The sequence below is a fragment of the Strix uralensis genome, chromosome 5 (assembly GCF_047716275.1).
Source record: "Strix uralensis isolate ZFMK-TIS-50842 chromosome 5, bStrUra1, whole genome shotgun sequence".
Lineage (NCBI taxonomy): Eukaryota > Metazoa > Chordata > Aves > Strigiformes > Strigidae > Strix > Strix uralensis.
Genome location: NC_133976.1, coordinates 76,655,440 through 76,912,684, shown reverse-complemented (window position 1 = coordinate 76,912,684; position 257,245 = coordinate 76,655,440). Strand labels below are relative to the sequence as shown.

Genomic DNA, 257,245 nt, shown 5'->3' with positions numbered 1-257,245 from the left:
GGGCCATCGGTGTGTAAGAGCATCTCAGATTCAGTTCGATACTGGCAGTGCTGTAACTGATAAATAAATGCAACATCAATTTACTGTATGGACACAGCAAAACCACGACGGAGTCAGGAATACCAGACCCTGTGGTATGGAGGGAAGGAACTTTGGGCATGAATTTAGCTGAAGGTCTTTCCTGTAGAGAGCTACGCAGTATTAAACACCTCCTGAATACACATGAGAAATCAGCAAAATAATCTAATTAATATTTAAATAGATTTTAATTTATTATCTGACAGGCTATGCTTTCCTGAGATAGGAGCCTAGGTTTTCCTACAACTGGTGGCCTGCAGCGCAGTCAACAAAAAGACTGCACAAATACATAAGAACCAAATGTACAAACTAAGCAGCTCGCCAAGTTTAGACATTTTCTCTAATAGCCACATTAATGAAGAGGATAATTATCAGCAATTCCTGCTATGCGATGGGAATGTGTAACGGTAGTGAAAAATGCACACAGACTCTGGAAAATAACACGTGCTGAGGACTAAATGCTAGGACAAATTTCTCTGATCTTTGAAGGAAAAGGCGGCAGAGGTAACATGAGATGGCTCTCCCAGCACACAGCCTATTGTAGAAAAGCCAACAGAGTAATATGGGTTAACAAACAGAGAAAGTCCATTCGTTTCAATGAAATTTATGCCAAGGCGTAATTTAGTCTCAATGTACAGAACGTAGTCATAGCCATTGTTTTGTTCCCCAAGCAATTTATGACCAGGGCATAAATCTAGCAGTGGAATTAGTAGAATACTATCAGTCTGTAAGTTGTAATCTTTCCCAATGCTTTTAGTGATCTTGCGTGCCTTTGTTCTCGAGCTTCTAATTTTTTCAGATTTGCATTCACATAAAATATATTTGCTAGACTTCCTTACTACAGTTGATGTACCGCCTGAAGAGTTGCAATTCTAAACCCTAATGGTGACAGCTGATGACCAAAACTGGGCACACAGCAGTTACCACCTGAAATACAGGAGTTAAAAAACCAGTGTTCCACCTAAAATAAAAAACAGAATACTATTTGAAAAGATAGTTGTGCAGGAAGGAGACAGAAATCTACTCTTTATCCTATACTTTCCTCTTGTCTGGGGGAATCCACACCTAGTGATAAGTGGAATTTCCTACTCCTTCACATGATGGAAGATAAATCATTATTACCTGTAACTATTTCTTGGTCATATGAAATCCTAATACTGATAAATGATATCATCAACATCTTCCACAGAGACTAGTTTTCATTATCAACATAGGTCAAAATCAAATTTATAACTGAGATATGAAAGGCTGGTTTCTGCTATCAAATCCTTAGGCTACTCAGAGCACTGGCTGGTTGATTCCTACAATGCAGCACAGCCAGTTTATCTGGTACTGCAGCGGGTAACGCATACTTGTAAACACAAAACCTGCCACCTCCCATCAAACTCTTAGTTATGCACTGGGGTATGATCCTCGTCAGAATTTTTTAATTTTAATTCAGATCAGAAAACAAGCCCAGCTGTTAAAGACTCTTCAGCTAGATTGCCCACCACCAGAACATGTGTCTAATCTAATCAACACCTGAACTTCAAGAGAACAATGTTTTAATAAGTCAATAAAAAAAATTATATGGCTACCTGACAGCAACTGTCTCATTGTGATCATTTGAACTTTATCCTTTCCTCCCAAAAAAGAATTAATCTTAATGAGATGCTCCAAAACAAGAATATCCAAATGGTCTCATTTATGATGTTCTTTCAATAGAAGACAGTATCTCAAAAAACCCCCAGCCTTTCAGTTTCTTAATCAAAAAAATACATATTTTGCATATTGATACGATAATAGAAACTGATTTCTTATAGTGGTGTGAAAATTCGACTCCTCTTCAACTCTGAAAGACTAAAGTGCCCTTAAAATTTGCCCAAATTTCCCAAAACTGCTTAGTCTTTTCATACACTGGAAAGACAGTATTTGTCCCATACATTGTAGCATTTGCACTTGGCCCATGTACATTTGAAAATGCTGGATTAAATTCTGCACCATGAGAAAATAGTTACAGATCTTCTAAAGTATGTTAAAACATACATGGTGCTTTTAAATGCTGTAGTATGAAGTGAAAGTGCACAACTTAATATATCTAAGGGAATGGTATGGTTTATATATCAGATTAATCCTCAAACTTAACAGCAGAAATACAGATGTTGATGGAACACAGGTACAAATGACAACAGTCATGTTCCCTGTTTTCTTGGCCAGAAAACATAAAGCAGAACAAAACTTAGGCTGCTGTCCAGAGTGCAGTCATATTCTGATTACTGGTCAAAATAATATATACTTAAGAAAATTACTTTGCTCTCCAGGAAAAGAATAAACATATTTTTTGAGGAAAGAACCCAGACTTTTTTTCAAGTTCTCTTTAGCACATTTAGCAGAATAATAGGTTTATTATTGCACTCACTTTAAGATATACTATCTTTTCATATTTCTAGGGATCACTGTCTGATTGCTCCAATGTGAAGCTGTGAAGCAATAGAAAAAGCAAGGCTGCTTTCTTTCTTTTTTTTTTTTTTTTTAAACTATTCCTGTACAGATCATATGTATTTTTTCCTTTGGTAGCTTCCTGAGAACTTCTAGTTCAGGAGGTAGACCATTCTGTGACACTGCTGAAGCTGAAACATTCACACCTTCAGTGAGAAATTAGGTAATGCTCAGGTAGTGATTTGAACTTGGCAGCTGAACAATCTCATCCATGTTATTTTTCAGTTGATGGAGACTTCATAACTCTTTGCCTTCGAGTTAAATACATGAGCACAAGTGATGAGAATGGATGGAGAGTAGGAGAAAAAAGGAGGTAGGCAAAAAAGAAGAAAATGTGAATCCACCAGGTTCTTAACTCAGTTTTCATTCTACCATTAAAAGCAATGTTGATCTAGCAAGCTTTCTTTTATATATAAATAATAACGTATCTGGATTTTTTTGCAGTGATACTGGAAATATTTACATAGTTTTCATTTGGTTCAAGTATTCAATTTATTTTAGAGTCATTATTTACAAAACTGTTGCTCATCTCTCCCTAAACCACAGCCTAAACCTTCCAAAAGTAAAAAGCAAAACATTTTCCTTTGGAGGCAATGTGTGGGAGGCAGGGAGCAGGAAAGGTGATGGGACTGGGACATGGGAGTGACTTTGCATATAGGTCCCTTCCGTACCCTGCACGTTGTTTGGCATCGCAAGAACAAAATGCTAACCTGTTTCCTTCCTTCTCTGAGTAGTGGCTTCAGGGTCCAGCAATGTATGTGCTGCATCGCAGCACTCTGCCTCTCTCTCTGCTGGCCTCCTGCCTTCACTCATGTACTAGCATGGGAAGCTGAGAAAACTACGTTTTATTGAACAGTAGTGTAAACACTGACAGATGTGGCATATAAGGGACCATCAAGAGAGAGCGTGAGCCTTGAAATCACTATTAAGAGAATAGAAGTAGCAGCCAGTGGAAAAGGAGGGGGAGGGATGAGGCAGAAGATTAGATGGAGAGGGAACATAGTAGAAGTAGACAATGGAGGAGAAGATGTGGCTCTGCTAGGAAACGAGAAGCAGATGAAAATAGGGAAACAAAGGAGTAAGGAGCACTGATTTTCCTGCCTGATGTACTTTACTGACACCAGGACCAAATCTCCCATTTGAGAAGATCAGTCAAGATCCTCCTTAGCATCCTTCGTTATTGCTTTAATGCATTCAGCTTGTTCAGATATCTGATTTCCAAGTCCTTTGTGTTGGATAGTGATAAGCTGATCAGCTTCAAGGACTAAATAGTATTAGATTCCTCACATTATAATGTGAACAATCACATTTCATAACTCAAAACCATCCCATTTAGGCAGAAAAAAATTTTATGTGATTGAGTGAGTTCCAAGAAAAGGCAGGAAAGGAGGCCACCTCAAACAAGTTATTTTGCTGTTCAGAAAACGACTGTTCAATTATGCTCCAGTCTTAGGATTTTGCTTCATAATATCCAGGCTAGCTGAGTTTTCTCTGGCCTGAATGCCTGATGTAATTTGATTCTCCAGCACTTTACAGACAGGTTGGTAAGTCTCTACATCTGTGATCTAATCACAGTTTAGATAGTAACTGCACCTTTCAGTTTCTAGCCTCCTCACTGAGCATAAAAAGTCCATTAGGGTTGGTATCGGCTCAGCGTAAGGAAACTTTAAGAGTCCAAAAAGGCTAAATCAATAATATGAATCAAATACAGAAACCACAGCTTTGACGTGGGACAGAGAGAACATGGTGACCGATCATGGGTTTTCAGGGCAATACCCCACACTGATGGAGTTTTTAGAGTTACTGTTCTTCAGTGATAGGTCAAATAGGATGGATAACCTTGTTAAATGAATGCTTATATTGTAATATACATATACACATCCTATACATTTAAACATAAGTGTCTTTTGCTGAGAGTTGCTATCACAGTTCATAATCCATCCTCATCTTTTAATCCTCACTACCACCAAGACAGCACAAGCCTCACAGACATTTTGTCTCTCCTAAAGAGGCAAGCTGCCTGCCAAGCATGTGGGAATTAGGACAGTCTCCGAACCACATTGCTGTGTTCTCATCGTTCCTACAAGTATGCACTTGGCCAAAGGCAAAATTTCTGGTGCAGTGGTCAACGTTTTTGATGCCGTGGACTGGTTAAAGCTTGTGGTTATGCTAAAGGCCCTCGGACATGGTTATTCCTTTCTAATGTAATATGACTTCTCTCTCCAGAAGACACATTTGTTTTGGTAAATGAACACAATTTCTGTTACCCTCCTCTGGGGGAATTCTGCAAGGCTCCAGCTTAGATCTTCATTTTATCTTATTTTTAAGTGGTTTGCATGCCTAGTCAATACTCTACTCTCTGTCCTCAGAGGGCATTAATGTTTATTAATAAACTTGATGATGCTATCAAACAAATTGCGTTTGAAAATACAGAAACACATCACGCGGTTGGCTGTACTGGTGTCAGGCAATGGTGCAGTATTTTGGCAAACATCACAGCATATAAGCAGAATGACTAAGTGCAAAAGCAGAAAAATAAAGAGGCTGCAGTGTTACTTTCTAGTTGACAGTAACAATTCTGACACTCCCTAGCCTAATTGATACTTTCTGGCTTATGCTGCTCATTCAAAAAGCATTTGTGAAGTTTAGAACAACGCTTACCTGCACATCAGTTGCACCAAACAGACCCAGGACAGACAGCCAAGAAATAACACATGCTGCCTCACACGCAGCCAGCGTATCAATCGCCTCCCATCCGCTCACGCAAGAAATGTTGTCTGTTTAGGTGGCATCTGCACTGCTTCATTCACAGGCTCCTCTCCAATATAAATATGCCAGTTTGGACAAGCCAGCTGAATAATGCTTTAGGTTGGAGGCTTCATGTAAATGCTCCTATGCCTATAAACTAAACATAATACTAAGTAACATCAGCTGAAACATCAATCATATCTCTTACTTAAATAAAAAGCCAGCATAAACTCTGACATAATGGAAATAATTAAAAAAAACCCAAAAAACTTCTTGTTAACTAGCCAGCTCAATACTGAATGCCATACCCTCACACCTTTCACATCATCTCTGTCATTGCCAGCTGCTCCCCCAGAAATACTCTGAGCAGCATCTTGAAGCTGCCTGTCACACACAGGCTCCTTCGCATGCAACTACAGAAATTAGAAATCCTGCACCTTGTCAATAATAGTTGCTGATTGTAAATAGAACAGCATCACCCAGATGTCAGCACACCACACGTCAACTGTACTGCTCCAGTCTCCCAGTGGATGAGGCTTTCTTTAAGCCACCTGCAGCTCTCTTCTCTGTGGAAACCAACACATGGTACCCAGACAGCCTAATATTATTCTGAACAACACTCAGTATCCCTGGGGAAGCAGCTATTGCATGCACAGGCATGACAGAGTCTCTAGAGAGATGTTGTTTCATCTCTCCTGTCCTGAAGAGACCACTATCAGTGGGATCTATAACCCTGTATGCTGGCATTGGATTTACCTAGACGTTATTCAGAGGTAAAGCCCATTGATACTGGTTGGAGATACTCAATATTCACCTAACTTCTAAAGCTAGACCACTTCTGTAGGTGTGTGAATCTGGAATTGTACTTTAGACATCCACTTTTGAAAGCTGGGGGCCAAGTGACCCCATTCATTTTTATCCAGGCAAGACTGCAGTGGAAACTGAGGAATGTGATGCATTTGCAATTACATAGTTGCAGCGACACAACATGGCATGTGGCAGTAGAATGGTTTTTAGACTTTCTGGACCTCAGGTGGTTTTTGTTTCTAATACCATTAAAAGCCTATTTACTGAAGCAGCCTGTAAGGCAAATATCAGACCCGCAGAAACAACAACTGAAGTGGGAGAGACCCTCTGAACTCCATGAAATATTTACAAACAGCTTTAGGAGCTCTGGGATGAAGTAAAGTACTTTCAAGCATAGGCAAAAAACCTAATGGATATAAAAATCCTTTTGTAGCTCTTGGTGAGATTTCTTTTCACAGACCTAGCTATGATATGAGGAAATGTATGAGGTCATCCAGTCTGCCGCCTCCTCTTCCAGGAGAGAAGTGGTCCCAGTGCTATGTTTTATAACACTTGGCTCAGCCTAGCTCTGCCTGACTCAGACAACAGAAGCCAAACCCACTTCTTGGGAATCTTCTAAATTTTTCTAAGTATTTCACTTTGTGGAATTTTCCCCAGTATTCCACCCAGAACAATTCAATGCAGTATGCATAAAGACACTTTGATGTCATGATCGTTATCCTGTTCATTTCATATTTATCCCCCTTAGACAACCCTAAATATTTTCTCAGCCATCATGGTGGCAACATCCCTTTAATATCTGTCTACAGTCATGCTCCTCACCGTTTGGGCACACTATAGCTGTGCTCTGCTGTAACTGAGCCTTCACAAGCAAATTCTTTTAAATGTTTTCATGTCTGTTCCTTCCTCTCTGTACTCAAGACATTATCACACTCAAGGAAAAGGACAATAAAAAGTGATGAGAAAGAAGTGAAGAGACTAAAATGCCTTTCTTCATTGCTACCCCAGCTGTGCAGGCACAGAAAGATCCATTCTAAGTGTCTGACCCACACACATCATTTAAGTTTTACCTCTAGGATTTATGATAAGGGTATTGTTTTCATTTCTGCTTCCTATTATATGCCTAATAAATCCTTTCTTTTTTAAATTATTATTATAACCTTTGAGTTTTTCCATTGTTGTTTGGACAGTTAAGGGAAATGATGGTGCCCCTAAAAGAGAATAAACAAGAAGAGTTTCTGCTCTCACATGTCTCAATATCAAGATGACAGAGAACATCCCCTTGAGCGATTTTCTCTCCAGGATCTACTACCAAATGATTGTTCAAGAAGTGTCACAATCAAACAGTTACAGAGGAGAACTGAGTTTAAAGAAATCGATCTGAGATCCCCGTAGTACTTGTTTTCTTTGCGTATTATCCTTTGAGCTTTAAAAGAAAGAAAACCCATACAAAATACAGTCATTTGCTCATCAAAACAGCCTTTCATATTTGTAAAGCTTTACCAAAATGTTTCAAATCAACTTTGTTGACTGTTGTTTTTAAAATGATTCTAAAATGGCCTTCAAAGTGGTAGAAGAATATGTACACAGATACTTTCAAATTTCAAAAATATTTACAGTTTAAGAAATATCTGTGATTTTTTTAAAGGGATTTTTACTTTCTGACCAAATAAAGATTTTTTCAGCATTTGAAATCTCTAACATCTAAAGCAGAACAGTGAACACAGTAACTTACCACAGCTTATTTTATGTGTTAAAAATGCCATCAGCTGTTGCATACAATCATCCTTCTGAAATATGCGGAGGTACAAGTCCTACCATATCCACACTAAGCTGCTCTTTACACAAGGTTCTCCTGAGGTAAATTCCCATCCTAGAAGCAGCTTACCCTCATGACACTATTCACTAAGTGATCATTATTGTAATTTTACTCTTGAGGAAAGGTAGACAAGTAAGACAAAGCATTTGTCTAAAACCATAGAGTAACTCAGGTGCATTTCACTGACCTGTGTAAACACAGCACATTCCTTTAGTAAGTAGAATAAACTCTTTCCACGGATAAACTTTTTTCAAGTTAATACTTTCCTGAGTCAAGCACATACATTTTAACACACTGGTACCTTTGCCAGAAAGCTTTTTTCCCTTCCACCATTACAAAGTATGGTCATATGCAAGTGAACTTGTGCATGTCTGCAGGACTTTCTGTAGTAAGAGGTTCTAGCAAGAGCTGCACTCCCTGTAGGATATATACAGCAACTAGGTCAGGCTGTTTACAGAACAGCTAGTGATTATCAAGGCAGTACTCAACAGCTATGACTATATTATACCAGAGTACAATTACAGACAGACATAGTTAAAGCACTGTAAAATAAGTAACCAGTGGCACTTAATAAAGCTGTTCAGGATTGGGAAGAGGTTAGGGTTTTGACTCTCAGTCCCTCAGAGACCAGCTAATCAGGTTTATTCTAATCAAGAATTACAACATCCATCTAAATATCTGCTGAGGACAGTCACCTCACACCTTCAGGGAAAGAGTGAGTTTTGTAACAAAACACAGCACTTTGAATGGTGAAAAGAAAAATTGTAGTAGAAAGCCAGAAATAAAAATCTAACTGAACTTGATTACTTGTACGTGAAGTGGATATGCCACTATACCGATAGCTGTATAAAGTGCAAGTGTTCCCATCCTTACTTCTCAGACTATGGCAGAAACTCTCCTTCCCCTCCTAAATACACATACTGCATTAATACCTGGCATGACATTTCAGGATTTGCTTCCAATTTGTCTATAGACCCTGTGATTAACAAAACACAGTCTTCTTCAGGCAATGTCTATTCCTAAATGACAGAGCACAGGTTAGAAGGGAGGTAGGAAAGTGCCTATTTCTATCCCAGCTATGGAGAAGGCTGTATTCTCTGGTGCAAAATAGTTATGCTAACACTCCCAGCAAGCAATGCATTATCCTAATACTAGGATATATTTCAATAATGGCTGAATCGTCATTATTTTATGGTGAAGTCTCAGAGGAAGGGAAACAGCTGTTTTTGAGAAGACCTAGTTCTAGCCAATGAGTACAACTGAAGCAACTGAGCAACTACATCCCTCGCAGACAGAAACACAGACAGCAGCAGTCTTCCTACTCGGGCAATTCCCTCTCCTACCTAGTATGTGGCTCCATGCTGCTCTTCTTCCTGAAGTGGAATTCAAGGGAGTGAGACCACTTCCCCTGGCTGCATGCAAGTGCTTCTCAGAGGGCCCATCACAGGCTCTGCAGAGTTCAGTACCAGACAGGTCACGACCCACAGACAACACATAGAACTCTAAAATGCTGTAGGCATGTTAGAGTTGAGCAAAAGCTGTGAATTACTGAAAGGATTTATCATGCTACTACAGAGAAGATATCTATTTTATTAGCTTCCATAGCATTTTGTTGACTGTGGTAAGAACTCAGGTGCTTCTCCCACAACATTGCAGATCTCCTAAAATGAGGTTCTCTTAGAGCTTAAAAAAACTAGGTAACAGTAAGGATACTGAACAAGGACTACACAGCTCACCAGAAACACCTTTAATACAATCAGCACCTCTTCAGTTAATAACCTTGGTGAAGTACAGTTGTTGAGCTGTTACAAACTTATGTAGATCCACCGATATCAGTGATCGGACAGATCCCTTCAAATACACATAAATTTGAACAAGCTTGGCTTAGAAATGCCAGTAGGTTTGCACTGCTCCTAACCTCAGAATGCCTCTGTATGCAAAATCAAGCGTACCCCAAGCTGACTGTGCAAATACTTTCTGCTTCAGTCACTCTACATTTTTAATAGCTCTCCTCTACTACCTCAGGGATGTTCCTCTAAGCTTACATCGTCTGGAAATTAAAAGATGCTGTTTCAGGGTACACCCAGTCAAGACACACATGTGGCCAGGCAGAGCAGCACAGCTGCATTCTGTACTTTCTATTCCCCGACAGGGACTGACAGCCAAGAATGGCAGATCTACGCAATCATTAATATTAACAACATTGAAGGAGCCTAGTGATAAAACCACATACTGAATACCAGTAAAAGTGTTCATCACCTTATGAAGTATTTCATACATCTCCTCCAGGCAAGCAAAATAAATTCAAAATGTTTCTATTACAGTAAATAGAAGGGGGGTGTCTCAAACTGGAAAACAGTTTGACCCTTCATATTTCAGCCTCTTCTGCTGCAGTATCTAACTATTCAGAGTACCATGACAGTGCTGTGGGCTGGCAATGGAACATGAAGTATTGTCCAGTGCAAAATGCAGAAGAATAGATTCTAACAGCAACTTAAAAAAAAAAAAATTAAAAAAAGCTACCTGAAGTAAACCTCATTATAACAGGCAAGATGACAAGCAGCAGTAGAAGCAATTTTCCAGATCCAGAAAAACTGAAATAGTTACAGATGTTTGCAAGAAAAACGCTGAGCACTTTTTTTTTTTTTCATTGTTTTTACTACTTGGGTAAGAGAGGGCTCTGACAAATGAATGTGCTACAATATACAGTCTATTTAAACTACAGAAGTTCAAAAACAATAAAACCAAAGACCAAAGTGCACTCCCGAGGTGGACTCCAGTATTTCACAGTGTGTTTTCCTGTGCCCCACATGCAGCTCACATGCCAAGCCCTCTCCGGCTGGGAACAGAAAGCCTGGTTTACAGCTGTTCTCCAGCATTTCCACAGTAGTTCATTATATTGTCCAAGTGTCACTATTTCTTCTTGAGAGCTCTCTTTCCTTCTCCCTTCTTTGGTTTTTCCTTCCCACGGAGCTTTTTCAGTCGCCTCATCTCCTCCTTAAAGTCCTGATGCTCATCCCTAGATGGGGGAGGAAGGAAAAAAAGTTTACTCTATTTCTCGGAATACCTAGATGTGAAAGGTTCTTTGAACTGTATGATAACGAAAAAAACCCTCAAACCTTTTTTTAACACTGAAGTCCATATTGAAACTCACTGCAATGTATTCAATGTTACTGCTAGCAGTAATTCTGGACTGAATAACATGAAAGATTTCCTCTGGTACTTTCAGAACTAACAAGGTTGCCCTTTTCAGCAACAAATGGCGTGTCCATATATATTATTTCCATTGCATTTATTGATCCACTGTGTTTAAATGAGCAGTAAAATATAAAAATCAGCAAGAGACAAGAACGAGAATTTCCCCCTTCTCATCTGGCTCAGCAGTCTAGCAATAGCACATTGTGTTTCTGTGCTAGATACTAAGTTCAGGTCATTAGCTTCTAAGAAAACAGGGGCATGCTGAGCTGTAATTACAGTACATGACACTGCTCTCAGGTGACTTCAAGGATGAGTTATGAAGAAAGCATCAGCTACTGGTAGAATCTTAACAGGAGAATAAAATAGGAAGGAGGATAAAGGGCCTGGCAGACATAATGAATCCTCAATAATGTTCTAATAAATTCTGTTTAATCTCTGCCCCTGTATTTTTCAGTACAAAGGTACTTTTCAAAAGTCACAACTGCATCCTAAGTGGCCTAAGATTGCTGGACTGCTATTTTTAAACACAACTTTTCTAAAAAAGAAACAAAAAGCTTGCGAATTGTTATTAGGGTCTATTAGTCTATGACTCTTCATTACGTATCTCTGACCAGCAAACCTGATCCTCTACAAGCTCTCTGTATACAGAACAGCTAGAGAAGGAATTTGAGATCAGAAGGGGAAGAAGAGTAAGGAACATTATCATGTCATTGAGGCTTGCTGTGTCAACATAAAGCTATTCTAGAAAGTCTGCACATGCACCTAAACCAAGAGCATCCTGGATGCAATCCTTGATGGCTAGTACTGTGATATGAGCAATAGCAATTAACCTGTTTGGACTTTGCGTGGTTAGCAGCCTCACTTTATGGGATTTCTTCACTGCTACCTGACCTAAGTCAAAGAACTGCATTTGACTCCTGCTGATGTTCTTTAGCAGTGCAGTTTTTCCTACTCGAGACTGTGGAAATTCCCTTAGAAAAACAGACAACTATGAAGCTGGAATTAACAAGGCTATTTAAACCACATTTGAATTTAATTTAACTTAATTTATTTTAAAGGATAAAAAGCCCCTCCAGCCTAACAGAGACTTTCCTTCTCTTCTAAATTTCACTTATTAGTTGCTGAATGATTGAGGAATATATGGTAAGATTGTCTTAGTGCAATTTTTGTGTTAAGGTAACCACCTTTCTGTAGCACATTCTGTTGCCATATTCAGAACTAGACACTCATCTCTTGTCTCTTCCCTTCCCCACAAAGCCAAAGCAAGAATGATTTCCTATATAACTGGTTGCCCATAACTACACCTGAAGTCTTTCTCACCGAAGGTAAAAGCTACTTAGAGAGTACTCACTTATTTTACTCTCCTTGCCCTCAGTGCAACAATCAAGTGCGTATTTCCATATGCACCATACTCTGAACTAAACCTTTTTCCATGTTCCTCTTTTCCTTGAGGAAAAAAACTGTACCAAAACTCACACTCACCCCTTTCCCACCTCCAGTCCTGCTCCCACCCTATAAACACAAAGATTACCTGTAGAGACCAAAGTAACGGAGTTTCTTCATGAGGGCGTAGTAGGTGTTGTGAGGAGGATACCAGCTGTAGACCTCCTTCCGCTTGGCCAAAGGCTGCTCACTGAATAACTTCACTACTTTCATTGATTTTGAGTCAGTTGGCCTGACAACTTCTCCAAATATCTGAGCGCTCAGCCGGGCCATTCGAAGGGCGTAACTGGAAACATTGGACATCTCCCAAGGAAGAGTGGGCACACATAGACACACCGACCTTCCTGCAAAAGGAAACACAAAAGAGCCACAACTCTAAGACGATTGAGTATTGCAAGCTATCCCAGAATTAAGGCAAACAAAACAACTCATTGTACTCTGATCACACATTTGAAGTCACGCATTCCTTGCATGAAATCAGTCTAATTCTTAGTACATAATCCTGCATATAAAGAATGCCTACGCTAATTCAGGTACAATTATCAGCCTAACTAGGACACTACAGACAGCAGTACGGACTATAGAAGTACCTACACTGAACCACAATTTACCACGGCTAGTTTATTAGCAGGTCGCACTCAGCTTAAGGCTGCCTTTAAACTCCAGTCACAGGAACAATTACAGTGTGAACTCTGCCAAAAATGGTGCCCACTGCAATACCTCTGACTTCTACACAAGCACAGGCAAAGACACCACTTAACTATATGGAGGAAGCAACCTGGAAGTTTTTCTCACACTATTTAAAACATTGTATGAACACTGTTACAGTCCATCTAGCAAAAATGGCCTATTAACTGTAAAAATAAATAAATCATCTTTCTCTATATTAATCACATAGATCTTTCCCATCTCAACTACCTTCCCTTGATCATTTCCATCAGCTTTTTCTCCACTCTCTTTCCAGTCTCTCCTGATACCTTTTTTTAAGAGAGGAAAGAAATCATTTCCCCATGCTAGATTATTTTTTCTAAGAAAATGCCACATCAGCAGCTTCCTATTCCTTATCAGCTGTCTCCCACCTAGACAGCTCTGCAACAAAAATGCTCTGAGGTCAAAATCATTGTTATTAGGCCAGAGACAACATCCACACTCTGCTAAAGAAGTGTGGAGAAGGGTTTTCTCTCAGCTTTCCTACCCCACCCCATTTTTTGTTTTCTTTGCATCTTTATTCTTTCTTTGCAGAATGGGATGTAATAGACAAGAACAAGAGTCCCATAATCCTGTATTTGAAGCTGTATGTTGCCTTGTACTGTGTCTTTTTGAATAAGTGATGACATAAGTCTCCAGAGAAATTAAGCAGGGTTCGTTCAAGTGCACTAAATTCATGTTAAAGTTCTTTTTTTAAGAAGTATTGCACAGCTGATTCCAGAAGATGAGCATGAAAAATTCAAGAGCATAGAGCAGGGACAGAGTAACTAGCAGGACAGGGCTAAATCCATTTTAGTATGGTAACAGGGAGTCTGTTGTTTAAGAACATAAATCTGAAGCACTCGTAACCTCACTTACATATGTCTGCCCACTGGAGGACCTGATGTACAACCACCTACTTTACTCCTGTTAGCAAAGCACTAGAAAGAAAGCAGGAAAAAAATCCAGCGTGAAAATAATACAAGTATTCTGAATCAAAGGCAATAATGGAAAGAGTAACAAAAGGGAAGGCAAAGTGTCAGAGACCTCAAGTTAAGGCAGCAGGCCTAGTGTGAGAAGACAGAAGCTCTTAAATGATCGTAGGGCAGCACATCGACTTGAGCATCTATTACATGGGGGAATGATCACTAAGTTTTGCCAAATCACCCATTTCAGAAGAGCCAGTCCTAATTCCTACATTCAGAGATAAAGCAACAAATTGTCCCCAAAACTCTTCATCACATCATCGCTCTGAAAATATCACCAGACTCAACTCAAACACAAAACTTGTAATCTCTTCCAACTGCAGCCTTAAAATGAAAATACCTTTAGCTCCTAAACAATGCAAACCAGTGGTCTGATGTACCTGCTTTTCACTTCAGAATCACTAAACTAAATAGCCCAAGCCAAGGCTGGAGATCTCCATTAATCTTTGCCAGCCTAAGCACATTTGAGAGATGAGAAAGGTGAAGGCCACGAACTCCCACATGCCTATTTTAGGGCAACCTCCAATTCTGTGAGATGCTACCAGTTTTGTTGTCACTTACAGCGATGATATTTTCATAAGAACACATTGGTAATTAACACACCTAAACCAAAAGCAAAACCACCATGTGGTGCTGCTTCTTCACCTGCTCCCCACTACTTACTGCTACCCAAAGCCTTGCTTTGCTGTCCTAGGCCGGGACTTTTCTTCCCGCTCCCCTAGCTTGTCTCAGACCATTTCCTTCTCAATCATCATATGCCAGGAGAACTTTCTGTTTCCATAATTACTTTTGATTTTCCCGTGAGCACACGGGGAAGAGAGGGCTACCCGGGGCCACCGCCCAGCCAGAGGAGCACCCGAGCCAGGCACGGCCCAGCGCAGCCCTCCAGCAAGCCCCGCCGCTTTGCTTCCCTCCAGGGGGACAAGCGCGGAAACCCACCCGCCGGCTGCAACCGCACCTCCCGGTAACCGCCACCACCGGCTCCCCGGGGACAGAGGCCCGCGCTACCCGCCCGACAAGCCCCAGCGGGGCCCGGGGGCCCGCCCCAGGGCCCGGGAGACGGCGCGGGCTCGGCCGACCCCTCCCCCCCCCCCAGGGAGCCCATTTCCCCGCCTTCTGCTCACAGCCCTGCTCCCCCGGCCAAGGCGGCGTGGGCGGACAGCCGTGCCCCGGGCTGCCGCTCCCCCCTCCGCCCGGCCCGGCCCGGCCCGGCCCGGCCCGGCCCGACCCCCGGCAGCGCCCCGGGCTGACCCACGGGCAGTGCGGCGCGGCGCGGCAGGGCGGAAGGCGGCGGCGGGCAGAGCGTCTGCGCATGCGCAGAGGCTGCCCCGCCGAGGCGGTGCGGCGGGTGACGTCGGGGCTGTGAGGGGCGGGGCGGCAGTTGAGGGGCGGTTGGCGGCGCCCGGTCATCCATCGATCGGGGCAGCCCCCGCCTGCCCCAGCGGGCTCGGTCTCCTCTTTGCCAGCACTGAGCGGCGTTTTTGTCGGGGTGCCCGGAGACGGTGCAGGTCCCTTGCCCGCGCCTGGTGGTCACTCGCCCTCATGCCCCCAAACCTGGGCCGTGGTCCGGGGGAGCAGCGGGAAACCCCTGAGACATGAGGCCGGGCCTCCTACCGCTTCCCGCCGCTTTTGGCAGGCCCTCAGGCCCGCTTCACGTGAGCTGTCCCGGTGCTGGATTCACGCTAATTTTTAATCGGTACCAGGAGGCGCTAAATCAGACTCTGCAAACATCTGAGTAAACGACAATTACGTGATTACATTTATAAGCCAAATGTGTAATGCCGTCAAAGAATGAAATTGGGTTTGGCTGGCTGGATCTCGATTTGCACCTCGATTACTGTGTTCAGTTTTGGGCCCCTCACTACAAAAAGGACATTGAATTAATTACTTGAGCGTGTCCAGAGAAGGGCAACGAAGCTGGTGCAGGGTCTGGAGCACAGGTTGTACGAGGAGCGGCTGAGGGAACTGGGGTTGTTTAGTCTGGAGAAGAGGAGGCTGAGGGGAGACCTCATCGCCCTCTACAACTACCTGAAAGGAGGTTGCAGAGAGCTGGGGATGAGTCTCTTCAACCAAGTAATGAGTGATAGGACAAGAGGGAATGGCCTCAAGTCGCACCAGGGAAGGTTTAGACTGGATATTAGGAAACATTTCTTTACAGAACGGGTAGTCAGGCATTGGAATGGGCTGCCCAGGGCAGTGGTGGAGTCCCCATCCCTGGAGGTGTTTAAGAGTCGGGTTGACATAGCGCTGAGGGATATGGTGTAGTTGAGAACTGTCAATGTTAGGCTAATGGTTGGACTAGATGATCTTCAAGGTCTTTTCCAACCTAGATGATTCTGTGATCAGTTTTCTAGAAGAGTGGATATTCACTGGCATAAAATACACTGTTTGTCCTTCCTTGATTATTTTTCTGTCACCTTGTCCATGCTTGCCCAGGGCGGATCAGCCTTGTGGCCTAGGCACCCTGGTCACCCCTCTTTTTGAACATTGTCGTGATCTTCAGTAATTTCCTTCATAATCCAAGACTCATTAAATGTTAACATTCTTGGGATTTCTTTAGCCAGTTCTTCAAAGATTGTTACACAAAAGTTCTCTAGACAGCCTAATTTGAAAATGTTTGTTCTAGTGGATGCTGTTTACTATCTTCATTACTCACTAATAAAGTGCCTCTTCCTTAATCTAGGGAGGGAATAGAAGTTTTTACCATTTCTGCCACCTCCATGCTATTTTACCATCTCTGTCTAGTCATACACCTCGGCACTGTTGCACTCCTCATTTTACTGTCTGTAGTCACATCAGTCATGCATTTCCTGTAGTCTTCATTTTTTGTATACTCAAGAACATTTTTTCCTATATTTTTGCCTTCCCACGTTGTTCTGTACTATGCTTTTAACTTCCGAGTGTCTCCTTCAACAAAACTGGCTGTTTTGTTAATAATGCAATCACAACTTTTAGACTATGGAGTAAGATCATAAGAATTTTTATTTACATTTCTAGCTCTATGTTTGAATCTTATTTTTCTCATAATTTCTCTCATCTTGATGGAGATAGTTTTTCTGAAGCATCTCTGTGTGTGTAGGAGAGTATTTACCTGGCTGGGACTGTCCTTTTTTGCTTGTTATAATCAAATTGTGATTGCTGGCTCCTAAGCAACCACCACTTTTTTGTCCCGTGGTTAAACTGTTTAAACATTATTAGTTCCAAAACACTTATTCCATATAGGCTGGAATAACTTCTGTCACAGCAAATAAGTTTTAGAAAAATCTAATGAGACACAGCTGATGGTTGTTTGGGGCTTTTTCCTCATACAGCTCCAAACTGAGCACACTTTTTGTACATTGGAGGAATAAGCAGTTGAATTCTTTGTAGCCATCTCCACTCCATTCCACCCCTCTTCAATAAGGTTAATTGGGACAAGCTACTCTCTCTGCATCTCATTTCTCCTCATCAATTGAAAATACCCAATTCTTGCGTGTTACCCACACTCAGAAACTTGGCATATAGACCACTGGAAAACACCTTCCTCTTTCCCTCCAAGTACTGATTGACCTACAAAATGGACACAGCAGCATGGTTCTGGTTCCATTTCTGGTTTTCTGCAACATTATCACCTGGGGGTCTGATTTTCTAAAGTTGCTCAGCTGAGTTTCAGGCCAGAGACATTTAGAGGATTAGGCTGTTGTGAGAATTGTGGCTGTTCCTGGTCAGGGCAGTCAGCAAACTGACTTTTTCATTCAGAGTTGCACATCACAGCTCTGGATTACTAGGAAGGAGTCACAATACAAAGATTTTCTCTTCAGAGACCCAGTGTTGTTGCCTACACTTTGTAGGCTCCAGCATGGCTTTTTTGGTGTGGTGGAAACACATGTACATGAACAGGTCTGCATTAGTTAATTTCTTCTGCCTATTTTCCTCTAAAATCAGTTGTTTTTCCGGTCAGCCATGCAATAACATGCAAATATTATTAAATCTGAGGTCAGCAATAAAGTAAATGTGCACTCACAAGAGCATATTTTTGTTATTATATCACTGTTATTGCTGTGGTTATGAGAACTGCTTGCAAAGCACCCAGCCAGGGTTAGCATCTTAGACAGTAAGGCATATCAAGGTCACAGCAGTCAACAAAGTGACAACTCAACACCATCAGCAAATTTGCAGAGGCGAAGCATGGTCTGTTTTGAAACCCATGTAGCCATAAATGGTCTTGCACCCCTCATCTGAGGGACTGTGTCTCACTAGATTCTGCTGGGGAGTTCAAGCTCACTGTGTGATGTGCTTCACCGTGGAGGACACCATCGTTGTTGTTGTTGTGAGAACAGGTCAGACAGGCCAGTCTGGCTGCCTAGCAGTGCCGTATCATGCATCCCTGGGAATAATTACCACCAGCAGTATACTGGTGGCTGCATTCCTGTTTTCGTTGCTAGTGCTTAACATTCAGGATGATAGCTGAACTGTTGTCCAAGTTCTTTATTCTTGTACTTCTAGTCACAGAAGGTATTTCTTTGCTGAATTTTTTCGTCAGCGCCATGGGGAGGTGACAGGAGTGGAAGACATTTACGGTCCACTCCTTCATCCCTGTGAAGCTCATCCACCTTCATGCTAGTGCAGAACGATGGGGTGGTTATGGAGGTGGGGTGCACAAGACCTAGACCTCCAGTTCCTGAAGCTGGTGGTATCTAGGCTGCTATGCAAAGCCACCTGTCTAATCAGACCAATGTAATACTATTTATGCTGTAAGTGTGCATGGAGTCTTTTGCACACATAAAATGAATGTCCCCACTCTGAGGTTTTCACAGTCCAAATTAGACTTCACACGCTAAGGGATGATAATAACAGGGAATGGAAGGAAGAAGCAGAGGCTGACAACAGGAACGGGCTTGTGACGAGCTGAATTCTATGGACATGTTGTTAGATCCTCTGGAGCTTTTTGTTGTAAATAGAGCAAAGTGTTTGTACTTGTCAGCAATTATTTAGAAGAAAATCAGTGGCAGATGGGTGAGTGAAAAAAAAAACCTAGAAAGGAGTTAAAGGTGAGTGAGTGATGTGGGTCTCAGAGACAACACGGGCATTCTCTGCGTGGGGACTGTTGTGAAGAAAAGAAATCAAGGGAGTGAAGAAACATGCATGGAGCACATGCAGAGCAGCAAAAAGGGGGAAGAGACCTCATGATAAGTACAGGGAGGACCTTTTTGCAAACAGTTGGCAGTAATTTGATCTGGAATTATTTCATCAACAGTGATCTGGAATTACTTACCTGTTTAATTCCTCTTGTGTATGTATTTAAGTGACAACTGAATGCTGAATAGCCTTAAGGTAGCTTTTTGACAAAAAGCAACACTTGAGCCACTGTGAGTTTGTCCTGAGAAGGCAAAGGTATACCCAGAAAGAAAAAAAAAAAAGATCAGGTTGCCAGTTTGCTCATTAGAGCTTTTTTATTGACACTTACAAGGAAATAAGTCTGAACTTGTTTCATTTGATCTTGGAAATGAGGCAGTTGAGTAGTTCCTGTATGATACGGTAATCAACTTCACTCCTAAGTCTTATGCTTAGAACTATCATCTCATGCTGTAAGATGGTCTCTGACATTTTGTTGTTATAAATATTGATCTGAGGGAACAAAATCATCTTCATCTGAGTCAAGTAGAAGGACCCTCTGAGCATTTGGTAAAGCTGCATTGGCTACATCTGTGTTTAGAATATATTTGTTACTCATTTTTTATGTGATCATGATTAACTAGTGAACTTCACTTGTGTTTTGTTGCACAGCAATTCATGCTGAGCCATGGAGACATCTAGCAGTGCAAATCCCTCTGGAGAGAATGTGTTGTATTAAGAGACTGACAGACTTTGGGCATTTGAAGGATATTTTGACTTTAAAATAACTCATCAAACTAATGCAACAGATTGAAATCTAAAAAGATGCAGCTATTAAATACTGCCACTCCAGCTATCTAACACTGGAAACTCTTGGGAAGCAGATGCAGCATAAGAGAAAAACAGAAATTATTTTTCAAAGCCAGTTGGCATCTTGAGCTTATTGCTTTCCCAGAGAGCCGGGCTGTTGAGGCAGCCTTCTCGCCTCCTGGGCAAAGAGAGCAAGTGCTCTTCCTCTCTCTTACAATGCCCTCGGACTGATGCCTGAAATGGTATTGACAGTTCTCCAGAAGAACTGTAGCACGTCGATTTTTAATGGCAGACAAGATCTTCAGCATAGCAGGGAGTGCATGTAGCTGAACAGGCAAGTGAGGAGAGGATGCTGTAGATCTCCACCTATCTACATGCTTGTCATTTAGACTGACTAATTTGTAGTTTAACAGTATGTCAGAATAAATGATCAGTGATTTAAATGAAGTACTTAAGACTGAAGAGAAGAAATATTTCTTAGTGGTTAGATCAAGGGACTGGGAATGAGAATTGTTGAATCTTGTTTTTTCATAGCTCCATTACTAACTCACTGGATGACCTTAAGCAAGTTCATTAACCTGTCTGCCATTTCATCCCTCTGTAAACTAGGGATAATAATGTCTGCTTCAGAAATAGGTTGTGAAGAGTAACTGATTCTTAGAAAATGCTTCAGCTTCCCCTAGTGAAAAACATACTACATAAGTAAAGTATTATTGTTATTTTACCAACAACATGCACGTAAAACTTTTACAGGCAACAGTGACAAAGATGCATCTTTCTTGGCTGGAACAAAGCATTGCAGGGGGGAGAAAAAAGAGGAAAAATATTAAAATGATGGAATTGGCTGAATAGAAAAGAAATAATGGAGCCATCTGACTCACTACTGATAAAAGCTCTTGTAGTTTCTCTTCCATCATTCCTTTCAGAACTCATCTGAAAGGACATCCACCAAGGTTTTCAAACAGGGTCAAAACAGCTGTCCATCTCGACCTCTGTTTGACCAAGTGTAAAAATGAAGAGCGAATAAAAATGTTCCAGCAATACCATTTTCAGGAAGACATCAGTCTCTTAAAAAGAAAATCCAAGGAGATTGGTCGGGTCTGTTTGAATTCACATTTCTGTTTCTGCATGCTGAACTCTTGTCAAGATGCTGTTGTGGATCTAGACCTCTTGGGTTTGTGAGCTGTTGACTACCCTGAGTTTCGACAGACTTTGATATTGTATATCCCTGTTGACCTCTATGGTGCATTCCAATGGAGATTTCTCTCCATGTTTTCCTGGTTTAGGGCCCTTCTTGTCTTAGGGTATCTAGACCAGTGCTAACCATAGGATACATCATTAGGTCTTTGGGAGCACTCTAGATACTCTCTGACTATCTCTCTTCGCAAGTCAGCAAGTTTTCAGAGGTCTGGCTGGACTCCCAGGTACCCAGTCATCTCAGTAGCACTCTTTGTAGACCTAAACATCATTGATCAGCCTTTCCTCCTTCCTGTCTTTTGGAGGCAGAGCTGTGGAAATAGATAATTTTTTTGGTTTTAGTTTGGAGTTCTTCCCTCCAGTCCTGGTGGGTGACATGAAGCTGCTGTTTCATCAGGGTAGCCCCAAGATACATGCAGCGACCTTGCACAGCACTAGTAACCAACATTGCTCTTTGCTTCAGAATTTGCCTGATTAGGGAACCATAATCAATCTTGCATGCACTTCCCAGCCTCAGTTTCTTCAGCCTGAATGCGGGAGCATTCTTCAGGTTTTGGGGAGTATTCACGATCTTTCTTCTTGCAGCTTGTGCTTGTCTTTTTAGCTGCAAAAGTTTTTTTGATTCAGCTCATTCCCTCTGACCTTGCCAGGACCTAGGCTGAACGAGCCTTGCTCCTACACGTGCTCTCTGGGTACCTCTTCCCTTTTTCCCGCGAAAAATTCCTTCTTCAGATTTTATGGCCATGAGTCCCAAATTTCCTTTTCTTCTAATTTTGTTCCTTAGTCCATTTCTCTGGAAACAATCAAGAGAATTAGCATCTGGCAGGCCAGTCTCTTTAATATACCTGTTGGGCAATCAGGATATGGTCATTAAGGCTTAGTACTCCCCGTTGTTTCTTGTTTGTTGGGACTTACTTAAGGCCTTTACAGCAAAGGTGAATAAATGCATGTCTTTCACGGCACAGCAGTTCTCACTTCAGAACAACTTCAGAGTATAAGCCACAATGACTGTGTTGGAGATGACTGAATACCGCAAATAATTGTCAAAAGCACACCATACTCCTCATTTTGCCCTGCTCTGGTGGGTAGTCCACACAGACTACTCTTTGGAGGCGTTGAGACCTTTTGTTGTCAGTTGCTTGCCCTAAGTGGTTAAGGCTGGATCCTGCTCTGTGAAAGGCCCTGTTGTATTCAGTGCTAACACAGTATTCAAAGCAGGGCTAAGTTTGTTGCCGTGGTCTTAGAGATGTCCTCTTGCTGAGCTGGTGTTACACTGAGCTTCCTGGAAGTGCTGGAGATGCTTTGGAGTGCCCTTCTTCCATCGGTTAAGCAGACAAGCAACTAACTACTACTGAGCTTCAAAATTCAGCTGAAGTGGCCCCAGTCTGCCCTAGTAATGGGTCAGTTCTGTTACGAACAGGGTTTCTGAAAATGGCAACAAGGGGCTGTGCCTGCAGAGCTGAGCTTTCCACAAGGTCTTCACAATTGTAGCCACTGCTGCCAGCATGCAAGACACTAGCAAATGGTCAGCTGCTGCGTGGGGTCTCCAACCAGAAATCCTCTTGAGTACAGGACTGTAGAGATCACTCTGGCCCTAAGTCAGAAGTGTGGGGAGGAAAGTAACTCACTGTCCTGGCTGGACCCTCCAAACAGGCATTTCCCTCAAACACGTTGTACCCACAGTGTTTGCATCCATTCACTGCACTGTAAGCATCTATACTGTTGCTGTAAAGCACTTTGAGAAGCCCAGCTTCTGAAAGGTGCTCTAGAAGAGAGGCAACAAGCTGTAGGTTTCTGTAAATGCCTCATTTGGTGTATCAGATTTAGTGGTATAATATATTGGATTGCAATTTCCAATGAAAAATAACAATGGCATGTGCTGTTGTGATTTCAACTCAGTGTTGACAGAAGAAGAATAGTCCTTAAGGAGCTGCTGCCATCTCTTAGAAAATGAGCACTGGTAGGAATTCTGCTGAAATGTATAGATTTTCTTTCCTCCTCTTTCCTTTATTCTTTGTTAAGACTAACAAACCAATGGCAATTGCATGGAAACTAGGTCTTCTTGCTTAGGCATTTATCTCTTCCTGCTGCATGTTTCCCACCTGGAGCTCTAATCCTCTCTTTGTGATCTAATCAGCTCCTCAACAACCAATTGTGATATCACAGTGCTGAAGTTTCATGTGGGGAAATGAACTGCACAAATGAATGAAGAACCAAATACTGTATTTTCATGCAAATATTTTGGTGATAATAAATGAGGGGAGGTAAATGCAAAACTGTTGAAGATAGCAGCATACTAAAGAGTTTATCATCCTAGATGTCATCTGCTTTTACAGAGACAGGCAATGTATATGTATATACATTTTTTCTTTTTTGATTTTAAATGAATCTACTCTGCTAGGACTTCACAGCCAAATGAAATACAAGAAGATTGAGGTCTTACTTCTGAGTCATGTTCTAAAATTGAGTGTTTTTAGAGAATATAGTTTTTCTAAGCAGGTGCTATTTTTGGTTTTGCTTACTGGTTTTCTTCCCAGTCCCTTCCATGATGATTTCTTATGATCTATGAATTCTGATTTTAAACTAATCCTTGTTCTTCTTTTGTGATTAAAAGAAGCAACGAATTGATTTGGCAGCTGGAAGCCAATCACAGACGAGATACATTCATTACCAAAGACCGTGTTCTTGGTCTACAAAGACTGTGGCTCTGTCTTTCAGAGGATTAGTTCACAAAACATAGAACCCATGTCCAGAAATCTCTCTGAGAATGAGCAATGGGTTCTGAAATCTGTCAGAAGCTTAGGGACAGTTGGGCAGTGTGACCTGCTGTGTCAAGCAAACTAACAGTACTACAGATGTACCTGCATATAAGACTGCCTATATGAACTCACTATTTATGCACTACAGCAAAATCAGAATTATTCAGGCTTTAATATATTGAAGATCAATGTATTAGATGTAGCTTTAAGAATAAAAGTCACTGCTTACAAAATATGCTTGTTATTGGCAGCCAGAAGTCTGAGTTTTTGCTCTGAGTCAGTACTCTTTGGCCCTAATATCTCATCTCTGACATCCTGGATTCTTCTTGCTATTTCTATAAAAGTTGCAAGGTCTATGAATTTTAATGAGAAGTAATATCTCCTGTTTTCAGCTGAGCCCAATGATGGTAATGTTGGAGAGCCATCTTCCTTTTGTAGCTGGCCTTAGGCAGCAAGTAACCTTGCTATGTAACTCCTGCATTCAGAGCAATGTTACCTTCATCATTGCAGCAGGCACTGGGTTTTTCCTGCAGCGGGATTTAGGGTAGGAGGCTGGGCTTGATATATCCATAAGGTAAACTGGGGGAAGCACAGGAGAGCCTGTATGAAACAGTAGTCCTCTTAGCAAGGCATCTGGAGAAACAGGTCTGCAGGAGAGAGTTCATGTGAAACCTAGTCCAACTCAGAGGAGAAGCTGTAGAATATGAAGGTGTTGACTACCAAGTTGACAAGACAATAAGCAGGAGGCATAACAGAGTGGCTGCTGTGATCACTGAGCACACCAGAGTAAAGCTGAATCTCTGCTTGCAAAAGCAAGGTCTGAGATGTGTTTTCTGTTGTAGGGAGATGAATTTGAAATGGCCTTGAGGGCTAAAGATTGCCTGTGTGCTTTGGCTGAGTTGTCTCCTAGCCCAGCAGAACTCCCTCTATCAACAGAGACTTATACATGTGCAACTTAAGCCTTTTCTTTTTCTTAAATATTTTCTTGATGCTCCTCTGACATTGCAAGAGCTTGAGTGTTTGTTTACTCAGGACTCCACAGAGACAGGGACAAGGCTGGCTTCCCTGAGCCTCTTTAGTGCTCAGCTGTGAGTGTGGTACAAGTTAGATCCAACCACCTCATTGAAAAAGATAGAACTCGTGGCAACACCTTTAAAGGTGGAGCGATATTTCCAAGTTATTCTGCAGTTTAGCACAGTGCCTGTGTGGAGGTGGTTCAGGGATAATGTCTTCAGTTGACTAAGTTGCCTCCCAGGCCTTATTTTCAGTAGCTTATAGCTTTGCTAAACTTTAACTGCTTGGGCTGACATTTTCCAAGCATGATGTCTGTGCTGGGCAGTTTGGGGAAGGTTTAATTATAATTTGCTTTTAAAAAGTTCATCCTTGTTTTTCCTGAGCTTAAAAATATTCTTGAAGATGTTCTGATGAGAAGCAGTGGTTATCATCCGTAGTGAGCTGTGTCCACAGTGTAGCCTTAGGTTGTTAGCAGTGATGTGGTTTTGACAGTTGTCAGCTGAATAATAAAGAGGAAGTTTTCATAGGAGGAAGCAATTTTAGTGGAAAGGCCCCAATGATGTTTTGTTGTTTTGTCTTTGGAAAACCAACATTATGCTGTGGTTCTTTTTAGTTGGGTACTGTCTTTTACCTGTCTCTGTGTGAGGCGATTTAGTGTTGGCCATTCCCTCAGCTTTATTGAAGAAGATGATATAGGACCACTCACTTATATGTCTTCCCACTTTCTGCCCAGCTTCCTTTCCGAACAAATCTGTTCTTTTGATGCTACACTCCATTCAGACCCTGACCTCCTGATTAATTCTGTTTCAGCTCATGCATGCATGTTTGTCACAACTTCAGGTCACTAAATCAAGACTCTGAGAAAACACCAGAATAAAAATTGCCTATTGCTATTCATTTGTGTCTTGTGTTCATGAAGAAAGATACATGATCAGATCCTACCTTCTACACAAACTCTGTTTCCATGGTAGATAACGGATGAACTAGGACTCTACAGTCCCGAGATGGTGGCTATTTAGTGAAGAGTTTGGAGGCTGAGTAGTGAGCCTAGCAGACAAATTTCCAGGTAGGAAAAAACATGGTTACATGGTTAAGGCAATTGAAATTGAAATTGAAAATTGGATTTTATTTCACCTTTTGTGAGAGTTGCTATGATGAAGCTAGGTGACTCAAATAAATTACATTCTTCCTGACTACTGTCCATGGGGTCCCCATTTTCTGTGTATCCAGTTTCAGTCACCCATGCACTAATTTGAGAAATACTGCCCACTGGGTCTAGAGCCAAGGTGACTGGGAGCTGTTCTCTGAGAAAGGAAAGTGCAAAGCACTTTGAAAGTTTTGGTTCTAAGCTTCTTTAATTGAGCACCCAAAACACACTGACATGTTTGAAAATATTGGCTTTTATCTCTGTTCCTCAGCAGGGAGCTGTGAAGATAAATTCATTGATGTTTGTAAAAAAAACCCCAACCCTCAAACACTACAATGAGAACACCACTATAGAAAAGCCCATGAGGAAATTAATCATTCTGTATTCAATGCAAGATCTGGATGCTCTGCAGTAAATAGTACATGCACCACACATTGGATGATAAGGCTTGGAGAAAATTTGAATAGCATTCATTAAGTGAGCAACATCCATCCTTTGCACTGAAAAAAGCAGGAGACCCATAGAAACAAAAATCATGTAATTAAAGATTGTATCATAATGTGTTTGCATAAGGGGTGAATTAATGTTGCACGGGTGATCTTAAATCTGGCATTCACTAACTTGTTTAACTTTGCAATCCAAATGGTTTTTTTAGAGAGAGCAAAACAAATCCCTTTTGGGAGTTGGCAGGGTGGAGAGCAGAAGACGTCCAGCTAGGTGCTGGTGCGTGCAACTAGACACGAGCGTGTGCACAGCAAAACACTAGTGTGTGCATAGCTGTCTACCTAATCTCTGCGTGTCTGTCTGTCTGTGTGTGCGTGTGTGTACGGCTAGCTCGTGTTTATGCAGCTGGTTAATGTTTCCCTCTGAAAAGCCTTTCTCTATTGAAAAAAAAAATAGAATGAGCATTAACAACTGGTTTAGATGCCCAGCTTTCAGATGACAAACTTTTATACGTTTTGTGGTTCAGATCTTCTTTTATAGAGCCTCCGCTTGGATGTGAGTCACCTGAACACCCCAAAACCTGTTTGACTGATGCATCAAGTGTTTGTGGGAGTTAGTATAAGATGCTTCTACGGGATAGGCGACATCTTTTACGTCTGTGTTAGTAGAAGGGCTGGCATGCTGGGGATTCACCCACACCAGTATCCAAGGTGCATTGGAATGATAAAAAATATTAGTAGATATAATTTGTTATATCTGTGTTTGGTTTGATTACTGTCTTGTATTTGAAATCCTGTAATTAGAGCGGCGAACTGCCTCCAGAGCCAGTGCTACTCCAAATACAACACTAGTACAAGTTCCTTTGGCTGCAGCAGGTGGTTCATTACAAAGAATGAAGGCTGGAGCCCATGTAAGTTAAACATCACCTCTTGGGAAATGGAGATCACAAGGAGAGATGGGAAATACTGAGGATCATCTCTCCCTATTGAATAACTGAGTGAGCGATAACAGATCCCTAGAAATGGGAAGCACATTGACGTGCTCAGTCCCCTCCCCCACTAGATGGCACTGAACTCTTTTTCTTTAAAAGAAAAAAAAAAAAAAAAGAGGAGAAAAGAAAAATATGGTGGAGGTCATTTTGATGTAAAAAAAAAAAAAACGAAGAAAAGAAAATTGCAATTGGTTGTCCATTAACTCTGCCCTTCCCCGCTTCTAACCCAGCACCCTGCCTGTGTGTACCTTGGTACCGGCACTCTCTTTGCTTTTGTATCTGCAGCTTTCTTGGAAGGTGGTGGGTGATGGTAGTTGGAGGATGCTAAGGAAAATGGAAACAATCCTGGGAGGGAATGGAGAGGAGACTGGCCCTATCTGTAAGATAACATCCGTGCTGAGGTCCAGCAGGCAGCGCACGGCTTGTCACAAGGAATTTGCTCTGAACAGACTTGCCGGGCTCCGCTTCTCTGTCCCATGCCTTCAGATATTTTTCCTGTGCACCCATGTGCTTTAGCTTTCCCTCCAGATCACTGAAATCATAACCTGCAGAAAGGAAAGCCTCAGCTTTCAATCCTTCACTAAAACTGCATTTTCACTCCCTGATTGATTTAAGACCCATGAATACCTCCCTTTGCCAAGATGCCCTTAATTCACTGGAGGGAGCAGTTTCGATGTAGCGTGCCCAAGTGTGTGTGGAGTTTTTTTTTTTTTTTAATGTCTTTCTCTCAGCTTACATTCATCTGAAGATTGACAAGGATTGTTTTTTTTTCCCCTGTGGTGAGGCGGGGGTGGGGTGGGAGGAAGAGAATTTAATAATGATCTGTTTGCGCTGAGAAGGGGCTGTCTATAATAATCCTGGGAAGAGACAGAGGAGAGGTTCCTAATGCCTGCAGCAAGCAATGTTCTGCCCCTCCTGAAAAGAAGGGGATACGGATGATGATGGAGAGACATGTTTAATTCTAAGAGTTAAAGTGGAGCTCATCTGAAATCCAACACTTTCTCCTACATTTATATATTTAAGGTGACTTGCAGGAGGATATAGATTGCCATCTGATAAAGCTACAAATGCAAGCAAAAAAATAAAAATGCATAGAAACTGCCACTGAAATGCCTTTTCAGAGAAAAAGATAAAACCTGGAACTGCATGCCAATTTTTGACTTTCAAACCCACGTTTAAGAATAAGAAGAGGGAACAAGTCTGGCTTCTCCAGGTACAAAAGTCCCCCTGCCCTGAACTCTCTTACTGCCTCGGAGTGTGACAGAAAAACCTGGCACCTGGACCTGCCTGGGTCCAACCAGATCTTGGCTCTTTGGACTGTAATCCTAATGTTTAACTAGAAAGGAAACGTAGGTATGATTACATTATATGATTTTCCTGTCCCCTAACGTATCTTTGGACAATATAATGAGAAAAACAACTCTAGTAGCTGCATCCTCCATTGTGCTCTTATCCCAAATCTTCTAGTTTTGTCTTCCAGTTCAGTCTAAATAGAGAATAAATGTAGCAGACTCTCGTCCTTAAATCAAAAATGCAACAATCCTATCAGCCAAAAACCACATTTGGTAAAATTAGGCTTGTTCCCTGTTCTCATCCTCCAGCTTGGGATTTGATGCTAAAAATTGACAAAGAAATCCAGGTTCACTCTCATCTCTGTGTGGGTGCAATACAAGAAACCTGTTTGCCATCTTCTCATAGGAACGAGCAGCTTTTTGACCACAAGCCTCCAAATTTTATCTCTGAACAGATGACAAGTATGGCTGCTCCAAGGCCAGTATAAAATTTAATTTTTATGTACTGACGTGTAGTTGGTTGAAAAATCCAGTTATAGTAGTGGATCCACCTGTGCTTAACTATTTTTAAAAAGCCTTAGATTCTTAAATACTTGCTTTTATTATGAACAACAAAGGGAAGTTACTGCAAAAAAAATTTTAAGCCAGTGCCTTGTTTCAATAGAACGGTTAACTTTATCTAGAGCTTTCCAGATACAGTTAGTATTCATAACATAACATTGAAATTTTGCAATAGGGCTGTTTCAGAGGATGCAGATGACCACAACGTCTATGGTTTGGATGATCGATTCTCCTTTGTGAGTTTCATAATCATGTGAGGGGGTTAGACAATACAGTACATTTCAAACTAAAAATGGTTTAATGGGAGAGATTCCCTTCCATAGCTGAAAATCCCAGCTGACTTGGGACCTAGTTTTTGCCTGGTAAAATGGAAGGAGTTGTCTTGCCTTTTTTGATGATACGATTTAGTTTGGGGCCAAAACCTGGCAGGATCCAGCCATGTGTTTTTTTCTGATGCAGCTGTATTGCACAAGAAAAATCTAAGGATGTATTTCTGATACACGAAGAGCTGTATGTTCCCCCTCTGTTTGCCCCACTGGAACAAGTACAATTTGTGTGGCTAGGGTTAAAATGTAGCAAAATCCCAGTACTCCCCTCCTAGGGCCAAGGGCTATCCCCAACCCAGGGGCTCCAATAAAGGCCGTGCTTATTTTCCATTCAGATGACACAGCTTGGGCTTTAGGGGCCAAAAGCTGATAGGATCCAGCATGGATGTAGATTTTTGCGGCCCTTGTCCTTGGAGAGGCATCAGGCTGTGGACTTTTTGGTGCAGTAGGAGTGACCACATTGTTTGCTAGTCATGCTGTGGAGTCTCTGGTGTGTGAGAGCCCCATTGGATGGGGGTCACTAGGTCCCTCTGCCAGCTCCAGGATGCTGTGGTACTCACAGGCCAAGGTGTGCCAGGGTCCAGAGCTTTTTGATGCAAGGAAAATGGCCGTGCTTATTTCCTTTTTAAACAGTACAGTTCAGAGTCTGAAGGCCTCAGTTTTCTGGTTCACACAGAAGGTCTTGAATCCAGGGTTTTTTCAAGCTCACGCTCTGTGTTACGTAGTAGGTTGGGGATTTTTTGGTGCAGTACGAAACAGCTCCACTTGTCTTGGATTTGGTTGACACAATGTAAGGGCTTGTGACCAAGAATGAGCAGGATCCAGTTAAATCCAGGTTTTACATTTTCCCTTCTTAAGAAAGTAAGGCTTCGACATTTCCTGCCTGGGAAGTGGTGCAGTTTATCTTTAAGGAGGCTAGAGAAATAAGAAATGAGTCTCACGTTGCATGGGTGACATCACTGGCTTTTGGCTCAGCGCTCTGTATTCTCTGTCTGTAGGCTTTAGCCAAGGCTGCAGGGCTCGGTGTTTGAACAAGGAAAGATTCCCAGGTGTACAGAAGATTGGATTTGCTCTTATTTGGGTTAAAAACGGTGAAATGAGATTTCTAAAGCTTGGGGACTCCAGCTCGCCTTCTGTTGCACTTGATCTCTACAAGATGGGTGAGTTATTCCCATTAGAGAGAGAGGGAGTGGAAATTTAAGGAGAAAAAAAATATGTCTGAATATATAGCTGCCGATGCTGGGGATACGATTCGTATGAAGCTGCTGAGCTAAAAAATCTCAGCTCCGACGTGGAGATCGGGCCATATGGCAGAGAAATGGTGCAGACCGAAAGCTGTTGACAACAGTTAGGGGCTGCCTTCCTCTCCCCGTGTAAGGTGTGTAGCTTCTCCCCCCCCTCTCCCCCCTCGCCCGCCGGTTTGTTTTGGTTTGATTCCCCCCGACCCCCCTCCCCTCCCCATCCCTTCGCATCCTTTCAGCCAGCCGTAGCCCTGCCCGCCTGCCTTCATCTTGCAGATGGCTAACGTGCCGCCGTGTTAGGAAAACTGTGCACAACACACATCCCCGCGCCGGGGCCGGAGGAAGCTTTTCAGAGACCGGCGGAGAGGGGGGTGGGGGTGCTGGGGCGTGCGTGTGTGTGTGCAAGAGCGATGCTGGGGCCCAGCACCGCGGCCAGGGCTGCCTAGCGGGAGGTGCGCGGCCGGCGGCCGGTCCTGCCGGGGCTGCGGCTGCCCCCGGGGCTGCGGCTGCCCCCGCCGCCTCTCCCCGGGCCGGGAGCCGGGAGGTGCCGCCGAAGCGGTGCCGGGGCGCTCCGGGGGAAGGGAGCGCGGCGTTACGCTGCCTGGATGACAGCGCAGACGAGCAAAGCAGGCGAGTGAATGGCAAGGCTGGCGGAGAGAAGCCGAGGTGTTTCCGAAGCCGAGATGTCAGTGACTGTCAGCGAAGTCTGCTAAGGGAGAGCGAGACCTGCGCACGCCGCCTGCCTTTCCAGACCCGGCCGGGGAGGTTGTGTTTTAGCCGCGATTTAGAGCAGCAGCAGCAGCAGCAACAACAACAGATTGCTCCCCCCTCTTGCTCCCTCCCCTTCGACCCCGCTTTAAACCCAAGCAAGTGACCGACCGTCCAGACGACGATGCTCTTGCTGAGCCCCTGACAAAGAAAAGGCAAGTCACCCATTCCTGAAACCGGGATAACCGGCTGCTTGCAAGCAGGAGATCTCGAGCTGTTGAACTTTTCAGTGATGTCCTGTGATGATGCTGTGGTGAGCCTGCTGATCTGAAAGCCATCTCTTCTGGGTTCCTGAGCTGGCCAGATCGAAAGAGATTAATGGACTGATCAGCCGTAGCTTTCAGGTCTCTTCAGGTGGATATATCAGTTCAGCCCCCGTCGCTCGGGTGCTGGTGGTGAGGGGAGCAGGACATCTTTGTATAGGCGGGTCGCTGGCTCGCTGCCGTTCGAGGTGGAAGGCTGTGTTTCTCCTCACCAGGTCTTCTCCGCAGAGAAGAGGCAGATGAGACTCCAGGACTGCCTCCAGGGCAGAACTTTGTAGCGCTTTCAGCATCCCTCCGCAGCGTGGATGTGAGCCACGGGAGTTGGGGATGTTTGAGGCAGTCTCTGCCAAGTGACACCGAGCAGCTGCTCCGGAGGTTTTTGCGTGGTCTCACACTCAAGGGCTTTGCCTGTTGTGAAGATGTCCATGGTGTTTCTGTGAAGCTGAGGTATGGCTGCTGGAAGGTTACTGCTGTATGCTGGCCTCTCTTTAGCTCTGTGTGCCCTGGGCATGCTGGCTGTGGCAATCTGCTCTGACCATTGGTACGAAACTGATGCCAGGAAGCACAGAGAGAGGTGCAAAAGCATCACCACTAAGAGAAATGATCCTGGCTTCATTTATAACTCCAACAACAACCTGCCTCTCAGGGCCAGCAGGTCTAGGTTGGACCGCTGGGAAGGGAAACTCCTCTTGGCAAGAAACAGGAGGCAGATCTTTGCTATGAGCGCAGTCGACGAGTGCAACAGACAGTACAACTCGACCAACATGGGGCTCTGGAGGAAATGCCACCGACAAGGATTCGACCAAGAGCTGGAGGAGCTGATTGCCAAAGGTAAGGGCTGTTTTTTTACTGAATGAATGTGCCAGGCCCTCCTGAGCTGAGCAGAGGCTGAGCAGAGCCATTTGGGCTCACAGATGGGAGCTGGCATCTCTAGCCAAGTACCTCTCCTTGCGATGGGTGAACTGGCCTGGATGGGCATGGCTTCCCGAAGCACTGCCAGGGCAGTTTCCCACGGGTGTCTGCTGCAGAGGTGTGGGGTTTGGGAGCAAGAAGGCAGTGGGGGTGAGAGCAGACACACCCCAGAATGTCTCTCTCATGTCTGTTTCTCAGCTTAATATAGGCTGCCCATCACCATGGTATCAGATTATTTTCCACATACAAATAAAAAGTATTAATAAAGGATTTTTTAAAAAATTTTGTTTGACCCTGGTGACTCAGGCAAAGTACATATGATTTTATCAGAGGCTACATATGTCTGTATTTCATCATTCCCTTACCAAATGTCCCATCAGTCCTGAAATACACCATTTGCAGTGCTCACATGTAGGCTTTTTCTATCCTCAAATGGAGAGTAAACAAAGAGAAATGCTAAAGAGCAGGAGGAAACCCAGCTTGCTGTTTACACTGAGCTATGTTTTGGAATATTTTCAATGTCTACAAAACATTACATGAATTTATTAGGAGTGTTAGAAAGGAATCATTTTCTCTTGGGGTGGAGATGCATCTGTCTGCCTGTAGCATTTTTGTGCTATATTTTTATTGTCTTTTGGTAATTCTTTTTTCGCCCAAGGTACCAGTTCAAGGAGATGGTCAGTTTGCCTCAAATGTTTCTTTGATCTGAAGTGTAGGAAGGGGAGATATGCATAAAGCCCAGCCTAAACATCCTGTCTACAAAAGATACATGTTTTTGCAGGATGATGAGCATTTCAGTAAAGGATGGCAGCATCTTTGCTACCCACACAGCATGCTTACTCCATACAACAAAACATTTCCCTCCCATGGTTCTTCTGTTGCATTCAGATGATTCCCCAAAGGTTTATTTCCATTGCAGTGAAATCATTGCTTCTTACACCATGCAATCTTTAAAAATACTTGTTTTCTAAGTGTGTTCTCGGTCCCAAACTCCCTTGATAGCCTGCATTAATTCCCTCTTCAGACACTGCAAGCGGAATTATTGCTTAAAGCTAATTATTCACGAGGGATATACTCTCACATGTGTTTGCCAATGTATACATTTTGATCTGTATGTTTTAAAAGTGAGCAGCAGAGGTGAGTAGCATGGTATAGACTTGCACTGAAACAGTACAAACAGGTGGTGTAGCAGGGAACCTAGATCACTAACTGGGGTCCTGTCTGTGTTGCTAGTGACCCTTAATGTCTAGTTGCTAATTTAACAACCCCCATGAAATGAATTGGTAGCTTCAGTCCTATTTATAATGAACAAGAGAACGTGTCCAAAGCCTGTCAGCCCCCTGGCGCCCTGCTGCTGGTTTCAGTGCTGAGGGTGGGATTCCTCTTTACCATCTAGGTGAGGGTGCGGATGTGCTGGGCTGGCCATGGAGGGCTGGATCACTCTGCCATGTGTGCTTGCTGTGCTCAGGGCATAAACAAAGAAATTCAACCTTGACAGTGGGCAAACATGTCTCCAGAGCTCACCTTTGGCAAATGGAGTTTCAGTTATTAGAGAGGTTTTTCATTTTGAAATAAGTGAGGCATTCCTCTTTCACTGCCTGCCTTGTCCTGGGTTCAGGAACATCCGTTTCTCCTGCCAGAATCCGCTGAAATTGCCTGGCACTGGCATTGAGTAACGGCAGCTCTGCTAAGTGTTAACCATAGAGAAAGTGTGGCGACTCAAGCTGAGGTGGTTAGATGCAGGAGAAGATAGTCATCAAAAGATCCTGCTGTAATTTGTGTGTGTTCATGTGTGTGTATGAGTGTGTGAATGAGTGTGTGTGTGTATAGTGAACTAACTCTAAATATGCAGCATTCAGCTGGCAGCAAGGGATTCCTGGGCTCAGGTACAGTGTGCATTCCCGCACACCTGTTCCTGGACACGTGTGTCTGCAGATGGCCAGAGAGCCACTTCGCAGAGTCGCTCCCCAAGGTCGGAAGTGCAAATTGTGCACATAAGGGAGGTATGTGCAAATATTGATGTGTGTAACTCCTTACTTTTAAACATTTTTTGATACACATTTAACAAACTTAATTGGACGTTGAGAGAAATGTTAAAGGAGGAAGAATCGTAACACTGAATAGCAACATTACAGTTTGTTTGATGGTCTTTCCGGAGTGAGGATCTACCTGTACTGTAACTCTCAGCCGTGATAAGACACACATTGGCACTAATGCTATAGAGGTGTGTTCCTTTGGCACCTCCAGATTAAAACATAGAAAAGCAAATGTAATGGCAATTTGCTAAAATAGACTGTTTGTGTGTCAGAAATAGAACTGGAGATATTGTAGGATTGCTTGTCCATTTTATATTTTGTTAGATCAAAAAGAACTAATGGATTCTACTTTCCCCTTACCAAAAAGTAATGTAAAATATACATCTGCTAAAAATCCTTGTGTGCTGGAATCACTGATTTAGAAGGAGTCAGCTTTACATGGGTAGTCAGCTAGCGTCCCTGTTCCTACCTAAGGCCAGCTACTAGACTGTTTCTCTACGATCCTGTTATATGATGAAAGTGGAATAAGTACATTTGCTGTCGCTGTTCGATCTTGAGAACAGCTGTGAGTTCAAAATGAGTCAGGTGTTCTAGGTTCATTCCAACAGCACCACCTTGCTTTTCTAGTTTTTCTTCCACAGCAGACACTCGTCTGGAGTTGGAGGTTGCAGGGGTGGGCGCCTGGGCAGAGCGTGCCCTGTGCAGCTGTGAAGAGCTGCAGATGTTCTCTACCTGTAGTAATCAAATACCCTGACTGGGGTACATATTCCTTCACAGATGAAATCTCTGTCTGTATGAGCTCCACGGCAAATAACATATAAAAGAGGATGTTACTGGTATGTAGGGCTTTTACACTCCTTCCTCTGCCAGCTGTTGATTTAATCTAGCACACCTCTTCTGGAAGTGGATAAACTAATGCAGGTTCTGGCCCCAAATATTGTGTGTAATGCTATATGTAATTGAATGTAAATGCTATTAAGGGTTGGTGTTTTTTTTTTTTTTTTTCTTTTTTTTTTTTTTAAACTGGACAGGATCTAAGTGGTCCATTTATTTCGAGACAGATCCTGCATTTTTCTGTAGGCAAAACTTCCAGTATTGAGAATGATAGGTTTGTCTATCAAAGGATAAGAAAAAATGGTCATTAAGAGCCTAACTAGCTTTGCAAATACCCTGCAGTTATTCTGCTTATGAACTCTGCTGAAATTAATACAAGCTGTAGGCAATGGCTTGTGGCAGGATCAGGCCCTGTGCTATTTGACAGTATTCTGATGCCAGTTTTGTTTCTGAATAGGCTGGGTCCTTTCTGTAATTCTATTCTGTATTTATTAGTTTTTACTTTCTGGCAAATAAATAAAAACCTTAATGTTGGAGATTCCTAGAAAAACTGGAGATCTGTTACTTCAGATTTCATATGGATAGATGTAATAGACATGAATGCATATATAAAATAGTTGGTCCTATTTAAATTTCTCCTATCCCTTTTTGTTATATTTCCATAGAACCCAGGTGCATATTTCAAAATAATACAATTAGATAAATAGGCAATGAATTAAACCAGGTTGTCACAAGTAAGCATGCTCAGTGAGAGGCAGGCAGGCATAAGACCAAAAGCCTGAAGAATAGTTTAAAGCTGCATCAAAATTAGGCAGTTAATTTGTTCTCTTTATTATCATGAATGAAAAGAAAATCAAACTGGAGACAACAGAAATTACAGTCAATAAAGAAATTATTGGAGCTGAACATGCAAACTTAGGGCCTAGTCTTGCTAACTTTTACTCACCTGAATAATCTTTATCCCTGTGAATGGGCTACTTGGACTGAGGGAAAGCGCTCTTGTACAGAAGGACCAGTCAAAATGAAAAAGCTTACAAAGCTGGTCCTCCGATTCTGCTTTTGCATCTGATCAAGTCTTTTAGCATCTCGGGACTAGAGTCCTGATACCTAAAGCCTTGCAGAGTCAGGAAAGGCTGGCTCTGGGTTTGTTCAGCACAATACTCTAAGCTTCTTCCAGTTCTCAGGTGTGTGTCCAGTCTCCTCCGTGGATTAAACAGCCCTGCTGCTTAAAGCCCCTTTGAATATAGTGTTCCCTATATTCTATTAGAGCCACAGTTTGCCTGTTTACCACTGAGTTTCTAGCAAAAGCAGTATTTCCTCACCCTACCAAAAAATCTCAGTGAACCAACCACCTCCACAGTGGAGCAAGCAGAGAGTTGAAATGCAGGTAAGTGTCCATTCGTGGTCGGGAGAAGGCAGAGTTTATGTCCTGCTTTGGCAACCAACAGCTCACAACTCCTTGTATATGACTTGTAGTGACCCAGAAAAAAACATGGAAGCCACATAATCTGTCTGCATCCTATGACAATGTTGCTCAGATGCTTTTCTGCACTAGTCAAGAGGAAAACAAGAAAGGAAAAAAAGGAATTACATCATTTAATTACAAAGGTACAATAAAGTAGATGAAGAAGTTGCACAATAACCAGAGTCTGTTCCATTTAGACAATTACTACTCAGAGGACCTTTCATCTCACTTTTGGAAGGCTGCCAGTTAAACCTATCTGGATGGGGCTCTGCTGCCTGCCATTGGAATCCAATTTTATTAAAAAAAAAAATTACAATAACCTTATTATTTCAATCCCTCTTTTACCTTCCTTCTTCCCCCAAGATCCATGGAAGTCACAGTAAATCCTATTTTTGAAACATTTTATTGCGAGTATACTTAGCCCATGCCACCACTGAAAAAAAAAACCCATCAAGTAATTCCTGTGCAGCTTACCTCCACCCCAAATAATATGCAAGATTTCTGGGATGAAAGTGTTCTCTGTTTGAGTTTGTCAGATACACGGTACAGCTGAGGAAGAAAGGCTTAACAGGACTACTTTGGCCGTCACGAGGGATTATTCATACACAATTGGAAAAGCCTGAAGAGAGGCTACTTGCAGCTGTCTCTAGGAGTAAAAAGAATTATTTTCATAAAACTACTTGCAATACCTGGCAATGCTGTAGATTTGACTTTTAAAATGCAATGGTTTTGCCAGGTAAATTAGGACAGCCATTTTGTCATGTGTCCTTCATACACTGAAGAATCCAGATGCTTTGTTTGAAATGTGTGCTGGAAATCCCAACCATTTTCCAAATGGACTTATTATAAAAGGGACTTTATTGAAGTCTCGATTCTGTTCCTAGTGAAGTCAATAATAAATGTTTTATTTTATTGAACGTGGTGACACAGCAAGTTCAGGCCTTTAGTGTTTCCTTTGAGGTTAAAACTGTCCCTGGATAGAAAAGCCAACGCAAGGTCTGTTCTCCCTTCTGTCACAGCAGAGTTCTGCTGGAGGGATCCAGTGAAAATTAATTTTAAGTAGACAGCCTCTGAGTTGAATCTTAGGCTACCCAGATATTTAGCCTTCACCATTTTCAATGCTGTAATTATTCTTAGTCTATCGATGTAGATTGGAAGTCAAACAACTGCATGTTTCTAAGATACAACAAAGACATCCTCTTGTTCAGGGATTTTCTAAAATCATTTAATGGATGAAATCACTGGTGTTTCAGGCATGTGAGTTCCAGGACAATTTGGCCCATCGTATTTTAAATAATAATTTTAATATTTTAATTGCATCAAACTTAAATAGCAATTCATTAAAAAGTATCTTTACCACAAGTAATGAGAACCTGACACGTTCCTCTGACACATCTGAGATAATTAGTTTGATAATATATATCTGCTAAAAATACTAAGAACATACATGTAATTTAGCAGAGCTGCAACTGTTTTTTAATCATGCTGTTTTAAAGGGCGAATTTCAATCAAGCTGTTGGCTTTCAAGGAAAATTGCTGGTGAAGACAAATGGAAATTTTGCCTGAGTAAAAATGACGGGATCGTGCCCTTCTCAAGAGAAACTGATATTTGCAGAGCTGCCTGCAGGACTGCATGCTTAATTCCTGTTCATTTAATTGAGCATCCAAATCCATTTGAGAAATCTCAGCATTTTTATCCTTTCTGCCCATTGCTTAGAAACTTTTTTAAAAGTGTGGAGGAAAGATTTAATATGAGTGCAGATGTGTTCTGTTTACTGTAAAAATAAAAATACGAAAGATTATTTTACTTAAATGGACGTGAAACGATCTGAACTATTTTGTCATCTCCAGCAATAAAAATCCATATTAATATCGCCTTTTCTAATTGAAGAAGTCTTTCTGTGCACTCAGAATAACTCCAAAAGTGGAACGAGTTCATTAACTATTACAGAGCCAGTAAATGAGGAAGAAGACTTTTTATTTTGTAGGTTCTGCAAAAATAATGACAATCATTGATAATGTAAGTTTCTTAATGGCTCGTTGCTAACAAATTGTTGCTGGAACCCTTCAGTACATATTCACCTCTTTGAGAGTAAAAGAAAGAAACAAGATGGTATTTCTTAGTTTTTTAAGGAATAAATAATGTGGATTCTGGAATCCAGGTGCCCTTAACAGACCATTCAGAATAGAATCCACTTAAAAGAAAAGAATATAAACTAACATATTTTCTCTGCAGGAGACAAATCAGACTGTAAAATGGAAATTTCCCCATTTTCTTTCTCATAAAGCCTAATTCTTCCACAAATAAATATTCGGAACTGCCCAGCTGAGCCTGCTGAAATTATAATCCTTTGTAGATAACTACCAAAATAGATAGAAGAAAGGTAGTACTGCATTAGGGCAGGGCTTACAAAGCCAGAATTCAGTCCCAGCTCTGTCATAGTCTTTCTTCGTGGCCTGAGGCAAGTGACTTAATCTCTTGTACCTCAGCTCAGTAGCAGTATAATAGGGATTTCGTTCATTATTATTAATACCAGTTAGAGTTCTACCACAGGATTTATGAGCCTTAATCATGGATCAGAAATCATGGATCAGAAAAATGTCCCCGTCCCTTTGACATGTTGCTGCATTTTAAATATTGGCGAGTAATACAGCCTTATGAGAGAGTATAAGGAGATGACAGGGTAATTATATTCAGCGTGACCGGTAGTGGTTTTAAAACACCATCAGGCTAACCACATTTCTGTAAGCACCATGAAATGCGGGATTCCTAGAAGAGTTGTAAAGGAGGATAATGAATAAGAGGTGCAGATATTTACAACATGGTCTTCCAGAGATTGAGGGATGGCACCAGAAAAATCATGGGTCATATCTGCTTGAAAAATTAATAAGTAGGTGATGGGGATTGACCTCTTTGGTTGACTGTAGGAAGAAGTTGACATTTCCTTGATGAAGACAAGTCGATTACACTAATGAGATAGATATTGGGACATCAGTCTGCAGCTGCTAAGAGAAATGACATGGTCAGAGTGATGTGTTAGGAAAATTATATTTCTAGTAGCATCCTGAATGGATACACGGAGAGCAAGATCACATTTGTAAAGGTCAGAAAAAGAAGTATTGTAGAAATAAAGGCATAAGATGATGAGAGCCTGGATGGAGAAAGAATATGCAAATCTTAGACATCCCCTGGATCTATGGACATAGTGAGAGACATGAGATGGAGATATTGTGCCAGTTGTTGACCAGAACAACAAGGAAAGTAATAGTGTTGGCTGTGATGATCAAGAGGGGAAGTACTGAAGAGAGCGTATAGTAGAGAAGGGAGAAGAACATTACGAACTCTGTTTTAGCTACGATAAGCTCAGGTTGATATCTGTATGTCTATGAGGGAGTATTACAGAGACCGCGGGTATGGACCTAGGGAGACAAGTTTGTGTTAGAAGAGTGAATCTGAAAATTGATACATTGAGATGGTAGTGGAATCTATGTTTGTGATAGAAATTACCAAGGACTAGAATACAGAAAGAGGAAAGCCCCATGAACTTCTGACAGAGCTGGGAGAAGTAGTGTCTTCTGGAAGACATGCAAGAGAAGTGAGTAATGTCATGGTAGCTGAAGAAGGCCACCGTTTCTGGTTAATACAGCCCAGGAGTCTACTGAAAGTAGCTGACATGCTGCAGCAGATGAGAACAGAGTATTCAGACTACGCTGAAATTTGCCCTGTACGTTAAGTAGAGACTTTGGTAGCAGGTGCAAGGGAGAGGAAGCTGCCCTGAACTGGTGGGGGGGACACCAGGTGGTGTTTGTACTTGGTATATTCAGAGATGTTGGTGATGAAAGGGAGGAGGGAAAAAACCATGGTATTTAGAGAGGAAAATAAATGTTTTAAGATGAAATGATGTTTTAAGATGAGAATATTTTCAGAGGAAGGAGATTGAATGGTACTTGTGTTATGAGAGTAAAGAGACAGAGGGGCATGAGAGGTCAAGGAGGAAAGAGAACGAGAGGACAAGAACAGCCATAGGAAAGTCAGGAGATAGGGTATGACTGGTTCAGTGGTAAATAAAAGAAATGAAGGAAGAGAGCTGCATAGGAGGTTTTTCATCTGTGGGAGAGAAGAATGAGGAAGGAGTTGTAGGAGGGGAAGAGGAAACAGAAGGCAAAGCTACTGGAAGAGGAAGATCATAATTTGTCATTTTTGTCATGGAAGAACTGGGTGAAATCCTGCATAACAGCTGAAGTGGAGGCTGGAGGAGGTGGGAGGGTCTGAGGAATGAGCCAAATGTGGCAAAGAGGTGACTATGACTGTGAGTCTGAGATTTAACTGAGCTGAGCTGGAGTAGAAAGTCGAGGAAACGAGCGGAACTGAATGAAGGAACAATGCGATTATAGTGGAGAGAGTTAGCCAGGCAGTGGGGTTCCCATTAGAGATGCTCTGCTGTGTGAGACATAGCAGAGACCAACTGGTATGGATCAGTTGGGATTTGGGATAGCAGGGCAGGAGCAGATAGGGGAATGCAGGACAAAAGGTCTATGAATGAAAGAGTGCAGCATGGATAACATCAGCATGTGGAGAAAGGAAAGAAATGATAAAGAGGGTGATAAAAGGCTGAGAGCAGGCAATAAGAACTAAATGCTGATGATTTGAGGTGACAGAAAGGCCAAGCAAGCTTAGCGTGAAGGTAGTGGCCAATGGTTGTTGCAGAAAGAGTCCGGGGGATGGTCCAAGCAGTGGAGCAGGAGGATGGGTGGAGACTGCAGGGCCCAGTATGAAGCCCTGTGCCTTTTTGGTGACTGGCAGGATCAAATGAGGTTGTAGTCTGAATAGAGCAGACACTAAAACATAAAGTTTAGGGGACAGAGAAGTCCCTACCACTGACTCTCTTCTATAATTTGCCCTGCCTTCATGCTGTGAGTTCATCCTGTGTACCCTTACAGAGGTGTCAGCATGGTTCTTCCCAGCAGGAGTCAGTTTGTGCAATGCTTGGAACAATCGCACTCCAGTCTCAGATTGAACTTCCAGTGTGGATAAACAAATATTAACTACAAATTCAGGATATTTTCCACAAAGTTGGGGATATGGAGACAAGTATTTACAGAGCTGAGGGGCTTTTATGGAAAAGGTCTTTTCAGCCTGTTGGACCCCCATCCCAGTGCTTCTGCACTTCAGGTGCTGCAGTATCTCAAATAAATGTCAGGCTAGCTAGGGAATTTTGGGTCAGAAGTAACTGCTCAGACCCCATGGCAATCCGGCACATGCCCGGTACTGCTCTGCTGGGCTCGCAGTCAAATTTCTCCTTACTGAGTGGCCTGATATTGTCTGTACCCACTTCTGACTCCAGTGAAGGTGTAACCTTGGAACAAGCTGCAGTAGCCTAATGTGCTTTGAGAGTGCCAGAGAATCCAGAAAACCGACACTCACACCCCCTTAAAACAGAGCTGAGAGGTTCTTCCCGGTATCCCCACTTGCTTTTTCCAGCAGCTCTACTTCAGTCGTCCCTGGAGGGACTCTGCACTTGATGTTGAGAAGGAAACTGTATGTGCCGAGCCGGGTGATTATCAGCATCTCTTGTCGTATGAGCGCTTAGGCTCTGAAACCCCTTCATCCCTCTCTGTTCAGTGTGAGTAAGTGTCTGACCCACCTGTTCAAAAGTGCCCTGTGACTCTTTGTTTCTTACCATAAGCATGCAAGCTGAAACACCGTAAAGGAACAGAGGTTCCAGGATATCCCATGTATATGGCAAAATCAGTCCCATTAAGATATCCCACCAGATCGAGTGAAAGTCACTGAGAATCTCCTGTCACAGCCCTTATTTAATTCTGAGACCTTTTGTTGGGTTTAACAGCAGATATTTCAGAAAAAGGTTCCTAAATGTATTTCTAGACTTTCTTATAGGGTGAAACAGTTATGCTAATTTTATTGGGTAACAGAAGCTATTTGAAAATATCTTTCTCCTTAAATATGAATGTACAGTGTTTGTCTCTGTGTCTCCCATTAGCCACTACGTATCTTTGAATATGCAAAAGAGCCTTTATAATGTAGATACTTTTGCTTTCTGCCCAGTGGCCATTTAATGACATAAATATTACAACAGAAACAGACAAAAAAAGAACGAAAGATTTTTTCAATTGGATGTTAAAGGTATAAATTGAGATTACTAGCCTGACTTTGAAGGGGTGATGCTGATTTATGGTAGCTGATGATCCAATTGCATTGCTTTGTCTTAGGTACTTTGGTGGTTCCCATTGAGACAGTATCGGAATACTGTACTTCTCGATCTTTAACCATAAAAAGTAATTCCACTGAAGAGTGGAATTATCCCTGTTTTACACAGAGGACAGTTGCCCAGCAATGCAAACATCCTGTAGGACAAAAGTTCACATTGGAAAGAAGTTTCTCATTGTTAGTCCCTAACTGTATGAGCCAGTGTTTTGTGTTAAATTTCATCCCTTTTCTATTCACCAGTCCTCAAGATTACCCAGTTCTGCTCCTATGATATTCCATAATGGTTAAAGAGATAGGCAGGAATGTTATACTGATCAGAGAGACAAAGGAGCCACCTAACAGGAACAGGGGAAATGGAAATTGGAAAGTTGGATGATTTCCACCTCAGACTTCTGAAAGATGTGGTATGTAACATTGCAAGTCCAGTAAAAAGGATTTGCAGTAAGTCTAATTAGGATGGTACATTAGGAATTAAAAGTAGCAAATCTGTATTTAAAGAAAGGAGAAGAAGTTGTCTGGGCCACAGCGGACCTTTTAGTTTGATCATAATAATACCAAGCAGAGTTTAAAGGAAGTTTGAAAAGAAAGATTAATTAAATGCACGGGTGGAAGTGAAATAAATATGCAACATATGTTTTTGTATTTGAAGTGTGCCAAACTAACCTGATATATTTTGCTAGGAAGATAACTGGATTTTGAGACAAGGGAATGCCTTAGACCTAAATTATCGGGATTTTGGTAAAGGATTTTATATTCTGTCTCTAAGGAAATGGTTTGTTACAATGTTATGGTAATACACAATTTAAGGTGTGTTTAAAGAACTAACCAAAGGAAAACAACAAGTGCAGAGAGGGGAGTATCAAGATGAAGGTCAACAGCTGACTTCCTGAAGTAGGGGACCAACCTTATTTAATAATGTCATTAATGATATTGGAGTGGGGTCTGTAAGGCAAGGTGATAGCCCTTGTTGGGCTGGGCACAAAGGAGTGAACTTAAGACATTTGCTGCTGCCACAAGAATGAGATATCACCAAGAGAAAGAAGGCCTGGAATATTATATACAAAGAACTGGGTAATGTTGAGGACTGGGTGATAGGAAAGATGTGAGATTTCTTTCAATGTGAACTTTTGGTCCTGAAGGATGTGTTTACATTGTTGGGCAAGTACCCTTTGTGTTGCACATTGGAATTCTGGTCCCCCAGACATCCAGGCTATGAGGAGATTTGGGCTCAGATGGTTTCCTCCCTGCCCAGGTACTGCAGCAGGTTTCCTTTCAGGTTGGGAAAGGTGCATGCCTGAATCTCACCCAACATGCAGTTGGGATGTGACCACAGAGCACACCTCAATAGGGACAAGGGGTTCATTAAGGTGCACCTATTTTGAAGTGCAGACAGAGAGCGGTGGAGCCATGATGAGGAGAAAGGCAGATGTGATTGAAGAAAAGAGCTGGCCAGATATTTCAAGTAGAGAAATGTTAAAGTCATGGGCTAGGTATTAATCAAGCCTTCTCTGTTACAATCTTTACTATTCTTGTCAACCACCTCTGAGAAAGATGAATTTAAACCAGGTCCAGAGTGGGGTTATTAGCGTGAGGAGAGGAATGAAAAATCTATTTTACAAATATAATTGTTATCCAGAAGAAATGGGGTTAAACACAGGAGGGGGGGAAGATGCTTTTAAGCTAAGGACAACATTAACAGGGAAAAAAGCTATGTGAGGGCCATGAATGTATGTAGGCTGGAAGCTGTGCTGAAGTGGGGGTCTGGAAGGAGTGATGAGGCCACAGGACTTCTAACAGGTTTTAAGGATGAAGATGAGTATATTTAGGAAGCGGGATTGTATGATATACTTGCCTGCTATGCAAGAAAAATGAATACAGTCCTTTTTAGTGCTGTGTCCTTGTGAAACGTGCCATAGGACTACAAAGGATTAATTTATTATTACTATTAATTCCTCTTTTTTTCCCCAAGGAAGAGCATATTCAGTCCTGTATCAAGCAGGACCTGATGGAAGGAGTGTTTGTCACTGGGCTGCCTGATACCAGCCACATGTGTCTGGTGAGAGGGAAGGGACCTAAGACAAATCCAGCTGCACCATCCCAGCTCTTTGTTTCACCTAGATCTGAGCTGCACTTTGTTGCCTTCCTGTGACACCGCACACATCCAGGAAGGACTGGGGATGAGGACTGTGTGCATTTAATGCATATTTTACATAGCTTTCCTTTAGATAATGCAGTTAATAGAGTCTTTATTTCCTGTCTCCCTTCATTTCATATTGCCTTAGCTCACTGACAGCAAAGACCTGTTAGATTCTCAGCCATTTGTATTCATAAGCCTGGAGAATGCAGAGCTTTCAACTTCTTCATTAAAATAGTTTATATAAAATAAAAGAGAATTTCCGTACTATATTTAAACATTTGGGATGGTTGGCAGCAGCAGAATTAAACTCTTATTTGCACATACTTAAATTACCATGGGATGTGTATTTCAGTTCACAAAATGTTCAGCCATTTGGCTGGTGATGCTGGGTGAGTTTCCTTATAGCGGGAAAGATTTTGCCACAGGATCCACCAGCTTATGAGGGCCAAAGGCACCCACTCCTGGGCTTTGTTCACTTGTGTGTGCAGCAGGAAGCTATGGTTCTTTCAGAAGTTTTCAGGAAAGGCCTTACAGGGAACAGAAAGGCTCCACAGCACTAAAGGTAGGAAAGCGTCATCTGGGATAGCCTTTTGGGCTATAGTTCAGTTCCCAGAAAACGTGGAAGTAGGACTCCATCAGTCAGTATGGAGCAGGACAAGCTGGGATGCTTTACCTATCTGGATGTTTGGGGAACCTTGCCTGAGACTCCAAGTAGCAAAGCTGCCTTTTGCGTTACTGGAAGGAAGTGTTACCCAGGCCTGTGCCTGAGTACCCAGAGAAGGAGGGTTGTACCTAAGGTGGATCGGAGAAAGAATTTTTGTTTTATGCTTTTGTTGAGGAATGACCACAGCCTTATGAAGAGCAGTCCCCATACTGCTCTGGGTGATCTGGAAAGGGTGGTGGCAGAGACTGAGCGAGGGCGACTGGAGGCTGTTGGTGTTACCTCTGTGGGCATGTCACATACGTGGCAGCAGCTGGATGTGAGGTCCTCTGCCTGTGCGCTGAGCTGTGTGAATGTGAGACAGCTGCTTTTTAGGAGATGTATATCTATGGCAGAGGGACACTATGCTAAGTCACTATACGCTGCTGAGGGTTTGGAGCAAGGGCAGAGATAAATGGTTTTCTGTGCTCATTTATGTAGACTTGAGCCATCCTTTTTTATGAAATCATCTTTCATATCCAAGAGAGAAGAGGAATCCTTTCTACCCGGTGTCCTGAGGAGCCTCCAGTTTTCAAATGCTATTCCTTGTAATCCATTGGTCCTGGTGGGAAACTGGGAGAGGTAGCCACAGACTCCGAGCAGTGGCATCAGCTTTGTGGGAATGGGAGCATGACAACACTGTCTCATGCTGACCAGTCCATAAGGTCCATGTTTCTCAGTGATAAAGTGGCTGCAGAATGGGCTTGCACAGCATCCTGGCCTCAGGACTTGGAAACCTCTGTTTGGGGAAAGCACGGGGAATTGTTTCAAATCTGGGTGAGGTTTTTAAACAGGAGGTTTCATGGGGAAAAGTGGGGCAACTCAAGTGTCTTCAAGAGAAGGAGGGAGAGGGTACTTGAGTGGCTGAAGGGAGGAGAGGTGTATGTCAGCGTAAGGTCTGGCCTCACACTGAGCGACAGCACTCAGGGATGCCTTCTGCCTTCACCCCAACCTTTCCTTCTTATCCCTGCAGTTAGGAACCTGTCCTGTCCTTACTCGTGTCCCCTGCACTCTGTGCCACACCAGAACTGGTGGCACATCCTTCCCCTTCTTGTCCATCAGTTACTGGTAGCATCCCGCCTGTGACACAGCAACTAATTGCATTGTCAATGCCCTCAAATGAAGAAGAAGCAGCAGGAGCAGATGAACTCTTCAGCACCAAAGTATTCTTTTCCTGTGCATGTTTCTAAGAATACAAGTACAAAGAGGGAGAAAGGGGAAAGAAGCGGATTTCTCTTACCAGAAAGTTGCTCACAGTGCTGAGACATGGGCAAGTCTTCAGGCCCAAGCTCTGCTTTGCCTGCTGCCAGCCTTGCTTCAAACCAAGGGGTTGTGGTATCCATTTGGTACTGTTACCATACTTCAGTCAGGGTGTAGTTTTTGGCTGGCAGCATTAGGATGACTGGAAGGACATGTCTTCTTTAAAGATTCTCCTCCCTTTGAATGTAGTTTACGGCATTTTGCGAGTTCCTGGACCTGCGATTTGAGGTGACCTGCACTTGATTGCTGTGGTGGGATGGTACATTGTATCTGTCACCTAGAAAATTGTTTGAATGTTCATCTTGGGCGAGTGAGTTAGGCACTGAAATACCTCCTCTGAGGACTAAGACTTTTCAGGCTGCTTGTGATAATATTTCAGTGCATGTCTTTAGGATTCCATATTTTAAAATGAGATCCAATTGTCCAGCTCTCAGAGGACATAAATTGCCCCATTTCTATCCATCCTGGTGTCCATTTACACTGGGTAGGACACAGTCCTAACACTTAGGGATCAGGTAGGAGCACTTCTCCATTCATTTCAACACTTTCTTTCCAGGGTTTTGGTCATGCTAAAATGCGCTTTGACCTGCACCCCTCCTCTGGAGCAGGAGTGTATCATTCTGTATGGCATCAGAAGAGGCCACAGAAACTTTCTGGTTGATTTGGAGGGGCCTGGTTGGTGAACAGGTGGGAGTCCTTGAGCTTGTCTCCTGCATCTTGACCTCATCGTTGTGACAATGTATTAACCAAGGCCATTGGGGTCTGCAGACTGGGCTGCTATACGGTGCAATTTCACAGCCGTAACATTTATCACAGAATCTACTCCTTAAGGCAGGTCAGTGCTCCCGCGTTTAATTTTTTATTTGAGAAAGTTTTGCTATCCATCACAGCTATGGCAGTGACCTTCAAAGTTGACATCACAGTTTAGGCATCTGGTGCACAGATATCTGAACCAAAACGTAGAGGCAACATGTAAAAAACTGGATACAAATGGGGGAAATAGGTCAGGAGTCCTCTCTATAGTCATTAACAATTTCTTTTACTGTCAGGCTGTTCTGTTTCAAAGGCTAATATCAATTATTTTTCCTTTGTTTCTAAGGGCTTGGGAGCTGAGAAGTGACTCCTCTGACATTTCAGTATATTGCTGTAAAGAATATGGAGAAAGTTTTCACATGAAACATATAAGAGCCAGAGTTTACCCATCACAGATGCCAACCTGGTTTCAAAGGATTTAAGAAAGCTTATTGTCTGCCATGCTGTTTGTTTGATATTTTTCTGTTGATACATTGTCTTCATAGCTTTTTCATCTGCTAATTGATGTATGGCTGTATATACTGGTCCTTCAGCTGTGCTCAAGTTTTATGTTAGACACAGTACTTTGTTTATTCATGATTATGTTTCTATTTAAAGGTTTAGGAAGGTAAGACAGAGGTATGTTTGTAGCTCTCACGGCTTTACAGATAACTTTATTGAAATGAACCAAGGGAAAGCAGAGATGCGGCGAGTACCTGAGTGCTCAGGCATCCTGAAAAAAATGACTTGGTAAGGTGATCACTGGAGTCTGCTGTTCATCTCATGGAGCATCGCATTTCAAGCCAGAAGGCGACAATTAAACTTCAGTGATGAAGGTGAGGTCAGTATGGGAATGAAACTATTGGGACTGAAAGCTTGGAGCTGTGGAGAAAAGAAAATGGAGACAAAATTAGAGGAGACTTACAGAAAGATAGAAGGAAAAGAGAAGAGGAGAACAGAAGCACTGGTGAGCAGAGACAGCAGTGGCTAGTAGGAGAGCAGGTCTTTTGTTGAGTATGAAGGCCAGGATTTGGCCTTGAACAAATGCTGAAATGATAGCAGGTACAAAAAGACCATGTTTCCCCTTTGACTGCTAGAAAACTGTTGTACTGATAGCATGTTTTTGGAAGGTGTGGGGAGACCCTGAACTCCAAACCTGCCCGTGAACCAGACTCACCATGAGATTTTTCTGTCAAAGATGTATTTGGGTCTTCACTGTAGTGTGGGCAGGACAAGGGCAAATCTGTGACAAACCCTGTGAATCTTGAAAGGGTAATTTCACCTGCCACTTAAGTCTTTGCAGATCCTCCTTGGGGCCAAGTCTTCCAGAAGAGCACTTCTGAGCAAGTTTTCCTCCAGAAACTGAAGAAGGAGCCAGAGTCCTTTGGAAAGCCCTGCATATAAATATCTTGTTTAGTTAGTCTAATAAAGGTATTACTAACAGTGCTGCTTGGAGGATTTATTGAGGGATTTCACTAAGACAGTGTTAGCAGTGGAATTATAGTCATTCTCTGGTAAGACCTTGTCAATGCGAGAGAAAATAACGTTGATCCAATCAGAGATATTTTACAGGATCAATGTAATATTCCTTTGCATAATCACAACCAAAGGATTATGGGCCTGTGCTGGGAGTGACGAAGGATCACTTGACAGATCACAGCCTCATTTGTTCTCACTGTTTTAACTGGTGAAGTACGGGCAGTTTTTGAAAGTGTGTATATATATCCCTGTATCTTAAATAAATCAGAGCTCCTTCAGGCCAGAGGCATTATTTTCAGTCTATTGCTTTTAAACAATATTTTGGGCTACATATATTTTTCATCGCTCAGCCATACTGAAGGGTCTTGGTATGACCGTGAGATAATTCCCTCTGCAATCCAGGAAGCCAGTGTACATGAAATGGGAGAGGAGGCCCCGAGGTGGGCAGGAAGGAGGAGAAGGCAAATCAATATACAGCACGAGCCTTATAGCCCAAACATCATAAGGGACCCTGAGTAAGTTTGTGTAATTGAGCTTTTGGATAACGCAGCAATTCCTCCAAGGAGAAATGAGTGTTGCAGATGACAGTGAATTCAAGAGGCTCAAGAGCATCCTGTGGTATGCTGGGAATAATTTGTAAGAAAACAAGACCTCCTCATTGTTTACACTACTATCTGCATTTTTCAAGATCCTAGTACTGCTCTACTGCTTTAATGACAGCTTTGTCACGCATTGTGGAGGCCCTAAATCCCTCTACTGGCTGCAGTTACCTAGATATCCCCCTGGCTTCAGTGAGGCTTCATCTGCTGAGGAAGAGGAGCAGTATGTCTGATAGCTTCACTGCCTTTGACTGACTGGTTCCTTCGGATTTGCGTGTACATCTCAGTGAACAATGGAAAGGGAAAACAGTGGCTGAGGTGCAGAGCAATGGCTCGGCTCACTGATAGTATCAAGGGCTATTCAAACTCCAATCTTGTGGTTTCAGATGACTTCAGCTGCAGTGCTGCAAAAGTTATTTGGAGAAGAAAAAACAGCTATTACAAGTGACATTTGAAATTAGATGGGACACAGCTCTCGTGGAAATACAGCAGGGATCAGCTTGTTTCTATCAGCAGTGAGGACAGATAACTGAACATGTCCCTTTTGCCATCATGGGCAGAGTATAGCCTGTATCAAAGCCTATAGCTTTGCTAGGAGGTTGTGACTAGCACAGGACATGTGTACACAGGAGTATGCGAGAGGATGCAAGAGCCTGTTGGAATTAACTCCTTCAAACGAGCTCAGGCCAGGGTCAAGACCCCCAGGAGACTGTGGTCTCCGGAGCTTTGCCTTGCATCAAGAAGCAAGGAAAGGGGAAGAGGAGACAGGGCCAGGGTTACAGCGAAATACAGACAGGTCATAGCCTCCAGGCAGCACCAACACCTGTCAAAGTCGCCTTGTTAGCCTTGCCCTTGGAGGCTGATGTCTGACAATGCAGGTCTTCCCCAGCCATTGTTGTGGGGTGATTTATGGAGGAAGACTGGCTTGAGGGCTCCCCTTTGCGCTGCCTGGTGCCTCCTGTGCTCCATGGCACGTGGTGGCAGGGAAGCAGCCACACACCCCCTCCTTGTGCAGACTGTGACCCCTGGCAGCGCTGTGCCTCTGTGGGCTCTTGCTGCCCATGGGAGAACTTCTCCTGCTTTGCTGATGGCTGTTTCCATAGGACCAGTGTAACTCTGCCCTGTGTGCCAGCCCTGGGACGTTGCCATGGGTTTGGCACTGTGGGTAGCACCGACATGACAGGACAGGCTCAGGTTGCCAGAATCATTAAGTGAGAGTAATCATGGTTCCTTTTTTTCCCTAGCTACCTGGAATAATCAGGGATCAGATTGCTTCTACAAAATGCAGCACCGAGTGGCAGCCACCACAGCCCTCGGACATATTTATATCCTTGCAATTCATGGCTGCCTGTCAGCTGTTCTGTTGGTGAGCCTGTAGAAAATCCATATTAAAACAAGGTTAAGGGTTCTGACTTAATCTGAGAAAAGCATGAAAAATCAGAGCAAATCCCTCCTGATTGTTCATTGCACAAGTTCAGGATGGACCCTTCTTTGGGATTTTCACTCTTAACTCTCAGTGTCCTGGCTCTGGTGAACCTCCTCAGATCATGCGTATTTCTGGACTGTGCATATTTCCATGTTAGTGGATCTATAGGCATATGATGAGCATGCTGATATAATTTGCATTTTAAAGTAGTCTTAAATAAGCTCTCATGTCTGCAGCTGGGCTTTGAGAGTGTTGTGTTCCCTGGAGTTAGCCCAGGGCAATGTGCTGAAGATCACACATAGCTTTTACTCAGTTCTTGCTCAAGCAAAACTGCTTTTAAGTCCAGGGTAGCACAGTCAGTCTTGCTGAAGTTGGAAGCAAGCATGCCTTTGACTTCAGTGGCACACAGATTTTGCCCAGCATTAGTTTCTGCTTGTGAAAAGACTTGAAGTAAAAATGGAGAAAGGCCTTCTAGACCAAACCTCCCAGGGGCTTGCTAATCACTCCTTGCACAGGTTCACTGCCATGTGAGTCCCCTGAAATAGTTCCCTGAGTTGAGCAGGAGGTTTGCCTAGAGAAAATGACCTACATACAAGGCAAGTGCCATGTAACACTTGCAGTTATTTGTTGGTATAATAAAACCATGTCAACATTCAGTCTTGCCAAATTCCACTTGCCTGTTTGGCTGGGATATGTATTTTTTCCCGAGGAGGGAGTAAAATGATGTTAATTTGTTTCTTTACTACACTCCTGGCAAGGAAGAAGATTTTGTGCCTGGGCTGATAAATTTTCAAGTGAATTTTTTAAGGTTGTTATTCTGAACCACTGCCCAAAAAAGTCCAAGAAAAAATAATCTTGAGATTTTATATCAATTTATATAACTACCTTTACAAATGAAAATGTTGGGTCTTTCCTTGAATAGTTCAATATGCCTCTAACATTGCTATCTCTGCAGAACTCATTTCTTCTGTGAGAGCTGCAAATGTAAATGTTCCCTTTCAAACAGTGTCACTCACAAATAAATAACGCAGATCTTCCTTGATGCACGTTGTGTCGACCAAATAATTTCCATCGTCTTGCTTGTTACTTTTTCATTTTTCCCAGAGGGATTTGCAGTCATTACAAGTCACTTTCCATTTTGACTTGTAGCCTAAGCAATTGAACACGAGTGCAAGGCTTCAGTAAGAGCTGCTCACTGCAGTTAAGTGCGACTCCCGTTAATAAGCAGGTAAGGTCAGGCCTTTAGATCGTAACCTCTTGGGGGGGGGGGGGGGTGAGCTGCCAGGCTGTTACACAGGCTGGAGAAGTGTACCATGATGTTCATGTCACTGAAATTTTTATACCGTCCCGTCACCGTAGCATCTAAACGCAGACGTGCACATCTCCACAAGGAAATACAGCTCAGAAACTGTCTGGAATAGATATGCCATGTATTATTAATTACCCAGTTGAACTATCTATAGTAATATTTGTACTATGCCCTCTGCAGCTCTATTCTCCCCACCCTTTTAAAAACTTCATTTAAATATTATTCTTTATTTTAAGCTGCCTGGTGACGCCCAGGCTTGAGGAGATTAATTCCTCCTATAGGCAGGGAAAGTTGGACACTTCTGTGCCTGCGGTCCTCGCCGTTATGCGGGCTTATTCAGCAAAATGGCCGATGCGGGCAGAAGATGTGTAAATCAGCGAGTGCTGCAAGAAGAGCACTTAATTGAAGCTTTATCAAGTGCCTGCAGAGCTGACCTCCGAGCAGCAGCTGAACCACAGTTGGGATGGGAGCGAGCCAGCAGCTTTCACTGATGACTAAGCCTGTGTGCTGGGAAAGGATTTGCTTACAAAACTTGCCGGCTTTACCCATGGGTGGCAGAGCACTGCATAGCTAGGGGTGACTTAAATCATTCTGCTTAACTCACTTAAATTGTTCCTTTCAGCACAGATTCATAGCTCTCGGTACACTTTGATGACTCTGTAGCTGTGTACGGGGGATTTAAGTTAAAGCCAGGCTGCCGACTGTCAGGGTCGGCACGGTGCTAACGGCACAGGGGGATGTCAGACCGTATGGCAACACGATGGCACGTTCAGGCCTGTGAAATCCAGCAGGTCTGGCATTGGAAGAGTAGATCCGGTGTGTTTCCTATCCCTTCTGCGTGAGCATCTCCCTGCTCTGCATGTCTGCAACTGCGTATACAGAGACAGACAAATATTGAACAGTTGTAGATATTTGCCTATTGAGGAACAGTTCCCACCAGACTATGCAAGCATACTAACGAAAATAAAGCCCTGAAGGTTGAAGTCAAAAGGAGGATGAACTGCATAACATTTCACAAAGCTGAAAATAATGAAGGACCAAATTACTTTGGAGATAAAACCTAAACAATCTTAACAGGTAATTTGGAACTTATTAACAACATTTTACTACATGTCTGCAAAAAGCTGTGGTACTATATATGAGAAAGAAGACCATATTGTTAAAAACTACAATAACTTCATTATGAGTGGAAGTAAAAGTAGCAGAAAATAATTGTGAATGTGCCTGTTCTCACATACAGGAAGAAGAAAGGGCAACATACTGAAATATCTGGAAATTAGACACTAGGAATGGTAAAAGCTAGATAGGAGAAGAGGTAAAGAAGGGAAAGCTATGTGTGGCTGAGTTAATACAGGAAACAAAGCTCCAAAAGCTATTAAAAACCAGACACTTCAAGTAAATTATTATTATATACTCTGTAATAGCAAAGCATATTAATGATAGAAATGCTAACAATAGTATTTGTCTTTTGCCAAATGGAAATGATTAAAAAAAAACAGTGGAAATCAAGGATATGTTTAATAATTATTTTTATTCTTCTTTTGGAAAAAAGCGAGATGAGTTATTCTTGCCATATGATGACAACAAAAGACTTTCTTCTCCAGCAGTAATTTAGACTGGCGGACTACAGTTAATAAAGTCAGTCATTTTAATTTAATAGATCTGAATAATTTGATACCAAGCATTTTAAAAAAGCTCGCTAAGGAAATTTCCAGATTCAATTCATATAAATGGTGATTTTTAGAATTTGTCAGGATACTGGTGAAATATCAAAGACCTAGGAGAAATCTGGTATTATTCAAAGTCTCGAAAAGTGTAAATATAGCAATAGTAGGAAGAGTAATGTAGCAGCTAATGTAATTAATAAATTAACAATAAATTAATAATTAAATGCAGATATGCTAACTAATGCTAATCAACATGGATTTATAACAATAGATCTCATTAAACTAATTTTTGTTGATAAAGGTGCTAGTGTTGATTGAATATTCCTTCTCTTCTTTTAGGCACTTGACTCAGTACCAGATGACATTTTGATTAATAAGCTCCAGAAACCAACATGATGCACATTAAATGGATTAAAAGCTAGCTAAATTATAGAGTTTAAAATGAAATTTTCCATAGACATAAAACAGATTTTACAGGGTGTTACAGGTAACAGCTTTTTGCATTAGGCTAGTTACCATTTTTATTAAAGAACTAGAAAAAAAGCATGATAAAGTGATCCATAAAGTATACTAGTGATAGCTGGGGGAATGATAAATAATAATGAAAACCAGGTAACTCTGTGGAAATGGTTTAGACCTCTTTGTAAAGTGGGCAAAACCAGTGTGTACTTCAGGTACATGTGTTTGGGACAGTGAGATGGCGTATAGATATAGTTGATCATTCCTTGTGTCTGTACTGGAAGGAAATTATGAACCTCGGCTGTGCCTCAGATGACATGTCTCGGGGTACTGTTGGCCCAGACATCATCCCTGCATAGCACTCACTGGGCTACAAAGGCTTCATAAGGCTGATAATACTTGTTTTGCAATGGTGTAATTTTTGTGGCTTTTCCATTTTTGACAGTCACAGACTCAGGAAGGGTTGAGACAGCGGAGAGGGTTCAGGGCAGAAGTGACAGTGCCATTGAGGAGGGCATGCTCTGTAATGCAAGGCTTAACCAGCTCAACCAGCCAAGCTTAACAAAGAAAAGACTGAGGGGTGGCTTTCTCATAGGCTGTAGCACTGCATATGGAAGGACAACCTGCTCAGAGAGGACCCAGATACTGGGTTCATCACAAGTGGAAGGCTGGGATTAAACCAGCTGAATTCAAGGGAGAGAAAGCCAACAATGGTTAATGCCTTCCCTGCTAACCAGGGAAGGCATTAACCCCAGGAACAGCTTGCTCTCAGAGGTGGCAAATTCTCCATCGAAAACACTTTGAAAACTTAGATTGTATCTTCTGAACAGAAATGGATTCAGGACAGTCCTGTGGCCTGTACTCTACTGGGTATCTGAGTGAATAATCACAGAGCTGCCTTCTGGGCTCATAATTTATGACTTTACACAGAAGTTGTGGCACTGGAAAACGAGTGCCTGACACCAAGAGTTCAGATTTTATGTGTCAGCCAAGGGTTTTTCTGGCTTTCCTGAATGTAGATCAAAACTCGTAGTATTTTATGTGTGTAAGTACACAAAGTCAAATGCATCCACTTCAAAGCACACATTCTTACTACACTTTGTAACTGGGTGGATCTGGCGGCGTAGCAATGCAGTAACGTAGGAGCGCTCTTAATGCCGGGCCATATTCTGCTGCTGCTCTGAGATCAAGCTGAGAGGATTTTATCAAATTCAGCAGCGTTTTAGCATAGCATAACTCAGAGCTGAGTTTACCCTGGCAGGTCAGCACTGCCAGTTGTCCCACAAGAAGGGATGTGGTGGGTGATGACAGGAGCAGGCAATAAAAGAGGGAAAGAATGTAAGGGAAAAATAGCGAGGAAGGATAGATGGAGGAAAACCATCAGGAGCGTGATGGAGGCTAGAAAGCAGAAAAATGGGAAAGCTGTATTTTAAGCCATATTTTTGTGTACATAAGAAAAAAAAGGGGGAGAAGTATTGCACAAAAAATGGAGATTCAGAAGGGGGAGACCACAAGAGGAAGAGCATGTAAATAAAGGAGGGGGAGGAAGAAAAGGAGAGGAAACAAAAACATGTTTGTTAGTCTTCGTGACCTTCCGTTACACTTACTGAATTATTTATTCTGATATTTGCTGGTATCTTCCTGCCAGCCATTTAGTGTCACGATATAAATAAGAGCAGAACCCTGTTACTGCTGTTCCTGGAGGGATTTTGATGTTAAATGGCAGTGGTGCACCTCCCCCCACCACCCTGCCATTAGGCGATTATGAATTATATGCCGAGTGCCTCTAATAACTAAAGGGAAAGGGCTGCTCAGCACATTTGGAATGTAAATCTCTTTTTTTTTTCTTTTGTAGGTCATGAAATGCAGCCCTCTTGTAAACCCCTGTGCTCAGATCACAAGCTCCTGCTGCACACAAATTCCTCAGCCTATCTTCTGTAAGGGTGACATTTCACCCAACACTGAACCCCTCAGCATCCTGCAGGCTTGAGATAAGATTGTTCTTATTATTATTTTAAACACAGACATGCTGCATCATGTCACTTAAAAATTCCTACATAGATGTTATACATATGGGAAAACAGACTATTAAAAACCAAGATTTGCCATATTTCAATTAAAAAGCAAGAACTTAATTTATGTTTTTCTCCAGCCTGCAAATAGTCACAGGATGCAATTTGCAGGGAATCAGCACTTACTAGCCAGAACTTCGGAAGTGTTCACTGCCCAGCCCCTCTCAAGTAACCCATATAACAGAGCAAGCCCTTTTGGGCTCCATATTTAGTTCCTGAGCTCCTGCATCTCCTGCCCTTGTCACCTCCTTTGCAGAAGCAGGTTCTGGGCTGTTGCATGAGGAGGCAGTGGCCTCTGGGGAAGATAGTGCCGTGGTTGTGCTTTGCAAGAAGTGAAAGGGAGGGAAGAATCCCTTAAACACAGATGAACCGAACTCTTTGCTTTATGACTGGGGGCATTCAGTTATAATTCAGGTCATGGATGGTCAGTTTTTGTTTCCTACTATACTGACATGATGGGAGATGCGGTTCAGACCTCGTTTCATTTTGGAAGAGTGAGCCAGGTATGTAAACAGTTAAAAGGAGGGGAGGCAGGTAAAAGGGAAACAGAAGTTAAAATTACTTGGTGTTTGTTTTGCAGTTTCTGTCTCACTTTTCTACACCACTGAAATCTCTCTTAAACCCTTAAAATAGAGTTCTGAGAGTGACATGGTACTGAGGCCTTGGTGCTGGCCAATTTCACCTTATCATATTTGCTCAGAACATTTCCAGCCCAGCAGAGTCACATTGCTGACAGCCCTGCACAAGCTCGAAGATACTTCCTTGCTTGCAAATTAAGTTTTCTCGGCAAGCCATCCTGCTTCTTCAGTTATCACCACTGGAGAACGGATGTCCTAAGGGACTCAGAACGGACTATGCAGTCTCTCACCCATGGGTTTTAATTTGACCTTGCTCGCATCACTAGTGACCAAAAGTTATTACTGTAAGTGGCTTATGTGAAATGTATTGGTCTCAGTCAATTATTAGCAGACAGTTGTCTGCATTACCAAACCACCATCACAATTGGTGCTTTTTTGGGAAGTCTTAAGCAGAGCCAGGGTCAGTACGGCTGGACTAAAACCTCAGCAAAAGCGCAAGGAGAACAGACTTTAAGTTTTGTGCTTATGCACTTTCAAGAGCATGAAAATAACACAAGCTGTAAAATAGCTGCAAAAGCTATTTCAGGGCTGCATAAATTAGAGAAGTCTTGGGCTGCTCCGACTTACGCATGGGACCGTCCCACTCCCCAGAGAGCCTCCGTCTTCAGAAGATACAAAGGCGGCCTAAAGTCTTTCTGGCAGCCTCTGCCCCCCTCTCTGCTGAGGCAGGGCAGAGACTGTCAACCCAGACTGTGCCCAGCATGTCATTATTTACCTCGTGTGCCGATGCGACAACATGCTCAGCCTTGCTCTGTGCAGGGTATCACACTGTGGACAAATCAGGATGCTGTCTGCCAGGTCTTTCCAAGCCATAGAGCACCATCAGACATGCTATGACTACCCAGAGGTACTTGGCTTCATCAGGGTACAGATGGGGTGAGATGTAGAGCCAGAGCCATGGCCCAGGAGGAGGGAGAGCAGTTGGGCTGTTTTGCTTGAAGTGACAGGCAGCAGTTTTCCAAGCTGGGGAAGGTTTGCAAGAACTGATCTGGAAAGTCAAAATAGCTCATTTTACTCAGAATCAAAACACCAAAGTAGACAGTTTGAATCAGCTGAAAGCTCCTGTTTTAGTAACTGAGATATTTAATTCTGATTTTACTTTATTTATTCATTTATCTTGGTAAGCCTGTATTGTCTACTGCTTGCTGCTAAATCTCCAGAGCCTCCCCTCTTCCACCGCTCTCCTCTCCCCAAGCCCTGACAGTTGTACCGTGCTTGAAATGTCGCAGTGCACAGCTATAGGAAAACAGCAGTGGCAAGCGCCTTCTTGGAGGCTGACCCTTTGGCATTACTTAATCATGTCTTTACAGCTCTCTTCACAGTGGGGGAAAGCTGCTCTGTGTCTGCGCTCTGGCTTCTTCTGCAGCTGTGTGTAGTCCTGCAGTCGTGGGTACAAACTGGGTCCTGCTGCCTGCTCACCCTTATACAAACACCCCTGCCCAGCACCCTGCACGCTCTTCATTGGGGTGATTTGGGGTGCAAAATACTTCACATGGCTCCCTACGCAGCAATGCTGAGCAGAGGCCAACGGGGCTCTACTGCTCTTGCTAACTGGGTTTTCAGCACAAGGCCGTCTTTGTTGCAGCTGAACATGAGTTGCACAGAGGTGTTTGTGTCCCCCAACCATCAGTGTCATGGTAGCGCATCAAGGGAGGTGGTATGGTGGCAGTGAGGCTTACTGGAAGGGATTCTCCAAAAGAAGCAGAAAACATGGGCAGGAGTATCTTGATGGACCTCAGTGGAGCTGCAGCATGGCATAGATATTCTGGGGGAGGCTGCAGGAGCCACGGCCCTCTGTTAGCATCTGCTGATGCAGCACATGGCCCGTGTGGCACTGGCATGTGGTGCCAGGTGGGAACCCTCGAGGTGCAGCTCATCTGGGCAGCCGCGGCTTGAGAGACCTGAAGCAAATGGTGGTTTTGGTAAATGAGAAGGGCATCACCAGACTGGAGGAGTACAGCTTGCTGGGCATGGTGCTGCCAGTTTATGGTAAGGTCTGCTGATGGGAAAAATTATGCGGCTTTCACCTTCCAAAAAGCAGAACTGAAAAGAAAACAAATCCACCTCAAAAGCATTAAAATTAAACCTCAGCATGAGATTTCTACCAAGGGTCCCAGCAGAAGGTCTAGTCCCCAGTTAAGGACTATGTATATAATTTGGGGTTGATTAATGTGATAAGGAAAAAGGCTGCCTCAAAGCATAAAATCTAAACAGTGAAAGAATTATTGAGATCCTCTGTTTTCCTTATTTTGCCAAGAAACTCAAGATGCCTTGTCTGCAATCACACAAAAATCTGAGCTAGAGTTGGAAATGTGTCCAAAAATCTTGACTCCTAGTCTTATGCCTTAGCTATAAAAGCATCCTTCCTTCCTAAATTAGTCAAGTAATGGTCTACCCAGGGAACAAAGAGAAATGTAGACTCTTGTCTCCAGTATTATAAATCTGAATAGAGCCTCAGGTCAATGTAATCAGACATATGGAAAAAAGAAGGATGACGTCTCTATGACATGGTTGAATTACTGGCATTGCAGAGCTGGTCAAATACTTTTTTCATAAAGGTTAAGCTTATCAGTTTGGGGGACAATCAAAAGTTCTTGTGAATTTTTGTCAAGTATAGTGTCAAAACAGCCACTATAGTGTTAGAAGATAACGAAGAGTCAAGGGAAACAAAGGGGTGAAAAAGTAGCATTTTTTTCAGTGCAAAAATATCACTGGAAATGATAGCAGTTTTTAGTATTCTTAACACAGACTTTCATTTTTTGCGGAATATTTTTCAAGGAAAAATTGATCCAGTTAAAAATATTAAAAATCAAAGCATTTCATTATGGTTTGACCAAAACATTCTGGGTTGACCTAAAATGAAATTTGTTGTCTTAACATTTCACTGAAAAGCTTTAAAAATTTTATTCAGCTTGATTCAAATTTAATTTTTCCTGATTTTTCTATTTAGCCAACTGTATCTGATGGATCATTCTTTACTAAAACAGCATCTTTACCTTTGCTAGTTTGATCTTGCACACTTAATTTGACATTAAATATATTTTTGGTTGACAGTTTCTAGTTGATATTTTTGAATGTGAAAAAAGGCAAAAAAAATTTGAAAATGAAATGCATTAAATTTTCATAATGTGTAACTTTATTATGGGTCTCTAAATATTTCATCCCACTTTGGTTCCTCTAAAACATCCTTCAGCCCATTGACTGTAGCAATGGGTCAGGTAAACATCTTGACCTCTATCTACTCAACTTAAAAACCCTATAAATAACTTTTATTGGTTTCTGTCCTCTGCAGCTATACATAGCGTCACAGCTAAGAATGTCATTGCGCAAAACCGACAAATATATTTTCTTTATTTTTTTCCTTTTTTTTTTTTTTAAATTTTATTCTTACATAGTTTATAAAGTGCAAAGACAAGAAAAGTCAAAAGGAAGGTCTTCATTCAAATAAAGGTAAAATCCTGCTGCAGACAGAAAAGTGACTTTGGAGGAAAATGACATCACCAGGCTCCATATTTATTCTCTTCAGCGGCATCCAGATCAAATTTACTTGGTTTTCAAGGTGATGTTTCTAACCAGCCAGCCCTTAAACTCAAATTGAGATCTGAAAGTCAAGCTGTGTCCTTTCTGACTCATGCATAATCATCCTTAATAAAGTTTCTACAGACAGGATTTAGCTGACAAGTTGGTGTTTATCATACACAAGACAAAAAGATTAATCCAAGTCATTCATCCATAGCTAGGCTGACTCTTCATCATTAATTGGTTAAATGCATGCTATCTGTAAAGCAAGCCAGAACAGGATGATATGAAGAGCAGATCTCCTAAGAGGAAGTTGTTTTTATATAGTGCTTTCCACCACCACAAATGCATTTCATTTTAGCAAAATATTTCCCAGACCACCCCACTGGTGGGCTCCTATGATACTAAGCCTGGGAGCAATCCCTTTCGTCTTCTTTTCCCCACCTTTGTGCCCATCTGGTAGCTTCCAAAGAAAAATGTGTTTGTGGGATCAAAAGTAGGGGGGCAAGAGAGGAATATGTGGGGCTCTGCTCTGCAAAGTGATCAGCTGGCCAATGGAAGATGTGGTCAGATTTTGGGGTTTCCAGCCCTGGAGCTCTCCTTGTTGAGCATGGTACCACATGGGGTTTGGCACACGACCCTGAACACCCTCCTGAGCTTCTTGACGTGTGCATTTGTGTATTTAAGGTACATGTGTGGCAGCCTGACACGGGCTGTGACAGAAACCGCCAGCGATCTGTGCGGCAAGCTGCCATCTTCCATCTCTTCAGGGTGAAGTGAGGATGCAGTTTGAGCTTGCTTTGAGATCTCACCTCTTTTTAATGAGTCTTGTCTTAAATGTTATTTTAATCTACTTGTCATGCACTTAGCATGCTGAGCAGTCAGGCGAGGAGAAGGGAGCTGGGCTGGCACAGGGTAAGTGGGATATGTCACTGCTTGGGAGGGCTCTGGTCCTTTCCCTTAGCCACACCTACCTTCCTTACTTCTGATGATGAATGTTAAAGGGAAGAGTGGATGTCACCTGGCACTTATCCTGTCACCAGGGTAACCATAGGAAACTGGAGGAAGCATATTCTTCAATTTGAAGCAAAAGTGATCCCTGTTAAGTAGAGAAGGGAGAAGATCATGTTTACAGGGAGCATTGCTTTGCAACTAGTCCACTAGAGCAGGAGAGTGGTGGCCAGTCTCTATTCCCTGATCTGCTGCTAGACCGCCTTAGGAAGCAACTTCACCCCACTGGACCTCAGCCTACTCACCTGTTATCGGCGATGGAGATACCTCCTTTGTAGGGCGCTTTGAAATCTGTTAGTAAAGAGTGCACTATTAAAGGAAGGAGTATTACTATCCCAAGGCTATTAGAGTTACTCAGTTTCTGTCTGGAGAAAGATGAGATTCTGTTGGTTTCTCAAACAGATGTGTAACCAGGTTTTATCTCAGTAGAAATGGCTGTTGGCTATTACCTTCAAACACTTCCTCACCTACTAGCGGCTCAGTCTAGGGCTCCTCCGTGTTGTGTCAATAGTGTTTGAAACGTGGAGGGTGTCCCTTTGGAAGCTGCCAGGCCTTCCTTTGGATCGCATTAGTAAGTGACAGAGATTGTGTTTCCTGACGCAGTCTGCCGCCCTGCAGCGTGACAGTCTGGGGCTGAGCACCCTTTATTCTCTGCCTCCATACTGCTATTCTTCCTTCTCCTTTGATCCTGCTCTTCTCTGCTCCCTTTCTGTTCCTTTCCCTAGTCCCATTTTGTTATTATTATACTTGTCCTTTTAAGTTAGCCTGTTATTTAACCTAACCTTCATCCCATGCCCATTTTGCATCGACCCTGTGCTTTCCCATGCAAATTGTACAGTGTAACTCATAAGGTTCCCTATCTTTGAAGAGCCAGAGATGACCAGCATGCAGCAGTCCTGGCCTCCCACAGCAGGAACACACAGGTAACTGGTTTCTCAGGGACCCTCAAGACAGTGAGTGGGCAGCAGTCAGCCCAGGGTAAAAGTTACACCTTACCAGCAAGGCAAGGTTGGGAGGCATTTAAAGAGGGCTGGAGGGGATCCTCCTCTGTGTACTCTTTGATTTAACTCATGTGTGAGTTGGGTGACTTTGAGTATCCCCTCCAGTACTGTTTCCTCACTGTCTTCTGAATCTCCTGTCCATCCATCAGCAAGACTGTACTATGTGTCTCCCTCTGATCCTGTGACTGGAGACTCAGCAGCTCCCTTCACTCTGGGAATGCAGCTGTACATAATCTGAGAATATACAGGTTGTATATAGTGACAGATGCAGCTCCACAGTGGTCTCAGGACTGTGTGATTGTGGGATTTGGTGGTCCTTTGCTGTCCCAGGAGTAGTCTCTGTGCACACAGAAACTAAATAAAGATTTAGTCAAACAAATTTTTTCTTCAGGGCCAAAATGCCATGAAGACTTTGGAAAATATTTTGGAGCCTTCTTTTCTGACTATTATAGTATATTCTGATGCTCCTCCTACTGAGATTTTCTGAGCGTGTGAGCTCTGTATCTGTCTACTAATGGAAAAAGCAAGATATGAAAATAATCTGGAACTCATGCCGCTCAGAAAGAAGCAAAAGCCTGGAGATTAGCTCTGAGACTTGGGATAGGACATTACATGTTAATTTCTAAAGCAGCATGTTTGCAGAAAAGTGACTATGGTTTTGAGCTGCGTATGTGGAAGCACCATATCACAGCTCAAGGTGGTAATAGATTTACTCTATACAGTTCTGATACATTCACACCTAAAACCATCACATCCAGCCTTGCACAAAACCTCACTAGCAGTTTCTCAACAAACTGAAAGGAGTTCAGAGAAGAGCAACAAAAATTATCAGGATGGCCTCAGAATTGATTTAGGTGGAAAGATCAGAAGAGCTAAATTTGGGTAAGAGATGATGAAGGCGCAGGTGCCCTAAAAGACTACAAATATTTGGTGGGTGTTAATGCTAAGAGGAGAAAAATGACTGTGTGATTCAAAGGGGTATATGATGAGAAATGACACACAGGGAAGTGACAAATTAGTCTGAGAACTACAAAGAACTTTCTGCTGTCAAAATATGTAGTACTAACTTTTTCTTCAGGTTTTGTCGTCAGTAAAGTGATAGGGTGATAAAGTGACAGGGGTAGGTAACGGGCCCTGGAGGCAAAACTTCAGAGGCTATACTGCATTGAGTCAGCCTGCACCAGAAGAGAGGTCCATCTGAGATTACCTGTTCATCTATCTGAGACAACTTCCATCTACCACATATTTTGTTTCTTCCACACTGTCAGTTTCCTTTCCATATATTCTGCCAAGCAAAAATAGGCCAAAGTAAAATGTCAGCTGTCAGATGGGAGATTATAGAGACTGATCAATACTAGTTACTTTTATGAGAATTAATATTATGGAAAGTCACGGAGGTAATAGTCATCTGCTTCATTAGCACCACCAAGGAAGCCCTCTAATGCCACAAACCTTGTAGGGGCTTGTCATCCCTTTCACACTTGTGAACTTCTGGCCTGACAGAACAAGATGATCAAGAAATATTAAAAATATCACCTTTGCAATTGCACCGTTCATTCAACCTGTCCTCTTCCAACCCAACAAATCTAATTTGCATATGAATTTATTGCTACATGGTTATGACTTCCTTATTATGTTCCCAGTGAGTGTACACATTTCAGGAATCTTGTTAACATAGCCCGATCTTGCAAATGTTTTATCTAAATATCTAGTCTTCTAAAACTCCAAAACAAGTCTTAGAGAGTTCCTCTGCCGGTTTAAACACATTAAGATCTGGTGCGTTAACCCATCATGTGCCTTGCCACACAATTAAGAAGAACAGAGGTTGTCTTCTTCCTTAAGGGTGAAACACTTCCCTTGTGCCACTTAACAAATCTCTTCATTGCCTGACGCCCAGTTGCCTCTAGTAGGAGCCCCTACAGCTTGGGGACAAAATCTGCATTCCTTTTAATTTTGGTTTCTTCCTCAAGTAAACTTCAGATTGCTTTTGTTTTGTTCATGTGCAGCAGTGGACTGTTTATGTCCAAAGGCAGCGGCTCTGGATCAGACCTTTGGTCCTTGCTTGCTAAATATTTCTGGAGGGCGTTTTCAGCGGACGTGAAACGTGCCTGGGTGCTGCCACAGGGCTGCGGGTGAGGACAAGAAGCCAAGGAGATGAGCAGGAGGATGCCTCAGCTGGCTGCGGGTGCCGTCAGTTTCTGGAGGAGTGAGGCAAGCAAGAGACAGAAGTGCACGTCCTCCGAGTGCTGCTGCAAGGGTGGAAATTTTGGGCGCTTTTCTCTTGCTCTTTGCTTGACAGTTCATTTATTTCAGTGGCTGTTTACTCCTGGAGGGGGAAGATACATAAGGGTTCTAGATGTTAATGGCTTCTGCCACATGAACATTGTAAATAATCCTGAGAAAATTTAGGGGGGGGGATATGTTTGCCTTTTATCAGTTTGAAGTTTTCTTGAGGGAAAGGAAACACCACATTTCACTCAAGCTCTGCTGTCACAGGCCAGATCCTGACTAGACACCAGTGGTACCATTTTCAGTAGCTGCAATCCCTCAGCCCAGTGACCCCCCCAGTGAGCTGCTCCACATCTCTGTGAGGAAAACAAGCCCCCCACACCACATGGAGCTGATAGCAGGCACAGGCTACCCTCAGCAGAGGCAGTGCTGGCCCTGGACACTAACAGGCCTTAATGGCCCTAATTGATGCCACCTGGGGCCTTCCCACACCCGTGCCCGGGGGCCATTTCTGCTCAGCCCTTTCTTAGTGTCAAGATACAACAATATTCTCTAAGACTTTCTTGTGCTCTGTCGTGGAGTGGTGGTCTCCAGCCCCATCTCTGGGGTGTGCCATGGTCCCAGCTCACTCCTTACTGTGCTGATGGACCCTGTTACCAGCCCCTCATGTTCAGTTTTGTAGGGCTGTATCCCTCATGAGGCTTTGTGCACTGTTTGAACAAGGTAGGTGCTTGGCTGGGCCCTGTGGTGCATGTAGGACCTGTTTTTGTGCTCCTGGAGTCCCCTGAGGCTGGCAGGAGCTGGCACTGGGGTCACCCTGTGGTTCCTGCAGGCTGAACCAGCAACGTGGGCTTTAGTGGTGTCCTGGACTGGGTACAGCTCTCCTTGCATGCAGGTTGTGTGAAGGCAAGCAGCAACTGGCTGAGACCCCACAGGGGTGAGGGGTGAGCGAGGCAGGAGTGTAAGAATGGTGCTGTTTGTGTGTCCTGGAGCGTGGCTCTGTGGGTACAAGTGTGGCACTTTCCTCAGGTGGGGAGCTCCCCTGGTCTGGGAGGTGGCATGGGAGTTGCTAGTGCTGCAGGGACCTCCCCTGTGTCTGCAGGAGTTGTGTAGCTCTTGGCTGTGCAGCCTGAGAAACTGAAACACCACGTTAACTTGGGGATGACATGGCATCTTTTTCTTTCCTGGCTTTTCGCTTGGCTTGGGGAGATTTTGTTGTTGGTTTGTGGCATCGTCACTTCTGGGAGATGCTGTGGGGGTTTCTTATATGAGCCATCTGATGTGGTGATGCCCCACTGGTGCTGGGGTTGGGTGATGCACTAAGGCAGGCTTGGCTTGTAAAATAGCTGTGTGTGATCCTGGTAATGAAACTGGCTGCCTGTGAGGGAGGCACTGCACCGACCCCCTGCCCGTGGGGTGTTGATGCTGGGCAGGGTCAGCAGAGGGTTGTCCTCATGCAGGCTGGCTCTTAAGCTTTTTTATTCTCAGTCTGGGGAGGCTGTAGTGTGGGGTCTCCATCTACCTGAGAGCTTCTATGGAAGCTGTCCCAGTGCTGGCAGGTCATGATGGCTCCGAACTTGTGGGCCTTAAGGGGCCCAGGGCCCAGCATGACTGGGCCAGTGGAACTGCTGAATGAGTAGCAAGGGGAAAGTGCTTTGTGTATGTTTACTTATGAGTGAGTGGAAACAGATTTAAACAAGAAAGGAATTTATCAGCACTTTCCCAAGAAAAGTCTTAGTTCAAGGGTCAGATGCATCAAGAAAAATGGGTTAAACTGAATTAACAGGCCAGAAAATGTTCCTTAAGTGTGTGTCGTTTTTCCAGTTTAGGGGTTTTGAATGTGGGGTTGTTGACTTGCCAAGAGGGGGGTGGGCTGTGGGAGTTAAAAGTTCTCATGCTGCATCCTTGTTGAGGTCTTTACCCAGCAAATACTTCTGTATGAAATTTAACACCTTTGTGTGATTTCATTTATTGCACTGACACTGTTTACTGGGGCAGTTGCTCGCACAGGTACCTGTATGCTGGCACAGAGCCTAGGACTGGCCAGTCATGGAAGTTGCTGCTTTGCTGCAATATGTGTAATTATTCAGCTTATGACTTGGTCAGCAGTACCGTATGTGTCAGCATGTAATTCTTCGCTGCCCTAAAGTAATGGCCTTTGACCAATGGTCCAGGGACTATTTCTAAGGGTTTGTGAAAGGTAATAAGAAAAGCGAGGCTATTATCATTAGGCTTAAATTCATTATCCAGGGATCTATAGTTCTATTTGAGATGCTTTATAGGTCCATGAGTTTAAATAGGTTGAAACCCACAGCTCTGACAGCTTTCTTACCTTTTGATGGTCCCTTACATAATGCAATAGCAACACTTTTTCCCAGAGTAACAAATAGCAAGAGTGCTACATCACACATCTGTAGAGCAAACTATTATAGGGAAGCTATAATGATAGCAGCTTAATTGAATTTACACTTTATGTATTATAAGTGAAAATATTAAATGAACCCTATTATAGTATGTATCACATTATGTGAGATTTTGGGGGATAACTGCTACTTTGTGTCAAATGTTGAGAAGAATATTATACATGGGGAAAGTATTAGAAAGGCTGTCTTTCTTGCATGATTTACGTCTAAGGTCTAGGTTTTAACGCTTTTGTTCATATCTGAATTTTATTCTGTGCATTGCTTGAAAACATCCACTTGTGGATGTGCAAAAAAGCCAATCTAGCTCTAAAAAAAATTGAAATTTAAAAACAATACAAGGCTGACAAATATTGCCTTAATTTTTATTTTCTTCTGGTTATTGATCAATAACCAGATATTCAGGATATGTTTTCAGCTGTCTTCCACGAGTACAACTGCTAGATTCCTGGAGCTGAACCTTTAAAAGTCAAAATATTGTAGTAAAATATAAAAGGTTGGTAACTGGAGTTGGAGGTTGGCAGTTGGAGCATAATAGAGAATTTGATGCTACTCTTTGTAAATACTATAGTCTTATCAAAAAAGATCATTTTTGCCTGGGATATACTGTTAAAGTTGGGCTTGGTGGGACCATCATCTATACTGTGGGAGTTTTCTTCAGAAAAGAATCTAATAAAGCCTACTTGGAAGAATTGGAAAATTTCTTATTTGTGTGAATCTTGCATATCCAAAAGATAAAAGGCCTATGTGCCTTTTCAGCTTTATTTTGGGTGTTTAAATTTTATCTTAAATGACTTATAGGCCCTGTGATGGCAGATTGCACAGGTGTATTTTTATTAGGAAAACCAGTAATATCAATAGCTGTTAAATTTGTCTAGACAGAAGAAGAGAGAGTAAAATAGGACAGTGGAACATGGGCAGGAGGGAACAAAAGACAAGTGTATGTGTTGGCGGGGGGCAGTACACATGGCTGCTTGTACATTCAGGGCAAATCATCAGTGTTACCACTGGCAAAGGGAAGTCTTGAGAACCGATGAAGTCCCAGAGATGAGACCTGCTTGAAAAATGAGAAGGCAATTGTGGAAGGATAGTCCCAGTCTTTTTAGGTAGGGATTTTTTAGGTAGGGATTTTTTAGGTAGGGATTTTTTAGGTAGGGATTTTTTAGGTAGGGATTTTTTAGGTAGTTCAAGATAGGCTCATTTTCTTTTGTCTTTCCTCCATTAAATTTAGTGACATCTTCATATAATCTTTAAAGTTGCTATAATGAAATCCTAGTTTTCTAATTGTTAAATGGAAATTTTCAAGAATGTATCCAAGCAAGTCATGGAAAGTAGCAGAAATAAAAAGCATGACATAATTTAGTCAAGAAAAACCACCTTTCTTCAAGGTAATGATCCTGGGATCTGATTCACCACTCTCCTACACTGGCAAGAGGTGCTTCACAGATGTAATGCCAGAGACCTCGTGCTGGCCCTTCCTGTTTCAAGCCTGGGCTCTGTAAAGGTCTCATTGCTGGTGGGCAGAGTCCTGTCTGGGAATAGTTCCTTTTAGTGAAAAAAATATGAACAGTTGTAACTGGTGTGAGAACAGATATTAAACTGACAGGATTTTAAAATGTATTATAAGTGTAGAAGAGGGCAAAGCGTCAGAGCACCTCAGAACTGTTGATAGCTATTGTCTGGCTGCACAAAAATATTTCACTCTGCTATCAGAATAATACTGGGGGGAAATCAAAGAAGAGTGAAAACTGGGACACTGGGATGATTGGCTTAGGAGTTAAATTCTTTTCAAAGCTAAATCAGTAGGGCCAGATATCAGAGCTTCTATTCATGTTCAGTAGTAGCCCCATTAAAGTCACTGTCCTTCTGACTTTATGTACAATTAAAAGGGTTAACTTTTGAGAGCCAGATTAATGGTATCAAAATCCAGCTTGTACCTTGACACAAAAAATGGAGCAAAAGACAGGAGATCATCAAGATCTCCATGGCTCTAGTGAGACGAAAGTTTAGGGAAACACATAGAAGAAGTAATAATAAACTCAAATGTAAAATTTTAGTTTGATACAAGACAGAATTGACTGTGGTCATAAGCTGTGGAGCTGGATTCTGAGGTATATGGTAAACCCTGGTTGCCTGAAGCTTTTAATTTGTTTGAGAAACTACTTAAAGCTATCTCTGTAATGTGGCTTCATGTATTTATCTCAAACTCCCAAAGTGGAATGCAGCATCAAGAAGAGAGCATGTTAGTGTAACCCCAGTGCTTGATGCGGTTCATTGTGTGTGCTTTGTGGTGCCAGGAAAAAGGCAACAGCTTCTTCGTAAATGTGCATTTTCCAAATCTTGGAGTACTATAGGGAAGATGGAATAAAGAAAAGTGTCATTTTCTGAATTTGAGAAAATCATGCTTAATTCGAAGGTATTTAATATTACTATGACAGCATAAGGATATGTGGAAAACTCATTTATAGCTTGAAGGCTTGCATAATTCATCAGGTGTGGGCAAAGAAAGTGAGTTTCACAGCATGTCCTCAAATGAAGGATTCGGTATTTGCAACCTAAATCACATGGCATTGTTTGTTTCCTGGGAGGGTGATTCCTGTAACCACCCAACTGTTAACTGTGAGTGTGCAATTAAAAATGTATGCTGTGTTTGTCAGCTGTTTAAACTGTTCAAGCTAGTTACATAAGGTGAAAAAATTCATTACATAATTCACACCATGAATTGCAAATTGTTTACTTAGTTACGACAGTCATAGCTTAAGATATTTGTAGGCTAAGAGCTAGTCAGTGAAGACATTTATGAATCATTTTGAATAATGAATAAATTTAAGATTTTTTTTACTGCCTGTTAGCAGACAATTAACAAAGAAAAGAGGACAAAACTTGTCAAGTTGTATTTAAATTATTCAGTCTGCTCCAGATTACTGACTTAAACTGGGTAGCTCGGTTTGTACTATTGACTAAATTTGGCAGTTCGTATTTTGTTGTCGAACTCCTGAGTCATCTAGACTTTAGAATGTATAAGTGTATAATTACAGTGAGAAAATAGAGTAAGTACATTAATAAGGCTTAATTAAAGCATGTATATGCACACATACTCGTGTATACACATGAAAGCACCAAAACTTCTATCTTCTGATTGAGCATCAGAGACAGTAGTACTCTGCAGTGCAAATTCTCTGTAAACTTTGTTTAGTCTTTTTTTCTACGTTGGCACAGCATTTCAAACAGCCTGGTGATGTGTTAGCAGTTGTGCTGAGAAATAAGCAAAAAACATTGGTGTCTGAATTTTCTTAGTTAACCTCCAGCTTTTCCAATAGAATAGCTTGTTCCAGTTCTGTAACAAAAATAAGCTCTATTAGTGCTGGGCTGTTTGCCTCTAACGCAGTGTACTGGAGTTTCTGCTAGTATGATTTTTCAGGAGAAATCTTGCATTTATTGCAATAATAATGTGAAAGCCTTATTTAAGTACAGACTACACCTTGAGTCTGTGTTCTAAAGGATTTTGTCAATTCCAGTGAAGTTTTATGCTATGGGCTATTCACTGAGAAGCTTTTGTGTCAGGTGTGGGTAGTGGGAGCCACCTGTTACAATGGCAAGGGTCTCTGTCCTCTTTTCCTGAGATGTAGGTGACTCAGCTAGCTAAACTCTAGTTCTGTGATCCTGTGGCCGGGGGGAAAATATAGGGTCTGGCTGTGTCCTTCCTTCCCCTCCACCCTGCTTTTCTCCAATCCTGGCCCATGAGAACTCATTAGAGGTGTGGCTGAAGGTCGCTTGTGCTGACGGCCTGTGGTCTGGCTCAGCTGCTGGGTTAGTTGAAGATAATCAGTTCATGGATGCATGCATCTCCCCTCTCTTCTCATGGCTGAAGCTTTTGGGATGATTGACAAATGCAGGGGTGCTGTTGGCCAAAGTATGTTTTCTTACAAGAAAAGTAACTCTTCTGGGGCTGGAATGGCTCATAGCAAGTTGGCTGTGTGTCAGCAGAGCAGCATCAAGTTGTCCTAATATAAAATGGCCTCTAGCTCTGTCTCTGTTCACCTGTTTGATGTAGTTTTCAAGTAGTTTGGTACTTTACAGGTACCTTGTGGTGATTAATGAATGTTTATCATTCTGGAGGTCTTCCAGGGGAAAACATTTAATAAGTACACAGGAGTGTTGTTGAAATGCACTTCACTGCATAGTAGGAAAATATGTATTTCATTGTTTCTGTAATTGCTGGGCATCTTTTCAGAATGTGAGTTGCATGTGCATCACACACAGAACATCTAAGTTTTTAACTGTTCATGTTTTTAACCGAGGAACTGCTACCCAGCCTGGCAGGGGAATGTCTTCAGAACCTGACTCATGTAAAAACTTCGGGTGTTGGCATGTGTGTGAGCCATACCTGCTTTGAAAGGTGGAAATGGTCTCTGCTTCACTCTTGAGTTCAGAGACAATGAACCAAGTTGCCTGGTGAATGAGACAATGGAAATACAGAGAAAGGTCTATGTGGGAGAAATGAGTATGGGAAAAACAAGAAAGAGAAGAGATTGGCTTGAATGGATCCTGCCTTCTAAGATGTTATGGAGTCACTCAGAGATTAAGAATATAAACCTGAGCAGCTCCCACCCTGCTAAATACTTGTTGCTTGTCTGGGAAGTAAAGATGATCAGCATGGAACTTGGATCTTTGCTGTTACCTGGGGTGAGTTGCACATGGAGAGGACATAGTTTGAGTCAGGTCCTCAGTGTTGTCCAGATTTCACCTGTGCTATCCACCTATCAAACAAAAGAAAATAATTTTAAACACAACTGTTTCCAGTCCAAAAGTCAGTCCTCACTCCAGTGTTTCCTTCCTTAGAAGTACCTATGTTAAATATAAGGGGGTAGAGAACATTCAACTAGTGAAATATATTAATTTTTTTTTTTACACTCGTTCTTTTTTATCCTACTGATGAATTTTGCTCCCCCCAAAATAAAATAGTTTACAAGTTTTCTGTTTCCACTGAGATTATTCCTGGCCATCTTGACTACCTTATTTTAGCAAGGTAAGAGAAAACTCAATTTCCCTAAATATTGGCATTCCCTTCTCCCCTGCTTTTGTATTATTTTGTCTAGCTTTCATCATTATGGAAACAAATCTGTAAAACAAAATGAACAAAACAACAAAAAATAAACTAAGGCAAATACATGCAGCAAGAATCACTGTTCCAGATCTACAATAGAGTGAAAGAAGATGCAGTTCATTACTAGGCAAAGTAATTTCAGAATAATTTTTTACCCTTCAGGAGAAAATACTATATGAAGTATTCCCTGCTGCTCTTTTGTACAAGGCAGCACAGCTCTGGTGCTATACAGAAGGTTCTGAAAGGCTGTACTGAGTTAGTCTTATGGGTGGGGAAGGGTGGGTATAGTGGAATGGAGGCTAGAGGTGGTTGATCCTTCTTAAACATGTTAGCTGTCTAGAGAGTTCTTCAAATAATGTAGTTACTCATAGTGTCAGAATATACTACTAGTATATTTTTATATATTTTGAATTCTCCACATAGTAGAGAATTAAAATGTGTAGTTTCTCATGTGTTTTCCCTCTTCACTTCCAAGAAATCCAGATCATTCCTACTGTCTTCTCCTGACATCTCTGTGTAGGACTAGGGAGAGTTGCTGAATCACAGACATAAATGTCTTCAACCACATGTGAAAAAGTAGAATTTTTGCCCTTTTTTTTTTTTTCTTGGCTCCCACCAAAATGTAGGACTACATCTATGGATTTTTAGGTTTGGCCTCATTCTTAACCTTCTGTCTTTTCATAGGTAATAGTCTTGCCCCAATGATGTCTTCTCCTTTGCAGCTCTTGTCATCGGAATGAGTTTTTTCTGCCTCATTGACTTGCCACCGCATCTCAAAACAACAGCAGAATGTACCCTTTGTCAGTCCCTTAACTCCCTTCCATATCTGCTGTTACTTATTTGCCTCTACAGGGTGTTTTGGGATTTAACATGGAGAACATGCTCCAGAACTCACAGCTGCTGGAGTAGATTCTTCTTTGCCCTTAAAGAGCAAAGAGAAGCAATGGATGCACTTTAGGTATTAAGCGGTCCTGTCCTTTCAGACATAACTCTTGTGCTAGTTAAGATGCTAATAGTAACAGAGTTCACGAACCTGTTTCTTGTGGCTGTAGTAGATGCATTTGCTAACATCCCACATTTGGATTGTGTTGTAGTCACTTTGCCCACTTTGAAATCAAGGTAGACCACTTACTTGAATTTAGTTACTACAGTGGGACTTGCCATCACTACAGAGAAACTCTGGTGATGCCAAGCTGTGAAATGGAGCCTGCGTACCTGTCCTAACCTGCGTGAGTCAAAGGCAAAGTACTCAGATGATGTCTGGGCACAAATCACAAAGGCTAGAACAGTTATTGAACTGTTTACCCAGAAACTTGCTTCAGTTTCAACTACTGATGGGAGTGTTTTGAGTCACTTGAGAGAATTTGTGTGAGAGCCTCTGGGGCAGCCAGAACTCTCTCATACATAATTTTCCCCTTCTTGATGCTCCTTCACAGTTTTCACAACTAGCTCATTACTTAGCTGCCTCCAGCTGCAGCTCTCTGGCATGGATCAAAAAATTGAGTGGTTTATAAGCTGAGGAAAATATAAGCATCACCCTACCTCAAATTGATATTTGACAAGGAAGAGAGCTGAAAAAGACCTGCTAGTGCTGCTGGTAAATGTATGAAAGAAACGGGCAGCCACCTTGAACAGAGATTTGTCTTCTTGCCAGGAAGCCACAGGGAAAGAAACCAGCACAAGCTGCGTCCACTCACTTGAACATCACTCAGCCATAGTAAGTTGTGTGATGGCTTTGTAATATAACACTTCAGATGCCCATGGTCTGTGAGCTGTTCTATTCAGAGCTTTAATTCTCAGAGGATGTGATTTTTGTTTTACTTTTACGGTTGGTGGTTATTTAAATACAGAGAGTTCTACTTGGGAAAGAATGCTAGTCATGCCAGAGACTATGTATTGGAAATGAAGAGGGGTGCAGAACAGGGAACCCTTAGTGGTGCTGCATTTTCCTGCTCTCCTTAAAACAAACTCCTTTGATCTCCAGATGAAGCAACTAACACAATAGTTTGTGTTGATTGACAGCACTCAATCATCAAACAAGCCACTTGGCTTCTGCAAAGAACATTAGTTCAGCAGCACTGGCAAAGCATTGATGAAAGTTAATTTTAATTTAGTAATTAAGTAATTTAGAGCCTGGCTTATTTCTCTTTTAAAAGGCTTTTGTACATGAAATAAATTTTTATTGCTAATTCATTTCATAATCATCTGGTGTGAGTTCATGCTAAATAGTGCAGTTCACACTAAACTTCCTTTTCTGAAATAGGGAGAAGCTATTGCCCCCTCCTAAATACTCACGGCTTGTGATTGTTGTTTGTAGTTCAGAGAGGTGAACTGTAGGGCTAAGGAACTAAAGGTTAGACCAATGAAAGGAATATTTGGTTTTAATCTTGCAACCTTGCAACACGTTTCACTTCCTCTGATCAGGTAATTCATGACACAGGAGACTGGGTCTGCCTGCTAAGACACTCTATGGAGTCTCCAGCGGGACAGTACTCGGACTTTTCCTGTTGCGTTACTTCTGACTGATGGGAGCAGCGTAGCCCTGACGCTAATGCAAGATACACTCAGGACCTTCTATCATGCTTTTACGTGATGTGGCAGAGCAGTACAGGTCATGTGTGAATATCTCATCTCCCTGCCTAGGACTATCTGACTGCATCCCTGATGCAGCACAGCTGCAAGTGTGTGCATTCCTCCAAGTATGAGGGTGCCCATTTTTGACAAGGGACTTGAGTGATTATCCCTGTCCTTTCTAGCAGTAGGCTGAGGATCCAGCAGGCACCAACATTCTCCAGATAGAGGTAAGTAACAGACTACATCTAGCATAGCACAAAAAGAAAAATCTCCTCCTAAAAATCTCATTAAGAATATCTGTGGTGACAGGAGTCTGCTCATCTCCTATTAGAAGTGAGACTGGCATCCTTCAGCTATCGTGCACAAAGGCCACATGGTATTACTCAAATTCACTTTATGGGATTAGGAGTAATAGCTGAGAGGAAATCATGCTCAGCTTGATGCCCAGGACAGCATATTTGGGTCTCTGGTTCCGCAGTGTCAGTGGGGAGAAGTTGCAGAGCTGTGCTGAAATGCTTCAAGTGTTATGCTGTTGCCATGGGTCATGTGCAATTGTTTGCAGTAAATGCCCTTACTGATTTTGTACTTTGTGGCATGGAATCAGCACTACAGAATGATCAAAACCTCAGACTTAATTTTTCCTAATCAGACAAAAGGCATTTGAATAAATCAGAGGAGCGTGCTGGGACTCGAAGAATACTGCAGAGACAATCTGCAGCTTAAATGACCATATACTACTTTGCCCTGGGACCTCAAGTGTCTACATATTCTTGCTTCCTCTTGGGGTACAGGATGCTGAGTCTCCTAAACAACCAGGACTATTTCAAACTCTGTTTTCTGCACCAGTGTAATATGAATAATAAAATTACAGGCTTGTCCTCAAGGAAGAACTCTTGTGGGTAGGTGAGATGTGTAGTTGAGCATAATGAGGCCGTGTGGGTAGGTGAGATGTATGGTTGAGCATAATGAGACTGTTCCACTTGGTTATGTCTTTTCTCGGGCCTTGAATATTAGTAATATATACAGATATTTTCTTTCACTGATTTTTTTTTTTTTCTTTAAGTACCTCTCCCCACCCCAGTACAAAGTCAGATTATTAGGTGTGGTATTGGAGACATTCAGAAGCACTTGAAATTTTTATAAAAATGGTAAGGGAATTGGGTCTGGGACAATTTTAATTTCATGATTGCACAGTGCTTGGCCTCATGGAGACCTGGTCCAAGACTGAGGCTCGTAGGCGTTGCCACAGCACTGCTGAAATACAGTAAATGTCACCGAGTCTGCAGGAGTAGAGAGCAAAGATATGTTCTCTTGCTCCCTTCTTTTGATGACAACCTAAGTGTTCTTAAATATTATAGTCTATGTGACATGGAGGGCCACTTATTTTTCTTTCGAGTAACTTATTATCACATGCTTTAATAGCCAAATCTTTCTTCTGTAGCTGAAAGGCTGTGGAGGAATGGATGAATACTGTTATTTCTCACTCTTTAAGGTAACTTGGTTATTTTCCTGTAGGAAAGACTTTACTGGACGGTGGGAAATACCACCTAGAAATTTTTGTTTTCTACCTGCTGAGGGATTCTCCACTTCAGGGCAACTTGTTCACTCATTTTGTGAAGATAATTAATAAATCTCTGGGATTCTATATTGCCAAGGTGTCTTTTCTTTAATAGAATCCATTATGAAGTGCTGACATCTAGTCTCACCCCTGTGCATGCTCCTGGCAAAGGCTTCTCTTTCTTTGTGTGGATGAAGTCACATTCATGCAAGTCCAAGCTGTTTGCTTTCTGGTATTTCAGGATTGGAGTATTAGCAGTACTGTGTCACTGTACTGAAAATGCTTACCCCTGTATCCTGCAGCTGCTGTGGACATCTTTAGAAAAGCTGTTTGATCCTTAAGGTGTAAAATACACCACATCTGCAAATTAGTTATACAAAGATGTAGAATGATGTTACCAATTTCAGAAATTGGGCTATTTTGTCTTTTATTCCTCTCCCATTTTCTTTTAGAGCTTTGTGCTGCTAGGTCCTTTTTCTTGCTGTTGCACAATTGTGTAGCTACAAGTGTAAGTGCTGTAACCCATCCTGTTAACCATGTAGGCTTGGGTGCTCTTTTCTCTAGGCATGATCACGCTAATCAGCTGCTGCAGGAGGCCACGTTAGTCTTTGTTTCTTTAGCTGATTCCGGCAATGAAAAACAAGTCTATTGTATGACAATTTGGGGCACTGACTGTTTTGCCAGTGAGTCTGGCACTTGTATACCCCCACTGCATTTCTACTGCAGCATGAGACTAGCTTTTTGCTTCTCCTTCCTAAGTCTCCTTGTCCTGGGAGTGCTTCCCTGAATCTCAGCCATGTACCTGCCACCTTAATCTCTTGTACCCTTTGAGTTAGACTGTACCTAGAAATATTTTTGTTGAAAGTGATTTGAATATAGTTTGCTCACTGAGCTAGTACTGCAGTCTCTTCCTAGTGCCGCATTTGGTTCTTACCCTGGTAGGTGGAACCTCTGGGCAAGATCAGCTTCCAGCTATATCTCTTTACTATGATTTTTGTCACAATTGTTGTAATTAAACTTGATATTGCAGAACCCTGGGGGATAAGAATAAAGCTAATGGCATATTTTCTTAAAGGTTTGGATGTTTTCCAAAGAATGTCTTTTCCATTAAGTTGACGTGTTCTCTTTGTACCCTACATCAGTGTGACTGATGGTCCAGTGGAGGCATGTTAAGAATCATCCTGGATCTTCTTCACCTGATCCTGCAGTCAGTGAACTGAAGCCTCATGCTTTTGGAGTCTGAGAGGCTGAACACAGCCCCTGACAAAATAAGAGGACAGAAATTAGGGGAGTAGGTTAACATCTGCCCAGTCCTTCTCCTAAGGCATGTTGTAACTTAATGTAGGAAGAATTTCATATTGTAATAAGATGTTGGTCCTTAGGACAAGAAGTGATTACTTGCTATCCATGTTTTTATTGTCTTAACTTTTAACTGTGATGTTGGAAGGTGGGAAGTAGAGATAGCTACAAGCTCTTTAGGAGGGACAGACAAGGAAGGAGAGGTGGTGGGGTGGTGCTGTGTGTTAGGGACTGTTATGATTGCTTTGAGTGCAAATGTAGTGAAGACAGGGTGGAGTGTCTTTGTGTTAGAATCAGGGAAGGCCAACAGGGGAGATACTGTAGTAGGAGTCTGTTATAGGCCACCTATCCAGGACAGAGAGGTGGATGAAATGTTCTATAGGCATTTAGGTGAAATCTCATGATCGCTTGCCCTTGTTCTTGTGGGAGACTTTAACTTCCCAGACATCTGCTGGAAATACAACACATCAGAGCGGGACCAGTCCCGGAGATTCCTGGAATGTGTGGGAGATAACTTCCTGACACAGCTGGTGAGTGAACCAACCAGAGAAGGTGCTCTACTGGACCTCCTCTTTGTGAACAGAGAAGGACTGGTGGATGATGTGGCGGTTGGAGGCCGACTAGGGCACAGCGATCATGAAATAATGAGTTCTTTATTCTTAGAGAGGCCAGGAGAGGGGGAAGCAGAACTGACATCCTGGACTTCAAAAGAGCTGACTTTGTCTTGTTTGGGCACCTGCTTGACAGGATCCCTTGGGAGATGGTCCTGAAGGGTATAGGGGTCCAGGAAGGCTGGGCGCTCTTTAAGAAGAAAGTCTTAATGGCTCAGGAGCAGGCGGTCCCCAGGTGCTGTAAGAGAAGCCGGTGCCAGAGAAGACCACTCTGACTAAACAGGGAGCTTTGGCTGCAACTCAGGGAGAAAAGGAGAGTTTACGGCCTTTGGAAGAAGGGGCTAGCCACTCATAATGATTACAAAGATGCTGTGAGGCTATGCAGGGCGGAAATCAGGAGGTCTAAAGCCGAGCTGGAAATTAACCTGGCTTCAACAATCAAGGACAACAAGAAATGTTTCTATAAGTATGTGAGCAGCAAAAGAAAGACCAGGGAGAGCCTCCATCCCCTGCTAGATGCAGGAGGAAACATGGTAACAAGTGATGAGGAAAAGGCTGAGGTGCTTAATGCCTTCTTTGCCTCACTCTTTAATAGCAAGACTAGTTGTACTGAGGGAATCCAGCCTCCTCAGCCAGAAGATGGAGACTGGGAGAATGACCCCCCCACAATCCAGGAGGAGATAGTCAGTGACCTACTGCATCACATAGACACACACAAGTCTATGGGACCGGATGGGATACACCCGAGGGTGCTGAAGGAGCTGGCTGGGGTGCTCGCCAAGCCACTTTCCATCATTTACCAGCAGTCCTGGCCGACCGGGGAGGTCCCGACAGATTGGAAATCGGCCAATGTGACGCCCATATATAAGAAGGGTCAGAAGGATGATCCGGGAAATTACAGGCCTGTCAGCTTGACATCAGTGCCTGGGAAGCTGATGGAGCAGCTCATCCTGAGTACCATTACATGCAGGACAACCAGATGATCAGGCCCAGTCAGCACGGGTTTATGAAAGGCAGGTCCTGCTTGACAAACCTGATCTCCTTCTACGACAGGGTGACCCGCTTACTGGATGAGGGAAAGGCTGTGGATGTTGTCTACCTTGATTTTAGTAAGGCCTTTGACACCATTTCCCACAGCATTCTCCTGGCGAAACTGGCTGCTCATGGCTTGGATGGGCACACGCTTCGCTGGGTAAAAAACTGTCTGGATGGCCGGGCCCAAAGAGTTGTGGTGAACGGAGTTAAATCCGGTTGGTGGCCGGTCACGAGTGGTGTCCCTCGGGGCTCGGTTTTGTGGCCAGTCCTGTTTAACATCTTTATTGATGACCTAGACGAGGGGATAGAGTGCACCCTCAGTAAATTTGCAGAAGACACCAAGTTGGGTGGGAGTGTTGATCTGCTCGAGGGTAGGGAGGCTCTGCAGAGAGATCTGGACAGGCTGGAGCGATGGGCTAAGGCCAACTGTGTGAGCTTCAATAAGGCCAAATGCCAAGTTCTGCACTTGGGCCACAACAACCCCCAGCAGCGCTACAGGCTTGGGGAGGAGTGGCTGGAGAGCTGCCAGTCAGAGAGGGACCTGGGGGTGTTGATTGACAGCTGGCTGAACATGAGCCAGCAGTGTGCCCAGGTGGCCAAGAAGGCCAATGGTATCCTGGCTTGTATGAGAAATAGCATGGCCAGCAGGGACAGGGAAGGGATCTTACCCCTGTACTCGGCACTGGTGAGGCCACACCTTGATTACTGTGTTCAGTTTTGGGCCCCTCACTACAAAAAGGACATTGAATTACTCGAGCGTGTCCAGAGAAGGGCAACAAAGCTGGTGCAGGGTCTGGAGCACAGGTCGTACGAGAGGCGGCTGAGGGAACTGGGGTTGTTTAGTCTGGAGAAGAGGAGGCTGAGGGGAGACCTGAAAGGAGGTTGCAGAGAGCTGGGGATGAGTCTCTTTAACCAAGTAATAAGTGATAGGACAAGAGGTAATGGCCTCAAGTTGTGCCGGGGAAGGTTTAGACTAGATATTAGGAAGTATTTCTTTCCAGAAGGGGTTGTTAGGTGTTGGAATGGGCTGCCCAGGGCAGTGGTGGAGTCCCCGTCCCTGGAGGTGTTTAAGAGTCGGGTCGTCATAGCACTGAGGGATATGGTGTAGTTGGGAACTGTTAATGTTGAGTTGATGGTTGGACTGGATGATCTTCAAGGTCCTTTCCAACCTAGATGATTCTGTGATTCTGTAAGAAATATACTGTTCATGGTATTGTTAGGATAGTAATTAGAATAGAAAGTAAAGCATTAATAGAATGCAATGATCTATAATAACACTTGGATTTAGAATTAACTGTACACATAAGAATATGGGTCCAGAAGCACATAGGAGGCTGAATCAGAGTTAATAATTTCCAAAATCAAACATTACAGTTCAAGACTTATCTTTACCTACTAAACAAAATGAGCAACTAGATGGGGAAGGAAGGTACAAAACAGAGGAACAGCAAAAGTCTTCCAGGGCACAGAGTCAGTTCACTGTACGTCAATCTGCCTCAAGAACACCTCTGTCCCGTCGGGTGTTATCAGATGCTACTGAGACACAGGCATTTATTACAGCTCAGACTAGGAGTAAAGAGTAAAAGAAAATAAATCCTGAGCTGACAGTGTCTAAATAAATGCCTCTTTCCGTAACCCCTTCTCTCCAAACGTGAGGCAATGATCAAAACTGGTGAAATTCCAATGTGGAGTTAAAGGGCTATTCTGTACCTTGAAAATGGTGCTAGGAAGTGCTTTCTTTGCTGATCCCATATATGATGATGGGTCTTTGGGGATAGGTTGAATCCTCACATCAGAATGAGAATCGTAAAGCAGGTTCTTGACTTGTAAAGGGCTGAATAACATTTATGACTATAAGCACCAATGGGATTCTGCTGATCTTTCAGGAATAGGGGTGTGGGACGAGATGGATAATGACAAATGTCTTCAGAGGTACGATGCTTACCTTTTAGATAATATTTCTTTCTGACATCAATAGAGTTATATTAACTAATGGTACTCTGTATTTTGAATCACATCTTTCAGGCTATGAATCCTTCTTGACAGGCAGCAGAAATATTTAGTCCAGCTTGCCCTGGCCAGAACTTCTAACATTGTAAGGAGTGGGAGATTTTTATAGTGTGACCTTCTAATTTGATTTGTCATTTCAGACGGGAAGATGTAAGTAGTAGTAGATTACATTTACCAAATGACAAGAGGATGTTATAGGCAAGGAAACATCATGCCACAACAGCCTCCCAAAGCAAAGCAACATCTACCTCTCCATGCAAAAACCCCCAAACCCAACAGCAGCAGCAAAAGCCCAGTCTGCTCCCCAATCTTCACTGACCCATCAGCAGACAGTAGTAGTCTACTGGATGAGAAATTCTCATCCCACAGTAGTCTTTCTACATTTAAACGTACACCAGCTCTGGGTCTAAGCTAGGGTCATGTGGTTTTACAACAACCTGTAACTTTTTTTGGCATGTAAAAAAAAGTAATAGGTGCTATTAGTGCTACCTGAGTTTTTTCTACTCTGTTTTGCTGCCCTGTTACATAAGCAGGGCTGGCTTTTGCCATTTTTTAATTTCTGTATTAAATGGCATGTCTTATAGATGTCTTAAAAGAAATGCCATGAATCTTAGCTAATGTGCTTGGAGACTAGATGCCTTTGGGATTTAGCTAGAGTAACTTAATTCCTCGTTGGAGACCATGCTGGGAATAGGTATTCTCACTTCTAACGTTCCCGTAGCTGGCAGCTATTGGCAAACCCTGGTCCTCCCAGCTTTGTATTGGGAATAAGCAAAGGGAAAGTTGGGGCTGGAGATAAGTTGGTCCATTCTCAGTTTCTGGCCCCCTCTACCTCCGTACAAGGGTATTTATCCTTTCAGTATTTTCAGCCACTCTTAAACATGTCTTGCTCATTTGATGCAGAGTGTCTGCAGTAATGTTGAGATTCTAGCCCTAAGTTGTTGACTTAAGTACCTTTGAGTGCAGCCAGAACTTGATGCTAGCACCAAAAATGAATTATTATAGCATTTGTAGAGAGGCACTCAATGTCTAAGCCTTCTGGACACACGGGTATATGATGGTATTGCAAAACTCATCACTGGATAAGTGAGGGCACAGTCCAGTCAATTGGAAAAATATTTTTGATCACATCCACCAACCTTCCTTATTTCAAATACTTCTTCAAGAATCATTTCCTTCTGTAAGGGAGAAACCACTTATTTCAGACAGCTGCAGAGAGATTAACAATATCTGTGGTTCATAGGTTTTTAGAATGACCAAATTGTGCTTTAGCTCATCTCGGATTTCACAGTACAGTTGTCTGATCTTATTACCACCGTCTTTATCGTCTTCTCCCTTTCCCTCTAGTTGTGTCTTTCAGTTTGTTTGACTATTCAAGGACTACTTTTTAAATACTTACACAATATTTAATTTCTTTAGGCCTTTATTTGATTCAAACCCTCATGTACGATAGTAAGTCCAGTTACAATAGCGCAGCAAACGGCCTTGCAAGGAAAGGGCAGTCAGCTGTGAAATCTTTTGTCCCTCTGAATGCATACTCCTTTACAAAGGAAGATGGAGCATCCTTGTAATTTAGTGATGGCGACTCACCAGTTAATGAATAACTTGAACAAGGACAATGCTGGGAATGACGTTAGAGGGAAAGAGCGTGGTCAAACATGAAACTACTCCTTATTTTGGAGAGCCATTATACATCCTGTCTTTATAATTTAATGGTCTCTACTTGTCAGTAAACAGTTCCAAGGTTTATTTCAAGGTAGTTTCAGTAGCTTTTTGTCCATCAGGCTGCATCATCTGAGTAGATATTCAGCTGGTAGAGTTTATGGGGCAAGAGACATCATGAATTTGCAGGGGAAACTCTGATCTTGTCTGTTGGCTTTACACTGCCCATACATTTAATAACTGCGGGATACCTTTGGGAAATACTTTTTTTTTGTATGAAGTAATGTGAAAATGTCTGACTTCTAACCATACTACCATAACAGTTATTTCAAATAACTAGAATGGGGACAACATTAAAAAAAAAAAGGATAGTGAATTTTAGGGAATCCAGAAGATAAGGATGTACTTATTAAGAAAGGAATCTTTCCACCAAAGAGACAATATGTCCAAAGTCTCAATAGAGTTCTTGATGGATGGAGATAGTCTGTCTTGTCAGCAAAGGAGGTTACAAGCTCAGTTCACAGTAGATTGAGAGAATGGTTGATGAGCATAGCAGGGTGCACCTTTTCTGGTCTATCTGTGCTGTAGTCTTCTCATGGGGAAAAAAAGCCAGCCTTGCAGAAAATCTGATGCTGAATTTGTTCCTCACTTATTTCTTTGATAGGCTAGTTGCCTGCTGGTAGTGTTTTTGGAACTGCAAAAACTTTCAAATCCTGTGGTTTTTCATAGTTACTTTTTCTTTAAAATGTGATCCATGCTAACGGTGTTGTGCTTTCCCAAATTTAAGGCAAGCCGATTCACTTCTTGCATGTAACCATGAGAGTTAGGAAACCATATCTTAACTTCAGTATATAAGCAAAATGCTTTTTGACTATGTGCCAGTCCTTAAGATAGGGGAAAAAATATAGTTGTTATTCTAAAAATGAGTTTCCTTAGTTTTGATTCCTGTGATCCCCTAACATATGACCCCTGCCAAGAACGTTATCCTTCTTTCCTCTTTTTCTTAACCACAATTTGTTCTAGTTGTGAAACTCCTCCCCCCAGCGAGCTCAGTCGAGGAACAAAACCTGTGTGAAAATAGTGTCATATAGATATGTTGCATAGTCCACATATGTCCTTTCATTTAAGTGATGTTCTTAAGAGACTGCTGTAGGTGCTGGATGAGGCTGAGCCTATAAGTGGGACCTCCTGGGAGATTAGTCTGTGTTAGGTCTCAGTTTCAGTTCCCTAATGTGAGATGCAAAGCGTCTGAATGATTCTCTGTCACGTTGTGATTTCTGCTGTTTGAACACGAGGTTGAAGTGCTACAAGAAAGCTAAGTGCTTTCTCCAGCTCAGCAATTTGTGGAGCTAGCTGTAAACAAACAGTATAGAGACACAGAGAAGGGGGTATGTTCCTCTCACTTTAAGAAGAGGAGTATATGTGGTAAAAAGCCACATTTATGTTGTAAAGCAGCATATAAAATAGCTTTCCAAGCTACAGAGATAGGCATCCTTAGACTTCACTGTGCGTGACCACAGATCCTCAGCAGAATTAGTGATATCAGTGGACCCATCCTTATTTTCTTCTTGGCAGTCTGGGACCCTGCTTCACAGACATCTCTTTGAAACAGATTTCAAAGCTCATTCAATAAATACCAAACTTCATGGGAGTATCTTACTATGAGAATCAGAAGATGTACATTCATGTAAAAGAAACCTGTCCATGGCATAGCCTTTGCTGTGCTTTTTCTTTGGCTTGACAGCAGTGCTGAGATAATGCTTTGTTCCATGAACTATTGGGTCATCGGTGAGTTTTTACTGGTAATTGCTGTCTCAGTGACTTTTTATTGATCATTTAATTTCTGCCTCCAAACAAGTAGGAGCAGATATTTTTCAGCCCTTTTAACCTCCTTAACTTTTCATTCGTGCTCTGCTTCCCTCTCCCCTGTGGCCAGGCCAATGCAAATTGGTGGACAAAAAGATTAATAGAAGCAAGGAGATGCCTTCCTCCTCTCAGGTGCCCTGTGGCTTGGAGACTGTTATTAATAGCTGAAGTAAAAAAGTGTTTCATAACCATCCTCTTGCTCCAGCTTCCTTGCCAGCCCCCTTTCCTTGGTCCCTGGAGAGAAAGTGTGAGCTCATCAATTTCCAATGCAAATTCAGCTTTTGGTCTTGTACTTGGATTCTTTTCTTATCATGGGTGGAATATTTATCTTCTGCCAGCTGGTTGCTTTAAGCAAGCTGCTATTTGCTGGGATATCCAGAGAGCATGTGGGGAACAGGCCTGGCAGAAGCTGTTCAGGCACTTTTTTTTCCTCTACTCTGAAAATGTTGCTGTCTGCTCAGTGCATGCACACATGTCTGCACCTCTATCTTTACTCACACAGTGGTTGAAAAGGAAATTTAGATATTTTGGTGTGGAAACAGAAGTTGAAATTGAAATGTAGGTGTTTCAGTTTGAAATATTTGAAGTCCCTGTGTGGAATCTGGTCACCGTACAGCCCACACATAACAAAGCTGTTGTGTGCGTCTGGAGATCCGTAAGCTTCACGCAAAGCTTCCATTTCATGTGCACTTTGTATCTCATTTTTTCTATATCTCTAGAGATCTAATGGACCGCTCCTGAAAGTGAGCTGGCAGGTTTTCATCCCAGGTAACCTGGGAAGAACAGGAATGGCATATTGTCATCTATCAGCCATTTCTGTATGGATAGTACAGTATAGTAAAGTATGGTGGATCCCTTTAACTATCCCCCCTGCTATGTTTTCACTGGGTTTTCGCAAGGCTTCTTTACCAGCTGAGCATTGTCTAACAAGTTTTACTAAGCTAGAGGCTCTGCGAGAGTCTTGATTTGGAAATAAGTGAGATGAACTGTAAAAGAAAAATGGGAGGAATAAAGACCAGGAAAGTTCTGCTTGTCACACTGAAAAAACCTTTGTTCACTTTCCTAATGAAAATCTTTAAGCTGTACATTTTGTTAATGTATTTGCTGGGTATGTGCCATTTCAGGGACAAAGTAATATTTATCTTATGAATGTCTCATGCTTTCAGTGGCTGCCAACTTGGTGAATAAAAAGCAAGCTTTTCCTTCAGGTAAAACAGAGGATGCTGTTACTTTCTGAGTATATTTTGCTGAAGTTCTGTGTTCATTACATTTTCTGGTGGTCAGTAAAGACATCTACATGTAAAAAGCAAGTTTAGGTGATATTGTAGTGTTCTGGCTATTGGAATATCCCTTTGCCACTGACAGCCTAGCAGGCTTTCTGCATTTCACCCAACAGGGAAGATATAGGTACCTAGTGTGCCTGTAAGTACATTTATAATAAGTATAGTTAGCAAATTATTATTTATTTCCATGCAGAAAATTGGCTCTGAAGCAAAGAGCTTGCAAGGGAGGAGAACCACTTGTGAAACTAGATCTCGTATGACTGATGGTTTCAGCTGGAAAAAACCACCATGAAATTAAGAAAAATGTCAGTGTTTTAGAATTCTCAAAATACATTTTTCAGACTTTCCATTGAAATACATTTTTCAAATTATTCTTTAAAGGTGTCAAAATAAGTTACAGATGAATACAGTTTTGTGGCTGTACAAAACTTTTCAGTTGATCTGAATTCTGTTTTGTTTATTTTTTCCCGGTTGTGTCAGTGTCCCCTGTCCTGTCCTATTTGTGAGTGTGGCTGTTGTGAGTGTATCACTGATGACTGCAGCTCTACAGAACTTGTCTGCAGACCTGTGCTTCTTGCTGTCGTACTCTTCATATGGTATTTACGGTGTCTGCTCCATATGTTTCTCCAGTCTTGGAGATTAACCATTTAGGTAGATAAGGCATCCTTCCAGGCCACTTTCCTAGAGCTGTGGTCACTCAGGGCTGAATTTCCTTTGGCAGCCCTTGCTAGGATGATTCTAACTGCAGAGACACAGCATGCAGCACAGGTTAGATCTACATTTGTGGTACAATGAAGGTGGATTTGTAAGAATCAATTGGTGCTTAGGACCTACTGTTCGCTTTGTGTTTTCAGGGAGGGGTGTTACTTCAGACTGGTTCTGCTCTTGTACTATTAGCTGAATTCCCATTAGCTCATCTTTCAATTTAGCTTTATTTGTGAAGAATCTAGTTATTGTGGTCTTACAGCACATTGTGTTATGAACCAAAGCACGGTAACTAGAGGTGATCAGGTCATTTTCAAAAGTGCACTCCTGCACATTCATTGTCTCTCCCGATATATGACCTTGGGTGGGTCTGCAAATGGGGAAGGGGACTGTATTACATCCCTCACTCTGATTTATACATAAACCTATAAGTGGTGAGTAGAAGCTGATAGTGCACCGCTATCCACTTGTAGAGGTAGCTGTTAGGGACTAGCAGCTTGGTCTTAAACACAAAAGACACAAATCCCAACTTGTCAGCTGGAGGGAGGCATCAGCCCAATTTCCTTGCAGACGACAGCAAGCAACAAGCAGTACCAGAAGTTTTCTCTTTACCTAGGACAAGTAGCAACAAGTTCTGGCAGACCAAGCTGAACTTCAATTCAGGATGATGCTGGAGACAGCCAGAAACAAATACGATCTCTTGTTCTAAAAATTTGGCCCATGCTGTGGCTGAAAATCTATCTTGAGCTCCATTAATTAGAACATTGGTTTCTATTTATGCATAGAAGTTAATGAATATTCATCAGACATGTTGATTAAGGTGGTGCTATTTGCATATCCTTCCTAGATTTTTAGACCTTTACCCTTAGGTATTCTAGTATGCAAGATATTTATGTGGCACCAAGGGAAATTCTGATTAGATATTAGGGGGGAAAAAATTTTCATAATTAAGGTGGTCAGATGTTGGAACAGGTGCTCAAAGATGTTGTGCACCTCCATTCTTGGAGGTATTTAAAACTTGACTGGACAAATCCTGAGCAATGTGAATTATCTTTGAATTTGATTTTAACTTTGAAGTTGTTCCTCCGTTGGGGGGGGCGCGGGGGGGGGGCAGGATTGGGCCGGTTGACATCTAGAGGACCCTTCTAACACAAATAATTGTACGATTGATGCAGAAGAATAATGTTCCTGCATTTTGGGCATTTCTATATTTATAGGTGGGCACAAATATGTAACCAATACTTTCATGGTTAGTATTACTCCAGAGGTAATGAAATAATCCTGTTAAGTGTGTTGCGATACTTTCTGCTGAAGTTTCTGCCATCTTAACGAAGACAGTTACTCATCATGAGTTCACTAACTAGTCAGCATATCTGATTGCAATTCTGTCGTAGCAACTGTTCAAGGTAGACATAATTTGTCCTCTTACCTTCCTCCAGGGTTTAGTTTGACCAGTTAATGCATGTTGCAACTGCAACAACAACCTTGCCTTTATCAAGGTACCTCTAGATGAGTTCATATGATTCATATGAAATTATTTAAGAGACTGAGGGCAGCACATACAGCTGAGGGTGATAATTCTTAAATTGTACCAGCCTGAATGGCCAGGGCTGGTTTGGAGGCTGCATAAAATGCTATCACAATGTAACAATGAACTTTTCCAAGGGAGACAAGACTTTTAAGACACTGACAGATTATATGTATGCCACATGCAATTGCTTTGTGTAACCTGATCCTAGCCCTAACTATGATTATAGCCCGTGGAAACCTTACTGAAATGTTATGCGAAGAAAAAACTATAAACTTTCTCTGCTCTACAGATTTTCTGAAGATAATGTGAAACAATTAGAAGCTAAATGACCAATCTACATCTTCTGTCTGCTGTATAGTCACCCATTGAGGGAACAGTAACCAAACCATGGGATTAAGGCAATATCTCATACAGAAGGCAGTTTCTCATCATGAATAGTAAATATATGTAGTGAGTGCAGTTTGCAAGCCAGAGGCTAAGGTTCCTTTTACTAGGAAATGTTTGCGTAGTAATTCTCAAACAGATTTGTAAAAATTAGAGCTAGCACAAAGGGTGAATTTTCTGGAATAAATTGCTTGCTACGAATAGTTCATCCAGAGGTATCTACAGCACAGAAGGAGGAAAAGCTGCCTGGAGGTAGCAAAGGCTCGGAACATCCACGTCAGTCTTTTCAGGGAAGCTCATCATATCAAAAGCCTTGGCAGGAAATGTAATAAAACAAATACTAGCTGTACAGCTGGATCCTTCTTAGAAATCAACATACATACTACAAGAGAAGAATGGTTACCACCTGGTTTCAGATCTCTGCATGTTACAGAAAGTAAGGTGACTGTCATGTTAGTGCTAGCTTGTTATGAAGTCTGGAATGGCTGAGCCATAGTTCATCCAGAGCAAGTGAGCTTCTGGTTCTCTGTGTCTGTCTGAGATTCCTGATTTCTCTTACTCAAGGATTGCTGCAAAGAGTCTTAGAGTGAGAGAAATTCTTATGTGTAGCTGTGAGTTCTTCAGCTACCAGAGGTAACTTGTTCACGAGCGTTGGGCTAATGTGTACCTTAAGGATGGTTCTATAGTCTGCAGCCCTGAAGGTTGGGGGGTGGGGGGGGCAGGGAAGTGAAATCTTGTAGCCCTTGTTGGCAGGAGGGGAATATAGTCAGATAACCTCTGCAGGTAACTCTTCTGTGTACCATCTTGGTCTGAATCTGAAGTGACATTACTGACACTTGCTGAACTGCTCTCAGAGTCTACCAGTTTCATGAAAGACCATCTGAAGGACTACTTTCTGTTGCCAGCTCTCAGATGAGTTGGTCTGTATTATGCAGAAGACTAAACTATATGATCACAGTAACTGTAAATTCCTGAAACTTGACAACCACCTTTGCAAAAGTCAAGCTGACCTCACAGGGCAAATGCCTCAGGGCGCTACTGAGATCCAAACTGTAGGACTGATGTGACCAATACCCTGGTGGCGATTTGAATTTTCATTCTATTTCTAAATTAACCACGGGTAAAGACTGTTTCTTGGAGCAGTCTGAAAGTGTTGAAATATTATTATATTGGGGGAGAGGGGTGGGACAAACCCCTCTGATAAAGACAGATACTGGCCCAAAACTGCTGAAAAATGTTGCCTGTTTACACACCAGATGAATACAGTATGGGTACCAGTGGTATGACCTTCCCTTTCATTGATCTCAACCCTGTTTGGCTCAGTCATCCCTGAATTACCAGACAGTTTGGGGTGGCTACATGAGTTGTATTTACAGCCCTAGTAAATGCAGTGGGAGCCGAGTTTCACTAGCAGCTGAAATAACATCAGGATATTGGGATAGTTTTGAAAATTGACTGGAAAGAACCACACAATGTTTTCAGGTGGTATTCCTCCTATAGCACAGCTGAAGGATTTTCCTTGCAATGGAAAGAAAAGGAAATATTATATAATGATAAAGTGATAGTACAGAGCAATGCTCAATGGATATGGGAGGGGAGCTGAGCAGGGAAGTGGATCAGTAAGAGGAGTGACATGTTTGATGCTGTGAATACTTAGCTGTTCTGGATGAAGCTATCTCTAGTTTCCTTATCTCAATTTTACTTGCCATCTGAACTTTGCTGGAGCAGGGTTTTGCCAACAACAGTTACAGCTGCCGAATCCCCTCTGAGCATCTGTGCTTATGTGAGGGTGGTACGGCAGAGTTTTGCTCTGCATGCTTCTAGTTGCATCTTCCTGCTGATCCCTTTCCTAGCACTCTATTTGAAGATGTCAGCCACTTTTCTTTAGGGTTTTCAGCAAACAGTTCCCTTTGATCAGAGGAACAAGAAATATACTGCATCTGTGAGTGGAGCAGCTTTGTGGTGGTTTCATGTTTCTTTTGGCCAGCTATGACACTTTCTATGGCAGCTGCATAAGTGAAAAAACGGGTTCAGTCATTTGCTCTATAAATACTGCTTCCAGCTCTTTGAGCAAAGTGCAGAGCTCATCTGCAGTTACATTTGGTCTTTTTAAGTTAGTGCAGAAGGCTGGAGATGCTCCATAACTTGCAGTTACCCTATTGAGTGTATGGAAGAGAAGGTGCTTTGGTTTTTGTTCCTTTTTTTTTTTTTTTTTTCTTCATACTCTTGCTTCCCCTCCTACCCCAAAGACTGGAGTGAACATAACTATTCACTTATGTGAAAGTAAGGATTTCTTAGAGCTTTTCTGAGAGGCCTTTCCAGGAGAGCGGTAGTTCTGATCCTTGCTGCAGTCACTGCCTCTGCTCTCCCAGGGGCCTCTAGAACTGGATGTTTGGGGGTCTTGAACTTAGTTCTTTCCTGTGGGGGACAAGTAAGGAAACATCATGAAGTATGAAATTGTCACTGCTGTAAACTCATCCTGTTCCTAATTTGTTATTGGCAGGTCCAGGCAAATGAAAGCCTTTTCTGAAGTTTCAAAAGCGCTCTCTCACCTCTGGCTAGATATACACTGATGCAGATGCATTAACTGAGCAGGGTCACTCTTCTGCACCTATGAGAGCAGGTTTAGATAAATGGCTCATGTTTAAATGCCAAGCAATTGCAAACCTTGTCAGTTTGGGCCATGAAAAGCTTGAGGTTCCCAGTAAGATCGTGCCTGCCTCTCCTATCAGCAGTGGCCATGTGGGTGAATATGGCTGCATGCTTGTGGTGGTTTGACCTTGGCTAAATGCCAGGCATCCACCAAGTCGCTCTATCACTTCCCCCCCTTCCCCTTTTTTTCTCAACAGGGCAAAGAGGAGAAAGAAAATAAGATAGGAAAAAAAAAAACCAACCCTTGTGGGTAAAACAAAAGCAGTTTTTTAATATAAGCAAAGCGAAGCAAAGGTCCGTGCGTGGAAGCAAAAAAAGGAAACAGATTTATTCTCTACTTCTCATGAACAGGCGATGTCGGGCCTTCTCAGGAAGCAGGGCTCCAACACGTGTAGTGGTTGCCTCGGAGGACCAAGGGTGACCCCACCCCCCTCCTCCTTTCTCCCAGCTTTACACTGAGCAGACGTCATATGGTCTGGAATATCCCTTTGGTCAGTTCGGGTCAGCTGTCCTGGTTGTGTCCCCTCCCAAGATCTTGCCCACGCCGTCCCACTGTGGGGGGGAAATGTCAGAAAGAGCCTTGGTGCTGTGTAAGCACCACTCAGCAGTAGCCACAACACCAGTGTGCTATCAACACCCTGCCAGATCCCAGCATAAAACACAGCACCATGAGGGCTGCTACAGGGGAAAACCAATTCCGGCTCAGCCAGACCCGGTACAATGCTTTCTCCAGCCATTGCTGCTGTTTTAGAGTCTGAAGTAACCGAAGTGCTGGAAGCTAACAGAAGACAGCTCTGAAACACTCAACTACATTCTTCTGAGTGTATTAAACTCAGTGTTCACAGGAGAGTTTAATAGCCTAAAGCCAAAAGGCCCCATTAGCTCATGCAGGCTGATCTCTGGTATATTATGGACCATTACATTTCACCCATTTATGCCTTTATTGAGCCCAGTAACTTGGATTAGACTCAAGTATTTGGAGCCCTCTAACAAAAAATTAATTGGCTTTACCCATTCTGGCAGTGAACCTATGTTTAGTGCTTCAGAGAAGGGTGAAAATTCAGGAGCAGCATCCTTGTCTGTCTGACCTGGGGGTATGTTTACCTGTGTAAGATAAGTAGCGGGGACAATTCCTAGGTGCAAGTGAATTCTCTGCACTGTGTTCATCCCTGTTGAGGGCATGCAGTGGCCAGCCCTGATATTTCAGAGACAAGTAGGAGAAAAAGAACATATCTCACCGTGTGCACTGAAGAGCATTTTACTTTCTGGTCCCCACAAACTCCTGGTTGGAGTCATGATGTTTATTGGCTAATAGCATGTTATTTAGAGGTGGGAACAGTGTTGAAATACATCATGTGGCTGGAAAGGAGATCATAATGGAATTTACCATTTGAATCTGTCAGTACTTCAGCTACCATTGAACCATTGCCACTGCAGTTGTACTCCTAGTTCTAGACAGTCTTTAAACATGTACTTAAGTCTCATTAAAGCCATAGAAATGTAAGCATAAGCCCAAAATTATATATATGGTGAAGTGATGACCTGAATTCAGACCATAATCTCTCTTTCTGCTTTAAACTTTGGTGAGATAAGATAGCGAACATCTCACTGCATTACTGCTAACAGTAAGAATAAAAAGTTTGATGGACCTTGCTAGAAATTGGTCTCTTTGGTGTTAAAGGAGGTGCTTTCTGCTGATTATAGCAGAAATTATAGCAAATGGAACAGGATTTTTTTTCTTCTCTCCTTCTGTATGCTTTTATTTTAAATCTTGGCTCGTGTCCTTGTCTGGTATTCTATATAAATCTCTTCTCTGGGCAGGTATCTGATAACTTAAAGATTATTTTCTGACAAATAAGCATTTTCCATTTTCTTGCCAATGCTTCTGATCCATGAAAGCAGCTGAACAAAAGGGAATAGGAAAACCTATAAGATGGCAAGGTTGTGATTAGGGGCCTTTTTTAAACCTCTTTGCACACTAGCTGTCTTTTTTTAAAATACTGTTCTTGGTTTGAAACTTTAATTCTGGGCGTACATTTGGTGCCCAGATGGTGCAGACTCACACAGAAGCCCATCACGCTGTCAGGGCAGGCGGATACATATGTAAATATTTTGCCTTTTTCCCCTATAATATTTGGCTTTGTCTAATCTAATTGCTGTCAAAGGCAGAATGTGAAGAATGCTTAAGAGGAGCAAACAATGAGGACCTCAAATGTTTGGATTGCACTAACTTTGGAAGACTGCAATGTAACTAATAATTTCGTTTCATGGGTTTTCTTATTCATGCTGTGAATTCATGGTGTATGATCTAAGTTCATGCCAAGTAATATTTTACAACCTGAGGTAGAAACCTGTATTTCTAGTGGCATAACAGCATATTTAACCCCTTGGCGCTGTCGATATAAAGCTAATGGCTCTGCCTTTTGAGTTCAGGCTTGACAGTAAGTGTTCTCTACCTGTTTTTTGGTGTATATAGCACTCTTTCTTATTTACATAATTCATTGCTTCATTTAATTTATTCTATTGAGTGCCTGTCTTAATGTATTTTTAATGCATAAAAGCATTTCCAGCATAGCTGCTTCTCTGACCAGTGATATCTAGTAGCAAACAGTGTGGCCAACCACATCAAGGATACCTATTTTGTTATTAAAGGTCTGATCCAAAATACCATGATATTAATGGAACAGCAACTTTCATGAGCATTGAATCTGAGTACTTAGTGAGAAGGTCTAATAAAACCAGCGTTAATTGAGGATGTTGGCAAAAGGGATGTAGGAAACCTTGCTGTTTGTCATGGTTTAACCCCAGCTGGCAATTAAGCACCACACAGCCACTTGCTCACTCCTTTGGTGGGATGGGGAAGAGAATTGAGGTGGTGCAAGTAAAACTCACAGGTTGGGATAAAGACAGTTTAATAGGACAGGAAAGGAAAATAATAATAATGAAGATAAGAGAATATACAAAACAAGTTAAACACAATACAAGTGCCCACCATCTGCTGTCTGATGTTCAGCCAGTCCCTGAGCTGTGGTGCCCCCCAGCCAACTCCCTGCAGTTAATATACTGGGCATGACATCATATGGTATGGAATACCCCTTTGGCTCATCTGGGTCAGCTGTCCCATTTGTGTCCCCTCCCAGCTTCTTGTGCACCCCCAGCCTCCTCGCTGGCAGGACAGTTTGAGAAGCTGAAAAGTCCTTGACCTTAGTATAAACACTGCTTAGCAACAATATCAGTGTGTTATCAACATTATTCTCATCCTGAATCCAAAACACAGCACTATACCAGCTACTAGGAAGAAAATTAACTTTATTCCATCTGAAACCAGGACACTGTTTTTTGTCAATGCAGGAATGGTTGCAGTACCACAGGTTTCTGATCAGATGTGAAATTTGGCTAGGTTATAATTCTTGGAAAGCATCAGGCTATGGCAGACCCATTCCTCTATGCAGAGAGATGCCAGGAGATCAGGGACTGAAGGTGTGAATACTGTAGAGGAAGGAAAGTGGCTGTAAAAGTGGAATGTAATAATGTGACCAGAAGACAAACAGAAGCAGCACATGGTGCTTTTTTCCATGGAACGTAGGTGAAATCCTGACTACGGGGGGGGGAAAAATTGTCCGTTTCAGCCATTTGTGTTGCCATCTGAGGCTCATCATTCAGGGGTGCCAATAAATTCTGTTTCTGAGCCTGCCATGAAAGTGTCTGGGTACCTTCAAGAGGCATACCATAGCCTGTCATCTATCTTTCTGTTTGTCTTGCTTCTTGTCTGTGGGGTGGAAGGGGGTCAGGAAAATTATTCACTATCTATATATATTACTTTTCCTGTGCTATTTTTTATTACTGAAGGAAAGATCAAAGATGTTTTCTCTGTCTATCTCCTGGAGCATGGGCACTGAGACATGTTACTGCATGATAAGCTAAGACATGAATTTACAGTTTCTACACAGTAGGTGCTGGTATGCCTGCTACTAGCTCATGGTTCAGAGAAAAGAAAATAAAGAGGTGATTTGCCACATATATATCTGATGGTGAAAGCAGACACCCTGGCAGCTACTGCAGGGCCTTTGGTGTATCATAAGTCTGGATGTGAGCTTAACCTACATCTAGCTTGTGCTTGTCAGGGGCCAAAGATAGCATGGGTTGTCCCAGTGGACTGATGGTAGGGATTGCTTTGCTCCTAGCCTTTGCTTTTGGTTGTCAAGCCTGTCTGGTCTACAGCTGGGAGGACATGTTGCATTAATTTAACAGTACTTTCTCTTTTCCATTTTTGCCCTTCCCAGGAGCAATTGAGCGGTGCACATACATCAAGTACCACTACTCCTCAGCGACCATTCCCAAGAACCTCACGTACAACATCACCAAGACAATCCGCCAGGATGAGTGGCATGCCTTGCGTAAGTGTTGCTGGATTTCTTCTCCATTCTCCACATGTGCAGACTAAGGGAGATACTCACTGATAAATGAGAACAGAGGCTTTGACTGACAACCTGCTCAGAGCTCTCTTCTCACATAGAGTTTCTCTTTGTAGCAGGCTGATCGATTTGTTCTTAGGACCTACATCTCTTTTTCTGCTGCTGACTAGAAATTCTGCTGAGGCATGAGGAAGTGGCAGTGGAGAAGAGGCATTTGTATGCAGGGATTAATATTGAGTTAAATACAAAAATGAATAACAAAATCAATGCCCTATTTTTTAATTCAGTAGAATGCTTTGTGTGTGAGCATATTCTCATGCAGTTCATGCTGCTGCTGAGTTTCCTGCTTCCAGGAGAATTCATTGCTGGCTTTTATTGTAGAATATGTCCTGCTGCCAGCAGCTCCTGAGTTGTGGCATCACTGTGTCCTTTGAAGATCTAGAAAGAGAAATGCTGCACGCTTTAAGGCACAGGGAAAGAGCTTAGCCCTCAGTGATAATTGTAGCCAGTGGTCACCAACTTGTAACATTTGCTGAAGCAACAAGATCTGACAGGGATGGAATTGCCTTGGGATGTATTGGCAGGCCTTAAAGCTTTTCTCCTTCTCGTCTTGGAGATGGAAAAGGATTTTCACTGATAAAATGGAAGAGGTAGGATTTCACAAGGAACAATGCCACTGCAACTTACTCTTGTTACTACATAGTGATGGGGACTGATGAATGTCCTGAGCTGCTCTGTCTCGGTGGAAGCTGTTAACAGCTCCTTCAAGATGACAGGGGTTGAGGGGTGCTGATTCTGGTTGAAAACCTTGAAAGGTGGTAGTGAGCAGCTACTGTCCAGACTCTGTCAGTCTGAGAAATGTGTGAGACCTCTGGTCTTCCTAGGGCTTTTGGTCTCAGTTTCACTCCTGTCTTATGTGGCTGTTGCTTTGGGAGGGTCCTTTTAAGCTCTGGGGAGGAGAAGGTGTAATGACACTGTTGATTTCCTCCTATAGTTGCATTGGTAAGGTCAGGCCTGGTTTGGGACTCATTGGTGCATGTAGGCATGCTTGGTCAAATCTGGTAAAGCATTAAGAAAGTTCTAGAGGGTCTTGCTAAACTAATTTTTTTTTTTTTTTGCAATGTGTCTCTGTGGATAAATAAATATTTTTACAGTGACTTGACTAAGAAAAGGTGTATTGAACTCATGTCTCTCAGAAGGTTATAAGAGCCTGGTCTTGCAAAATACTGTGCTGGGCTTGTTTGTCCCTGTAATCAGAAGATCAGGCTGTTCAGTTCCCATCACGTTTTCTGCTACCACCTGTCATCTCTGCTGGTGTCAGTTTTATGTTATCATTGCTCATCTGTGGGCAAAAATAAACACACCCTGCGCCCAAGACATCTTCTGTTAGGGTTCATAGGGCAGTAGGAAGGGGCTCTGTTTTATGCTTCTGTTTGTGTGCTTTTGCCACTGCTGTGAGCAACAATGACTTTTCTGCACCCATCCACTGGGAATCTTATTATTTAATGTAGGAATTATTGTCTTAAAGAAGTTCATCTTTACCTTGACAATGGCTCAAGTAGAAGGTTATTCTGAAGTTCTGTGTGTATTCCCTCCCCCCTCCCCCTTGTCCCCTCCCCTTAAATATCATTGCTAATATACCTGGCCACGTAAGACACTTGATGTGTGCATCCTGTGGTGGGATCAGCAAGTTCCCGAGCCTGCTGTGTTGGCAGCAGACGGGAGCCTTCAGTAGGACATTTGTCAGTCTCCAAAGCGGCAGTCTAGACACATTGTGCTCACACATTTAGATATCTGATTTTGTCCGAGGCACTTTCAGGGTGAGGCTGCCTGTTCCCTCCCTGGGGATGGTACACTGAATGTGTGGGTGTGCATGCATATTTCTGACCCAGATTTTCTTGCTAGTTCATGAGTCAGATAAGTGTAGGTAGATGTAGATAGGGAGATTCAACCTTCAGTTCTATCTAAAGACATGGAAGGAGAGAAATACTTTGAAGCTCTCCCTTCTCCAGAGCAGTTAGGTGCAGTACTGAGTGCTTGGTATATGGGGTTAGCTGCTGGAGGATCTGGAGGTCACTGCATTTAAGAATGAACTGAACCTGTATAACTATTTCCTGTGTAGGAACAGCAACCTTGCTGTTTTTCTCTAAACACCTGTTTTAAGACAAGGGCAGTACTGATCTTTTCAAATTGTGTTTTGGTGAGGGGAATGTTCTCCCTTTGCAGTGGAGTAGATGTAAGTAAGACTCTTAAATCCCTTCAGCAAGTCCCTGTAATTTTAATCCTTGCCTTAGCAGCTGACCGGGTTCTATACCTCTGGACTAGCTTCATCCAGGGCACAGCTACTTCAGCTCACCATTGCTCTTTCTGAGGTAGAATAGTTTTTCCAACTCAACCTGGTCATTATTTTCCTCTGAACTATTTCTTGTTCAGAATTTCCTTTTCGCTGAGTGTGACAAACAGCAAAAAAAGCAGGGCCCAGGCCTGTTGTGCTTCCTGCTCTTGCCATGGGTAATTTCTCAGATCTGTAGCATGAGATGGAAAAAAGTATTTCCTGATGAAACACTGGGGCAAAATGGCATCCTGGAGAATTTCAGAAGAACTGGAGAGAACAGGGTGTCTGGTGCCTCTTCCAGGCTGAAGCCACTACTGCCCTTTGTCATATCTGTATTTCAGTAGTGGTTATTTTCTTTCCCTGGTGCATAGGCAGCAAACCCTGGTGCCTAGGAAGGAAATCTGTTGCTTTGTCTGTTTAGTGGGTGGGGGATCAGAGGAGAGAGAGGTCTAGCTGTGCCCAGCAGACTGCTTTTTTTCAGTGTGGCAGGCAGGAGTGATACTCCAGCAGTTTCTCTTGAATTGCTGGAGTGGGTGAGGGACAATTAATTTGAGGCTGAGGACCCCATGGCACCAGTCAGCACAGAAAGCAGATATTCCTCTAGCTGTGCTGTCAGCAGTGCTAGAAGAACCCAGGGGAGCAGCTGGACCTGGAGGAATGGTTGGAGCTGACTTTATAATTTTTGATTTTATCTTTTTTCATTCTGTTTGACATTTTCAAGATGGAACCTTTGCTCCAAATTGATTGCCTATGGCAGCATGAGCTGGGGAAATAGGACTTCACTTCTCTGCAATCACTTCCTTTCAACTATCTCTGGTTAAACAGGGATGGAAGGAAGGATGACTGTAGTATTGCCAGCTCTAGTCTGTCAGGAGATAAATGTTCATCTAATTAGACAAAACAAGCGTCTCTGTGAGCTGGGAAGGGAAGGGAGAAAGGAAGAAAAGCTGTGTCCAACAACTTTGAGCATGAGTAACTGTCTCTTTATAGAAGATGCCAGTGTAATGATATGATTGAGTCACTATTAAGCATTTACCCTGTCACGTTTTAGGCCCAGCTTTGTGCACAGAAGCTTGATCCATAGTTCTGGCTTCTGAAGAACTCCAGCAGCATCTGATACTTTTAGAAATGGAGGTATATATATTATTTGAATAAAAATCCAAGAAAGTCTGAACAGTATTATATTTATTCACATATTCAGTTCCCTGTGTTTTATGTTCTTGTAGGTTCACTTTCAGTATACTACAGATCTGTGTTCACAAAACCTGGGGAAAGTGATCATGGTAGGTCTTTGAGCTGTAGAATATGGTACAGGCATTGGGAGGGGATAGAGGCATTTTCAGGTGATGAAATAAACACTTTAACTGGATGCTTGTACTTTAAGAAAGTTGACCATAAAAAGGAGGCTATGTTGATTCTAATTTTTTTTTTCTTTTGTCCCAAAAACTTCAGGAAACCATTATCTGGTATATTATGGCAAAGAAGGTGAAAGGCTGTATTTGCTTTGAAAATGATACTACCACCAAGGCAATGAGGGCATGTGCTATATTAAGTTTGGCATCTTCTAGAGACCAACAGTGCTGTTCCCTAAAGCCCCTGTGAGGGGGTAAGACACTCAAAGCCCAGGGAGTATTTAGCCTACTGGCTTACTCCTTGGAGAAAAACAGACACCTGTTGGGTTGATGCTGTTCTATATCATAAGAACTGTAGGAAGGTCATTCCTTTTTGGTTTTTGGTTTTGTGTTGGGTTTTTTTTGTGTTTTTTGTTTTGTTTTTTTTTTTTAAAAAAATAGGCTATAGACAACCCAGGCTATAAACTGATCTTCTGCAGTTGTTAAGAAGCACTTGTTTTGTGAAAAGGGTAACTACAACATAGAAGATAGAGGCAGAGAGGAATTTCTAAGTGTGCTTAAGCCAGCTATCTACACTTCATTGTCTTGCTGGGCAAGTTAGGATTAGAAATTTATTTTGAGGAAGCCAAATAGTGCAGAAAAGGAAGATGCAGATGATAAGAGAGGGATTGTCTTCATACTTTTAGAACCAGTCTAGCACGATGATGTCTTATTTTTGCCTCTAGTTTCTTTTGTTTAGACCTTATGCTTCCATGCTCGTTTTTACCTTTGAACACACTTATATTTGCTGTGGGACAACTTTGTGTATCCATTCCTTGAACGATTTCAGCAAGAAAACTGTGTAGGCACTACAGGATTCTGGATTAGCCTGCTGTGGGCTCAGACCTGCCTGGAGCTTCACAGGGCTGACACATGTGGGTCACTGCAGTCTTCCTCACTGTGGTCTTGGCAAGGGAAGGGTAAAGGGACTTTTCCAGGGCCACCTTCTCTCCAAAGCAGGTGAAGTAAGTATTGTGCCTTTAAAGCGGTGAAAATAACCAAGTTGTTGATGTGTGTTCTTGAAGAGTGATGTTTCTTTTTCTCTCAGAGAAACAGTCAAACTACTGTCTCTTCTCTTTCTCCTGCCTTGGTAGCTAAAATGGGACAAATGCTGCATGGTGCTCAGAGCCTTTGTACTGCAGAGCTCCCAGTGACTTGCACTATATCGCATGAAAGTCTTCGCATCAGGAGAGATGAAAAATTCTTCCTTCTCTCCAAAGCTTTTATTTTGCTGACTCACAGAGCCTGTCAATGAGGTAGATAGCTGGGTCTTTAAGTCTGTTATTTTTCCTTCGTTCCTATATATCACAAACCTGAATACGTACTTTGGATTAAATGTGTCCACAAAAGAGGGAATTTCTCTTTGCTCTTGTCCAGCTTGCTATTGCCACCTAGGCCTGTCTTCTACAGCAGCTGGTTTGTGTTCAGGAATACGGAAAGTGTGGCATCTGGGCAGACAGTGGCTGGAATTGCTATGGAAACTGATCTCCTCCTGCACAGCTTAGAAATTGTGTCACCAGGCTGCTTTAGAGAAGACCACGAATGGGTAGCTGATGCTTCCTGAGAAATGTTTAGAATTTCCTGTTATTTTGGAAATGTTCCTTGTCTAGCACTGTGGGATCTCCTTTGCCTGTCTCCTACCCCCCACTTCTACTGCAGCACCACAGAATATGGGCTCTGAATTTAGTCCATTGGCGTGGGGAGTGCATTGTCAGGAGAACAGGAACCATAATGCCTTGTGTTAATTGGAATGATAACGTTTGTCTGAGTTGTTGAAAACTGCGATAATCCTGTGTTTGTGGTGGTCTGAAAGCTATTTGCATAAAAAATGAATTGTGAAGTCAGAAGTAATAGCCTGGCACGTTCTGAGGGGAGCAAGTATTGGAGGAAATGAAGGATTTCTACAGGATATAGAGAGTAGTAATATTTTAATTCATATAGCATCTACGCTGAAAGCTGAATGGATTTTATCAGCCTTAATGGTCCAAACTTTGCAGGAGATTAAGGCTTTCTCATTTAGGCCTACAAAGCACTCAAACACCTCCTTATAAGCAGTATAACTACTTGGGAGGGAGGGGCTGGAAAAATCTCCATTTGTGGAGGTCAGTTATGGTACTGATGGCAGTGGCAACAATTAGCACTCTGGAAAAGACTGTAATGTCTACACTTCTAATTTCTATAGGCTTCCCAAGCCTTCTCATTCCATGGAACAAGATGCTGAGATTTGCACAGAAGCTCAGTTGACAGCTTGACAATGCATTAGTAACACCAGTAGGCTCATAGGCTTGACCCTGTCTGCTTTTGTAAGCAACAATAAATATTTCATCGCTGTATCTGTATTAAGTGCTCACCCAAGAGAATTTTTGCTTTTGTTTTTTTCCTGGGTACTACCGAAAGCAGTGTTTGAAATAAATAGGCAGCATCCCACTTTTCTTGCTCCTTTCTTCCACTCTCTCTCCCATATTCCCTTGGGTCTCCTTCCATTCCTATCTTCCTCTACAAGGAAATGCTGTTTCATTTTTAATTAGCTACCTTGACCCCCCAGATGGAGGTACACCCTGAAGTACGACACTGTCCTGCTGGTCAGTGCCATTTGGCTGACAATATGATGTCATTCCTTAATGCATTGGTTATTAAAGCAGACGGGGCAGCCATCCTGGAGGTTAGTCAGGCGGCAGGTGCTCACATGCCTGGAGGTCTAGTGTTGTTGGATCTCCATCATATTTATTGTTCCCATAGCTTATGACCAGGTGGTAGTGACAGACCTTCTCATTTCCCTTTCTCTCTCTCTGCTGTAGGGTTTTCTTCATACCCTGCTATTTCAAGCTAAGATATAAAAATGTTTTTTTGGCATCAAAATCTAAGACCTATTTTGAAATCTGTAAGGGATTTTATTGCCTTCTGCTAGGCTTCATCTTAGGATCTGCTAATATGGCTGTGACCTTAATACCTACGCTAGTGAATAGCTTTCCCAACTGCATACTACTTTTTATTTCCCATACTACCTTTGCTTCTTAGAGACAGAAGAGCAGGGAAGAGTAAGGGAGGAGTACTCAGTAGACTCAGTAGATTGCCCAGTCCTGAGCTGACAGGGGTGTCTGAGCAGAAAACATGGCCAAGGTTTGGAAAGGGAGGCAATGAGGACAAGGAAAAGGGTAAAACTTTGTGCTGGTGAGTTGGGAGAGGTGAGACAAGGGATTACTGACCATTGAGACTGGGATAAGGGCTAGAGCGGTCAACTGGAACAATTTGGTAGGGAAGGTGCAAAAATGGCCAAACTCTGTGGTTTGTGTGTGTTGGAGTGGGGTGGGGAATGAACAGGGAAGGATCCCCTTCAAAGCCCTGTTCAAAGTGCACAAGTCAGGAGTCTTACTGTACATCTTCTGCAAACGCATGTGTGGCAGAGGGAAGGTCTCATCCTGCTCCCTCAGCTAGCAGGTTCTTTCCCCAGCTCATGTTACAGGGAGCTCACAGGCAAATCAGAAGAGTCTTATTCTGCTGATGAACCACTTGCTGCTCTTCTGAGTTAGTAAGAAACCCCACACTAGGATTCCTGCTTTTGCAGGTTGTTGTTTGTTTTAAAGTTAAGAACTTAAAATCAGATGAGCATTTTTGAGGTTGCAAATAAAAGCATGTAAAGTTAGGAGATGACACAGTTCAGGCTGCATAGTTGGCCTTAATTTATCTCCTCTGAGCATGCTTATTATCAAGTCTTTAATTACTGTAATCACATCCTGTGTTTTCCACAGGACCCCTGCCTTGTTCCATATACAATACATTTGGGGTATTCTGTTTCCATTCAGTGATGTCTTCGATGTTTGGTTTCTTTTTCATTGCTTAATGTATGGCTGCTGGCCTTTTTATTGCAGAATACACAGCTCCTGATCCAAAGACAGAGTTCATGAGCTTTGTCACATTTCTAATTATTGTACTGAAGCGTGGTATGTCTAATAACCTTTAGAGGTAGGCTATAATTTCCATTTTAGTTCTGGCAACCAAAGTTGACTGGTTTGGGTGGTTTTGGGTGTCCAGTTGGGGATGATGAAGACTTGGGTTTTACAGTACTTAGCCTTTTGTATGTTCAGAGCACAGCTCCCACTGACTTTCAGAGCAACTGTAAGTGCTTCCTACCCTGTAAATCAGACTTCAAATGGTCACCCAACTCACACTGGGTCAGGGTAAATGAGGAAAACATGGCTAGGCACCACCTCTAAAGATATTTCTTAGACTAATTGACTTATCATCACCATGGACTTTTGGGGTAAGTGTAGAGGCAAGTGCTTGTTTGAGAGGGAGGAGGAGCTGTATGTCAGCTGGCTGATCTTGGCTCCGACTGCTCTTTGCGAGGGGTTGCATGTGTTTGCACCTTTCACACTGACCCTTTCAAAGGGTCACATTTTTGTATTTCCTACCTTTGGCATGCTTGACTCAGCAGCCTTCATGTTTTGATATTTTTTTGTTTGCTTTTATTTTTTGTTATAGTTGTAAGTGCAGGCACTTGGATTCACCTTGGTTTAGGTGATGTTTTACGTTGTCTCCCACTGTTATATTGGAAAAAAGAAGACATGTTTTTATCTTCATCATTGAAAAGAGTCTTAGGGTATTTACGGAGCTGTTCTGAGTGCAGGAAAATTGAGAGCAAACCTCCTCCAGCCGTACTGGTGTTTTTTTGCAAAGGAGTATTAGAGACATTTTGCCTGTTGCAGTGTGGAGATGTTGACAGGTAAAACATACCATTGCTAATCATTTTCAGTCATTCAGCCAGTCAAAATATAGCTTTATTAATATGCATACAGAGTGCTCTGTTTCCCATTTCTCCCTCTTGAGAGACACAGAGGGGTAGAGATGGGCGTGTTTCTATGTCTCTTGGCTAATCAAGAATGATGCCTTGTGCGTTCTTAGGGTGAGAACACAAGAAAGAACAAACAGGATGATCTAATGGGTCTCTTCCATCTGACTTCTATAATTTTTGATTTATATACCAATTTAATGCCTGGTTTATGATGATTTATACCCCACTTTATTTCTACCCCAGTCTGATGCCCCACCCCACACTGTTAGTGAGATGAAAGCCAGCCAGTTAAATATTTCAAGGTGATTACGTGCCACATGCCACACACAGAGTTAGTAATGAGAAGTAAGTGCTTCCTTGCTTCAGTGCAAGAAGAAAGACTTAAGTGGAACATTTTGGAAATGAGATTATTGTGATTTGTTCACAAAGCCATGCACCATCCACAAGGGAACATCACAGCAGCCAGCATGAGATAGATGCCAACAAACTCTGAATCAACCAACCTGGCTTTGACCCTGACAGAAGCTGCAGACTGAAACCTGTAGGAGATTTTTATGTGTTGATAGCTACTAGGCAGTGGTTGCCATTTTAATTACTGTTTTGCAGTGATGCTCGTTGTACATTGGATTACAGAATAAGACTGATCCTCACGTGCAACTGGGATATCCTCCTACCCGGTACTTTGAAAAGGTCTAAAATGTGTGAATATTAATGTGTGAAAACAATAATGCAGCTTTACATCCTCAGAATTTTATGTTGTTAACCGGGCCATGATGATTTCGGCCACATTGTCAGAGTTGAATGTAGTTCTGGCCCAGAAAGACTGGATGAAGCTGAAGGATTTGTCTTGGGGCCTATCCCAAGACTCCTTAATTGGCTGGGTGAATCACAGTTTAGCTGTTCAATTATTCCCTGCCCACCTCCAGGAACTGATTGCACAGTTGGTGAGGGAATAGGAAATCAGGAATATAAATCAACTTCAGGTATCTCCTGTGGGACTTCAAAGTTCAGTCTCGCAAATCTCATCTGGCTGCTCTGGATGTAGGTTATATTTAATAGAGCTTGAGTCTGCGTGTCCCTATGCATCACTGGAATTATGACAGCTAATTTGAGTCTATCTGTTGCTAGTGTGTGCAATTGATCAATATCTCTTCATAATTACAAACTCTCTCTCACCTCTGCTTCCATCAGCTTTGTCTTTTCTGGCTTGCCCTTTGCATCCCTGTTTCTTTAGGGCTTTTTCCCCCAAACTTGATTCTCATCTAGATATTCTGAGAAAGAAATCAATGGAAGAATATCACTTACTGACCTAAGAGGGACTTCTTTGCCATACACAACTAAGGCTGTAAATAATTCAGTAGGGTCCTTGTCTTTTCTTTCCTCCCATAAGATTTGGTTTATTAAAATTTTATGGGAGGGGGACATGGAGGTGGCTAAATTACTGGTTTTATCTGTTACAATCTTTAGCAATGCATTAGCTCGGTACTAGCTGCTCTTTACTCATCATCATAGGCACATACTAAATCAGTCTTCCTTGTAGGATCCATTCTGCAGCATGTTATAATCACATACTTGAGCATGATGTAATGCCTTTCCTTATAACTCACACTCATACCTGATTGTGTTGCCATGGGAAATAAAAAAACTGCCAAGGCAAGGCTTAATCTTTTTTTCCAGTATTGGGAGGAAGTCAGTAATGGCATGAATCCATATACACAAAGATCCTAATCAGAAGGGAGCAATAGGCTGGGGAATAAAAGTTTGGTTCTGCTTATATTTATACCAGAATAATAATGCTACTAAAACAAGAATAGATATTCTGAGATACAAATAATGTGAAATCAGCATCTGGGTGCAAAATATTCAATAGACTTCAGAAAAAGAAAAGTGCTCCTTGTGATTTTGGACTTTCTGATATTTCAGTAAAAATTAACAGATTCCACAATTACACTTTTCTGTTAATGCTGCTGCTGCCAGTGTGTAGTGCACCTTCCATCCTAGCCTCTTGAAACACTTGGGCAATGGTTTTACTCAGTATCCTTCTGAATTAAGCAGGGTGCTGAAGGAAGGAATACAACCCAAGTACACCCATTTCACATGCAGAAAAAGAGTTATAGAGAAGTTAATTGACCTGCTAAATGTCACACAGAGAGTGAGTGGGAGAGCCAGAACCAAAACTCAGGTCTCTGGACTCCCACTGCTGTAAGTGCTAGACAATGCTGCCTCCTGTAGTGCCAGAGATTATGCAGCATGTCTCCTAGAAAAGACCATTGCAAAACCCTATATCAAGGGTAATGTATTTTTACAGATATTTATTAAAAAAAAAAATCAAGTGAAAGCTTACTGGCCAAAGCCAGAATCCATTACATACATTAGTGGTGATTTTCTTAGAAATAATGGCAAAAGAACCTTCAAAGGCTGGTAGTAAATTAAGGTATACAAAGTGGGGGTTCCTCAGCACCTGCTGAAAACCAGGTCCTCAGAGATATCTGAGGGTGAGCAACTAGAATGAATAAAAATTTCAAAAATTATCTCCATTAGAATATGTGTAGGTGCTGTGGATTTTCTCCCACATAGGAACTGGACTCTAAACCAGTGTCCTCACTGATTGTCATGACAACTGATATGCACAGCAAGAATAACATACTGGTACTCAGTTTTACCTGAAAGTGATCTCAACTGTCATTTTATTTGGAAAGTAATCAAATGAGTACATTTTGAGAAATAATAGTTATCAGTCCTGTTAGAGAGCCATAAAATAATCTGGAAGAAGAAATACACACTGAATGGAAAACTGTAGGGAAATAATTTCAAAATGGCCTTCCTGATAGGCCTTGGAAGAACCTCTCCTGTATGGCGAATCCTCCTTGGCCAGCAGAGTGGCAACAGCCAGCTCTGCACCTCATCCCAAAATGTCATGGGTGAGGAACTGATTAATTGACAGGTATAGTCCTGCACCATAATTATAACTGTGAACCATCCACTGCCTGGGTATAGTAGAGCTACTTGTGATTTATTTCAACATAAACCTAGGTTGAACTGGTCTTTGACTCATCTGAGGAGTATCTTCATCCTTCATGGAACTTGGCATATCAGGACCTACATGTTGACTATTTCTGATGTATTTTATTACTGTTTAGGTCTTTGTATGAAAGCAGGATTTTTATTCAGTAAATAAGCCTTGGCTCTGACACTTAACCCTTCACTGGAGCACTAGCCCTGTGTACTGACTTCAACTGATGAAGTAGAAAAGTCTATGGGGACATCACTTCCAAGCAGGATCAGGTTTTTCATGTGGAAGGAATTGAGAATTTTTTTTTTAAGCAGCAGACAATTCATGCAAAAGTCTTTTGCAAGGAACAGGGCAGAGAAATGCAAAAACTACTTGATATGGTAATAGGATTAGCTTTTCAGAGTAGCCCTCCCAAAGTTTTCCAGGAGGAATCGATGATTCTCTGAAGAGCTGAATTGACAGCTCTGTTAGGTGGAGTTTTTTGATGGATCAAGGGTAGTACAGGCAGGAGCACTTTGAAAGTCTGTGTGATGCATAGATGGATTAGATCATTTGATGTATCCCTTTGGCTGCTAGTTTGTAGGATTCTCTGATTAACGGTTCTGGCCTTGGCTTTCCATGGTAAGGTATCACCTACGCAAGTAAGAAAGCAGAGTTCCAGAGGTAAATGAATCCCCATTTTATGGCAGTCAGGTGACACCAAGTGCAATTTAAGGATATTCTTTTTTTTATCACTATTGGGGGAGACTCAGTATTTTACTAGCCAGAAAAGAGAGGCCATTTGTCATCAGCTTATTGGGTTCATGATGAGTGTTTTGCTGTCCTTTTCTCACAGACCAGAGGAGCTGATCTGTTGCTGTACAAAAGCAATGCTTAGAGAAGGCATAGTAAATACTGTTGTACAGCATAAACCCTGTAGTAAGGTCTGGTGGGCCCCTAAACCTGGTGGTGTAGTCCCCAGAAGAGATGCATTAGCTGAAAGGGTTCCACCTGAGTGGGGGACCGGGGAGAGCTAATCCCCAGGCAGCGATGGCCTATAAGAATTGTAAACTTGACTGTGAAGTTGGCAGAAGGAGCTTCAGTCAAAGAGGTTATAGGCAGGGTGCTGACGTGGCCCCAGTTATTTGCAGAGGGCTCTGACCCACGTGACAATCTCATCTTGGTGGGGTTGGGGGGAAACTAGTTTGGGGCAGCCACCTGCTTTGACCACTGCCTTCATTTTGATGCTGATAGAAAGGGAAAGACATCTGGTGGGTGGTTGTTTAGTGGCATGGTTGGCAGCTGGAGGAACATTGCTGCTTTCCTAGTCTTTTATTCCTGTATGGTAGGTGTGAGTAGACAAAATGCTCAGGCGTAGGAGCAGGACTCTTACAGCCTTGGAGAGTGGTGAGTGAAAAGATGAACTCTTTATATGACTGGGACTCTGTTTCGTGTGTGTGTGTGTTTGTTTCCATGAGGATGCAATTGAATGATCTTTTAGTGGTGCCTTTAAGAATATGAATAAGGAAGCTGAGGTGATGTGTACAAACACCTGGGGAGAAGCTAAGAGAGAAAACAGAGTAATGGAAAAGCTGCTTTTCCATTAGGGGGAAATAAAATTTCCAAGGGGGAAATAAAAATGCAACGCCTAGATGCTCTTCTGTCTGTAGAGAGAACCTCTCCCCCTTGTTTATTATGCATCAGTGTGGATGCATTAGATTCATGTGAAAATCGGGCAATTTCCTGACATTGCTGGCATGGCTGAGACAATAACCAGAAGCTGTTTCCTCTGTCACTTTTCTTTTGCAGCAAAGTCTGCAGCAAAGTGAATGAGACTAGCATGAGTTTGCCATCACTCACTCATTACTTTTTGAAATTTACTTCTTGGTCTGTGTGTGTCAAGTGCCTGGCACAACCCTGATAAGCAACAGAAAGGTTGAGCAAACAAAGCAAAGCCTTTCCACAGATCAATAGAGATCAATTGCTTCATTTCGACTGAATGACAAAACAAAAACAGCAGTTAAAAGTATGTTTGCTGGTAGCTTGCAGGCAGCTCCCGAAACCAAAGTACCATGAACATGAGCCAGCAGTGTGCCCAGGTGGCCAAGAAGGCCAATGCCATCCTGGCCTGTATCAGAAATAGCATGGCCAGCAGGGACAGGGAAGTGATCTTACCCCTGCACTCGGCACTGGTGAGGCCACACCTCAATTACTGGGTTCAGTTTTGGGCCCCTCACTACAAAAAAGACATTGAATTACTCGAGCGTGTCCAGAGAAGGGCAACGAAGCTGGTGCAGGGTCTGGAGCACAGGTCGTACGAGGAGCGGCTGAGGGAACTGGGGTTGTTTAGTCTGGAGAAGAGGAGGCTGAGGGGAGACCTCATCGCCCTCTACAACTACCTGAAAGGAGGTTGCAGAGAGCTGGGGATGAGTCTCTTTAACCAAGTAACAAGTGATAGGACAAGAGGGAATGGCCTCAAGTTGCTCCAGGGAAGGTTTAGACTAGATATTAGGAAGCATTTCTTTCCAGAACGAGTTGTTAGGCGTTGGAATGGGCTGCCCAGGGAGGTGGTGGAGTCCCCATCCCTGGAGTTGGGTTGACATAGTGCTGAGGGATATGGTGTAGTTGGAAACTGCCAATGCTAGGTTAATGGTTGGACTAGATGATCTTCAAGGTCCTTTCCAACCTAGATGATTCTGTGATTCTGTGATACCAAGGGACACATAGAAGAGCTCTTACCTGCATGTTATTTATACTGACCTCATCAGAGGGGTGATGTTAGCACAGAAATGAGGATCACACAACAGGTAGATGTGCCTTGAGGCATGTGTGTGGAGGATCCTGGCCAAACTATTTGATTAGAGATAAGTTTGGTGTTTTGTTGTTTACCAGTGGTCCATGATAATGGCTGCAGTGCCATACAGCTTTGGGCATATGTATGTCCTAGACCACAGCATCCAGGGCAGAGCTGCAGGTGATGTGGAGATGGGACTATACTTCAGTATTAGTCAGTCTCTGTAATGTAGATTGGTACCTGATCACATGCAGCTGTCCACTAGCATAGCACATCTGGTGGACTGACTTACATAAAAGTCTAGTAGTGGGATGATTAGTTCATTTAGGTGTCATTAGATCATTCAATCAACTGCACCAGTGCACTGAACCCCAACAAACCTTGCAGGTATAGCTTGAAAGCAGCATAACGAGGCAGTGCATGAGATTCACTGCAATTGGTTTCCTGACTGACTGCTGCATACTGAAAGGCTTGCTCACTGTTGCATTCAAGTATTGAAACATTGGTCTTGGTGAAGTAGTTTTAAAAAGGCTGTCAGTACATAGTATCATCAAGAAAATAGTTGTCCTGGTAGGATCACTGGCTACCTAGAGCACCAAGTTATAAAAACATTATTGTAGGCACTGTTGTATATACCCATCTTATACCCACTACATGTGAATGTCTGGGATGGATATATGACAGGTGGCACAGGAGAGTAAGCAGTGTAAGTGGAATATTACTGCTAGAAAACATCAGTAGATGATGCTTGACTTTTTTTCTTTTATGAAGGAGTAGAAAATTTTTTTTTCAGTTGTTATAAATTCAATGTGTTGTTTTGTTTCTCTTGCTACAATGCTGGCATCATCAATAAAAGTAAATGAGATGCGGTTGGATGTGACCGTTCTGGTGGGCCTCTGGTGTGAATGAACAGACAGTAGGAACAGAACATTGGCTCCTGCAGTAAGATGAGTTTTCTCTTTATTTGGGGGTATGTGTGTGTGGGAAGGCTGAAGTAATGTATTGCTTGTGAAAGCAAGAGAGTTGACAGCACTGGCTAAAACCAGGCATACTGCAGGCAAGTACTGGGCACTTTTCCCAGTCACAGCCACGCCAGTGTGCTTAATCACCATGTACAAACTGTTGTTCTAGCAAGGCTTGATCCCTTGTTGGTGTGGTGCACTCTCTTGTCTTCAGACCGCTTTGCTGCTGTGTCTTGAGCCTTCCCCTGCATTGTATTGCCCTGCTTTTCCTGAACCGTAGCACTGTTGCAGCTGCAGCCATGTAGCTCTGTTCCCGGGGCTGCCACTTGCATCGGAACACGTCTTGTTTCAGTGTCAATGCTTTCCTAGAGGAGGTCAGATCCTGTAGACTAGTGTCCATTTGTAGGGTATGAGTTCAACTCATGGCCCTGATCTTTATGTCCTTGGCTTTATCCATGCCCTAGTTTTGGGGCAGAGAGTGTCTGTTTGATGCATTTATGTGCTTCTCATCATACAGCTATTTACAAGCACTTTGGCCCCTGATGCAAGTGTGTTGTAACTGGGCCTGACAGATGTGGCCCCGAGAACTTGTTGCACCAGTAGATTTCATTGGAGAGCAAAAGCCCTCTGGAGGGACTGGTCAGCTCTTATTCAGTTGTGAAGTGGGAGAACAAGAGTTAGCATAGAGTCAGTGATTTTGGCTTCCTGTAAGCTGAAGGCATGCCAGCTGCCTGAGGAGTGGGCTGAAGGTGCTGCTGGGGTGCAGCTGGAGTGGTGCAGAAGGGCTGTGGGCCTGCCTCCAGCCCCTGGGAAGGGAATGCTGAGGCTCAAGACCTAGCTGCATCCCTGCACTCCCTTTTTCCTTCATGGTGCCCCTGTGTGGGCCCTTCTGGGGGTGAGTGGAGAACAAAAGAGCTGCAAAAAGGGAGGTCTAGAAGCTTATGGAGCAACATCATGTGGAAACGACAGGAGGTGGAAATTTTTCACTGTAGCATCAAGTGAGACAAAATCCCAGCACCTCAGGCAAACAATAACAAGCCCCGAGTTGAGGAAGCTGCCCTCCTGCAATGCCTTAGCTGTCGTGGCTGTCCTGCTCTGCCAAAGCCGCTCTGAGGCTGCTCAGACACGATTACCTCTCCTCCCTCTTTAGGGAAATGACAAGGGGTGGGCTGGGGGAAAGGTGCCAGCAAGCACAGAAGGGAAGAGAGAATAGAGAAAATTTGATGTTGAATGTATTCATCACTATCTATTCTAGGGTCAGTTGTTATAATCTTGTATTAAATGAGGTGTTATTTTTAGATTTCCAAATCCATACATGGAAATTATTCTCAAGTGTTCCAGCTTTCATCCTGTATGAAAAACACAATCTTATCTTGATAGCACATTTATTGAGTTATTTTTGTGATTTTTTTTTTTTTTTTTAAATATCTTTTCTTCCTGCTCCAAAAAAATATCCCTTCTTGCTCCCCTACCTTGGCTAATACTACTGGACATGCAGCAAGAGACAGCTATTTAATGTTTTCACTTGTTGCTTTACTGCTCTGTTAGAGTTATGGGGGAAGTGCTGGTGGGTTAAGAGGAGGCTTAGCCGGCAGCCCACCCGCTTCCTTGTGATTTTTCTTCAAAGAAGAGTCTGACAAAGAAGAGTTGTTCTGTTGCAGATTTGCTGAGTTCAAAGCAAGTGCCCTACAGATACAACTCTGTGATTAATCCTCAGAACTCACACATAAAGCTTATGCTATGCCACTGCTACTAATGTTAATGGGAGTCAGGCAGTTTACTCACAGTGCGCTGTTTTAAAGAGTAATAATTTACCCAGAAAAGTCCTGAGGCAAGAGAAGTGACAGTCGCTTATTAATTCTTTTGTAAATCCTTTTGTCTATGGTGCTGGCATTGCTTTCCATCCATTTCTAAGTCGTGACATTTTGGTGAGCCCTGGCCTTGAAATGGGGAGGTAGGATGGGTTTCTTTTCCACGTCCTTGAACTCTTTGGTGCCAAGAGCAGGGTCATATATTAGAATTCCAGGCTATGTTTACAAAGGAGAGACAAAAGCCTCAAGTGTATTTTACACCCTCTGTTTCACATACAGAATTAGTGGCTGTAGAGAAAAATGGGACTTTTAGGCAGCCATTGGAAAGCACATGGAGAAAGCTGCCCTGTTAGCTTTGATAGGAAGCAGTCCTATATCTGGAGCATGGTTTTGACATCAATGAGATATTTATTTATAAAAGCATGTGCTTTTTCAGAAGAAATGAATTGGGGTAACTGATTTTGAGATGTCTGATGTGAAGTACGTTTGAAAGGGCTTGATGGTCAGTGGGAAAGGGCTCAGCATTCTTCGGCAGCCTGAGCAAGATTGTTAGCGTCTGGCTGTTTGTGTGCAGCAATACCTCCTAGTATAGGCAGCTGCCCAGCAAAGGTGTCCCTTTGCCATTTGGCTGTGTCTGTTATTTCTGTGTAAGTTAGACCTGAAATTTCCAGTGAAGACGCTGCTTTCTCAGTGGAGGAGAGAACTTTGGCTAGGAACCAACTCATGGAGAAAAGGCTGTGTGCAAAATTGCACCATAGTACTGGATATTTTTTGCTATGTGTGAAAAGTTTCCTCCACACATACAGTGGATGTTGGTATTCTAAAAGCAGGAGAACTATAATTCTGGGATAATTATAAATTACCATACTGTGTTGATTTCTAAAAGCACTTGGACTACTTGGCATCCCAAATGACCCTGAAAACCACAGGCAAATATTGAAAAAATTCATATTCTGTTCCTAGAGAAGGTGAACCAGCACAAAAACTGATGAATGCAAACTTTCTTGGCGATCCTGGTGTGAATTGGCTTTGGGAGACATGTGGCAAACGGCAGCTGAAGTCAAAGGACCTTCTGAATACAAAGTTTTTGTCTTGAGATGAATAGTCATAATTACAGCGACATTCGTAGCTCACATCACAAAACTTGAGGTTCCTTCAGAAATGCTATTTGAAATAATGATCTTGCAGCATGAGCTCTGAGTATCAGTCTGGGGGAGTGCATCATTCATTAGGTAGAATTCCCTTTCCCTCCCACCTTCCAATAAACGTTTTGAATTACGTTTCTTCATCTTTCCTGCTCTTTTCCTTCCTTCCTAAATGCGTCAATTTTTATATTCTTTTACACTTTAAATTACCTAATACCCACATGCATATCCCTGTTGTTTCTGTATGTAACTATGGGATGATTTCCCATCTGGTTTCTCTCTTTGCCTGTTTTTTTTTTTTAGCAATGAAACTGGTTCTAGGTACTTCTTGATCAGAGAATTTTTAATTATTTGAACAATGGTATCTCAGGTACTTGGGTTCAGTTCCCTGTCTCTGCTGGTGGTGACAGTCAAAGGATAGAGAAGACACTGAGTTTCCTTTGATCTAAGGAAGGTGAGTAGTGGCAAGCTGACTTCTCAGCAGGATGAATGGGTGAAGAGTTCTAGATAATTCTTGGTATGAACCATTTAAACTACTGGCTGGAGCTGGGCAGGCAACGTTCAACTAAAAGCACATCGTGCCTTCATTTGCTTGCCAGCATATCTCAGAGGGATATGGGGGTTAACCTCTATTATGGTGGTGGCCCTTAGTGGGGCTGGCAGAGGGCTTGGAAGCAATATTTGGTGGCAGCAGTTGCTGCTGGATCGTGTGGCTGCTACTGCAGGTAGCAGCCTGCCTGGTATCAGCTCTTGGCAAGTGTAGAAAGGCTGACATGCCTTAGTATTTCCTACTAGGCTGTGCAGTATACTTCTGTCCCCTTTCCTCGTTTTCAGTTCTGAAACAGACTCTTTCAGACCAGCACAGGTCTATTTTGGATTTTGGAGTGAGTTAGTAGTGCAAAATTCCAGTTTAGCCTCCAAATGGAACATGATTATACTGCAGGCAAAGTTTCGTTTATTCAGGCAGCATAGGCTTTGCGGTCTTGTTGAGTTCACATGGATATTTTACGTGCCCTAGCAAGATGTTTGACAGTGTCATCATCAAGTCATACCATTATTTTATAAAAATGTAGTTCTTGAGTTTCATTTTTATGAGAGCACATTAGAGAAATCTGGGATAATCCAGAATTTTTAGGAAAAGATAACTGCTTATTTTCAGAACTCCCTGTAGACCAAACATAGGAAAAACATCTTGTCTTTCAGGACAAGATTGAGGACTGTAATTACACAAAATAGCATATACTTGAAATGAGTTGAATATCCAAATTTATATGTTCAGAAAGAAACCATACTCATCTGTTGTCCTCTTTTCAAACTGTAGCATGAACTAGTACTTGGAGTTTGTTTTTTTCCATTAGTGGCTTCTAATCCATAGCAATTAAAGAAACAAACAAATTCCTCTAACTCCCTAATAGGATTTATAAGTTACCATGCAAAATTCAGAGCAGCCAGACTCTAAAATCCTTCCTTTAAAAAGTCATTGTGAATCCTTACTATAATAGTCAATATGGTTATTAAATTCTCATACTGCTTCCTGTCAGCCCTGTTCCTGTGCTTTCATTGGCTTCATCTCTCTGACATTCAGGTATCAGACATTTATCCATCGGATATGGGTATTTTTTTACTGAGCATATTTCCCTAAGGGAGACAGTCAGCAATTTGCTAATAGAAAGTATATAATAGGGCAGTTCTTGTGAACTTCTTATATTATTTGAATGAAAGATGTCTGTACACCTCGACTTTGCTCTGTTTCCCTTATGTCCTCTCTCCATGTCCATTTCCTCTGTAGAAGGGCACACTAGCACCTTGCAAAGACTTGTTGCACATGGGGTGGGTTATCTTCCAGGAGGTGTTGTCAGTGCATTTGCCCAGCATGAGCCCCTGATGTCTCTGGGAGGCAGTAGGAGCTACATGGTGGTGGCCAGGGGTGCACAGGCAGGGGCTTGCCTGTGCCTGAGTTGAGAGGTCACTTGGGCTTCTGCTTGCTTACCCGTCGAGCTCAAAAGCACACCTACGACAGGTTTGTTCTTCAACAGCTTGGTTACAAGGTAAGTTTTTGAACAAGATCTAATGTTGCACGTAATATGATGTCAGCATCCTGACCCTGTCCCCATGCTTTCAACCTCAGGATCCTGCGGGCTGCAGTTACTCAGCAGGTGCTCCTGCCCAGGGCTGCTCAGGTCCTTCACGTGCTGCTTTGCCAGCTCTCAGACTCTGGCTGCACGGTGCTCTCTTTAGAGCTGCAGAAAGTCCGGTACTGCAGTGTCACAACATCCTACGGAGCGGGCGGTAGAGCAAGCTGTGATTTGAATTTGAATTTCTTGCAAATTATTTCTTGGGTAGGAAAATTTGTCTGAGTTCATGAACCTCAGTTTTAGAGGCGCATTAGCTGTAGAGAGAGATTTTGACATGTGCTTGATGCAAAGTCTAACAATGAGGAGGCTGACTGCATGATGGATTTACTTTTTGTGGTCTTTTGATGTCATTCCCTTAACCTTGTGCTAGTTTTATCACAGGGATATCTTTTGTTACATTCTACTTACAAAAGAGAAGAAAATAACTAGTTAGTTATTATTCTAGTTGAATCTCTTACAGAATAAAATTCAGACACAGCTGTCACACAGTTCTAGTATCTGAGGAATATCAGCATTATGAACTGAATGTTATTAGCATATTTATTATTAATGGTGCACAGAATTTATTTATTAACAGTAATGCACAGATAATTCACTCTTTATGTGCTTGCACTTCTGTTTTGATGTAGTTAATATTGAAAAAAGCTTGTGTTTTTCAGTTTACGTTAAAAATATTGATAAAGATTGCATTAATTTGCTGTTACTGTGTGTTGTATGTCACCTCATACTCCCTTAGGGACAAATTTAAGGCTTCACTTTCTTAATATCCTTTAAGTATGTGGCAAGGTGGATGTTCTCAGTTAGTATTGATTATTGCTGTTGATTCTTGCAAATTTCAAAATTGCTGTAGTAAACATTTGATGTAAAATTTAAATCAACTTGTAAATGCTGAAATCAACAAATAATTTTTCACCTTCATATTTTCAGTAACAAACATACACTCCCTAGTGCAAAACAAATAGCACGCGTGGCACTTTATAAATTTACATCACAAGAGCAAATTACTTTCATAATTGCTGTGGATTTTATTCATTGACAGGATTAAGACGTAATGGCACAAGCCACACAAATAGCCCTGGTTCCAGCTGTGGCTGCTCACAAATAAACAGGACTATTTCAGGCAGTAGCAGAACCAAACTGATGGGTGAATGTGCTGATGCAGTATGTCTTTGGGAAGCCCTCAGCAGCAGCGAGTCGAAGGATCTCTGGTTGGGAAAAACCCCATGTGTTTCCTTCTCTGGGGAAAGAAGCAGCTGCTCTCCTCCTCTGGGACTGCATTCTGCTCTGTCCTAAATAGTCTGGTATGTTTGACTGGCGTTGTGGTTGCTCAGGATGCAGCACGATTCCCTTAATCATTGATCAAGAACATCTTGGTGGCATTGTTCAATAAACACTGCACTATGAGGCATATGGATGCCCCCCCCAGCACAGATGACTCTCTTGAAAGCTCCATTTCCCAACTTATGGCCCTCTGTCGAGGGGAATCAGAACAAGACATGTCATGCATCATCTAGAGGGTGTCAGAGAAGTCTCTGTGGCTGATGTAATTGTGGTGGTTATTGCCAACTCTAGAGTCTTAACTGGCTTTTTAACACCTGGAGAGAGGAGGGATGCTTTCTGTTCGGTCAGAGAGAACACTGACCATTTGGGAGAGACCATCCCAGAGATGTCACTTGTAGGGGATGGTGAAAAGAAAGCACATGTCAGGGAGTCGGGAGGATTTTGAGAGCTGTTCTCAATCCTCTGCTGAGCTCATGTGTAAATTCTAATTTTCTGGGACCAGCATGTATTTTGTATCTTTTAAAACATGTTAAGTCTCACTTTCTAATCACTGACTGCAGTTGTCATATTAGACCAGATTCAGTCTTGGAGAAAGCAGGGAAAGCAGGAGTGAGTTGGCCCATTTTATATAATGTCATGTCTGCCACAGGGAGCTGGAGTCATGCTGTGGATGGAAGGAGAGAGATGGGGCAGTACATGTACACATTTGTGCCTGTTAGCTACAGCCCTGCAGGGGATAGGTGGAAGTTTTCTTGGCTGGTCCACTATCCTAGAGGAGAACAGGAATTGATATTTACCAGACTTTGCACTGGGGAGAGCTCCTTAGCTGATTGCTGTTAATTTAGTTATTAGATTTTTTTGTTAACCCTTTACTAAATGAAGACAGATCTTGTTTTACATTAAAAATCCATGAAGAATGTATAAGCATAAGAAACAACAACTCTTAGCCAGGGAGTGCCTAGGGTATTAATCTGTAGTCAGGGGTTTATTCAGGACAGTTGATTTAAACAGGCTGCTTGCACAAAATATCAAAGGTGTTTTATATGGAGTTAGTTAAGTGGCTAGAGATAAATTTAGAAATATATCTTCTTATCCAGAGATCAGAAGTATGTGTGTGGGTTGAGTGTTCTTAAAAACAGTCTGTCTGAGCCATTTCTAGTCTATTCAGGCAGAAAATTTTAGCTACAATCTCAGTGGTTCTGTGCACAGACTGATGTTGCCCCTCTCCCAGTGATACGAGCCTTATAATGTCTGAATAAACTTTTTCAATTTCCAGTGATCTCCTTGTGTTGCAATTGTCCAGTTTTCCCTATGCGATAAGTATTCTACAGGAGAACTTGCTGCTTTTTTTTTTTTTTTCTTCAGTACTCCCTTTTCATCCTATAAGTATTTGAATATGATTTCTCACAGGGCAGTGAGAGCAGAACCATACTGACATCTAAAGATATTCACTTGGGGTTTTCTCATCACAGTTCATATCCCATTTCATCTCCAGAGGAGGGGTTTGTCTTTCCCACTGAACTTGCCTGAACTAGTCCATGCAGAACAAGGCTGCCTTTCCTTTTGCATTTCTGCTTTATCAGGTCCTCTTGAGCCCTAAATATCCTCTAGTCTGAGGGATGACAGTCATACCAATAGGATTCTTGGTGTTTGGTCCCCAGTGCTCTGCTCACAGCAGAATTGTGTTCCTGGTATTTTGTTGTTTCAAGCAAGAACTCAAAATGCTCCAGTTTTTCCTTCCATGGGATGTGATTGCCTGAGTTGAAGTATAGCTAATAGGTTGCTCCCCCCACCCTGTTGAGGACTACAGTCTTCAGTTTTGGTACTTGATAGAATGTGTCTCTTTCTCCCTTACTCTCTCCCTCGTATCTGTAGCACACACATACACATGCATATATATGGGACTGAGGGCAAGCTCATCATGTTGCCTAGTGGTCCCAAGTGTGCAAGACGTGAACATAAATAAACGTTCGGTTGTTATGCAGTTACTAATACTAACTATGGATACTGTTGTCTCTACTGAAAAACTGTGGAAGTCAATGCAAGTGGATAGTCTTGAGAGCTTGATGGTATCAGTAACTTTTGTCACATATGTTGACAGCTTGCACATTTTTCTCTATGCCTTCTCAAGGTTTAATGCCCTGAAACAAGTGTCTTAACATTGATATACCAATGCTGTCAGTGGGAGTACAACATCCCTGAGTTACCCTGTGCTCAGACAGTAAGGGCAAGGGCCTCAGTGTGGAGAGACAGTTGCTCTCCCTTCTCTCTATGAGCACCTCAATCATTTCACACAACTACCTATTCAGTTGTCACCTTGTAGCAGTCTCAGAAGAGAGGCCAAGAGCTGAATCAATCAAGAGACTCTGCTGGTCTCAGTCTGGCAGGTAAGCTCCCTCCTGGTCACAGCTGAGATGAGTTCTTGTTCTTTTTAACTGTGCTTGCAAGCTGCCACTCTGCAAGCTGTTTCTTCTGTGTGAATAAACTGGGGACTTCAGTACAGCAAATTTTCACCCACACTAAGCTTCACAAACAGCAGTTACTTGACAATGTTCTTTGGCATCATCCTGTACTTTTTGCAGGTATTTATGCTGCTAGGAGAGGTTATCTTCATTCTGCTGGCTCATGGAAGGAAGAGACCTGTAATATAAGGAGGGAGAGGGACTGGGCTTAGGATAACTTCGCTTGAGATGAACCCCAGAAACTGGATTCTGAAGAGGGTTCCCAAGCCTTCTCCTGAAATGTAGAGAGCAGGCTTGAGCTGAACTTGTATTTAATTTCAAGGTTTTGCTCCTTCCTGCCCCTCCGCCCCCCCCCACCCCCCTGCCAGCAGATTGCAGGAGGGAAAAGCAACTTTTCTTTACACAGTTTTTTTTGAGCAAGTTGGGAAACAGAACTGGTAAAAAACCTGCCACCTGAATGGCATACATGAGGCACCCCTCGTATATGGGCATATGAAAGATGTCTGTGAAAATCAGATACTTTTTTTCTTTTTTTCACATACCTTGTTTTTAAAAATACAGTTTCTTAAAATACAGTTTGACTGGTGAAAACGGGCTTGGGCACGTGTATGCCGTGCATATTGGATTTGGCTCATGAGTACTTGTATGCAGGATCCTGGAACGGCTGCAGTTTTTGAGGCTTTTAAGTTATGAGGAGTCAGCAGTATTGAAGGAACTATTTAAGAGAGAAGTGTCATGGCATGAAGTCATCATCCATCTTTTCACTTGTTTGCAACTAGAAAGCATCTCATCTGTCTGAAAGTTTTTGGCAGGTGTTCCAGTTAGTGCTGTTGAAAGCATGTGCAAGGAATTACATAAAAAAAATATAAAATTATGTGCCTCATTCAAGCCAATTCGTTGTAAACTGGTTTGGGGCCTTTATAATAACATGAGAGATCCTTCTGGTTTTTTACCAGTCTCCGAAAATTGACACAGCTCACCAAATGCAGGGAGGAGGAGAGCAGCACAGTGCACTGTCATGCTGCTCTGTATTCCCTACCTCTCTCCCTGCAAGCTTGCTGCGGCCCATGTCTCATGGGAGGCAGAAAGTTCCCTTGCATTTTTGTCATTGTACAGATGAGGATGTTAGTTACTGATGTGATCTTTGTAGAGAAGGTTCCTCTGTATTTGACACAATCTTTGATGGAGGATACCAGTTTCTGGTATGCTATCACTTCCCTTTTTAATTTCTTGATTGCCAGTAAATTTTATTTTCTTTTTTTGTCAGATAGGCTTTTTTAAACACAGAGCTGAGTTTTTTTCCCACTACGACTTTAATGCTTCCTGCTGTGATTTCACAGCCAAACCCAATTTACAGTTGTTGAATGTCAGTACATACTTATAAAAAATACGCAGAGAAAGAACAGGTGAGTGTGGAAATGTTAGATGAATGGGATGATATTTTCATGTTGAACCAGATGTGTTTTGAGGACCGATGGACGTGAATGTCTTCTAATGGCTTGTCTCATCCTCTGCAGACTGAGGATATTTGGGAATTCTTAGGGAGGAACATGGGTCCTAGGTGACCATACTATTTCTTCAGCTTTTTTAAGGTGTGTACACTAGAAAGAGCAGTAGGATATCTTCTTGTTTTGTAAGTACACTTGTTTGGTACAAAACACCCCGACAACTCAAACTGCAGACAGGTTTGGAATTAAATGTGAGAGGTGGAAGACTGATACATTTCCCATCTTCTCAGGGAGGGATGAACCTCAAGGTACTTCATCAGGTCATAAATTAATGAAAAGGTACTACGATGTGATGCCTCTAAAGATTTGATATGTGAATATAGTTCACAGGAGATGTCCATAGCACAGTTACACAGTGCAAATACCTTTGCTAACAGCTGAGCACAGAAGACTGGCATCACTGAATCTCCACAAACTACAGTGTTGTCTTGACTGAGATGTGTGTGTGGGAAAGTGTTTGCTTCAATGACTATTTTTGACCTATTTTGTGAATAAATAGGATTTATGCCTCTAGAGCTTTCAGTCTGGCAATTTTCAGGAGCACTGCATTAACAAGGAGAAGAAAACAATTATTAATAAATACACTTGAATAGAAAAATTCTCCTGACACAGCTTTCAAAATTCCATATTTAAGCTGGTTTTGTGTGAAATGCACCTCTAAAATTACCTTTGTTTTTAAACAAACTCTTATTAGTCATAAAAATCTGATACTAGGTTTTTTTCCTCAGTTCCACAGAGGTCACTGACAACAAGATAGGGGATGAGAGAGCTGTAAAGGGAGAATCTGTAGACAGAAAAGTATTTTGGGAAGAACATCAGTGTTCCCTACCTGCTCTGGTTTTCCTATTGAATTTACTTAAGATATAATCCAATTGCAAAAATCTTTAAAACAAACCTTTGTTCTGAAGTACAAGGTGGGTGTGTTTTGCTTTTTGCAGAGAGGCATGAAGGAGAGTTACCAGAAAGATGTTACCTAATAGTTACTTTGATGTGCAGACAGAATACAGTTAAGTTTATTCATTTTTGTGTTAGCATAGTAGAGCAAAACTTGTATGTGATGTTATACTATGCACTTATTTTATTCATACAAACGAGAGAAGACATGAACTGGAGCTGCTTGTGAATGAATGAAGTTCTAACTGCTTCAAGTATGTTTAATAAGAGTGATTGGAGAATGTTTTTCCATTAAAAGCCTTGACAAAAAAATTTAATGCTTGTTTTGAGAGGAGAATGTTGGCGTTTCCCAGCAATTCTTCTATAGTGTTCAGGTAAAAACTTTTTAGGTCTTGATCTTTTATAACTATGAACTGCTGAAACCTCCGAACTTCAGACAAATGCTGAAAAGTCTTTAGCATTTACTTCTCCAACAAAAACTCTTATTTTCAAGGAAAGTGAATACTTTCCACATTGCTTTTTGTCAAAAATCTAGTTATCTATTTAAAAAATGTTTCAACAGAAAATTTTTGACAATCTCTGAGTAATGTTGGGTTAAAAGACTCCCCTTTTAAACACAATACATTTTTGACAGTACTTTCCAGCAAGCTGTAATGACATGTATAAACAACCAGATGCTCTGAAGACCTAAGAGGGGCTGCATGGATTTTATTTAGGATGATTTTTTTTTTACCTTTTCTTGGAATTTGGTTTTAAGGTGGTCAAGATAATACAGCACCAGCCTGAATCCAAGATCATGTGTACATTGTATACTGGGTTATGCTTCAGGACCTCCCAAGCAACACCAGTGCTGTTTATTCCATATGGTACAGCACAGTGAAAAACCCAGTGGATGCATCGCCTTGCACCTGGAGACAGCAGAACTGCCTCTCCATAGCACTGTGCCTGCACTGAAGAGCCTGCTGACACCTAGACCTGAGCTGGCCTGTGTCCTGCTGCCTTCAATATCTCTGTGTGATGCTCTTCAGTGTTTCTATTTCTGGGTTTAATGTGGAAATTCAGCTTGGGTCTCTCCGTCCCTGGGATGAATTTACCCTTAAGTCTTTTCCAGTTATGCTGCTTCTAGATTGCTGTATATTGGCCCTGTCAGAGCCCTTAGATCCCTCTTCTAGGTGACCTCCTTGCCTTTCCCCAGGGGAGTATAGCAAGCCATACCTCCCACTGAGCTTTCCTACACATATGCTAATAAGATGCTATTAGTGCCACCTTCTTCCCCAGAGAGTTGGATGGAATAATGGTTTTGGGAAGCAGGGACTCCTGGCTTCTCTCCCAGCGCTGACACTGTTCTTCCAGTGGCTCTTACCAGCTCAGTTGCTATCTTTGACTGAGTGTCTAACGTTAAAATTGAAATGATGACACTTCCCTACCTGACAGGCTGGAGGCGAGGTTGGTTGTAAGGATTAGTTACCTAAGGGCTAGAGCCTGCCAAATGTTATTAAGAATGCAAAGCAAGAAATGTTCTGAAACAGAAACCAAATTCTTTCTTTATTGTTTTTAAGGAGAGACTTACCAGAACACTGTAAATACCCTGCTTTCTGGTCCGGTGGATCAGCTGATGTCGTATGGCCTTACAGAAGTACATGAAATAGTGGGAGAAGGGCAGGCCTTGAAGTGTCTCCCATGTCTGGGTCACTCTGTGCTGTTCAGCACATTAGTGAATGAGAGAAGATGACTCCTGCCTGTGAGATGCACTGGCCAAAAGCTTCCCAGGTTGTTTTCTTAATTTAGCATGTCAAGGTTTTTCTCGGATAATTACTTATATCCTTCACTTCTAACAGTCTCTCTTAGAAGAGGTGGTGGAAGCATGAGAGAGAAAAAGACTCCCTGTGTCAGTATAGGGGTGAGCAGAGATAAGAGGGGGGGAAGGACAGCCAAGGACAGAGAAGAAGCCAATGGGTATGTGGAGGGAGATAGAAGGGAAAGGAGAGTGCAAAAAAGAGAGAAGGAAAGACAGATTCGGTAACACAAGCTAAAAATAATCAGTGAAGGGAATGAAAATTGGTTGTGAGGGATGGAATGTCAAAGTGCGGGAGAAGGCAAGGGAGAGTGAGTCAGGGAATCAAGAGGAGAGGAAGAAAATGAGTTTATTATCTCTTTTATCTGACAGTATTGAAAGTGGTGTAAAACTTGCCTGATGGAGAGCCAGCAATTACCCTGTTCCATGTAAGTCTCTGCTTAAAAAGTGGTAAGGAAATCAATCTGATTTCTGATCAGAGATGGCCCTCTGCTCTGCCATCACTTGTGGCTGGAGCAGTTCCTTTTTCTCTTCTGGTTCTCCACTCTCCAAGCTGAGCTGCTAGCATGCCCATCATCTAGATGCTAGTATTATGCAATGCCTAGAGGGGGTCTCATCCATGCCAAAAGGGGAATGTAGCAAGCACTCGAAACACTCTAGGAAGCACATAGGAGTGGGTTGCTTGATAATCAGTATTATTCGTTAACAAGCCCCCAAAACCTACATGCTGCACAGCACATCTCTGTTTACACAACATCTGGGAGGCATAAGGGATTTGGTTCATGCCTCTAAGCTACTGCCTTCAACACTGACACCTGTGGAGGCTTGGGGGATTTCTCGAGACAAAGTCTTGTTTTACTCTGATGCTCTGCTGCAGTCCCACTCCCTGTCACGCTCATTAACGCTCTCTGCAAGAGGTAACATGCACTTCCATGTCCCTGCTGTAGGTATTGCAGTCATCTGTGCTCCTTGTGTTTGCTGCTGCTGCAAGTGGGCAGTGCAGTGCCGGGGATCAACTCCGCTCCTGCCAAAGCCACTTGTGAATTGGAAGGGTGCAGCACACGAGCTTCAACCAGGAAAAAACAGACAAAATGACTTTGTAGCCTGACAGGACTTAGGGTAGCCCTAGAAGCTGCTCTGCGGCTATTGAATCTCATTTACCCAGGGAAGTCGCTTCCACTGCAGCTCCTTGTGTCCCTGGCACATTCCTTATCATGGGACTATAAAAGGTTGGTTTCTCTGCCAACTCTCTGGTCTGGCACTGGGGAACCAGCCACCAGCTCCTTCATTTCTCTTCCATGGCTCCAGGAAACCAGTGCAGCAGTCTGGGCATTCTGGAGGAAGGTCCCTGTTCCTCATTTTTCAGTGGGATAGGTTTTGAACTTTGATGAATTGAGATAGTGTTGTAGTAGAAATATAGGATCAGCTGATGATTCTCTCTTTTTATTTAATTTTCAAGGATTAAGAACTTTCAACTCTTAAGTCTTAGGTTACATCCAGACCAGAGGTAATGGGTGTCAATCACTACCGCTTGATAATCTGGGCAGATATTGTTGCTATCAGATCCGCTACATTTTAAACCATACTGATAACATACCTTGCTGACAATCAGGATAGAAACTAGGGAACCAGGAGCATAAAAAAGAATTACCTTCATAGAAATGAGCTGGAAGGGAGAGGCACTGTGCAGGCTTGAGTTCTAGATTTCATCACTGATGTCTGCTGATGTGGCTGTGTGCAAGCTGTGTAACTGCAACACCTCAGCTGTTATATGTAAAATTGGGATAAATATTGTTTCTCTGATTGATGTTATAAATTATAAATTACTTAAATACTATGTAAATGAAGGTTCTGTAAATAATGCAAAAGTATAGATGAGTGGAACTGTGGGAAGATGAGTAGAATGAGAACAAGTTCAACCTGAAGCAGAATTTCACTCTGCTGAGTGAATATACAAGAGTCCATAAACTGTACTTATTCTCTGAGTAGAGCTAGTTGGTAAGACATAAATCGCTGGCACTAAATAATTTTAAACATTTATCTAGTTGGTTCACTTTAATTTTCTGACATATGAGTTATTATTTAAGAAATATGTCTCTAAGAGTAGGCCTTAGGTTCAAACCCTATATTTTGATCTAGGCCTGCTTCTAAGTTTTAGGAACTAAAATCTGCTGTCAGGTACATAAGCACAGTTCTCTGGGATGTGGATGAAAACTGGAGCTGCAGAGCTAAATTTGCTACTTAGTGTATTTTCATAGTGGCAGACTAAAAAATAACATTTAAAAAATCTCTTATTTTCTTAATTGGATAGAAATAGTGTTCGGTGATAATGCACTCGTTTCTGCTGAGTGAACTCAAAGACTGAAGAACTTAAATACTCCATAGTTTCCAGGACTGCACCAGCTTCAAGTTGAAGCTACAGCTGTGCTTATGAAGTGGATGGGTGGTGTGATGAGCCTTGTCCTGTGTTGAAGGGGGAGCTGTATGATCTCAAAGCCTGCCAGGACTTGGCAAAAAAGCCGCAGTTGTTCAATGTAGTGCAGCAGATAAAGCCCGGTTATAAACCTGTGAGAGATAAACATAGTCTATCATGTAGATGCAGTACATGAAGTGTGACAGTGGGAAGCATCCTTTATGAAAGCTTCCAGTGGTACACCAAGAAGAAATCCAAGTTTTGCGGCTTTCATGTTTCACTGCAGGACTTGCCCTTTCATTGAAACTTTCTTAAAGAGAAGCTGGAAAAATCTAGCTGCAAGTGTAAAGGCAGAAGCAAGTGCTTAACCATAGCAGTCCTATGTGAATGTGATCTGAGTATAATCTATAAACAGCACTCAAATACTCTTGATAATGGTTTACATATGATGGTTTCAGGATATAATTGCATCAAGTCTTGTAGGAAGAGGTAATGTATTTAGGAAGAGGTAGTGTCTCCTCCTTGGAGAAGGGGTTGCATGCCTGACTGCATCTTGGTATTTCTGTCAGTTGCTCTAACAAAAATAATTGCTTTTGCCATTGCAAGTTTTCATTGCTTTTTTTGCTGTCATGAGTGCTTCAGAAAGTCCATGGAACAGCTAGTTAGATCAGTAATACTTACGTATGGACATAGCAGAAACCAAACTGAAATTACAGTGGCATCTAAGGCTTTGGAAGAACAGGGAAATAGAGATGTGTTTGCCAACTGTTTAAAGGGAAAAAAACCAATAGAGGCAGGAGCACTGCTTTTTTTTTTTTTCCTTCAAACAACGCAGTCTTGAAAGAATAAAACTAAGAGTCAATTTAATCCTAGTGGTAAATTGCTAGCATATTTTCCAGTCTAATTTCTTACCTCCTGTCCTGGTTTTGGCTGGGATAAGAGTTAATTTTCTTCCTAGTAGCTGGTACTGGGCTGTGTTTTGGATTTAGGATGAGAATAATATTGATAACACACTGATGTTCTAGTTGTTGCTAAGAAGTGCTTGTCCTAAGTCAAGGACTTTTCAGATTTCCAATGCTTTGCCAGTGAGCAGATGCACAAGAAGCTGGGAGGGAGCCTGGCCAGGACAGGTGATTCACACTAGCCAAAGGGATATTCCATACCATAGAATGTCATGTCCAGTATATAACTAGGGGTAGTCAGCCAGGGTGGGGCCAATTGCTGTTCAGGGACTGACTAGGCATCGGTTAGCGCGTGGTGAGCAATTGCATTGTGCATCACTTGTCTGTCTTGGGTTTTATTTCTCTCTCTTTTTGTTATCATCTTTTTCAACTTTTTTTCATCTTCCTTTTTATTATTATTAATTTTCTTTCAATTATTAAACTGTTCTTATCTCAACCCACAAGTTTTACTTTTTTTCCAGTTCTCTTCCACATCCCACTGGGAAGGGGAGTGGTGGGGGAGGAATGAGCAAGCGGCTGCATGGTGCTTAGTTGCCAGCTGGGGTTAAACCATGACACCTACATTAATATAATACGCAGCGATGGTAAAAATGCAGCACTTCAGTCTGAATTTTGGATTATGGCTGGACAGCTGGAGAGAGAAGCTCTAAAGAGCAGCTTTATGGGCACTAGTGAAATTCTGGCTCTTGAATGTAAAGGAAGCTTTGAAACACCTGTATAACTAACTGTGAAAGAGCTAATATGAAGTGGAGTCAGACTTTTGGCATGAAAATTAAGATTTCACTTTGCTTTTTATTTTATTTTTCTTAATATTTTCTCATATTTGTGAACTCTGTCAGGGGATATAAATAACATTTCAATCCTTTGCCATTATGCCGTGAGGTATATGTGAGATAGACACATTATGAGAGTGTCATTTAAAATCTTTTCCATAGCCCTTTGTTTCCAATAGGTATAAAATTAAACTGGCTTTAGTGCATTATTGAAACACCTGCACAATGTTAGATAATGTCTTCTCTGCCCTGGGAATTGTTTTTTTCAGTTAACAGATGCTCCCTCTGCTTGTTTTGAAGCTGGAAAAGATAACACAAGGTAGGACCTACATAAACAGAGAAAATTACTCTTTCAACATTTCTTGGCAGCAGTTGTGGATTAGATACACATGGATGTCCCCTCACAGATGTAGAGGTGATATTAAACTGAGATGTCATGTGATACCAATCAAACATGTATGTCAACTGGCTTCTGTTCAGTAATTTATTTTTCTGAGTGTACTCCAGCATCTTTAAAAAAAAAAATAATCTGACACTAAATAAAAATAATCAGCCTGGCAGAGTAGTGTTTCCTCTCCCACCATGAGCTTATATTTTTTTCCTTCAGGGTTACTAACATGGCCTAAAATGGTCATTGTTTTGCCTATGATCCTTTGGACATAATGATATGATATGGTGCAAGTCAGATAACTTGCATCTGTGCAGAGTTTCAGACAAGAGTTTTGTGCCACTGGGAAGGGAAGTCACCCTCTTTTTCCCAGTGGAACAAACTCTCCTCCAGCTTTCAGAAGGTCTGAGATAAGAGTTAAGATATTTTTAGATATAGGAAACCTATTTCTAAGTCTCCTTTTTTTTTTTTTTTTTTTTCTTTTTGTCAGTTTTAATGGCTCCCTCTGAGCCCTCTGTGGTTGGGGTGGTTGTAACTAAGGCACCTGGTACTTAAGTTTAAAAAATGAGTAACACAGTCCTAGCAGCACTTTAAAAAGCTCTTTGTATTGTTCCAAAAAGACCTTTTTTAACATGTAGCATATAGAGAATATATGACAGTATAAAGTTTTGGAAGTAGGCTATGAAGTCTACTTGATACGGAATAGAGACACTGTACAGTTCATGGTTTTGTCACTTATGTCCTGTGATGTGCGTATTTCCATCAGTAGCGTGGTGTTTCCTGTCCACTTGTTCCTACTTCTGTGCCATCTCATAAGTGGTGCTAGTGCAAAACCTTGGGTGTCTACACAGTAAAGTAGATCAGGGAGCTGATCCCCCTTCATAAGGACCTAGAGAGGGGGAAAATGCTTATTTTTCTTCTGAATCAGTTTCCCAGCCCAGATTTATTACAGAGGCCCACAGTCCATGCGGTGTGCAACGGGCCAGTGGTACAAGAGCAGGGGGAAGTGGCTTTGTGATATCAGAGCAGGGCTGCTCGTGCATGCCAGCCTCTGAATCAGTATTGTTCTGCCATATCTGCATGCTGTTTTTCACTGGGATATATAATCTGATGAACAAGGGAGAAGGTGTAAAGACCCATAACAGAATGTGACAGGCTTAAATTAAATGAAATTTTGAGCTCATGTGATGGAATCGCTTTCAGTAAAGGATTACAGTCACTTATTACCAGTAAACCAACACATTTACTTTCATCCCTATGGGCCAGTAGGACACAAAAAAATTCAGTTCAGCCTTCTGTGTACCCTCTGCCAGGCAGACAATAAATTCATTTAATCTTCTCCTTGGAGCTATGTCTGTTCCACACTTTCCTTTGTGTCAATTAAATATGAAGGGACATATTTACTTGAGGTGTTTTCCAGTCCGTACCCTCCAACCTTCACAAGGGGCAAAGTCACAAATCCTGCTAGGGCAAGGCACTGCCCTCACTCCAGCCATCACGTCCTTCTGTGACATGAGCAAAAGGCTGGTTAAGGTTGCAGAAGAGGATCACCATCCTGTAGGTCTTGCACATGTCCAAGTTGTTGGCTAGTCTGTGTCTTGTGGGACACCAGGAGGCTTGGTCTGTAAATCTGAACCGTGCTTAGGACAAACTTCTGACAAAACCTTCAGATATATATCATACTGCCTGTTTACTGGAGGGAGTCATCTGAACTGTTTTTCTCTGGTGAGAGACACTGAAATAAGCTTCACCTGATTTATCTTCATAGTGTTCTTACTGTTTACAGTGTTTCTCACTGTAAAGCATTGAAATAATTTAATAAGTACATATATATGTGTATAGAGGAATTTGTATACAAAAACGTATTAATGTAGCATGCATGTACGCTAATGTAAATGGAGGGACACCGTGTAATAAAAGATCAGATTATGCTGTACATCTAGAAGGTTTTATTTACTGTTGGACTCTAGATTTTTTTTTTTTTTTAAGCTATTGCTGAGAGCTGAAAGAGCCCAATTTAGGCACCTTCTAAGACTGCTGTAAATTTTGACAATCTTTGCCACCATCCTCATCCTCCCTTTGGTGATTCTTTTTTTTTTTAATAGCTTTCACTAAGGAAGAGAATAATGAAAGTCATTACAGATTTCCCTTCTCCCTCCTCTGGCTGCAAACCCAATGAAGCTCAAAGGCTGTATGGATTTTTTTCCTAACCTGTTGCTGATTGCTTGCACCTTTAAAGTACAGGAGGCTTTGCATCTCTTCCCAACACAAAATCCAGGGAATCCTTACCCTTGAAGCCTATTGTATGTGAGATCTGGTGTAGAGTCTTCTATCTGGTAAGCTCAAGATCATGTGGAGACGCCTCACACAGTGTATATGAGGCTACAGGTGTGTTCCTGTATGCATTGTGGTAATCCTGTCAATCCCATTCCCCCACCAGTTTTGAGATTCTTGCTCTCTCTCTCATCTCTGTCCCTTTCATAAAAGGGACAAAAGATTTATGGCTTGTGAACAGTTTGAAATTTTTTTTAGAAGGTCATTTAAAACGTTAGTTTAGGAAATTCCTTTTCAACCATTCACCAGTGCTGCTGTTATTTCATATTTCATGTTTATTTTCTTTTCAAGCTTTTTCAAATCTGTGTTACTTGCGTAGATCTTGACTGATAACTGTTTTACTAGCACATGGATTTTTGACACATTAAAACAATAGGTATATATTAACAAGAGAGTTAGGAATGAGGAATGTGTGTGAGGGACTGAAGAGACAAGCAGTACATTTATACAGCCTTTGGTAGTCAGGTGTGCTCTCTCTTCCCATCTCTAAAGCTTGCTTGGAGACATATCTGTGCTGAGCATTGCCAAAAAAAAAAAAGTAGCATCTACGTAGGAAAGATTATGTAGGCATAGGCAGGAAGAGGAGGAAATGTGGGGACATAGTTCATGTTCTTTGTCATTTTCTGGAAAATTAATAGCCTAGTCCCAGATAACTGAAGAAAACACTTTCTGATTTTCAGGCTTTGCCGTCTACCTTCACTGATCACAGAACTTCAGTTAATGTTACCTTTGCTCCTTTGTAGGGAGTCTTCTGACCCACAAAAGGGATGAGACTAGAGGGTTTAATCCTGAGTGACCAGGTGTATTTTCACAGAAACAGAACTGGACATTGTGCAGGCAGTAAAGGTCTGTGAGGCTCTCGCCTTAGGTGCAGCAATGAGCTCCATTTACTAGTTGGGAGACTCAGAATTCAGTTTGCTGTATGAAGGTGAAATTAAGTCTCTAGGATTGTGTTAATTTGGGATTTAGTACCATTCCAGTAGTTTAAAACAACAGAGCATATGTGCAAGCCTGGTTCCTGTGCACTCAGTCATCCAGCCCAGCATTGATCTTGAGGAGAAAAAGTAGTTCTAGAAAATCTTTGGGATAACCACTGTATCCTAAAAATACTTTTTGCTGAATGAAATTTAATAAGATGTACAAGGCTGCTTCCTTATGCTTTTGCAGAGCTGTCTTTCTATGTACTGATGAGATATTTATACACAAGGTCATTGTTCCCTGTTTGCTGCTGGTTTGTATTAACTCTCTGGATCTTCAGAATCTCAGATAAGGAAGGTTCTGGTCTTAAAAAAAAAAATAATAATTTCTGCACAGCATGAGTGCAGTTCTCGGATTTTGGATTTTGCACATGCTCCTGGGCTGTAATCAGGGATGATTAGACAGCTTTAATGCAGTGCCAACTGCAGTACAAAGTCAGTTTTATGGTAGGTGGGCAGTGAGCAGAGCATCACTTACTATCTGGGATTAATACAGCCTGCTCTATGCTGTCAGATATTTCCACCTCGTGTTGCTGCCTGAGTTTATGTCGTTGGTCCTGGTCTGTGTGAGATCTCTGTGTGAAACGGAAGGCTACATTTGCTTGGGTGCGTGCCTGGTGAGCTGTCTGAACAGGGAGAACAAGATTTTTTTTGAAACTAGCTCCAGTCTCGTACCACTGCTCATGGCAATGGCAGGGCTTGTCTCACTGTTCACCCACACTGGCGTTTTGCTTGGTGTTACTGCTTAGGCCCCAGCACAAATGCAGTGTGCTGAGCTCCATTTTGACATCGGTTTATTAAGCCTTAGACCGGCTTTTTACCTAACATGAGTCATTCAAAAGCACCACGAGATGGCACTGCACTAGCTCTGCTGCAGGCAACGACAAAACATCTGAAGGGAAAATCAGTGCATTTCACTCACAAGGTAGTGGGGTTGATAGACTTTCCCACCCCAAGGCCACAGCATTACTGCTTCAGAGCCAAGTGAAAGACCATCTTCTTGCTTCCCCTGGAAGCTTGTAATGAATCTGCCCCCCAGCAGGGCTTTTTGTGCTAGGTTGTTCTGCTGGGGTAAAGGTGGAGAGAAGGCAAGGGTTTGCAGAAGGAAGTTGAGAGCTGGTGAAGGTTGCTTTGAATATTGGTTCATTATACTGCCAGGCCACCACACTGTGCTGGCTAGAGAGAAGGTGCTCCCTTCCCCTGGCACTCTGTTTCTTCCAAGGCTGCCCCAGCAACATATAGGCTTCTTCCAAGGCTGCCCCAGCAACAGATGTTTCATCTTGGAAAACTGTCTTCAGACCCCTTTTGAAGGGGCTTTGTGCTCTTTTCTTTGTGTGTGACCCTCTAACGATGACTTAGGTTGTTCCCTCTCTCCCTGCCCCTTTCCAACTGGCATCTTTAATTGCTCCCTGTTTCTTCTAGTTTCTCTGCTGCTTCTGGTATTAATTGATTTCACTTTACAGTCTCCTTAGCAGGAACCACAGCAAGGAGTCCCAGAGTGGCTTTTGAGCTGTGTTCTTTTGTGTGACAGCACAGGGCTTCAGTCTTTGTCCTATTCCCAGGTAAAGCTGACTTTGCCAGTGGAGCAAACTGGGGAAAATGCCCATTGCTGAATATGACTCTGGAGCACCACAAGTGTAACAGCAGAGCAGGGAGATGACCAAGTGGTGCCTGCCTCCTCTGCCATGTGTGTGCCCTGCCATGCCATCTGTTAGCATTACCTAGGGCTAATCTGTTAAAATTTTTAGGCCATCTAATGGTATGACTGTATTAGTTCTGGGAAATGTAGGTCCCTTGATTTTTAGTACAGGTCAACTAATTTTTGCTGTTCTGAAACAAGTTTAAAGCTAAGAACTGACCTCCAGGTTCCTGGGGAACAAAAAGTTGAATTTGGGCTCACTACCCCTTTGTAAGGTTAACAGGATTTTCTCCATTTCCTGCAAAGGATGCCAAAGGTTAGGTAAAAAGGTTAGATGATTTTCTCAGGGGCATCTAGAGAACTAGTACTGATACTGTGAATCCTTTTTGGTCTTGTGCTCAGTCCTTTAAGAGATGTATCCCTTTAAGGGGTATACCACCCATATTAAAAGATGACCTGCACACACTCCAGAGATGTTCACTGGTAAATGCGCTGACACAGGGAGTAGGCCTGCCACACTCGTGCTTTCCATTCTGAAATTTCCCTTTCTCTATTGTATTTTTCTCCCTTTTTCCTCTTTCTCTCCTGTGTTCCATCTCTTCATCTCTTTACAGTTCTTTTATCTTTCTGCACCTATTGTAAGTCTTCTCCCTTCTTCTTTGGTTTCCTTTTTCTCTTCCACTACTTTCTTTCTCCCTTCCTGGAGGTGGTCACTTCTGGGCCATGAGCAGTGGGAACATCTCCCAGACTGGCTCACTTTGCAAGCAGCTGCTTTCTCATTTTTCCACCTTCTTTTCCCATTTTGGGAATAGCAGCATGGACAGAATCCTGAACCTTTAGCAGGGGGTAGCAGACAGGGCTCAAGCTGCCACATTTGTGCACTAGAGGAAAGCCAGGGATAACAGGCTGCAGTGAAAGGGCAGGTACAGGTGTCATTTTTCACTGCTGATCTTTTGCTCCAGGGGAGGGAAGGGTGTTAAATCCCCTCTTCTTCACTGAGCCAGCTTTGTGTGGAACAAACCCCACACACCCAACTTTGGGCAGGCTGGTTCCAGGTAGCTGAGCTGGTACGTTGTTAATAGTCACCATGTCCACAAGCTGCACCCCCAGCATGTGCTTTTGTTTCCTGTACTGTGATTTTTAAGCCACTGCATTCTGCTTCCCCTTGGAGACCGACAGAGTGATTCTGTTGCACTTTGTGACCTGAGCTTTAAAGACCATAGGAGTCCTTTCTCCTTCTCAATGAAGTCAATTGCAGGAAATGGAAGGTCAGATGAACCACATGGTAAGGGATTGGGAAGGGGTTTTGCTGGCTTGGAAATGGGTTGTAGGCCCTCCCAAGCAAGCACCTTCCAGACTTGCTGAGAGCCTTCCAAACCCATTGCACTCCCCTTCCAACTTCTTACCTGTTTTAAATAAAGGCAGAGGAAGCTAGAAAGCTCTCCCAGTTTTTATGAACTCCTAGAATGAAATGGGGTATTTTTAATTTGTTTTTCAGGCATTTTTTTAACAAACATCCAGGGTCTGTGGATTTTGCAGAGTAGCGCACAGTGTAACTGACCTTGTAACCTCCCTCTTGGATTTTTTCAACCACTGTGCCTTTGCACCCTCAAGTTGGCCTCTACATCCCTCAGCAAAAGTAAGTGTGACAAAGAAGCCCTTTTAACAGCTCACTGAGCTGTACAAAAAAGAAAGTGCAGCCTTCCCAAGATGAGTATCTTTAGCTAGGGAAAGAATGGCCTGCCAACAGTGAAGAAAAATTTGATGAGTGTACTACATGGTTCTTTGCCTGATTCCTTAGACATAATTTCACCATCAGTAGGAATGTTTTTCTCTTGGATACATTTGCAGAGAGTACTGATAGCACTTACGTTGCCAAGTCAGTTTGCAAATATTAATTAAAAAGTCCTAATAAAGAAGAGAAGCAAAAACTGTATTTTGGAACTAGGGAAACGGAGTCACATATAGTTTAGACGTCTTGCACAATCTCATCAAACAGATCAGTTGTAGAGCTAGAGGAAGCAGCAGTTAAAAACAAATGCGACTCTATGGCTGATGCCAGCTACTCTGTGATCATGACAAGGTGACAGTTGATCCCTAGCTCCCATCTCTGGAATATGGCACTTCATATTTTCTCTCTCGCCATGCAGAAAACTTGAAGGAACTTCTGGAAAAGCTGGCTGTCTTCTTTCTGCCCTTTCTTGTCTTTTCATTTCTCACAGCAAGCTCTGCCTATGTACCTGTTTCTCAAGGAGGAATTGCTTCACAGCACTATTTGGCCAGGCTCAATCAGAGCAGCTAATAGCTGTTTTCTAATAGATTCCTCGTAGTCCAGCTGCAGTTTGTTGGATTTATTCTGTTTTAGTATGTTGCACATTTATCTCCTGCACTGTGCAGTCCCTGTTGTGGAGATGCCTCCTGTTTGGCACTCTTTCACAATTTGTTACTTCTTGAGCCCAGTGGTTGGAGTGTACATGATGATCTGTGCTTGGCATCAGTCCCACCCGGCACCATGGGGTACTTTGCAGAAGCAGCACTTCCCTCAGAGCTGGAGTGTTAGGAAATCCATATTGAAGCAGGCTGTCCACAGTCAACCTGGCCAGAGCTGACCCAGGGCAGAGGACAAATAGGCAGCTGGCTGAGATGGCAGCTGGCCTGGTTTCCTGGAGAAATGGCAACAAACTCTTCCATCCTGCCTCTGCTTTGCAATGCCTTTTAGACACTTCTGGCCCTGCACCTCCAGCCTTGTCTTGCCATTCCTTATTCCAGCAACAGCTCCTAGCCCTCTCTGTCACCAGGCTGGTTCCCCTCCTGGCAGTTTTCTCCACCAGCCCCAAAGCAGAGCAGCCCCTTTTCTCTAAGAAGCCACCCCCCAAGCAGAGCCCAGGCTGTTTGGGCTGCCAGAGAAAGGACAGGGGGTGTTGAAAGGGGATGACAACTGCTATGAGATGTCATATCTCCTAATTGCAAAAAAAATCACAAATCTCAGACCCCACCTCTGCTCCTGCCCCACTCCTGGCATGAGGGGAGCAGAAATCCCTGTTCTATGGGGATCCTACTGCTCCTGATCCTGCCCTTTCTCTGCCCTGTATCATGTAAGAGTGGAACTGATGACCAGCTGTTGCATTTAAGGTGATGAATTAATTTGGTAAGAGATGAATCCCCTTGCGTTCTAGCCAGTCCTCAGAGATTAGAGGGGCTAGGGGTGGCTGGACTTATCTCTTAATAGGTATGCCAGTTAGGGCCATAACTATAGGTCTGACCCAGATGCATGAACAGCCCATGAGCTGTAGGTCTGGTTGCATTCAAGAGAAACAGTCAGGTTCATGAATAGTACGATTTATTTTTATGCAACATCTACAGATTCCTTGAGATTGCTTACGATAAATGCACAAACTGCAGGTTGGCTATATAGCACTACACAAAAGAAAAACGATTGCAATCACACGCACTTAGTTCCCAGGTAATCACTCAGCGTAGCTGAGGGCTTAAATTTTACCAAAAGGCGTCCCTTCAGGGGCGAGGACCACAAACCTGCCGATCTGTCTCTCCGATTTGGTGTCGGATTATCATCCCTCCGAGTTAGACACAAACTCGGGGTAGTATTTATCTTAGTATGTATGTGTGAGTGGGTGGGACTGCAGTCAAGCCATTATCTTTTGAGTAACAACACAGTACATTCTTTGGTGCAAGGGGTACAGCTGGTTTTTGTGGGAAAAAGAGGGAGGATGAGAAACAAGGCCGGCTGGCTACTGCAGAAATCCTTGAGATAAGTGAAAGAATGGGACCACGCGGCCTACACCTCACTTCGCATTCCTCCTTGGCACCATGACAAACACAAATCACTGGACCTCCATCCCATCCTGTGCTTGCTCTGGGCACCTTGTGCCAAGGAAATGTGTGTTTTGCTTTTCTCAGCTTCCAACACTTAACACCAGCCCTGCCCTTTCTTCTTCTTAAGCCCTTTCTAGCAGCCGGAGAAGCAGGAGAGTGTAAAGAGAGGTTTATGTGTGGGGAAAAAGGTTGGTGGAGACCTTATTGCAGAGATGGATTGGAAGTAACAGTTTATGGGTCTCAGGTTAGACTAAGGGAATGCTGTATCTCAGAGGATGGGGATAGGAGGAGAGCGCCAAGGAGGAAGAGCAACTGAGTATGAACAAAGAGATCCCTTAAAGTTCCTTTCTTCTCTCTTGGCCCCTGTCTAGATCCACCATCTCCTGAGAGCTTTCAGCTCACTCCCAGCCCTCTTCACCCCTCTGGTATCCACTGCTACTCGTTCCCCAACCCAGAATTTGTGCTGTTGCTGCTCAAAATTTAAATTTTACCTACAAAGCCAAGAACCTTGAACAATTTCTGGCCTGACATATATCCAATCATTGTTCTTTTTATTATGTGTTGTGTGTCTGTGGTTCATATCACAGAGCTGTGATTTTTAGAAAGTTGTGCTCATAGACTTGCTTCCTCTTCTAACTTCTGAGCCATGTGTAAGGTCTCTGGTAGGGAAAGCAAGGTCATTAGCAAACTGCTGTTTAGAAAAGATTAAGTTTACTTAAACCTTTGCCTTGCAAGTGCCTAAGGTTGTAATGCTGGGTATGCAAAACAGATTGAAACAAAAAAACTTCCTTCTGTTGGTTAAGGTTTGAGAAAGTGTGTTTCCTGAATTTCAGACAAAGCGCAGGCATTCAGAAGGAAACAAATATTAAGAATTTGAAAAGTAGTAATGGCCTAAATCCCATGCTTTAGCATAGATGCTTCTTGTTGCCACCTGGTCAAGTTTTGCAGCAGAAAATGTAATATCTGATGTCTTGGGTGATCCTAGCCTTTTGGCTTCTCTCTTTCTGATCTCTCCTGATGCCTGCAATGTTGAGGTAGAAGTTCAGTGCATGTTACCATCTTTTTCCTTGCAGTGCTGTTTTTTGACTGTCCTACTAACCTTTTGGGACTACTGGCAATTCATGTAAATTAGAGGAGTGTTCAAGCTTACCTGTGATAGTCCAGAGCAGTTGTGGAAATATGAGAAATGTAAGTTCTGATCCTCTGTAAAGACACTGGTTCATGTCCAGAATTCAGCCTGTGTCAGGACCAAGTACATAATCCGGTGGGCCGGCAGCATATTAGCTGCTTTATATAACTGAATGGAGAAGGATGCAAAATCTTTAAAAATGGCTTGCTTTCCTTCAGATGCTATATAACTCTGATATTAGAAAGTATGTTAATAAGCAAGCAACCTCCTTTGTACATCTGAACCCAAATATCATAACCAAAAACCCCCAAATCCCCAAACTTATAAATAGCGCAATTACAATCCCTTCCACTAATCACTCTTACAATTTCCCTGGCTTTAGACTTGTGATAAATAACATTTCACAGTTTCTGAAGTCATTATAACATCTTCCAGAAAATATCCAGACTTCACATCTAAGATACCAGCAGCAAAATACCTTTTAAAATGCAAATGCATAAAAAAAATAAAATCTTCTCATAGTTCATAGAGCAATAAAGAAAGAGCTCCAAACCAAGCTGGTTGTCCCTTTACAGGTCACCTTCAGGGCTGCTGAGCTGTGATAAAAGGTATTTCTTCCTACTTGATAAGAATAACGTGTTTATTGCATGGGCAGAATGCAGTTTCTGAGCTCCTTAGCTATTTATTTCCTGGGGCTTGAATTGAGCTGGGTCATATTTGTTCTCCAGTTTCACATTCTTGTTTTTTTAAAGGAAGTCACTGATCTTGCTATCTGTGAAGAAAATTATGAAAATGAGTTAGCAGCGTCCACCTGAGTCTGCAGGCAGCCTGTAACCGTAGCTTGTGGACCTGTCAGGGGCTGTGTCTTGGTAGCATGCAAGTCTGGTGCCTGGTTACTATAATTTCAGTGGTAACATCATGAATGCTGCACTGCTGATCAGCGTGTGGTTGCGGTAAAGGGATGAACATATTACAAACAGATGCTTTTTTGTCACTGTTATTTTTTTTTTTCCTCTGCAAGGAGGAGTGGAAGTTGTTTATTTCAGCTGGCATGTCAGGATTACCTGGCAACTCAGAGAGGAATTTTCCTACACACAGGCCAGTTTTAAATATTCCTTGATTTTGGTCCTGCCTCTGAAACTCCCCCAAGAGATGCCTGACAGAAAATGTATGAAAGCAGTTTTAACAGCTGCAGAATCTGTGGCTGATGCCTTGCTTTGTTGTCTCAAGTACATTTGTACTTAGTTCCAAGTTAGATTAGTATTGTACTTTGTGAGTGATGCTTTAGAAAATATCACTGCTTGTTTGTCCCAAGTTCAGCCCTTGATATCCGTGTTTAATGGACGCATGAATAGTTCATTGTCACTTAGCAACATTAACTGTTGCTTAAGTCAAAATGTCTTTGTTGTATGATTCTCCAAGATTTTAAACATTTTATAAAGCATTTAATTTCATTTTTGTTGGTACGTAAATAGCAGTGATGCTTTAAAAAATGATTAAATAGTAATTCAGTTTAAGAATCGAGTCTTTCAGTCTAAACTAGTAATTTCTGGAAGCGACTTTGATGCACCTGTAATGGCTTTGAAATTGTCACAAGAAAAAAAATCTGTTAGTGAAAGCATATTTTATAAAAGATCCATTAGCCCAGTATCTTTCTCTTGGTCAAAAGAAAAGATTTGCGGGTGATAATGGCTCTCAAAAATATATGCCTTGTCTTTCTTACATCAGGTTCTGTTTTAGAGAATTATGTTAGGTTTTCAGATACTGGCAATTTGCTGAACGTTTTGCTGTTCCTCATCCTTGAAAAGTGCCTGTTACACTAGCAAGTGTCAAAATCCATAGATTCTATTTATTGCCCTTTATAAAGCACTTATCACTGTGATATTCAGGGACTGCACATGGATTAAAAAGCAGCAAGGAAGCTATCTTGGAAGAGTTGGTGTGATTTGTTATGCTGGGCATGTTACAATGTAAAGCACTCTATAACTGGGATGGGGAGTGGACACAGGTAATCAAAAAAATTCTTTGCAGGAAGGTGTAAAATATAGTTACTTAAAACTGAGAGCTGTAACAACACCAGAGCCAGGGCAATATCTGTGCTGTGACTTGTAGCTGTACCCTCACGTCTTAATTCCATCTGTCCCCACTTCAGATGTCCCTGGTGGGTATCCCCACCTGAGCACGGCAATGCTGGGTCCTCTCCCTCACTGTGACACTTCTCCTTTGAGTGAAGGAAGTACTGGTATCACGTGCAACATGGTGAAAAAGGGTTTATTTTATTTCTTGGGGGAGTAACTGCCTGGTTGGCCCAGGCTGTGCCACGTTCCTCCTCCTGTACACTGGCTGGATGCTGTCTGTGTGATCCCCAGAGCTGAGAGCAGTGGTAGCCACACACCTCCAAGCCAGTGCCCATTGGGCTGTCTGCAGACACAGGTGGCTATCACTCACCTCAACTTGGGGTATGGTTTTAGTGGTTTCTTTGCAAGTTTGGAGGCTTTAATATTTTCCATTTCTTACAAGCCAAAATGTACCTTCTCCTGAAATGATACAATCAGGAGAGGATTTCCTGGGGAACAGATGGGTAGTGGTTACACTGGTGGTCATCTCTCCAGCTGGCCCCTTCACTGAGATGAAGTCCCAGTGCTGGGACATGGTGCAGAGCTGTGCTTTAACCTAAGCATAATAAAAACTCCTACCATTTTTAAATAGACCTTCACGAAGCATTTCTTGACTTGTTCTTGAAGTGACATTTAGCTACAGGAAATTGAAAAGACCTTCAATGACCTTTTTTTTAAAAAAAAAAACCAAACCAAAACAAGCGAGTTCAAGCACAGTTTTTGATAAGACGGTGGTCGCACCCCTAGTGAGTGGAAGGTCAGCAGCCCATGCCAGGGCTGGAGCGTAGGGTCAGCAGCCCAAGGCATGGCTTCAGCTTTTGAACCCGGAGCAAGGTACTCCCCTCTGCTGGCGGGCTCATGCAAAGGCTTTATGGACAGGCACCGGCTTTCCAGTCACCAAAACTGCTTCTTCTGCCAACGCCATAGCCGCAGCATCCTACAGTCTTGTCCTGGGCATTTGGCTGTCAGCTTTTTTGGGACAAAAAAAACCCCCAATCAAAACCAAACCCTTCCATAAAAAGATGCCCTAGTGAGCAAAATAAACAAGTTTAATAGCTTCATATATTGGTGGAAATTCCTGCAAGCATTGCTTTATAAATGAAAGGGGTTTTTTTCCCCAAGAAATTTTGAAGAAAACTTCAGTTCTGAATGAAAAGTTAATTTTAAAACTTTTTCTTTACATCTATTTTTGGAACGGTTTCAAATGTTGATGTTACAGTTACCAATAAAGTAAAATGCTAACTTCATCTAGTTTTAACAAGAATACTGATTTCTGTGTACATTTGCAACTTTGTAACACAGAGTGTGTCACATGTTTGCCCTTCATGGAGCTGTATCTTCTTGAAGTTCCTTCCAGTTTAATATTCCTGTGATGAAAATAATGATGACACTGATGTTATCTGGATGAGTGGTCAAGATCCGAAATACTAGATTGTCCTTTTTAGTTCACACCTTCCTATTTTATTCCCACCATAGAACAGTAGCCCAGCATGCTGTAGAAATACGGCAGTGAAACAGTTAAGGAAAAAAAAAAAAGAAAATATCCCAGTACAGTGGAAGGTTCCCCTGAAATAGTGTCTATGTGACACCGTCTCTGGCCTTATGCCTTTGCTTTCCCTCTTTACACCCCCTCCTCCTCCTCAGTCCAGTTTTTCATTAAGATGTAGGAACTGGACCAATGGACTGAGGGCAGGTGGTGGCTTAGGTCCCATGGTCCTGGGTGGAATTGACCGATGATGAAGTGGACCCTCAATTTGTATTAAAGGCTGATGCTAATTCCTCTTCCCCATTAAGAAACCGCAACCAAAGAGCAAACTTATTTCCTTGTGTTTTGACAGAAGATGAACAATTGCATTTGCAGAAGCAATTTGGGAGAGCATAAAAGCTGTCAGCACAACCAGACATGTCTTTCAGTGTGCATGTTCACGCGCAGAAGCTTTGCCTGACCACATATGTCCACGTGGTATGGTATATGTGAAAGGACGAGATGTACAGGACTGCAGGAGTGCCTGCAAGTTGCTAACCAGACTCCCTTTTTTTGGTAGTTCTAGATGTGAGAGGTTTCTTAGTGGCTGACAGCAGATTTTCATCTTCAGGGAAAATGGCTGGGGGATAGATTCTGATCCCTTTTGCCACATGCAATCATCTGCATCGCTGCCAAAGCGACTTCCAATGCTGCCATTTTGATCTGTCATGCTGCAGCTACTGCCTGCCCCTGCGAATGGCTCCGCATGGTGCTGAGAGACAGTCTGGTTCTCTTTTTAAACAAACCGCTTTAGTATTTTGTTATACAAGAAAGAGCTCCACAAGACTGCATGAGAAAGCAGACATAAAGAATAGAGTTCGGACATGACTTCAGTGGTAAGCATTGCTCTGCAGCCTACAGAGCTGCTGAGTAATGCAGGTCATTCTGGTTTTCCCCCTTCAGTAGTCGGTAAGAGCCATTGTGGCTTGGGGCTATTGGTTCAGGTCTTTTGCTGCATGGTCCTTGCAGTGGTATGGGACTTTTTTGTTGTGTGGTCTGAGAGGCCAGGTCCTCTTCCCCTCTCGTTGTAGATGATGATGTAGCTGTTTTGTGCATTCACCTGGCATAGGGAAGTTCTCAGCAAGTGCTTGTGCACAAGGGGATGCAGATGTGTGCTTGCACAATGTGTGAAGGTATATGGGGAACTGCAGGTGTGTTTTGAGGTGTGTGAGGGTCCGAGGTGCACTGTGCTTGCGCTGGAGTTAGCATATTTGTGGTAGCAGACAGGGCTGGGGCATGTGATTGATTGGGGCTAAACACATGGAAGAGGAAAGATACAGTCCTGTTTTTTCACAGCTCTGGGAGTCAGAGGACTTGGATTCCACTCCAAATCCTGCCACCATCTTCTGCAATCATAACCTAGTAGCACAACATCTTTGTGCCTCAGTTGTCTTGTTGATAAAAAGGGACTGCAGCTTTTTGCTGTATTGTGCTGATACTAAGAGGCCAAATTCTTCTTAGTATTTGCAAATGATTTTGAGATCCTGGGCTGAAAGTTATTATGTAAATATAAAACATATTATTATGTTTTGTTGCAAAACAAAAAAAATGGTTTTAATTGTGTGTTGTTTGAGCAATCGGTTTCTTGCAGGAATACAAATAAAGATCACAGCTTTTTGCATCATTTGAAAGAGGCAGTTGGTAGCAGCATGACAGAAAAATACCTTAGAAAATTCAAGCACAGTCATCTCCACAGAAAGTACTTCAGGATTTGCCCTTTTATCTTTCCTTTTCAATTCTGAGTTTCTTCCCCACATGCCCTGCAGGTAGTATCCCTATGACACTGTAGTCTGTCTGCAGCCACATCAGCCTGGAAAGATACCCCCCTTCCCAATACCCAAATCTTCATTTCCTCACATTGGTGGGTGTATATTAAGGAGTGGGAGCTAGGGGGAAGGATGTTATTTGACAGCTAATATTGTAAAAGCTGTCTAATATGGTTTGTATATGGGAACAGTAATAGCTACTGCTGCTGTGGTTTTGTTGCTGCAGGGAAAATGCAATAAATAGGAATTTCAGAGGAAGATCTAGTGATGAAGAAGAGTCTTGGGATTTCATTTGTTCCTATTGTTCTACCACTGTTAAATCTCCCTTCTCATGTTACTGGAATAAAATATAGATCTAAACAGATCCTGGCATGCTATGGATGTACCACATGAAGGCCATATATATACATGTTCCTATTAAAATTCATCTGTACGATCCTCTGTGGAAAACCATGACATTGTGTTTCATAATATCTTCCATTTCAAGATCTCAAAGCACTCTCCAAAGACTAATCACTCATCTTTATGCTGCCCTGTGGTAAGTTAGCATTATTGTTCTCTTTTAATAGGTGAAGAAGGTGGGATGCTCCATAACCACATCGTAAGCCAGTAGCAAAGCTGGGAAGATTGCACACTTCTAACTTGGCGTGCTTTATCCACTAGGCTGTACTTCCTTCCTTGCAACCTCAGCAGTGTCTGCCATTGCACATCATTTATTGGTTCGCTTGCTCAGAGCTCCATGTTTCCCTCCTTTGCTCTTCCATTTCATCAAGGCACCCAAGCATGCCAAGGACTGCAGAGCACATAATAAGGAACGAGACTGTAAGGGAGTAAGATGCAGCTTCTTGGCTTATTAAAATAAAGGAATGTATTTAATGTGTGCCCTGGCAGTAGAAGGAGGAAACAAGATAGTGCGCTCTCTCCTTTGCATGTGTAGGCAGTGTTCCTGGAGCCCTGTGGAGGAAGCTACTGTCTGACTTCCTAAGCTGTTCAGATGCACTGTGCATAAACCCAGTATTTTATTATAATTCCTCTTCCGGAATCACTGACGAATATTTGATTAGCCAGCAAGTTGTATGACATGGCCTGGAGATGTCATGGGCGCACTCATAAGCTGGTCAGCTGCCTTTTCTCTGCCTGTCTATTGCTGCATGACTGATAGGCAGAAAGGGCAGTGGGGTTTCTCAGCTGGTTAAGAGCTCTGTGTGCTTATCATGTGCTGTCTCATTTTCCCCAGGGATACTTGTTTTTTGGGGCAGTGCCAAGATGCTTCTACATACTTTCCAGTGAAGCATTTTTGAGAGTGAAGCAAAGGGCTGTTCCTTAAGCCTTAACACTGTTCTGACTCAGGCAGGGCTTAAGAGGTATGTTTCTTACCTGAGACTGTTATGGGTTAGCCTGTTACTGGGAATGAACTGTGGTATTTGTACATTTAAGAACAGGTCACATGACAAATTACACTCTGTAGGGTTTTCTGCCAGAACTTAATCTTCTCTCTTCAATCGCAAATGTTGCCTATGTATTGTTTAGTCTTTCCATAGTCTGTTAACATGATCTGTGTCATATCCTCAGTCCTGAATCTCTCTGCATAATCTGGTAAACACAACATCTCTCTGACTGCCTTCTCCACTTTCTTGAAGCCAGCCAGTCATTTGGGAAATCTCACAAACATTTATGTGTGATCAAATGCATATATTTTAATAAACAAATCTTTCAGCACCTCTGATTCTTCTCTCTAGGTGAGGCTTTCCTGAAGCCCACCTGCATTATTTGGGTGATGGTATCCTGCTCCTTCTGTGGCTACCTGAAGTTTGGTCCTTTCGGACTCTACTCCTAGTAGGATAGGAAGTCAGTAGAATAAATTAAGATGAGTCTTGGTATAACCTAATTTCTATGTAAGATAATTAAACCAAACTCTATTTCTCTGACTAGAGTGAAAAATTACAGTGGGAGTTTTCAAAGCTTCTTCATCAGAAGTCCCCAGAGTTTTTCCTTCTGATGAGCTCTGTGCCCAAGGAGGCCTATCCACTGCCTCTACTGGGGGTTTCACTTGTGAAGACTTCTGCTTTCTATCTCCAGTACACCATCTGGACACTGGCTCATCCCTTGATTTGCAACGCTTGAACCTGGGAAACCCTTCAGTAGAGACAGCTGTGATCTGGCCAGTCTCCTGCTCTTGCTGATGCAGTCCCTTCTGTTGTTTTTTGGTTTAATTTCACTCTATGAAAAGGCTTGACTACCTCTGCTGACAAGTCTGAAAGATCACAACCATTGTTTTTAGCACTGTGGCTGATCGTTTTCAGATTGCACCCAGCTGACCCTTGGATCATTTGCTCCTTCCCATGGTTGAACTGGAGAGTGTCTAATTCAGTCCAGCAGTGCTGAGTGTGCCTGTGTAAGGGTCTGCAGCTCCACCCCTTATGCCTACTCCAAATTTTTGTTCATCCTAGTGCGTTCATCCAGGGAATGACTATGGATGAAGAAGGGTTAACAAGATGCAGGCTTAGTCTGTGCGTAAGTGAGACACTGAGGCCCAGATGGTGTGCTTAATTACTCTGGCCAGCGCTGGCACCATCCCACTCCAGAGGGAATAAAATGAGGGATGGTGTGTCAGAGACTGTTCCTTTCCAATCTCCCCAGAGCACTTCAGTGGTACAAGCTCCACAACACATTAGGCCTAGCTCAAACATCCCCAAGACAAAGTGGCTTCGGGGTGGTGGTTACCCTTGAGGTTCCCAGCTGGGCTTTTACACACTTTGCATGCCATCAGGGGTGCACTGGGAGTGCCTCATTGCAAGTGACTCCAGGACACCTTCTGATCATAAGCATGGCTATAATGATCATAGCTCGTAGAGCCTCCAATGCATGATGAGAGCTTCCTCTAATAGTTTTATTGTTAATCTAGTCCCCCCTCTGCTTACTGTCACATGCATGGAAATACACTATCTTGGTGGCTTGTATGCCAACATACCTGCCCCCAGACAGAACTTACAGGGCTGATTCCCTGTTTGCTGTCAGGAGGGAAAACCCAAACCACATCCACAGGATGTGCAGTCTCTATTTTTGCTTCTTGCTTGTGTCTCTGCATAGCAAGGCCGAACATCAGAGGAATGCAAATGGCCCCATGGCAAGATGTGAGCTGGCCCCAGATGGTGCAGCTCAGCCTTTCCCAAGGACTTATGGCCTGGCTGCAGTGGTTGAGTCCCCAGTTGGATCCACTCTTGCTTGTAGTGCCAGGTTCGGCTGTTAGAAGTAAGCTGGCTGTTCTTCCCTTAGCAGAGCGGTGGCCAACATGAATATGCCTTGATGTACTTCCCACATTCCCTCTTTCCATAACCACCAGGAGTTCTAAGTGATAGAAATGCTAGTGAATGAACATTTTTAGCACAGTCCGGTGCAGCTAGAATTACACTTAAGATTATTGAGGTGCTTTAAATTTTAAAGTCCTATTTTCAGACTGAACCTGGGAGGCATTCTGCATTTGGCAAAGATTTGTCATACTTGGTTTCTGGTCTGAAATAGAGCTTTTTCTTTTTTCTTTCTTTTTTTTTTTTTTTCCCCCTTTCCTGCCCCATCTTTTGAAATAAGAGCAAAGTTAATTTAGTTATTCCTGAGAAAAATAAAAGGGGAGGACAGAAAGTGTCTTTTAGGTGGTGATGGTTTTCTTAAACTGTTTTTCAGCAGTAATGGCAGCTGTTTGAAAGTTGTGATTTAAGGTGGAAATGCTCCTCACTGAAGTGATGTGTGGCCTTTTTCCAGAGGAAATTGGGTTTGATTTTACCACACTATTAGCACTGAAAATCACATACTGAGCCTGCACTGCAGAGTGTTTTTCATGGGCTTAAGTGTGCATCTCAGGAACGAGGCACTGTACGTGAGTGAGTAATTTCACTCTGCAGCCAACTGGGTAGGCCTCAAAAGGGCTTTAAAAGCACAGGCTGCTTTTGACATGGCTTGAAAAAGTTAAGATAAGAAAAGTGTGTCCCATAGTGCCTGCCGTTCCCCCAGTCAAAACACCTCTGTTGCCTGGGGAAATGCACTCAGCTCTAGAAGTCGAGAGGGCATGAATCCTATTTCCAAGACTGTGCTTCATAATTTTCTGTGCTTCACAACTCCTGTTTAGTGCCTCTGGCTGGTGCCGAGCTGGCTGGAATTTGAGAGCTGCAGTTCGTTATGGAAGTAGAGTTGCCACTGGGGAACAGAGTATGGTTGTGATCCAATAGTGACTGATTTTTATCTGACCAGTTTAAGGGGTTTTGAAAATCCCACACTGAATCCCCTCTGTGTAGAGCAGAGGTTTTAGCAGGCACATTAACACAGCCCCTGAGAATGGCTGTGCTCCACAAAGTGCCTTGACTGAGGTCAGGTACAAACTGAAGTCCCTGATCTCCTTGGAAGTGCCACTAACAAGCCTGCACACACTTTTCAAACAAAATTTGGTGAGATAGCACCATTTTGGTGTTTAGCAAATTAGTTTCTGTATTTTGGGAAGCTTTATATCCCTGCAGATTCAAGAGTGTATCTTTTGATATTCTGCTTCTTTCTCATAAAGTGAGCAGATATAAACACTGTAAGAAAGTAAATGGAGAAACACATATTACATTTGCGTTTGAATGCTCAAGTCATCTTGAGTCATGCACACACTCGTACCCCTGGTCTGAGTGCTGCCCCTTGGCAGGGTGCACGCACCGCCCCAGGTGTCACGGTTTCTTACAAGGATGTGAGAGGGGGGATGCTTTTCGATGGGATTGCACCAGCTGTTTGGCACATCGCTGGGCCTTGGGCAATAGCACAGAAGGGGGACACGTGTCCCTTCAGGCACGTATAGCTGGCTTCATCCTCTGCAGTTTAGTCAGTGGATCCACCCGCACCCTGAGCGGGACAGGCAGGGTGGCTGTGAGAGGCACGTAAAAGCAGGCAGCCTCCTTCCCGGGCAGACGGAGCCTGGGGGCACTTTGCAGCCAGCCCTGGAAGGCGATAATCATGAGAGGGATAATGGCTTGTTTTGGGTTAATAGATCCTGACAACCTAATTTCCCCTGGTGAAAATAAAAGGGGATAAATCTTACAAATACTGCAAAATCAATAGCTAGCAGTGAAGGGGCTGACAACAAGACCCTATATCCACAGCACATTTTTTTTGTGAATTGTTCATTTCACATTTCAAGTGGATGGGTTCCCTGTGGCTTCGCTAGAGCCAGGTAATCCTCCATTCTCCTTTCTGTCATGCCCATCTCTTCAGTGCTAGTGTTTTACTTGTTTGCCTTTGAGTAAGGAATCTGAAGCCTTGAGCTCGTTGGAGGGGAATACTGCTTTGCCAGGAAAGACCCCCAGCACTCTCACTCCTCAGAGCCTGCTCTTCCCTCTTATAGGCATGAATGGCTAACCTTGTTACAGGTCTTTATCTGTAAACAGTTAGATAACTGTATCCTGACCCTCCAAAATAACTCAGCCACAGGAGCGTTTGCTCACTGCTCCGTGGCTGTGCTCCCCCGAGGAAGTCCACAACCTCTGTTACGTTAGTGACCTGAAATATTGACAGCGTTAACAATTGCACTTCTTTGCCTTCCCAAGGTTAGAGTTTAAGATTCGTGCACTGAGCAGCCAGAAGCTTCCCCAGATAAATCTGAGTCCACTGAGGACAGGCTGTGGGTGGGTGTGGATTGACAGCATTAAGCATTACAGAAATAGAAGATCATGAAATAGGAAGTAGTTAAACACTCAGTATGCATGCTGAAATGAATGTTGGGGAGAGCACCACAGTGCTGGCACTCAGAGCTGTGTTGGACTGGGGTGAAGCAGGGGATGGGATTTTCCTGTTGATCCCCTCTGTTGGTAAGTGGTGGGATCTTTCTGAGAAGGGCTGCTGGATCCTTGCTGGCACACGCCTTGCAAACAGAGGCACAATCTCCTCTTGTGCAGAGTAAGCTTGAGGGGGTCTCAAGCTCCAGGTTTGAGGAACTCCTGGCTCCTTGGGCCGGCATGAGCACGGATGGAGCAGTCCTCCCAAAGGAATGTGCATGCAAGCTTGAGGAAGAAGGCTTGGTCTGGAGTGACTTGCTATTGGCTTCCCTGTGAATGAAGATCAGTGGGAGGAATGGTTTCTGTTCAATACTCTTGTGGACCCTAGTTTAAAGCCAGGGTGGAGGAACTATATGGTTCAGTTTTCAAATACCAAAGGTTATTTATGTTGGTAAAAACTGTGTTAAAAAGCTACTCTCCTCTCAGAGATAAGAACCACACAACAAGGATTTAAGAGAATGTGAGTCATCGATCCAACCTCTCAATTATAGGGCTTTGGCTCTTTTCTGTCAAGGTATTTGCCATTGAGCTTTTGCTTGAAGTTATGTCCTTCGTTAAAAGGAAAGAATATTCTTACTTTTTTTGTTTCCTGGATGCAGATATTCAGAGCCAAGTGAACATTATTCCTCAGCCTGTCCCAGTTTCTCACTTCTTCCTCCCTGCTGAAGGACACTTGGAGACAACCTGTGTTTCCTCTGTCAGGGCACTGTCCAGGTGAGGGCACTGTCCTGGGTCTCAAACTCCTACCTCCAAAACAGGCTTCCTCTGTGATGCTGAACTTATCTATCTCTTGGCCCCAGTTTTTCTTCTGTCAGATGGCTCCTTCCTTCCAATTCTCTTTTCTATCTCTTCATCATGTAGTTTTCAGACTTTTCAAGCTCACTCTCCTCGATCTCTGTGTGTAAGTATGATGCCCATTCAGTGATATCCTTTCCCTTCCTGGCATTTCACTTATTACATATAGAACAAAAGTACTGCTGGGAGAAGTCTGTGAGGGTTTCTTCACTGATGGTTGAGGTTCCTTTTGGGATTTTCTCCCCTGACAAGGCATGTTCTATTATCCCCTCTCTCCCCCTGTGTATTTGCCATTTATAGTGCTGATGACCTGGTGCAACACCTTTTCCTCTTTTCTGTTACTATCTGGGTGTTGTGAGGAGACACTGAATAAAGTAGCTTAAACTGAAGTGTATTTTCAAGAAGCAGACATATCACTCATTACTGTATCATGCAAGCAGTGCTAGAATTGCTTTCAGAAAGGGGTGGTCATCCTGCTCCTTACTGTGGGCTCTTTGTCCCCTCAAAACAAGAGAGGATATTCACCCCCTCTCTCCCACCAAGAATTCTGCTTATTTCAAGTGGTACCAAATGCAGAGCAACATTAATGAATATATATACAGAAGCCTAATTTAAATTGTGCAGGTAGTTATGTTTTCTTGTAACAACCTCTCCATTATGAAAGGTAAACAAAAATCAACATGCTGCAGGCAGTCCGTGTTTACAGAGAAGAGGCTGGTATCAGGTTGGGCAGAGAATCCCCTAGTGACTCCTATTCACAGTATTTTCCTTTGTCGGAGTAACTAATGAAATAATCATAATATTTAATAATAGTGATAATAATAGCTGGTTCACATGTAGGTTTTTTCAGTCAAAGATTACAGTGCTCCCTTCTTACTGATATATTTGCATTTTGAAGATACATAAGCTCAGGACGGTGAAATACTTTTCAAAAGTCATCCAGCAAGTAATCAGTGCCAACCCTGGGAAATGGGATCGTTAGTGTTGTACTTCAGTGGTTACAGAGGTGGTTTTGTGCAGGAAGGGTCTACTGGGTGGGAAAATGTATCTGTGGTCATGAAGGCACAGAAGGTCTTGGGGTCCTGAGGAAATCTGGAGTCTCTGCTGTACAGATTATGGGAAATGTTATCCTTGTGCCAAGTGAATTTTCATGTCAGTGGAAGTGGTAGAAGGAAAAATAGAGGCCCACAAATGGAAGCGGACTTCTTGACTTCCCACATCTCTGTGAGATATATGCAGTTCGACACTGAGTGTGCACAACTGATGATAGTCCATGAGTTGTGTCCCATGAAGGAAGCCTCTTGGACACATCAGGCCTTGAGACATGGAGAGACAGCTGAAGTAGGAGGTTTTGACAAATGTGTCTTGTAGCACTGAACCCTTGCTCCTGCTTTGGGACTCTGTACCCCAGACACAGCAGTCTGGCACGTCAGGAGGAGACTGGTAAGCTGTAGCTTGTATAAGGGATCAAGAGGCAGAAGAGAGGCCATGACTATGTTTCAAATGTGTGGGATGCCGGTGCTGTGAAAGGGCAGCTTGGGGGGGAATGGGAGAGTGTGAGTCTCGCACTTGCTCTGTGAAACTTGGCAGATATGTTGAAGTCATTTGTCTTGAGTCGTTTGGCAGGTCAGTGGCAGAGCCAGAAATAGAATCCAGGTCTCCTGAATGCCGGGGTCACTACCATATCTCCAAAACCATATTGCCTCTCCAAAGTTATTTCAGAAGTATGCAAAGTGCTAAGGGATCTTGCACTTTGCTGCCCAGCCAGCTCTTTGATGTAGTCAGGCAGGTGCTCTTTGATCATGGCTGCATATTCAAAATCTGTGACAGGTCAATTTTGCACGAGAGTTAAAAATGAGTTTTTCATGTGGTGAAGATCTTTTGCTACTGCAGGCAGAGGCAGGACTCTGATGCTAGAGATAAAATGAGTTAGCTCTTTACACTGCAGCTTTCAAGGTGACCTTCACATTCAAAAAACTACCTTGAACATAAATCAGGAACTCTTACGTATTTATTTGTTTATGATTTAGGAAATGCAGTTTAAATACATGGTGCTTTACAGACACCAAAGAGGAAACCTCTAGGAAGCTTCTGCGCGTGTTCTAACTCATACACTATGCTACATAATGATATAAAATCCTGCGGACCTAGCTGGTGTGGAAATCAAGCCTGGGAGGATTTGTAAAGCAACAGCCTGAGCCAAAGTCCTCTGAAGTCAGTCCTCTGGGGTTTCAGTCAAACCCTGCATATGTTTTTCCCTCTCTTCACCCTGGTGTTGAGTTCTAACTGCATCTGTGACTGGAGTCTGACCGTGGATCTCCAGTGATTTGTTCAGGCTACTTGCTAACCATATTCCTCTGCTGAGAAGACTGCCTTCATAGAAGGGCTTTTCTCTGGTATGACATTTTTCTATACAGCATCTTTCCTTTTTAGGTATCCCATACATCCTCAAGGAAACCTAACTGCAGCCAAGTGCTGGGTATGGCATGAATAATCATGGTTGCAATTTAAAGGGTCTTGTAGCTTTGCTGTATCAATAAGAGTGCAACAGTGAAGAGAAAGCACCATGGTATCTTGAACGCCACAGGCAAAGCAATACAGAAAGTGTTGATTTTTCTTTCAGCAGTGAATGTTGTGCTCAGCAACCTTTTCACATCAGCTGTGGGATTTTCAGTGATGCCTGGTATCGACCGCATCCATTGTGAGGTGGCAGAGGCTGAGCACAGCCTGCGGGCAAGCTGCGGAGCCTGAGCTCTCCTGCCATGCTACAGTCATGTCTGGAACTGGTAGTGATAGGGCGAAAGCTGGCCTTTTCGGTGCTGCCCTGCTGCATCCTGTGCATCCATGAAATACTAGTCATTCAAAGATTTTGTCTTGGGATGACTGACAAGCTATTTCTAAATCCTCTCAGGATCTGGGGGGGGTGTGTGTGTGTGTGTGAAATGCGTTTTGTATATGTGCAATTGTGTTGTTTTTTTTTTTTTTTCCTAAAAGAAGGATAAACTTGGGGCTGCAATAAAAACAAAAACCTAAAGTGCCAAGAGACGCTGAAACAATGTTTCAGGGATGGGACATCTGTTCTGGTGCTATCAGGCCAGTGCACTCCCCTGAGTGGGACTTCATGTATCATTGGCTTTTGCTGACTTAAACCTCTTTTTTACATTTTAAATGAATATTTGTTTTGATTTGGCATTTACTGACTATTTAATATTTAATCATGCTTAATAAATCCTGAAATGAAACCACTGTCATATGAACATGGGACTTTTCCTAGTCTCAGCAAGGGCAGGCATCAGCAGTAAAAAGAGGGACAGTGTCAGTATAAAAAATATCGTTCCCTGTCTCAGTAAATGCATCATAGGCTTGTCTCCTCGCTGGCAGCAGCAGGGCAAAGGGTCCTCTGGGAATGCAGTGCTGCACTGAGCTCTGGTGTCAGAAGGCTGGTTACAGCTCTGACGCCACCCTGTTGACTATGGCAGTGAGAAGGGCCATGCAGCGATGGGTCCCTCTCCCTTGGTCTGTCTCCCTATGGACGTAGAGTGCCATTTCTGCCGGGGCACTGGTGGTGCCTCCTCTGCAGGGAGAGAGGTAGAAGGCACTGATGACATGGCCTCTCGCATGGCAGTTTTTGTCACTTCACAGTCTCTTCACAGATTTCATTTCTTGATGTGACACTCTCAGTGGTTCCTTCAGACTGTCTCCAAGCTGCTATTTATCCCTTGCAGTCAGGAGCCAGCTCTCTGCTCTGGCTCTGTTTGGGTAGAGCTTTTTCTGGAAGGCAAATTCCTCGAGCCCCTGTGTCCCTGCTGCTGCAGCTGCAGGTCCTGCTGGTGCAGGCGCTTTCAGCATGAACTTCCTAGCCTCTCACTCACCCTGCAATCCTGGGAACTGTTTTTTTGCAGAAGAACTCCCTCAATCTAGATCCACTAGATGCCCTGAAAAGATCCCTACAGCTTTTCTCCTGCTGTCTGTTGGTGTTTGTCCGAGTGCTCACGCTGGCAATAAATGGAAATTCAGTTCAACAGCCTTACAGTCTAGAAAATGATGTGTTTCTGTGCTAAAGCAGTCCTGAGAAGGTTTAAAACAAACAAAACCAAACCAAAGAAAAAAATATTCTGTAGGACCATTCTGCATTTAATGTTAGTTCTGTGTCATGCAAATTTACTCAGTGGGTGTGAAAGAGTCTCAAATTTAGTGTAAGTACCAGAAAACTCCTCTTTACAAATACAGACATTTGAATAGCTTTACATCAGGAAACAGCTCTGAGTTGTACAGCCACAGCGTATCCTAATGCCTGGTCATCACCTTTGTTTTCCACCTATGCTTTCTAACATACTTAGTGGATTCAAGTGTTTAATTTTGCATCTTAGGAGTCAAAATGTGCAGTTGGTGGTTTGAAACGGCCACTTTCAGGCCTCTGGAGTGCAGACTAAAAGCTCAGTATAAAAGGAATAAGATTTGGCCCCATATATCTAAACAGTGGGATCAGGAACCCTTCATAGCTGTTTGCAGTGGGTGCTTTGTCACTGCTAAAACTGTCTGTCATGGTAAGGCCTGAGGGTAGGGAGGCTCTGCAGAGAGATCTGGACAGGCTGGAGCGATGGGCTAAGGCCAACTGTAGGAGTTTCAATAAGGCCAAATGCCGGGTGCTGCACTTCGGCCACAACAACCCCCAGCAGTGCTACAGGCTTGGGGAGGAGTGGCTGGAGAGCTGCCAGTCAGAGAGGGACCTGGGGGTGTTGATTGACAGCCGGCTGAACAGGAGCCAGCAGTGTGCCCAGGGGGCCAAGAAGGCCAATGGCATCCTGGCTTGTATCAGAAATAGCGTGGCCAGCAGGGACAGGGAAGGGATCTTACCCCTGTACTCGGCACTGGTGAGGCCACACCTCGATTACTGGGTTCAGTTTTGGGCCCCTCACTGTAAAAAGGACATTGAATGACTCGAGCGTGTCCAGAGAAGGGCAACGAAGCTGGTGAAGGGTCTGGAGCACATGTTGTACGAGGAGCGGCTGAGGGAACTGGGGTTGTTTAGTCTGGAGAAGAGGAGGCTGAGGGGAGACCTCATCGCCCTCTACAACTACCTGAAAGGAGGTTGCAGAGAGCTGGGGATGAGTCTCTTTAACCAAGTAACAAGTGATAGGACAAGAGGTAATGGCCTCAAGTTGCACCAGGGAAGGTTTAGACTAGATATTAGGAAGCATTTCTTTCCAGAAGGGGTTGTTAGGCGTTGGAATGGGCTGCCCAGGGCAGTGGTGGAGTCCCCATCCCTGGAGTTGGGTTGACATAGTGCTGAGGGATATGGTGTAGTTGGGAACTGTCAATGTCGGGTTGATGGTTGGACTGGATGATCTTCAAGGTCTTTTCCAACCTAGACAATTCTGTGATTCTGTGTGATTCTGAGATGTCATTTCCCAACTCATTTCTGTTTCCTTGGGGAGTAAACCTGGGCAGATGGGAATGACAAGGCTTCAGTGGTTTCCCCACTTAGGTGGACCCCAGACTTTGGGGTGTGCTGCAGAATGCACCGTCCTTGCAATGAAGATGAAGCCAGAGAGAACTAATTCAGATGTGGTTTTCTAACTTTTTTTTTTTTTTTTTTTTAAATAGCTACTAGGAAGTATTTTAAGAGCAATATGTGTCCTTGCTCAAATCCAGCGATGAGTATTTTTCACCTGGTGAATGTTTTCCCTTACAAAATATATTGCTCCTCTTGGCTATTCGATGGAGCCTAATAAGTGCTATCCTGAGAGCCATTTAGCTGTGTCCTGATGCTGGGAACACTGACAGTCAGACCAGAGAGCGTGCGTTCTGCATGCTGAGCCATGTGCTAAAAAACCACGCTGCAAAATATACATCCTATCTTCTGTGCAGATACACAGTGAGCGTACATAAAAGAAAAGGTGGGAAGAAGCCCACAGGATAATAATCAAGTGGTTCGCAGGCAACATTCAAGAAGCTCTGTGACTTATTTAAGAGCAGGGAGTGAGAAACTACTCCCTACTCTGGGAGAAACTGTAGTAGTGATAATGAAAATGTTATTGGTTGTTAATGTTTCAGACTCTTCAGAGCGACAAGGAAACTTCTACCAGTTTTGAAATCTATGTCTCAATACAGACCTTAAATCTCAAAATTCTTGGAGGTTTTGGAGAATTTTAGATTATGAATTTGAAGCTACATTTTACAGATTCAAATCCCTGTGCATTCGGAAGGGTCTGAAACTTGGACTGAAGTTTGTAGCTTTGAAGCTTCCTTACACATCTGCAAATATTTTTTCTTGTTCTGCACACCCTCCTCCCCGCCCTCCCCTGATCCATCAGTAGTTCCTTTTCTTTCCTGTGATTCTGCAGCAGGCTCGGCCACATGCTTTGCACTGTTACTTGCTGTAAGTCAGAATAACATCCTGGACTATAACAGGTTTGGGAAGAGCTCTGGAAAAGCACTTGACTTTTTAACAGTATGTTAAGAGGGAGCTCATGAGACTGTTTCCCCACTGTGTAGCTACAGTGCAAAAACAGAAGTTATGAAGGCGATAGAGATTGGTTCTGGCTAGCTCCAGTGCTTAGTCAGAATTACTATTATTACAGCCCGGATGAAATACTATAGCAAAATATACTAGTAATGGTGTGTGTGTGTGAATTAAAGCTAAAGGAGCACTGGCACTGATGATGGGAACAGGTTTATAGGTCCATCTTCCTTCTCCACTGAGATCTTTTTCAATATGTGAATCTGACCTAAGTATGTTAGAAGACTCCGAGACAAATTTGTTCAACATGTGAACTTTGATCGCATGCAGAAGCCGGTATGGATGTCCTATTACCCCCATTCCACACCACAGCTTATTACATGTACATGTACACTATTACCTTCTTCTGAAGTGTCAGTCAGCAGTGGGGTTCAAGACTCAAAGAAAGAGTGACTTGACCAGAGATGGCAAATCATAAAGGAGGAGGAAATGAATGTCATTCATTCCTGTGCTAATAGCTGAGAACAGTGACAGCTTGGTTTTATTTATCACGGGTCTTCATTTTCATGATTGTCACTACTTCTGTCAGTAATTTTCTTTTCAGACCCTATCTCTGGTCTGTCATTCTCTCTACAGTCTTGAACCATGGTTGAAAGACCACTACACCTGGGAAAATGCTGTTTAATGCCCTGCTATTCTGATGGCTGGTCTGGCTGACTATTACGGAAATTTCTTATAACCTAAAATGACAGGAATCACAACACGCTATGTTAATATTCAAAGACTCTGAAATGCTTTTTCCTTAAATGCACACTGCATATGACTATGGCACCTTTTAAGAATACTCTTTAAAATATTTTGTTCTTTTTTGAATTGGTCTCAGAATTGTACTGCTACTAATTTATGAGCAGAAGTAGTTGAGTGGTAGTAAAAAGTATTCAGAAATATTGGCAAATTTAGATTTTGTTTATATTTATTCCTCTTTCCTGCTTTACACAGGTTTTTTTCCTTGTAAGGATGATTTTGATACCTGTGGACAAAATTTATTTTATGTTGAAAGGCAATGCAATCTGTCAGCAGACAGACTTCTGGAACGACAGACTTCCCACTCTCTTCAATCTCTGTCTTTAAAATGCTCTTTTTTCTTCTTAGCACTTTCGTTCATCTTATTCTGACAACAGAGGCAGCTCCATGGGAATAAAGTGACCAATTATATAAATGTAACAGCTGTCCAGGAAAGGCATTTAATAAGCACTTCATAGGTCAGATTTGTTGGCACTAAACTTTTGCTCATCAGTATTGATTGGGAAACATGTTTTTAGGAGTTAGTCTGTTCATAACAAAATAAAAAAAAAATCCCAGAGTATCAAGCTCTAAATAAATTATTTACTTTCAGTAATTCACATAACTCTACAAGAGTCTAGTCCTGCATCCATTGGAGATAATATAAATTTCCAGTGATGTCAGAGGTCATTACTTAATGTTGTTAGTGATTTCAGTGGGGTTTTTTATATTTCTCCATCATTTGGGCTTTCTGAAAAACCTGTCTGGACCCTCTGTGCCTTGTATTAAATAGGGAATAGACCAGTTGTGGTGGTCTTTGCTGCATACATAGTCTTAGTAAGCCCTAATATTGTTACAATAAATACAATTTTATATTATTAGCTTGCGCCATTAAAAATTGTCTTTTTTTGCTAAAGGTGCTGATCTCTCCATCTGTCTGATAGGTGATAACTCAGATATCTGGGTAGCCACATACTGAACTTGTAATGTCAGGGGGGGTTGGAATTGCCAGAGATCTGGTTTTCACTCAGACCTGCCGGGAATGGGGAATCTTTGGCATGCATGCTGGTGGGTGACTCGCATGCCAAGTCTCTGTTGGGCAGGAAAAGGTTGGGCATGTGGAGAAAGAGGAAAAAATGGAAAGGTTGGATTTTAGCATTCTTCCTCAATTATATCAGTACAGCTTTGTGGTGGCCTCTTTCATGGTTGAACACGTCAGGTACCAAAACAACACCAATGTGTGGCATCTCTTGAGCCTGCACTCCTCCCTAGCAGACATGTGGGGCTGTGCAGTGGCCAGCAGACCACCACTTCCTGATCAGGGGTTTCAGCCCTGAACTAAAGGGTCCCCAGATGTCCCTTGGTGTTCATGTCAGGGACTGGCACCAGGGAAGGAGATGGAGGGAGTGGTAGCAACAGCCTCAGCAACATTAGCAAATGTGGTGAGGTGGGAGAGCTCTACAAAGCTTAACAGCTAAATTAATGCGAGTTGGTTGTTTTTACAGGCCTGACTCTTAATGGACTTGCACACCTGCCTTTGCTTAGTTTCCACAGGCTGAGTTGATGTGATTTTAAACCCTTTCCTCTGCAAAGATTTCTGTACTGTCCCTTTCTTTGACTCCTCTGACACATACCATTTCCAAGTCTCCGAGGCCTCCAGAGCCAGTTCTGGTCCTCACAAAATATACCATGTAAACCTATCTTTTTCCAAATCTTCAGCTTTATGATTGCTTTAGCTGATAGCTGGTTGCCCCGGGACTTTTGAAATACTTAATACGCAGTCTGAGGGATTCCAAGTCAGTCACCCTTCAGTTCACACATCGCAAGATATGTGACAAAATCAATAAAATGCTAAAAACATTTCTCTGCTTCAGTTTTCTCATTCCTTTGGCATGTTCCTGGTGTTTTGAGTTCTCTTGTCAGTCCAGGATCCTTCCTGTTTTTCTGTATGTGACCTCACCTCTGCAGTGGAGTATCTGTGGCATCTTCTGTCTTTCTTTTAAGTAGGTGATGAGCAAAATTTGCCTTTAAAACTTGCTGTCCCACTTGACAGTAACATCTTGGCCAGCATGGTTGACTGATCACATTGCCTCACCAGCTTGCTTGCTGTTTAATTACCAGCTTATCAAAGTGGATGTTTTTTCCTGATCTGACTGTCATTTTGGCTTAAAGTGTTTCTTCTAGCAGAAAATTATCAGGGTTTAATGGTTCTTGTTCAGTCCAGTCCTGCCAGCCTTACAATTTCATTTAAAGACAGAGATCTAAGAAAAGAGGCAAGAAAGCCTCTCACACAAAAGCTGTTTGTAGTTTGAAAGCAAGTCTCCAATATCATGTAGAGCTCTGAGACAGAGGAAGCAGATCATCACTGCTGCTGTTAATAAAATAAGAAAACAATTCAGAGAGGCCACACCAGTCTGAATGAGTCTGGAGGCCTAGGTAAGCTAGGAGTCTGGAGGTGGTATGCAAGAGATTTGCTTCCTTTTCTATTTTTATTTTCTATTTTACAGTCAACTACAGGGTTTTTTTAGGATAGTGACATATCAGTATGCCTTCCAGTATTATTCTCCTGTCCTGTTTTATCAGAATTTTAGTCAGTGATGGCTAACAGAATTAAGCACTGGCCCTTTTCTTCGCAGCAGTCCAGCTGGACACACAGTGGTTAACGTGAAGGGATGTAACAGTAGTAATAAATTGCCTAAGTGTTGCTGATGGCTGCCAGAGTGCTCTAAGCACCCCAAGCCCAGTGTGTGGGGGAGTGCTCCCCTTTCTGTGGGGATAGCTGGCTTCATTCATCGGCTGCTTTGTATCTGATGAAAGGAAGAGGTTCTCAAAGAACGCACACCTCAAACAGGCCATGAGAGTTGAGGCAATATTTTTGCTTCAAGGCCTTCTTTGGGCTGTGAGGAGTCAAAAAATAACAGTGAGCAGGGTTAGTAGCACAGCTAACCTTTGTTCTACATTTTCAGGAGCAAAAAAGAAGGTCATTGCCCTTAACTTTATCTCCTATTCCTAGCCAGTGTTTTTGTTAACTCTTAACGTTTTCAGTGTGCATTTGCCACAGCATTCATCTTCTTGCAATGCTTTTTTTCGAAGCCAGTGAAATAAAAGAGAGAAAAAAAAAGATGTTTTAATTTCTAGCCAGAGGGGAAAGTGTTATCTGTAAGATGAGTTTGGACAATGTAAAAATGTGAAATGAACTAGCTTTGTAGGGGTGCTGAATGCTTATAAATTACTCTTTTTGCTTCTAGTGCTCTCTGACATGTAAAGAGCTTTACCCTAGAAGTGTGCATGTCCATCTGGTAGCAAGAAAATACTAAGTAGGCAGGAGGTGATGCTACAGCGAAGTGTCCTCTGCTCCTCTTTGGGCTTCAACTGTGTGAGGAGCGAACAGATAATATTTCTTTCTGGTGCCCTACATTCCCTTCATCTCTTCCCCTGTTTTGTGGTGGCTTTAGTGTGGACTTTACACACCCAGACACTGAGTCCTATGCTTTGCTTCAGAATGAGGACAGCACAGACAACAGAAACGCATGTTTCTGCCTCTCACCAGAGCACCTCCATCCTTAACTAGAAGATAAAAGGTGAGAAGCTAGTTTGGTTTTCAGACCTGATTTCATTATTGGGTGGTAACATTGGAGTCAGATGACTGCACTGTTTTCTATTTATGTATTTTACTTATTTATTTTCTGTGACAGGAAGCTCAGTCTATTGTGAAACTGCTAACTCCTTTCTCACAGTTGACCATAAAGTCATTAAAGTGGAACAACTTTCATTTTGCTTTCATTTTGTGTTGAAATGATTTGGATTCTTTCTGGTGACCTCAGATGAAAGGCTTACTGTCCCATTGACCTGTGCAGTCACTCATTCTTACGTCATCTTCGTGGCTAGATAAAGTTTTTCTTTGTGTGAGGTGATGCTGTGGATGCAGAACCATTACAGGGAAAACGCTTGAGGGTGAGCTCATCTTCTGCTGTGTATAACAGAGAAAAAAAGTGAGTCAAAAGAATAAAATATTATAAACTAGGGGGAACAGGAAAGCCTGGGAATGGGTTTCAGGTATTCCAGATCCTTGGAATTTAAATCAGTGGGATTTAGAACAGGGTTTTGGTGTGGACTTCTCTCTAGTGCATTGTAAGAGTAAGAATTAATATCAGGACTTCTGCAAATATAAAGGACTAAATAGCCACAAAGGACACGTATTTTGAGTTCTGGGGTCTGAATTTTTTCCACTTTAACTTGTAGGACACTTTCATAGCTATTAAGTTCAGGGCAATGTGTGTACAAAATGCTCTTAAATCAGCATTCCCTATTCCTCCACTGCAGGCATTTTATACCTGCTTTTGGTACTCACAATGTGTGGGTGCAAATCACTATACAAGGCAATCAAGCCTTGTAGTGCTTGAGAATTACTTCAGTAATTCACAGTTTATTTCAGTGGCATTCATGGAAGTGTACAGGTTTTTACTTAACACCTTAAGATCCTCTAATCGGAGTGTGCAACTCTCTGGATGAATTGTCTGACTTTAACCTCTAGAAGCTGTGAGTTCACGTCCTTCTTTGGGGTTGTCTTTCAGTCAGAATATGCCACAAAGTCTGTTTTCCTCTGTGTGAGATGAAGGACTAAATTCTCCACACACTGTTATTCTTATCAGTCCAAAACATGATGCATAGGACTACAGCATTTCAATGGCTCTTTGTACTGAGGAAGAAAAACATATGAAGTCAAGTCTGATTTTCCAGAAATGGTGCATGCATGAAGAGAGCTTTGCTTCATATGAAGGAAGGGGATATACACTTTGAACTCTCTATCCCTTTGCTTGTGGAGCACTCATCCCCTCGAATTGCTGTTCCCCTATGCTTCTGTGCAGACCTCTTAAGAAGCTGTTGCACTGGACTCCAAGGAATGAGAATATTTGCTGATGTTTCTGCAGCAGCCCAGGAGATGCTGAGCAGCAGCATGCATCCAGTGTGCAACTGGCAGAAAGGAAGCAGTTAATTAGCCCTTTCTATGCCAATGTCAATATGTTTCTATTACAATCATGGGTCTGTGTTGGTACCCTCAGGTGGCTAATTTATATGAAATTTCTTGTGTGTGTTGAGCTTTAAACAACATCCTGTGTAGCCTAGTGAAAAAGGTTGTCGATGGCTTTTATACAAAAGATTGGAAATTCAGCCTCTGTTGGGACTGTGCTTTCAACAACAGCACAAAAATATTAATACCTGTCTTTCTCTCCCTGTTAATAAACAAATCCTTATCGCTGTTTATTTCCCCTAAACAAAAGCAATGGTCCAAAGCATTTAAGACATACAAAGCCAAGATGTGCTATTTATAAAAAGAGCCAAGGCAGATAAAGAATGATTTATGATACTCATAGAGCACCTTTCAGCCAGCTAGGTCACACGACACTTTGCAAAATGATCGTATACACTCTGAGTCTCTGTGTGTGTTGGGAGATAAATGAAAAAAGTGTAACTTTTTCCAGAAGTAAGTAAAAGGAAGGTGCATTACCACAACAGTTTAACGAATCTGCATGTTAATTTCAAGGAAGCAGAGAACAACTAAACAGCAGGAAAGATAAATGTACTGTAGTTGGGTGGGTCTTGAAGCAGGACTAAAACCCTTACTTCAGTAAGCAGTGATGTGTTATGTTAGTAATGATGAATGTTTGGCACTGGGTGGATCCTGTGCTGAGCTTTAGCTACCCAGAAGTCAGGGGAGCTGCACTGATTTACTCTGACCTGAGCATCTGGCCAGTTCTGCGTTAAGTTTATTAATACTAAATGAATTCCTGAAAAACACAAACTATAGCTGTTTTGGCAGGAGTGAGAAAGTTTTATTGGAGAGGATTCCCTTGTTATCCTTGCTGGTCTCTCTGTTCACAGAATCACAGAATCATCTAGGTTGGAAAAGACCATGAAGATCATCCAGTCCAACCATCAACCCAACATTGACAGTTCCCAACTACACCATATCCCTCAGCGCTAAGTCGACCCTACTCTTAAACGCCTCCAGGGATGGGGACTCCACCACCTCCCTGGGCAGCCCATTCCAACGCCTAACAACCCATTCTGGAAAGAAATACTTCCTAATATCTAGTCTAAACCTTCCCTGGTGCAACTTGAGGCCATTACCTCTTGTCCTATCGCTTGTTACTTGGTTAAAGAGACTCATCCCCAGCTCTCTGCAACCTCCTTTCAGGTAGTTGTAGAGGGTGATGAGGTCTCCCCTCAGCCTCCTCTTCTCCAGACTAAACAACCCCAGTTCCCTCAGCCGCTCCTCCTACGACATGTGCTCCAGACCCTGCACCAGCTTCGTTGCCCTTCTCTGGACACGCTCGAGTCATTCAATGTCCTTTTTGTAGTGAGGGGCCCAAAACTGAACACAATAATTGAGGTGCGGCCTCCCCAGTGCCGAGTACAGGGGTAAGATCCCTTCCCTATCCCTGCTGGCCACGCTATTGCTGATACAAGCCAGGATACCATTGGCCTTACACAACTTTCCTAAAAATGAACCACACTACTTTAACTCTTTTCTGTGGTGCCTCACCTCACTGATCCTCATGTCGAGATGTGAACCCCACTGAAAGAAGCAGCAGTTTCTGTTGTAAGGAATGGTGTCACTGAATGTTTTCACTTGAGGCATGGCAAGCCTCTTTCACCATGGGCCCTCCAGTCTGAATGTGGTGGTTAGAAATCCAAATATGATGGATGGACCTGCCATCACTTCTCCATGTCTCAGTTTTCTTCTGGCATTGGAGAATTGCCAGCCTCTGCCCCAAATGGTCTTCTTTCACTGTGAATTAAGGATCTTATATCACTGGTTGTGTTAACAGCTCCTGCTGTTCTGCACCCCTGCCCTTTGCAGATCCTCCTGTTTCCTGACTGTGAGATTCCCCAGAGAATGACTTGCCTTTGGAAAGGTATCTTCAAATTGTATCTCTGCTTGTGCATCACTATGTTGCTGTTCTCCAGGGCTGGGACCCTTTGTAGCCACAGAAGACTGTAGGAGCTTTGACTTTTCTGTGCCAGGGTGATCCATGGGCAGCATGTATGGGGTGCATCCTCTCTCTGTGCCTAGTTTGGGTGAGATGGCAGTATAGGAAACCTCCCGTCTTCCTGAAATCAGAAGGATGAATGCCTTCAGTTCTTTCAAGACCTTTGTTCAGTTCCAGACATGAGACTTTCACATGCAGGTTGCTGCATCCTGCATTTCATTGATGCTGGTTTGCATTGTCTGCTGTGCATAGTGTGCTTTAACACATCCATTCTGTGGGCTGAATAACTGGGACAGAGTAAGGCTGGATGTTTTTTTTCAAAGATGTATGGCAATCAGTTGGAGAAAGGAGGACTTGAGAATCCAGACTGTGTTCCTGTAATTGCTGGACTGACTCATGGTTTGAGAGATGTGAGGTAGTTTAGGAAGCATCAGTGTTTGATGATTGCTTTCTGGTCAGGTAACCCAGCTAAAGAACTCAGTTTACCACATTAACTACAATAAAAAGCAATGAGACATGAGTTGAGCATCTTTCACAGATCTTAAGTGTGGCTTCATTCAAATCCTTGGTATTTTGTACTGAACAATGTGAATGCATCTATTTCCATACAGTAACTGAATGTGCTGCTGGAAATGACAAATAAGCAGAAGACAAGTAGAGGCTTATAAGGATCCTGTGGTCATTAATACTCATTTAGTCCAGAGAAACAGCTGATACATCTACTTTTTTTGTAAGGTATTTGAAAGATGTGTCTTTCTTCTGCCTTGAGAGATACAATTGTGAAAGAATTAAAGGTGACAGATGATCAGTTGAGCTATTTATCTGTTGATTGATCAAGCTATCCCATGAATGCTCATATGACCTCATAAATAAAGTGTGTGAACTTCTGCTAAGGTATTAAAAGTGAAATAATATTAATAATCCTTTTTCCCATTCCACAGACTGTGCATGTACATGCATATGTATCTGAGTATATTGCAGCAGGTAAAGGCATGACTTGCAATTCTGTAGAGGGAAAGGCAGTTACGGAGATGTATTTTGTGTTCACCTCTGAATGTGGGTAGACCTGCACTTTTAACGAATCCGTGAGTGATGGCTATAGTGTGTAGAAGTTGTATCCCATGAGCCTCCCACTGCTACTCAGTGGTGTAATTGCTTAGTCAGTGCAGTTATCTTGGAGGTTACAGTGAGATCCCTTGAGTAGCTACTGTCAGTACCATGAAAATAAAACAGCTTGAGCAGAGGAAAAAAACCTGAAATGCCCTCAAACTTAATGAGGAGTCTTCAATGTGTACAATGACCTGATATAGCTATTAATAAGTAAGCACGTTCATTTTACATGCACGGAAGCTTTTTCTAGTTATGTGGCTGGATAACTAAGCACAACTAGTTGTCACAGTCAAATATTGACATCATGGATACCTCAACCATAATAGCCAGATATGTCTGATGAGATGCGATGTAATCCTTATAGTGGCAAAAGGATATAGGTTACATTTTTTTTTCTGGCTTCATTATTTTGGTATTCAGTGACCCTAACATACAAAATGCAAATTTTTAAATCCACATTGGTTCTCAATCTTGTCCCCTGCCAGCAGGGAGAGGACAGTGAAGGGGATGAATGGCTGGGGGACAGGAAGGCAAGGCTGCCTGTTGTGTAGGTGGACTGTGAGATCATGTGGGTTTAACGTGCTGGTAGAAGACTTGCAGTGTTAGTGGAAGAAAGGTCTTTGTGTTTCATTCCTTCTGCAAGCCTATGTTGAAAAAGCTGGGAACAATGCTATATATTTTAGTTATAAGAAAGATAATACACCTTGGAGTCATCTGCATTTCATGCTATATGGTTTCATTACTAATACCAGCAGCCTGGGTAGGAGGAATGGACCCAAAGGGGTTGTGGAGGTGGAAGGAAAAATTAACCATAGTGACCATCTGTCTTTGATCTGAGAGGAAGGATCCTGGGCCATTTCAAAATGGTTAAAATAAGCAGACGTAGGATTTCTGTAGTCAAGATTGTCTAAAATATACAAGTAAGGCAAGTTTTATAGGGAGAGAATATCTTTTATTAGATCAACTGGTATAGCTGGAAAAAAACAAACAGGTTTTTCAGGCCAAAATCTTGTGTCACTGTTTCTTCCAGCTATACCAGTTGGTCTAATAAAAGATTATATCTTTCTATAAACCTTGCTTCAAGGACAGCCCTGTACACTCCTGCAACCTCTCACAGGGCAATGTATCCAGAAGAACAGAGGCACACTTTGCCTGCCCTTCATCCCGCAGTGCAGCGGGTCCTGTCTTTGGACTGTGCATTGGTCCAAAGGTGACCAAACAGCATCCAGCGCCCTGACACAAGTCTGGGTTTATGCCAGGTTCTCAACTGACTTGCTCTGAAAAGGGAGGCTGGTGGCTTGAGAGGTCACTAGTGTGGAGTATGGTTTCTGTAGTACCCAGTTGCCTAATGGTTAATATGAGATTCTTCACTCGCTTAAACCAGGTATCCATCATCTCTGTTGGGAGACCAGGAGGAGAAGTCACAGATGGTGACCATGGTTAACTACTCTCCTCTGAACTCGTCCATGAAGCCCTTCCAGGTGCTGTGACCCTCTTCATGAAGGATAACAATTGCTTGCAATGGCACTTTACAGCTTCTGGAGCTGAAAGGTGGCAGCCCAGGTTTATAAAAGCATGTTTGAATAAAAAGTTAAGTAGGGAAATGCTTCTGCTGCACTTTTGTCTAGATGTCACAGACTTTCTAAAGGAGCTAACGGGAACAGTCTCTGATAAAGTAAAGAAGTTCTCAAAGGAAGTTCAGCCATCTATTTGGGGAGTGCCTTTGATACATCAACTAGTAAGCTCTGATAGAAACTTTTGATCTTAGATTTCTCACAGTCAGTTTCTGGCTCTCCAAATAGTTTATTTCTTGAACTATGTCCTAGACTGAATCCCACAAAAAAGCTACACAATTTCAGGCTAAAGAGGGGTTGGGTGCTGTCAAAATGAGGGCAGAATGTCCTACAAACAGGGAAGTTAAAAGGGTCTGGTCAGAGTAAAAATCATGGGACTGCTAGTACACCACAGAGCTGTTCCAGCAAATAATTTCTCTCTGTATTTAAAAGTAATAATAAAACAAATGTACTTACTTTGTTACTTAAAATAACCTCAGAAGATTAAAATTATAGTTTTCATTTGTCAGTATTCATATTCTTTGACCACAATGCAGTTTCCTCTGTTAATGAGGTGCTAGTGATGTTCATTTTCGCCTATATAGTCATTTTCTGCTCAGTTTCACTTTTAGATTTTATGCAGCATCACAGAGATGCAATCACCAGAGCAGATTGTTAGTTTGTATTTAAAATGCTTCCACTGTTATGTTTCTTTTTTAAATTAACATATAACCCCATGGAAACAATTTTGTTGGGCTTGAGCATTATAAAAGTCCTTCAGAAATGAAACTGTAGAAGTGTGACTTCCAGTATTTGATTAATTTGGGAAATAATTTGTTTCCTAATAAACTCCAGTACTGTCAGATAAAACCCAACAGTTGTGCCACCCCAAGTCAAAAGGAAATCTTAACGTTTTCTTTGTACATTGAAAATTTACAAAGTATCCATTTGAATTTACTTAACAAAACATTTTGCTGTTATTAAATGCATTGAAAAGGTTCTGGGGAGTTTTGAGGTCAATACAGACAATTACACAAATACTTGAGAAGCCCCCACTGCTTGCATCTAGGCATCACTGGGAGCAGACTGGAATTAACTGTCCACTTGAGAGCTTAGAAGTGACTAATAATCTTCACCTTTACTTGACCCCAAATATTTCTAGCCATTGGGAACAAAACTTTATGGATGAACTCTAGTTTAGGCCACATGTATATATTTCAGAATTCATTAGTGACTTATATACATTTTGCAATACTGCAGTATTGAGTGTAGCATAACAGACGTGTACTGCTAATGCCAAATCTATCCCAATTTATACTGAAACACAGGTTGTTGCTTGTTCCTCTCATCTTGGCAAAAAGTTGCATGTTAGACAAATAAGTGATGCAATCTGATGATCAGGATTGAACTGGCTTTCAGGAGTGATGAATATGTGGAAAAAATATCTCGTGTATGGAAATAAATACAGGATGAAAACCTAGTTGCCTTTTCTATTGGAATAAATTAAAAATAGCTGCAGGGAAATCACGGGATCCTCACGCTTATTATGTTAATGCAAGATGAAGATAAAATCCATTGTTTTGAACAAAAAAATTTACATTTAGCGAATATGATGTACTAAATGGAGATTTAAAGAAAGAAGGACTGTATTCATACTGCAAGAAGGACAATTTTGTTTCTACCAATCATGATCCTGTGGGATTTTTGAGGGTATACATCCTGCTGAGACATGGCAGATTTAATGGCAGGGGGCTAAAATGACATAGACTTGCTGATCCATGCTCAATTTTAAAATACCCATTAACTGTCTACTTTGCTAGAAATCTCCGGAATTAATGTGCTTTACATGTGCAGGTAAAGACCGGAGGTCAGGAAGCTGTTAAAAGGACAGGGTACATTTGTGAAAAAGTATAGACATTGATAATTTGGGAGCAATCAAGACCAAAATATTTACAAACAGGAGGTGTGAACAGTCAGGTACATGGCCGTGGATGCTGAAATCTGCTTGAGAAAAGCTGCCCTGGGAAAGTGCTAGAAAGATATACCAATTTATCTCTGTGTGGAAACGGTGCCAAAAATGCTCATATGTTGCACAGAATTTTGGGTAAGGCTGGGTAAAAAAAACCTCTGTTAGGGGCTTTCTTTGATGCCAAATTCAATTTTGGCCTAAAATATGGTTTGGTTTTTGTTTTCTCTGGAAAATACATACTTTCTTACAAGAATATATCTATGTTTACAAATCATTAGCCAAAATCAAGAACATGTAGACAAGCATTAGATCCAAAACTAAAATATTTTTTATTTTCTCATGAAAGTTTGCATTACTCATAGAAGTTTTTGATGAAAAGAATGTTGTTTGATTGGTTTTTTTCAGCAAAAACCCCAAGCAAACCATGTTCCAGTCTCCTGCAGTGTTGTAGAGCTTGGATGCTAAAGGACGCAGTGATGAGCTTTGCCTTGATCCGAGTAATGTGTCTGTGGGACATCACAGTTTTTGCAGCTTTTGAAGGTTTGGTGTATGGGGGAACTTCCAGGCTGTGTCAATAGACTGTGTGTGCATATGCTGCTGAGCTATGAAAAAGTCAGGATCTTCTCAGGATGCCATTTCAAACCCTCTGCATCACTGACACTCCAGACTAGGCAGTGCTCTCTGGGGAAATGAGCATGAATATGTTGATTCCCACCTGGATTTCAGCATGATAACCAAGACACTGAAATAACCAAGAGACAAGATGCTATGGTCTTTGTCTCCCTTTCTGTCTTCCTTCTTACTTTTCTTCATAGAACAGAGTTGGAGGACTAACTAACAGTGCCAGGTCAGGATGTGGGAATTTTATATGGTCGCTACAACCATTTTCCTATCAAGGGGCTTAATTTGAGGTTCTCCTGTCTCAGTTTATCCAGAAGGTTAAAAGTCTGGAATCAGACCCAACTAAGACTTACTTTCAAAGCTCAAGATACAGAGGCTATTGGTACTGGTCCTTAGGGTCTGCAAGGATGTAGCTGGGTATACAGAGCTCATGTTACCCTCTTCCTCCCACAGGTTTTCAGGTTCAAGACTGTGAAAGGACTGCATGGGAGGCAGAGAAGGGTTGGTTGGACCACCAGGCTTCATTTCCCAAGGTCTTGGGGTTGAACTTCAGCCAAGGGAATGTTCTCTGTATCCCTTAGATTGTTTAGATTACTGGTTATGAATATTATCCTTTGAGTTTTTGCAAGAATTTGTTTTTGCTGAGCCATTCCTCTGTTGAGCATGCAGTCGAGACCAGTAGCGAGGACATGGTGCACAGTGCAGTTACAATCATGCAAACATCTGTGTTCCACAGTTTGAATTTAGGTACACTTCTGTGTCTCCTAGAGGCTCATGGAGTATGTTTTATGCATGTACACTTGTCTGACAGTCTGTGGCATGCCTGCAAGAAATGCAGGGTGAGTCTTGCAGACTTGGGAAGGAGCTCAGAGTTTCATGTCTGATTTGATGCATTTCCAGCTTCTGCCAGCAGTCTGTTGCGAACTGTGATAGTGCTGCAGAAATCCCACCACACAATGGGCATGTCCTCTCCTATACCCATCACTTTGTGCCTTCCAGCGTGCTGATGGCTGCCTGGCACACTAGGTAAAGGGAGTCCTCCTGTAACATTCAGGGACCATGCCAAGTTTAGAAAATCCAACTATAAACTTACTTGCTGGTGTTAGCCTACTTCTTTAACCAGGTAGGTTGATACAGTTACAGGCAACTCCAACCTGCTGAGGGTAGTAAGTCATTGCTGTTGATAGGCAGATATAATAAGAGTTGGCAGTCCTTGATCTTACTAAGTTTTTACATGCCTATAGACGTTTAGATCCATTCCCATCAGTTCTCTCACCAGAGCTGTTAAGGAGCAAGGCTGACAAGGGAATACCCTTCTATTAGAAGTTAGCCATGCTGACCAAGGGCATGGACATAAGCCATGTTAGTAAAGTCCTCACATACTACCTCTGGTTTGAGAATGAAGGGACCAATCTTGCAAACTGCTGAATATCTCTTCAGAGAGGCTCAGCAGTCTCATCTTCCATTCATGGCTCTGAGAAGGCTCAAGTGTTTTCAGGAGGCACTCAGCAGCTTGCAGAATTAGGCACAGAAGAAGGCTGTCTTGTCAATCTGGTCCTGTCCTCAAGCAACAGAATTGTTTAAAAAGAATAGAGTGTGTCTGATTCTTCCTGTTTCCATTTGTAAATTTAAATATCTATATGTTCAAATGATTTTATGAGTCTGATTGTGACTGGCAGCTGAGAAACACTCAAATGCTTGGATTTTAATGCAGTTACTTCATCAGGAGAGTGGAAGAAGAAGTAATGAAGCCTGTTAAAAGGGAGTATCTCTGCTGCTTGTTTTGCTTCATAAATATTCATGAACACCCCCCTCTCCTTTCTTTGCCCTTTGACTGGTTCTATTAACTGGGAGCCATTAGCTGTGGATGAGGCTTGAACCTCATAAAACATTTTGTGGTCATCAGATGCATTATTGGAGGAATTTGCAGACACAGATACTCTTGACATTCGCATCTGTTCCATCTAATTATGGCCAAATTGAAATTGTAAGCCCCTTTTTGTGACAATGCAGTATATTTCTGTGGAGTTGATTGTGTTATTAGAAGCGGGGATTTACAACTTCAACTAGGGAATGAAAGAGACACTGATGAAATTTCAGTTTTTCTCTGCAGTATTCCTAGCAATGTCAAATAAGTTTGAGAGAGCATATATGATTGTATGTACAAGCTATGTAATGTATAAAAAAGCATTTTTTTTAATATGAATATTTTATTGAGGAGGTCAGTGGGCAGTAGTAGAGCTTATTCATTGCTTTGAATAAGGGATGAATACTCCTCAGTGGTTCGTTTGGGTAGTAGAAAGTTTTCCTCTGTCAGGAGTGAGTATGCCATGGGGAAGGTCTAGGTTTTGAAGTAGCTTCATGCTTGGACACTCTCAAGGAGATATGTCAGGCAGTGCACTCTTCCCTCCCTTGGTGTGCAGCCCAGAAGCTCTATCAGAGGAGACTGCACCAGTGTTCAGGTCTCCATGTTTTCAGTGGCCCAGTAGTCACAAGGAGGATAGGGACACAGCCATAAGCAGTTTAGCTATTTGAATCTTTAGTGGGAAAAGCAGTAATTTGAATCACTAGTTCTGTTTTCCTTTTCTCCTTTGTCCCACTACCCCTCCCCCCCTTTCAGTGTTTTTCTGTTAGCTCCTTTTTTATTTTGGCATGTCTCCACGGCCTGATAAGTAATACCTGCTGTAAAGATTGCTTTTGTGAGGTAAATACCTGTCCAGCAGGAACCAGATGAAATCAGCAGCTCATTTCACAAAGGATGCTAGATGTCTAGTAAATGCTAACAGATTTTGATCAGCTCTTGACTAGAGAAGAAATGCTAAACTGGAGGTGAAAGTTTTCTTAAATGGCGTGTTATTTTATGGTGCTCTCACTTCCTCTGCATCCATTCATTGCTTCACCCACAGACTGTGGGACAGATCACCAAAATCAGACATGTCATCCCATAATGTTGAGAATAGGTGGAAACTGATGTCGTTCTTTGATACAGCAGATTGGCTTTGGGGATTTAAGGATGAAGCAGTAAAATGACCAGCTGCTTGCCTGAAAGAAGATCCAGTCCATGTCCCATTAAAAAAAAAATTGTTTGTTTATTTATCAGAATTATTTACAGACTGCTGATTCACTGCCATATTTTAATTTTTATTCTCCATGCGCACACACGCACACACACACCACTGCAAATATGTTATAGAAAAGCTGCAAATTACAGGATGTCTAATTAGAAAGCTTTGAGGAAAAGATGACAAAGAATCATTCACCATGGAGACAGAAGTTGCTTGCTGGTTTATAGCCAGCTAAACAATGTCGGAGACTCTGATAAGCTATTCCTAGGGAGAGTAGGAGTTAGCCTGTGCGAAAAGCAGGGAGCTGGTACACAGCATGTCACGGAGGAGCAAAGCTCTCTTCTATTAAAGAGAGACCAGAGGCAAGGATACATGAATACAGAGTGGTGAATACACTGGCTACATCTTGAATCTGCTTTATAATCTGATATAGTGCCTGATTCAGACCTCTGAAGACAACAGAAAACCACTCTTTGCTTTCAATGACTGTTAGGTCACAAGCAAAATAAATCTGTGGCTTGTCTTGAGACCTGGTCATCAGAGATGATCTGGAGACAACAGATCTGAATGCAGATTACAAGAGTACTAGATTTTTACAGAGCTTGGGTAGGAGAATTTTTTAACTTCAGCTGCAAAATCCAAGTGTTTGTTCTCAATCTGTATTCTCTCAGCCCTGTGGAACTGGCCAGAAAGAGGATATTTGGTTCAGGGCTATTTTTACATGTGAGATGTTTGTCACTAGCAGAAAATTTGGTGTGATAGGCAGCTTCTGCGTAAGACAGTCTGGGGACAAGAATAGCAGAAAACACTATAGATGAAGACTGAAGTACATTGACAGTGATATATTATTACGTGTAGAAAAATTGCATGGTGCATGAATGGATAGGGCATGTAACATAAGCTTCTGTATCCATTTCAGAGATATGCTGTTCTGAAGGTTTCAGACTTCTGCTTTTAACAGAAGGGTTTCCAAATGCTTCCACATTTCTTGCATTTCAAGAGCTACGTAGCGACTCCTGTTCACAGCTTTGTGGGCTGTGGGCATGCATGTTGCCACCACCATGGGATGTCACACGTGACAAGATTGCACCCAATGCAGTATCAGAGCAGCACTGCACACAAGGTGTCAGATCCACCACAGTACTGTGCGAGACACTCTGCTTTCCTCCGAGACAAGAGAGGTAGGGATACTTTACTAACATTTTGATTTAGACAGTGTTCAAGCTAGGGACCCATCTGATCAACCAAGACCTGCCTTGCTGCAAAATACCTTAAAGCAACCAAACCAAAAAAAATCAAACATTGCTGAGAATCTCCCTGAATTACCGAGAGAGGGAGTAAATGTGTCAGGTCTGAAAACCTGACAAAACCCCTACTGTGAAAACATTTGGGTCTAAATTTATACTCTTCTTCTCAAAGTACACATCCGCCTCTTTAAAAGTAGGTTTTGATTTGCATTTGGAAGTGATCATCAGGCTTTAACTGAGTGAGATCAGAAGTCACTGAGGGTTAGGTAAAAGGGTTCTTACGACAACTAAATGAAATTTGGGTTCTGTTTCAAATAGAGGATGTACATCAGGTTAGCTGAAGAAATACATTGACTGTATTTTCAAAAAAAACAAACCAATCCAGGATATTTTGCCATTCTGAATTGCTGAACAAGCATCATTAACATACAAAAGAACAGCTTTGATAATATCTACAGTCAACTTTTCACTTCAAACGCTTGTACCCCTGAATTGCTTGTTTCTGGCAACTGTAGAGAAAATTTTACTCAGTATAGCAATAAGCCTCAGAGAAATATTTTGTCATTAAAAAGCCACAAATATTTCAGCTGACGTAAACGAAAAACAGGGCAGTGATATTCCTTGATCACTGGGACCTCCTCATGAAAATGTGAGGCAAACTTAGTAGAACTGGAATATACATATTTCTCAAGAAAACTTTGCTGATATATATCATGCAGGGAAGAAAGGACAACTTCTTTCAACATATCTAGACTAAGCTTCAGTTGACTTTGGTTCTGGCTTTTGGTGCAGAGCTGCCATTTTATCTGGTCATCAAAGGGAAACAGTTGGCAGAAGTCACTCAGAACTTCTCAGCAGTGTATGCAAAATGGGGTATTTTCATTCCCAGAAATCTGCATGTGAGTTAATTTATATGTGTGTGTACTGGTGAGTTTTGGAGCTTTTGGATATTCAAAAGTCAAAGTCTGCACAAAGCTGTCTGAACTGTACTTGCCGAGTCTCCTAGGAGTGTCCTCATATTCATATGCCACCTTCACTTCACATACCTGTATTCAGCAGTCCATACCTGTTTTCTAGCACATCTTTCACTGAGATTATACAACTTGGAGCAGGCAGCATGGAATTAAGTGATCAAAGAAATTTACCTTGAACTGAAAACTCCCTATCTGGGCTGTGTGTTCATAAGAAGACTGCAGAAAGGCTAAACCAAAGTCCCAGTTAATGGAGGTGGGCCCTAGGATGGCATCCTAAGCACAGGAGGGGATGCATTGCATTTGGCAAGGATGCCACATTTGACAAATAGTAGTATATACATACTGAGATGGAAGATAAATACAAGGAGTAAATGAGGGTTTAGATACCAAAAATTGTTTTCCAATACAACTACAGTCTAAAAGTTGTGAGGAAAAAATGGTGGATTGCTTCTGTGTAATTAGGCTACCCTATGAACAGAGGTCCTGGACATTCATAACTACAGAGCAGTAGTGAGTGATACAACTCTGACAGTGTTGTTTGGTCAAGAAGTCCATCCAGGATAAGTGGTCCTACCATCAAATCAGTGACAACAGCGATCTGCTGAGCTGATTAAGATATGGGCTTTCTTTTCAGTACCTCTTTCTTTCCTAAAAACCCTTCAGCTGTTGGTAGGGCAAAGACAGAGCCTTGTCAAGCTGTGTGGGCAGGAGGCTACTCCCTCTTAGGGTCAAACTCAACCTCAACCTAGGAGTGGGAGGACACTGTCAGAGAAGAGTCTCCAGACTGAAGTTTCTCCCACCCAAAGGTCCCAACAGCTTAAAAATCTGCTGTGTGTTTGTCTGCATTTCTGGCTGGGTGTACAGTATTCTGGAGGAGGAAAGCATTTGAGCCAGGTAATTAAACATGTCAGCTCTTTATCCAGGAGAGTATTATATTAAATTATGTACAGTAAATATTTTTGGAAGGTGGAATTCTAAAGAGAACTTATTGATTTATGGCAAAGGGCCAAGCTGCTGATGGGGCTGGCAGACGCGTTCAGCATCCAGGGTGAGCCTGGGTATGGTGCGTGCTTGGGAGACGCAGTGAGCCGGTGTATCAGTGCAGGGGGAGGCTGCTCTGTGCTCTGCGACTCTTCCTCCTTTTTGCAAGTGCACAGGAAAATTGTGAGCACCCCTCGGCTTTTTGTACGCCTGTTGAATCGATAATGGCGCTGTAGAAATGCTTCATCAGCACTACTGTCTCAGCTGTTCTTGTAAATGGCAACATTAGCAGGACTACCCGGCCATAGCAAGCAAGGGTGGCAGTGAGAGGAGGGCGGAGAAAAATGTCAGCAATATGGATGGCCTTGCCAATGCTGTCAAGGACTGTAGGCGATAAACGGGCAGCTAGAGACATCATTTCAGCTCTCCAGGGAGACTGGGGTCAGACATTCATTATATCTCTTTATTCTGGGGAGAAATGCTATATGTCAGACATAGGTGGTGTACTTCTGTATATTGCCTTCTGTCAGGGCTGATAGGTGCTCTTGGCTTTTTGATGTTTGTGGGCTCCCAGTGCTCCTCAGAGGTGCTTCCCATTTCTGCATATGGTCAGATGGGCTTGTCAGTCATCTACGATATAAGTAGGAAGTAATCTAGAAGAAGTCATGCTACACTAGCAGATAATGGGTTAGGTAACCTGAAGAGATTTCTTATTTGTAATACCTTTATTTTGCTCCCTGGGGATTGTTTGCACGTGCATGTTTTAGCAAAGGACACGGAATCCTTGCATGGCATTGTAGGAATGTAATGCTACGTATGTCCCCATGTGGCCGTGGAACACACAGCATAATGATGCTAACTCACCTTACAGCTGTGTGGTCACAACACGGTGTACTACAGATGCGTGTGTGTGGCTAGGCAGGAGTGCAAATGTATTATTGTATGAGCAGGTGGAACATTTACCATCGTATTTACTGGTTGTTAGGGTAGTGTATATGTTTCAGAAATGGGAAGGTATGTTAGTCATGCATGTGTAGATATGTCCAAGTCTGTGCTTGTAGGTGTCTGAGTTATAAGTAAAAATTTTGCATGTAAGGTACACATATTTACACTATGTGTTGCATACATGTATGTCTTCATGTGTTCTTGTATTTTCCAAAGATAGGTGCTTAGGTAGGGCAACCTGCCATATACTGTGGAGTTGCAAAAAATATTATTATGCATGTAGATGCATTTTTATTGTAAAATATAGAGACATATGAGTATATTTTCCTAAGGTAGTTTTCATTTTCTGCTGGGAAGTGAATAATATTTGTGATAGTTTCTCAAAGGAAGAGAAAGATCTGGTGTAGTACAGTGTATGGCATTATGTTCTCTGCAGGGAGCCATCAGTTTGTTATTTAAAGATGGCTCTTCATTTTGCAGTATAAGGTCATTTCATGTCTAAATGATGAAAATCCATTTCACCCATAAAGATTTTAATTTAAGGTGCCCAGTGCCTCTCCTCAGCTGGAAAAGAGCTATCATTGGATCTTTCTGTGACTATCATAAGAAAAAAATGAACCAGGGCAAGCAGATAGCCTTCTATACTGCCCCTTTCATAGATATCTTGGTGTATCCAAGGGGTCTCTTCTCCACTTCAAAATTTTCAGAGATTTGATGCAAAGAAATGTCCAGCTGTTTTCAGAGCATTTTTTAATTTTTCAAAACTAAGGTGAAGTTTCACAAAGACACACTTTTGAAGAGATTTGTCAGTATTACCTGCTTGCGGTTGAAAAAATAAGCAACATTGGACTAGACTTGAAAGGTAATGCATGCAAATTTGGAGCATGTTTTCACTTACATAAATAAATGGAGGCTGAATATAAAATTAATCCAAAGTTTGGATGCCCAAATACCAGTTTACAGCAGCAAAGGAACATGCATGAAAGTGATGCAGTTTGGAGCATAATATGAAATTTTCATCTCGTGAAGTTTGAGCTGTTGCTTTGAAGAGCATGTCCTTTTCCCCCATCTCATAGCATAATAACGTATGGTTTACTGAGTATCTTTTTCCAAAATAATTGTTGAAATAGTTGCTGCAGTTTGATTGAATATTCTTGGACGCTGCCAAACAACCCAGATAAGATTTGCATTTCCACTCTCCCTCTTCCACCGCACAGTAGGCGAATGAGTCTTGAGGTCATATTTAATCTGCTGACTTCACTGGAGTCGTGCCAGGTTAGGCCAGCTGTGAAAATCTGGCCTCAGGTCACTAATGAGAGCTCTGTCACTGGAGCTCCAACCTTGTAGCAGTCTTATTGACACTGCTGGCACTTCTCTAATGCAAAAAAGCATAAGAAAAATTTTGGTTATGATGCAGTTAAACCCTCTTTAATTTGAAAGTGATTATAATCAGTGGAGAAAATCCTGTTAATTAGGCAATTATATACTCCACTTCTCTTCCAGCCTCCCTCTTTCTTCATTCTCCACCTTGTTTTCTACTTTGGAAATCAGAAGAACAGACATATTAATCTTGGCTTCTAATTCTAAACTCATCTCCTGGGTCAACCTCATTCCAGTCAGCTTACTTCTCCCTTCAACAGCAGGTCGATTTAAAACCTCCACCATACCACTGTGATTATTTAAAAGCGAAAGGTGACACTGTGTGTGTTTGTGTGTGTTCCTGACTTTCAGTACACCCTCTCAGGACATCTCAAGTGTCTCTTACAATAAAACCTTCCGAGATAAATTGACATCTGTTTCCATCACAGCTTGAGGATGCCTACAAGTGAAAGCTTTACTGAACAAACATCTAAGGCTTTCCTATTCTTGAGGTTATTAACTGGTATGTTAGATGTCAGTCAAAATCCACACACATGAAAAGGTGTACCTCAGTGCAGCATGCACAAACATAGCTGTATAGAGAGGGAATAAGGTCCTGTCAGCTCATCACAATCCTTCTTATCCTTCATGTTCCCTTTCATTCCATCTCGGTTTTGTTTGATATTGGTTATGTCAGGGAAACAAACTGTTTTACTTTCTCTAGCAGCATCACTGCCCTTACCCAAAACCTGAAAACCTGTGTTAGCTCTGGGATCCTCTTGTCTTTAATGCTGTAAAGGTACCCTGGGGACTTCGCGCAGTGACCTCTGGGCTAAGGAAATACTGGCTCTTTTAAAGGTTTTCCAAAATGTTCTCACAGTCTCTGCCGTGATGGTTGCTTGTGAAGCAGAGACCAGACGGGTAATCAAAATCAGTAGTTATGCATGCTTGTTAGAGAAACAGGCCATCAAGACAGTACTTAAGGGGAGATTAAAGTATATCATCAATATAAATAGCTATGTGCAAGGTTGGGAGGAGAGAAGGGAGGGGAGCAGGGAGCGTCTGCAATAGCTCAACATTAAGGTTGTCAACCCTTCCCCACGCCAGAAGTGGGATGATGCATGGAAGTGGAACAGGAGTGGGTCGGGTGAGTGGAGACAAAGAGGAAGCAAGGGGGAGGCAGGTGGAAGCTAAGGAAGACTACGTGGGACCTGTGGAAGTGGAGTAGGAGTGGTTTTGACATGTGAAAACAAGTTTTGGAGAGGGTGGAACAAGTGGGAATGAAGCAAGAGTGGGTAGGGCCCACAGCCGCTTAAAGACCATGTTCATATTTCTGACAGCTTTTCTCTCTTCTTGGTGTGGGAGAGCAGTGTCCTCTCTGGAGCACATCTGGAAATGATGAGAGGATGGGGAGAGGCAGCTGGCGGCATCTCCCAGCCCGGAAAGGGGAAAGGGCAGAAGATATTTCAGAAGCATTTAAATACTTTGCTTTCCAGCAAGGAACCTGACACCAGGATGCCGTCAGGTACCACGTTTCTTGGCAGCAGAGCCTCGCCGCATCATGTGTGGTGACAATGTTAAAAATGTTTGTTTCACAGTTTTTAGTCTCCTGCTGCCCGGGGGTGGTTCCCCATCATGCGGATGGGTGACAGTTAGTTGGCCTGAGGCTCTCCCGACTCCCAGCAGCAGCAGCAGCTCCTCCTGGCCACCTCTGCAATGGAAGCAATGATCGAGGGTGGGACAGAAAATAGCTTGGCCTTGGAGCCAGGCCATACCTAGACATACCTTCTGACTCCAGCCTTCTCCGTAGCACCATTGGGAAGAGGCTTTGGTAGGGATTAAGAAGGCTGATGAGTTTATAAAAGGCAAAGTGGAAATGAGAGGTAAGGGGGAGAGGACCAAGGGTGCAATTTAGCCACCCTCATCTCTCCAGGACTCTTTCAGATAAAGCAAGATGTTGAACAGCACACAGCACAGGGTGATGTGTTTTGGATGTAGGACTAATATTGTTCCCTTATATTTATATTCATGACTGCCCTGTGGTGACAGAGGTGTTCAGAAAACACTGAGCCGTTTAGTCATTTATCTTTATGTCTCTGCAGTCTTAAGCAAGGCTTATTGTCAAACCTGAAGAAATCAGTAAAAGAACTGAGAGGATTTTTAGCTCCAGATAAAATATTCAGTGAATATGGTTCATTTCTGTTTGCAAACCGATTCTGATTATGGCTAATGCGTTCTTTCTGAGTATTGTCCAGTAGTGTGGGACTTTTCAGTCAATGAAGGTTGCTGCTATCTGCTGCACAACTGAATCGTCCCTGAAATAGGTTTTCCATTAGTGCTTTTGCTCTTTGACCAGATGTCTGAAACATTTTCAGTAGAAGAAATGCAAAGGGAGAATAGAGAATAACAAATTTCTGTTGTCCATTTGGACAGTGTCAGTTGAGCTTCCTGGGTTTTCAGACAAGATACTTAAATAACAACGCAACAAATAACAATGCAGCATTTATTAATGGCTCAGTTGTGCTCCCCCTGCTTTTATTCATAAATCCAGTGTGGGTGCTGCTTGGGCAGTCCTCCCACAGCATGTCACATGGCATGCATGTCCTGGCAGCCAGGCTAGAGCCCACTGTCCCGGCCTGGGTTTCTCTTGGCGTGACTCTCTCACAAACATCCCCATTTGCACACAATATGGCCGATCAGGCTGTCTGGAGAGGTGCCTGAATATAAAATACATTTCTCTCTGCTGTTTTCTGAAAAAAAACCCAAGTGTGATAGGTTAGCCCCTGCCCCAATGCACCAGAAAGGAAAAAAAAAAAAAAAAATCGGAAAAGAGGATGGCAGTGGAAAGGAAGAGGAAGGAAGACAGCACGTTTTCCTGCTTTCCTGAAAGCAGGGGCTGCTTTTGACCCCTGGTGGAATTTGTCTGTGTTGGAGCCAGCAAGAGAAGGATGCTTCTGCCGGGTTGCTGTTGCCATGGAGACCAGAAGAGACAAGAGAGGCAAAAGACTGCCGGAGACCACGACTTCTGAATTAAAAACAGGGTATTCCTGCCCTTCACACTCCCATAACCCAATTCCGGCTGGTTTCTGCTCTTCGTGGGCTGTGGGTGTAGTAGTTCTGATGGAAAGGGGGAGTCAGCTCTTTACTTATCTTGTGGAATGGTTATTTCCCCACCTTTCACAACCCAACAAAATAAATACAGCTTTTTTTGTCTCACACTTGGTCAAAAAAAAAAAAAAAGTAAAAAAAAATATAAAAAGACTGTGAAATTGCTCTTCCCACCCCCAAAAGTCTCCACCCCCCTGAAGACTAAAAGGAAATATCACCATTTTAATTTGAACTATCGCTTTCAGCACTCCAGTGGGTGGGTGGAGGTGGGTGAGAGCTGAATTTCTAATTTCTCTCTCTGCCATCAAAAATGAGCGTGTGGATCAGGAGCTGACAGAGTCTGTTACCTGCCTCTTCCTGTCGGGTGTGTTTGGGGGAAGAGGTGGGAGGAAGGCGGAACAGGGTGTGCTAATCCTTTATCTCTTCTTCAACTTTATCCTAGATTTTCAGTTATTCTAGAGAAGTTCTTGATGTTCAGTTTGTTTTGCTTTTTTAAAAACTACATGTATTTTACATGTGTGCTGCTTCTGTCTTGGGCTGACAGGGCTAAGAGGAACTAGGAGTTGCAAAAACAACAGGTGAAAGGGCAAAGTGACCTTTCAGTGCTCTGTAAAAATGATGCTTTCTTTTTCCATTTAGGCTTCTATACTGTTAGACCTTTGTATATTTACTCTTTTGCCACAGAATATCCCGTATTGGTCCTTGATGTTTGAATGCCAGGGCTGGGTGGAGAGACTCAGTTACTGGCTTGTGACCAGGCTCCCCCTGAATTCCACACTTTGCCATCATTTCATCGTCATGCAGCATCCCATAGAAAAGGATTTTTAGTCTCAGCCTTCAGTCTTACTGAAGCTGCACTCTGCTGAGAGACAGGCCCAGACTTCCCACCTACAGCTTCAGCCAAATGCACTCCTCCAAACCCTGCTTCCCCTGTTTTGACCCCCACACCTACACACCTCTGAGTGGGTATTTCAGGTAGCTGATTGGTAGCATGCAGAGCAAATGCCGCATTAATACACATCATTTTAATCACCGTGTAGGCCCTGACTCCAAAATATCAAGGAGACCAGAAAATTGTTGTGCTAGAAGGTGAAATATAAACAGTCAGAAACATAAGTCTTCAAAGTTGCCCTGTTTTCCCAGACCCTCAGATGTCTCTAATTTTCCTCTTTTGCCATTTCTGACTGGACTAGCTTCAGTCCTATCAAAATAACATATTTGGGTTGAGGAAAGATTTCCTTAATCTGTTTTAGATCTTCATTTTTGCATTCCCTAGTCTGCCTTTTCCTACCCGCCCCCAGGAATCCCAGTTCCAACCTTCTCTCTGCAAACTCTCTGTGGCAGTCAGTGGTGGGGATATAATCAGGACTGGTGACATTTGGTTGTCTAATCCTCCTCAAGGCCTTTCTCTGAGCTTCATTGTCCAGTAGTGGTTGGGAACAATTTTTATCTCCCAGGCTTGGGGCCCAAGCAAGAAATAAGTATTTTTAGAGACAGGGATGGGTTTGTTATTGACATCTGTTCTTGTTTTAATGAGGAGAATTAGAAAGAAGGAAGATGAGTTTCAGAAGGAATTAAGTTTCCCTTTTCTCCAGCAGGAGACCTCATTACAAGTCCTTCCAAAGACACTGCCAAGTCTTTAGTAAATGAGAAGGAAATCATTTACACAAATAAAAATCCAAAGAGCAGTTAAGCACAGCTCCCCTCGCCACCCTGCTCTCCTGCCTCCCCTTCTGCCTGGGTTGGTCAGTAATTCCTCCTGAGTGAAACCAGCAGTCCTCTTTTCTAGTGAATCACAGTTACAATTTTTCCACATTCACTCACCCACAGCTTTGAAATGCAGGTCTTTCTCTGGCGTCTTCACAGACGTCCCTCTATAACTGTTTCTTTGTAATAAAGACTGACCGAGGAGTGAGATTGATGTCTGACGTGATAATTCAATTGCTGTCCTTCAATGATCTATTAAATCAGCCTGTGATGTCTTCTGATCTGCCTCTTGCTGGAAAGAGCCCTCACAGCAGTGGAATTGCTTGCTGCCTCCATTAGCTTGTAAATAACCTGTACATTTGGAGGTCAGTTTGGCGTGACGTTCTCTGGCTCAGCAGGTGGCCTGCACCATTGAGCCCATTTGATTTTTGATTTTTGAAGGCTTGAAGTCAGGAAGAATATTTCATAGAAGCCTTAAAAAAAAGTAGTTCCTCCCCACTTTTTTGTCCTTCCAAATGGGAAATGTGGGAGTGGAACAATGAGTCCCTGCTCCCTGTCCTTGCCCCTTCACTTGCCTCCCTTGCTCTGTTGCTCTCATTCACAGAGTCACAGAATCACAGAACTGTCTAGGCTGGAAAAGACCTTGAAGATCATCCAGTCCAACCATTCCTTTCCTTCCCCTCACACTTCTGCTCTGACCTTCTGCTAGGATGGGGCATAGTTTTTTAAAAAAACTGTCATGTGAAGATAGGCTACTGGCTTGTACTCATAACTGTGAGATAAATGCCTTTGGGTAGCATCTCTGGAACAGATACCTTCCCAGCGCTGATGAGCTTGACAGCAAGGAACGCACTGTGCTGATTTTTCCATTTCCCAAGAGATAAATTCCACCTTTACCTCAGCATCATTTCTGCTTTTCCACTTTTGAGAGAAGTTTGGGCTCAGCTTTGCTTGTTTGGGGTCTGTCAGCATGGATGGAGTGGTTTGGGAAGGCTCCCAAGGCTCTTTTTGCAAGATGCAGGGTGAACATACAGGAAGGTGTTCCCTGGATTGCTGGTTATCCATGGAGGTAAGTAAGGCACAGTGCTGTGTGCATGAAGTTGCATTACATCCAGGCCATATCACCTCCACCAAGAGTGCAATCGCTTGGGTGTCTCTGGGGTGTTCTTGGACTTGGGGGTAGTGGGGAAGGGAGTGGTGGCAGGAGAGCAATTCTGCATGGAGCAGTTGTGGATCCAGCTGGTTTTAGAAGCTCCAGCCGTTCCAGACCCACCCCAGCTCTATGCATAGCTGATTCTGGAGGCATGGAGAGGCTCTGTCCTCTGCCTAGTACAAGGATTCCTGGCACCAGGAACACTATGAACCGTGACGGAGGTAGACCCCACCCCATAGGCCTTATGGCAAGTAATCTAGTCCAGGAGGGATAATGTTCATCTGGAGTTAATTGGACTTAAGTTGGCTCCATAGAGAGACCCCAGGATGTTTCTGTATCACATTCCCAACTGATTTAGCAAGATTAATTTTGTGTTATCTGGGATAACCCAACATCTCCCCCATTACTCCTGATAGCAGAACACTGACTGTAGTTCAGTTTCCATGCGTGATCATAGAGGTTGAATGGCCTCATCACCAATTAGGGATCAAAGGTGTCTCTTCTTTGGCAAGTACATCATAACTGTATTTAGTTCTAATTAAATTAGCTAGGGAACAGAGGTGATATCACTGAAGTGCTGCCATGTGGTATACAGATGAAAGACACCATTGCAAATGTAATAATAAATCTGCCAGGCAGTTTCACTTGCAGTAACTGCTTCTGTGCTCCACTCCTAGGTCTTGAGGAGAAGTTGCCATTCACGTTGGATAGTGATGTGTGTTTGTGACATGTATTGATGTTCTTTTGAGCTGAGAATGAAATTATAAAACTCATGCTTGGTTTAAGTGTGAATTCAGGTTCCCAGAGGGCAGTGTCCTGACTCACAGGGCCATCTCTTTTCTGTAAAATAGCTGTTGACGAAAATTCCCCACTAAAATCTATCTGTCTTCAAAGAAATATAGCTTTCAACTTGTATTGAAACATTTAACTTGTCAAGTAAATAGGTTATATTGAATGGAAAATAGTTTGATGCTATTTTTTACTGGTTGCATTCTGCCATGAGAAATAACTTTATTTCTAGTCGTGACGCCTCCTGCAGTACTACTAGAAATATGGAAACCCCCATGATATTAATCCTGAAGATCTGAAAACGGCTGTACTGTAAAAGGAAAATGGCAAGTTTATAGGATTCTCCATGTGGTTAGAAAAGCCCTTTGCCTGTACAGTATAGGGTTTATTTAGTCTTTCTGAACAAAACACTGAATTTTTAAACTACACATTATGGATTTGCATCAGTCCAAATAGGATGGAATTTGCTCTGCTATTTCTACCCCCCTCCTCCTTTAGCTATGTGGCCAGTTAGGGCTAATTACAAGGAACTGACTCACCACTCCATTACTGCTCAGGTTTATGCCACTGTAGTTACCATTTAAGCGAATCGGGCTGCGTGGCTGCATCAGCCCTGCCCTTGTTCTCGTGCCTCCTACCCATCTCTTTTTTCTTTGTTTTCAGATGCCGCATGCCTTCCTTCACTCTTTCCACCCAACACACCTGCCCCATTCAGCTCTCTGCCTGTGGTCTTCTCTGTTCGGCTTCCTTTTGTGAAGCCCTTTTCCCCACTAGTGCTGCCTACCACACTTTGCAGGAATTTAACATTTCGTTGCTTCATCTGGGCTGCAGTTGTTTTTCATTTGTCATTATTTTTGCAAGGCTATCATAAAGATCATTTGTCAGACTGTAGGAAAGAGCTGTGAAGGCAATAGGATGGAAATTACCCAGCTTGGGTCAGTTCCTACTGAGCCCCCCATCGCAGGGCAAGAGAGAGAGGTTTCACAGTGGGAAGCTGAAAACCTTTCTTATTTCACACGCAGTCCTTCAGCATATTTTCAAAGAGCCTTGCCTTGCATAGCATCCTCTCATGTTTCCTTTTGATATTCTCACTTCCCGCCTCATATTTTATTCTACCTTCATATCAAGGCAGTATGTGGTGCCAGCTCATTCTGAGTTGTCATTACAGTAGCTGGAGAGCTGACACCACAGGCCAGTATTTGTTGTTTTGATCATGGATTTTAGGTTACAGAGGTACGTTAGCAGTACTGGGTGATAGGTCTGCTGCTAGTCTGTGAGATGTATTTCTTAAGGAAGCTTCTCAGGTGTGCTCAGGCTGTCTTCAGGACAGCTGAAGAAAGGGGCAGGACATACCGCCTCTTTGCCTCCCCAGCTCTTTTGGGGGCTAATTGTTAGGGCTGCAAGATGCACATGCAAACTGGAGCTGTTCATGGTTTCTTTGGCAAAGTCAAAACAGGAAAATGGTATATTTCAGCTATATAAAGGCAAGGCAGGAGGACAGCAGGAGCAAGCAGCATAAAAGTGACTTTGCATCACCTACCTACCAGCTTAGAAAGCACACAGTATGCTGTTCTCATCCAAACACTCAAATTAGAGTGGAAATGGCATTTAGCCTCTTGTGATACATGTTCTGTTGGGGGCTACTTGAGCCAGACTACAGCAAGGACTTCTATTCATCTTGGACTAGGTGTAATTCATAACATCGACCACTTCTCAGCCACTGCACTACAGGTCTTCTCAGTCTCCTCCACAACTGTAAACCATATTTTAATGTAAAGAGAGTGGCTTGTGGACTCCTCCTTCCAGTTTGCTATCCTGCATAAGCTCCCCCAATTGCTGAAGAATGCATTAGTTCCTTGTGACAGCAGCAGCAACTGCCTACCAAGGAAAAACATAATTTTAAGACGGCATGCAGTGTATTTTTAGGTGGGGCGTATGCACTTTGTGAACAGGCAGCTCTTTGCAAGCAAAGAGCTAACGCTCAGCAAGACATGCATGGTTTGTGGCACGTCTCTGGGGAGCCTGTGCACTGGAGTTTGCCACCCTGTACAGTAGTGTCACAGCTGGAATTCAGTGTTTTTGGGAGACTCACTCAAAAGCCAGGAATAGAAATGATATTCACTCTAGCACTGAGAAGTGGAGCACTGCAGTGTAAAGGGAGTCCCCAGGCCAGAGTCAGAAATGCAATGGCTGCTATTCTTAACCACTTAAACTCAGCAAGATCCAAGGGCCAGGCTTCAAGAGAAAACCCTACATGGAGGGGCCTGATTCTCTTTAGAATTGGTTTGGTCTGAAAAAGAACCAACTGTTTTGAAGTGGATACAGCTAAAATAGTCAGGAGAACAGTTCTGATATCTTACCCTACTAATTGCACCAATGTATCAATGGTAACTGTATACTGAAAACTCCCCAATCTCTCGTTTAACATGAATTCCAGGTATGGAAAACCACAAACCATATTACAGTTTCTACTCTCAAAAGTGAACCAGCTCCAGACCCAGCTTGGGTGTCTTTAACCAAGCTTATTGGTCTGTCCTGCTCAGTATCTGCTACCCAGGGACGAGCCAGTGCTTAGGGATGCACAGACCCAGCGAAACAGAAAGCTTGTTGGTGGATATCCCACCTCTGGGAAGGGCTTCCCAGAGCAGCCGGACTGGGTGAGTTGCCTAAAAAGAGTGTAGTGAGTCTTGGGAAGGCAGTTAGGACTGGCCTCGTCCTGCAGGGTGAGCTTCCGTGCTTAAAGGTTTCTTGGCTGCTCCATCAGCAGAGACATGTTCTGCACAGAAAGAAAGGATTCTTTACGCTACTGACAGGGCAGAGAAAACCTTGTTTTGAGCTGTGTACATAACAAGTGGGTGCTGAGCATGCACACAGATTCAGCCTTGTTCTGGAAGCAGGACAGTGTGTTTGCATGATGGTGACCCTTGCTGGTCAGCTGGTTGGATCTATATAGAGCTAGACAGAGCCAGCTTGTGCCTCTGCGCCATTGTCCAGTATGTTTGCAATCCAAGTAGTCCACTTGCAGGTAATTAAAGTGGACCATGCCTTTCTAATGACCTTGTCATTAGAACAAACTGGAGCTGGAACTTCTTCCCCAGTTGTATGGTCTAGTTAGGGCATTTCCATAGGGTTGGTTCCTCCTGTAAGCAGGGAGCTCTCACTGTGTAGCTGGGATTTTCACATTCATGCATTGAGAAGAGGGAATTTCTATTCTTTGCAAAAAAACTAATGATGGCATGTGTATACATAATATATAGCTATTTAGCAACTGAAAAATTGCTGATTTGGAACTTACTGTCTTGCAGTTGTGTACAAGAATAATTTCGGTTTGCATTTTAGGCAGCTTACAAAGTGCAGGACCAACCACTTACATAGTGGCTTTTTGCCTGCTGCAATTCACCATAACTAACCAGGTTATCATTTTGTGATAGAATGTATTTACAGAACTGGAAAACCAAGGTAGTTGTAAATGAGTTAATGTTTTAAGAGAGCTAGGACATGCTGGATCTTCTCAGTATTATCTGAAGAACATCACAAATTTGGTCCTTGGAGTTTGGTTCATCCTAATAGGACACAGCAGGATAACTCCAATGAGACTTTTGAGAGCAGTTTCACAATCAGAGGCTTCCATCTCTGAAGACCTAAACTGGAACGATAAAAGCAGTTGTTTTAATGCCCCCACAGGGTGTGATGCCGTTATGCTAATTTGCACCACAATGCCAAAGACTCCGCTTTAATAACAATAATGTCTTAGTTAGACCAGTGGCTTAGTAACTGCCTTTTAAGATGCAGTGGATGAATCAGGGATTTGGGAGCAAGTAAAGCAAATTAACTTTGTCAGCTTATCCTTGAGTGGAGAGTACTACTTCTCTGCACTCACAGACAACTTCAGAGGTGGGGGAACTTGGAAGAGGAGAAATAGTCAAAATGGAAAATTGAGTGCTACTTACATGTGCTTTACAGACTCCTCTTGTCATGCCTGTCAGTGGCAGAAGACTGATTTATTCCCTCCACTGTTTAACTCCAGGCAATATAATCATCACCGTAGTCATGATGTGTCAATGCCGTCTTCTTTATTTTTCATCATTCTCTGCAAAGAGACCATTGTCACTGACACCAAAATCTTCTGTTTTTCTCCTGCTTCTCCCAACACATTGTTGTCAGAAGGCAGAACATGGTGTATGGGAGCCAGAGGAATTTGGGCTAGAGATCACAGACACTCTTCCTAGCACTCTGCTTCCAGGAGCACTCACTCCCACTGGCAATCACAGCAGGGATGATGGTGGCACTGGTGAAAATAAAGGCATTTTTTACTTTGTTGAGGTTGATGGTAACATTTCTGGAATCAAATGTGAGCTCTAACTAATTGCTTTTTTGTGTGTTCTCATCAGCTTTTTTCCATTACACACTCCGCAATGCAGGGGTAGGTGTACCCAGTTTTTCTGCTGCCAGCCACTGTTCCTCCAGCTGCAAGTAATCACTAAAGTCTCTCCAACTACTTCTGTAGAGGAAAGGGGCCAGCAAGTCTTTCTAACCAAGCGACTGTGATAAAGTTGAGTTGCTGGCTTGTAGGTACTTACAACTCATATTTTAGGCAACAGAGGGCATAACCGAAAGGGAAGGGCTACGGTCCGTAGACACCAAGTGCAGTTCAGAGCTATCTGGAGTTGCCAGGATTATAAGACTATGGACAGATTCGGAGAAGTTCTTGGCAAGTCTCTCAGCTGTGCATAGCAATTTTGTTGGGCCAAACCATGGATTGAATGCCCCTGGAGTCCAGGTGTCCTTTAACACTCCCTTGTTGCATTGTGAGCCATTTTTTTGGAAGCTATTCCTTTCCCTTCTGTTTTTTTTTTTTTTAGCCTTTTTGTAATGATCACTTGCCATATTGTGCATTAGTTGATCTCAGTTCTTTTGCAAATAGACAGATGCCAACAGCACTAAAGTGCAAATTGCACTGGCTAGCATTTCTGCCGGCACTTTGAGCAGCATGACCATGGACTGAACGGTATAGACAGGGAGATAGCCCATAAACTTTGGTGTTGGCATTTCCAGTTGAGGGTACAAGGACATTGGCAAGGCAAAGGTTATAATGATGGCATATGAGAGTCGCAGGAAAAAGACCTGGATCAGATTTCCACTGACCAGGCAGGTCATCATCCTGCACAGAGGCAGGACCAGCCACACTCACACCCATTCTGCCAGATATTTTCATTACTTGTTCTGCCCTGGAAGCCCTGCAGTCAGCCTAGACAGTGTCTTCCCAGGGTGAGCCCCCCACTGGAGACAGTTTCCTAAGGTCTAACCTGCATCTTGCTCACCTCAATCCATTCAGACTTGTTTCTTGTCCTGTTCCCTGTGAACAAGGAGAACTGCTTATTGCCTGCCTTTCTGCAGTCAACTTTCACATGTCTGAAGACTGCTGCATCTCCTTTCAGCTTCCTGGACACTTAAACACCCTGAATTCCTTTCAAACTCTGCCCCCCTTGGTCATGTTTTCCAGATGTTTGATCACCACTGTTGCTTTTCTGTGTTACCTGTGATATGCAGATGGTGGACTTCTATCTCTAAGGCTGTCAGCATAGTGCTTTTCATCAGCATTGTCTCATTTGAAATAAAAGACACGAGTAAAGCAACACTCTGACCCACAGCATCTGTACGCTTCTGTTGAAGGAGTGAAGGTCATTACTGTCACCTAATGAATATTGGTTTTAACCCAGATTGCATCAGTCCCTCCTTGCTATGCATTGCTCACTATGTTTAATCATCAGAACTGGAGATAAACAAGGTCTCAAGTGAATAAGCTTCTTGGCTCTGTTCTTATGGACTCCTGGGAGACGATGATTTATCTTCCATATGATATTGAGGACTGGCATCTGTGAAAGATGAAATGACATGAACAACGAAAGGACAGATTTGTCATTGCATAGTTACCTCTTCCTATGTAAGTGCATTTGGGAATACTGAGCTGGGTGGTTAGAATTAAAGAAAGGAAATTGGTCTTTGTAGTAGGACTACTAGGTGTATAAAGCTAGCTAGTTAAAAAAGGGGCATGAAGGCTTCGAAACCATAACCCAGAGTAAAACAGTGGGGATTTAGACTTCAGCTAGGCTGACAGTATTGTCTTTTGCCTCCTTGGCAAATGTTTCCTGTTATTTGAGGCTGTGACCCCATAGCTTAATGCAAACAGCAGTGTTAATAAAAGGTTCTCAAATGTGTCTTTGCAGAGACTAAGGCTTTGTTGGAATTTGTCTGAGTGTGACCTATGGCTGACTGTCCCTTGTCAGCCATATGGTGCAGTTAGGAAGGGTTGTTATTTTGGAACTACCTAGAGAAAAGCTACATGAAAGCTACATGTTTTAGGACAAGAGAGTAGCATTAGGGTAAAAGCTGGAGTAGGAATTCACTTAGAATTTGGACTGCTTTAACAAAATGTTGCTTTTATGCAAAAGTGGGTTATGCCGTGCTGTGTGCATGTGTAGAAGCAGGGAGCAAGAGCTTGACTCATGGAGAGAAAGAAACAGGGGAGGAAATGACAGAATTGGCACTTGGTGCCAGTTGTATTTCTGCTGCAACCTTCTGTTTTGCAGTTAGAGGATTTTACACTAGACGGGAATGTGGTCCACACAGGCACAAAATAGCCACCGATGGGGTAAAAAAGAGAAGCTGAGAGAAAGAGAGAAAAGAAAAAAGACTATTGTTTCCCATTGTGGAAAGGGGGAAGGATAAGCTTACTTTCTTAAAAAGAGATTCAATCTGTGAAACTGTTCAGTTGTAGGACAGATTTTATTCCTTACATGCATGGATGGTTTCTGTCCTCTCATTAACCTGGTCTGCATGTTCCAGATAGCCATAGTCAGCGCCCTGTATTTTGGTTCACTTGCTACATTCAGAGGCAGCTGAGGGTTAGCATTTCCTCTAGAAAATAATGTCCTTTTCCTACCTCTGCTCATTGTCTGTAAAAAGGTTCTGAAAGACAAGTTTTGCAGAGTGCTTGCATGCCAGCGGAGAGCTCAGCAGTACTGGGATTTGCAGGTAATGACACTGCATCAGAGAGAAAGCACCATGACAAACAGGATGGTTCTGGTCTTTCCTCAGTCATCCAGTGTCAGTGCCACTGTCATGCCAGTACTGTGCTACAGCCGTATGTGACTCTTCACAGAGGTACCAGAAAAGGCCCCCCCCTCTGAGGGGTGTACAGCCCGAGCCCCATGGCAGTGGCCCGTTGGGGATTGCACAGAGGAGACAAAGCCACCAGGTGAAACAGTGCACGTCCTGGAGTGCTGTGGGGATGGGGCCCCTCCTGGTGTCACATCGCTGTGGGCACTGCTGATCTAACTAGGGGAGGAGGAGGAGGAGTCCAAGAAGGAATGAGGGATAGTGCTGTTTGTTACAGGAGTCCTCTCCATCCTGTCGTGTCCTCAGCAGTCTTTGGCTCTCCCATTGCAATTCCTTTCAATGCTTCTGGTGATGGGGAGGTCATGCAGTCCAGTGTAATAAAACGGTGTGCTTGTCTCAGCCTCTCACCATTTTACAGCGAGTAACGCAGTAATGAGTGTAATGAAGTGCCAGTAGGAGCCACTAACTACTACAGAGGCTAAACTGTTTATCTGCGGTTTTGTAGGTCTCATTCAGGGAAAACTTCTTTGGCTCAGTTTGCAAGGGCTATGCTTCTGGGATCAGAAGGGCCTGGGCTCTGTCCTCAGTGACTTTGTGCAGTTTTCTGTGGCTAATATGTGTAGTGTTGGTGATAAGTGGCATCCCAGGAAGCTATAGGGTGTTTGGCAGGGGTACTCTGTGCTCACACAGAGTTTTTTACAGTCCATAAAGGTCCTTCTTATCTGGCATAAACTCAGTGCTCGTTCTCACGGGTTCAGCTCTGGTTTAGGAGGAGGTGGGATCTGTGAACATCCCAGTTCAAAAGGCACTACAGCAGCAAGTGTAAGAGTCACACGCAGCGAGCCCGGCCATAGTGTCTGTGTTGTTGCTCTGAGAAGTTTGCTTACCTTGTCTGCTGATTCAGGAGCAAACAGAAGTGGCTTCGAGGAAGAATCCCCTGGGTGAGCTTGCCTAGTTTCAATCTGATAATTTTTTATGTGTGGAAAAGCCAGCAGATCAATGCAGTGTGTGTGAGATCAAGCTCCTCCATCATGGGACGTCTGAGGACCTCTGGTTTCCTGGACTTGTACTGCCATATGTCATAGCTGTCTCCCCTGACCTTCACCTTCCAAGAAAAACTTTCACACTTGTCCTGACAGATGCAGGAAAGGGCAAAACATTGTTCTCTCTAATTTTGTTCCTATTTTCTTTATCTCTTTCACCCCTTCTCTTCCCCAGAGTAAAAAGAAAAAAGAAGAATCTGAGAGATGGCTACTAACTAATTTGTGTAGGGTATTTTGTTTTTAAAATCCCTCCCTATTTCTTGCCTTGATTACATATTACTCAAGGGGGTGTTTTCTGTTACTTAACAGCTACTCCTTGAAGAGAGCTCACAGAAGTCTTACTTATTTGTTTAATCGGGAAATAAATTGCAGTAACCCACAAAATTATTTTTGAAACAAGTAAAATGATATTTTAAAATAAAATGTTTACTAGCTCTTTGTCTCTTGTGCCTTCTTTCTCCTCTGCAGTTTATAAATTCTTGATACAATCTCTTCTTTCCTGACTTTTTGCAGGCATGTAAGAGAGCCCAAACTATCCAATGTTTTATTTTCATTTCAAGGCCTCTATAAAATTGCATGTTACAATATATGGTGTTGCTCTTGTGTGACTCTTTATAATCTGCTTTATGGACCTTAACACCATCCAGTCCTCTTATTCCCTTAAGATAGGTGTTGAAATTAAATTGCCTGCAAAGGCTTCTTTATTTTTGAAGCTGTTTTAGGGAGAGTGTGTTTTTTCTTTGCATTTGCTTAAATTTGTTTTGCTGTTTCTTTTCCTTCATGTTTAGATGGTGCAAACCAATTGCTCTGTTCCTCCAGATTTCCAGCTTTCAGCCCCATGCAGGGGGAAGTGGACAGAGTTGGACAGCAGGACGAGGCAAGGGAGAGTGTACAATTCTTGGTTTGTTTGTACAGCAAGATATTGTCCGTGAAAAGTCAGTAGCTATCTACTCACCGGGAATGATGTGCAACCTTCTCACTGCATGAAACAGCTCATATCATCCTGTTCAGTGGGCACTAAACAACACGGTGTGGGCTCCATCTCCTGTCATATGCTGCAAGCTAAACAAAAGGCCTCTGGGTCCCAGCTATGCCAGAGATGTATCTATAATGACTTTTTAAGGATGTGCAGTGAATGGGAATTAAATCTGCTTAACTCCTTAGCTCCTGGGTAGCTCCCTGCTCCTGCTATTGTCTGCTCCTGTCTTTTGAACTGGCTCACAGCTTAAAGGTCTCTAACTGTTGCTGTGCTTGCTCAGGCTAGGAAACTCTTCCTAGTTTGTTACAAACAAAATATGAGGCAGTATCTCCAAAGTGCTCTAAAAATGTACTCTTTTTTTTTTCTTCAGCTCCCTAATTAGATATGAGAAGCTCCAATGTTTTTTACTAGGTTTTTCTTTCCTCAAATAGCTCTGCAGATGGACTTGTAGATTTTTGTTTAAAAATAGGAGGATTTTTTCTGAAATCCTTGTTTAGAAAAGAGCATGTTTGTTGGTTGAGACACTGGTCTGAGAGTAAGACAGTTGGATTTTACTTCAGACTTTTCCATGCTTTGTTCTTAAATGCATCGTTTGCCCTTTTTACAGGCACAGTTCAGCCCTGCAGTATGTAACAGGAATTTAGCTGTGTTGAAAACTCACACTGTAGCCAGGTTTAGTGCTGCCTTTTAATTTTCTGATCTGCCAGCTAGGGATAAGAGTACTTGTCCATTAATGGAGAAATGTTCCAATTCACCATCCCAAGAATTAGAAATCAGAAGCCAGACATGCAATAAGAGAATTGACTTAAGAAGCAAGACTTTTTTTTTTCTTAAGTGGAAACTGTTTTTCAATTACCTTCAGATTTTTGAATCATAAGACTCGATTTTCACCAACCCCTGCCCAATTATGTAGCTATGTATCTTGCATATCAGTTGACTTCCGAGAATTAGGGCTTCACATAAACCAGAGTAGAACAAGTAAAGTTGCGAGACTTAGGATAAAATCAAGAGAGATTATAACACTGATGTTGTCGAGACAGGGCTTCATTTGTTAGTATTTGTAAACTGTTTTGAGAGCCTTGTATGGCATGAGCTATAGAAAGAAGCATTACCATGCCATGCGCATCACCAGACGATGCACCACATGTCTCTTCAAAGTGCGTGTGAAGTGAGAGCGTGGGACAGTGAAGTGTTTCCATCTCCATTCACTAATGATCCTGAACAGGTGCTCATCTCCTAGGCTGCCTGCACACAGACTGCTTTGTTGCCAGACTAACACTGTGTTCTGCCGTTGTGTTTTTAATTTAGTAACTGCAACAAGATGTAAGATTTCTCAAAAAAGAAGAAGTATGACTAAGATAAATAGTCTTTGTTGCTGTTTCAAGTATTATATTCACATCTGAATCAAAGATATATAACAGTGATTTTCAGCATTGTAGCACTCTAAAGGTGCAGACTGTAACCTGGGATGTATTTCCCCAGCTTTCACTACCACCAGTGAGATTTCCAGAGTTAAAACTGACTGTCCATTGACCTGTAAGAACTAAATCTCCTTTGCACTCACAATGACACTAATTTCTGTAATTCCTAATGTGGAAAACCTTCTTGAGGCATTTTGCCCATTTCATGACTGAAGGATTCGCGAGCCCATACCTCCTATACGTGAATTTTGGGAGTGTCAGGGGGAAGCCTGTCTGTTATCTTCTCAGCAAAAGGATATGTGGAAGGGCAATGAGCAACAGGCTTCAAAAGACTTTGGGTCAGGCATTTTTTCTAGGCTGCCACTGCTGCAGTTCAGACAGATATGGCCAAACTAGCTTAAAATAGCCAGACAGGGTTTTCCTAGCATGGCACCTGCCTGGACATTGGTGTGAGCTACAAAGCCTACCCAAGAGGCTGAGTAAACATTTTTTTAATCAACCCTGCCGTAGGTAGGTGCTGGCATTACCCAAGTTAAGTTAGATATGTCTACACAAATGTAGATTTACCAGGCTCTTTAGGAAGGAAGTTGACTCGTGTTAATGTGCACAAGTGACTTCTGATAATTCCTTACATGACTGTAGACTGAAATACGGTATCAGCAAAGAAGAAAAATCTCTTTTTCTCCATTCTTTTAAATGGAGATCTTCAGGCAGTTCCCCCTCCCCTCTAGTACTCTCCTCCTCTGTTCATTTTCATGCCAGGTCACTTCTTGCCAAAAATCCCATCTGCTCATCAGTGGCATTCCAGAACACGAGGTGCTCTGGGGACTTAATGCTGATTAATAGCCTCAACATCATTGATGAGCCTGTGTGTGAAAGGAGGAGGAGAGGGAGATGGTTCCAATCAGAGCTGAACTAGCAAGATCTAGGAGGTTCCTCTCTAAGGGCCGGTGATCACAGCATACCCTTTCCCTAGGTAATACATGTTTCATAATTGTTTCCTCAATACAGTCTTCACTCTAGTTTGAATGTCTATATGGAAGGAAGGGAGCTTCTGCCTGGGTCAGAGGCAGGCTTCAGAGTCAGAACAGCTTCCATGGAAATCACTCTGGTTTTTATTATGCTCATTTTCATCCCACTGTTCCTAAATAGAAAAAAATAGTGCAGATAGATGTGCACTCAGTTGTGTCCATTTGGGGAATTTCTCTTATCCTTCACCACCCATTGCTTGTCTTTTGCACCCCCTACATGCTTTTAGGGTGGTCACCTTGTGTCTAGAGCATTCTGAGGTCTGTGTCTCATGATATTGCACAGTGGGCTCCAGGTATCTGACTAGCAACCTCTGTGATCCTCGTGTACAGAGGATACCTTATGCACATACCTTTTTGCCTTTCCTTATTTACCCATCCTATTTAACTTTTTCAGTTTTCCCTATTAGATAAATTAGATTAGGTAATAGTCCTTGTCTTTTCTTAATCATGCTATTGAACAGCCCCAAATTACCTATTTTCCTGAGAATGAAGTGTCTATATCTGAGTATAATAGCTTTGTCACTCTATCATCCTGTTTTCCACCTTTGCCTTTTTCCCTTCTCTGCTCCATTTTCTTTGTCACCTCTTCCCTTTCTGTCTTCTTGCATTCCTCCCCCCGATCTGAATGAGGTGTGGGGAGAGGTCTTGTTCAGCCATGTCAGTACATCCGTGACAAGAGACTTGAGAGCTTGGCCCACAACCAGTAGTTTTAATTGGAAGGAAGGGCACGGAGGGAAGTAGAGCTAAAGAGTTTTCAGCCCCTCAGCCTTTTCAGGTAAATCCATGCCTGCCTTTCACTGTGTTTTCCCTGAATGCCACCTGCAAGTGTTGCTTTCTGTTTTTTCTCTCTATTGACACTCCTCTTCTGGGTTCGTTGTTCTGTAACAATTTCATTTTCCATTTGCTCCAGGAAAAATATAATTGGGTACAATGCAGGGACATTTGAGGGGACAGAATCTTACTCCATTTCCTATATTTATAGTAACCAGCACAGACATGCATATACAACATGGGTGAGGAAGAAAGAAAAATTGTGTTAATGGTCTCTTCTGCTGCTGAAACACCTCTCTGAAGCTATGTATCTGGAAAACGATCACATTGCTTGGAATGGTAGACCTCTATTGCCTCTTCATTGGTGGTGATTGGGATTAGTTGGAGGGCAGGACTTGGCAAGTTCTGAGTTGTTCTTAAAGGTTGTGGCGGAGGTGTGCTTTAATCAGCAGATCACTACAGATTATGTGTTATTAATTAATTAATTAATGTGTCCCTTGATATGGTAGAAGCAAGCTGTCCTCATCTACTGGAACTGGCTGGTGAGCGTGGGGGTAATGACACAGGGCGAAGGCAGTCGCTGGCTGCGTGGGTGCTTGCTTGTCTCTCTGGCTGCTGACAACACCTTTTGCTGTCATCATAGCTGCTAGAGCGTGCATCACCCCTTGCCTTAAAATGGAGAGAGAAAGGTAAAATGGGGAAAAAATTGCCATGAAACACTAAATTATCTACACATATACATTGGCTTGGCTCCTTTTACTCAGCAAGGTGATGCAGCCCGAACACTCTATCTTTTCCTCTTCCTTCTCACACCTACTCATCATCAGTGTCAAATTTTTTCAGAAAGGTGCATTTAATAGACAAATCACTGCTATTGTTTGTATTCACCACTTCCTCTGAAATACAAATTAAACTTGGAATGGATGTCTTGCAAGTCTTACGAGGAGTGGCTGAGGGAAGTGGGATTGCTTACTCTGGAGAAAAGGAGGTTGAGGGGAGACCTTATTGCTCTCTACAACTACCTGAAAGGAGGTTGTAGAGAGGTGGGTGTTGGTCTCTTTTCCCAAGTAGCAAGTGATGGGACGAGAGGAAATGGCCTCAAGTTGTGCCAGGGGCAGTTTAGATTGGATATTATGAAAAATTTCTTCACCAAAAGGGTTGTCAAGCACTGGAACAGGCTGCCGAGGGAAGTGGTTGTCACCATCCCTGGAGTTATTTAAAAGATGTGTAGATGTGGTGCTTAGGGACATGGTTTAAGTGGTTGACTTGTCAGTGCTAGGTTAACGGTTGGACTCGATGATCTTAAAGGTCTTTTACAACCTAAATGATTCTATGTGTCTCTGGGCTTGTGCACATGTGTACTTCTGCATGTGCTCACTGTTGTGAGGCAAATGTTTATGGTCCTCCTCTCATTCCTTCCTTTGAGGCATTTTCCAGTCACTGCATTTCCTTTGAACCCTGGTTCTTCTTAACCAAGACTAACATTTCCTATACAAACTTATTAACACTGAATTAAAAGAAAGGTCATATTAATGTTTCAAATTAGTTATGTGTTAACTTAATAGATTACATGTGACTACAGAGTAGAGACATCCATGACTCTCAAATAGTTTCATTTTACTGTTTTTTTTCTAAGTATCTCCAATGCAATCTCTTTTATGGCAGAAGAAAACCATGAGAACATAATAAAATCACAAGCAGAGAAGTCACTTGGTTTTGATCAATAAGGCTATGGTAGGAATAGCACACAGTTATGCACAGCAGCTAGTATTAGAAAATGGAAACAATCTTATCATTATGCTACAACCCGATTTCCAGAATTCCTTATAAATCATGTAAATGAATGCTGATCAAATTCAGGTTGGGCAGGGCCAGGAAGAAGATGAGCTCCAGAGCTGAGGGTCTGTTCTTGGGATGCCCTCTCCCAGCATCCCCAATTATCTCCTAAAGAAATCACCTCAAAAGTCCTGATGTTTTCACTTGTCAGAGACCAGTGAAAACGTAGCGTAGCTTAGAAGCCAGGCACAGAAACCAAACCAAAAACACACCTGGGCAAAGGGCTGCATTGATTTACTAGCCCACAGGCTATTTTGAAGCTGCTTTACACAAGTGGCAGAAAAAAAAAAAAAAAAGAGCCCCAAACCACACTATACTGATTGTCTTTTGCATTTTACATCCTCTTTTCTTCATTAAAATGTTCAGTCTTGAAATTGCTTGTCTTTTCTTTCTGTACATAGATTTTGTACTTCATAAGAGGTTTGATTCTTAACACCCAAGGTACCGTGCAGCAAATACTCTGTAGACCAAAAGAACTGGAGAGGGTATCTCTGTTGAGCTCTCCTCCCAGCCATACTGAAGCCAGGATCTGGAGTTTTGGAGGCTGTAGGCCCCAAACATTTTGTGCATATCCAAAAGGCTTGATACAGTCATCATGTAGGCATGCTGTTTCTAAGTCAGAGTCAACATTTATAACACCGTGTTACTCTCACTGCCTTTGGTCCCTTGCTTCCAAAAAAACAAGTGAAAATCATTCCTATGCTCTAGTTCCAGCCTAAGCCATTTATAAAACCCACCAATTTTGCAATGGTTTGGGATGTGCTGCACATAGAAAGCCTTGATTATTCACAGAACTGTTGGTAGCGTATACTGTAGGTTTATGTTTGCCTCCTCCTTCCTTAATTTCATTGAAATTTCCATCTCCTGCCTGTCACCCTGTCTCCTACGTGCTTCTCGAGTACCCTGCCTGGTAGAGAAGCTTTGAATGTGAACCTGATCAGACTGCACCACTGGCTAAGCAGCACTGTACTCAGCTTCTCTCCATGTTTGATGATTTAAATCCTATGTCTTCATATGCAGTGGATAAACACATGGAGATGCCAGATCTTGCCAGCTGCAGAAGGCAACACTGATCCCCCCCCGAAAAGGATGCTGTGCTTCCCAGTTTTGGCAAGAGGCAATTTGCTGTATACATGTCTGTAGAGCTAAATCGCTGATGCTTCATCAGCCAGACACACAAGCATGTGTGTGCATACATGCACTCCCTTCCAGGACTTGACAGTCCGTGCTGTCAGGAGATTAAATTATACTAGTGGAAAATGGTGTGAGGGAAATAGCCTGAGACAGATTTCTCAGATATTGACTGGTGTTCTGTGAGACCTGTTAGTGTTAATTCTCCGTTCTTTCACTCCAGTGTTTTCCTTAGTAGCAGTTAGGTGCAAAATGTAATGAAGTCAGCATTTTGGGGGTGATATGTCCAGAGCATTAGCTGTGAAAGGCAAGTCTCTTAGATCAGTCTCCAGCTCAGGAGAGGTGTTAGGGTTCTGGCTTCTAGAAATGCTGAGCAGTCTGAAACACAGGAGAAATCAATGGGAGCTCTGGGGCTTCAGCTTGTCTGCAGCTCTGGCCCTCGACATACTGCTGATTTAGCAAAGATTTTTTTTGGTGTGTCCACTAGTAAATGAGGTAGCTTTCCCATCTTTCTTGCTTTTTCTCAGTTTCTGCCATTTTTCTGCCCTCATGCAGACTTCCCCTTCTGTTTTCTCTTCTGTCTCTGGTGTTTGATGTTACCTAGTTTTTACTGTCTGAAATTTAGGCTATTAATTTAAGCTGGTTTTGAGTCTATCTTGGCAGCCACCCCATCTGAGGCAAGTAATTATTATGGAATAATTCATTTTTTGTAAGGGTCCCCCGCTCTCTTACCACTGACTATAGCAGAGGCATACAGCAGGGTTAGACTACCTACCCTAAAGTCACCTGAAGTTGTAGGCCTAATCTCTGCTCTGCACATCCGTCTCAAAGCCTGGAGCACTGTGTAACCCCAGCCAGATTCTTGCATTAGGCCCCTAAAGATGCTGAACACCTGGTTCCAGAAGATGCTTGTTTTTATTCTGGTTCTCTTATGGCTGTGGGAGCTGAAATTACAGGCCTGCAGAATAACGTGCCACACTGGATGCTCTATAGGGCTGGCTGGCTGGGTTTCTAAATAGTCTGTCTGGCTCCCCTATGGCTCTGTGGCTATAGAAATAACTTGAATGTATTCTTATGCACTTCGTTGGGTGCAGGTTGTGGGGACTGGATTGAGTGGGACAGGAGAGGTAGCAGGCAAAAATAGCAAAACAGAAGAATAAGGAAAAAGTAAAAGAAGGAATGTATAGAATAGGAAAATAAGGGGAAAGAGGCAGGATGGAGGAAGAAAAAACAGAGAAGTGAAGAAAAAGAATGAAGGTAGGAATAAGAAATATGGAAGTGGGATACAGAGATCAGGGAAGAGGATGAGGAAGGCAGATGGAGAGAGTATATGAGGGGAACTGAAAAAGAGAGAAAATGGGAACCTGACAGAGTACAGAAGAAATGCTTGTTAAGAGTTAATTTTCTTCCCAGTGGAATAGTCCTGTTAGGAAAAACCAGTCATCTAAGAGACAGTCTTCAGCTTGAAATAACACACAAAAATTAGTATTACACTGCTTATGATTTGCTAAATTCCATCCCCTGGGGGACATCTTCTGGTGGAAACAAACTTTGGGTTTGTCAGAATGAGGCTTTCTCTTTGAAGGTAAATTGTTCTGTCTTTGTGATGTGTACCTGGCAGTGATTCATAAGCTGACAAAAGCTCACGCTGGGTAGAGGTAGAGGTGAGAGGTCTTTCCTCTTATCATGCTTGTGTGCTGGGATGGGAGGGAAGCGGAGGGGCAGGGGCATAGTGAAGAACCTGTGCAGATTAATGTTTCTAAAGAGAAACTTCTATAAGGGACTGGTAAGAATAGAAGGAAGTGTATGAGAGAAAATGAAAGACATGAGAGGTAATGAAGAAGTGTAACCAGTGAGCAGGGAGGGAAAGATGTCCTCTTCTCTTCCTATCTTTTAATCAAAGAATTCCCTTCTGATGTTTGTTGGTTTACTTCTCTGGTTTCCCTGGCATTTCTTTATGTTCAGCTCATTCTGTACTTTCCTTTTGCCTGTTTCCCCATGTTCTGTTAGAGCCAACAGCCCTTTTGCAAACCCTTTTCCCTTACATATCCTTCCTGCCTTTTCACAGGCTGTTGGCACATAATCAGTGTCTCCCTTTCCCCTGTACTCCCCTTTTCTCTTTCTCTCACACTTCTCTTTCTTACCCATTTATGCTCTTTTCCTGGACTTGTCGTCTTTGTCCAGCTATTAGAGGTTCTTGCTCTGATGTTCTCCACAGCCAGGGTCCCACTGTTATACACATATTTATTTATATGTACAGACAGATAGATATAATGTATATAAACATGTACATCATAATAATGTATATATTTTTTTAATTATTCTGAACCAGAACTAATTAATCTGTCCTTGGGTATAAGATGAAGCCTGGGTGCTGTTCTTACTGTAACTGATGAGCTGCCTGCTTTGATGTGAGAAGTCAGACTCAACAGATGTGACTGCATTTCTCCAGTGCCTTGTCACAGTTTTCTTTCAGGCCCAGAAACTGCTTGTGACTTGTCAGGATGGAGTCATGGCAGCACTAACATCATGAGATAGGACTCCTGAAACCTAGCTGCCCCATGCTGATGGGCACAATACCAGCATAAAGGTTGTCATGTGGATTTAGCAGAATAGGACAGGGCACTGTGAGTTGTCATGATGAACCAGACACCTTCAGACACTCATTGCAGCCCCACTCCTCCCTCCTGCCCACCCCTCTTCATACTAACCTCTTCTTTGCCCTCACATCCAACAACAGAGGTAACTCTTCTCTGTACTGCAGATCAGACATCCTTTTAGCATATGTGCTTGAAGGCCTGAGTGTCTTGATGCTTTATACCTTGAATTATATTTGTGAAAACTGCATGTAGATAGCTTAATTTGTATTTGAGGTGATTGTATTTACTGTATGTAGACGCAGGTTGTTTCTAGGCGTTTACAGTCAGAGTAAATTGCATCTATGCTCACTTCTTGGCCACTGTACTTGGTTGAGGGCTTAGTATAAGTGTGAAGCAAGACTGTAAATACTGAATCTTTTCTACTTTGGTTTTCTAAGTAAACAGGGTTTACATATTAACACTGAGAGAGAGAGAGGGTTAGTGCCTCTTCTTCCTGTTAATTAAAAGTTTGAACCTCTTTGACCAAACTGGTTAGAGAACCCCCAGTGGAGAAGGGTGCTGCAGGGGCCATGCCTTCTTGAGCATCAGAAAATCTGTTTGGGAAAGTTGCCCTGAGACATACATCTGCTGCCAGCCAGGGTCCATTAGTTCCTCTGGTTATGGCACTATGCACTGACATCCTGCTGAGCTCTCTGTTGCGGGGCAGATGTGCTCTCCCAGCTGCCCTATGGCTCCTGTTTCCCACTCATCTGCCTCATGTGGCCCATGCTCTCAGCACCTTTCCAAAAGCCACGCTGCTCTGAGGGTATAGACTCAGTCATGAGAGTAGCAGTGCTTCTCCTGTGCCTTCCCACTACACTTCTTGCCCAAAAAAACCCCAACCAAATCCAAGTTCTGTTACAATATGGCAAGAAGGCTTGGTTTACCTCAGCCCTAAGATCTGAGTCATGGCAGGTTACAGAGAGTCAGGGTTTGCAGAGAACCAGCAGTTTTTCTGGAAGCCCACAAAGAGACCAGAACTGTGGGAGCACTGGCTTTGCAGGTAGCATCCTTGCTGAGAAAAAGAACCCAACAGTTTATAGCATAGTCAGCCAACAGTGTGTGGAAAAAAGTTTCCACATTATCAGTTTGAAAATCTCTCCTATTCACATTTTTCAGTTTGTTACCTTTTGATTAATTGAAAAGCCTCCTTTTGCAAAGTCAAAGAGCTCAAGGCCAGAAGAGTCAAGACATTGTATGGAGGGACCTTCTGTAGAATACAGGCTATTTCATTTCATCGACTTTCACTTCTGTGGAGGCTGATAATTTGTGTTTGGTGAAAGCATATGTTCCAAGGCATTGACGCTTGATGTGATGAGACTGAGAGATGGAGAAGTTACTGCTTCTCCTGGTAGTTTGTGCCAGTAGTTAAACCCTTGCAGTGTGATTTGTGCCTCATTTCTAGTTTGAAGGTGCCTTGCTTCACTTTCCAGGCTTGCATTCACCCATAGTTGTGCTTAATCACAGTGAACCTTAATCTTCTTCAAGGTCCCTGCTTTCCCAGTTGCAGTCTCTTGCTTTGCAGATGTGGTCTGTGTTCCTTCGTCCTTGACATATTACTCTGTATTTGACTGAATTAAAATATATTCACTTTGTACAGGTATAATTTGGGAGTGATCCACTTTATTTTATGTCTGCTCCTCTACCAATCTCTGCAAACATCACCTCAAGTATTTTGCATTTACTTACACATCAGTGATAAGATGTAAAATCATGTTCTGTTTACTCATGATCTATGCAGAACCTCACACCAAATCCTCCTACTGAATGATGATACCCCGTTCATTGTTCCTTTTTGAGATTCCTCAGACAGTCCTCAATCCACTGAATAGGTACTTTTATTGTTAATGTAAAATGCAATTTAAATCACAATGATATGAGGTAATAAGTCACAAGCTGTACAAAAGCCAAAACTTTCATAGGTATTCATTTACCTTTGTCAACCGAGTTTGTAATTTAATCAGAGTATGAAACCATATTGCTTTAAAAAGACTTTGTCCCCATAATTCTATGTTTCTTGGCATTAAATTTATTGATGCAGATTAATTCTTTAAGTATTTAATACTGACTCGGCATTTCTGTGATCTTCCCTGGGAGTATTGTCAGGCTGAGAACCCTTCCTTATTCCCCTGCCCTTTTTGACTATTGACTCAACATTAGGAGTCTCCCGGTCATATCGAGTTCCTTGATATTCTACAGTGTATTAAAAATTAACAGCAGGAGGCCAGGGATGTCTGTAAGCCAGCTTTTTAAGAATTGTGGGTATAGGCTTCTGGCCTGCAGAACTTTCTTTGTCCCTGGTCTCCAATATGTTCATTATTTACTAATGGAATTAATTATTGCCAACTCGGAACAGGTATATTAAATAGCCACAGTAATGGTGGTAAGATATTTTGCTGCCTTGTCATTAACAATTTTAACACTTTTAACTAGTATCACACTTTCATTTTTCTTCAGATTCCTTTTGTTCCCAGAGTATTTTCAGACACCTACATTTTGCCATTCTTAACTTAGCCAGGCATTTTCCTGTAATGTCTTCAGCTTCCCTTATCAGTTACTTATGCCTCATAACTTTCATTTATGTTGACTGCTACCTGTAACTGCTGCCTTACATTTTGCCATATGTTGCTTTTATTTCTAATTACTGCTTTATTTGCCTTCAAACCAATCATTGTTTTCTTATCCAAGGTTGTAAGCTTTCTTGACTGTGAGACTAACATTTTGACTAGTTAATTAACTCTTCTTGTTTTAAGTGCTTCTGCTTTTCAGTCATGTTACCTGTTTAATTTTTGGTTCCTCTCAGTTTCACTCAAATTTTCTTCAAATATTTTCTCTTGAAGCCTTAAGAGTATTTGTAGGTATCTGTGTATTTTGTATGCGTGTGGGTATGTATACATAAGTATTACTATTAGGCACTGACCTTTTGTTGCCCTTATTGATTGTAATCTGGTCATGATGGTGGGTTTCCAGGCAACTGTCATTTTTCAAACCAGTGATTAATTTATCTTCTTCTCATAGGAAGAAGAGAGAGAAATACAATCTCTTAATTTAACTTTTCTTCACCATTTCTTGTTTTCATGCTATTCTCACCTCCAGGATGGGGTTTGTTCTTCTGAACATAAACTCTCTCAGTCTTTAAAATCTTTTTTTGCCCTCAGTGTTTCAAATCTTGTAATAATTGCTTTTTCTGGAACTGACCCCCCTGATTTTTTTCATCCAGTCATACCCTTTAAATTTTTTTTTTTTACTAAATTCTTCCCCTTGCATGGATGTCATGGTTTGCTGTAATGAAATTATAATATTTCAAGTGTTTTTCTTTGCTCTTTTCTTCATACATCTTGATATTTAATTTGTCCTGAAGATCCTGTTGCACACTGAAGTGTCCATGAAGTTCATAGATAATTTAGAAGCCAGTAATGTGTGCAAGGAGTTCAAATGATTCCTTCTGGTACCTCACATTTTTCAGCACTGAGTTTCATTTCTCGTCTTTGTGCTCATTCACATCTCTTCGCCAGGTTCAGCTGAAAGTCTTTATTATCTTCTTCACTCTTGATTAAACAAAATAAATGGCATTGTTTGGAGGTTTAATCACCTCCCTCTTCACATCTTTTCATAGATCCCCACTAAACTTGTTTATGTAAAGTACTAAGCAAATATCACATATTTCAGATCTTTTGCTATACAATGTTCCTGCTACTTCAAAGACAGAAAAGAAAACTTTTGAGATTCCAAAATGTATTTTGGAGCAGTGTAAACTCTGTTTGAAAATCCAGAGTTAGGAAGCATTCTGCTGACTTGTTGTTAGCTGTCTGGATAGTGCTGAAATCCTCTCTCCTCAGCCACTAAAAGCCTCTCACTTCTTCACTTCATTTTCTCTTTGAAGAGACGTCCTCCTTTCTCCTAACAGTTAATTTCAGAGGAGTTTTGATAACAATGAGATAAACAGTGTCAGATCAACCAATAGCACTTTCCTGTTTATAAACTGAATAGACATTGTTACAGGAGGTCATCAAATATCAACTTGACATTATGGACAATATGGACCAAATTCAGCTCTTGGTTACCTGACTTCAGCAAAGCCGTATTAAGATAATGGGAGTAGAATTTAGCTAAAGGTGCAGTTTTTATTTTCACATGTGGCTGCCTTCAGCTAAATGATGAGAAAGGAGCCTGTGTGAAAAAGTCCTGATAATCCATGGTGCCCAGCGCTCTTCCCTGCCCTCCCTCCCCTCCCCTTCCCACCATGGCTGCAGTGATCAGCTAAGTGGTGCTAGAGTGATGGATGTCATCCTTTGCCGGGAGTGTGAATTGTCATTCAGACAGGAAAGCACTTGCTTTTAGTCTTCATTCTTCCCTTGCTTGGATTTATGTGGGCAATTGTCAACAGAACACTTTTTGGATCTGAAATTGGGTCTGCAGAGGGCTTTCTCTGCTGAAAGCTGTGACGTGTATTCAATCAGTCACTGTTACAAACAAAGGACACCTATATAAGTTAGGCCTCACAGCTCAGTATAACTGACATTAAAAGGAATTTTTAAAATGTTTAATTTGAGAGGAGTGGGCTGTTTATGGGAATGAAGCCTGCATGCAAATAAATAGTCTGTGGAGTATCACCGTTGTTTGCTCCCCACACAGGATGGAGAAAGATAAGGAAAGGAAAGTGAGAAAAGTACCCCCCGGCACATCTCTGCCAGTTTTCAATTGCAGTCAGGCAGTAAGTCCATGCACGCATCAGTTCTGATGAGCTGATAAACAAATCTATCAAATTTGCCAAGTCTGTGGGAATCCCAGGCTGTCTAATGGTAGATGGAGGTAGGGGTTACAGCGGGATGGAATTCACTATAGCTGGGAGCTGAAATACAATAATAATATAGTAATAAATACATTGCTGCTCCAGCAGAGTGAGCAGAACTACTGGGGCTGCATGAAATTTGGGTATAAAAGGGGCAGCAGTGGGAGACCTGGAGGATATTTAGCATAAGGCAGCAGGAGATATCCAGGAGCTTAGGAGATGTGGCAAATGGAGGAGGTTTGCAGTCTGTGAAGCACAGTAGTCCAAAACTAGGATCATACATTATATTTAAAATTAAAATGATACATGTTTTGGATAATGTTATAATTTTATCATGGTGTTTAGTAACTGGATGAAATATTTGGCCTCTCTGTGGAGTAATACCCTCTTTAATTTACCATCTGCTGAACATGCAAGCATGTACACACGTGTTGTACCAACCATTCTCTTTTTGCTTTCAAGGGGAAATAATTTTGAGTCTGGGATGTTTTAGGTGATGCTACATCACCTTAAAATTTTTGTAAGATGTGCTTTAAATTGTAAATTATCTTTGCACCCAGTCTTTGTACTGTGTAGCAAAACCTGAACTGACATGCTTATTTGTGTGGGAACTAAAATCACACTGTACGGAGGTCACTGTGAGGGTCTTCAGCTGAAGAGTGTTTGGCACTAAAGTTGTTTTGACCTTCTCTCTAAATACGTATTAACTTAAACACGGGCATAAACAGCTGAGGGGAGATGGGATGTGAGCATTCAACGCTTGGTAAGTCTGACAGGAAGGATCAACGACAGCTCCTGCACACACAGAATTACGGAGACAATTTTACTGACATGAGCAAACTCATGTTGATGACTTGGGTGAGAAGACAGAGAAAGAGAGGAATGGACAACGTGACATTTCAATTACATCAGCATTTAAAAAAAAATAAATTAAGGAAGTAGATGGAAAATGATAGGAAAAACAGAAACAAAAAAAAAGTCCCCGGGATCTCCATGGTGTTAATCTAACCTTCAGTATGACTGAAAACTGCACAGGCAGGTGAGCAGAATTATTGATGTTTGAAGTAATTACTTCAGCAGGCGCTGCTATCAAAATTCATAGTGATTGATTTCCCACTAGTCAGCTTATCTCTTCGAGAACAAGTTCACTGGAAAGCAGCTTATAACCCCTTCCTAATAAGCCATGGCACATCACTGGAGAAAATGGCGTCAGGCTCATTTTGTTTTGCATTCACTGCTGTTAAAGGTTGAATCATTCAAAATTTTAAGACACCAGGCTGTTTTCTTCTCCAGACAGCCTAGGAACTCAGAGATCTGCACTCTCCAAGTAACCCACCCTTGTGCTCCTAGGTACAGTGTGAACTGAAAGAGACTTTCAAGCTGAATTTCTTTCAGTAACAACAGGGAAAAGTCATATCTGAATACACACGCAGACCATAACTTTATCTTTAAAGGTGGGTCTCAAATGTGGAATATTTTCTGCAGCCTGACTGAGAGATGGTTAAATCAGGACACTGGAGGGTGTCTTTGGGGTGCCTACCTTTAGGCCACATCGATGATGTTATTGTATATGCACTGAGCAGCATCAGCTTAAATCCCCATTCCCACAAGCTGAAGATCCAGGTCTGAATCTGGGTTAAAGTCTTTAAGGTCAGGTTGGATGAAAATACAGACTCTGCTGGGGCTGTTTTCACCAGAAGACCTAGAAGACACAATCCATGTCAACAGTTAGTTGCAGCAAAGGACCACAGTGTTGTGATGAGAATGTGATTAAACATATCTCACGTCCCAGATATCCCAAGTGACATTAGGGAACAAGGAATTACTGTTCATGACACTGCAACAAATATTCAGGCTAACACAGCCTCCATTCCACCTCTGGACACTGGTGCATGATTTACAGAGAAGGTCTGTCAAGCTGTCCATTTTTTAAAACAGTCACGGTCTGGAAAACTGCAGCAAAGACATGGAGCTCTAGCACTAGTTCAGCATCCAGAAGAGCTTAGACCTTTACCTTTGCTTCTCCTCCAGGCTCTGTTGATTGGCAGTCCTCTCCTCCCACAGATCAAAGCACAGGAAAAAATTAAATGAGGGACAAGTGCAAAGAGGCTGAACTATCAGTCTCCTGGATTTTCATCAGTCTGTGTCAGGAGACACATCATCTGAAAGTGTTTTTCCTTTTCCTTTTGGCTTGTTCCCGTGCACAGAGAGCCAGAATGCTTCCTTGTGCAGATAGTTGTTTCACCCTGCCATCTGGCAGGGTGCATGCACAAAGAAGGCAAATAGTGCTATTTGTCTGGAAGCAAAAGGGTTATTTGCTGATCAGTTTTATGGAGGAAAAGAGAGGGAAGAAGAGGGTGCAGGAAAACCGTTCTGTACAACTGGCAGCAACAGGAGCTGGGTGAGATAATTTCTTAGGGCAGAGGTGAGCTGCTTCTTCCAGGACCCAGTGGCTGTCTGCTTAGAAGCCATGCATGAGAGGGAGAGGTGAAGGCAGGAGGGGAGTTAGGAGCTGAACTTTCACAGAGAATTTAAATGACAACTTTTTTTAGAGTTTTGGGAAGATTTGAGCTAGTTTTCCCTTTCACTGTTTGCCCATTTAATGAACACTTGAGTTTCCTGGTCTTTGGAAATACATATGCAACATGTGTGGGTGGCTGACTCCCTATGGGTATATCACTTCCCCTGACATGCCTGTGGGTTCCTAGCCTGGAGCCTTTCTGTTTGCACTAGTGAAGACTGACAGGGTGACACTGCGGTGGCATCACACTTTCAGAGGTACGTGGTATCCCACAGTACCCTGTTACGAAACACCAGTACAACTATGCCTGTGTTGCATGGTCAGTGCTAATCTTGCACCCTGTTCTGTGCCACTCTTTGGGGCATAGCTCGGTCCTACTTGATGCAGAGTGACCTGGATGGGTCTCTGCCCATCCTCCCAGAGCTGAGGCAGTTGCTCAACACCAGTCATTAGGAAGGGCTGGTGGTGGGTCTTCTACTGCTTCAGCAAAAAGCAGTACTGCCGTGTGCCTGAGGTCTCTGTGTCCAGGAGGGCAGTGGAGGAGGCAGTGATGTTCTTGCAGGGTAGGAGGTAGTGGAGAACAGCAAGGTCTCTCGGGGACAGGCTCTGGCCTCTTGGCCTGCAAAGAAGGAGTTAATAATGGAAGGGAGATAGATCTCCACCCAGAGCTCTTCAAAATCCATCCAGCTCCTCATCTAAAATACTTAAGTGTGTCACAATACATAAGCACATGGCAGTTCTTCTCTGACAGCAGCAGTGTCCAGGGCTCCTTCCGCTGCTCATCTGTATTGTTTGGGCAACCAAGAGGGGTTGGAAAGGTCCGTAAGCTCCTTTGCTAGAAAAGCCCTCAGCATGTGGCAGTCCTAGTAGGACTCCAGGTTGTACAAACAACATGTCCCAGGTGGCCTGTCGTCCTTCAGATGCTGTGACAGAGCTGTGTCAAGGCAACTCTTTCTTCTCTCAGTTGTACCCAGCAGACTCTGGAGACATCAGAGGCTCCACTGATTCCTATGTGTGACTTTATTCTCATGGGTTTCTTCACCTGCATTCTTGTGAGCTATGGGGGCCTCAGGTACCGTTAATATGTGCCACTACACACGCCTCTGCTCTTCTGTGGGCCTCGTACCATGGTCTGCAAACTAGTATGTCAACCCTGGGTTTTGTCCCACTTTCCCAACAGGCTTCTGTGCTCCTTTTATCCTTCTGGGTTTCCAGTGCAGTGTGAAACAGCAGAGACCGAATTCCTGCATCGCCCTTCTGGCTTGTAACGTTGTGCTTCTATTTCAGTCCCTGGCTCCCTGGTCAGTGTATGGTGATCCTCATGGTCCACGGGAGCCTGGCAAGGGTGGGGGAGCAGATGGTCACAACAGCACAATGAGGTTATATGAAAACTGCCTCTGACAGGGGCACATATTTCTTGGATGCACAGTAGTGACTGCATCTTGTCACAGCTAAAGAGGAAGCTAGATGAGGATCCAACTGGTTTCCCTTGATGGACACCCCCCTTTAGCCCCCCGAACCTTCAACATCTTGCCTGCGTGTTTGTATCTCTTTCCACTTGTCTCTCTGGATGGGTGCTGCGGCAGCTCGGATCTCTGATTCCCGCAGAGTTGGGAGGTGAAGCGCAGAATGCAGACCGCATGGTTCCCCCGTGGGGCTGGAAAGCCTCTCTCTTTCTGTAATTGTTTCTGACGTTTCACCTGTCACATCCTGAGCTGCTTCTGGGGGGTGATAAAATGTTTGGATCTCTGAACGTGTAGCCAGCATGCTGTGTTCCCTGTCGACAAGAGATCAAAGATGTCAGAGCTCTGGGAAAGACAAAAAAGAGTGATTGAAAAGCAAAATACATTGAAGAGAGGGAGACAGAGAGACATGGAGAAGGAGAAGAAAGTCAAGTAGAAATAGGAACAATTACCTAGAGACAGGTGGACAGATGCCTAGCAAACCAGATAGATGGCTGTGGTAGAAAGACAGCATGCTCCTTGCTGTTCTTGGGCTGTAATTATCAGCTATTTAGGCAGTAAGCCCAGGAAAACCAGTTATTATCAGTATTCAACAGCTCCGAGGTGAAGCCCAAAGCAATTAATGCCCTTTGAGAACTGGGGACTAACTACAATGAGCACTGATTTTAAGCAGAGTGGTTGTGGGGAGGGGTGGATTAGGACTTTTTCATTATATAAGGAAGGGGAGGGGGAATCTGCTGTAAAGGAGGTCCCTGTGAAGGAGCAAAACAGGTATGAACTCCAGCAGAGCTAGAAGCTGTGAGCAGGGAGCAACTGCTGATCACATTTCTCTACAAGCAACCCCTTTTCTTTAGAGGAGAAATAGCTATCTGCACTGATAGAGTTCTGAGAAAGCAGAAGCACTCAGAAATACATAGCCAGGAGAGCAGAAAAAAAACATGGTCTGTGGCAGGCAGGAGCACCTCATTCCTGGGTTTTTTTTTTTGGTCTGGTGTAACTGTAGCATCTGAAAAGGACACAAGCCTCATACTACGGGATGGAGCGAAAGAGGGAAGAAGGAATGGATGGAGGGAAAGAGGGAAGTGCAGGAGCGGGACTCACCCCTCCCAAGTGTTCATTCCTTGCCTTAACTAGAAAACCACCCTCCTGCTGATCTGGTCCTATAGTGATGAAGGGCACATGGCATGGCATTACAGGACTCTGGCCACTTAGGTTTTTCAGGGAAATACAGAAGAGTATACCAAACAAAACCTTTCAAAAAAACCCTTCTGAAAGACTGCACAGTCTGCAATCTCATATTTTAGCATTAATAGCTATATGTGTGCAGTTGCTCTATACACATGCACACAGATCTAGCTGTGTGTCATGTGTCTGATGCTCCATTGCTGTAAAGCACTCTAGCTCCGCTGAGTCAGTGGAGCTGCACTGATCTGCCCTTACTCGGGCTCTAACCACTCATGTTGTTAGTAACCAGCCACGTGCAGCATCCTGGCTTGTGTGATGGCTCAACAGCTGGTGCTGGGCGCTCCTGAGTCAGAAATGTTGAGACATGAAGTCCCAGGCACAGGGAATTTTGTCTGTCAAGGCAGCCTGAAACTCAGATTTCCTCCTGACACTGAGCGGCCACCTGCTGCTCTTTGGCTTGGAAAATAAAGCATGAGCAACTGAGATGAGAACTTGGTGGAGTTGTTAGGTTGGGATACTTTCCTCTAGATCTCAAGCACGCTTGGGGTTGAACAGCAGAGCCAGCAGTTTATGACTCAAGATACACAAATTAAAAGTGTATTTTGGTGTTTCTAATTAGACCCTCCAGCACAGCACAGACCCAGCATGGAAAACTTGAGCTTGTGAATTGCTGCTTTGCTGTCAAGCCTGTTCTGATAATGAGAAAAAAGGTGTCTGAAGAAGCCACATATGTGAAATAACTCTTAATCCTCCTTAAAAATGCCACATTTTTTGTCACAGTCTCCTGGAAAACACCTTTCTTTATACTTGGAGCTGTATTTTTTATATAAGCTTGCTCTTTGAAATTTTAGAGTACAGAAACAGCCAGCAAGCAGTAAGAGTGGCAGGGGAGAGAGAAAAGAGGCAAAAGAGAAAATCTATTTCCCTGAGATTTGAAAAGATTGAGAAGTGAGAAGGTGGTTGAATGAAAGGGAGCTGGTGGCCACAGCTGTGGTGAAGGAGGCTCTTTCATCCCACGGCAGTGAAGCTGTTCAGAGAGGAGGGGCCTGGTGATAGCAGATGTTGTGGGGGAAAAAGCAGTGAGGAAAATTTCTTTCACCAATGCTAGTTTCAAAAGTTCTTCCACCATTACAAGCAAAGCACCCATGCCAAGAGGCCCACTTCTGCTTTGGGGAAGCCTCCACTAGGCTCAAGAAGGCAGCAGCATGCAGCCACTGCATAACTAAGCATCCCTTACTAAATAAATCAGGTGATTGACACTTACTGAGTGGGGCATGGAAGGACACACCCTGATGTTGAAATAGGGTAATTAAGGTAAACATTTGAGTTCTCTGACCCACTTATTTATTTGTTCAACCTGCAGCTTTTCTCAAGAGCTATACCTTCCCTAAGCAGAGCTTTAAAGCTGACTCAGTGAATGATGCTGAGATTTGTTTTCCTTTTAGATCTAGCAACATTAGTAAGAACCAGGTAAACTGGGGAGTGGTGGAGGCACCATGTCCCTTATGCAACTGGCTAGGATCAGAGCTGCCCTCTGTGCTGTGCAGCCACTTGTCAGAAACCCTTAGGCTTTTTGCTATACAAACTGTTGGAGATGCTTGAAAATGGAGTGTTTTCCCACACTGGTTTAATCTTTATTTTATTATTTTTATTTTACCACATCCATTGCTTTCTTCCAGATAGTTTGAACACAGCTAGATATTCGTAAGGCTTGACTGTTTATTTTCTCTTTTACTTTAGATCCTGGCATGGCATCAGTCCACCAATTGTGATTTATTAGGTCCATGCTGTTGCCTGACCAGTAAAACAGCCCAGTGTTTTCGCTTGGGATTATTCCTCCGTTAAATGGAGTCCTGCCCTGCACAGCAGGTGCATATGGGTGTTTTATTTCTTCCTTTGAAGCACTTGCTCTAGTCACTTTTGAGAAAGATGGCATGGCAAGGTGACAGTTGGCTTCTTCTGATATAATAGCTTCTGTAAACACTACATTGGGTTTTAATCTGGCACTGAGAGCTTTTTAAAAAATACACATTTACATGTCAGAGGAGAAAAGACCTCTGTAAGATGTTTGGAAATGTGATGTCCTCTAGATGCCTCCTCAGACCTTCAGAAACAGAGCTGAGGTTGTCCTGGGTTAATCCGCATAGCTTTGCACTGAGTCTGCTACATGAGGAGGTGGGATTTGGGAAGTTCATTGAGTGCTGCGGGAATGCTCATGGGGTACAGACATGATAAATGAAGCTCATAGATTGTGTCTCTTCTGTCAACTTTGTGTCTAGATATACAGAGCTTTTAGCGTTTTAGGGCCTTACAGCATTATAATTCCAGATTGTGCAGAATTTGCCTACTGTGGGATTTGATCCAAAACTCTTCCCATGTACACTGAAAAACTTGGTATCTTTCGGATGAGATAGTTTGAAGCTTGATTCATTCCTCTGCAACAAAATGGAGGGAAATCTGTTGTGTTGCTGTAAAAAAAAAAAAAAAAGAAAGAGAGGAAATGTTTGGAGAAAGTCTTGCTTTTCTTGATTAGAAAATCAGGCTCAGAGCAGAAATAGCAGGGGCCTTTATCTAGTCAGTGGCAAATAAGGAGGTGCATATGGTGGTGGGAAAAAGGAATTTACTTAGAAAAGTAACCAGTTTCCTCAAAATTCTGCTAAGTACTTTAAAAAATAGTTTTGAAGAGCAAATTAGGAATGTGTCTTTATTCAGTGAGCTGGGTAATGATTTTAGATGCTGACTCTGCTGGCAGTTTGGCATAATTTTTTTCTCCAGCCTGCCCTGCTCTAGCTTTGTTTGGAAGGAGGGAATGGGGGCTCCCAGTAGCATCACTTGGAACTCTGCTCTGCTCCCTATCCCTCCCTCCTTCCCTCCTCCCTCCACCTCCTCCCCTCTTGCTCTGCCTCTTTGTGCCGCATGTTCCCTTTTCAAAAAGTAATTTCATGGCTCATGCACTTAAGATTCCATCAGAAAGTCGAGTCTTTGATCAGGCAGACAGACGCCCTGCTGGGATTTCATTGGCAAATCACAATTCCCTTAATTAAGACTATGTGTCTTTATATCACTAAACTGATTCCAGCTGGGTCCCTGCTCGTTTTACATCCAGATTTACCTAGACTATGGATTCTCACCCCCTGCGACTCCAGAGGAACAAAAACCATTTAAAGACTTTTTGTTCCCAGCTTCTCCCCCCAGCTGCTTCTCCCCACAGGTGCAGCAGTTGGTGTGGGCTGGGAACTAAATCTCTCCCTCAGTCTTGTTTGCACTCTCCTTCAAATCGGGAGGTATGGTCATGTGAGGGATTTGCTCTGTTTCTTTCCAGTGCTTGGAAGCTGGGAATCAGTAGTACAAAGGGAATTGAACTTGCCCGGTGGATTTTTTTTTTCTTTTTAGAAGCCATGTTTTTACTGAGAGTCAAGAAGACACCAAAATCCAGCATAGTTTTCTCCTCCTTCCCAGCTTTCTTTAGCTATCAATTAAAGATGAAGCAGGTTAAGAGTGCTTGCTTATGGTAATCACAGGTCCTGTGTGGGAGGGACTTTGGTGACATTTCTGCTGTGCTGGGTTTGCTTGTTGTATTAGTCATGCTAAGGCGAACATTTCTTCAGAGACAAAATACACAGTCAGTGAGTCCTGGCTTTAAAGTGTGTGGTCTGCTCTGGTCAACGAGGCAATGCTATGGGGGGAAGTTTTGATGCGCAATGTTGTTTTTCCTTCAGTCATCTGCATTTGTCCTTCCTCCTCCTTAATTTCCTTGTCTCCTCTGAGCGGTGCCCTGACACCTTCTCCAGAGAGAGGAAACTTCCATAGCAACCCACTAACAGCACTAATTCCAGGGATGGCGGCCAGCACCCAGCTCTGACCCCAGAGACCAGCCATTTCCCTCTATCAAGATGCCTGTTTGGGGGGGGGAAGGAGATTCAGGGATGGAGCTTCTCAGTGCACCAACCCCAGTGGTACAAGTTCGTTTGCCATGTGCCAGAGGGAGAAGTCTGGCTCCTCTGGAGCATCCTCTGGAGCAAATCCTTTAGGCATTTTCAAAACCATCTGTGGGGAGATGGCAGGGACTAACAAACGTGCCCATAGTTTGAGAAACGTCCCCATAAATGTAATTGCAGGCGGGTGCAGTCAGACTCTGCCCTACGTGTGGTCAATGACTGTCGGTGTGTGGGACCCATGAGATGTCACCACTGGGCTTTGAGCATCCCTCCAAGTGGCAGCTCTGTGGCCAGGAAACCTGGCTGCTGGCTGAACAGTGGCAGATAGTGCTACAACACGTGGGAGGCTGTTGGCTGCTTATGCAGTCATGCTTAAAATTAAGAAATAGCCAGCAAACAGGGTAGCTTTAATGGCTAGCAAACCCTGACCTGGCATTTTCTGAAGCTGAGCTGCCGGCTTAATAAGTGAATCCAAAGTCTCGACTCAGGACACATCCCCTTCTACAGACGGATTCATCTTCAGATTTATCATATGAAATTCTTTGCTTGAAAATGCCTGCTTAATCATGTGCCAGCAGAGCTTCAAACCCTGTCTTGGGGATGCAGTGACTTTGTAATGGGCCATAGCAGAGCTTGACTTTAAAGGGGCTTCATTCTAAGGGTCTGGCATATTTCCAGCTGTTATTCCCAGCAAGAAGAGTTTTGGTTCAGTCAAACAGGCTACAGCCTGAGTTAAACTTTATTTAGCTCTTTACATGCTGAAAACCCTAATACAACTTTGCACTTAGATGGGTCTTTGATTTTAGGATTCCAAAGCTCTTTTTAATAAAAATTGCTGATTATGACTCCATGGTAGGACCAGATTAGATCAAAAGGGGTTCAGGATCTCTGTTTTGTTTGAGAGACAGAACAAATGTATCCCAAATGTACAGAAAGTACATTCTGTGACTAGAAAATTAATTTTATGAGCCTTTATAAATAACTTGATAATTAATTTTTTTGTTAAAATTAATTAAAAATCTCATACTTTATAGAATGTTAACATCTGTTTATCTTTGTCTTGTCCCAGATCATCTTAATGGAGTGATAGAGATGCATTAAACTTATATAAAGTTAAAGTTAATTGAAATCTTGCTCATAGGCTCTACATAAAGAAATTAGGATGTAATTAAGCTAAGTTGTTAATGATTGCTATGTCTAGATGCTGTGGTTATCAGGGTCTGTGCCTGTGTAGGTCGCTTAGAGATGCAGACAAAGGAGCCCAAGCAGTTGCCGTGTTTCCTCTGTGGCTTATTGAACACAGCGGGACGGTGGGCTGCAGGAACTCAGTGGCACTGGGGATGTCCTTCCTCTGAAGGAAGAGGTCTCAGTTGCCAGCGGTATGCCAGGACCCAGAAACTCACCGTGGCTCGGGGATGGCAGCCCCATGGCTGGGGCATGGCTGCTGCGAGAATGGCATCTGGAGCACGGAGACACTGAGACTGGGCTGAGCGTCCTCTGCACCCCTTGCTGTAGTGGTAGGCTCATCTATAGAGCTCCTAAATGAAAACACTGATTGAAGGTGAAAAGCCAAAGTCAAAGTCACTAGCGTGCTTTGGGTGTGTGACTCCACAGCAACACAGTGAACTTGTCCTAAAAAAAGATTAAATTAGGAGGAGCGATGTAAAGCTGGTACTTCAGGTCATCAAGCCATTAGAAATACCAGAATATAGGATTCTCTTTCACTTTCCTATACAGCTTGTTATGTGTGATTTAAAAAAAAATAAACAAACACAGTAAGAAAATTGCTAATCAAATCATCAAGTGGTGTTACAGTTAAGAGTATCGGTAACTTATGTGTAAAAATAGCAGAGGACAATATCAAACAGCAGAAATCCAGGATATTCACAGCTGAGTTTATGCATAAGAGAAAGCAACTACATTAAGGTAGGAAATGCAGAGATAAGGCACCCAAGCTCTCTTACCTCAGCCCTTGAGAGATACCACAAAGGGAGAAAGTGGAAAATCAATGATGTTGCATTTTACCAACAATTTAAATCTCATTTGGGACCATAAAGACTGATGTCATTCTTGTCCACACTGAACCGTAATCATTGCATCTGGCCACTGACTTCCCTAATATTTTCTTTTGACCTGATAAGGAATCTGATACCTGACTACAGCTTTTCAGATGTTTTAAAAGTCACTGGGAGGGTGTTAAGATGTGTCAACCTAGACAGAGAGAGAAGGGAGATGGGAGGAAATTATAGGGGAATGTTAGAAAGGGAAGGGAGGTGTGCGTTAAGAAGGGAGTGAAGGACAATGAAAAACTAGAGGGCTATGAGACAGAGGAGAGCAGGTAGAGGAAAGGAGGAGATTTGCACCAGAGATGGGGATAGAGGAACAAATAGGACAAAAGGCAGGGAGACAGATGGAGGGGGCAGATTGGCAGCTAGAAGGGGAAGGGTGGTATATTTTCTTAAAATACAGATATTTGCATGCATTGGACATGCGTCTTGGCTCTCTAGGTGGACAGGCCTCAGTTAAAGAAAAGGAGAATGGGATCCCGGACCCTAATAAAATGTATCCCATCCTTTGGCGACTGAGCATATGGCAGGATAGGCTCCTTTAAGGGGCATATCATTGTTGTCTGAGGCAAGCTGTTTGCCTTCTGCTCTACTGCTAATAACTAAGGGAGAAAGGGAGATAAACCATGCCTGTAGCCTAGCAGAGCGCAGCAGAAGTGAATCATGGCCCCAGTGTGCATCACTTCCTGATACAATGCAAGTTTTCTGGCTAATTTTTCTTATGCATGCACATGAGCGCTACACGAACAGGAAGAAAACTGTTCTTTCCCAATGAAAAGATGCTTTTTCCATCTATCACAAGTGTATTTACTGTGTCTGTCTCCTGCTCTGTACCGGGCTGAGGCATGTGTTTTGATATGCAAGCATAGCAGACCTGCCTACAATCTTTTCATTACCTTTCAGTATTTCATGCTGCATGATGAGATCAAAGAGGTTAACTGAATTAGGAATCTCCTAACCACAGCTTTTGAGGAACGTGCGACTGTTAGCAATGCACAGTGGGCCTTTCCCTCCGTTTGTTTCCCCTCCTTCGCATATGTACCCATCACAGCTTCAAATGCTGTATCAGATCTGGAGAGACCCATTAAGAAGTGAGGAAACCAGCCAATACAGGCAAACTGAAAAGCTTCTTAAAAGTGAGAAAATGTGCTACAAGGATTTCAGATCCCAAATCTATTGACTCACTCATGGGTAGGCACAAAAATGAAACCATATGTCATCTCAGAAACAAAAGATTTGAGGATTAATTCAGGTTTTACTTGCCTGTCAAAACTTGGCTTCCAAGTTTAGCCTTCTTATTCTTGCCAGTGATATTATTAGCCCTCTGCCACTACTCAGGTGCCACACTGATGGACAGAGCTGTTGAAATAAAGGGCTTTCTGGCTGGAAAGGCAAAGTGAATAAAACAGCATGGTGGAAGGGCTGCAGGTGGCTTTTAGAAGTTTTTCAGCAAAATGAACAACAATTTATTTTGGAGCAGCCAAGAGAATTTTGGCTGAATTGAGATGCTTTGATTGTCTTACTTAACCCTTCTGCATCCTTTCTCCTTTTTCTTTTTAATGTAAGTGCAAATTTTAAAAATGCTGTTTGAAATGAAAAGTTAGAAGTTTTATTATTAGAAAATACCCATATGAAACATTTTGGGTTTTTTATATGGAGCATATCAGCATTTTTGAAGTGATACCTAAATTTCCCTCTTTTGTAACATCTCAAAAACAGTAGAAAACTAGAATTGAGCAGTAACTACACAGACACCTTGTTGCGCTGCTTTTGGGGTGCTCTGCTGCGAGGGAGCTGCAGGGGTTGGCTGCCCCTCAGGGAGGACAGCATCCAGGCAGGCCTGCAGTGGCCAGGCAGGTCTGACAGCCAGCCGGGAAGTTGGCTGAGAGGCAGGGTCTGGATTGAGATTTGGGGTGTCCCTGGCCAGGCCTAGGCCTGGCTCTGATGTGGCAAGGCCATAGCACTCGTGGGGCTGAGGCTGCCACCCTGGCTGAAAGCAGCTCCCAAGGGCAGGGGATCAGCCCTGGTGGGCATCTCTCTGTTGTCCCCACCACCAGCCACCACACTGTTTCTGAACTGAACATGTAGATTTAACATAGGACTATGTCTTCCTCTAGTTCTTAAAGGAGTTTTTGTCGTGAGAGGCAGGAGATGGAACATCTGGCCAAATGAAGAATTTGGCCTCAACCAGTCCTGACTTGCATGCTACCATCCTGGGGCCATGGCCGAGCCCTGCATCAAGAGCAGCCTCAAGGCTGCTCTGGTACCGTGCAAGGGGGAATGGGCCACCTGCAGCATGTATGTGCCTGTCTTCACATGCAGCACCACAGCACCTGGGCAGTGTGAAGAAAATGTTAATGTAGTTTGCCAGTCAGCTTCCAACTTGCATTTAAAACATTTCTGATCTACATCAGTATCAGCCTTTAAAGTGGAACACATAAAGCAAGCCATGTAACATGGTGAACTTCTTGACTTCCGAGTGCAGCCACTGGACCCTCACCCAGTGAAAGAAGCAGGATAGCTGCGCCTTCCACAAAGAAGAGTCTCTTGGGTGGAGATGTTACAACACCATGCATCCTATATTGGTATTTCTAGACTTGGAAACCTATTAAAACTCCCTTCTGGGGCACAGAAATCAAGCATGTGTTTTATGGAGCAGGTTTTGATCACTTAGCTATCTGGTCATTTCAATATGCTTGTGAGTAATTAAACTTTATATGGAGTTCATTGGAGTTGCTTGAGATTTCCATTTAAGTCAAGGATCTGACTAAATATAGGGATATTTCTTTTTTCACAGTAAAACTAGAGACTGTTTCATGGCAAGTTCTTCTAGATCATTGGGTGGTTTTGTGAAACTGCTGTCGAACATGGTATTTATTAGGGTTGTGCACAAATACCTGATGTTGTGAATACACTGCATACATATATTAATGTCACATTCAGGTTGCAGAACATTTATAACTGTCATCTCTTTCCCTGGCTCTCTTTTTGCATGTCTCCAAGCACATAACCAGCTCTGCTCCTGGCTGATTGATGAGGTAGGGAGGGTAAAGTCAGATTTGTCTTCATGTTGCTGTGCAGCCTGCAGACTTCAGAGACTCTGTGCACAGGAACTTCAGTTTCTGGGTTAGTGGGTATATGGTAGTGATAATAATCCACAGTTTGGGATGACAGTTGAAAATTTCATGGTATGAAGGAATGCCACCAGGGTCTGTTGGTGGTGTTGAGGGAGTTGTTGGTTTTAGGTGATCTTAGATAATCCTGTAGAATGTATAGTGATATCCTCAGGAATTGTGACCCTTCTATCCTGTTTACCATGCAAGCATCAGTCCCTTCAGAGACCTCAAGTCACATCTCATGGCCTCACACCACTCTCTCAGACCCATGGGCTATAGGCAGAGTGCTGCCTGCTGGACTCTGCTCATTAGCAGCACTCACTGTTTTCCTTAGCAAAGATTGAGGGGTGCTTTCTATGAAAAGGTAACAGGTCCTACAAGAGCACATACAGCTGCAAGATTTTTCATCCTCCTACCCTGTCAATCAGTGTGCGGAGGCTGTTTAAACTGGGCAACTTCTACTAATGTGTGGTCATTTCTCAGAAAATCTCCCACAGTTGCACCAGTTTGGTGTAGGCTTTTGTAATGATATTAGCAGCAGGAGTGCTAACACTTGCTGTAGAAAAATCTGCTGCTAACTGGTGCTTCCACTGTGGCTGCCATCAGCGGAGCCTGTGCAAGGATAGGTCTTTCCTAAAAAACCTCGAACAGCAGCACAGCTTGTTAGCAGCTCGGAAAGTCAGAGTAACAAATGAGGCCTTCTGGGGGGTGGGAACTCGGTGCTGGGCCAGGGAGACCCTCTACAAAACTGGGAATGAGCTGGCTTGAGGAGACAGCTTCAGATTAACATCTATGGGCTATTTTGTGTCACCGGCATTGCTAGAATAAGGCAGGAGCGCGCTCTGTACTGTGCTGTGTGTGGAAACCCTACTTGCTTGCAGACCTGTGGCCAAATAATGACTAAGTCCCACTCTTTTTATCTGATGAGACCAGGTAGTTTCACATGCCAAATTGGATCCTACCAGTCATTTCAGATGAAGCAATGTGTTGCCAGAAGCGGTCAGAGCTAAATATGGTATACTGGCTTTAGAAGCAACTTCATGCTGTTTCCTGAAGTCTGACAGGTGAATGACTTCAGATCAAGCATGCCATGCTGAAATCCACTGTGCTCTCTGTCATGACTGCTGGACAACCCGCACTTCTGACCCCCATCATCCTCCCAGTCCCATCAAGCATAACCCCTTACAAATGTCGTGCTGGTAGCAGTCATCTGTATCCTGCAGCTGCACGAAACACCCACACGTGGTGCAGCCTTGGCTGCAGTCCCCTGCCTATCAAGTGACATTACTTCAGAAAGGTCTTAGGCTTCACACTCCCCATAAGCATGGTTAATACAGTGGTCCAGCAGCTACCCTACTATTATTTCTTCAGTATGGAAAACACTTCAGGGAAAATGTCTCAAAAATAGTATAAATCTGACTTTTTCATCGGGCTTAACTGTTCCCAACCTGCACAAAGACCCAGCTTTCTGAGGTTGTGCTTTCAATGTAAGTCCACCTCCATCAACTGCTTCTCCCACTACCCTTGCTTAGAGAGCATTTTGGCATTTGTTAGAGCTCTTTTGGGATCCACATTTGGCTCTGTGATTCTGGAGATGGGAAGGGTGTGCCCCGCTGCCTCTCAGTTGCGAGCTAGGGTATACTTATCTGGACCCTTGTGCTGCCTCCCTGCCTGGTCTGCCCAGAGGACCCACATCATCATAAAGAATATTCAAATAAACCATTATATTTAAATAGTAATTTTGCATCGCTGGTTAGCCACGTACAACAGCTATACCATTACTACACATGACTTTACATATGCATATACAGAGACTCCACCTCCACATTTTCCACTGAGGCATCAGTAAACCATGGTAAAAGCCACAGTCCTCTGTTTTCAGAAAAAAAGTTATTTCAGTGTTGCTGAAATGGGGATGAGAAAGAAAGGGAGTGATCACAGCACCACTTACCTCACCATGTAGCAATAACTGTGCCTGGAAGCAGAAACCAGACATATCCAAATGAAAGAATAGGATTGTCTTTCTAACAGTGGGGGTTAATTAACCACCTGAACCAACCGCTAAGTGCAACATTTTTCTTATCTTCATCTTGTCTCATGACAATTGGACCACTTTCTGGAAGTTAGTTTTTAGCCAAATATTATGGGATTCAATATAGATGTAATTTGGGGAAGATGTATGGTGTGTGATACGTGTGCCAAGTAGCTGAGCCAATCTGTGAACTGTCAGTGATGTTTTGTGCAGACACCTTGAAAAGTAAATTCAAAGACACTCCACAAAACAGTGTTAGAAAATAGATGTTTCCCTACGGCTGATCACATTGGTGGAAATATTGAAGGTTCCTTGTTAGAGCAGCTGCCGAGTCCTGTGACATCTGATGTTAACCAGATAGTTTGCACAGATTGAATGCCGTGTCCCATTTTCCTTCTGCTAGGAAAGACTTTCCCTAAATTTGCCACGTGAAGAGAATCTGTTGGGAGGCATCTCAGGCTAGACGGGGCTTAATGGGTGCCTAAGGCTTTTTTTCCGAGCACATATTTGCTGGGGTACATCCAGCTGTGGATGTGCTTTTCCTTTTTGCTGTGCGTAACATCTGTGCAGTGGGCTTTTGTTTGGCTGGTTGGCAGTTTTCTTCTCCTTCCCCCAAGCTGCTTTGGCTGCTCACCCAGCTTTTTACCAAATTGCAAATTTATATTCCTTCTGCTTTCGGCAGGCCCATATGTGGAACTGTCAAAATGTCAGTGGCATCAATTGTGAAAGGTTAGTGCCACATTATAGTCAGCAAGCTTATTAACAGGGAAATGATTGGGTTTTGGAGAGGGGAAGGGAAGGACAAATGGGAATCCATTTTCTAGGCACTTGCTTCTTCTACTAAACATTTCTTCTTGTCATGTATGTATTTTCAGAAAGTGGTTGCCATCTGCATATTAAAAAAATCAGCTAGAGACCCCGAGAAGAATGAGGCCATTCCTTGCAAGATCCCAGCAAGCTGGGACGGGAAGATGGAGAGGCAGTAAGAGCAAGTTGGTCAAATTTGTTCGGGTGTTGAGTGACAGGAGATGTTCATCTTCACTGACCCAGTGACTAGAGACAGGAGCATGCTGCAAAAATTGGGTCTGATGGGAACCCAGTGTCAAACTGGGAGATTGTGGGTCTTGGTTCCATGATTTCAGCTTGGCCCAAGAAACAGTCATGATATTTAGTTGCTCTCCCCAAGTTTACAGGTGCCTGTATAGAGATTTGCTTATTTTCATCTCTGCTTTTTTAGATTTAATCAGATTGTATTCAAAGTCACCACTGAAAAAAAAATCCCATATCCTACCGCAAAGTTTTTATCTATTCAAAGCATTTTTAGGGCTTCTAGTACCATCATTGCAGAGAACGTAGCTCACAGTCTTTAATGTTTTAATCTTCAGAATGACCCGGTGAGATAAGATTATCTCAGTTTATGAGAACTGAGGCACAGAAAGCCTGACTTTTTTGCCATGCAAGTCTGTGAGACAGCAGAGAGTAGTATCTGCATCTTTACAGACTCTCCACAAGTACCTGGATCACTGAAGCATCCATCTCATGCCTCATTTTATCCTTTGGCTTTTCCACCTTGTTTTTTTAGTCAACCTAATGTCCATCTGGAAGCACTGAAGCCATCCATTAGAGAGGCAGGAGGAGGAGGAGGAGGAGGAGAAGTGCCCAGACCCTGCCAAAAAGTTAAATCTGTGTTGTGCTGTTACTCTCTAAAAAGAGCCAAAGCATGATGTAGGTGCTTGGCCTTTGGGCTTGTGTGGAGTGGCTATTTGCCCATCTTTTGGACTGTAGCTCACAGCCAGTGCCAGCCTGACCTAGTTTCAGACCAGTGACCTAAAGGTGAAAGTCACCAGAGTCCATAGCTGAGCCTCTGGGATATCAGCCCTCCTTCTCTCCTGATTATTCCCTTTTTGACATGGCAGAAAAGGCCCTTGAAGTGGCTGATAATGTACTGCTATGGGGTAGCATGTGTCTGATCTTTTCTGTAGGAATGAGCTTGAAAATGAGGTGGGAAAAAAAGGGAATGAATATTAATAATTGGAGTAATTATTAAAAATTGGTCCTGGGGATTCTTCACTGGGACAAAGCCCATTGTGCCCTGGAGTTAGAGCAAGCACCGTGCACAGGTGGCTCTTTGTTGCTCCCTGAATGCTTCTGGTAGGTGAACTTTAATTTCACCGCTCGCAACAAACCCCAAGAAATGGGGATGCTGCGGTGAATACAGCTAGTGAGAGACCCCTCTCCCACAAGGCAGGAACTTCCCTGCTCCCTTCCAGGCTCCTGCCCATCCCTCTGTATGCAAGCTGATGATCAACATATGGGATGTGGGGCCCTGGCAGATGACAAGGCTGAGCCTCAGAGTGGTCACTTCAGACAGAGAGAGGCAGGTACAAGCAGGTGAGGGTAGAAGGTAGGGAAAACTTGCATGCAATGTGGCGATATTCCCTTTATTAATTTCCAGCTTTCCACCTTGCTCAGTGTGTGTTGGAGATTTCAGCTCTCGCCTGCTCAGGAGGCTGCTTTTGCTTTCTCGTTCTTGTTGCTTTTGCTGCAGGAGAGGAGGTAGCACTGTGCAAAACACCAGATCCAAATCTTATACGAGGTTTCTGGGTTTGTCATGGGCTGTGCAGAACCCCAGGCACCAACTCACAAGATGAGAGCGTGATGTGAAATGTGGATCAACATGTGGCCATCTCTTCTTGCCCCAGGACTTCTCTCCAAACCCTCTGAGCACAGCCCCCCCCCCCACCCCGCAAGCCCCACTGACTGTCTGTGCGCTCTCCTCCTATGATACCCCAGTTAACACCACACATAACAGCTGTGCTTAGGTGCTTTCAGGGGAGGTGCATGACCCTGTTTTCTAGATGGTACCCTGAAGGTACAGAGGTGTCTAACAAAACTGTGGAAGGTCTTATTCTCCAGCCAGGACTGGGGGCCCTGATGATGACCCCAGCAAGGTGGGTATTTCAGTAGGAATGTGCAGCCCCTCAGGCACCAGGACCAGCCAAGAGAAGACCCTCTTGGCCTTATCCCTGGCTGTACGCTGGACTGCCTCCTGCAGGTTCCAGAGGGCCTCCCCCCCGTAGAATATCTAAGCTCAAAACCTGGGTTTTGGGCAATTAAGCAGCCATCCCCCCGCCTCCTTCTCGTGCCAAGCAGAATTTTAATGTACTTCCAATTTCTCTTTTTAGCACACACAAAGAAAAAGGAAAAAAAAATAATAATCATCTATAAGCGACATTCTTTTCAGACAAATGGAGAAGCATTCAATGGTGATACATATTTTTCCCCACTTTTAAATGGTATCTATTTAAATGCAGATTTTCTGGTTTCCTATGTGGAGCTTGGAAGAAACGCCTTTCAATTTAAATGTTAATAGAAGAGTAAACTTCAAAATCAAAATTTCTCCATAAGGGAGAGTGTTTTCTCACAGCTTTAAATGTCTTTCTATACTTCCTCCCTCCTTCTCCCCCATCCTCCTTCCTCTCTTCCCAGCCCCCAGCCCAGACTCACTTGCATTAAATGTTGGGATTTTTTTAAAACAAGAATACACCTTTCAGAGTTTCTGAATTAAAATGTTTAATGCTGGGGTCTGTGGGAATGAGTATGTTTGAGCAGAGTGCTGGGGCACTGATAAAGCAGAGATACTATCCCTCCACCTCCAGCCCTTTTCATGCTGGCCATTTATCATACCTGCTCCTCTGAATGCTTTATGATGGGATTATTCTCAGGCTTGTGCTGTATAATATTGCACCAGTGGTTGGGGTAGGGGCTGAAAGGGAAGAAAAACCTTTAGGATAATGTTTTAGTTTCCCTTGAATGTGAGCAAGGCTTTGGTGTTGGGCTGGGCAGCAGAGGAGGGAAGTCAAATGAAGAGGGAAGAAGGTAAAACAGAGGAGGCATTACTAAGTCTCTCTCTGTATTACCCCTCCTGCAGTCCATTCCTGCATACCTCCAACTTGATTTATCTTCAGGAGGAGTTTAGGGTAAATCTACGTTTTACAAAAGACCCTTAATACTGCCTGATATGGGATTTTACAACAATTACGTTTCTTGCTTCCTGTCGCACTCCATTTGTCATCTTTAATACAAACTTTTCTTTAATTTTCCTCATTGCTCTCTTCCATTCTCCGTCTGTTTTTGTCCTCTTCTCTTTTCACTGAAAGAAAAAGGGAGGAAAAAAGTGTTTCTGTTTTTACTTCTGCTTCCTTCTGGCCCTGATGAGCCCTGGCCTCCTTTGCAAGAAGTGGTTCAAGAGATACCAACTGAAGATTAAGCTTTAATAAACTTCCATGTGTTTAGTGGTCATGTAGGTACTGCAGTGGTGGCTGGCATGTAAAAGCAGAGTGTAACAGGGCAGAGTCTACTCACTGTGGAAGGAGACTTTTGTAAACTAGACAATAAAGCCATCACTATATATAATAGGTCTTTCTGTATCCAGATTATTTTCACACATCCATTACTGTACTCTGTACACCATTATTATCTAAATGCCTCTGAAGAAAAAGTGGTGAAGTGACTTCCATGGCACCCCTGGGAGACAGGACGAAGTCTGATTTTCAGAGGAAAGCTTTGAAGCACCCAACCCTCCCACTGATTTCAGGGAAAGCAGAGTTCACTGGGCTCTTTGTTCTAGATACTCAGTGCCTTGCAAGTAGGGATGCTGGAGAGACCACTTGGCCCCAAGGCATCTCTAGGTACCTGTGACACCCTGGCAGGGCTGCATAGTGAAGCTTGCCCCGATGCCCTGCTCTGCATTTCCTCCTGTGCTCTGTACCTAGTCTTCAGTGGTGTCATACCAGCACTGGAAGCACTTTACAATGAAGGGTGTTGCCTTTGCCCTGAAACCCAGAGTCCATCGTAGCTTTCTTCCAGACCATTGGAAAATGCAGGAAATTTTCCATTTAGAAAGCTGAGCTTTCCACGTGGCATCTCCCACTGCCACAGGGGCTGGAGGTGCTGGGTGCAGGGACATGGTGCCTCACATCCTCCAGGAATGATCCCTCTGGTCAGACTAATGTGGTGCTGAGGGACTGTGTCTTCCTCCTCAGCAAGATCATACTTGTGGTGTGGTCGCTCAAAGGAGAGGTCGCTTAAAGTAAGCAGTGACCAGCATAAAGAAGTGTGTAATCCTTGAGTTCTTCAAGGGAACAGGAAGGGAGAAAAATGAAAAAAGCACAGCTCTGATCTGATAAAGTCCTAAAGTTCACAGTGAAATTGAGCAGAAGGCATTTTATTACATGTACCTCAAATTCTTCAACACCTGCATAATGCACAAAAGCTGTGTAATGAAAAGCCTCTTGGCATGGCTACAACTGGGAAATGTTTGCTTTGTGTGGCCTCACCTAGCAGGAGTAGGAAAGATTAAAGTTATGAATATGAAGAAGGACGGACAAAAATGCAGGTGCCTCAGACTTTCTTCCCTATTTCTAGGGAATGAGAGAGGGAGAGGAGGGATGAAAGGGTTGACTGCGCAAATTGCAAGTGTACTCTGCTGGGACTGAAGCTTGGAAGTGTTCCTAGATGATCATATATTGCAGTGCTAAAAGCCCAGGTAGTAAATCTGGAGGGAGAAAGACTCTTCAAAATCAGTTCTTGAACATCACTGAATAAGTAGAAATTATCAACTTCAGGTACTTTCTGAGAAAAAAGGTCTCTCCAGAATCAGAGAAAGGGAGGGAATGGCTTGGAGTAGGGTAGGGTAGGATAGGGTATGGTAGAGTACAGTGGAGTAACGCTTTGGTATAGGCTCAGCTACTCTGGCGCACTACATAAGGGGTTGTAAGGGCAAAGCTTGTTGTTTCCTTCCTAGTCTGCTGTCACTCAGAGCTGAGTAGCAATAGCAGATAGTAAAATACCCTTTATCTTCTCTGGCCAAAGTTTCTTCTTCAGCAGAAGGGGAAATAGGATTGGAGCAAAAGGCTGCACCCTTCTATGGGATGGTATTCACAGACATCTGTCTCCCAAGACCTAACATAGGTTTTCTGCCTTCTACAATAGAACTGCATCTGATGTGTCAAATTTCTGCAGTGCAAATGTCTCCTTTATGCACTGATGTCTCTAATATCCATATCATAAAGTCTCTTGCAGACAAATTCATTTTTTCAGTGACACAAGATGCTTTTTCTTGCCTTTTCCCCCCTGCACTTAAACAAGCTTTGTTTCCTTCCTTCTCTGTTGCCTCCTTAAATCTCTCCCTTATTATCTAGGGGTTCTCTTTTGTCTCCCCTCTGCTCTACACAAGCAAAAGGCAAGAGTAAAATCAAGACTTGATATTCAAGCTCCAGATGGTGCTTTCAGCCACTGCAGAATTTCTTGAGCCCCTATAATTTTCCCAAATACCAGAGGAATTGCTTTCAGACAATGGTCTGGGACACTCCCTCCCTCTGTGGTGCTTTAGGTTCACCAGAGACAAGAAATTGCAGTGTCATGTGGAGTTTGCCATTTGTCAGCATGAACCTCTGAAGGTGTCAGCCTTTGTAGAAGACAGGACTTTATTGCCCCTCTGACTCTGTGGGATTTCTTATGAAGGCAGGCAGGCTGAAGTGCCAGCAGTGCACACCTGGCACCTTGCTTTTGTGTTGTTTCTGTTTTAAATACCTGTAAGAACACTTAAGAATTCTGATGGAGGAAATCCAGATAGATGGTCTGTCCTGACAAGAATAAATCATGTGTCAGTGTGTCCATTCTACACCCTGTCCTGAGGGACATGTTGATTAGCACAGACCACAGCCAGTTTGTGAAGCTTCCTATCAGCATTTCCATACAGGCGAGTTCATACATGCTGGCAATGAAAACTTCACACTCCATCACAAAACCAACAAACTCTAGTCAAGAGAACGTGATGGGATTTTTTGGTTTAGGAGAAGTTATGCATGTATCTTATAAACACCATTGCACTTCTTGTGATAGGAGGGCTCACCTAAATCCTTCAGAGTCCCAGTGTCTCTTTTTGTGAGGACCTTCTGCTGCTCTTCTCTCTGCTTTGAGAGGGTTGTGTTTTAGTGTATGTGTTTGTGACATGCGTATTTCTGTGTCACTCTCTGGTGCAGAGTACTTAGACATAAATATAATCCACTGTTACTTTGTTGAAGTGGGTTGCACTTATTGTGATTGTAAATCAGAGAGAGTAATCTTTAAACTGAAGACTGGGTTGCCATATGATTCAGTAAAAGGCACTCAGAGATTTTAACTGAGTCTCAGGTAGACTAATGCATATTTCTTTTCTTATCTCTCCATACCTGAAGCAGAAAGAAAAGATTAAAACCTCACCCTCTATTTGCCAACCTCATTTAAAATACAGTTTTAAGCTGTGCAGAGAGAATCGTAAGAGCCAGAAGGTGCCACTCAAAATCACCTGCATTAATACTCACCTGTTCATTGTAGCTGGGAGCTGTTAGGACTGGCATTCAGTAAGATGCATCTTCCAATTTTACATCTTCCCCCCCGTGAAGTTTTGGGATGAGGTAAGAGAAGGGATGATGTCAGAGAAAGGTACCCCTGCGCTGCTGATTCTTTGAAAGAGAAGTCATTTCAACAGAGCTTAGTGAAATCTGGTAAATTGTGCTCTTAGGCTCTGTGCAGTTCTTGAACAATTTCCAATACATATATTTGTTTGGAAAAAGATGATAAAGGAGTGATATAGACTCTTTTCAAGTCCAAATGTTTCTAATCCCACACTGGTAAAGACAAATGAAAATGAATCTGGTACAGGAGGGTATAGATCAAAGTGACCTACAATGAAGGATGATGCTAAAGAATTATGCTATCCCAGTCTATTTCTGCTTGTGGCGATACTGTATTCTGACATTTGGTCCCAGAGGGGCATAGAAATACCTTTGTGATTTCCTTTTCAGTTTCCCCTTTTGTTGGGACATCTCAGGAAAAGATGGTGCTATACCCAGAATGTCTTCTAAGCTGTTCTAGCTATTCTGAGTACAGACTTCAGGATCCTTAGTCCCCATGGACCTTTCTCTATTGGAAGAAGAAAGGAGGAGATGTAGGATGGACTATCTGAAACTCTATTTGCACTTTCTGATGGTCTGATAACAAGTACTGTGGTTTGATCTGGTAACAAATGTTTGAGAACAAGGAGTTCTGAAAGCAAAATCAGTGCTGTGTGGTTAAAGGGCTGACCAGAAAGTCTGATAATATAGATGCAATTATGTGCTCCTCCAGAAACTTTTCACCTAGTCATGGGCAGGTTGACCGTTCTCATCTTGGTTTCCCCATCTTTCACAAGAGGCTCATATTTTTCCTTCCTCTATGTGTTGTGAGGAAAGAAATCTCTAATATTTTGGAAGTATTATTAAACTTCTCTGTCGAAAGGAAGATGGAGAAATATCAACATGAAAACCAAGCCCTTGCTTTAGAAAGATGACTTGCAATTTCAAGGAAGAGGACAGAACATCATAAGTCAAAAAGGCATTTTGAAATTTTCAAGAAGCAATGCTGATTCAGAACATGTTATGTTTGCAGCTGCTGGGGTGTGAAACTTCTTCCACAATGTGACAACCAGCATGAATTACTTCATTGCTCATAACAAATACAGATGGACAGATATCAGGGTGAAATGAAGGACAGGGTCATTTGCAAACTGACAGAACCTTCCACCACATGCTGCTTAGAAATAAATGGATCTTAATCAGCTCTTCCACCTTTCTTTATCTTCAGAAAGCCTTTAGAGTTAATATTCTCCAGCAGAAGACTACAATGCTTTTAGGAAATGCGTGTTGAGAATCTGTCTCTGTTTTAAGGAGGTTGTCTAAAATGCTAATGTTCCTCTTTTCATCACGATTCACGAAGCTCGTGGCTTTCAAATTTACCATTTCAGTTTCAGTCATGGGAATTGGATTACTTCATCCCCTGTCCCTTCTCCAATGTTATCAATCAAGAAATTTGTTGTTTCCAGCCTACATGAACATGATGTCTGTATTCCTTGCCTGATGATCCACATTGTTTTTGAGTCAGGAATGAGTTCCTTGCCTTTTACATGCAGCAGCACCTGTAGCAGTGCTAGGCATGGAAAGGACTCCCAAGGGGAAGATACTCACACATAGCTTTTAGTCTGTTAATATAAAATAGAAAATGGGATGAAGATGTTGTCTCTAAAACATGATTGGAAAGATAATAATGCACTTTCACCCACAAATGATGGTGACACCTAAGTCCATGTAGTAGATCATTGAAACTACTAGTCATACAGGCAAGGCATTGAAAATCAGCTTCTGTATTATAGGTCTTAGAGAACAAGCAATGTAACACCTTCCTTACTTGCACCCTGTAACTACATTTCTAAAAGTTTGGGTTACTAGATGGTGGAGAAGAGGGTTTCATAGTACCCCTGCAATCAGTGCACTTTGCTACAGTGTGAGAACTTGGGATGGGTGTCCAGGAGAGGATCAGCTGTAGAACCAGCTAAGCAGTGCACATGAGTGAGCTAAGATAATGTACATTTGCTGTTGCAGTTCCCATTTGGCTGCATAAGATTCAACAATGCATTTTGCTGGCGTAGTCACTCCTACAGTTGACTGAGACTGTTATGCCATGGTCCTGAGATGCTGTGGTTACTCAGAGAGGTTTTTGAAGAAAGAAAGAGTGTAGAGAACCATTCATTTCGTAGTCCAAAAATAAATAAAGCAAATTCAGAAAAATGAGACAACAAACCCAGGATGTGCTCAAATGTCATAAAGTGGTATTACATGACAAAGCATGACCCCTTTTACCTTTGCAGGATGTATTCAGGAAAGGTCTTACCAATGCCAATCAAACTCAGACAAAACCCCATCAATTTGTACTGATGAGCTATTGTTTATTTATATGGCATCCCTTGCTTCTAAATTAGCAGAAGGAATTTATATTTTGCCTCGAGTACACCACGCAAATCTTTGCTTTTCTGCTGTCCTTTCCATGTCGAGCACCACAACAACAGAACAGTAATCATAAAAAGTACCACTAATAGGGGTTTGTGTCCAGAGAACACAGGCTCCTGTTCCCTGGCCGTCTCCTCACTAAATAGCCTGAGGGTAATGATTCGGTTACATACATTAAGTACTTTCCCACAAAAGAATCACTTTGAAGAGACTTGTTCCCAGCACTGACCTCAGCTTCCTGTGGGCTCTGACAGGTGAGGAGCACAGGGAAGATGCTGCTGGACAAGCATAGGCTGTTTATGAAACCAACTTTGCAACCCCCTTTCCCAGCACTGCCATTTGCAAGGGCTGCCCTCGAGGAAGGTTATGGTAGGACAAAAGACAAGATAGTTTTGAATAGAAAAGAAACTATATTTTATTTACTTCAGATAAGCCCTAATGGATGGTCTTGTGAGGAGCAGATTTGCAACTGGTAATCTTAAAATAAGCACACTGAACTTGCGAGAAGTAAGATTTCGTAAAGAATTTCAGTTTTGAATTCTTTTATATGTGGTATTAAGTGTGTCAGATGTTAGCTTTCTGTTTTTTTCAAGAGATAATGTAAGCCCAGAGTTAGGATGCTGATGGATTTTGCTGTGTTGTCAGAAAGGGAACTTCAGGTTCCATCAGGAAGAGAGGACAAGTGAAACAAACCTCAAAATTGGACGTAGAAGTCTTGGTCCTGCTACTTCAGCTCTTCTGTTCAATGGCAAAATTCACACGGATTTTAGTGGGGTCAAAACTGTTTCTTATTTTGGTATATAGGATTTGGGGATGCTTGTGATCCCCTCCGGGACCTATGAAAACTGGTTCCATCAGCTAGTCATTGGGGTAGGTCTGAGGAGTTACTGGCATCTTGCAGCTGAATAAAGCTATTTAAATTCAGCTCATTAAAAGCAGGTTGTTAGGGTATGTTTCCATTAGGACAAGCAAGTGCTGTTACCCAGAGTCAGCAGTCGCAAGTTAAAATGGAAGGGTTTTGTAGAGCTGACACAGACAGCTGTGCAGCGCTTCTCAGAGACGTGTTGTGCTGTTATTGAAGATGACATAGGAAACAATAAACATTTTATGTTTTTATCAATCTTTCAAATTGAGCCCAGGCCTTCACAGACTGAAATGTTGGAAGACACTCTGCCATCAAAGATGCCTACATTTACTGCTTGTTTTAGAAAGCACTCTTAAGAAATTCCCAAGGAACAGATACTAGTGTTGCCTGTGGGAAGTACGAGTCTCTGCAGGAGGTGCATTTTTTTTTCTGCACCAGACCTCCTTGAACATATTCAAATGCTTTGTGGGGAGCTTTTGTTTGTTTTTTTATGGGACAGTCACAAACCCTAAGATAAATATATTAATTTTAAGATGTGTATCTTGTTAAAAGGACCCTGGTGGGCTGAAGGCCTGGTAATCTTTATGTTGTCGGAGGGACTCCTTGTAAAAACCCATGATAATCTACAGGAACTGGTTGTAGTTTCAAGGGAGGGGTTGCGTTCTGCAACTCCATCTTGCATAAGAATTACTATAATAAATGCTGCCTTCCACTGAGTCAAGTCATTCGGTCCCAACATACCTTTAGACCTTGTGGACACTTAGCATTTTGGATAAGGAGTTTTATAAATCTCTGATGATGCTAATTTACGACTGTTCACAAATTTCACTGAATCAGCACTGCTGGTATTGGTGGTCCTTTAGATCCACTGTGGGAAAAGGGTAAAAAATAACAGAAATTGAGAAACAGTCAAAGGCCAGCCAAGGAGAAAAGCTGCCACAGAGACTGGTGGATGATTCACGGTTTTCAAATCTTCCTCACCCTGTCATAAGCATTCTGTTTCTTGAAAGAAAATGAAATCATTGCTATGCAAAAAACAAAAAAAAAAAAAAAAGAAAAAAATTGTTTCAAGAAGGAAGCAAATGTTTGGAGAGCTGACTTGGCTGGAATTTTCCCTTCACATATACACTTGCCATATCACTGCTTAAACTTTCTGTGCATGCATGAGGGGGGACAGGGAACAATCAAATGTTAGTGAACATGCCCCCATCTGTTCCATTATTTGAGGGCGTAAAGATGCTCTTTAGCTCTCATAGTTCTTGCTATTTTTGTTGCCAGGTGGTCTTCCTGCCCAGATTTCACATCAAAACAGCTGTGAAGACTTTTTTCCCCAGCACATGCAGGAGGAGGGATCCCAGTAGTCCCATCCTTTTTGTAGCATTTTTGCAGAAGGCAAATATGTGAAACATCCAGGTCTTAATTTAAGAGTTTCTTACATTAGGTCTTGGGGATCTTTTTCCTTTATTTATGAAATAAATGCACCCATGTCAGATGTGGTACTCAGTCCCTACCTGCAGAGCACAAAATGCTTCACTCTACCCCCCTGCCCTCCTCCTACTCTCAGTGTTCCCTGGAGCACTTAAACATGTCCTTGCGAAAAATCATCCGACAAGGTCACCGTCTAGATACCAGAGAGGGCAATAAAGTGTTCTATGCCCCAGCTGTGTATCTGCAGTGCATTTATTATCTCTGACACCAGGATATCTGTGTGCCTCACCATCCTGGAGGTACCAGGTTTCACACACACACCACTGGACAGCAAAGCACTATGGCCCAACTTACACATGGGAAGCTGCAGCCCAGAGGGGCTCAGTGACTTTGCCCAAGATCACACAGGGGGTCAGAACTGAAGTGAATCCCCCGTCATGTCTGTGCTGGAGCAAAGCACCGCTTTGCACGTGAGTTTGAGCAGGTACATCCCTTGGATGCAGTGGAGTAATGGATGGAGATGAGAAGACAGGATTTAAAGAGACATTGTGCTAGTACCCAGAGACTAGAGCTATTAGGCACAGAGTTGCACTGAGGGCATTTTACAGCTTCTAGTTCCTGAGCAAATTGTCACAAGTCACTTGGGTGCATCTGCACTGAGCTTCACTGTGTGGTGAAATGGTCACCAGCTTTTTCTCCCCAGGCCAAGCTAGTATCTTAACGTATGGATTGTGCTCCCTCTGAACCATCCTTACTGAAATCATCCCATGCCAACACACTGAAGACTGCAGATCAGGAGCATTTTGGGTTAAAACTGTTATGAACCTCTGATTATGCTAATTTATCACTGTTCACACACATGGGTTTTTTCTGTCTTCCCCACTGCAGATCTGCGCAGGATGACAGCTGGCTTCATGGGCATGGCTGTGGCCATCATCCTCTTTGGATGGATTATCGGGGTGCTGGGGTGCTGTTGGGATCGAGGCCTTATGCAGTATGTGGCGGGGCTTCTCTTCCTCATGGGAGGTAAGGATGTTGGTGTTTGAAGAAATGTATTTTCCTTGTTTTCATGTTCCCTCTTTCCACATGTCTCTCCTTTTCTAAGTCACTGAAAACATGTTTTCAGACTTGTTTTAGGTGATCTGGACTTGGTTTCATTCTGAGCTCCTTCTGAGTACCTCAAGGATAACCCAACCATAGTTACATGTCACTTCTATCACAAAACAGTATCGATAAGACACAGGACTGGAAATGGCCTTCTGAGTTGTTTAGTCCAGTGCTCTATTGTTGCAAATAAGACTGTCACCCTTAGCCTTAATAAGCTTAATAAATTTAGTAATAAAAATCTGAAGATTATGCAGATGTTATTCCCACCACTATCCGATTCCATAGTGGGACACTGTACTTTGATAACGAGAAACTGGGCTCAAAGCTTTAACCTATATTTATTCCTCATCAGTTGTTCTTGAGTCAAATGTAACCTTTAGTTTATGTGTCTCCTTTCTTTCTCTGATGTACCTATGAAGAGAAACGGTATCCTCTGTTTTCCTTTTCCCACTCTACATATGGTATTTCTTGTAGACTTTCCTCTGTAAGACCAATTATCAGTCCAACAGCCCTTTCTGTGACCTGTTCTTGTTGGTACTTGCCTTTCTCAAATACAGATGAGAAGGACCATTCCCAAACAAGGTCCGATCAATGCCTGGTATAAGTGATGTGACAGTTCCCTTTCTCTGCTGGAAATCCTTTGCCTGAAGTATTTTGTGGTTGTATTTGCCTTTTTCATGCTATGTCACACTGGAGACCCACAGTCATCCTTCAGTTGGATAATACATCCAGGCCTTTCTCCTTCTTTGTAATTTCCTGCTGATGATCTCCCAATTTACAGCAGAGGTTCTGTTTATTACTCCCCAGGTACATGCCCTGGCACTCTGTGCTTTTGAGCTTCTTCCCATTTCTACTATACCAGCCCTCCGGGTCATCAGCAGGTTTCATGGCACACAGTTACTTGAAATGAAGGGTGTAAGAGTCAAGTCCCAAACACGGTGCAGGGTGAATGTCTCAAAGTGAACAGCACCACTTCTGTTCTCTCTTCTTTTCTCTGCTGGTGGTTTTTGTTTGGCTGGGGTTTTGCCCCCCAGGCAGATCATCACTTCGATGCATTGGTCGCCTGTTCATCTGTACTGTGGTGTGACACAGCTAAGTGTGTGAAGTACAGGAAAGCTTCTGTAGTCCCAGAAGAGGAGTTAAGTGCTCGAGTAACAAGTAGTTATGTTCCAGAGCTGTTGGTGCTGGTGACAGAGACATTAGGTTTCTCAGTGCCCACAAACACATTTGAAGTCTGCTAGTACCTTGTGCAAGCACATACTGGTCTATGTGTGGATGTCTGTACATGGTTTGTTGTGGGTGTCAATACTTTATGGGCAATGGGTCTGCCAAATTACCTTGGTATTTCTTATGTAATTAAAAACTTAGTTTGCACAGGGGGCTATTTTGCTCTAATATGCGACAACATTCAGATTAAAACATTAGGACTATACTAAGTAAATACAGAAAACTTAAATTTATTAGAAATTAGCTAAATCTTATTTACTAATTGGAAATTATCACTATATATGGGAGAGTTTCTAGCACAGCTGCAGAGATTACCTATTGGCTTAATGCTATTTGTTTGTCAGTGATTTGAAAGATGGCTGGTAAAAGTTTTCAGGTGAAATAAGACTCAGTGGAACCATGCATAATGGGATGGGTCACTTATAGCTTACAAAGCCATCTTTTGGTGTGCTCAAACAATATGCGTTTCAATGGAGACAGATCCAAGGTCATGCAGCTGGGAACAAAAAGCATCAGTCATCCTTGCAGAACGAGAGGCTGCCTCTCAGAAAGCAGCGGCACTGAAAAGGTCTCTGGGATCATGGTTGCTGGGATCATCCAGCTGTGCAGGAGCTCTCAGTGCAATGCAGCTGCTAAATGTGCCAGTTTTGATGGGAATATGCAATAAGACCATGATGTGAGGTTACTCTGGGCAAAGCAAAACTATTTCTGGACATCCTAATCTGGTGTCCATACTGAAGAAGGACGTGGAAAGATTGGGAGAGGTTTGCAGAAGACCTGCAAGAATGACTCAAGGTCTGAAAAACAAGGAAAGCACAGCATGCCGCAAAAAGCCAGTTGCTTGAAACTGTTTAACAGAAGGTTTATAATTGACTTGAACACAGTGTGGAAGTACCTGTGCAAGGAGAACCCATCTGATAGTAGCATGCTCTTTGACTGCATAGACAAAATAATAACAAGATCCAGCAGTTGGAATCTGAAACTAATTGAAATGAGAGGCACCAGATTATTTTATCTGCCAAATTCTGTCAAGATGTGTGATATTTTAATAAAGATGTGTTGGGAGGAGATCAAACATTTTCTGCTCCAGCATAAACACGTGGATGAGGGTTACAAAAGGTTACTCTCTTTCTTGTTTTGCACAAGTCGGTGGCAACTGCTATACTTTTCCTGATTTAACAGAAAACATGCATAAAGTAATATCTACAAACTGAAGCAGTCAGTTAGTAAAATACACAACTAGAGCCATCTAATCTAAAAGTCAGTAGCTATCAATGTCTTCAGACTGTGTCATAGGTTACATAGTCATTCCTTCTACAGCCAAGGAGTCTTAATTTGAACTTTTTTATTGCTGGATGGTGTTTGAATACAAAGCTGTTACTTCTGTCATGACATAAATTCTGTCAACATATCATCCTATTGGTCCTCAAAATGCATGGAACCTGAGTGCCTTAGTTTTGCCTAACTTTTTCTCTGGTCCAGTCATGAGAAAAATGCTTTGGGAGGCTTATGACATCTGACCGCATTGCAGTTGAGAGGAGACTGTGTTAAATTGGTAGCTATATAATCAGCCTGAAATTTAACTTTCCCTTCCATTTGCAATGCTGCTTGTCTTGGCCATGTTTGTAGCATTTGCTCTGTTTTAATTTGTAGACAAATAGCTCTTCTGTAATGCTTAAACATTCCTGGCTTACCGTATCTATGTGTTTTGTCCCTTATTGCCTATAATTCTTTAAACAGGAAACCTCAGTGGAGCACTAAGAAGTGTGTTGTGATAATCTAACAAGACCAGACGTGGTTTCTTTGGACCTCTGGTTCTTTATTATACTTACGGAACAGTCTTCTTGCTAGTCCATGTGGCAGTGCCTAATAAGGACTTGCTTTAGTATGCTTGATCTAATTTCTCAAGCAAATTGCTGAAATAAGTAATTTGTGAAATGCAGGCCGTTATCTGGTACTAGCTCATCTGGAATCCAGGACATGTAAACTGTGATTTAGAGTGTGTTTTACACTGTTATTCAGCACGTTTTGTATCAAGTTAAAAATTATTAATAATTCATCTTTTCTGTTTAGTCCAAATGTATCTGTATCAACAGCAATCACAGGTCTCTTATGGCTTCTGAAGTTCTTGTGCATAATTTTCTGTATTTATTGTAGAATTTGTACTTGGATTCCTTATCTTGAACGACAGCATTTGCCTGACCACGGTAGGATTTTTTTTTCAGTCCCTCACCTTGTGCAGAGCCAGATGGATACTGCAAATTATGTTTAGTATTTTTGACCTCATTTTGCATGGTGGTACTATTGCATAGCCTCCTGTACCCAGAGTTGCACTATCTGTTGTAGTTTCATTTCAGTATTGTCGGTATGATTTTATCCTACAAGGTGGGAGAGTTTATTGTTTCAAGAGTTTCTCCATTTGGAAATGTGCTCTTAAGTTTCACTAAGACTAGTTCATTTTATGCATCTTATTTGAGACTGTTTAATTCTATTACAGAAGTGGGTCATACTCAAATTATACATGACCCCAAGCACATCCTCCTGCAGCTTCTTGTGTTTTCTCTACATGCAAATTATTGAAAATCTGTGCACCAATAAAAGCTCCATACTGGGCATGATATCTAGTAATTCTGTAATTTTATAATAATTTCTGGAACGTTAGAAACAACTGTAACACTGCTTACAAATGTCAGAGTCCTGTGGCAAACCTGATGCTGTCATGCTCATCAAGTACCTAGTAGTAGTCCAAAAGGAATGCAGTTAAACATCTACCTGAGGAAATGCATGTGGGGCATTTTATGCGTTGTGTTTTGACCAAAGTGTATGTACTTGCACCAAAACTATGCCTGTGCTTTTTGAAGTCTAGATGTGACCTCCTCATCAGTTCCCATGAAATAGTGCTCACATTTTCTGGCTTTGAATGTATTCAATGACTTGTTTGGTTTTACTATTGTGGCAAACCTGTCAGTTCATTTGGTTCATGTCTTTACTCCCTCAATAGTAGATAATATTATTGCCAGGTCAAGGTCAAATTTCAGTTTTACTTCCAACTACAAAGAGTTGGGACATCGTGAATTGGCACACTGGCAACTCTAACAAGGCAAATTCCTCTATCGTCAGGAATTCCTCCCTTCAGTTCTTCATTGTATTGTTTAAGAATATTTCCTGTATCATGGTAAGCAGACAAGCTATATATCCATCTGCGTATTGGTTTTTCCACTGGCTCTCCAGCACATTCATTCACAGAATTTTCTTGTTTCAGCATCTGAGATTCTGCTATGTTTATTGTCTTTCCACAACCATGCAAACCCAACCTCACCACACCTTCTGTTATTGTACTTGCTTTATGAAATCAGCTTTTAAAGACAATCTCTGATAGCCTGTTGTTTTCCCAGTTCAGCTCTGATTTCATTTCAGTCTGCTGTTTTGAAACATCATGTGGCTTTGTTTCTAGTGTTTTCTTTTGTTTCTAGTTTTGAGGGCAGGGCTGACTTTGTACCTAAACGCTCCAAAACCCTTTTCCTTCTCATCAGTGCGTGCCATGGGGAAAGTGAGGTGGCAGGGCTGCCCCGTGGTGGCACGCTCCAGTGTTTTGGCAGTGGTTGCATTCTCCCCTTCCCTTCCTGGTGCACCTTCCCACTGAACTGCTGTCCCTTGTCCCAGCTGGAAATATAAAATAGCACTTCTAATGTCTTGTTCTGGTACTTCAGCACAAAATTATCCCTGGCCAAAGCTGCATCACTTGCCTTTGTAAATGTATTAAAAGACCCACAAAGAATGATGTTTTATCATCCTTATCAGAGCTCTGTCCTTCAGCTACATGTTCATGTCTTTTCCTTTTGTAAGTCTGTAATTTGTATTGAGAACACATTTCAGTGAAATAGTTAGGGGTTTTACTGCATGCCTAACAAGGCAGCCCTTGAGGGAGAGGCTTATTTTGTTCCAAATTTACTGCAAATAAATGCAATAAATCATGTCTGCATTTGTTTACTGTTTTACCTGTTCTCTTCACTCTTACCTGGTCTCTGCCAGTTTTGTCTTGTGACATGCACTTTAGGATCACTTTAGGGTTTTTTCACCATTTGCTAACAGTTTCCTTAGAGAAGCATATAATTTTACTAGCCTTGCAAATATTCATTATTCTTTGCAAATTGAAGTGTGTTTCTTGCTGTAACCTTTCTTTGAGCCAATGATAAATTTTGCCATTAATAATTCAGTCTCTAATTAGTCTATTTGGAAATTATTCCAGCTGCTAAATGCCCTATTCATGTGATTTAGCTTCACCATGCAGATCTGTAATAAAATGATCTGTGGTCTCACATAGCAGCTCATTTCTTGTCTTTGCCTAGCAACATTTTTGCATGAAATACTGGGCTTGGGGCTTTGCTTGGGAGTCTGAAATCCCCTTTTTACTAGAACTGAAAGGCCTGAAAGTCTTACTGTACACATACAGCAGTGCTATGGAGTTTTTTTTCTCTCTGATTTTCTGCCCTAGCATTTGCTTTCAGAAACATCAGGAATTTCTTTCATCCTCTCCTCCTCTCTTCTCTCCAGTGATGATCTACCAGTCCAGGGGATTTGAGCACCATTTGCCAGCTCCACTTCTGCTGCTGATTTGCGTTTCTTCTGACTCACCTAAGAGTGCTGCAGAGGCATTGCTCTTTGCAACCCGTCCATACTCACAGGACATAGGTCAGGGTTACAGAAGCTTCAAACCTTTTCCCACAGAAGAGGTGAACACCTATTCTTTCCAGTGCTGGCTGCTGCAGCAGAGATAAGCAGGCAGGAAAGATGTGTGAGAGGGAAGAAAAAATAAAGTTATGCAGGTATGCTGCCACAATTTAACACTTTATTTCAGATATGCAAGAAAGGATGTTTATTAAAGAAATAAAGAACAACCTACTTATGAATGTATGAGTGCATTCTGTTTTCATATTCTAATCCAGGGAGAAACAACCTTTTATAAATCATTTCCACCTTCCTCCCTTCTCAGAAATATTTTCAAAATATTCCTTCCCTCAGTCCAGGGGTAAGTCAACAAACTGCTTTATTAGCCCCACAGCCAGAGGATGAACTGACTATTTACCCTGAGTCACCTCCTCTTGCCCCTGCCATGCCAGCTTCATGCAGGTCTGTCACAAAGTGCCAGGAGGACGAGGACGCACTCGGGGCCTTGTGCCAGTGCCTGCTAGAGTCCAGCAGCTGCCAGAGCACTACTTGCTGTGTCCAGAAGCTGGCGACCAGGCTGATACTGAGGGATGTAAACCCCATCCGAAAGTGGGACTTCAAAACAGGGCTTGGGAACCCGTGCAGCACAGTTGTCAGTACAGATGTGCTGCACACGACTGTATCCTCTTTCACTCCCCGCCTCCATGAAGAGTCTTGTCTACAAAATCCCCAAGCCTGTGTGCTGGGCTTCCTTTGCCTGTGCTGTGCATATGTTAGTAGATGACAACAGAGGCATCTGTGTATTTGCAGCCATGGATCGTTACCAGCTGTTGAGTCATTTGAGTCCCAAATTTAACTCACTGTACTTTGAAAATAGCACATAGCGGTAGAAAATAAGAGTGTTTATTCTACACAACTGTGGTCCCGCCATCTCAAAATAATCGTTCCACTGCTGAATAATTTAAGAAACAAAAATGGAGTAATTTAATACAGCAAGTGTAAGGCAAATCTCTGTGATTGACATCTTCTAAGCAGTTATGAAGTACCTCCATAGCAGCTGCCAAGAGGAGGCAAAGAGAAAGATAAACAAAAAGAGAAAGTAAAAGACATTTTTCAGAGTTCACGTGGAAATACGGTGGGTCTCACAGGGCACCTAGAATTTCTATTTCTCACTAATAATCAAGGTCTCTACCCATTCTTCAGGATGTTCACTTGTGGTGACATGATCAATCACAACACTGAAGATGGAAGATACTTTCTGTGATCATATTTATTTTTTTCTTTTCCACATTATTCTTTGAAAATCCAGTTTCTTGTGCTTCTTTCCCAAAAGGAATAGCGTTAGAAAGTTTACATAAAACCTTTATTTCCATATGGAAAGGCAAATGCAAATGCATATGTGTGTGCACAAGTGTATGCATACAATTCTTAAGCAACAGCACGTGATCTTTACAAAAACAGAGGTCTACAGGTGGCTGTAATCTGAGCTGTGGAGTTTGGCATAAATATAGTCTTCATAAAGGCTTAATACCTTTTGCCAGTTTGAAAAGTATTTATAATTGAAAAAATGTTGGATCACTGGAAAAAATGAGATGCCAATCATGTTTTAATCCTGCTGGAGATACTAAATTAGTGATGACTGCAGAGGAACTTATGAATTCAGCAAAACTCTTTGCAGACCCCTAAGAATTTATTTATATGGATTGACCTCCAGATGGAGACAAAGGCTGCTTTGTATCAAGAGATGCTGTAAATTGGTTATGAAAGTCTTTGAAGCAAGCCTCAGTGTGACAAGGTCAGTCCCTCCTCTGCCATGCCTCCCACACCACACATATATGCTCTTGTTCCTACTTGTGCCTTTAGTTAAATTTTGCATTATGCTCTAAAGTGATTTAAGGCCTCAAATTGGAATGAACTTGAGTTAATGTACAGCGTTAATAGGTTTTAAATGTTTAAACCTCTCTAAGGCTTGTGATTGTTTAAAACCCTCAAACACATTACAAGGGTGTTGCAGAAGGCAGAAAAGGAGCTGATGAAGGTCTTTATGGACCTGTGATGAGACCCAGAGCTCGGAGCAGCCATGCAGGCTTTGTGCCTTAGTACCCATCAGGCAGTAACGTAACAAGGCCAAGTGCATGCATATTAAGGTAGTAAGAGTTTGTCTATTTTGAAAAACGTCCTTTTTCATCACTTTCAGGATTCGTCAGTCCCTCTTTTCAAACAGCTCTCTCCTGCACAGTTTGTGGTATCCCCCACAGATGGGGTTGCAGGTCATGTTCCTTGGTCCCATTTTAGGCTATGTTTCTGGGGTCTAATGAGTGGTCCTTCTTTTCTTATGTATTTCAAAACCTGGACACTGATGGATACATGTTGAGATGCGTATATATGGATATAGGTATGTCCAGTCCACATACGTGGATAGGACTGGAGGTGCTTCTACATCCTGACAGAGTAACCACTAGTAATCAGTCTTTAGAAATTGGTATCGCCTTCCTTTTGAATGTTATCTAATTTCCTATTTTCACTCTAAAAATAAACATTTAGGAAATCATCCATGCAGACATGCATCCCCCTTGCCATCTTTTGGGGTTTTAATATGATGCCAAGGTGGCCTGTTTAGCATTTCTAAGCCAGGAAACAGTTGCTCAGCTGATGGCATGACAGGCTCACAATACATTATGCTTAAAAGGCCGAGCTAGGGTAGCGTGTTACATCTTTAATTCTATTACTTCTCTATGCTTACTGGTGCACTGAGAACACATTTTGCATTTATTTATTAATGCTGGCACCCATTTTAAAAAAGAAGTAGGAGACTTTCTGGAAATATGAAAGATCACCTACTTTCACTGGATGGGCATCTGTGTGTTACTGTGTACCAGCTACTGAAATGCTCTTTTATAATTTCATGTTATAATACTCCTCACAGAATACTGTTTTCATTAGATGCTATTTTTTCCAATACCTCAGGAATTTATCTGATTCTTTAGGTCAATACCGTCAGACCTAGCCCTGAAAAGCCGGGACCTAAGAGTTAACACCCCCATAAGAGAATGGGGGTGGGATATAGAAATGATTTTTTCAAATCAATAACACAGCTGTACTGAAGGGTGTAGTCATTTAGAGGTGTTTTTTTTTTTTCCTGGAGGAAGAGGCACAAGGAGAGAATTCATTGTCAAGTCCATAGCATTTGATCTCCATGGAAACATCATCAGCTAACTTCAAAGACATCCTTCAAATGTGTTGGATTTTTTTTTCCTGTGGCTTGTTTCTGATGCTCCTAGATGTGCACTTGCACACCGAGGGGAGAAACATCCACACAAGCAATTCCGGCAACCTTGTACCTGATCACAGAAGAGCACTGACATTTAGGAGAAGGAGAGGAAAGGCTTCGTAATGAGGTGCAGAGATCTTATAGCCTGGAGCAAAAGACAGGGCAAGTAGTGTATGTATATCTATAAATTCATTGTTTTTCAGTCTTAACTCAGATCAGTCTCCCTGAACTTGGTGTACAGTAAATAAGGAGTCAGCTCATTCCAGCTTTTCAGCAAAAAGAATTGTTCATATTCCTGTGTGTGTTCATTTTAAGTCAGCTATACTGACTTGTAATTTCTCTCACCAGGATGGGAGGTACTGACAGAAGCATCAGTACCTTCTAGAGTTACGAGAACAGAAAACCTAGCATAGTCTATGAAGGGCATGCAATCTAGTTTGCTGCTCAGGGATGTCAGCAGGTCTTTGGGGGGCTGAGAGAAGGTGAATTAAAGTAGAAGCAAAGTAGGAGAGACAGATCCGACAGAAATACAAAGGACTTTCCCATCCACAGCCCTGGAAAATAAGTTATGTGTATTTTAAAATTCTGTGGCTGTTTCTTATCCCTTAGTAATGTCACCAGGTCTTTGATCTGTTGTTGGCTTCTGAATTCTAATGGCAAGATGCACTAAAGCCAAAGGAAGACAATGAAAACAAAAAGGGCATTTATTATTGGGTTCATTTTTAGAAAAAAAAATGTTTGCTGAGTTGTTTGCATGTCTGGCATCAAAGAGGAAAGAAGACTGCACATGCAACAGAAGGAAGAGCAATACTGGCATGATTTGCTAGACAGAAAGAATTCTTTACAGAGAGGAAGGGGAGCAAATCTCTGTGTGTGGCAGATCTTGTTGTTAAATGCAGAGGCTGAAGCAAGATTTAGATTCACCTTCTTGGCTCCTCAGGTTATCAACTTAGAAAAACAACATTCCCCTTGGACAAATCACTGCTACGCTTGCTTGGTCTAATCTGTCTGGACAGAGTCCAACTGGCCACTGGAAATTCCACAGAAAAAGCAGCTGGACCTGGCAGAAACTAGATGAGTGGGGCCTTCCTTGTTTCTGCCCAAGCTGGATACAGAGACGAGTCATGCCGATGTACTTATGTGGACTACAGATGCTGCTGAGGTGTTTCCTCTGCAACAGGAAAGATTTCAGCACATGATCCTTTTAGCCTCTGCCTGAGCCATCCTGGGAGGTCCATACTAGAGGGGGTGAAAGAAACCTGCCAGCAGCCTCTGCATGTTGCCAAGCATGGTGCTTGCCAGCGCAGGGACAGGATAATTTCACTAACATTTGATTAGGGTGTTTCTTCTTTTTGACATTAAGAGATCCTCTTCCTTTCTTTCCCTTCTGCTCCCAGTGAAATACTGAATCACATCCCACTACTACAACTGGCACAATTTTTGCTGCCTCCTCTGTTGTGGCTGCAAGTTCATGAGCCATTATGTTTGCTTAATGGCTGTAGTCAAGTCACTTTATTACTGCTAGGTTATTTTGGGTGGGTCATAGGAATCAGCATTGCTAAAGTAATCAGAGAGTTATTCAACTCAGGCTTTGATCAACTCCCCTATTTCTCCCTAGTCCATTTTATCAAAACAATGTGCCTTTAGCTAAGTAGTGTTGCTTTTGTGCCAACTCATAACTTCAGAGGGTGCTTGCTCATAGCTGGAGCTCACTGGCTGCCGTAGTGCACAGCATGGGTGTCCACTCCCAGTGCAGTCCCACGCACCGTGGGATACAGTAGCAGAAATGTCACCGTGTGCACATCTACAGCATGCTATAATGTCCATATAGACTGACAGTTGTATCAGCATAGGAAACTGGACATCAGCCCTCAACTGCTGTAATAGTGTTCCGTATACTATACTGATTTACGTGAACCTAAGGATGGTACACATTAAGTATTAGTGGTTGTGACAGAGGATACATAGTCCTCTGGTGCCATAACATATTATGGCTTGTGCAGCAGCAATTCAATAGACAGGCACCGCTGCTGAAGTAACACGCGGCAGGCGTACAGCTCTGGTGTGGTGTGGATGCTGCTGGTACGTTTTGAGGTAGGAGGCCAAAGGCCAAAGCAAACCGCATTCTGACAGTGGCTATAATGCAATATCATAGCATCACTACAGACCCTGCAGTTTACTCTGGCTCGTGGTACAAAATAAAAATGCATTAAGTTCCAACCTACGTGCGTATATGGTCTCGCAAGGACACTGCACTGAATCTCCATCACCCAGTCAGGCTTCTCCTTCCATCTAGGCTTCTTTTTATAAGGGCAATTTTCCAGTAAACCCCTTGCTATTCTGCAACCTATCGGTGATGCTGCAAGCTGCTTCTGCTGGAACAGTACATAATTAAGCAATAATTTATATTCTGTGCATGTTTGCACAGAGCAATAAAGTGTTCTCAAGAGCTGCGTGCTGCTGAGGCGTTTAATCCGTGCACAGAAGGAGTTTACTGCAAAGCTGCTCCCTCCAAAAGGCTTTTGTCATCGCTGTGTTGGGAGGGAATTTGGTTTACTCTTTAATAATTTCATTTGATTGTAATATAATTTGAATAGCTAATGGTACACACTCCACTTTAGGATCAGACCTCATTTTATTTGTTTGTTTGATGTACCTTGAAAACAGTAAAAGCTAGTAGGGTGGAGAGAAAGTAAACATAATATTGTTTCACTTGTGAGATTTTTTTTTCCCATAACCCTATAATAAAAAAGTGATGGTAATACAATAAACAGCACTCCTTCCAAAGACATTAGTGGCCACAAATCACCATTAATCGCAACTACTAGAAGTACTTTAAAAGGTGGAGATTCACATTTATTAGAGAACTGCATGGTTTCAGAGGAAACCTTAAAGTCCATACCTTTGTGTTTCTCCTTTTATCTACTAGTGTTTATATGTAATATTTGACATTTCTATCTCTGAAAAAAAAAAAAAAAAAAACCAGAAGGGGAGAAGAATCAGGTTTTTTTGGTTTGTTTACTTTGTACATCTGACAGCACAGTTAGTTCGTGAGTCATTTCTGCCTGTTGGGGGAAGGGGGAGAATGAGCATCGTTCTGTCAGATGTGGAAGAACTGTTTTCCAAATAACAGGAAAAATTATTTGTAGAGAGGTGGGCCTCAGAGATGGGCTTGTTGCCTGGATCATTGTAATTACTGACTTTTTGGATTTCCCTTGACTTCAAATTGGTGATGTCTCCTTCAGGCTACAGTCAGACACCTCATCTCTAATACTGGGGACGAGGATGTTTAGATGAAGCTCCTGCCAGCGGGGTCTGTTTGCACACCAGCACTATGAAGGCTCACCTTCGTTTGCAATATATCTAAGAAAAGCAGCAGTTCTTGTTTCACAAAACACCACAGACCCTGTGAAATCCCTCAAGCTCTATTGCTGTGGAAGCTGAGCCAGGTCTGTGGGCAAAGGACATGGCATCTGACATTGTTCAGGGAAGCACTAGCGTGAGGCAAAATTCAAACATCTTTGGTCTGGGTGGTTTGAGCCTGTTTGTGTTTAAATTGGTTCACTCACAAGCAGTTCTGCTCTCCCCTGGAGGTGAGGTTTGAAAACTGCAAACGGAGGCATTGCAGCCGGGCTGATCGGAAGGAAAAGGGACATTTACCAAAAAAATAATAATTCTTAGCAGCAGAGGCCCACGGCTCTGTTTGATATAATCACGCTTAAAAACAGCTACAGCAAAGGGCTCTGACTCATAATCCACACCGAATTAGTCTTTGACCAACAATGATATTACCTTTCGCAGCCATCCCTCTTCTGACCATGTCTGCCCCCGCATCAAGGATGGCAGGACCCCAATCTTAAACACTTAAATAGCAAATAAGTTCATCTCTGTCCTAAACAAATTTCCAGTCTAAATAGAAGAGACACTCAGTGTAATGTTTAATATTACTCTTCTGTAAGATATAAGAAGGAAAAGCACAAGCTAGCCATGAGCTATTTAAAAGCTCAGGTGCTTAAACCACTGTTGACTATCGGTCCGTTAGCAGGACAGGCACTGTCAAAACCAGCCCGAGAGGAAGGGTGGCTGTCTGATAAAGAGTCAGGATGGAGGTTTGACTACGTGTCAAACAGCAGTTTCTGTGGCACAGACACAGCTTTACATGAAATTTCATCTCTCACCTGACTGAAGCATTTTGCAGTGACACATGAATTTCCTTTGTCAAAAACGCCACTGTTGCCTTGTCTCATTCATTAGTGTTTCGCTTAGGATGATAATGTATAAATCCCAGCACAAAGAACTTAGCACGTTCTGCTCTCCCCAGCTGCTGAAGGAGATGGTCTTTATCTCCCCCGTCCAGCTTGTGTACCAGCACATCCCCAGTGAGCTCTTATTACTGCCTGTCACTCACACTCTGTGTACCGGTGCCACGGCTGGCCCACCAGCCTTCAGGTCTGGGCATCTGCTTGGGCCAGAGTTATAGGGAGTGTTTTTCACAAAGAAATTAAAGTTTGTATTTCTGCAGCTGCCCAGGGATCTGGGGCATTAGTGCATGTGTAGGGGGGCACCTCATTGACAGCAAGAACCTGCCAAGGAAGTGAATAAGGGTTCAGTTTATTTTCTGGGGAGAAAAAGAATCTCAGGGTTGGGGATGCTCATGATTTGCTGCAGTCCTGCTGCCTCTGAAGTGCTGTGTCCATGGTGCAGGCAGTGTGATGAGCAGGAGCGACAGCCTTCCTCCTCCTGCCATCTCAGCTCCGTGTCTTAGCCAGACTAACAGAGGCTACATTTCCAAGTGCAAGCTCAGTCTGTGCATCACTTCCACGCATGACTCTTTCACTATGATGGCCAACAGTTGTGCAATTTGCAAGGATGATCCTTTGTGTTCTGATTGCCAGTTCATGAGGAAAAGCTACCAAACAGTCATGAGGTAGTAACTGTACGCAGTTTTTATCAGTAACACTCCTGGTGAGAGGCCAGATTAACTACAAGTGGGAACTTCCTTGCTTGGCTGAATACAAACACACAGGACCTGTATAATGGCCATAAAAATTCCTCTAGGTGGTATAAAATGGCACTTTTTGTGTCTGTAATGAATAGCACTAGGGAGGCTGATAAACCTGTGCCGTACAAGACATCCTGCAGAAGCACAGGAGGGTGACTGACTGAGGACCGTACTGTGCATCCTCTAATGTTGTGCATGGCAGTCGTCATTTGTTGTCGTGGGTTTAGCCCATCCTCCAACGAAGGGGCAGGATGGGGGAAGGCTTTTATAAAAGAAGTTTCATTCTCGTGATATACTTTATTCTCTATTGTTGTTACTCGTTCTTCTTTATCATTCATTTGTTATGGGGCAAATACCCTCGGAAAGGTGGAGTGCAAATATATTGGGCACTGTTCGAATACAAAGAGTAAGCAACACTCATTGCATTGAAGAGCTTGGGATCAAAACAGCCAAGACAAAGCGTGAAAGCACGGGGAGTATTTGAAATCCATAGTTATTTCCTTCCCTTTTGTACTTAGCAAATGCAGCTTCAGTCTGGCCGCACAGATTTTCCCACCCACCTCTCTTAACAATCTTATATTTCAAGAGAGCTGAAATTATCATGTTCTTGCTAGCAAAGAAAGGCCTTTCATGTCATTTTCTAACCACAGTCATTTGAAATGAGCCACACAGCTTGGTTCAGAGCACAGTGGCTCTGATGGATCCTTTTTTCCCCGATCCCACAATGTACTAGTCATGTTGACATGTCACACAGGGAACAACTGTGCTCTTGCCAGACACCTTCATGTTGCTAGATAACCTAAGTGACATGGTAAAACATGAAAAGGAGGGAGGGAGACCTTGCCATTTACCCTGCTCTGTGCTTTGAAGTAGCATAGGACATCTCTGAAGACAGCTCCAGAGCCTGGGATCTCACAAGGCTTTTGCAAAAGTCTAGAGCACTGATTGTAGAGTAACAGGGTGCTGGTGAGAGGCGAGAAGGCTGTTTTTATTTAAATAGGCATGGTACCTACTGCAGCAGCTTGCTGGTCCTCCCTGGTACCCTGTGGCACTATCATAATATGCGTACTTGTGAATAACCTGGGCCATCTGGCAGCTATATATAGCATTAGGGAAGGCACCCAGAGTTCCCATATTCCCTGACCTTTACAACAGAGACTATCTACAAGTGGCACTCCAAAACACATTGGAGAAAAGACAGTCCAAATAGACAAAGCAGTGATCAGAAGAAGGAACAGAGAGAGGGCTGTGATGGTGGTCTCACAGCAGGTCCATGATAGAGATTTGCCTGCAGATTTCAAGACCTGTGTGATGTTCCTACTAAGTAAAGGAGGTGGGTATGGTGGAAAGTCCACGCATTTTTTGTGTTGTATATATGTTCCTACAAATGCCTCTAGTTTCTGAGCCTAATTTCAGGCAAATTCACCACATAATCTTACCTGTGTCTTCAGAGTGGGGAGTGTAAAATTCATTTCTTCAGTGCAGCTGCAACTAAAAAGAGCAAAGCAGCAGAGAAACAACAGGAAAAGTGTTGTAGAAGAAAAGCAGGAGCAGTGGCAGGAAGGAGTGGAAAGAGGCAAGGGCACCAGAGGAAAGGAGCTTGACACTAAAATCAGTCTGGCAGTGACTGCTTTGGAGGATTGTGCTATCTTAGGGATGGGACCAGGAAGAGTAGGCGATTCCTCACCAGCAGCGACTGGTGAACAGAGGCAGGACGTGCTGACAGGTAGCACACGTAGCACGCTACTGATTTGTGCATGAACAGTGGGATGACACACGGGACTCACCATGCATGTTACTGTAGCACGTGTCCTGTAGGTTGGCTTTTGTGCGCAGGGCTCTCCAGGCAATTCAGAGAGGTCCACAGAGGGAGGAATTAGAGGGTTAAAAATAAACTACCAGCTTTATGTTGACTTTAGTAGTTACCTCTTGAGACAGGCGCATAGCATCTGTAGCTATCCATTATTTGGTGTGTGGGTGGCAATTGTGACATTTCAGGAGCTCAGAGTTTAGCTTTGATGAAGCTGGGAGCCAAAGATCAAAATTAGACTCATCTGGGTGGGCTAAGGTTCAGCCTCATCTGATACATGTGTCTTTCTGTAACACTTACCACCTGACAGAGTTATGAAGCCTGTCCTCGCAGTGTTCATAAGAAGAAATGAAATATTGCTGCAGAGATGGAAAACAAGAACAGGATATTTTGAAGATTTCCCAACACTGCAGAGGGCATCTAGATTGGGACTGGCGTCATGCGGAGGGTAGAATCTGAATTTTGTGAGGGATTTTAAGATTTTGACAGTGGTATTTAAAAGGGGGGTGTATAATGAAAGATTTTCGATTTTGATATAAGAAAAGTCTGAAAAAATCTCCTGAGTCATTTCAAATGTATGTTTCAACAGAGCCAGAGTATGTCAAGTGTTCTGTAGTCTTTTCTTCTATGAAATCCATCACTGAAAAATTGAAATGAAACAAAAAATTCAAGCTTTTTTTCCCCCCCAAAAAATATTGACACATGATAATTCACTCTGTATTTGTTTAAAGTAAAATTCCAGAAAAATCAATGGTTTCATGAAATATTCTGGTTCCCAAAGGAGTCCTCGCAATGAAAAAACTGTTCCTGTTGAAGTTTCTCCATACAGCTCTGTTCAGCATCAGATCAATATTCAAGGCTCTGGTGGCACTCAGTTCTTTCCCCGTGGAGCTGCTAGACTAAGCCAATTTCTAAACGAACATCTTCCCTTAGGTATTTTCTTAATGCTTGCACCAGCTCTTCTCAGGCAATTTGGAAAGTGGTATGTCTATCACTCTTCTAACTTCTCTTTGTTTTTTTCCTCCCTCCTTCTCCCCTTCCCGCTCTCCTCCAGGAACCTTCTGCATCATTTCACTGTGCACGTGCGTGGCTGGAATCAACTTTGAGCTCTCCCGCTACCCTCGCTACCTGTATGGACTTCCTGACGACATCAGCCATGGCTATGGCTGGTCCATGTTCTGTGCGTGGGGGGGCCTGGGCCTCACTCTTATCTCTGGCTTCTTCTGCACTCTGGCCCCTTCTGTCCAACCTGTCCCCAGGACCAACTGCCCCAAATCTAGACCTGAGAATGGGACAGTGTGCTAAAACAAATAGCAAACAAATACACACACACACATACATATATATATATATATGTCTATGTATACCTATACATGCATATATATGTATATATAATTATATATATATATATATATAATCTGAAATTAATGCCAGTGCCAAGGTAGAGCTGAGTCCAACACGGCACTCACATCTCCACCGGACTCTGTGTTGCTTCGTTCTTTCTCACAGCGATGGGAAAGCTTTTCTCTCACATGGCTCTTCCATCCAACTCTTAACTTCAGCATCATACCTTAGAGGTCGAATGAACATACAGTTGCACCTACCTACTGCCATTTGGGAAGGGGAACAGGGGGTCCGTGTGGGGGATCTGGAACCAGAATCTGTGCAGGACATGGAGGGTGGGGTGAGGGGGACAAAAAGTCTGTCCATTGCAGCAAGAAGGGAAAATGCAAACAGCAAGAAAAGGAACAAATCAAGCATTTGAGCCACCTCTACAACGTACCTCCTCAAGGCCATTATCAGAAACCCATCCACTTTCTTTTTCTTTCTTAAAACAAAATGACAGAAGTCTGCCCTGTCATTGGTTTTGGGGTTTTTTTTTGGTTTTTTTCTTAAAACACAGAAAACAAAATGGACAGAACGTGTGGGGAAAAACAGAAAAGCATTTTCTTTTTGCCTGCCAAACTTTAGAGAGAAGCAAACAAGTGAAAATAATAATAATAATAAACAGATCTAACAAAACCAGAAAACAACAAAAAAACTCCATGAGGACATCTCAGCGGACTTTCCAACAATGCGGTTTTAATCTTCCAGCTGCCTTACATCCAGGCTTACAACTGAGGCTGAACTGCTAACGTAAATGCAGCAGAAGGCCTTTTGAAAATGCTGTGATACATGTGTGTATAACTTTTTCTTCCCTCTTCTTTTATTTATTTTTTTTTAAGAAAAAGAAAAATTTAAAACATTGCAATGTGATTGTCCACTAAACCATCCATGCTGTGTTTGTGGCCCAAGACCGAGGCACCGCA

General features: G+C 42.6%; 2 protein-coding genes across 5 annotated transcripts; one reads left to right on the top strand and one right to left on the bottom strand.

The window, feature by feature from the left end:
- Nucleotides 1–10,565: 10,565 nt before the first annotated feature.
- Nucleotides 10,566–15,541, bottom strand: MRPS33 (mitochondrial ribosomal protein S33). Of its 4 annotated transcripts, XM_074871796.1 has the most exons (4): nucleotides 14,306–15,125; nucleotides 14,138–14,199; nucleotides 12,660–12,915; nucleotides 10,566–10,949 (listed from the first exon to the last, which is right to left on the bottom strand). In XM_074871796.1, exons 3-4 carry the CDS (start codon nucleotides 12,872–12,874, stop codon nucleotides 10,844–10,846), a joined length of 321 nt encoding a protein of 106 aa, XP_074727897.1. In that variant the 5' UTR covers nucleotides 12,875–12,915; nucleotides 14,138–14,199; nucleotides 14,306–15,125; the 3' UTR covers nucleotides 10,566–10,843. The 4 variants fall into 4 exon arrangements, with proteins under 4 accessions (XP_074727897.1, XP_074727895.1, XP_074727898.1 ...); XM_074871794.1 differs by lacking the exons at nucleotides 14,138–14,199; nucleotides 14,306–15,125 and adding an exon at nucleotides 15,496–15,541; XM_074871797.1 differs by lacking the exons at nucleotides 14,138–14,199; nucleotides 14,306–15,125 and adding an exon at nucleotides 15,500–15,534.
- A 14,138-nt stretch (nucleotides 15,542–29,679) lies between these two features.
- On the top strand, nucleotides 29,680–256,545 carry TMEM178B (transmembrane protein 178B). Its single transcript, XM_074871793.1, has 4 exons — nucleotides 29,680–32,982; nucleotides 96,906–97,019; nucleotides 238,740–238,877; nucleotides 255,991–256,545. Exons 1-4 carry the CDS (start codon nucleotides 32,601–32,603, stop codon nucleotides 256,239–256,241), a joined length of 885 nt encoding a protein of 294 aa, XP_074727894.1. The 5' UTR covers nucleotides 29,680–32,600; the 3' UTR covers nucleotides 256,242–256,545.
- Nucleotides 256,546–257,245: the final 700 nt, after the last annotated feature.

What these genes read in the sequence shown, in the direction of transcription:
- MRPS33 (XM_074871794.1), bottom strand. Translation starts at nt 12,874, where the DNA reads ATGTCCAATGTTTCCAGTTACGCCCTTCGAATGGCCCGGCTGAGCGCT. An exon ending in CGTTACTTTGGTCTCTACAG is followed by an intron (nt 10,950 to 12,659) that starts GTAATCTTTGTG and finishes TCCCCCATCTAG; the next exon opens with GGATGAGCATCAGGACTTTA.
- TMEM178B (XM_074871793.1), top strand. Translation starts at nt 32,601, where the DNA reads ATGGCTGCTGGAAGGTTACTGCTGTATGCTGGCCTCTCTTTAGCTCTG. An exon ending in GGAGGAGCTGATTGCCAAAG is followed by an intron (nt 32,983 to 96,905) that starts GTAAGGGCTGTT and finishes TGCCCTTCCCAG; the next exon opens with GAGCAATTGAGCGGTGCACA. An exon ending in GGATGAGTGGCATGCCTTGC is followed by an intron (nt 97,020 to 238,739) that starts GTAAGTGTTGCT and finishes TCCCCACTGCAG; the next exon opens with ATCTGCGCAGGATGACAGCT.